The sequence below is a fragment of the Crassostrea angulata genome, chromosome 3, assembly GCF_025612915.1.
Source record: "Crassostrea angulata isolate pt1a10 chromosome 3, ASM2561291v2, whole genome shotgun sequence".
NCBI classification, from domain to species: Eukaryota; Metazoa; Mollusca; class Bivalvia; order Ostreida; family Ostreidae; genus Magallana; species Magallana angulata.
The window spans coordinates 15959689-16165000 of record NC_069113.1 but is presented as its reverse complement, the minus strand read 5'-3'; the positions used below and the strand labels follow the sequence as shown (position 1 = coordinate 16165000).

The 205312-nt window shown below is 33.7% G+C and overlaps 11 protein-coding genes, 1 long non-coding RNA gene and 1 pseudogene across 21 annotated transcripts in view; 9 read left to right on the top strand and 4 right to left on the bottom strand.

Annotated features, from left to right (window-relative positions):
• LOC128176456 (uncharacterized) overlaps positions 1-17331 on the top strand; it is a 51295-nt gene extending 33964 nt beyond the window's left edge. Inside the window, exons 23-24 of the mRNA XM_052842820.1 lie at positions 7083-7220; positions 16053-17331. Coding sequence (XP_052698780.1) covers positions 7083-7220; positions 16053-17187 — 1273 coding nt within the window. The 3' untranslated portion in view covers positions 17188-17331. The remainder of the gene's footprint in view (positions 1-7082; positions 7221-16052) is intronic.
• Positions 17332-29750: 12419 nt separating this feature from the next.
• LOC128178035 (bone morphogenetic protein 2-like) lies at positions 29751-54895 on the bottom strand. 3 transcript variants are annotated; one of them, XM_052845025.1, is made up of 3 exons: positions 54759-54895; positions 31504-31842; positions 29751-30962 (listed from the first exon to the last, which is right to left on the bottom strand). In XM_052845025.1, exons 2-3 carry the CDS (start codon positions 31829-31831, stop codon positions 30034-30036), a joined length of 1257 nt encoding a protein of 418 aa, XP_052700985.1. In that variant the 5' UTR covers positions 31832-31842; positions 54759-54895; the 3' UTR covers positions 29751-30033. The 3 variants fall into 3 exon arrangements, with proteins under 3 accessions (XP_052700985.1, XP_052700984.1, XP_052700982.1); XM_052845024.1 differs by lacking the exon at positions 54759-54895 and adding an exon at positions 35667-35801; XM_052845022.1 differs by lacking the exon at positions 54759-54895 and adding an exon at positions 34676-35156.
• An 18226-nt stretch (positions 54896-73121) lies between these two features.
• Positions 73122-116360, bottom strand: LOC128178746 (uncharacterized). 6 transcript variants are annotated; one of them, XM_052846056.1, is made up of 23 exons: positions 116295-116360; positions 114620-114869; positions 113557-114386; positions 113195-113391; positions 112778-112884; positions 112158-112254; positions 111859-111925; positions 111467-111604; positions 111188-111244; positions 110982-111023; positions 107515-107661; positions 105655-105684; positions 103453-103698; positions 102944-103118; positions 101660-101762; positions 99847-100107; positions 99010-99078; positions 98806-98894; positions 97933-98076; positions 92222-92303; positions 89682-89833; positions 80497-80584; positions 73122-75059 (listed from the first exon to the last, which is right to left on the bottom strand). In XM_052846056.1, the coding sequence occupies exons 2-23, from the start codon at positions 114862-114864 to the stop codon at positions 74967-74969; spliced, it is 3459 nt and encodes a 1152-aa protein (XP_052702016.1). In that variant the 5' UTR covers positions 114865-114869; positions 116295-116360; the 3' UTR covers positions 73122-74966. The 6 variants fall into 6 exon arrangements, with proteins under 6 accessions (XP_052702016.1, XP_052702018.1, XP_052702017.1 ...); XM_052846058.1 differs by lacking the exon at positions 107515-107661; XM_052846057.1 differs by lacking the exon at positions 110982-111023.
• LOC128178747 (uncharacterized) lies at positions 82351-88853 on the top strand. Its single transcript, XM_052846062.1, has one exon. The coding sequence runs from the start codon at positions 82598-82600 to the stop codon at positions 83663-83665; it is 1068 nt and encodes a 355-aa protein (XP_052702022.1). The 5' UTR covers positions 82351-82597; the 3' UTR covers positions 83666-88853.
• Positions 116361-116523: 163 nt separating the features above from the next.
• LOC128177234 (cyclin-dependent kinase inhibitor 3-like) lies at positions 116524-121578 on the top strand. The gene is made up of 7 exons (XM_052843862.1): positions 116524-116682; positions 116819-116874; positions 117332-117376; positions 119317-119539; positions 120006-120037; positions 120795-120898; positions 121202-121578. Exons 1-7 carry the CDS (start codon positions 116564-116566, stop codon positions 121289-121291), a joined length of 669 nt encoding a protein of 222 aa, XP_052699822.1. The 5' UTR covers positions 116524-116563; the 3' UTR covers positions 121292-121578.
• A 4574-nt stretch (positions 121579-126152) lies between these two features.
• LOC128178492 (protein PET117 homolog, mitochondrial-like) lies at positions 126153-138896 on the top strand. Its single transcript, XM_052845687.1, has 3 exons — positions 126153-126305; positions 127885-128019; positions 138434-138896. The coding sequence occupies exons 1-3, from the start codon at positions 126210-126212 to the stop codon at positions 138467-138469; spliced, it is 267 nt and encodes an 88-aa protein (XP_052701647.1). The 5' UTR covers positions 126153-126209; the 3' UTR covers positions 138470-138896.
• Positions 138897-143227: 4331 nt separating this feature from the next.
• Positions 143228-158899, top strand: LOC128175985 (alpha-actinin-like). Of its 2 annotated transcripts, none has more exons than XM_052841925.1 (23): positions 143228-143464; positions 145256-145490; positions 147226-147312; positions 149129-149216; positions 150500-150578; positions 150957-151038; positions 151166-151251; positions 151335-151427; positions 151546-151776; positions 151986-152062; positions 152158-152287; positions 152407-152498; positions 152621-152666; positions 152774-152836; positions 153168-153230; positions 153323-153400; positions 153887-154042; positions 156177-156461; positions 156586-156639; positions 156739-156807; positions 156913-157071; positions 157222-157380; positions 157526-158899. In XM_052841925.1, exons 1-23 carry the CDS (start codon positions 143369-143371, stop codon positions 157682-157684), a joined length of 2667 nt encoding a protein of 888 aa, XP_052697885.1. In that variant the 5' UTR covers positions 143228-143368; the 3' UTR covers positions 157685-158899. The 2 variants fall into 2 exon arrangements, with proteins under 2 accessions (XP_052697885.1, XP_052697884.1); XM_052841924.1 differs by lacking the exon at positions 150500-150578 and adding an exon at positions 149615-149693.
• Positions 154050-155853, top strand: LOC128175986 (uncharacterized). The gene is made up of 2 exons (XR_008242741.1): positions 154050-155449; positions 155664-155853. It is a non-coding gene; the product is annotated as an uncharacterized LOC128175986 (long non-coding RNA).
• A 3699-nt stretch (positions 158900-162598) lies between the features above and the next one.
• On the top strand, positions 162599-170721 carry LOC128177159 (uncharacterized). The gene is made up of 5 exons (XM_052843740.1): positions 162599-164028; positions 164225-164368; positions 164730-164914; positions 165794-166021; positions 168339-170721. The coding sequence occupies exons 1-5, from the start codon at positions 162816-162818 to the stop codon at positions 169701-169703; spliced, it is 3135 nt and encodes a 1044-aa protein (XP_052699700.1). The 5' UTR covers positions 162599-162815; the 3' UTR covers positions 169704-170721.
• A 2493-nt stretch (positions 170722-173214) lies between these two features.
• Positions 173215-177384, top strand: LOC128175024 (multiple epidermal growth factor-like domains protein 10). 2 transcript variants are annotated; one of them, XM_052840398.1, is made up of 10 exons: positions 173215-173306; positions 173393-173515; positions 173676-173723; positions 173861-173917; positions 174048-174089; positions 174258-174515; positions 174866-175102; positions 176218-176334; positions 176492-176782; positions 177119-177384. In XM_052840398.1, the coding sequence occupies exons 1-10, from the start codon at positions 173261-173263 to the stop codon at positions 177304-177306; spliced, it is 1407 nt and encodes a 468-aa protein (XP_052696358.1). In that variant the 5' UTR covers positions 173215-173260; the 3' UTR covers positions 177307-177384. The 2 variants fall into 2 exon arrangements, with proteins under 2 accessions (XP_052696358.1, XP_052696359.1); XM_052840399.1 differs by lacking the exon at positions 174258-174515.
• A 127-nt stretch (positions 177385-177511) lies between these two features.
• On the bottom strand, positions 177512-187354 carry LOC128175023 (coadhesin-like; annotated as a pseudogene).
• Positions 187355-193683: 6329 nt separating this feature from the next.
• LOC128176115 (zonadhesin-like) lies at positions 193684-202058 on the top strand. Its single transcript, XM_052842188.1, has 19 exons — positions 193684-193823; positions 193950-194024; positions 194218-194348; positions 194547-194697; positions 194793-194810; positions 195084-195214; positions 195505-195652; positions 196507-196614; positions 196868-197109; positions 197214-197530; positions 197818-198116; positions 198311-198513; positions 199820-200012; positions 200166-200381; positions 200546-200566; positions 200676-200903; positions 200990-201022; positions 201225-201455; positions 201692-202058. The coding sequence occupies exons 1-19, from the start codon at positions 193778-193780 to the stop codon at positions 201985-201987; spliced, it is 3087 nt and encodes a 1028-aa protein (XP_052698148.1). The 5' UTR covers positions 193684-193777; the 3' UTR covers positions 201988-202058.
• Positions 202059-202770: 712 nt separating this feature from the next.
• On the bottom strand, positions 202771-205035 carry LOC128176116 (D-galactoside-specific lectin-like). The gene is made up of 4 exons (XM_052842189.1): positions 204936-205035; positions 204713-204727; positions 203515-203820; positions 202771-202876 (listed from the first exon to the last, which is right to left on the bottom strand). The coding sequence occupies exons 1-4, from the start codon at positions 205033-205035 to the stop codon at positions 202839-202841; spliced, it is 459 nt and encodes a 152-aa protein (XP_052698149.1). The 3' UTR covers positions 202771-202838.
• Between the last annotated feature and the right edge of the window lie 277 nt (positions 205036-205312).

Genomic DNA, 205312 nt, shown 5'->3' with positions numbered 1-205312 from the left:
TTCTTAACAAAATGTGTTAGTCACGTGTTTTAGCGGCTAGTATTGTCACATCATGAAATAAATTAGTTTTATAATGAGCAGTGGTATTTGTGGTAAGCGCCAGGTGATGGTGAAATTTTAGTTCAAAAATTAAATTATCAGTAGTTGGCAAAATTAACAGTAAGGACCACTTCACGTGTTGGTAAATGTCCTGTAGTCGAAATTATAAGGATTTATTTACGATAGCAATTAACATACTAATAATTGTATTTTGCATTTTATGTTTTGGTTGTCTGATTCTAGTTTTACTCAAAGACATTTGTGTTTGATTGGTGTACTATTTGTTATATTTACCAGTAAAGTCGCTTCTGTAACCTACCCTGGCAACAAGTTAATTTACCGAGTTTTTACCGAATTTCCCAGTTTTTCTTATGATATTTGATTAGAGATAACTTATGGTCTTAGATAAATATGTTCTCCCCTTTTATTCAACTTGTAAATATGCTCTCATTCTATTTAATTCTATGTGAAATATCTAACAATTTTGCTGTTAAAAAAGTACTATTACATCTAATATGCAATAGACCTGTTTTTTATCTCTTTAAAAATCTTAGTCTCCTCCTTTCATAAACTTTTACATGTGTGTACTCCCCGTCAAAACAGACTTTTCCCTCAATAAACGCTCATCCGGTTATAATTTACAGATCTGTATCTACTCATTTTGTGTGTTCTAGCTGGGACCGGCGATCTGTCATGGCGAATTTTATACCTACAGTTGATGATTCCACACCGATTGACTCGCCTTGTTCGGTCGAACACGGACAGTTTTTAGATCGTCTGGGAATATTTTTTTTCCACGGACACGTTTTATTTACTTTCTGTCACTTTTAGTAAATAATTGCCACAACAATAATTTTCCGCCCTTTCGGTTACATTATAAAACTTAACTATCTTGTCATCGAGCTATAGCCATCATACAAATGTAACATAAATATTCTACGGCCAGACGACGTTTAATGCAGTGGAATCAGTACAATATGTAATTGGTCACGTGACATGACTGTCCAGGGATGACCTATGTATACAAACTGTGGGTGGTGCTAGTACATGTATCTGAACGACTTATCTCTTTTCGGCAATCAGATATTTTTTTTGTACTGTGCAATCGTTGAGATTCCTTTTTTATAGCAAAACGTATGTTAAAATATAGGGATCCAAAAATATTGTACAAGTGAATCAATTCTTTTTTCTATTTTGATTTCTTTAAAGATGTTAAAAAATAATGTCTGATCTTACCGTGCCATGCTGAAACATAATACACTCAACTCCTCACCATTATCAAATGTTGAAGCTGTAAAGAAAAGGAAATATATCATAATTTTTCATTCAACATTAGTTTTATTAAGTCAAATTACCCTTGTTATACTTTTTTTGTAAAATGAAAATTAACTTCGGAGTGTTTGCCCTTTCGATTATTGAAATTTTTCCATTTATTCAATAAAGTAATGAACCGGTTGTCAGCGCAACTATTCTGAAAATGCTACACAGAATTTCGTGTAGGAAATTATCACATTTCGTAAATGTGCGTAGAATCAGTAATTTCTTATATCATATTTTACCCATGTAGAACCATTTTGAAACTAGAATTTTGGCCATATTCTGAATAAAGTAGTGAACAGTTTGTAAGCAAACCTCACCTGAAACCGCTGCACAGAATTTCTTGAAAATTGTAGTTAATTTAGACACAACTGGTAGATGTGCTGTTTTATGCGATTCCATTATCATTCAAGACCTATAAAACTAAGGAATCTAGCCCCCTAACCCTTAAATAAAGTGGAATTCTAAGAAACATTTTAATGACACGATTTGTAGATGTGTATATTTACAGAAAATTTTATTCGATTATTTTTAGAAAAAATGATAATTTTTAAACAAACAAGTGTAGCCAATATTAACTATTTTACCAAAAAAAATACGTAACTCCTTTTAAACGCCTTAATGGAATTTCAAGATTTCTGGTAATGTATGTCACAAACAGTTTAGGTGATTATTACCAGAAAAATCTTACTAGTATTCCATTAATTTTAGGGAATATAGTCTTTTTAAACAAAGAGATAAAGCGAGTATTTAATAAAGTACTAAAATAATTTGTCACTTCAACACCTCTAAAACTCCTAAATTGAAATTAATAGGACTTTGTAGGTAATTAGGACATTTGTTTTAACCAGAAAATTCACTTTCTATTTATTTTCTTGAAAATTTTGCTCTTTTTAACACAGAAGTCTGGGCAGTATTAAATTAGTACTAAAAAATGTATGCGCAACACCAATGTTTTTTTGTAGAAATTTTGACTTTTACGAACTTAAAATTCTGTTGTTGTAAAAAATTTTTGAATTGCATATTTGCAGAAGGATTTTTAGGGAGTTAAGCCCCTTTTAGTTTTTTTGGTCTATTTAACACGCACCCTACCATTCATAATATCGAGCTTTATCAAGTAATTTGGGAGTGTATGAGTAAGTTTGCTCACTTTTTCTTTCATTAAAGTAAAGTATGACTTTTTGTTATTCTAAAGCAATCTTCTTAAAATTGATTTCAGTTTCAAGGAAAGCTTATATGTTAGACTTTTATTTTCAATTTTATAAATATGCTAATCCGGCGATGATTTTTTTCCTCCAGTCTTTTGATAGATAATGTTGTGTATCAAAAGTGTATTAAAATTAATAAAAGAACACCTAGTCTATAATTGATCCGTCATTAGTTAAAAGTTCAATAGATCGAATTATTTTTTTTATTAATGGCGTCATCAAAAATTGAAATACTTTATCTTCTTAAATTCGGAAAAAATGAGTGTCGATTAAACAATGTTTACAATGCATTATTTTTCAGCCATACCTACGATTTGATGACATTTTTTACACAAATTTGTCCGTAGAACATACCTGTAGACATTGTTTGATATTAACAAATCAATTTTCTCTGAATTCTAAAGAGGGTGCTAAAATTCTAAGACTTAAAAAATCCATTAACCTTTTCCAAGTGTAACTTTTAAAGTTGGAGATATATATAGTTTGACATACATATGTCTGAAGATTAATGAAATGTAGACATTGTTTGATTTAAACTTATTTCTCTCTGAATTCCAGTGGATCATCCATTTTTTTAAATAAATCATAAGACCGCTCGTTGCATCTGTTAAAGAGTTTAAAATCTGTATTTATACGTCTCAGTTGTTAGATTGTTGTAAATGTTATAAATTTTTTAAAAAGACGCCGTGTTTTACACAATTATGATATTTCATTAAATGGAAGAGATAAACTTTAAAAAAATCCAAGTAAATTCTTTAAACTTGTTGAGTTTCAACGAAGGTTTTAAGAACATATAAAATTGCGTCATACACAATGCTTCGTCTTTCCTGTTAACCCATATGCAAGTAAGCATAATAATTCTTTAAGTACAAGATCTTCATTTGATAATTTCATTTTACTTAATTAGATTTATAACGTAAAGAACTATGGGTGCAGTGCAGGCACATGGTGCCGAGCCGTTTTATGTTGCGGAGAAGAAAAGGCCCACTGACTGCCCACGCAATTTCACATGGGGGTCGTCTATGTTAGTTCATTGAAAACTTCCCTTTCCCCTATTAATCCTACGACACACCCAGCCACCCACCCTTCCTCTCTCTCTCTCTCTCTCTCTCGTCACAATTATCGTACTGAATTACAATATACAACAATTCTCTAGAATAATATTTCAATTGGTATTTTATGAATATTTTATGAATATAGATCAGATAAATGTTAATAAACAGGCGTCCTATGGACGGTATTTTAAAATTCCTAAATATATGCTTCTGTTGATTCTCATTATTTACTTAAACAACGATTCTGCTTTTCACTTCATCACCAACAATGGTGAGAACAAAACTATAAATGTGTCGCGATAAGCATTTAGCATCTGCCTTCCTTGTTATATCGTACCAATTTGTATTTCAGTGAAAGTAATTAACGTTGGATCTTGATTTTAAAGTAATTCCTAGGAATAATAGTAGATTTTGAAATTTAGATGAGAAAAATTAAACATATGTTTTCCCATACAATACTATAATTTCTTTTCAATTTTCAAGACCACTATAAAGACACATCACACATGCTGATGTACCAATTATAATAATGAAAACAGAAATGGCTGCCAAGCATTTGTTTTTCATTTAAGACCATGAAAGACACACTTCGTTGACTCGCTATTAAAAAGAGACGCTGTTACGATAATTAAGCAAATCAGCCAAGTACGAAAATAAGCAAACAGATGCTATTTTATAATTTGCACAAAGAATATTTTAAGAAATAGCTATCTCTTCTTATTCAAAGGAATCCATGGTTGCTGTTTTCGGTGTCCCTAGTTTCTGCTATTCCAGTTTTCTCCCTACGGGAGTTTTGAAAATCTTTTCCAGAAAAGATATTTCAAGAATAGAATCGATCACATGATACCTATTAAACAATTCTTCAACTCGTAAAATATGTGTTCAGACGTTAAATTTAATTCCGATTTTTTTTTTGCTCGTAAAACAGCAAGGTAATAGTAAATCCAAACACTAACAACCCCTTGGAACTGTAATTAAGCAAGCATATTTTTAGTAAATTAAAAACTGCGGCAGTTGAAAAGAAATATATATGGTATTTTATCAGCAAAACCGCGAACTCTGAGCATACCTGTGTCATAATCCATGTACGTATTAACTTGAGGTTTATCAAAGAAAGTTCAGTTTTAAAAAGCATTTTGCATCTTGTATATTGATGATTATCATGTGAGACATGGAGTAATTACGTATTTTACATATAGGTTTAATGCATAGTGTAAATAAGAGGCTTTCATGTATATCTCGTGAAGGAGATTATCTTTGATCGCAAATTAACAACTTTAATGAAAAGGTCTATTTATACTATCTTGAAATACAAAAATACATTATATCTAAACGATTTTGAATGTAACTTTATTTTTCTCAATTATCATTGCTTTCAGGTATGCGCGTTCAATATGAGCGCTAAATGGTTACAATTAGTAAAACGTCATATTCTTGACATTGGTATTTGATTTTTATGACCTTGGAGTATTATTTCATGACCTTAGTGATAGAATGTTTTACTGCTTTATAGCTAGAGATTGATGAAAAAATAGCGAATTATCGGCATGTGCAGATTAACACAAACATGGAGATGAATTGAATGTTGACTTTAATGGGCGTTTTCTATTGTATGATGACATTTGTTCGACAAACTTTCATTTTGTACAATATGCTATGATGAATTAAAGCCTATAAGTGAGTACATTTGATATCCAAATCACTATTATTTTATTTTAAAAAAAAAACAGTTGAAACATCTCGATAAAACCATTTAAACAAACTGGTTCTAAAATTTTTCTAAATTACTTTTAAAGATTCTCTTTACAATAACAATGTGCTAACATAGACACATAAAAAAACTAGAACTAAAAACACTTGTCTAAAAATATTCCATAATGTTTCGATTGAAACAAATTATCCCCAAGACCAACTTGTGACAGTTGAAACGTACAGGGTGTACGTAAAACACTTGAGTGATGGAATTCATACTAGGAGCTGTAGGCTATAGAATTCCGCCAAGGTTTGGCATTCTCTCCTTAACACTTTAACTAAGTAGCTCACATCTTAGCCAATTAAGCAGATTTATCAAATCTATGTTTAAACGTTTGCTTCTGGTAGTTCTAACAAGGTACTCCGTGTAGCAAAAAGCAAAAACCTTTTCATTGTAATCATATTTCATTCAATTTACTTCGGAATTTCATTTACAGCAAATCTTCTTTTTACAACCTCTGAATGTTGACGGAATATTTGTACTGCTAAATATTTTCTTGATTAATAGACGTGGTTCTCTGAAAGTACTGGCATCAATGAAATTTTGCTCTTTTAACGTCTTTTGAAAAAATTTGAAAGACATTTTCGTCCTTGATCTTTTAGTTCATCATCTCCTTTGCGTGGAATCGACGATGGCCATTATTTAGTTTCTTTTGGTGTATGAAATATGGAAAGAGTTGAAAATTTTATTCAACACATTAATATTATTGAACTATCGTTTCATTTTCATGAAAAGAGTTAAACATTTTATTAAACACTTTATTATTTTTGAACTTTCAAAATCTCATATTAAGTACAGATCTAAATTACTTTGTTTTTCTCGGTGCGAAAATACTTTATCATTAACTTAGACCGATCTCCAATTACATGTATGAAAATTTTGAAATAAAGTATTTAATGAATGTAATTTAGATTAACGAAACACACATAAAATTCAACAAAAAAATTTAAAGGTCAATGACAAAGATGAGATTTTTTTTAAAGTATAAATAATTTCAGTTTGTATTAAAATGCCATGTCAGCTTTTATTGGTACATTAGAATTATAAAGGATTGTTTTCAGTACCTAGTACCTGTGCATCTTTATTTTTTTTGTATACAAATGTATATATGATTTGATGTAACACAAAAAATCAGTAGTAAAAATTTAATTTCATTTTATATATTAGAAAGCACGATCGACGTACATTTATAGTATTATCTATTCAACTAATAAACAATGAATATTTACCTTTTTATCTGATGTATTAGATTTGGTAATTTCTTAACCATAAACTAGGTTTAGGTTTCTTGTTTTCTTATGTTTTTAATGGGGGGGGGGGGGTGATTGTCTGTTATTTTCCGAACAAAGAAGTGGTGCACTGGTTGACATGTTTTTTTCAACCACCAGGGATTTTGAGTTGGATTCTAAAAAAAATGTTTCAAATAATAACTCTTAAACGAAAGGAAACAACAATACAAAAACGATTTTTAACAAAAAAAAAAAACAAAACTAAAACAATTTGGATCATTGACGTAAGCATGCTTTCTTAAAACCATATTCTAAAAATGTTTTTAAAAGTTCTTGTGCTTTACAGTAATGCTATAATTTAGTTCATTGTTATTTTGAAAGTCTAGTTATGTTTGAGTTTTAAGCATCAATCATAAGAATAAATATGACATTCTAATACTTATGATTATATATATATTTATCATCATCTGACCTGTTTCAGGTGGTCTTTTGGTGTCCTTCTTTTCGAAATTGTCACTCTTGGAGGAACGCCATACCCAACTATCGACACACGAGATTTGCTGCGAGAACTTGAAAATGGATACCGAATGGAAAAACCAGAAAACTGTTCGGAAGAAATGTAAGTTGCATATTATTTTTTATGTAAACAAAAGAACATCAATAACACCACATTTTAAATTAATAAAAAAATTTAAACAGTTAAGGAAGCGAAATGGTCAACAAAATTCAGTTGTAACAACTGTTGTAAAATTAGCATTGATATGCAAGATCTGAAATTCAATATTATATTCAGTACAGGACTTATTACTCGATATTCATGAAGAAAAAAATCAATCAAAGTTAGCAATGTGTACGTAAACAGTAAAAGTACATGCCGTTTAAGGGTTGCAGTAGTTTTATATGTAGTATGTACGAAGCTCTGTTGGCAGACCTACGTGAGCAAAGCATGGGTTCAAACAAGTTGACAAGTGACTTCATAACTTAAAAATGTGAAGAAGTATTAATATTCGACAAAGCGCATGCCTCAAATGGTACCAGATGCAAATGTGGGAGACAAGACGTTGCTTACTATAATTTTACGTTTGTATTCCGATAGGAATTTAAGTTGCAAATGTCACTCACTGAATTATCACATGTTTTTCAACAAACAAACACATATGTAAGGATGCAATGAAATCTCACTTGCTACCAAACCCATATACTTTAAAATAACTGTAACATTATGATATTATAATTTATGGAAACACATATACAATGGTACATAGCTCTTATGAATCATTCCGATTTTTTATACTTGCCCATTTAGGAATGGTAACACATGAGAAGTGTTACTTATTCCTGTATTTGTAAACATAATAAAGTACATCATGAATTTCGGGAAATAGTTTAATTTTTCTCGACACCATTCTCTTCTCTCTTGGCCATGACATCGGCAGTCAATGTGACTTAAAGGGCATTGCTTTATTTTGATTCTTTTTTTCAAAGCCGGATATGCAAACCTATGTATGTCGTAATTTGTATTGAGAAACTACATGTAACTAAAGTATTGATTCCAATACACTCTTATTGTATAAACGTACAATTAGGGTGGACACAAATTCTAAACATTAGATCACAATCTCCCTTAAAATCAATATGTATTTGTCTTTTCTTTACCAAACATTAAAGAGGGGCACGGTGTTTATAAGGGCAAAATTTATATCCCTTTGATCTTGAAAATGAAAAACATCCTATGTCTCGAGCTCACAGAAACAGGGTTAATCCACTGCACAAGTGGAAAAGTTACTGGGTATTATATTTCAGTCAGTCAATTAATCATTCAAATTATAAAATGTTTAATATATTTGATTTATCAGATGATGATCGCATCCAAATGAAAAAAATGTAATAGAAAATGCCTGTCTTACCTTAATTTCGACTGGAAATTATAACGTACGTTGAAAAGCGTGTTGAATTTGTGATTATGATTTTTTTTTATGTCAAAATATGTAATGTTGTACATCAAACCTCTCAAAACAAAAAAAAAATATTATTATCACTATACTTTATCATCTAAGGAAGAAATGCACGTGTCTGAGTTCTACATGAGTTTAAGGAAATATTAGGATCCTCAAAACTTTCATAGACATTTTTTGTTATGGTGTCTTTAATATGATTGAGAGATAGTCTTTGGGAATCAACTGCCTGTCTTTAAAAAAAAGATACTATTGCGTAGTTGGAAGGACCATTTAAATAATTTTTATTTTGCTAACTTCATCTCAATTAGGTCAGAAATAATCTATAATAACAATTTTTTTTTGCTTTTGTTTTTGGTGTATAATTCACTCTAAGGTGTGGCATTGATGTCAAACTGTTTGATTCATTGCTTCAAGATCAGACATTTTCTCTGCGAGTCTTAGGGCGGAAGACGCCACATTGGCATGGATTCTTTGCAAAATTACCAAAGGAATCACGCAAATGGCTCCAATTAATTTGCAAAAAAAGGATTGTCCATATCGAGACGTACATGTTGTGTTCAAATTTATTTCTTTACAACTCAATTAGTCATGATCGTACGTCGTTTACTGAACCAAACACGTATCAAATTTTATTTTGACAGTTTGTGAGGCTGGGTAAGAATAAAGAAAAATATTTATGATGCTGATAAATTACATATTAATTATGGGGCTATTACTTTACTACTGTGTATTTGATGCATAGTAAAGATTCAACAGTTAGTAATTACTATTCGAATGCGCATTTCTGGTTTAAAACCATATTAACAAGAGCTTGGACTTCGTGTAGTTGTGTCAGGCAGCAATTTGAAGTAGGCCTGTCTCTTTCATTGTCAACCACTCAGCCATGGCTCCCTGAAATCAATAAGATTTGTCTGGCTTTTGAGCTAAGACTACGCAACCGGTGTATGTTTTGCCTAAAACCGCGTAATTTTTAACTTGTTTTAACGCAAGAAATAGATAGCTACGTCCAACCGAAAGTCCAAAGTCTTGTTAAAATGGTTCTATTTTGTATCAGCAGTATATGATAATGAAATGTTAACTTTGTACAAAGAAAATATCAATAACAACCTAGCTGAATTCTTAGTTTTCATAAGTTCATCATTGGGTTTATTTGATATTGAAGTCAACTTTAAATTTATATCTGCATCATGATGTTTACTTCATTTAAAATTCATTCTTTTTTTACAAGAACAACCTACATTATATTTTATATACTTTAGTGCATCATTAGATGAAAAGATACACCTTCAGGTTTAGAATTGTTTGTAAAATTGGTTATATCAGGGATTTTTACGTTTGAAAGACAGCTTACACGACAAATTTTTGGACTCGGTTTTTATACTGTGAATATAATGAATAAAAGTTAATATTAGCACATTTTTTTTACAACTAAATGATCATATTAGCCAATAAAACCGGTTATGATAAATTTGATCTGGATTTCAAATGCTTTAGATGAATTAGAAATTATTGAAAATATCATTATGTTTCAATATTTATAAAACTAAGAAATTATTATTTTTAATTTAACTTTAACTCATTTCGATGTTATTCGTGGTGGCCGATTAGTGGATTTAGACCTTAGATATCTATTACCAGTATAGAATAATCAAATGTATACAGTGCATAATTCATCCAGATGATATTTGCTGATAACAAAGCGATTTGCGGGTTTTTTTTTCTGGCTCAAATAATTGGCATTTTTAAAGATCACCCCTTGTTATGAAATCAATGATTATACATAAATGTTTTAGATTTTATTTCACTAACTTATCGACTCCACCCCAAATTTCAAAAGATCCGAAAAATTTGTTTTTAAAGTCCGTAATTATAAAATTTTTAAAATTACTTAATCCACAACACCATTTATTAAAAGGGCGATGATTAAATGACTACGAAGTTGTCCAAAATTTAAAATCATGGATAGATTTCGATTGGAATAGTGTTTTGGAGTGGAGTTATTTCTTCGTACCAGAAAGGTCGAGGCGATCTTTGGTCTTAGATTCATATTAATGTCATATCAAGTCAAATTGGTATCGGTTAAAAAAATAAAAGAATGTTTTAATGTTTTTTGGTAATTATTTAGCAGACTGTTTGAAGTATATATGCGTGCAGTGAAAATACAAATCAAAAGCCCCAACTGAATCGCGTCTTTCTGTAGTTTACTCTGATAGCGACTTTATTCAAAATTTGGAACAGTTTCACACCAAGTGAACTTACTTCTTTGAACTAGTTTGTCTTCTAAAGCGCTGCTCCATTTTAAGATTAACTGTAGGCAAATGAGTATTGAAAGTCTTATGAATGCAACAATGCATCGGCTTCCGCGCGGAGTGTAACCATTTAAACTACTACTTATAGCCAAGTTGTTAATTTTTGGAAATGAATGACTCTCGAAAATTGTTATCTCTTTCCCTATAATTAGTTGTCTGCAATTTGTGTCTGGAGAACAAAAGTCAAACGAAATCTTAAACAAATATTAGCTCAACGTTAATAATTCTGCAACATTTGTTGTTTGCATATCGCGAATGAGTTGATCCTGGAGATAGTTGACTTTTAGAAAGGGGCGGGGCTGGTCAACAAGGCACGGGAGAGTTTGAGTAGGGTGTTACATTCTCACGTAATAGCTTCAGGTTAAGCACAATGGAGTAGATCTCAGACGCGAGCTGTTTAGAGAATGATTTTTCATTACGAAATAAATTCGAGTAATCTAAAGCACACATATTTTTTCCTTTAAAAAAAAGAACAAATCAAGGCTCTTCATTATCAAGAAGATAGAGTACATTCGGGAAAATCCTCACCTGAGTCCTACATTTTTAATCTAATTACTGTGTTTTCGCTTTGTTTGATATTTGCTACACAGATTTGCAAACGTAGTCAAGAATTATCCAAAAGTGCTCAAGACTAATTCACATTTAACTCTATCATGATTCAAAAATTAAAGGAAACCAGCGGCCATTAAGTGTCTCAGCATATTTTGTTAACACCAAATAGATACAAAATTCAACGTTTATTAAAATTGAATAATGTCAGTATATGCTTCAAAAGAAATTCCTTTTAGGAAGGAATGGATTGCAAATGACAAACATTTGTTGCTTTCAAATACAGGATGGAGGTATAGAATAAGTGATTTTCGGAAAACAAAAGATGGATCTCGAAGCCTGTCGGCGAGACAAAAATAACAAATTTCTTATTCAATAACCCCGTATGATACGTGCAGCAATTTTCTTTGACGACAACGACAACACAAAGTTGTTTAAGAATCAGTTCATGTATCTTTTCGTACATGTCTCTTACGATTTCTTTACGTTTTGGTCTCCTTTGACGCAAACGGTTGTGTACGTTGCAAATATCTTTGAAACACTTTTGTAATTAGCCATTTTATTATCATGGCTTGTTTAAGGTTTTAATGCATTGTAACATATTCATTTAACAAGGCAATATATTTATACATATTGATCTCGTGGTTTGATTTCTTAAAATTTCTTAACCCTTTCGTCTGAAAAAATGCAAATGTAAAAATTTCTTGATAGTACAATACAATTAAAGGACGCTCAATTCATGTATGCAAATTATTGTTTTATAAGTTCCTTACGTATTGAAGTTCTTCACGCAACCAACTCTTTAATCGCATATGTTGTTTCTTTTTCTAATTGCTTCAGATTCTGTTTTAAAACACAACTCACGTAAAGTCAGATTTCCTGTCTTGACTTTTGGGCGCTGCGTCCAATTAATCAGTTTCAACTCGATCGTAATAAATGAGGAGTAAACAAAAAGGATGAATAAATAAACAACAAAATTTTGTGCCAACTCATGTCAATATCACTGACACATTCCAGGAAGAAGTAGTTTATTTCAATAGTTGTGAGATTAGTATGACACCACAGTGTCATCGGGTACACGTTTGAAGCATCTTTTATTCAAATTCTATAATTCATTACCTACTAGGATTGTATAGTTTCATGTAAGCCTCAAGAGCATCGATATAGTTTATAGTATAGGGTATAAAGCCATTATATGGCGGTAAAGGGTATTCGAATGGGGAACCCAAATCCATATAAGGAATCATATTAGCATTTAGTATCAACCGATAATGTCACTGTTTGGTTATAGATTAAAACACTCTAATATACCATTGCAGTGTTTGAAAGGTACATCCCTGTTCGAACAGCAAAATATTTAATTCTAGGTGTCGGCACAAAATCTCGATGCATCAGTATTGAGCTGATATAATTAATGCACAGAAGATGTAATATAAACCTTTGGATCAGGACGCAGCTGTTTGAACTAATTTTCTAAATTATGCACAGAGTAATAAATTGTACAAAACATTGTTTTCTTTGGCATATGAATTTTGATTCCCAAATTTATGGTGTTTGAAATGACAATCATTCACTATGTCTTTTAATGAAAACACATTATGCATTTATTTGCAATTGTTTCAAAGGAAAGGCCGCGTGATTCAAAGTGATACCGCAATGTACTAATTACCAACCAAATCTCTTTTGTCCCGATTCCGTTTTTCTGCCACCGAAAGTTAAATGTTTGTAAAGTGTCACCAAATGTCTTGTTTATAACCAGTTGTTTGGTTTCTCGTTATTCACTGCGAAGCTATGAAACCAACTTCAATATATAAACCGCTGATTACAGTGCTCCTGGAATGACATAATACCAACATAATATCAACATGCGTAAGGCAGGGGAGGAAAAATCAAATTAACTGCAGCAGAAATTTAATCAGGCGATGGAACAACAATTAATTCTTTGAAAGAATTAAAAATGCAGTAGCTGAGGTTTTCAATAGACTCATTTATGTTCTGACCACAAAATAGAAAACATGGCGCAGCACATTAGAACATATACAAAATTACACAACTTTCTACTTTTAATCTGACATAAAGAGAGGAAAAACTTGATATCAATCTAAAATTTTGATTGACATGTCGTTTATTCAATTTAATTTCTTTTTTTTAAAAATGTTATATAAAGAACGCATTGTTAAACAGAACTAAGAAACATTTCTTTGAAAAAAAAAATCGAGCTAAAAGTTTGACTTATTGCTTTGTATCATATAATCCTTATTTATAAGGTGGGTGGTAATGGATAAGAACAATTTTCTGGTTCCTTCCTGAAAATTTTTTGACCGTTTTATTGACATCTTGTTGTTTATAATGATGAATGTCTGTTTCAAATTTTCTCTGTCTGTGTCATAAACATAAATTCGACAGAAGTGAGTAGGACAAAGTGCATTTAACATTTGATGAGGAGACTCATGTAACACGCCGAGAATCTGGTTGATTTCTGCCTGGACGATACATCAAAGGGCCGCAGCCACGTGTAAAAGGTTCTTTCTTGCTCATAGACAGGGAGGCTTAACATTTAATTCTTTCTAATTAACTTCCGGCCAACTGGTACAAAATTGCGACAGTCACAAACTCCCTGGCATCAATAACATCGAGATTACATTGTTTTTCTGATGCGAATTTTTCCAGACAAAACGTAATTGTACTGATAAATACTATGTACTTTCATTAAATGGAATTCAGGAAAACATTACCTGTTTTTGACCTAGTAGTTGCAATCTATCTCTATGGCTTTTAGGCAAATTAGAAGTTGCCTTTTTTTAATGGTCGATATAAATTTTAATAATTTCTTTGAATTCGGCAGCATCAAAAATTGCATACTATGTAGAATTTTCTAAAACTCCATTGTTCTAACTAGTTATTCGTACGGTGCCCCGGTGTAGTGATACATTGGCAGAAATGAAGGGTGTGATGAGGCCGGTCTACAGGTGCGCGAAAACAAGAATGTGATAAACTATTTTGTCTGTCGGTTCATGCCTTGTTAAGGTGAACTTGTAACAAAGGAGGCGATTTCTGATAAATGTCATCTGACAAGTCTTTTTAATTTTCAACTGACCGCAAAGGATGACCATGAGGGGCATTGTAGAATAAAGTGTCAGCTACCCCCATGTATATAATTACAATCAACCCGAACCCCAACCAATCGGCAGAAATAGATTGCTAAATAGTATGTAAATGATAAGTTTTTCACGGACACCCTACAATTTATGAAATTCCTTCCATGATTTATATAACGTTGCTCTGCGTTAAAATGACCGTGTATTTCACTGAATTTTACGAAAATTTCAAAAACCGCAAACATTCTTGTAAACTTATTATGAGTAATGAATTTTTCATCTCATAATATGGATTCGTCACAATTGTTTCGTATTAAATATAACTAGTCATTTTTCAACAAATTTAAATGTATATTATCATATTTGGCAACAAAACTACATGGCATTTATTATAATCGTCAACCCCCCCTCTCTCTCTCTCTCTCTCTCTCTCTCTCTCTCTCCAATAATCGTCGCACCCGGTATACTACGATCCGGGGCTGCCCAGGTATACGTTATCAGTGCCAGATCTCAAACATCCGACACACACTAAGCCCGACACTTTCTCTCTGTCATGGCTCAGATTTCACCGTGGGTGGTTCTCGGATGGAATCCCGTCCCTGTAGAGTTTGACATCCCAAGAATAAACCATAGCCAGCATAACAAGACACCTCACCCGCTCCAAAATCAGATAAAATTATTACTTGAGTGTGAATCATTTATTTCTACATCGAATGCTAGAGTAAAATCGAAGAGAATTAAACAATTTACTTTAGGGTAATTTGACAAAAAGTACTACCAGTGGATGTACGTTTGTCCGTTAAAGTGTAATGCAATGTCCTTTAAATATAGGAATTCATGGGATCATATGAATGTAAGATCGAGTTTATAAATAATAATTTCAGTCTTTTCTCTCAATTTGTTTATAGGCCGATATTTATTGAATTCGGTTTTCTGAAGAGTTATTCAGGTAATCCGACCAATTTCAATTTATTCATATAATATCTTGAGAATATCTTGGTTTTTTAGGGGGTAGTTTTTCTCTTACATCTTACTCCGAAACGTCTATCAAAGAAAATCGAGCTTTAAATCCCTATCATCTTTCGATTTCAATGAATTAATAAATCACTTTAATCTGTTCTTCCTAATTACGATATTAAACTGCGATTTGGGGTAAAAACCATTTAGGTAAAACTATTTTTTTCCTTCTTTTAAAAAAAATCTTTTCAAAGAATCTATTTTACAATCAAGGCGAATCAGGTTTTTAAAAGATCTGGGTCCCTTATTACACTTCGCATTTTGCAGTTCATTCATTGATAGCTATCTGACATTTTCATCTTTGAAATGTCAATCAGAAAATTTATCGCATTTTCTCATCGTCGACCAGGTGTTTGAAATGAAACCATCAAAACACATTTTATAAAAAAAAATTGGTTGACGTTTAAAGTGACACTTCATTCAAAAAATTTTGTATTAAGTCTTTCCTGAACAGGAACTATATTTATTGATCACGAATACGTAGTATGAATATATATAACCGTAATATACTTTTTTAAAGGTATCAAGTCATGCATTCATGTTGGCGGGAAGATCCAAACAGACGACCAAGTTTCAGCAATTTACGACAAACTTTTGATACGATGTTGGAAAAAAGTTGCAGTGAACATTACTTGGATTTTGAACTTGACGATAGCAAAATTTACTATCATGTTCACGAAGAATTTGATAACAATACAGGAACGGGCAAGATTTCCTCTTCCGGTATACAACTCCAACTTTCAGGTCTTTTTGCAAAAACAAATCAACACGAAATATCAGAAGACAATAAAGTTTATGACGTCATAGAACACGTGGACGACGTCACTTGTCCAGACGCAGGAGAGGAAATGCTGGGAAACGACTGTTCTTGTTCCGAACCCTCGGGGGACAAGGATGAGGAACTTTCATCCAGGACAACTAGTGACACAGTTTCGCTTCCAAATAACAGAATGGTGACGTTTAGTAGGGATTCCTTGAAGACGTCTCCAGTTCGGAAAAGAATTCGTCAAGGATCACCCCACGTGAATAAAAAGAATTCCATTTTATCTTTTCAAACTACAGATGCAATGACAGACAAGTACGGATACGCTCCTCGCTTATGTAGACATAAACCTCTTACTTCAAATTCATCAAAATCCAGCAGTAATTCTAGCAGTCCCGAGCTCGAGCGAGTCCCAAGGAATAGCATACTAGACTGCGATGCTGACGAAAGTAGCATTGGAAGTTCTTGCTCGAAATGTTCCATGTCCTCAAATGGCGACGACGACGTATTCTACCCAAACAGTTACGGCGATCTTCACAGAGGACTACCCACTCCTTATAAACTCGTTCATAGGCCAAACCGGTACGGTCATAATGCCCGAAAAGGAATCACAGCTACCCCAAATCCGATTTTACCTGCAAATGAGGATATGCAAAATGATTCCGGTGTGTCCACATCCAGTGCTAGTGAACTGCGTTCCATAAATAACAGAATTTTCGTTTTTCCTCCGGACAGCAATCGCCTACGATGGACTAATGAAGGGCAAAGTATAACGGACAATTCCTCCTCGGTTTCGGACAGTGATACCAAAACCATTTCCCAGGACAATGGAATGTCGACGGACACCTGTGTCTGGGACAGCGATGAACAGACGCTCGATACATATGTCTAGACTCATTGGTGTCCAAAATGAATAAATGGCATTTTTCAATAAATCATAAATATGTTTTCAAACCCAAAATTTTATATTTTAAATTTTGTAAATTATTATTTACGTGGATTAAACGTTTGGCTATTTAAGCCAAGATCAGTCACATTGGATTTGTTTTAATTTGTAAAAATTTTTGTTATCTTTTTGCATGTTTATATATAATACTAAACGTGATCAAGTCAAGCAAGAATAGCTAACAAGTACCTAGAATAAATTAAGATTTATTTGCGCATGATAACACTTTCTAGATATTTCAAAATTAGCCGTTACACCTAGGAAAGCAGACATTGGAAGATCAAGTCAGCCTGGGGATTCGATTAGACCGTGTGTGATGACATCAATGATTTTAATGAAGAATTTGGGAAGTGAAATTTATATCTTGTCAAATTCAGAGTACCTCGGTTTCCTGCTTTTTGCATAGTGTGACATTTTGTCCACCAGTCGCAACATAGGGTTGGCTAGAATAAATCTAGAAATTGATCATTCGCAATAAAAGTCGGAAACGTGTTTGTTCAGATATTGGGGAATGTGCACGGTCTTTTGAACGATTTTACCTTTGTTTCCTTCCAAAGTCGCGGGAAAACTGATACGAAAAATTGTCGTATCATCTTGGATGGGCCAATCATCGTTTTTTACACATTGAAATATCAACACTTGTTGCATGTCATCAAATATAATTGGTCAGTTATTTTTCAGCACGCGGTAAAATATATGTATGAACCTAATTTTAAAATTATTTTAGAGTCTTTATCATAAACACGAAATAATCACCTATAGGTTTCATTGAGATTTGTTTTAGCGACGACACCCCATCCCCTTAGACTTGCAGGAAATAGGTAGTTGGTAGGGTAGGGATTGTTCAGATTTGCGTGCTAGCCGAGCCTTCACCTAGATTTCAATGATGTTGTTATTTTGTTTTGTTTTGGCGTGTCTAGTCGACAAAATAAATTCCTTAATTACTCTGTCGATAAAACAGATTCTTATTTGAAAATAAATCATATCTCTTTATTAAAGGTTGAACTTTTACTTCTAGCAAGTCATAAATGATTCCTGGTTAACCATCAATGATTTAAAAACTCAATTAAAATAAATAACCCCTGATTTAGTTATATATAGATTTAGGGTAGGGAGAAAATTTTTCCGTCTTGCTGAAAGAAAAAGAAAATTATGTCAAATTACGGGAAATAATCCTTTGTTTTCCTTACGTGATAAAACTTCTCTTACCAAGATCACTGCATATGAAAGTCAAGTTATAAGACACGTTTTCCGTGTTAATCTAATTTGAAAGCTGCCAAAACTAATTACTAACTGCAAAAGGATATGTTTTCTGGAATTAATGCTTTTATTACTCGTGTTAAGTTAATACAATCGCATCCCATGTCAATTAAGAAAGGTAATTTCTGAACGGTTGCTCGTTATTGAAATAAAAATTAAGTTCCCTTTAAATACAGCTCGATTGATCACACGAGCCCCCTTAAATGTATCTACTATGAAGTGTAGTTATATTATAAATATAGGGAAAATATGACAATATTTTATTTGATCTTGGGGATTTTTTCTCCTATCGATTTCGCAGCGTGATCAGTTGTCGTTTGGTCTAGATGACAAAAGGGACCAAAATGTTTAGAACTATTCGCTGCGTTTCTTCCATCATTTCAATCAACTTTGGAATGTTCTCTGAGTCTATTTTGTTTGGGAATATTTTACCCTAAATGCACTTTTGCGCTGTTCTTTTTCATAAAGTAATTTAAAACGCTGGTTGGTTTAACATCTGAGAATTCTCATCGCATTTCCTCTTATGTCAATAATAAATTGATTGAATTGAGACTGCGAAGTATAAAAATTTCTACCTTTAATTTTTGAAGAGGAGGTAAATTTTGACAGTAATGACCAAATCTGTTTTACGTAAAAAGTTGAGGAAACCCCTATATTTCACTATGTTTCCGAAACCTAATAATATCATCAATCCTGCTCTCTCTGCAATAACTTAGATAAACGCATATATATGAATAGCAGCGCATCAAATTATAATTAAAACCTTTCCAAATTTAAAAATGAATCAAATTGATTGTTTTGTTTTTTAGCCGTGAACTATAATTATAAAGATTTAAACCAAACTGTCATTCCCTAAATTGCACCAATAAATTGACAAAGACAATATAAACTTTAAATTTTTTAATATAAAAACAAACCCTTTGTGAAAAATCGTGAAACTAGACCCATTACATCTGTGTATGTATAGTGAGGTATTTACATACGGAGTCTTCTGCTTAATGCAGGGTCTAAGTTTACCTCAGCAGGTGCTGCCTGATTGCGCACAGTTCTTTTGAGCTTTTGAGGGGAGAGCAGTGAAGTCTATCTGTTGCCTCTGGGGGGTATAGTCCCCACCCCTTTCCCTCTGATCTACGTTTTCTATTGTTTTGTGTTTAATCTTTCTCTAGCTCAAGGTACACTCTGCTCTTTGATTTTCCCTCTGTGTTTCACAGGTGTTCATCGCTAATGTACATGGACCCATTAACCAAAACGTCATGGCGAAGTGTACCAACACCGGTGAAACAGAATCTTCTAATTAAATGATAAACACGGCAGAGCTAACAATCAATTTACTTTACCAATTTGCCGCTACCCGAAAGCCCTATTGTTGGTGTGTTTTGAAGAATGGTTTTATTGGTGGCATTTGCCTTGAACAGGTGCATTATTTGTAGAAAGAAGTAGGTAATGGTATGTTAAACTCGGGTTGTGATTTGTTTACAGTTGATGTTTATAGATTTCCCAGGTGTCCGAGAGTTTCTTATTCTCGTTTTTCTTTACATATCTCACTCTCTAATACATAGCCGGATTAACTTGTGAGGTTGACTTGCTAAACATGAATTAGATGCTTGGATAATGAGGGGAATGCAAATTGAGCTTCAGTTTAAACAACCCAATTTCTAAATGTCCAAAAAAAAAATCAACTCCGTGAGAAAATGAAGTGACAATCGGCATCTTATTTTTGTCAAAGTATCCTTTTTATTATAAGGCTTTGTCCAATGTAACATTAGAGTTAGCGAATTCTCATTATTTGTATATGAATTATAAACCACAAAATATAAACATTCCTCTAACCGCTGCAGGTGCTACGAAACTTGGAAAACCGATAAAAAGCAAATAAAATTGTTCAAAAGCTGACACTAAAGGAAATATGCTAACAGTTTACACAGCATAACAGCATATTTACACTCGTCCACATCGCGTTAAAAGAAAGCCTTCTATAAAGCCGAAACTGGCGCGTACCGCCATGAATGCCAGCGCTCTAAATCTCTACTTCCGGTTTACCAAAGAGATCTGTGTGGCGTCTTGGAGGATCTTTGATGCCCCTCGTTCTGACCACAAGGTGACTAGTGCCTAATCATCTCTGTAATACAGTGTAAAGGGCTTAATTGTGTTGGTGGGAGTTCAAATAAGCTTTAATATGTACTTGTATCTAATCGAGCGAAATAAACCCATGCACGTAAGCCAGATCTGACAGGGTCTGCTTGTGCGACGCCATTCAAACGTTAGTAAGTTCGGTCGTAATTGATCTTTACAAATTAGTGTTTAAGTAATAACGAACTAAAAGAAGGGTCTTAATTTTGCCCGCTTCTTCAATGAGGTCTATCCGCTTATCTCGCCAAAATGACCAAGAACCCACCAAATGGACGTGGTCAAAGTTTCTAACGCTGTAACGTGACTATTGTGTTTGGCCTCGTCTTTTGTGGCGGGGCTCTTGTTACCAATAGAGGACAAAGTTTCTGAGTTTCACATTTGACGTCCTTCCCCGGAAGATGACACCAATTTCGTCGTCTGGGATGGTATTAACCTTCACATCAACTTGGAGAATCGTTAAGCCAAAATCTCAGTACATTTTCAGAAATGTTAAAAAAAAACTTTCTATATTTGTTTCATATAAGGACTTTGAAATACAATGATCAATGCGTTCATTTTAAATACTAAACTTAAAATATACATTTACGACAACTCAATAGTGGGCGTAGATTTTTTGAAACGGTAATTGAGGATTGTGTTATGCAAAATGCCAGAGTTCCGAATTCTAGCAAATCTATTCCACGGCCTAATAAATCATGATTAGAAAAAAACTAAGAAGGGAAAGTTCACAACGTAAATATCTAATTGATTTGTTTGATTTATAGGACGTCTTATAAATATATTTTCACAAAGTCATGATACTAAAGTAGATTTCATTGCTAATTTTATATAGTCTTAAACCATAAAGACTATGTGGCATTGTGAAATGGAATTGAATAATGATAGAAATAAGTGATTTTTTCCTTAAAGGTCACAAAAATACCTATGACATCCGAAAATGAAACGTTCGATTGGTTGTCCAAAAGCAGATGTTCGGTTTTTTTTGGTGATACATGTATTTTTGACAATCTAGAGGGAAATCCTTGAAGAAAGCATTGAAAATCATTTGCATAATATTGGTAAACGATGTGCAATTTTTATAGAAAATGAAACAAAGTGAGAAGACATCAGACATATTTTAGGTTTCATGAATCCTCAATAACTTAAATTAACTTAAATTAACAATGGCGATATTATGACAATACAAAAAGTTAGGTGTGACAACCACAACCTAAATAAACCCCAGGGTATAATATGAAATTAACTACAACATATAACGCTTCATTATTTTCGTAACTCGAAAATTACACCCACCCACCCATCCCCCCCCCCCCCCAAAAAAAAAAGAAAGACTGCAAAATATATCTTTATAATGTATTTCTTGCCAATTTTTGACAGAAGTTCTATGACGTCATTGCCAACAGGTGCCTGATCCCCGCCTTCTACGTTTTTGTCAAGGAAATAAATGACCATGAACCAAAGCCTTACTGTGGAATGTATACCGCCATGATTAAAGATGTCGTCCTTTTAACGTGTGATTATTCCCTCTCTTTGACATCTGTTATTTCACGCCTTTTCTCTGCTTTTCCAAACTATATGAGCATACAAATACTAATTTCTATCAAAAAAGGCAAAGCCCTAATTTGTCGACTCCGGTTCTCGTGTTGCTCAGTGGGCATTTACCGTGTACTTTGGGGGGCTTTGATAAGGGGTTTATGGTAGTCAAAACCATTTAGCTCATCTAAACAATTCGTTTTATGTGTTTGTCATGATAATTACCAACACAGGTGTGAGGATTAAACACGAAATCCCAAATCCGGCATTTGGGAAATAATAATATCATAATTGCATATTCATAAATTGAGACCTTTTTTCATATCAAAGCACGGATATGTCCTTTCTAATTTCCTAACTTCCATCGTTTGACATAAAAACCAAACTTTGCCTATTCTCAACACATTTTATTCATAGACCTTCAAGTGTTCCGTTTTGAGCTCTTAATTTAGGTGTGACACCTAAATTAAGACAAGCTCTCAAAAGATCATGCACGTCTTTTCTCGCAGACAAGCTTTTGTCTATTTATTTTTTTCCCTTAATCTCATTATTTTCGTATTCAATTATCCACATTGAACCTTCTTTGTTTTGTGACTTGCAAATGCAAGACAGTTTTATGGTATAAAATTATTTAGACATTTGAAAGACGTACAATTTTGTTTGCATGTTTCTTTTTGAGGTAAAAAAAAAATGACGTCTCTCAAAGACAAATTAAGTGATACGACCAATAAATTCATCGCGGTCACGTGGTGAGGCTATTGCTACTTAGGTCATCTAAAAAACCAAATAAATCTTCTTTGATGTTTTTCATTTATATTTAAATCAATTTCACCCCCTATCTTGCCAGAAATTCCCAGTAATTTAGAAAGTCATAATTATATTACATTCGAAATGCGTGATTAATGGTTTGATAATGTTCACATACATATTTAGAATCAAATAGCTTAAAATGATCAAACAGTTTTTGTGCTGTTTATTTTAAAGCCATCTTACTGGTGTCCTTCGTTCCAAAGATAGGTCTAGCTGCCTGGTAATTCTCTTGGTTGGTATACTTGCATATATGAATAAATTCAAAGCATAGGGGAAATTAAGCATTGCAACGTTATGAATTAACATTGAACGGTAAATTGCCCCTTCCACCCCCACCCCCATCCCTTAGTATTCGTCCTCCCTAAAGTATCCGTTTAATAAACAAATTATTTTTATGTAATACACACAGACAAAATCCTTTCAATATTTTGAAAAACTAAAGGCCGAATATGGAATACATATATCATATATGTATATACATAAGTTCCTGCTGATCATCAAATTTTGATAGTCGATAAAATCTTATTGAAAATAATAGTTTTTAGTTGTCAAGGATTTCCTGATCGATAATTTACGGTCCAGGAAATCGAATTATTTGTATAATGGATGAACGGATGAAAACCGTTATCGCAATAATAATCAATTTACATATTGGGTCACAGTAAAAGTTCTATCAAAGACGTATATTTTTTAGAGAACTATGCAGATGTTCTATAGTTACATGTACATGTGTATCGGTTCATACCAAACTGTCCACCATTGCGGCAAATTGTTTCAGACTTTACATTCGACACACTTTTTAGAAAAACGTTAAAAAATGCTTAAACGTATTTTAATGCCCTAAAAATAATTTGTAAATATCTGAAATCATGTTTCATTAAAATGTAAATGCTCGTTTACACAGACTCTAATAAATCTGATTCTTTCAGTATATTATAAGTAAGCTTAATATGCTATCCCATTCAAGTTATTCTGCATACACAGTAGTCTGTTTAGAAGAGAATATATCATACAGTATGCCGGTTTACCATTTTTATTGCCTATATGGTCCACAAACCGAATTTTATAATATACGATCCATGTGTGCCCATTTATTGCAGTTGTGGCTTGTTGGGGCTAACTTGGGAATAATATAGGTCATTTGCTTCCTGTAATAGTTTATGTAATGCGCTGCTTTTTAAAGTTCAGAAATAGTACACTTTTCGTTAGACCAATATCATCTTTAATTTGAAATAAATTGCATTTCTTGGTCATATATTCTTCACAAATAAAAGTTGTATATGATGTGAGCATCTTGTTATTACATGTATATGCAAATCGTTCAAGATGTCCGAAATTTATGAAATTGAACATATCATGAGACGATGTTTCAATATCACCCACCAATGAAAATTCAAGAGGAAATGCCTCTCAAACGGAAGTGGACCAATACGGTAAATATACAACAAGCTGACGATACATTTACGTAATACATTCAAAAGCATCAAAGCATTGGCAAAAGAACATAAAAACAAGCCGTGAAAGGAACTTGTATAAATTCACGACATGGCGTATTAATTGCATTTTTGGTTTTAAATGAATAATGTGGATACAAAATGGTCAATAATTCATCCTTTTATGCTTGTTTTATAAGCTGTTTAACTTGTTCATTAGGACAGTTTATGGTGATTTGAAATTTGATTAATTTGTCATTCTATTATTTTATTATCTTAAGGAAGCACAAAACTCTTCAGGAAGTACGTAAGGAATGTCTTTGGGCTATATTGGTTTTTAAAAATAAGAAATACGAAATGTTTGGGGTTTGTGAACGATACTTAATATAACAGATGTACAAATGGTCAGAAAGTCTTTGTTTAAGTCTACAACATCTGCATGGAAAGAAAATAGTGACACCCCCATCTCAGCAAAAAATCAGCTTCTGTGTTTCACTTCAGCTAGACACATGTCATATTTGATCTAGATCGTACAAGGATCTAGATGTTATCTTAATTAGTGATTTTGCGATCAACTGATTTTTTAAAAAACAGGAGTGTATCTAGGGGAACTCGTCCGAAAAGCGACCATACAATGGCCCGAAAACTGAGAATCTACCACACCAAAACCTCGAGTGTATACCAGTTGTCAAAGAAGCAATTGTTATAACGAGTTGATCAGAATATTTGACAAACATTTCTAATATTCAGGTCATATTTCAGTATCCACAGAACGAGGAACAATGATAATTTCCACAGGTGCCGATGAAAGGAGTTGAATGACAGACGGTGTTTTCTGGGCCGCGATTGAATGCTGCATCGCCCGTTATTGTTCCATCTTTGAGTCGGTAGACCTCGGGGACCAGCACAAATCCTTCCAGTGGTCCTGCATTCCTCGCTCCTCTGAGACGGTGCTTCGTCACCCTGAGTCTTCACTTTGAAGCAAAGTTAGAAAAAAAAGATAAACGATGGTCCTTTCCAATCAGCACTCTTTGCAAATCCAATCAGATGACCATCTACTGGATAATCGGCCAAAGATTAAGGATACATAGAAACTCATTATCTACTCAGAAGATTAGCAGCTATACTCGACCAAAGATTATAAAGTTGTTATCAAAGGAGATTACGAACATGTGTCAATCAAGAATGCGGTCCAAAGACGATTGTGATGTACGCAAAGAGGGACCAAATTATCATTTAAACCCCCGGCAGTCCTCGCTAAAGTACACACAATGACTAAGAGCTATTTGGAATTAGCACTTTAAATTGTTTTTGTTTTAAAGCAATTGACAAAAATAATAACAAAAAGAAACGGTGGTGGAACATGAAAACCCGGTTTTGTTTTAAAGGATTATTTCCGTGTTGAAGATATCTGTTTCGCGGCGTAGGACTTCAAAAATGAGATTGCAACATTTTTGTTGACAAAGAAATGTGTGATGTTCTTTTTTAGAGATAGATGCTCAAAGATAAAATTCCATCAGTATAGGTTGTCAGCCATAGATAATATGTGTTCTTTCCTTAAATAATTCATTTTAACTTCGTAGATGACCTTGATTTCTATGGTACTATACTGGTATAGATAGGAATTTGTCATTTATCAATATCATTTATTTTCTTTTTTGAGAAGAAACAATGATTGTTTCTTAATTTTCGAAGAAACAATGTGATTTTACGACGATGTTGTATGTCATATGATGTGTCCAGCATATTCGTTCGTTTTCCTGAAGATTTAGAATTAATAAAAAAAATTTAAGACCATGCGTTTATATTCAGAAAAAGGTCTTAATGGATTTACATGTATTCTGCTTTTTCTCCTGGCTAAGTGAATATTCCAATTTCTGTGAATTTCTACCGGAAACACGTGAAAAGTGAAAACAATATTTCAAAGCGGAAATAAGCCTAGATTTGTCCTGATCACGACAAACATAAACTCTATATCTCATTGCTATCATGAACTTATACCGTGTCAATTTAAATCAAAGATATGGGCCACAAAATGATCTGAATTATTAGGCTATCTGTGACTAAATCAATCCTAAGATTGATTATCATTTATATCAAGTTCTGATGAAACAAAATACCAAATACTTTTTGGTATGAAAAAAAATTCGGACACAATTTTAAATTATTCCGCTTCATTTTGTAATACACAATTTTAGTTACCTTAAAAAAACGCTGCTTCGCAGAATTACTTAGTTGATGTGATTTCCTGTTTGAAGTCTATTTATTAATATTGGAGCCAGTTCACTTTATACTTTTCTTTTGTGAAAGTGTAATGTTAAATTCAAAATTAAATGTCATAAAAGGCTTAAAGTTCTCAAATAAAAATCACGACAAATTTTATCTCTAACTTTCAATAGTTTATTGAACATTCCCTTCGATTTACAGTGCAAATTAAATAACTCATACCTAAAGATAAAAAAAAATGTCTGAACTACCCAAATGTTTCAAGATTGTTACACATCGACACACCACTTTGATGGGAACGTTTTAATTCAAATCCTTTATTGTGTGTTTTCCCTTCAATTCGGTACAAATGATCAAAATGCTAGATAATTCATCATTTTTAAAATTGCGCATGTTTCATGTTACCGAGCTCACAAGAATTCAACCACAAATATATACGGGTTTAAAATGCCCATTGTCCCCGCATGTGATGTGTTCATCATGTAAGAAGTGTGCATACGATAATCTGTAGTTTATCTTGTTAGATAAAAGAGACTTTTAAGATTTAAATATATTTTAGAAATGATACTTTGGAAGGTATTTTTTCCCATTGAACATTCCGTGAAAAGACGGGAGGAATATAATGGAGGCAATTTAAGGTTTATTGTCAATTCATAAAGACAGGTTTTATTTCTCTAGTTATTGGCATACTGGAGTCAAACAGCCATGTCGGGTGTAAGAGCGGCCCGGGAAGTGAGCATCCAGAAATCACTAGGAGCCGGGTCTGATCTCTTTGTGCTTTCGAAAGCTTTTAAATATAAATATGCCTGATATTATCAAAATCATTTACCACTACATAAAGACTTAGCGTCCATTAAAGCAACAAGAAAACATATTTGCAAATTGTTGTTTGCAATTCAACGCGTTTGATGATACGGATTAAAAGACATAATTTAAAAATTAACTCGTTCGCAGTTGGACTTTGATCTAATCGGTATGCGCATGAATTGAGATTCAAACTCATGTGTGAATGGAACTTTGATGTGTTGGGGGATTAAAGCGCATTAGAGATGCTAGTCTCGCTCGAACGACACTTTGATTAACTACTTTGCAGTCAAGTGGCATTTGACCACAGTGTGTAAACCATTCAGTAGTCTGTGCGTGCGTGTGTGTATATTTTTTTTATGACTTGCCTTTTTACTCGTGGTAAACATGTTTGTATGTTTGTCTGTTTTGTTCTGTATTATGTAAAAGGTAGTTAGTGCTCGGTGGCAACACTTCAATTAGCTTTAATCTACTCATCGGCTCACAGAAAGGCCAGCGATGTGCTTGAGTCCCAGCACCGCCTATTCCGCTACTCCATGTTTAACTTGTCATTTTAATGGCTTTAATAAAGACTCTCCGGTGCTCTTCTAATCGTTACAAATGGCGGTACTTCAGAGCACATTTCAGCGTTCAGAGGGCTAGTCGATTCTCTGTGGGTATAAATTACCATCTCAACCTTTCCAATGACATACTTTTAATATTCCGAATTTTTGAAGTGTTCAATACCCCGCGCCAAGTTGGCGATCTATAGATAAGTGAAGACCACCTGATTTTAAAGGCACCGAAACAGCCCAACGTTTAACAAACGTGCGGCCGTCCCCTTTTCTTCTGTACTGTGGTAGGTTCGGATTGTGTTTGACCAGTCGGAACGATTTTTTTTCATATTTCTTAATAACAACTTTCCACTTCGCATATTCTTTATGCATGCCGAGGTTCACCATAGGGGTTCAATGAAAACAGACCCGAGTTCTAAAAAGAGTCTCTTTATTTGAAGGAAATCTCTAATTTATATGTCTTCAGAAACACACAAGTACTAATAAATTTACGACTGGCCATAAAATATTTTTATAGTGGAGGGCCGCTTGTATCCTCTACCGTGCCCCCTATGCGATCAACAGTTATACCGGCCGCGGGGCAAGCCGCTCAGGTATAAAAAAGAGAGAAGGAAACACCTGCAGAAGAACGAAAACTTAAAAGTCATTTTCACTGGGCTACCGTCCGGCTTCCCAATGTTCTGCTCATGTTGTCAAAGGGAAAATGTCTTCATGAACAAATTTATGGCATGTTAGATCTCCAAAAAATGAGCTTTCACGTTCTAAATCCATTTACAATACAAATGGCGTTTTTGTCAATCTTACAGATGAATATTAAAATGTGATTTACTTTCACTGGTTGTTCATCAGAAGAAAACGGATCGCCGTTGAACTTCTATAGACTCCTCATGTTTGCGCGGTAGTCATCAGGGCTTCCTTTACTGACATTTTTATAGCGTTCCGAATTCAAAAACTAATATTGAACGTATTAGAAGGGCCATGTTACATTTTTTTGTCAAATAAATGCAAACAGATTCAGTCTAAAGCAGCGACATCAAATCCTATCTTCTCCTGGCTTAAGATTTATGACCACACTATATGAGCCACCATTACTTTCTAACGTGTTTCGTCCCGATTTTTCTCAATGAAGATATCAATTTAGCTACAAGTATATAAAAAAAACTTTCAGTACTATTAAAACGGTGGGTGAAAATTCGACTTGTGGAAAGAGACAATTAACTGGATACGATACTTCTTCACCTGGCTGTATTGCTAAATTGGAGCATTTAATGTGGTTTGACATTTTATATATAGACAGTTAAATTGAGTCGTCTTCTATCTTTTTTTATTAACCACACAGACGAATTAATACTCCGTGGCCAATCATAGTCATATATTGATTGTAACGTGATAGACTGCAAGAATGTTGTCTTGAGACAAACCAAACGCACAGCCTGACGTAAGAACCTGTGTATCGCTCTCCCATGGTCTCCTAATTACATGTTCTCATTTGCATGCCTCAAGAAAACAATCTATAACCTTTAGCCTGTCTACCAGTCTTCTTATATAAGCGTTAAATTAAAGCTAAATATATAAACCCGTCCTTTTTTGTGGAGAATCAGAACATTTCTTGATAAGAGAGGTTATTGAAATTTTCCCATTAACCTTCTGTGCACTGACAGTTTTTCAAACGAGCTGATTATCAACTATTTCATTTTTTTTTTCTTGCCTAGTGTCTTTTTAAAAGTGTTTGACAGAAATAAAACACAGCAAGAGTATATGGTTGTTTCTTATTTTTAGTTTTTAACCATATAAGTACAGTAATACAAAAAAAAAAGAGAACTTAAATAACTTTTTTTCAAAATCATAACAATTAGTTTTAATTTTATGCAAAAAATGATAAAATTCATGATATGATTGTCAATGAACGGGAAACTGATGAGCAACATGAAGCTTCCGAACACACACCTGGAACACACGTGACACACATGTTCATCCATTTTCGCAAATAAATAATATCACAACAATTATAACAATAACAAGTTAATGGGTCAATACGAAGGCTACCGGCAACCACAGCCTTCTACTACCATGTCTTGATAAACTTTCAGCACCACCGCGCCGTGTTCGTCAGTATATAACAAGGACAAAGAACTGAGTTCTGTGGGTACACAGCAGGGCTTTGGGGCTGCCCTAGGGTCAATGGAGTTCACTAAGTCTTGGACTATTGCGTGATTGGTCACATTCATGTGGTCATCGTACGGCCAATGACACGAACCATCGCAATAATACGCATTATAACCGGGTGGCGCGAATATCCAATCGTTCCAACCCACGGCTTTGAAGTCTACATTTAATTCCTTCCTACGACACTGGTTGTTATACTTTTTCCTCTTAGTTTTATTTTTTCTATTTTTCTTCCTATTTTTCCTTCGCTTATTTTTGTTTTTTCTATTTTTCTTATTCTTTTTCACTTTTTTATCACTAGTTGCTCGCTTAGTCCGTGACCCACGGTTATCATCCGTAAAGGTCACCAATAGAGGTCTCTCATGCCACGCTTCCTCAACACTCTCAACGTCACGTCGTAAACGTACGTGTTTCACTGAGTCTGTGGACGGTTTGTTTTTAAATGACAACACACGGACTTTTAATCCATGATTTAATGTTGGATTCTTTTTCCATTTTAATACTGCTGGATGAATGTCAAAAGATTCCCAAGATGAATTCTTCCCTCCCACGTGACGAACATCCAGCAGCCTCGTTATGGCTTCAGAATTCGCGGTTTCCGGTTGGAGAACCTCGTGAATTTCTATTTTATGTCTGAACTGTTTCCTGTTCCCAACTGGATTTGTTTCATTGTTTTGATCAACAAAGAGTCTTAGCTCAGCACCAGTTAAAGATTCCTCGACGGGGATAGACGACACGTTGAAGTAGAAATGGGCACAGTTCTGATCACCGCATCCCGCCATACTGATGACGTCAGTATTCAATTCTGTCAAAATAAAATATTAAATCTATAAATGTTTTGTCTTGGATGTTTTAATTTATGGTAAAGTTCAAGGCAAATTGAAGAAATATAGCATTTGTTGAATTCCCCTCTTACACGCTTTCATATCTGATTTAAACATATTTCAATGTTATTTAGAATTTACATTTGAAACTAAATCCAATTGTCCTTGTAATGAAGATTGAGACAGACTTTTGAATATTCCATTTGAATTTCAAAAATAACTAAGAAAACCATATTTGTGTATTATATGCATAAATCATTTATTTCTTTCAACTTTTTATAGAAATATGTAAATCAGGTTAAAAATACTTATTCAATTATAAATGGCAAAATATCTTGACCTATTTTGTAAGGCTTTTTCATATATATAAATGGATTCTCTTGTCAATTCCTTTATTATGAATTTATACTCTTTAATATAATAAACCAAATAATTAACATCTTTGGCTAGGAATGCCGCGAATTCGTGAAATGTCATAGTTGGCATAATTGATGATATCTAGATTCGAAATTTCTCTATTACCTTTATGGAGAAAACTTCTAACTGTATTGGCGGATCCCGCCCCGCGTCTTCTGACATTGACGCTCTCTCCCAGAGAATCCGGGTCTTCACTATGTTTTTCATACAGATCTAATAAATACTGTGGAATAAAAATGTCTTTTTTGGGCTTTGGTCGCTCCTTCAATCCAAAGAGATGCAAGAAAGTTTTCTCAAAAGCCTGGATGATCTCTCGTCGGCGATTTTCGTCGTAATGGGAGGGAAAAGCGGATTCTAGGAGGGTAGGGGGAGTAGTCCCGGCCAGCCCGATGCACGCTAGCAGCAATATAAAACCACGTCGACTGAATTTCATTGTGAAAATGCCTGTAAAAGAAAAGAACCGCCATTATAGAATATGCCGGAATGAAAAATCAAATCCAAACTTTCCATTCCCGTAATCTCCCCAGACGGAACCCGGTCAACTTTTATTTTCTAAAATACACATGTAGATACATTGATTAAACAAAAATTTAAAAACCTGTTCAAATACATGTTTCATAAACAAAGCTTTGCGTCACTGTGTCTTTATTGACTTATTTACTTTTTTATCGATGAATGGAGATTTTCTTTTGTTGTCAGTGCCTTGTTTCAATAGGGTGATCCCATCAGAATTTGAGCTATGTGATGGACCGGGGTATGTATTTATAAAAGCTCGGTGATTCACGTTGTGTTGGTGGGTGGACGAAGTGAGACCAGTCAATAATCTGCTCGGAATTAGCTGCAGAATTTGTTTTATGACGCGCTGGAGATATCGGATTAACAAAACAATCACTTCAAACGCCTAGAAGTATCTAGTTTTACTCTCTAATCAACGGTGTATCTTAATGGGGAGTGCTCTGTATACATTTCTCCTCTATTTCAATTTTAAACGTGTCCAACGCAAGCTTTTAATTAATTGGTGGTGTTTTATTTATATATTTTTTTTTTAATTACTCTTTTCTATCATCCAGTAGAGATTGTCAATAATAAAGAAAAAAAAGTAAATCTATACAACTCATTTAATAAATCTAGAAGGTTGGTAACCTTTTTCGCGAACCGAAAATATAGGAGGAAAAGGATGAGAAAATAATCGTGATATTCCTGTGAAGAAAATGAGATAAGAGGAAGAAAACAAATGAGAAAGTGCTTTTTAGATCCATGTTGGTAAAAGGGGACATGAATGAAGGCAAAGCGATCAAACAAAAACTGTGTGTTGTTTAAATTAGGCGGGGCGTTCGAAAGAGTTATAAAGCGCTCTCCTCGACTAATCTTCGCTGACGATGTGATAAAAGAAAGATCAACTAATCTTAGTGTAGAGCTCTTTGCTTTATCAAGCAGAAACTAAGAGGAGGCAGGGTACATCCTCGTTAATAGGAAAGTATTTCATTGCTCGCGAGAATCCATCCAGAATTCTGTTCCTAATGTACAATTACCCCCAAGTAAATTCCAGGGCTTCGTCGGGGGATTGTTCAAAGTGTGGAAAGATCATTGTGTTAAACTTACTGGTAAAGAATGCATGTACACACAAAGATATTGTAAATGCTTAGGTATGGAACAGCGAGAACGATGTCGGTATTGGAGGGTGGGTAAAAGATAGAGTGACGGAAACTTGAGACCGGTTTGTACTCGGGGTCGAATCTCGGGGGTTACCGCTTCAACTGTCGTCACGCGACGTTCAAAAGCGCGCATCAATAAACTGCTACTTCTGGAATGCTTGCGAATATTTGATTTCAGAGATTCGTTTCTGTATTCTAAACAATCTATCAAATTCTTTAGTTATTGTTAAAGCCTAAATACACGAAAAAGAGACTGTAGGTGGATATTTGCACGTCTCATGGGCATTTAGGAAATTGGGTGTAAAAGCAGGAGTCTCGTGGTTTTTCATTAATGTGAAAAAAAGGTTGATGTCGCTTAAATGAGTTTTTGTTATATGTTAGATAGTATCAGAGGGACTTTAGGTAGCTTAGTGGATTAAACATTGCCCTGTCTTTATCTAGCCGCTTTCACTGTTACAATAGCTAATGCCAACCAACGGTGCTATGCTGGAATCGGTGCTTTTGTGAGGGAAGGCCTCTCTGTTAGATAATACCCAAAGACCCGCCACCGGTTCTTTCTTTCTTCCCATTTTTTTACTCTCAAAATGACAGGCGTTTTGCTGTCGGCATTTTTTAATTCATTAATATCATTCTACGTTCAACCAGGTTTTTTACTCTACTTAAACAGCAGATGGAGCTAAGAAGACAGATTGTGTCACTTGTGTGTAGCATGATTGATAACTCTTGTATCGAGCAGGGGATTCATTTCATCCTCTCAATCAAGGCCATATTTTTCAATATTGTCATCACAACAAAAGAACCCCCTCCCCCTCAGTTTCTGGTTTCCTCAAGTTGAGAGGAACTTTTGAACCACCCTGTACCACCAGAAGCTGCCGCATTTGTTTGATTTTTTGGCAGTCTGTCTGCTGTAGAACAATTTACTCCTTTACTCGACTTCTCCAAGTTAAAACTTGTGTGCAATTTTTAATTTAAATAAATTGATCTTATAAAGTCGTGTTTTTTCCGCAATGGATAATGTTTAAATTGTGTTTGAATTGAAAACAGTTATTTAAACCATCGTGTGTCAATAAAACGGCTGATCGAGGTCTCAAAAGTCAACGAAAGATTTTCTTAACAGTATTGTGTTATTGAAAAATCGAATGTTGATTTAACACTGTTTAAAGCTTTTGTAAACCCAACAGGTGTTTTATATTTGAATTTACAGATTGGAATAATTCCTAGCGCCATTTTTCAACAATTTGTTTGCCTTTTTCCCCCCTGAATAGAAGATTTCATTTTTGAACATGATGATTTCTCAACCATAATACACAAGCCCAGGGCAGAAACCGATTAAGACTGTACAGAGTGATTTTACAAATCGTTTTATCACAGGCATACAGCACTGTACACGAGGCCACTTAGTTTTCGCGTTTTGATGACCGCGACCATTCATTGTGGCGATAGTAAGGGTTGTATCATTGGCCCTCGGGACCCAAAACAGATCTAATTTTAATTAGTGCGTTTGACAACGTTCTAATATGGTAATTGATGTCTATCATAGGTAAACATGTTGAATGACAGCACAATATTTGTGCTGAAAACCACTACCCCCGGGATATTTTCCCTTTAGTCCCGCTACTTACACTTATAGAGAGCTTCGTTCCTTCACGGGCGTCCATCAGTTTGTTAATTCCCCTATTTAATGTCATAGCACATTCTTCTATAAATTCCAAATATACAGAAAGTAAATAATCCCGTGTGTATAGAGAGAGGTTGTTTTCCCAACTGCTTGTCCAAGTCAGTAAATCCCGAATCTAAATTTGTTCCTCAACGAAAATAGCTCTGATTGCTCGCACATTCTCAACCGGATAAGGTTTAAATAACCGTATTAATAAATCATGTTTATCGAAGAACAGGTGGTTTAGACTGAGAAGAGAAATACGTGTGCATTAATAAGTTGCCGTCGCTTTTAAAACATCCACCACTGCCTTTAAACTTTTCTGGTAAAATATCAACAGTCTATAGAGTTCATTACTAGTTCCGGTCAAAATGATAATCGTTTACTTTAATGAGAACCCGTTTCACGTATAATCCCTTAATGTCAATTTCTATAATATGTCTAAGAATGTAGAGTGTGTTCTCATATATATTAGAAAGCATGAATACTAATGAGGGGGCGGGTCGCGCACGCGTTTAAGCGTCTGTCAATTATCGAGTACCGTGTATTTTTATTTATTGCTTTTCGTACGGAGAAACCACAAATATTGCCCACCGGTATACATGATATTCGTAAAAAAGGGCCAATGAAATTAAATTAAAAGTACACCGTTTATTTTTTTCATTGTGAGAAGAAAAAAATGTTAGATGTACGATGAAAACACGCCAATTTTGAAGACCGATATGTTTAACGGTACGAATTTCGAATGAAAAATATGCTTAAATCGGATTGACAGAGGATGGAATATTTTATAAAATGTCTTTAAAACGATTTGTTTTTTTTTAAATTAATACTTCAAATTATTATTTCTAACTTAACCATATTATGGCAAATGAAACAAAATAATGCATACTTTTATCTTAAATGCATTAAAAATAAAGCTAAATAATAAATTTTCCTTGCAATTAAAGACATACCTTGTAATAATTTGAGTACATCGTTTAAAATGTCAAACGGAATAAGGAGCTTTCTGAGGAAAAAATTGGAATCAAGATACCGCTGTTTGGTCGACACGCGCGAAGGCTACTATCAATTAACAGTTTACTCGTACTACCAATCTAAATTAAATTAGATCAATTGGTTTATACAAACAAATTAATTAAAAGAGTTATCCAATCAGAACCCGACCCGGGGAACCTAATTTTTCGGACGGCCCTTGTTTGTGTAAGAAGCGCGTGGCATACTATGGCCATATAATAGGGCTTTAAAGTCGGTCCTTTAGAAGAACTAATTGCCGCCAATTAGTACAGTTAGAAATAAAAAATACTCCTACAATGGACATTTAATTACTTGTGTTTAAAGCATGCAATATGTTTAAAAATTCACAATGTCTTTTAATCAAATTTATATTAAATACACATCTGCGAGAATATTGGTACTGTAATTAATTAAAGGGGTTTCCAAAAAAAAAAGTACCAGTCTTGCATAAGTGCATTGAAATATTTGAAAAACTCGCGCATAGATGTTTTAAATTCTTCCTTTCGCTATTTATATTTACCTGCGTATACACTATCGTAAAAAATTATGTCAAAGACTGAAGAGCATATTAAAGCAGAAATTTTACAAATATCTAGCTAACGAGGAGCACACTTGAAAGCCTACTCTCTGTTTGCAATAAAATTTAATTGTTTCTTGTTAACTTTCTAAAAGAGGCCCAGACGTAACTACCGGCAATTTTCAGAATCAGATTTTTTCCTTAAAATTGAGCCTCTGACGTTTTTTAGAATGGGCGAGAATTCCTAACACTGTCGGGGAATTATTTGAGTTCAATTATTTAGGCGGTTAAAATTAGTTATTATTATCATTATATATTTTTTCTTTGAATAGTAGAAAATGGAAGACCCAAAATGTTTAAAACGATCAAGAGAAAACAAAAAATTAAAGCTTACCATTTTGATTAAGAATTTAAGATAATCCAAAAAGGTGTAGAATATCCTTTGAACAATGGGTATAACATCTGGCGGAAAGTCTATTCATTAAATTTTGTTCGAATGTTTAGAAAAAAGAGACTACTTTGCGTTACAGGTGCATTTCAGAGAGTGGCGTTGCGTCTAGGTGGTCACGTTTGATTTCACAGAGAGGAAAAGAGATAGAAATCGAACAGATGTGTCCTGAAGGTATATATCAGTAGTGTACATTTCCAATTAAATTCTATTACTAAATTCTATTACACACCAGATTTTACAGTCGTAAAAATATCCTCTTTTATCGGCGGGAAGAATTTTTTTTATGCCTTGGTGACAAATTGAAAATTTGTTGTTTAATTACCTGGACACGAAAGCGGGTATGTTTGACAGATATGGTTGGAATTTGTCATGAAGATCATTCTAAAAAACCCCCAGGCTGTAAACATGTATATTTTGTTAAGGTTGGAGGTACAACTTCAACTCAAACAAAGTTCTGTAATTTAACACAAGGATGTAACTAAGATATGCAAAAGAATTCTCTGAAGATTTTCTGAAACTTATGGTACACTCCAAAATAATGAATATTCAACATCAAATTCTCTTCTCTTTTTCTTAAAATATCATTACCATTCAATTGATTCCCGGAACACGATATTGCTGAAATCTTTATGAATAAAAACATGTTCTTCAAAGTTTCTTAGCAAAAGTATTCGACGCCTGACCCCTCTTCTAATCTAAATCCTTGACATTTAAAAACGCTCTTAGAACTGTTCATCTCGCCTTCACCTTAAGATAATAAAAAAGGAATGCTGAAGACTGTAAACATAAAAAAACATAAAGATCATCTCTTTAATTCTTAACAATTATTCATTATCATACCAAAACAGACCAAAAAACACACCAAAAACTCGTGGCTCGTTCTCAGAAAGAATCGTCTTAAAGCACGACATGAAAAATATTGAACCCGGAAAACGAATTGCTGCATGTGAATAGAATTAGTCAAAACATGCGATAATTAAACAACAACGCTTCCAACACGTGGTTTGATTTGATCTCCATTCATCAATTCAAATGTTCAGTTACACATGTAATATAACAAAATAATCGATCGATCATAGCTTTCTGTCATTTAATTTGCATGATATACAGACGCTTTGATGTAATATTTTGGGAAGATCAGAACAAAGAGAGAGAGAGAGGGAGAGAGAGAGAGAGAGAGTTGGTTACATAACACAACTTCTGCAATAAACACAAAATCTAAAATCTAATATTTTGTTCGATACAATATCCTGAAAGTTAAACACATTGGTTTAAAATGATAATTTACTACCAGCATTGTTATAATTATCAGAAGTCAATGCCTCTTAGTGAAATTTAGTGTATCGATGACTTAAAGTTCACAGGAGAAAAGTGCAATATTAGCGTTAATCTATAATGAGAAAAAGGATGTAATTAGATCTATAGAGCCCACCTATGGGTGTAAAACAGTCACAAAACACTGGAAACAGACCCTTGGGAAATGGGTATTGGTACACTGTATGCTACATTCATATGTACGTCAATCCTTAGTAGACAGGTTAAGGTACATCGTGGGAGACACACAGACAGACAGACAGACACACACACACACAGACAGACAGACAGACACACACACACACAGAGACAGACAGACAGAGACACACAGGTAGATTAAGAGAGATTCATAAATTATGCCATGTAGTTATTTCTCTGAAATTTACAACATAATAACACTAAATTATTGTTATAAGAGGATAAAGCATAATTATTGATAAAATCAAAATGACAGTGTTGATTTTTAAAGATTTCCTATCTTATCCAAAATCTCATCACGTTTTCCCAATCCAGGAAATTCTCACTAAGCCTCGTTCGATTTCCTGCAATATACTGATGGAGAACATGTAGTTACTAAAGGTTTTTTCTGTTCAACAGCGCTTTACATTGTTATGACGTTTAGTTGAAAGACTTTCTACCAAAAAATCACCATTTTTCAAACTTAAAAGGGGGGTCGTTTTTAATAATGGACAGGAAACATCAAGTAGAAGGGGAGATGACTCTCATTGAAAATGCAGGTAACAATTTATACCATAATTTAAAAATCCTACATCTAGTTTTACAAGATGCACACTTTTTCAGGATCTTGCTGTTTTAATACTCTTTTTTTATTTTGAATAATCGTGCAAAATATATTGATTTTGGACGGTAATCCAACTGTATGTACAAATAAATGGATAAATACAGATGTAGAATCATGTACCAGGTTTGGTGAGAAAATGTTATAATTAGTAATATAATAATAATAATGTTTTAAATGTTTGGTTTCTACTTCCATTTCATTTCTTATGTCAGCGCTAAAAGTAAGAAAATATCATTCAATATATTGCGATACAATTAGGCTGTTTAAATAGTTATAAAGTCTTTCTAATAGTATCTCTGAAAAATGCTTTTTTGCTTATAAGAATGTGATTTGATACAAACATGCTGTATGTAAATCCGTTGCAACTACATCTTTTTAATTGTGTACATGTACAACCATAATCTTTGTCCTGACTTATTATATAAGAATATAGTGTACATACTCTGTCCCGAGTTTTTTCCTCCACCACTTTTCGCTAGATATTTCGATAATAATAAATACCTTTGTGCTTAAACTACGTTCATCCACAAATATGAAAAATGTCCAGATTATCTGTTTTGAAACGCCCCCCTCTACCGCTTCAGGTTTCAATAGACATCCCAAAATAGAAAGTCTATGGGGATTTTGCATTGCATCAGCCATAATTAAGCCCGGATGATAACGTTGAAAAAGTTCAGCTCCACTTTTTATTATTTGTCTCTGAAATTCAATCCTTTATATAATCATTTTCATCAGTTTAATTAGTTCAAGTTAAGAAACAGAACGTATGTAAAAATTAGAAAGATATCTTTATATAACTTTTATTTTAAAAAGTAGCATTATATACACCGAACCCCCCTCCCCCAAACAAACACCGTCGTTATTGTTATCGTAAGAAAAAGCGTTTTTAATTAGCAAATTATGAAACATTAAAGTTATTAACAATTATCATTAATTTCATTAAGGCATTGAAAAAAAGCATCTCTATTGTATACGTCATAATCTTTGCTAAAACAAATGGGATATAAATGGAATGTGCCAACTTATCTCAAGAATTCTAAATTAGGAATGAAATCATTTCGTGTCCAAAATTGAAATGAGGACTTTATCAACCTTCTTCAAATTGAAGTCAAGGTCTTTTAACCTTACTGCAAAAAAGAGAGAGAAGCTTTATCAAATTAATGAAATTCGTTTCCGAAATTTGTGCGAAATCAGATAACACAGACACCCATCTTTCAAGTTTGATAACATTTATTGTGAGAGAAAATCTTCAAGTTCCCTCCCCATATCCCAACACACAATTATACGTAGTCGGAATTCTCCTCCCAAAGAGATGACTGATCGAAGGAAGGGAAAGCAGGGACAGAGACCTATGACTATAAGCTCCAAGGTCAAACGTAATACACAACAGACCAAAGATCATGACGCATTCATTCTGTTGAAACCCGTTAATATACAGAATTACAGAGTAAATCAGGAATACAAATCTTGTTAGAATAAGTTATTATTTTTCTACAATTGAAGAATTTAGGTGAATAAAACTGAATTGATTTACGTGATTGAAGGCAAACTGCACCAAAAGAAATGAGACATGCCTATCGGAAAAACGTGTAATTGAATATTTTATCGGAAGCAAACAAATTTGCCTCGCTTTGACATCCTATTTAGCACGATATCTACTTATCCTTCACAACTCATGATGAGAAATCCCCTGAACTGTGTAGAGGGAGAATTTGTGTACTCAATGTTTTTATTCTTTCGAATTAGTTGTAATTTCTGAACCAGAAAAACAAGCCCAGTTTAAAATCACTGTGCAGTTTGCTGCTGTATGAAACGAAGGAGTGCTCTGATAATTAATTAGAATGTGGGGGGAATAACTTAGCCTATATCATCCCTCTTAGATTCTATTGTCATGAAATCATTTTTAGATTGAAATTCAGTAAACAACGTTTGTGACGAATAGAAAAAAAGTATACTGTTCAAAACATCTGGGTATTAAACATATCTTTATACGAAAGTTAATTTCAAAGCATAATTTCATTTTGTTTTGTCACTGGATTCAAAATAAGCATTGGTACGTCAAATGGATTTCAAACTGCTAAAATTTATTGCAGTTTGGACTTGCATAATCCAAAGTAATTTAATATGGCACCACATATAGTATATACAAAGTATATGAAATAAATTCTGTGATATAAACGATGTAAAGTCATTTCTAATATTTCCTAAAAGGTCGTCAATTTTCAATTAAATTTAGCAGAAATCATACTGTAACTCAGAGGCTGTTTAAAAATGACCTGTTGTCATCTTATATACATTTAAACATTGTGTCACCTGAAACAATTAGTTATCTCTAGAACACCATGTGTTCACTGTCTCTACGCATCCCTGGTGTACATATATCTACGTGTATTACAACAGAGTTCATCAAGAACACAGTATCAACGCATTTCTAAATGGTAGGCTTCCTCTCGGTGTCAAAGGTATCGAAACTATCCGAAGAAACCCATGTCTGGTGGGATACTTTATAGAACTATCTCAGCAAGAACCAGTAAAACACTGTCACAAGAAACCTTACTACTTTAACTTTGTGGTTCTAACGCACCACAGTTGCTATCTCTGCATACATGTGCATTTATTCTAACTATCTCTTTAAGTTATCAAATTTCGGGGCTTCCTTTCTTCTAATAACTGTAAGGCACAAGCCAATTAGATTGCATAAAAATTCTAGAGGTATTTACTGAAAGGCATGATACAAGCTCGTGCTATATTAATGCTGCATGAAATTTTCATCGTAAAACCGTGAACGTGCTTCGAACATTAGAGTACTTTGATTCTTCACGGAGGAAATGAACTATCAATCGTGAATCTTACTTCATATCAAATTCGACCTTTAGCAGGTAATTTTGATTACTAGGGAATCTGCTGTGTATTTATATATTTTTGCAAAAAAGTCTAATTGGTTTTTTAATGGTTTTTAATCTACATAATACTATATGAAATGCACACCGCGAATTCTTTATTCTTTGAATAGACTTCCTGATTAATACTTCCATTGATCGATAACAAATTTGTTTATCTATTTCTTTAAATTTACAATCTAAGTATCCCCCCCCCCCCAAAAAAAAAAATAATTTAAGAATCGATGTTCCTGTTTTGTCCAAAGCCGAAGGCATGTCTACTTTAAAAGCAGTATAAACCCAGGTAAGCTAAGTGGGGCGCTAGACCACTGATTAGTACAAATACAGTACTAAATAAGTTGTAACTACTTCACCACTGTATATGGCCTCTGTCGTGACAAATTACACTGACACAGGAAGCTCCTGACAAGAAACAAAAAGATAGGAATGGGAGGCCATATCGTTCAGGTGTTGTTGATTGATGCTTACATAGGTTCGAGTTCCGAACCCTTCCTATTTACAACCCCAGGTGGTTTTCTTAATCCATTCCCCTATTACATTAAAGATAGATTATTGAGCAATGGCAAGTTTAGTTCGGATCTAGCCTTATAATGTCCGCCCGTGTGCGTTGGCAAGGTGCGTTATTTTGTACATTTTGCATACTGATTGGGATTGGTCAGTCTTCAGAAATGTATATATTTACATTGCAGCTCTAAAATAACTTCTCAAGAAAACATCTGTTACGATTTTTCTCCATAAGATCATTCACGCAGCAACTTGGCTTTCGCAAAGGAATGCAGTGTCATCCAAGTGTCTTATTTATAAACCGTTATACAAACGAGAGAAGAAATTCTCATTTTTTATATAGATATATATTTGGCACAACCACACTGGAAGAGCGCTTAAGTGATTATGATTATCTATAGATAATTCTCAATGTAAATTCCCTTCAAGATAAAACAGACTTTTGACCATGAGAATTATACGTAATCAAGTAGTCTCGAATCGCTTTTTGGGTCACACACCTGGCCAACCCTTCATCGTTTAATAAACAGTCAAATATTCAGTGACACTTTTGTTTAAGTCTCACTTCACACCTGATATAATTGGCGTGAACTAGGACCCAATGGACACCTCATTAATAACAAACAAAACCGCCGGAAGAGTGCAGGAAATCCTCAGCAAGCAAACGAAATGGATGTAACTCCGTCTTTTGAACAGCTGGCAACAGGTCACTACCTGCATGTTGTGTGTCACCTTTGAATAAAGATTTAAGGTGTATTACATCGGTCCAAACATTGTTTAAAGGAGTTAATACCGCTTTTAACGCGATCGTCTCATTTTTCAGTCACCCACACGTTGCTGTACAAATTTTGCGTAGTCTGTATAACTAGCAAAATTTCACTTTGGAGCTCTCCAAAAACGAGTGTTCGAATCAAATTTCTTGATGAAGACATTGGACTTCTCTATTATGAATTGTACAATTTCACACTAAAAAAAATATCAAAACAACAAAATATTTAGGAATAAGTACAAACCGTTGATAAGAGAAAGAATACCTATCTAAAAATTAGAGTGGATTCTACATACCAATAATCAATTTTTTATATCAGTTTATAAAAAGTAGAGATCCTAGTTGCTGTTGAATTATATTGCTTCTTTTTTATGTAAATGTGGAATGGAATACCATCACGTAGGAGTTCAAAAGCATGCGCTCTTCAGGAGACAAGAGACACCTTTATTTCCGAGAAATTAAGTTTACTTTTACGTTTGATCTTTTATTAACTTTGTATTGTTTTTTCCTCGAAAATTTGAGAGGTTTCAACAAGGTGATCATATTTTGAATATTACTCTTATCTACATTGATATCTATAAGTGCTAAGTCAAATCTTGATATAGTATAGAGAGGATACAGGGTCACTGCCATTTTATACTATTTTTCTTCATCTCAATGAAGATCATGTTGAATCAAACATCAATAAAAAATGTTACCCGTGCAAATATTTATATTTTTGTAGGATTAGTGAATTCAATTTAGCAGGCACGTAGAAAGTTATAGGACTATAGTACTATAACATGTATTGGCCGTTCATGTCTCTTAAACTTCGAATGACAAAAAAGCTTTACAAAAGAAAAGTACATATAAATAATATGAAGACTTAGTATTTGGCAATATTAACAGTGCTCTTCAGATAGAAAAAATAAGGACAATAACAATAATGTGTCTTGAAATGTGAGTTTGTTTCTTCATATGTTTTGGGGGATTTTTTTGTTTTGTTTTGTTTGTTTGGTTGGTTTGGTTTTTTTTTATTTAACCTTTATTGTGTGAAAAAATTAGGTGGGGATCCAAACTAGGTGGAGATCCAAACTGTACATAAGGATCTCTACTCCATACACTAAATAAACTGATTATCAATTCAAATATAATGGTAAAAAGATGACATATTATTAAAAGTTTGCAAGTAATATTGAAAAACAAATCCTGGTAAAACCGCGTGTTTATATATATATTCTTGTCACAAGATGAAAAAAGTCTAATTTTAAAACCAAAATCTTTCCGAGAAAAGTTACATTGTAAATATCATTGATTTTGTATCGAATGACAGATGTCATGTTCAGTACCACCAAACATCAAGTTTTAGTAATTTTTGCCAAACAATGTGTTTATATGAATACCAATAGGATAAAACACTTTTTTGAAGATTAATTCCGCGAAAATCCATGACACCGCCTTAGAGTACATTATGTTATGAATTCACCGAATTTGAGCACAAAAAAGGTAATTTTTTTTAATCTTTTAATAAAAATGGAAATATTCATATTCATAATCTCTGGTATGTACGTTCAAACAATAGTATTGTCAATGAAAGAAGCGTATGCACTAGACGTCAGTCCAAGCATCGTAATCAGAGGCGAAAGGCACGGTATTAATGGTGACTAATTTTGTAGTATTTACAAATGAACTTCAAGCATGAAAGTCTTGAATAGATTCTAAGTTTGGGCGCCAACTCGAAAGTTTGTGGTTCAAGGTCTTTGAATATTCATTACTCGTTTGTAGATGTTTTGTAGTGCCTTTTAGAGTCTTCCGGATGATGAAAAGGGAAGAAATAGAAACGGTAAACACAAACACTAATAAAATAAACAAATAGACCATGTATACAATGATTAAAAGCAGGCAATGAAACACACAGACTTGAAACCCTTCATTCAGCACATTAAAAATAACACTTCAAGAGAAAGTCCAAAATGAATATACATGTATTTTATTACGGTATTATTATTTTCATTAAGATTTTTACAATGTAAAATATAATTCGACTCACATATTTAATCCAAAATTGCCTATTTTTTCGCCTATTTGACACACATGCTTCTTAACCATTACGTTATCTATCATAATCAAGCAATTTTCTGCTGATTTTAGCTGTTGGGGAACTATTTCAAGGTATAGTGAGCAACCTTAAGCAACATGCCCGAACCCTCTACTTGGCCCATTAAGCGACAAACAAAATTCAGCAAGATGGTTTTAACGAAGAGTCAGATAGGTATTTCGAATTAAGTTACAATGACAAAACAGCGACATCAGTCGTAGAGTAGATACTAGTATATCAAAAGTTTTAATTCAAAACCATTTTGGGGTTGTGGCGGAGTTGTTTAAGACTGTTTTGTTTCCTGGTTTCCGACAAATCTTCACGAATATGCAAAATTTGGGTAGGAGGAGACCGTTTTCATGTACTTTTGGGTGATGTTTCTTAAAAATGGCTATTTCTCTCTTTTAGAAAAGTGGCTTATTAGAATAGAAGTTTTTCGATTTACATCGAGGGGGGAAAGATGGACTTCTGCTGCAACGGCTTAAGGAGGAATGTATAATACGTTATTTCATCATTGAAGATTAAAAGCTAATAGTGAATACGACAGTGATGATTCTCATCGCCACCTGTAATGTCGAGATGAAAACGTCTGAACAGGACATTAAACAACAATTCAGCCAAAAATATATGGTAATCAATTTGTATATTTTAGAGTGATTTCTTACACCTTTTTACATAGAAGTAAGTTTTTTTGATACACACCTGTATGCAAGTATATTGAAATAAGGATTTACTAGTAAACCTCTTATAAAAATAATCAATTTATTCCTCGGGTGCATGTGACCTTTCTCTTTCAAGATTTAGTACAGATTTGCAAAAGCCAGACCGATTTATTTTCCATTTTCCGACGAATGTGCATTTCCTGTAAATGATAAATTGTGACAGTATTATCTTGTTCTTCATTAAAAATGTCTTTGATGCCATTCGAAGAAGGAAAACACATTGAAGAAGTTAAATGGATGCTCCCTTCTTTCTTTAAACACGAGCTTTACAAAAGAGAAACACCTTAACACCTGTAGTGGAGAGAGCACGTGTTCGGGGAAGGTTTTATCTATTTACCGGCAAAACTCGCAAGCTTTTACCTTTTTACATAATCACAATGTTACTGACTACTATGTAATTACAATTCTATTGTGATAAAGTATATTTGGGTTGCTATGATATGCATATTAAGCGCTGATTATACGTTGATTCGTAATCCTTGCTGTCCGACGCTTGCATTCCAACATTGATAGATGGCGCAAATATCTCCCGAGCACACCTGTTTTTCTTCATTATTTACTTCTATACTTTAACCTGCTTTTAAAACATCATGAAAACTTTCGTAGCATCTAATATCTTGCTATTTTTCACACATCGATCATGCTATTTGAATTATTATGATGAGATGTAGGCGCGATACTATCAGTAGCTGACAAGCGTGGTCTTTTGTTCAGCTTAGTTTACGCTTTTTATTAGACATTTCTCTATTTGATATTAGCATCTTAATAACAGTCTAGGACAATATAATCGGTGTGTCTTCCCGACCGCCTAACTAATTTGAATACACACAAAATTAATTAAAATTGTCAAACTATGTTCACACTTATTTTTTCGTAATTTATCTCAATTTACACATTGATAAAGTGAAAGATAGCACAAGTATAGAGCAGGCAGGATCCCAAAACAAGAATTAGAAAGACCAAATAACGGAAAATTATGAATGAAATATGAAATATTCCAATCAATATCTCAATTACGCACGGCGTACAGGTGCAGAGAGGCAAGGATCATGTCAGAAATGCTGCAATGCTAGGCGTGTTTTTGATCAGCGAGACAGCTGCGATGATGCGATGTGTAGCAGATTAACGTAGATTACCAGCGCCAGATTATTGTACATCAACATTTATCTGTTTTATGTTCACCGCGCAACCAAAACATCCATGCTTTCTTTGTCGCTTTAAAAAATAATTTCATTCATCACAGCATGCGCCCATGTTAATGTGACGTAAATATATCATGTACCAACAATAGTAATAAATTCCATGAAAATTGCAAGAATCGGTTTCATCTTATTTTTGGCTGATGCTAGTTCCATGCGCAGGTGCGCTGCAATTTACAGAGAGCGGGGAACTGTGTAAGTATCGCTACAAATATCGCAAGTGACAAACATGAAACACAGGAATAGCGATTCTGTTTCAAACAGATAAGACATATACACTTAGCATTGCTGACCTCAACCGTGACCTTGTCAGTTGTTTTAAGGATGAAACAAGACCACGATAAAACCTCCAGACAATTCATACAGAACACAACGAAAAGATACATAAAAACGTTTACTGAACCACCAATGAGCAAACATCAAAACGTATAAAATAACTCTGCGGTTTTAAGTTTCCAATGGGAAATGGCGTTCGTTGTTCCGGTGTAAGCCCCGTCAAAGTGTAAACATTTAGTTTTCTCCATAAATCACGCACCATTACACTGCTAATTGATTAGGCTTGTCTTACAAACAAATGACATGAAATAAGGTCATCAATTAATACCAAACCGATCTGATGTTCTGTTTTAACCACATAGACTAGCCCTTATTCGGCTGAGTCAATGGTCTTTCCATGCTGGTGGGTTATATCGTAATGGACGTCAAATGTTCGCGGGGGCGTTGGGTCCACTACGTGACTGGTCATAACTGTCAGGAAATTCTTACGCCACCTATGCTGAGAAGTAGTCCATAACCATTAATATCAGAGACTGGACAGAAGTCTCGAAATATGATGGGTTTGTTGTTATTTTATAATGTATAAGGGTTAATTCGATGTTTACCTCCATAATGATATTTCACTTATAACTGGGGAAAGAAACCAGGTTTACCGACTTATTTTGGCTGAAATTTTGTGCGGAAGGACAAGGTTTTGAATCCTGTATGCAACACAGAAATTTTATAGACGCATGCAGTCACTTAACTTGTTCCTTCTCAAACTGAAATTTGAAAGGGGGTGGGGTTGTGAGACTTTTTCGGTGATGACAAGATAAAGAACATATGTACATACTGCCCAATGGCCTCAAGTGTAAACGTTTCGCCACTTATTCAAAGCCTATCACAGAAATGACCGACCTTTTGGTAAACCCATTGTATTTCCCAACGAAGACGACATGGAATCAACCAAATGATTATTCTCTTATTGCATGCAATTATGTTGTGTTGCATGATACTTGATTTAAAATAGTAACAAAACAATTAGTGCTAAAATAATCCGAAGCTTCTAGTTGCAATATATCACAATAGTAAATATTTTCTTATTTTAATTTTGATTGCAATCTATTCAAAGTTACTATTTTAAGTAATGCTTCAACTTGTAAATTAATTATAATTGTATTGCATAAATGCTATGAGCTTTAAACGTCGTGTAAAAACAAAACTTTACCTTTCTATTCATCCAAGTTCTTATTTTTATTTATTTTTTTACTATTCCTGTGTTTAACTGTATCTAATCAGCTTGCAAATTCACCAAATTAAGGGGTTTTATAAACTTTTTTTGGTTCGTTGGCGGACGTCACGTCATATGTGTCTGGAATTCTTTAATTTGTCACCAAGTTTACAATTTGCTAGACTATAAGAGAGAAAAAAAGAACTCGTAGCACATTTTATCCTGAACCTGGTATCAAAATTAATTGTTTGTCAAGGTTTTTAGCTTCATTTATCATTAATAAAGAAATCTGTCTTCTTTGTTTACGAAGATATTTTTATAGAGTATACTTTTGATGTACATGTATTAGCGTTAAGAGAACTTTAAAAATGGTAAGTCAATGAAATGGGGATTCAGAATAAATTGTTGAACAAATTCGATTAAACTACGTTAAAATTTCTTGCTAGATACATGTCAGCCTATGCGAACATAGAATTATGTAATAAAAGTGCCATCTTGAAAATTGTGGATTATAATATGTCTCTTTGAAATATTCTGACAAAAGATAATATCAATTAAGCGTAGATTAAAATTGATACTCTCTTACTGAAAAAAATATGAAAATACCTTATAACTCTTGTAACAGTTTTGTTAGAAATATTTTTTTATTGAAAGACGAATGTCCATTTGATCTATATACCGTTACTTTTACTTATATTTGTAAAAAAAAAATATCGTTTTTTGTGTTGTTCTATCAGTTACCAGTTAGTGTTTATAACGATTAATTTATTTAGATTTTCAGGTAATTACACAAAATGATATTTTTTTTCAGATGCAAAAAAGCAAGGTATGACATCCATTTAAACTTTTTATAGAAAACTTTTGTGGACATGTCATAAGATTCCAATTACATCACAGTTTATCAGTATACGTTAATATCATGACTCAACAAGTAGGAATAACACTTCTTATATTTATAATGGGTCTCTTCTTGTTTGTTGAAAGTCCTTTCGAGGAGGAAAATTAGTTCACAAGGAAAGATTGGTTACTAAATATTCCTAGTTTTGTAGCGCAAATATGATGATCTTTTGATTGCGAAGGCAACATTCAGTGTATGTAACTATGACAACTGTTTTGAGATCAGTTGTGATCTTTCATAGTCGATTTTTTTCATTTAATAAATATATGAAATTTTTTAGGAATATTAAAACGTTTCTAATGTGAACCACCTGTGCACAACACTTGTAATAGTTAATCAGTGAAGAAATATATATATTTATTATACTTTCATGTTAAATACTAAAACCTGATTGGTTTAGACGCAGTTTATAATCTGTTCTATTACCCTCTGCGTTAGCAACACAATTGGCAACGGGTAACACTATATAAATAGTGCCTGTTTGGGAGGGTAACAGTTGAAATTGACACCCCGATAGAACCATTGTCAACTGACGCGAAGCGGAGGTTGACAATGGTTTTCGAGGGGTGTCAATTTCAACTGTTATCCTCCCAAACAGGCACTATTTATTTTATTATACAGAATGTCTTAATTTTAGAGAAATTTTTACTGCTTTTTTATAGAAATGACGTGAATTCTACGGCCAACCGTATGCGCATAATTTACGCGCATGAAACAATTCGTTTTATTATACTTTCATGTTAAATACTGAAATCTGATTCGTTTAGACGCAGTTGATAATTTGTTCTATTGCCCTCAGCGTTAGCAACACACTTAGCAACGGGTAACACAACGAATTGTTACATGCGCGTAAATTATGCGCGTACGGTTCGCCATGGAATTCACATCCTTTCTATATAAAAGCAGTAAAAAAATCTATAAAATTAAGACATTCAGTATAAAAAAATAAAAAGTGCATGTTTGGGAAGATAACAGTAGAAATTGACACCCCTCGAAAACCATTGTCAACCTCCGCTTCGCATCGGTTGACAATGGTTCCCTCAGGGTGTCAATTTCAACTGTTACCCTCCCAAACAGGCACTATTTATATAGTGTTACCCGTCGTCAAGTGTGTTGCTAACGCTGAGGGCAATAGAACAAATTATCAACTGCATCTAAACCAATCAAATTCAGTATTTAACATGAAAGTATAATAAAACGAATAGTTACATGTGCGTACGGTTAGCCGTAGAATTCAAGTCATATTCCTAAAGAAGTCAATTTGAAAAATTAAAAACTAGTAGAGTTTTCTTTAAGATTAAGACATTCAGTATAATGAAATAAATAGTGCCTGTTTAGGAGGGTCGCGTCAGTTGACAATGGTTTTCGAGGGGTGTCAATTTCAACTGTTACCATCCCAAACAGGGACTTTTTATATAATATACTACCTACAAGTACTCGCGGGTACTCTGCAAAATTGGAACTTACGGAAAGGTTTTTAAAATATGAAGAAGAAAGTAAGAAATTGAATTTAACTCGCTGAAAAATGAGTGCCATGAATAATGTAATATCTGGATGTCAAACGTCAGAAGGGGATTCTTTTGTTTTCTGCCTTTCTATTATTAACAAGTATCCTGTCGTTGTAGCACTAAGATAAATGGAAAGGTTTAGTATCGTGATGCTGATTAACAAACTTCTTTCATTTTGAATGATTATGTTATCGCACTTTGAAAGCGAGCTTTAGAAAAATGACGGTTTTGGTCATTTCAACCAATGAAAGTTGCAGTGCGAGTAATTGGAATTCGTTTGATACATTAAGAAATGTCTTAAAATGTCGAAAGGCAATTTACCTTTTTGAACTTGAAACGAATTTTGTTATTCTTTAAATATGAAAAAATCATGTCTTGAATATTGATAAAATATAAACATGTTTTATTACTTTATAAGAATTTTACATCACTGTTACTTCCGAGAAAATAACATGTACCAGATATAAATATGAAAATGTAAATTTCCTTAAATATTTTGCCACACACGCCTCCTAAACCACGCAAATTTCCAATCATTTATACAATTTTCGAAATTGCTGTGCTAGTTTATGATTACCGCATATTAAACATAGTTCTTATCGAATAAAACCGTCGTACGTCGTTGTTTTAGTGAGCCAGATTTTGTGCCTTGTGTCGCTTTGCGCCAAATTTTTCAGAATAATGAGATCTCTCGGAGTATACTAAGTTCTATTAACACGTCTAAAAACATGCGTAAATTTTAGGTAAAAGGTGCATAAAAACTTATCAGTGTAAATAAGTAAATCGGTCTGTGCACTCCACAGAAAAATAGACCATATTTCAGAAACAATGAACCAAGAACTAACAAGAGGAAGCGAATTCCTCAGAACTGCTTTAAATTTATATTAATTTAAATCAGGAATGCATTGTGGTGTGTAGTTGGGATAATAAGTTCAGGCTAGCCTTAAACAAAACAAGTCGCAAACCATACACAGAGGGGTTTCCTTGTAACCAACCGTGGAATTTCTTCACCCCTTGCCCCCACTACAGCTGATGGAGCAGTTCCCACTCGGTGTATTTCCCTTTCTAACGGGGAAGGATGGGAAACATCATTGAGATGCAGATCCAGATGGGAATCTTTACACCTTTTTAACACATTACTACAGATAGAGCACGGACATGGCTCATTGCTTTCCCTTTCTTTTATCTTCTCGTGTTTTATCATTCTCCTTAATCTGTTTAAGATATTGACTACGCGGATAGAATAATCACATCCACCAAGAATCGGTGAGTACATTTAATTTTCAGCTGAAGATCGAGTCGAGGGCAGGGAAAGGTTTCCCCCTCATTTATCCTCATTTTTTCGGAAAATTTTGTTTGATGCAGGAATGCCTGAGGACATTTTTAAACGAACTCACACTAAAAGAACATTTTGGCGGGAAACCACCTGTATGCTAGGTTTGCCAACAGCACGTGTGGTAATATTTTGACATCTTTTAGCCATCCGGATCGAATCATACGATTAAACTGCTCCAAGAAGTCAATTTTATAGCAGCCCATCTGGGATTTAAGTAAACAATTTTGTTTTCTAAACCGATGTGCAGGTGGTTTTTGTGCATTTCTCTTTGCACGCGATATTGAACATTATAAACATTTCACGAGGAATGACGAAACGAAGGCACGTTTTTCCTTAGATCTTCTGTTCACCCAGAGTATCTGCGGCTTGTTACAGGGTCGCTCAAAATAAATGTCATTATCCAGATCACATTTCGCAGGTGTTTTATAGACATAACGAAAACGAAAGTTTATTGACCAAACTTTGCCAGAAAAAAATTCTTTATTTCCACATTCTTCTCTTAAAATCGAGAGAAAGAGGATTCCTCAAGCATTGCAAGGTACCTGATAATATAAATAATTTTAAGTTTCTGCTTCTTTTAAATTCCAATTGATACGGATGGACATCTACGATTAACAGCATTCAATGATAATGCAACGTATGTATATATAAGCTTAATTTCTCAAGGTTAAATTAAAGAAATTTTGTTAAAATTTCGTAAAATTTATAGTTTTTTTTTAAGATTATTTTCCGAACATACATATAGGGCATGGCTTCTTTGCCACGCTGTTTGATTTCAGAATCATTCCAAAATGTAGCATCACAGCGATTCAAACTAAGGTTTGGTGCAAAAAGCCTTTAATAGAGGCAAGCATCACATTAAATAGGTAGTTCCGGTGCTGTCAAATTTGAAATTTAAATTATTTATTTATTTAAGGTTTTATTTTTAGTAAACGAGCAATTATTCATAGTTTCATATCAATTACAAATAGCAATCAGTAAAAAACGATTTTTTTAAAACTTAGATGTCACTGCAATAAAAGAGATGACGTTCTATCTAGAAGAGATAATTGATATTACAGATTTTTGGTACACTGGAATGGTAATGATATGTTTAACTGACAATCATTAACAATTACGCACAAAGGCAAACGTAGATAGCTTATAAAATTCCATATTATAAGAAATGAGATCATCCCTCGTGGATGTTCTAAAATAGAAAAAAAAGGTCGTATAATAAAGAAAATTGGCACCCTCCATTCTGTGACAAATACTAATGACTTTGGACAGAATGCTCTTTGTATAAAACGCCTCCTAGGTGCACGTCACTGTCGTATTCTAAAATTCTATCTTTTCAGATGTTTGACCCCTTTGCTAATAAAATATTATTGCAATGTTTGATAACGTTGGCGTCGATAGAACTCTAAGATTAATTGTCTTAATTAATTTTCTTTGTTTTTTATTTACTTATTTTATTTCCTAATAGAGAAAAGTCAGTATGAGTTTTAAGGTCATGTCATAAGATGATTTATATGATTCGAATAGTTACTAGCATGATGGGAAATTTCTGATTTAATAGGCTTTAGTTTCTCTACGTGTGATATGGTCCTGCACACTTTCAACAAATCCACTGAATAAAACTTATTTTCATTACGATATAGAAATATTTTTTTTTTTAAAAACGATTGTCTGTTGTGCAATTTGACTTTCATTGCAACGATGCATCTAATTTTTTTCGATGTCAAAACACCTTGGACGGTATTTTTTGAATATATTCAGCATGTACATGTACAAATACCCACGCTTGTGTAGTGCACTGAACTACATTGATAAAACTTGAACAATTTAATAACACAATATAAAAGTCCTCTGCAGAATACAATTCACCTCATACATAAAGTGTAAACAACGTGAAACAAATTGTTTTCTAAAAAGAACACATGGAAACCAATATAGCTGCCCTTGAATGTACATTTTACGAAGCTGTACCTAGAGTTTTCTCGTTTCATGCATTTTCAGCATTTGACATCCGATTAATTTCGGTAACATTTACCAGACATAAACTGAGACTTAAGCGGCCTTTCGCCACGTGCGCATGCTTATCATTTGGTTCAAAGCCAAACAACCATCTGTCAGAAGGCTTGTTTCTTGATATGTTTAATGATGAAACCAAGGGGGCTTTTGTTTGTTGCTTCAAACATGTTACTCGTCATTAAAATCGTAATTAAGGATATCGAGTATGTTAATAGGTCTCATAAAATCCAAAACAGCGAAGAGGCTCGTGTCCGCGGGAACCGTTTCGCAGGATGCTACTGTTTAGCGCTCGGTTGAATTGTGAGAAACATTATGTGGAAGAAGGCATACCACGCGGAGAAGGTCGAACTCTGATTCTGTGCTTCATTCGATTAAATCGGATTATCATTTCACTGCAGATTAAACTATCTGGTTGAAATATCAGGCTGTTTGGTTTTATCTAGGATGCTTAATTAATAGTTTCATTCATAAATACTCTTATCCATTGAGTAAAAAGAACAAAATATTTGTGAAACAGTTGTAAAAGAGAACTTACTTTGATTCGGTGGCTTGCATGTTCGAATCCTCTAGGGCATACAGCAGTTGCAACCATCTATAACTCTTGAAATCACATGAAATTGTCTCTGTGTACTCCTAGTGAGAGAAATCACTCCAATTCAGCATGTCGAACACAGCTTGTGTATCCGTACTATGTCACTTCCTTGTCATAGCTCGTTATATCAAATGCCCTCCACTACAGATATATTTATACTGGATTGCAAGCGATACACCAAAGCCGACAGAACCCCGAGATTCCTCTCATACTGATAGCATAACTCATTTTTACCTTTGTAAGCTGTACATGGCTACCCTCTTTTGTATGTTACTTTGATCAAGAGGATAAAAGAGACTGATAAATGTTTTTGAAAAGTTCTTTTAAAACTATCCAATCCACCCAACAACTTTTATCTTGTTGACTATAGGCATTAGCTATGGATGCTCAATTTTCATTGTTTTTGAAAACAACTTTAAGCTCTATATGGTACATTCTTATACTTTTCTAAAAGAAATACACTTTTAATGGTTTGTAACATGTGGAAAAGGGTCGCTATAAACGAAATTGTTATACATTTGTTGTGGTATAAGCAGCTGATCTAGCGGTAGTAAACATACGGTTTACGAGGAAGGTTTGACAAGTGGCGGGCTTATCATCTCATTTAATCCCGCTGTGCGCGTGCGCTGATCTTTAAAACAGCTCATTTCAAGAATATATCATTTGTGAAAGTGATTACGAGGCGATTTCCAGCTTCACGTTTGATGAATTCTGCGTGTTTTTGTCGTGTTCTTCGCTGACTGTTATCGCTCCAGACCCTCCAATGATTTACCATTCGAGCACGAATCTTTAAATCATTCTGAAATCATGTACATTAGTAGCTGCAGGACTGTAGCTCCCGGTCTGAAAAAATTCGGATTGACGACCTGGGAGCTACAGTGCCTCCCATAGTAAAAAACTGCAATTTACGGCGCACAAAAAATTGCGCTAAGTTTGGACTTATTAACCTTATTTTCACACAAATTCTGTAAAAATAATTAGAACCATAAAATTCTTCAGCAAATTTACTACTGATATCACCACTTTACTAGCCTCAGACTTTCCTTTAAACATGATAACCGACCTCGGAAAATGAAGTATGTTAATTTACGTCGAGATCGAGAGTCGCCATTTTTAAATGTAAACAAACTTGCACCACTTGAATTGACAGGGCTGGGGATGGTGTTTAAAAGAATATCAGAGGCAAGTGAAGTGACAATAGCTGTAGTAAAATGTCCGAGGAATTTTTTGGGATTAAATATTTGTACAGATTATGATCGTAAATGAGATTAATCAGTCAAAACCTAGCGCATTTTTTTGTGCGCCGTAAATTGCAGTTTTTTACAATGGGAGGCACTGTAGCTCCCAGGTCGTCCATCCGAATTTTTTCAGACCGGGAGCTACAGTCCTGCAGCTAGTACATTAGAACCTGTATTTGGTTAGAATAGAAATATCACCAGCAAATTTGATTTGTCAATTTAGTATCTAATTTTACCACAAGGTTCTAATAAACCGGAACTCTTTCTGTGCATTTGAAAATAATGTTTGATCTTCTCGAAAATACATGTACGTATAATAATTGATGCAAGTATTGTAAGGTGATTAATGATGAAAAGATTTCACATTTATAATTAATCTATTCAACCAGCAAGTTTTGAAGAGACAGATGTACACCTTTATTGCTTTGTGCTAGGCAAATGTGTACACTTGGTTGTTAAAATGCAAATTAGGGCATTTTGTGGTGATTGCGAGGAACGCAGATTTATTTCATCATTGTATTATCGATATTATTTGCTATCATTTTGCTATGTAAACTACCGTATCAAATGGGTTATTGTTTCACAGCATGCGACCGATCGAGTCCGTTCAGTTCGTTGCATGTTTTTTGTGAACGACTTTCTTTAGTTCATGAGGTACGGAGTGTAAGAGAATAGGAATAGTAGGTAATCTTCAACGTGGTTCGATGTACATATAGTTAATTATAAATAAAATGTAGTTCAAAATTACGGTATATCAATACGGAGAGCAGATCATTTACTATTGTTTCCCCTTGAATAAAAGATACATACGTGAATGGTAGGTTTTAACTAAGTAGGGTATGGTTCAACAGTGATCATGACGTTGTCAAAAAGTCACGGCGCATGCCCATCAAAGTACTTAATTTAGCATATGCACCAAATCAAGAGTTTGCAAGTTTTGAACTCTTCCATTTCGTTATAGACGATTACTGCAATTTACTTAGTTAAAAAAAAGATTTGATAGTCATTTCTAGGCAATGATTTGGTATGTGCAATATGGAACAATGTGCCTATTTGGTATGTGCTATATGGAACAATGTGCCTATTTGGTATGTGCAATATGGAACAATGTGCCTATTTGTCTTAATTCTATACTGTTTACTGCAAGTTTACAAGTATTTTAACAAAAAGTTTTTATTTAACTTTTCGACCAAAAGTCACTAAAGGGAAAAAAAACCAATCATCAAAATGCACTTTTAAAGTCGTTTATGACAGGTTTGCGTTATCCTTGAAGTGTGTATAAAAATAACTCAATAATGAAATAAAAAAGAAGCATTTTTACTTCTTTAATTGGATAGATTATTTCCCAACTGCTCTTAATTTGATAACGACCAATGAACTACTGAATTTTTTTTCTGCTTTTTTTTTTCGTCGGTCATTGTGTGGTTTATAAAAGCCCGGCACGGCATGGTAAATTTCTGTTTTGGTTCTTCAATAAAACGTGCGTTCTAACCATTTATGTATACTAGAGTTAGAATTTCCTCTGTTCATCGCTGTCGTTCGAATATAGTAGAAGATTGTATTGTCATCTACTATATATTACATTGTAAAGCTTATTAAGATATTAGTGGTACATATATCCTTGAAGATAATTCATTATAACCTCATCACAAAAATATAATTATACGATTTTAATAAGACATGCGAGACATGTATAAAGCATTTTTAAAGTTGTATTTAAGTGTAGTGTGTAATGCTTGTAGAGAAAGGAAGCGTGTGCAAAGTTCTGTGTGGTTTTAAAAATACCGTATTTCGTAAACATTTTATCAGACCAAATCACTGTAACTACACGAGATATCACTGAAACCAAAAATTTCTTTGATCAATAGAAAATAAAATATTGTCTGTAATTAACGAAGTTCGTGTAAAGTTTAAATGGTTTCCGTATTTTCCCACAAAACACATTGTAAATCGTTAATTCATAAACAAAAGAGGAGCGTATCGAATCGCGTTGGCTGCAAACATATCCGGAGGCCAAAGATCCGGATGGCTTTATCAGTATGAGGGCGAATTGACGTGATCTGAGGAGCCTGAGGGACACATCCTATCTTTGGATTGGCTTATCTATATGTGGTTATGTGGTATCAAGAGTGATATTTCTTGAAATAGGAATATACATCCGCAATTAGCCCTGAATATCTATAGATATGGGCAAAAAATCCCAAGGATGAAAGCGGATAATTTGTGTAAATATACTGAAAACAAAACTTTTGAGTGGGGGGATTCGATTGCCTCGTTTGTGTTTTGTTATTGCAAGATTTAAATTAACCAACTTTGATGATGTTTAATATCTAAAATAGTTCAATACATTATTCAATGGAGTGTTCACCCTTGTCCTTAAAAGTAGTGCTAAACCACTATCACATATAATTCATAAGTTACGATGGCAATAATACTATCCAGCAAAATATTTTAAACATTGTTAAGTTTATAAAAATAAAAATAACCATATACAGCGCATCTAATGAGATTCTATTTTACCTGTCATCGAGCTGCTTGGGATTGATATATGGAAGATTGCAAAGAAGCTCAGCAAAGACATTTTTATTGCTATATTCTTTTGTTTATTATCTGGCAATCAAACCAGTCGTGGGGGTTCCCATTAACTTACATAAGTCGTTTATTTTTTTCAATTGTCTTTTAAATCCCTTTGATAACTTGTGTCTGTCGTTAATTTAATCTCATGCATTTTCTTTCGTTTGACTTTAAAACAGCAAAAAAAAATATATATATATATTGGTAAGCTATGTACAAGATGATATGTCGGCGTGAAAGTCATTGCTCGTGATCGATTTGTTTTCGAAGAAATTTTGAAATTTCTAGAACGGTGTCATATTCATTTATGAATAGCAACTTAATGAACGGTAAAACTGCATGGCGCGAATACAAAAACAAAGATAATTTGTCATATTGTTAAATTTCACTAAGAATAAGTTGATGTTTTATTTGACTTTCGCGAAATACAAAAAATCAAGATATTTTAAAAATTTTATAATTAAGTTCTGGAGGAAACTAAAGTTTTCAAATAACGTTTGAAATATTTATTCTTTAAATTTAAGTTCATCTGATTAAAAAAAAATAATTGAGAACTTAGCTCCCTCCTCCCCCGCTCATAGCTTCTCTTAAGATCAAAGTCCTAATAAATGACACAAATATGGGTGAACATAGATCTGCATCAAATTCGGTTAATAAAGCATTGTTACACCTGACTTTGAAATCTATTAATTTGACACCTATTTCCTAAGATGCTTGTTTTGCAGATAAAAAAAATCAAAATGAATAATATTCAGATTAATCACGCTTGTATCACAAAAAGGAGGCCAAATTAATCACCTTTGGTATTCTATAAATATTAAATACAAACAAATAACTCAAATTGAAAAAATGACATAATATGAAAGACACGGGGGAGGGGGTGTCCTTTACATTTCAATGCAAGGTAATGCGATAGGAGCAGTTATTACATTTGATGTATTTGATATGTAAGTGAGGTGTGTTGTTATGTGTCAAGATGTATTCGAAATAAACACTTAACAAAGTGATTTCACGCAATAGGACAAAAATCATGATTCAAACACGCCTGACCTTGTGCATTAGAACAAGAATCATTAGTATTTCTAATTATCGTAATAGTCTTTAAAATAGTCTTGTCAAAAAGAATTAATTCCATTCTAAATCAAATTTGACAATCAAATATCCACACACTACCAAGAAAAAAACCATGGTGTTTGCTACTTGCAGCTGTTGATGCCATTGGTTCATGAATATTGGTAAGATAAGTTTATTCTTCAGGTGTTCCTCAGGTGGAAGGGTTTTCTCCTATTTTGTTCTATGTTAACATCACGATGAATCTAAAAAGGAGCCACATTTCCATTTAACCATGAACCTATTGTCATTTGACACAATAAATCAAATGAAAAGTTTGTCTCTGCTGAAAACTCCAAAATCCGGCACTGTTTCTAGACACTCTGTCAATATGATGGTTTCTTTTTTAATTCCTTTTAAATCGGCATCTGTATGTCTACCTCCAATTGTCTGACAATGTGAAATGCTCTTTTCAGACGCTAAATTTATGTAGATATGTCTTGGAATGCAATAAATATTGTACTATAAACTAAATGTAGAGTAAAAAATGTATTGGTGCTTTGAACAGGCACTGACACAAAAAATTTCCATTAAAGGTACTATTCGAAATAGAAATCTGAAAAAATGACCCCGTTCTATTAAGATAACAGCGGTTTTGTTCTCATTTTTAGGGGTTAAAAGCATGCATGTGACGTTTTGGAATTAGGCACAAGATATACATGTACTAGTATGTTAGATTCGTAGGTGCATGCGAAGATAAACTTGAAACCAATCTATTTTTTCACAACCAAAACAAAAGATCATAGATATGATTTAAATATTTATTTATCTACATATATTATATTATACAAATTTCAATCATTCTTTTTTAATTAAAATTTGTACTATGCTACAGAAATAGATGTTTAATCTAAAGAAGTAGAGAGCCTTGTTTCAGTCATTAAACATTCAGTTTGGTCATGTTATGTGAAACGTCACAGAAGTTTAAAAGACCCCAATGTGTCCAAGACGTCAACTGCAACTTACCACTGAAACAAAAATCAAATGAAATCATTGAATAAGAAAACAAAAAATGATCCTCAAAGCCGCAGAAGTTAACACCAAAGTAGTGTGAATCAAACATGATCTGGCAAGCAAATGGCTTTTTGTAACTAAAGCGAGAATATATTGGAACCATGATGTTCCAAAAATTAAAACCATATCTGCCTTATTAATGAAGGGCTGTTTAGAATTAAACTTGATGGCAAATTCATGATGTCTTTTCTATCATCATGATAAGAGTATTGAAATGTATTGCTGACTCCGTACGTTGTAAAAACTGCCAACAACAGCAGTGTACCTTTATAATGAGTATATTTGTCGGTTTATATATACTTCACGAAGAAAAGCATTCATTTTTTTTTTTAATAAAAAATCAAAATAAGAAAGCAAGTTATGGTACTTTGTAACTCATACACATTGTAAAAGTATGAGTATCATGAAAATACGATAAAAGAATTTTTACCCTAATTCAAAAACCCGTAAAAGGTTAAAGAAACCCCGTAACCATGAATGAAAATATAAAATTTTTGATAAATAATACAATAAAAATATACAAAATGGATGCTTCATTTAGATTACTATTTTTTGTCTGTTTCATTTTGTTGACAATAAAAATGAAAATCACCTGCCACCCACAAAAGCACTATCTACAGAATGGAAATTCACTTCGGGCAAACGCTTTCATATTTGCGATTCAGAACAATATGTGGCAAAGCAGAGATAAATATAGTAGAAACAAATACATTAATCCTATGTGGGTTTTTTTTTACTTTTACCTTCAAGCACTCAGTTTCATTTATTGGATTTTAATTATTACCATAATTTATATAGTTTTATACGACACAAACAAAAGGGTTCGCAAACCGAGCCATTGACATCGTTGGGAAATTCACTTTAATTTATATCAAGTCTTAAATCAAACAGTCATAATATATACATTAAAAATTTTCACCGTCATGAGTCTTTGTGCAATTGTGCAGAAGATTTGCATGCTTTATCTTGGTTATACCATTGTTGTAAAGTAAAAAAGAAAAGTAAAGTACTTTGATAAACTAATGCTTAGAAAATTAATCCCTAATGCTTCGTTTTTGCAAACTCGAAATATGTACATGTACATCTAAAATATATGTGTGAACTATAAGGTGCCTGCGCATCAAAGCCAACTACAATTTGGGGGTTGGCCCAAGTCGGGGTCAGCTGCATTTGCCCCAGTTTTGGACCAATCAGAGGCTTCGAAACGTTTCACACATATACCAAAAGTCAAGTCGTGTGGAGAATTAACGAAGAGTGTCAAGCACAGATGAATAAAACTACATTCAACAAAGAGCTTAAAGAACGGGCGCGAGCAGGCGTCGTAAATTCAGGTCCGCCATTGGATGATTAATCAGACGACAAAATAAAGATTCATAATCAAATGTACTAACGTCTGTCACTCCGTCTCGTTTTGGAACACCGAAAAGATTGTCTAGTTCGAGCAGATTTTCGTCCTTTTCTCTGATGCCCTGGAAAAGGAATGTGTCAGATTCTTGGAAGAGTAGTACTTCGCTCTGTCTTTATAGTGATCTTATTGTGAAGCGATGACTAGTTGACCAATTCATGGATGGCTTATAGAAGTACAATTCTGCATTAATCTTGTTCAAAAACTCGGTAAAGTATTTCCAAAATAAGCAGCTTTTGTGCAATACGTTGGAAGTTGATGTCCTTTTCTCTTTTCTTTGATGGTCAATAGTTAAAACTGAGATGGAGTGTAAAAAAGAGGATTGAGTTGGACAAAGGATCTAAACAGAGATTACAAGTTGTGTGCGTCACCGACATTTGGTTTTAGATTGAAAATAGATGGTTGCAGTTTTCTATTTCTATTTATTCGTCAAAGCGTTTTATGTTCTTTTCTTTAAAGTTTTTATTTTTTAACTCAATCGATTGTAAGTATGTGTATATAAAATGTTATATATCACATGTATATAGGTATATATCAGTACTGGACTTGTTTCATCAATATATGGTTTATAAAATGTTCTCTAACGTTGTCTGTTGAGTTTCTTTATCATTTTAAAAGGATTATTTAACTTCACTGATTTCCTAAGACTTAGTGTTAACTCAAAAACACGTACCGCTTTAACCTTTTTTTAAAAAAATCAAAATCTAATGTGAGACAATTTATATGTTCGATAAGGCCATAAGATAGGACTGTAAATGATGATCATAATGATTGGGTTTTCTATACATGATATAATGTAATTATCCTTTAGAGAATATACGTCGTACTTCAAATTCATGACCCAAATCTTTTAAGAACACGACAAAATATCTGGCCTTTAAAATGATTTTAGATTACATTTAAAATATAAAAAAAAGATTTTGGAAAGAATTAGTAATTAAATTGTTTCTTCTTGTCGGATATATATACTATTACATATTTCAAACACTTTGTCATACAACTGTCAAGGTTTATGCGTTTTGTAGTTTTGTTATTTATTTTTCTATAATTGATACGGTATGTTAATGACTACCCCGTAATAATCCAATGTAATTCAATAGCACTAACTATGTAAAATGATATGTATTTTTCTATACCTGCAAAATGCGCCGCTAGTGTATAAGATTTCAGCACAATTCCAATGAACTAAACAACCTTTGTAAAATGAAACGCTTTTTAATTAAACACTTAATGCAAACAATAAGATACCTTTTCTTTAAAAAAAAATCTACCATTTTCAATAGACATATACCACCACTTTAAGTTCCGAATCTTGTCAGCAAAAAAGAGAGAAAGAAAAAAAATAAATTAATAATTTCCGCAGAATTAAACAGTTTTGTGAACCAGTCTGACTTTGATCTATAAAGGTATCATAATTTTTCGACGTGTTAAATTCGGTCGTGGTGATCACACCTATTGATAAAGGGACGGTGAATTCTAGGTCAAAGACATGTTTTGAATGAAATTGGTGTCCGTTTTTATAGATATTTGCATCACAAGTTGAATCAATTTCCCTCTGATTCCTGCATGGGGAAACATTATTGACTGTTGTTTTATTTCAACATTTGATAAATGATGTGGAATGCTGTCAAACAATAATTATTCATTATTAGACCCATATTTGTTTTTGTTTTAATATCGAGCTTTCTAAAATCTTCAGAGGCATAAAGAATAAATATAAGAAACCGAGTCACAAATCCCTATACCAAAGGTGAAAACGTTCAGTTGTTAATTTCTTCGAGATGTACATGCACGCATGTCTGTGATGAAATCGATTACTTCCGGTGCCATTTATGGTGATGCTATCGTATTGCGATCAAGCTTTCATTCAGTAAGGGATTAATGCTATCTCTAAACTTTCATTGACGGCAAACTCTGGCGGCTTGATAAACAAAAATTGTACTAAAAAGGGCTCCGCTAGGTATTATTTTTAATTCTGTAGAAGATTTTTCATCTCCTCTACGCTAAGGGATGGTCTGGCTGATAAAACGAAAACAGAGACATCGGTCTTGCATTGAGAAAAATGTACCTCAGCACTTTCGTTTTAATGTAACATAGAAACGATCCCACATTACTATCTTGATGCAAAGCGGGAAGTGCGCATTATGTTAGAAATGTTGACTTTATTTAAATTCTATTCAAAGAAATTAAAAAGTTAATTAAGGAGTGTCAATCAAGGTTTGCATCTCTTTAATTCTATAATATATGTTGGCATACAAAGTCGGAGGATGTGTTCACTGATATCGATTCCATCTGTATGTGGATACAAAAGGGCTTTATTTCAACTACTCGAGATAATTAATGACTTTTTCTGATTCTTCTTTGCCAAAATGTCGAACTAACCTCTTTCAGTACTCTTGGACATTGCAATCACATCTACATACATTTTTTAAAATGTAAAACTGGACTGTTCCTTCTTCACAATTAATATCAGCCAAGATAATTAATATATTGCGAGTTCGATATCACAGCTATCGTTTTCTCGGGTAGCGAGGAAAATCCAACGAACACTTGTTTGTATCAATTGATAACTGACATCAAGAGATCGAATCCACCTGAGGGTTTTGTTCTTATTCACTTATTCTAATTTTTGAAAATAATAATTTTTATCCAGTTTTTTCCTATTTAACTTATATACCTTTTATAAATCATGATATCTTTTATAATCGAGTTACTAGTATTTTCGACTGTTTTTTTTTTTTTTTTAGAAATTATTTCGAAGTGCAGTGAACCAATTAATACATAGTGTGTTTCTTTTCCTAGTTTTATTAAAGTTATTTTTCAATCATTCACAAAGATTGATTTCAGCAATAACTGAGGAAGTACACATCAGTTATAACAAAACAAGCTATGTCGGGAACAATAGCTATGAATTTAAGAATCTATAAAAATTCTGATTTTTAATGATCAGCCACACCTTTTATACAGTCAAAAATAGAACAAAGAAAAGATATCAAAACAAATATCAGTCGTTCCGATCGAAAAATCAAAAAGTTGATCATAATATTTAACCAGATCAATAGCTCGTTCTCGCTTTCATGTGGAGAGTTCATTCAATATTTTGTACAAATTTCCCGTCCTCATAAAACTTCATCTCTCAAAAATATGTAAATTTCTCAATGGTGATAAATCAATTATTGAAGAAACTGATATTTACGTTTCATTAACCAAAGTATGAAGCACTATGTACCAGTTTCTTGCGTCTATAATGTCAGATAGGTGGATATTTTCATAACCCACTTCCCTATCTTATTTAGTTCAGTCGCTACGTTGCATATTTTCGACATTTCAAGAATGGAAGTGTACAGTCATTTTTACCTGCAATCTGTTAAAGCCGATTCAAAATTATTGACGCATACCTGTGGGGGTTTTAGGGTCTGGTTATTCATTAAAAAAACTGAAGCAATTAATTAATTAGCCTGTCATTATCATTATTTATCGACTTATTTTTGCAAAATAAAACGAGATGACTTCATTAATAAAGTGCATATACATCATACATGCTAACAAGAGAGTTTAGCACAATGTTTCCTCGAGAATTCTTTACTCTTAAAAATTCAGCCTCAAAATGAAACATAGTTATACCATACATGTACATATTACCTGATATAACATACAATGAGAATTTCATCATATAATAGTATTTCTTAAGAAAACCGATTGCTGTTCATAATAAGATGTAAACTGTCTTACTCGATTGATTCGGTCAAAACTGATTAAAACTGGACAAACCTATATGCTAACTGAGAGACATGACCAAGTTATGTGCTGACGCTGCCATCAAAGTACTAAGATGATCGATAATGCGATATATTGTACTTTACACACTTTACCAAAGATATAAACAGTATCTGACTGAAATTTTAAAAAATAGACGGGTTTTTTTTGTTAATTCAAAGTGGTTGCTGAAAAAATATAAAACCTATAGCTGCAGCGAGTTTTGTATATTATATCTTGTTTGCAATTACCGTTATAAGCTTATGAATTAACATTAAAAGCAACGTAAACTTCTTGTTTAATCATGTTTAAACATAAGTGTAATCCTAATATAGAAACAGAAACTAAAAACAGCTTGGATGATGATAAATGACATAGATACGTTGATATCTTTCAAAAATCATGAAATCAAAGGCCATTCAAGAACAGGATCGCTATAAATGTTTGTACTTTGTGACGGGACGGTCAATGCTAGATGCAATCACAAGTCAGGCCGATCCAAGATGTCGGCGATTCGTTCTGTCTGCCCAGTGACTATAGTTTCGTTGTCATCGACACATCGTTTAGGAAATCATTAGTCAGATTATCAGCTGGCAGTCGTGTAACGTCTACATCCATTATCATATAATGGGACACTGATATCGGAAAAAAGCGTTAGGTGCAAATCTGGCACGTCCGAGGATACAACTGTAAGTCAAGGTCGTTTGACAAGTTCAAGGTGTTTCCGTCAGGGAATTGAAACTAAGATGCGTATGAATATAGTATGGATGTACATTCTCTTTCTCTCTCTCTCTCTTTCTCTCTCTCCAAAATATTTTGAATACTTTTACCTATAAAATAAACACTCACATATTGATTTATTTTTCGGTGAATCAATATAGATGTACAACGTGAACATGATTTATAGAATTCATGATGTGTACGCCCTTCTAGAATGTAGTATATACACGAAGAACTATCACCACGTTTTCAGATATGTTATACAATTTACGTAATTGTATCTAGGTGTATGGGTAACATTTAGCTAAGGTATTTGCAAATTGTATGTCGATCAAAAATAGTATGGACAAATACATTAAATGATTGTGAGAATCAGGGTTCGAAACATTATAGTGATTTGATCTGAACTTATTTTATTGTAGGTCAAAGAATACAAAAGGTCAACAGACAAGTTCTGAAAACTTACGAGGTTTTCACAATTGTGTTCTAGTACGTAGATTTAAATATAAAGGTCAGAGGGTGTATATGAGATGATATAACTATTGCAAACTTTTAAAAGACAAACGAACACTTCGAGTAAAAATAAACCAATTTATACTTATCATAGTAAATATGTTGATATCTTTTTTGCCATCTCTCTACAAACACCAATGAGAAATTCACTGGTTAAAGTGTGTTTTACTGAACAAAATGAGAGATCGGGTTGTTGCGAAATGCTCAGTATGTAAACTTGGAGAGCTTGTCGTTAGATGTTTTACAGTAAACCTGTCAAAATTCACAGTTCACAGATGAACTACCGTGACAAGAGAACCACCCTATTTGACAGAAAACAAGCGGAAAACGGAAAAATCGCCCAACCCCGCCCTCTCTTACCATAAGCGTGATCAAAGGGGAAGTTACTCCGCGTGTTCGAGAAATCACTAAATTCAAGATAATGTCTGTTCGGTGCAACATCGTCATAAATCTTTCATCAAGACAACACCTGAGATTAATTAATCCTATTTTTGGAAACTTTTTGTATTTATAGTCATCTTACCTATTTATTTTTTACGTAAATTAGTTAAACTACTCTTCCGTATGCTTGACATTCCATCAATACTTTTTAAAATAATATATAAAATTAAATGTGCAAAATGAATTTCATGACACCGTTTCTACATGTATAAATATTTCATCGACATATTTTATAAAGAGGGTCAGACTTTTAATTGCAATGCTGTTCCAGATTAAGATCTTAAGTCATTGCAAGGCGACCCTGACGTCAAAAGAATGAATCGCAAGTAACATAGTTATTGTTAATTTGTGGATATGATGCATGCATTGGTGTAAAGCAGTTTATTTATGCGTTCTAAACGTGTGTACTTTACAGAAACGATTGATCTGGTAAACAGTCCCTAGCCCTTTATATAATTAAATACATATTAGATAATTTACTCTATATCGCATTCTTTTCTTTTTTTTTTTACTAGAATTTGGCCTGCATTACGTAGAACTTTATAAAATAGGTAAAATTTTTGTGATTGAGGTCAAGGTTATTGGTCAGTGACATGTCTCCAATTTGCTATGGTTGGGTTAAACAGATAATAACACACACTTTAATTAGACGTCGACCTCTAGATTGAATTAAGAGAATACAATTTTTTTCTTTTAAAAAGGAGACAACAAATGTCTTTGTCTGAGTTATAAAAAAAAGCATTATGCGCAATATAAAGTAGTCTCTTTTTCTGTTTATATCGCTATTGCCCTGTTTCCCGTATTTTCTTGCACTCTTGCTGCCATATTTAATTGTCTTAAATGACTGATTTATTACCCTTCATAATAATTTTTTCGCAATTTTATATAAAATATCTTGCAATTCGTTTTAGATCGCGGCTACCGGTTATGATGTCTTTCAATTGGTTAAATATCTAACGACAAGACAAGTCGGTTTGCCTCAAAGTTCAAAAGAAGTTCGCTAAAGTCATAAAGCTGAGCTTCGCTTAATATGCGTGCCTCTTGTACAACCATGTTTTATGTTATTGGTTCTTTGTAATAAGTAGTCAAGTTATTATCTCGGCGGACATTTTTTTTTTGCTTATCCCTGAGCCGGCTGGGTTCTTGTACTCTTGTTTTTAATCGGCTCATACTTTAACGATTCTTCAACACTGCCATGCCATGATTGCATGGGCCTAAACACTTAAGGCATCTTCTATCGCGATCGCTAACACAGGTTGTCATAGACGACTTTTTTTCAAGGATAAACAAATTAGAAAGAAAATGTATGTTAATTTTTTGTGTCAGGAAAATCTTCCGCTTTAAGTGCATTTTTGGACCTGAAAATTATAGAAAAGTGCGCATTAATCTAATTCCTTCACACTAAACAACTCCATTTCCCCACTTCCGGCGGCGATGTTTTGGCGCGAAAACAGAAGGTCGCTGACTTAGCAACAAGGCATTTAATAATTTAACTGTCTCCATATGCAATTTAAAATTCCGTTACATTTTACTACCAAAAAAAAAAATAAATAGATAATTTACTTGCCATTAAAAAATCATAAAAAAAAATCAACAGAAAAAAACCTGGCAACACAAAACATAGTAATTTTGATAACAGTATTCATTTTTTTTTTCGCAGACCATCGTTTGAGTCTTGTTTACGTTTGCATTAACACACAGTAACGTTGTATTGTGGTTTTCTATTATCGCTATTCGGCTTCAAGAGAAAATAGTTTCATGACAAAATGCATTTGATTCACAGAGTGATATAACAAGATACAATTCTAAAATAAAAAGATAATTTATTTGATCCCCAGAATGATATAACAAGATACAATTCTAAATTAGAAAGATAACAATTTATTTGATCCCCAGAGTGATATAACAGGATACAATTCTAAAATAAAAAGATAACAGTTTATCTAATATCATGATGTACTATAGCTAATTATTATTGATTGGGTAAATATATCTCTAAAACATATTACCCAGAGAAATGTAATGTGAAAACATCCTAACTCTCCAGAATCGACCAAATTTGAACTTGCATAATTATAAGGTTTGAAATTACGTAAAGTACCTGCCGACATTTCTTTAACAACCGTATACAAATACGAAAAAGAGAAAAAAATAGGTTATTTATTCTTATTTTTTTTTCAAATTCATAGGACTAAACAATTGACGTTTGTTTTCATTTTGTATAAATCCATTCTATGACTATGAAATGACTTCGAATTTCACCTGACGGTCGTGTTTGGGGAAGTCTTCAAACATCTGCGTATGGAACAAATAATCCTTTGGTACGAAGCATAAAGCATTGGTCATATCGTTTAAAAAAAACAATTTGTTTTCCAGATATGTTGCGCTTTTTGACTATAAAGTAACACCCTGTTCTGCACTATAATTACGGCAAGGTATTTATATTTACTACAAAGGCTTGCGTTAACATGGACTCGAGACTTCAAACGCGGAGCGTGTATAGATATTTCACCATCAGAAATAAATTCAGTCTTTATATGACCTGTTGAATAAGCAATAGGTAAAAGTTAGTTAATGCTAAGGCCCTGTTTATAATGTCTTGTTGCACTTTGTAACATTCCTTCGACTCTTTCTTCTTTATCTGCGGCTTTGTCCGACCAAATGAATATGAACCTTGTACCACATATTTTAACGTAATAATTATTTTTTCCTATACACAGAAAATTGACAGGAAAAAGGGGGTAGAAATATACAAACCCAGGTATATACGTAATTTATAAAGGCTTCAAATCCCACCTGTGTACACAATATCAAATAACCCCTTGTATTTCTCGTCAAATAGAATACCACTCAATGGTGATTTAGAACCGACCAGTAAAAGATATAATGCATTACACGGAGACCTCTTAACTTCTGTTTACCCTACAAAAACAAAAAATCTGTAATTATTTAGTGATAACTCAATCCAGGTGCACAGATTTAGGTGGTAGAAGGGTGCGTCATAAAAATGTAAGCGGGCTTCATTTCCACCCAGAAACCGAGTAAGAATGTCTGATTTACTGCTATGATATTATAACAACTATCCGTTTTGCGTTGCTTTGCAAAGACCACTCTGCAAACCCATTATAGTTAAATTATCATTTCTTTCAATAATGCAGGTCTCGTAAATCTCTTTCGTCGGGCCCTCTCTCTCTCTCTCTCTCTCCCTCTCCCTTGAAAGGAAAAAACAAATTTCATTTATCGTTTGTTGAAGGTAAAACCGTTCTTCTACGTTGCAGCAAGATGGCTTTCAGGTTAGAAGAAAAGTGCGCCATTATTTCTTGTACTACATGAGTTTACCGGCATCCGGAAATGTTAATTTCCCGAACCTCTTTGACAGTTTAAAGTATAAGGGAACTATTTTACCGCAATATTCTAGTTATTTGATATTCCTGAAAAATATTATTTGAAAAATTGTAAATCATATAAATCATTTTGCTTTTGATTTACTGAAAACAATTCAATTCATACTAGCCCACGATCAATATGGTGAGAAGGAAACGCTTTGATCCGTTTTGGTTGAGGGTTGGAAAGGAAAACACTTTGGTTTTCCCTGTCACAATTCTATATATTTATGAAACATCGATAGATTCCTCCAAAATGAACAATAGTATTCAGTTTACTATTCAGTATGTCCGTCAATCGGTGATTAATATGCACTTAAAATGGATAAAAAAAAAATGATTTGAAAAAAAACTTTGAAGTGCGCATCGAGGTGTTTCAAGGATATTTAATAAAATGAACTGTTGCATACAATAATGTTTATCACAAACTTCTCTTTTTCACTTCTTAACGGTACATCAAGAAATTATGTAGTTAAATGGATGTGGTTTCACTTTACTTTCAACAACAAAAGAACCTTCAACAAAACAAGACGTATCGTCTATAAATGATTTGTCCGTAAAGTCTGTCTGTCGATTTTAAAAAGAAATGCATGTTCCTACACAAAAAGCAGTCTCTTAACAAAGTGAATACCAGCAAGAATTGGAATGGCTATTGAACAACCTTGTTCGAATGTTAGCAACTTTTAAACGAGGCAATTGTATCAAATGTGTTTCTAATTTTTTTTAAACATATGTACATGAATATATGTGTTTCACTTCATGAGAATGTATATACGAAACGATCCAAACTTTTTCATTCTAATTACAAATTACCAATTTTCAACAACATATCACTTATATTTTAAACTTCTAGATTATTTTTGAATTTAAGCAAGCCAATTCGGATGAAATTCCGAAAAAAAACCCAGCCCACTGTATGTACAATTCTCCTAACGCGAAGCAAACGTTATCAAATACCAAGTTCTAATAGGAGTATCGTAGGTTCCCATAATATTTACCAGCTTTATAAAAGTCCCTAATAAGACCTTAATGCAAAATAGCTGTTCTGTCATTTATGGCTTTGAAAACAATACTGTTTGGTGCTCTAGTAACGTGCAATACTTATGTTGACGGAATCCAGGGCTGTGATATTGACCCCCAGATTGCGAATGGCCTGTAGACACAGGTGTTCAAATAAAGCCGGACAAGTTTATAATACCTGTCCTAATTACCTCTCTTCCGTAATTAAAGGTTGTAGACAGCATACCCCTACCCTTTTATCTCGGCTTTTCAGTTGGATGTCAAATTTCATCAGATGATCGTGCGAACAAGAAAGATTAAATTAACATTCTGTTCCCCAATTTATTGTCACCTGCAACGGAGGAGGGGAAGAGGACACGAATTATACACGCCACGACTTGCCAAGATCGAACGCAACTCTTGAGGTGATCCATCATTTTCTTTCAAAATTTCCCCCTTTTATTTCGTAATTATTGCACAGGCCTATGCCACCTGCATAGTCTTTGTTTCCTTTTTTCATATATAAGTTACCAATAATTCAAACTGAAATTCATATCATGACAAGTAGTAAGATTCAAAAAGGTCAACTCCTAAAAGTCAACCTTACCACATAAGATTGAGGAACAGAAACCACATACTAAATACACGACACAGACACACGATCTCATTGGCTGTACCAGAGTCATCAACACTTCCCAATTGCGAAGTCTGATCACTTACTAATTTTGTGTAATTCATGACAAGAATTCCAACCGTTCCAGACTATGTATACATCTGTTGTCCTGCGGTATGCAATGCGACAACTGTGGTTAATTTGGAACGAAATTGTGAAGTTATTTCATATTTAAGATAAAAGAAGACACGTAGGTACATATGTGACGATCGCATTAAAAAGTGTAAGTTTTAATAATTATAAAAAATCTAAATAAAGTAGAATATTTAAGTCAGTACAATCTAACTATGTTAAAGTAGTACAAGCACATTTATTTGGGGATTTTAAACATACATTTCGCCAAATATCGTTGTTGCCTGTTTAGCAAAATGTTTTGTCATAGAACTTAATACCATCTCTCTCTCTCTCTCTCTCTCTCTCTCTCTCTCTCTCTCTCTCCGCATATAAACCTATTTAAGCATGTAATGAGAAGATGTCAAATAACATTTCAACGTTTTATTCAAACTATTGAGTAAAAAAACACATCACAAATCTTGAAGCATTAGATGACAATATAGGCAATATAAATGCAATCTCGCGTTCTTAATAGCCCGATAAGATGTGCAATTTTAACTTTTATGAGCCATCAATGTCTATTGTAACATCGGTGAAAGACGGCTTGTACGAAGTTCAAAACCAAACATTCGAAAGGCACAGATGAAGACGATGTCAACAATCAACAACTTAAGCATTCTAAAACATTGTAAATTGTTTGTCTATTCAGAGCTTAAATTACAATATGTTAATATTCCCACCCCCAGATACATTATACTGAATTAAGGAAGTCTTTTTTGTGACATAAGGTCATTATCGTTATTTTGCACTGAATCAAAAAATAAACGTAAAAAATGGTTGGATTGCTTACGCCATTTCTAGGGCTTTAAATGGATTCAAATTGTGTCAAAGTTTAAAAGCTAAACTATGTGGCTCTTTGTTCACTTTACACGTGAAAATATTTTTGCCAAGAAAATTCATATCGGAAAAATATTTTTTTTAGATGGAACAAGTGAGTTGATTGCAGACCGTACAGTGTTTTGATATATTGAATATTTGGTGGTTCCCGTCCGGAACAAATCTGGAGCACTCAATACAAATAAAAGATGACATGATTTTCGATACAAAATATGTTAAAATGATTGATATAGATATAATAAATAGTTTGATAATAAATAATTAGAAAAATACGAAGTAAAGACAATCGTACATATGATTAAAAAAACGTATATGTCGTATATATATATACTAGTATGTAAAAATATAGAAATATAGCCATAAAATTGAGCGATTTGAGAGAATAAATAATAATCATATCACAACATATTTTGCCACATTGAAAATTGATTATGCACTGGTGGTACAAACAAGTATGTGACTAGCCATGTTTAATACTGGGCGTTTAATCAAGGCAATTAGCAGAATACCAAACTACACATATACACATACATGTACAAATAGACTGCGCCCGTTTCCTGTTGATTAACTATGTGAACTCCCCACAAAAGTAGTTTAAAAGTATTTGGATATAAACGATTTCCACCACCTACATATTACATGTAACTCGCTGACTGAAGCAGAATGGTGTTAACATTGCATAATCATCAAACTGTTTAACGGAGTTTACAGTAATTCACTAGAAATGAACCATTTCTCAAGCTAATAAACCTCTTTTTACATTTTATATATATTTATATAATTATATATTCTTTTCAGTAAGCATAAACTGCATAATTTTTTTTAAAAAGAAAAACCGCATTTTATATCAAATGAGAAAAAACAATTTAGAAAGAATTTCACATCGTGGTCCCTCTAACTTAAGACGTAAATCGAAAATAATTGTTGCTTTTAATCAAATATATTTGCATCTACTAAGCAAACCGACTGCCTAAATTGCATGTTATGGAGCACGTATTAAAGATAGAAGTAAAACGAGACATGCATTAAAGATGATGACTAATAAGTCAAGCTGATAGAAATACGTGCACAGATTATAAAAAAAAAACCGGATTCTTTTCAAGAATGCTACGATATGCAAAAATTGAAGAAAATAAATAAAAAAGGAATGGCAAGTACTGTTTCTCCTAAAACTTAAATTCAAAATGACACATAAATAAATTTATGAAAAGTACGAAACAAAACGGTATAGATATAGAGCGAGGTATCACAGTTCAGTTCAACGTTAAAATAATAACAATACAGCTAAATAACGCGGGTGTCTCCATAGACAACGTGTCTGGTCTTCCTCTGGTCACGTGGTCACTTATGGCGTTAGTTGGTCTATAACAGCAATCATTTATGACGCAAAGTTCGTTTGGTTTCGATGAGGTCCCAGATACGAATGGTTCCGTCATCGCTACACGTCACAATGCGTTCGTTTGAGACCTAAAAAAGACAACATTAGAGTCGTCACTACAACTTTCTCTCTCTCATCTGACAGACTAGTTAATATGCAAATTAAATAGCCGTTAATGCAGAATACACATTTGCATTCAGCGGGAGCACGTGTAAACATGTAGTTCATGAATACAGCAATTAAACTAGTTTTATTTTCATAAAAGGCGCTTCATAAGAAAGTTTTCTACGGTGAGTCACTCGACCCCTTTCCACAATTAAATTCTCTGGCGTCCCTTTTTTGGGAGAACTATTTCATGAAAATGTTTTATGGGCAGTAGGAGATGTCCCAGTATTATATACAGAGTGTGCACAATATTTTAAAAAAGCGTCATTTTACAAACGTGGAAGGAATGCCTGGTGGGGTTTAATTCTGCTACTAAGAGTACAGAATCAGGAAACTCAACTAAAGAAAGTGTATACAAAGATTTTTTGAAATTAAAATAACTGTTTACTTTCTGATTTAACCATATAGTACACATTTTGCTTCCACGGCAATTTGTAATTATCAACAGTCTCTTTAACGTTACATCAAGTTTTGTTTACTATGTTTTTAAACTATCATTAACCTATGCAAATGCTGATCATATATCATTCGTTTATATTTCTTTTCAAAAGCAACGGTTTATGAGGGAAATTTGAAAAGCTATTTAATCGTCCCTGTGTGCACTAAATTCAGAAAAGATTCACCAGCTAATTATTCCACAGTGGTTTTCATAAATGAAAAAAAAATCCGTTTCTTTAGATAATATGTTGGTCACAAAAACTGTACCTGTATTCTTTTCTTAATTAGTGTAATTCTAAATTTATTTATACTTATATTGTTGAATTCCATTTTAAGCATTGGATCAAAGCAGATAAAAAATCACAAATATGCAAATTTGGACGTGTGTTCTTTTTTTATAGCTAAATTCATACGCAAGATAAATTGACTGCTGATCAAAATAAATGTGTCGATTTATCACATATATAGGATATTATATCATTTATACCATGAAAACACAAGAGTTAGTAATAACACTATATATAATGAAATTTCAAAATTACAGCTTATCTTCTGTCAGCTATTGTATTTGGCACGATATGTCATTGCGTCAGAAGGGGTTCATACCTTTGATTATAATTTTAATTAAACCTGATGACAATATCTCCAAAATTACCTTAAATGATGTATCAAAATAGAGTCACGGTTTGATGTTTATTGTTATATAAGTCGTCCTCCGACGCAACCTTCCTTAAGGCAGATGACGAGTAGCGCTGCCTTTATCTTATACTATAGTATGTTTTATTGTTTTGAACTTGGAACCCAAAAATAAACACAGCTACGTTTTATCAACCCATAATTACGCGTATCGTCGACCACCATGCTTGTCAAAATTTCCCTTAAAACTTCTTTTTTTCCCCTATTGATGGTTATTTAAGTGTGATTTTTACGGGGGTGACAAGCCTTCGATCGTGAACCAATTTCTTTCTCCCTTGATTTCCAGTAATTCCGACTCGTCTTGTTAGTGAGAAAGATTTATCTGCTCAATAACACGAGCTTCTATGCAGCGTACAATTTTTTGTCATTTATCTCCCTAAAAATGATAAAAATAATGAATGAATTTCAGAGTGCTTAAATTATGAAGTTCTAATCAGCTATTCGCATCATTAATAGCAGCAGCTATTTTTTCACCCTCTCCAAACACTTAACGCCAGGTTTTAAATGTGTTGATTCATGCCCCCAGCAATAGCTTTCTTATAGAAGGCGAAGATTTACCGAAAATTGTGACTATAGTTTCGGTATGAAGAGAAAGCAGGACAGATAGCAGACGATCGCATTTCATATCCCCCACTTAGTCAAAAGGAATGCTGAAATCAATACGCCACAATTCGCGTCTCAAGACAATAGCCATTATTGCACCCATGGCACGTGAGGTCAGCAACAAAAGTTGAACTGGGTTGATGTCAACCGTTTGATTTTTCAAATCACTGTTGGTGAATGACACGTTACAAACAGCGCCATCTGCTGACCGTGACATACAGCAACGTCTACAAACCGGAAGCTACGTAATAAAAGTGATGGATATTGTAGTGGAGGCAACTTCATGAACATGATGAAATTAATTTTTCAATAACGTAGAACACATCCCCAGAGATAAACTTCTTCTCAGTAAATTGATTTTAAGGAGATTTAATTTGAGTTTCCTGACTACAAAATTTGTACTACTTGAAAAAAAATTAGATGTCATATTGACACACAAAGATTAATATCCGTTATAGAATTGTAGAGACTAATTACAGTTTTGGGTTAACAGTGGTTCTAAATATGAAACGGTTAATCCGTGTTAAAATATAATTCAATTCTTAATTACAGTTTTCCATTTTAACGTTGGCATTATTCAGATTTAGATACATACATAATACCTAAAAATGTGTTGAAAAGTTATTTTTGATAAACTTGCAACAACAAAAAATGTCACGATTTATTTCAGTTTTAACGTTAAGAACGTGAAGCGGGAAATCTTTCGGTATTTTAGTGTTATCCGTGCCTTTTGCCTAAAAAACGACTTCTGAGATAATAAACTACCCCCTGGGATGAGATTTATTTCATTTTATTTGCTTTGGTAAGTCACTAGTCAAAAAACAGACAGAGATTAAAGAGAGATTTTCCAATATTTACTTGTCAAAACAAATCAATATTTTCCGTATTATAAGATTAATTCAAACTGTTTGTAGAAACTAATACCACGTGATCAAAGGTGTGTTTAGCTCTTTCGCTCAGAGTACAGAACAATTATCCATTGTACTAAAAGAACAGTCACATTTTTTCTAAACAATTAAATTGTTGAGTATCAGTACAAAGCGATAAATAAGCGTTGCTAAGACAGTTATCTCGATGAGAGATTCTGTTACGGCAGAAACTGAACGGTTTCTGTTGTTCATGTTTGTTTATTTTCAAGCATACATTTTTCAGATGCTCAAACAAAAACGAACACACCAAGTATATCCTTTCATTTCTGCTTACTACACAACGATATGCGAAAGGGTACGAGAAAATCTCTCTTAGGGGTCTCGGGACTTCAAGAAAAGCTCGTGTCGAGGCCAATCTTTAAATTATGAAGAAAATACAGATCATCGAAATCTGTACGCGCACATTCCAGATATGACATAACTGTTTTGTCTTATTGCAGAAAGGTAACAAACTGCGACAGGTGCTCGCAAATGGTAAAAGTAGCCCACGTGGGGGATAATTTTACACCCGACAAAAATGATATGATCTGTTTTTTTCAGCAAGGTGTCTCACATCATTAAACGCAAGTATGCACCAAACGAGACCCCCAAAGCACTGGAGGAGCAGACGAATAATGGTCGGCAGGGCGTAGGTTAACGGTTATGAGGGCTTATTTATAATCCGAAAAGAAAAGTTTTTGACAGCCACCATTGTTAGTGTGCAATACTACAATATCTTTGATCACTTCTAATGAAGGTCATTTCCGTCATGCCAGAAATTGTGTACATGAGATTGAAGGAAATTTTTTTTAAAAAATCTTTGGATTAAAAAAAGAAGGTTAAATACATTTCGAAAATTGAAAAAGAATAAATTTATGAAATCAAGAAGATGAATCGGGCATGTTAGTTGTCATTTCTCTTCTTTAAGCGGTGATTTGCTATCATAGAATACTATAAATCAAGCCATGATTCACAATGAACAATCAGGGGGAAATAGATCGTTCTCAAAGTATGCGTGAACTTTTTAACACCCATTTTCCAATTTTTTAATTAACCTTCTAAATAAGTCAAAAAGAGCTTCATTATATGTGCAGAAAAGCCCCTTGTTAGATGTAATATGACAGCATTCTTACTAGGGCTGTAAATAATGCCTAATTTGATCGTATAACTTTGCCAATACATCTAACAAAATGACACCTTCAAGGATTCTTGCGAAAATATTTCGAAGTATGTAAATTTTTTCGGGGTTTCTTTGTGCTTAAGTACAATAATTGTTGTATGTTGTTTTATTCTTAGCAGGTCAGGGCATATTCGGAAGATACAATCGAAATTAGCCAACCAATGTTAACACTCCCACAGACAATAACTTGAAGGCAGGCGGTTTACGATTTCTTCATATTAAAGCATTGAAACAAGAGCGACAATCTAACGCGGCCAATCGCTTATTACTGATTTTAATCAAAATATATATATATATATATATATATATATATATATATATATATATATATATATATATATATATATATATATATATATATATATATATATATATATATATATTCCTCATATCAATTTAAAATATTGAAAAAAAAAATTTTCTCAAAAGAATTTATTACCCGTTTACTTCTGTATAGTTAAATGATCAGGTTAAACAGATACTGTACGGTGTACTTAAAATACTTAAAAATCATTTTAATTCAAATATTTGGTGTAAATAATATTTTGGTTTCATTTTAAGACAATAGTCTCGACTTCTCTACCATCTAGGTTTGTTTAAAAATAAGTGTCTGCATCGATACCTTTTTTTCCAAAATGAATTTTAACATTTTGATGAAAGAAATACAGTTGAAATTGATAAAAGGGAATATATCCAAGATATCTTCATTGAACAATTATCATTTTTCATTCATAAAAGTTCACTGGAACGAAAACAAATTTCTTACGGAGATTTGTAATGGGAAATGTTTACATCTTTTCTCCATTCGGAAATACTCGGGATACCTCGCGCAATTTTTCAACGTTATCATCCGGGCCTATTAATGGCTGATGCAATGCAAAATCCCCGTAGACTTTCTATTTTTGAATGTGTATTTAAAAAAAAAACCGAAGTTGTAGAGGGGGCGTTTCAAAACAGATAATCTGGACATTTTTCATATTAGTGGATGAACGTAGTTTGAGCACAAAGGTATTTATGATTATCGAAATATCAAGCAAAATGTGGTGGAAGCAAAAACTCCAGGCAGAGTGTAAAGGGCAAACCGTTGATCCTCATCTTTAGAATAATCCAAATAAAAGAATCATTGACACATAATAATAATTTGTGTATTGTGAAATCATTCATCTCCTAAAATCGTTCTGTCATATTTGAGATATGCAGGCATATTACCTCCTACAACAATTGCAATTTTTTAGCCATTTTTTTTTTTTACCATACAGCAATAAACTAGCAAATGATCCAAGTCCAAACTCTTCCCTTTTTTCAATCTGTTCTTTTCCATCAATAAAAATTCCCTCTAAAATTCTTCATTGAAAAATTTAACTTGGCAAGGTGCATATTTTTTCTCTCTAATTTCTTCTATTTGAGGCCACACTAATTGCCAGTACTGCAACTGGAATCAGCACAAAAAAAAACCCAACCTTTTTGCCATATATACAAATTATGACATTTATAAACCCTACAAACAGCAGTTTACATTATAAATAACATCCTGACCTTCACGTCCCTGATGGGCCCCTTGTGACCTTGAAGGACTCGGACACTGGTCATGGTCAGTAGGTCCCACTCCCTCACTGTGCAATCACTGAAGAGGAAAAAAAACATATATCAGTATTTCTGGAGAATGTAATATTTAAATATTCCTTTGCAGCTGTAGAATGGTTAAATATTGCATGTACATAAAAAAAAAACAAAGAAAAAAAAGATGTTTCCATACATTGGGTTAATTGTCAAAACCAGTCAACAGGTTGGTAATTTTTTTTTAATGTTTTACGTATCAGGGTGATTGCAAATGAGCTGCAAAAATGTCAGATTTGCAAATTATGAATCATAAAGTGCTGTCTCCTAAAACACAGCAATTCAATATAAGTAACTGAATTGCTATTATATGAAGATGACCCTTAACTCAATAACTGATCTTTAATTGAAATATATTTTGCAAAAATTTAAATGTCACATGCAAGTTTGATACAAGTAAAACCTGCAGAAACAATTGTGGCATTTGCATGGCTGAAGTTCATAACCTGACAATTCTATGCAACCCCTATTTAAACCATTTATGGCAACATACATCAAACATTCATTCTCGGCACACACAAAAAATTAAACCACATCCCTTCTGTATTAATGAAGCTTCAGGTGAGAATACACTTTACCTGCTATAAATGTGTTTTAGTAAAAAATAAAATAATGTGCAAGTGTGTTAATTTCCTGCAGTCAATGACATTTTAAGACATGTCTCATTTTTAGGTAACCTCCATTAGACTACTAGTTTCTAGTTCTGCATGACTATGAATTACTGTTATATGCACACTATATCGTATTTTTATGATACAACAGAGATATTATAAACCTTTAAATAGGAAAGCTTTGAAAATGCTTAAGTTGGCACCCTGTCCAAGTTTAATTCCTATATACTTTCTTTTATGGCCGGGTTCAAACCACTAGCTGGCAAATTAATTATTTTGACTATGATGTAAATATAAGACTAAAATACATGTAAAAACAAACAAACAGCATTTTACATAATGCCAAGTTCATGTTACTCATCAGGTCATAAACTGGGTCAAAGACCAACCTACTTCCTCAACATTAAGTTTATCTATTCATAAATAAACCTCCTGACATTTTCATTTTAAATTTCTCTTCATTCAGAACTTACTGATGTGTGTTGGCAGCCATATATATATGGTAGACATTTCATAATACAACAATTAAGTATAAGCACAGTTTTTGAAACATTTAGCATTATGCAACATCATAATTAAGAAGGCATTGACCCTATTTCATTTCCTGAAATAAATAATCATGAGTATCATATGAATGGTCATTAAAGTTTTGGTCACCAGTGACTATATTTCGAAAGGGAAAAATTATCCAGCATGCAATTTCTGGTCTTGTTGGTCATCAATGTTACCAGAGTTTAAAGGGTTAATTATCTGTTCTGAAAATATTGATGTGTAACACCAAGAAAACCATCAACTATCTACTGTAGAAGCAGAAATATTCGTTGATGATTTAATTTCGTTATTTTCGTTGGCAGTAAAAATCAACGAAATTAAAGCCATGACGAATTTTTAACCAAAATATCAATGAATACAAAGAGATTACGATCTGACAGAATTAAATGCCAACAGAATTTTATTCTGTTCAAAAACAGCAAAATTTTGACCCAACAAAAATATGTGCCTCAACGGTAATTCATTTTTCAGAATGCTGCAAGTTTAAATCTAAATACTGATCGTCCCAAGACCTGAACTGAAAGAGATTTCAATGAAAATTTGAAATGAATACTATAACTGTTAAAATACTTGCTAAATCTAATTGATCTTGGTTAAATTTTACTTAAGGCAGATTAATTGGCCCTTATACCAAATTAATCTCATTTAATTGACGGAAGCATGTTACAATATCGTTAAAAACTAATAGTGGAACGAATTGGTTATAATCCGAAAGGAAAAGACTCATATTGGTACGAGTTGATTAATTAAGTAGCACTTCCTTTTCCGCCATCCAGCAACAGGGCGAGGCTGGAGATCTGCATCAAAAATTATTATCGTAATCATCCGAAGGTTTTTCACGCTACCTGGTCTCAGCTATGCCGCCAGTTAGACAGACGATCACCTCACGCTCCAGAAAGGAGCGCGATCGTAATTTTGTTTCGCCGGGCAGAGGGCGAGGAAGGAGATCCAAGCGGACCACACACGAGGCGGGAAAGCCCACCAACACGAGACCACAACACCGGGGAAAACGGACCAATACTGCAACATCAACGTCCCCAGCCACAGTAACGGTGGCGGAATCAACCCACGAGGCTTACGAATTCGAACCCCCAGGACGTATAGAGGGCCAAAACGAGGAGACATCGAGCAACATCTCGGGTGAGTGTGACATTTTGCTCCCCACAGTAGATGCCTTAACACACTATACAAACAATAGCGAATTCGATGGCCCCCCTTTTAACATTTCGGACTACCAACCTCCTCATACCCCCAGTTCTATAGATCCCATTAGCGCCCATGTTCCACTTAAAGTTAAACAAAAAATTTGGGAGGGAAAATTTGTTGATCTCTCCATACTATTAAAATCGGCGCGGGAACTCTCAGATCACTTAGAAACACAAGGCCAAATACAAATACGCAACGGCACAATGTGCCTTGTGAAGCACAAACCCCGCACCTTTTTGTCAATCGACAAATGGACTTCAGCCTTCATCATCTTCACAAGTATTATGCTAGAAAAATATAGATCTAGAGCCCAAGAATTTTTGAAATATATGAGGGATGTAAGATTGGCAGCCGACAGATCTGCGAATGGTTGGTTCACATATGATGAACAATTTCGGCTTCGCAAAGTGTCAGACCCACACTCATCTTGGGGAATCATAAACTCTGAACTGTGGTTGATCCATGTCACCAACAATTACACCATGCAGGCACAAGAAAAGCCCATACCCCCCACACAGAATTTTTTCCCCCAACATAAACACCCTAACATACCAACAGCTAAGAAAAAGGTAAATTCACCACCCAATCGTTACTGTTACGATTTTAATTCAGGCAAGTCATGCAAATTCTACCCAAATTGCAGGTTTGTCCACTCGTGCAATTCATGTGGCGGATCACACCCCTCGATCAAATGCAGGAATAGAAATACCCAATTCTAACCAGGATATCAACAGCTTGGGAAAAACTCCAATTGATGTCTACAATTTGTCTGCTTATCTACATGGTTACAGTGCAAAATCTTTTCTCATAAACGGTTTCCTACATGGTTTTAAACTCCAGTACAATGGCCCTAGAATTTACAGGGAATCTAAAAATTTAAAAAGTGCGATAGTAAATCCCAGTATAGTGGAACACAAAATACATAAAGAACTCATGCTCGAGAGGGTAGGGGGACCATTTGAATACCCACCATTCCCATCCCTTCAAATCTCTCCATTAGGACTTGTCCCCAAAAAACATGGCGATTTTAGACTCATCCATCACCTGTCCTTCCCAGAACATCAGTCAATCAATTCCTTTATAGATCCAGCTGCATGTTCAGTACACTACGCTTCAGTGGATGACGCAGCAGCCATCATCGCAACATTGGGGGCAGGTACTTTATTAGCTAAATCCGATATAAAATCTGCATTCCGGCTCATTCCTGTGGCTAAGAATGACTTCGAGCTACTGGGGTTTAAATTCCAGGGTAAATACTTTTTTGACAAAATGATGCCATTTGGTGCATCCATCAGCTGTGCAATCTGGGAGAAGTTCGCAACTGCATTACATTGGATCATTCAATCTAGCTCACGTAACCCCCATATTCTACACTATCTAGACGATTTTCTCTTCGCAGGTCCACCGAACTCCAATCGGTGCCTATCTACCCTCGAACTTTTCAAAAATATCTGTAGCCATATCGGAATACCAATAGCTCTTGACAAAACCACTGAGCCCAGCACAACAATAATTTTTCTAGGAATAGAATTTGACACTATCCACATGGTAATGCGACTTCCGCAAGACAAGTTAGTTTCGCTCCGACAAAGCATTCAAACAGTTATGATAAGTAAAAAGGTCTCCTTAAAGGCCTTACAATCACTCATTGGTCTACTCAATTTTGCCTGCAAAACAGTAGCACCTGGTAGAGCCTTTTGCAGGCGACTAGTTGATGCCACTATTGGCATCAAAAAACCATATCACATGATAAGAGTTAATCAAGGCATGAAGGCAGACCTTGCAGTTTGGCAGCAATTTTTGAAACACTTTAATGGGGTCACAGTCATATGCTCCGGTATTTGGTCATCAGATAACAATCTACAACTATTCACAGATAGTGCAGGGGGGTTTAATGGGGGGTTTGGAATCTTTTTTGCTGGCCGCTGGGCTCACTCAAAATGGCCTACCCACTGGGTTTTTTCTGATGTTATTCGCGACATGACATTCTTAGAACTATTTCCAGTATATGTTTCACTCCTGTTATGGCACCCATGGTTATCAAACAAACGCATACTTTTCCACATTGACAACATGGCAGTTGTACAAGTCCTTAACACATTGACATCTAAGTCAACAAGGGTAATGAACATTGTCAGAAAACTTGTTCTCCTCACTTTGCAACACAACATCACAATTAAAGCCCAACACATCCCAACAAAACTCAACAAAATAGCTGACAGTATTTCTCGTTCACAGTGGGGAAAGTTTCGCAACCTGGCTCCAGAGGCAGAGAAGTGGCCCACACAGCTCCCCCAGCAGATATGGGAAATTTAATTGCGGAGTCCAAACGCCTTATTAATAGCTCCTTATCACAAAACACCTACAAAGCTTACCGGGCTGCACTGAACAAATTCCAATCTTTTTTAAACATTTATGGCTTACAGCCAACCTGGCCCCTGCACAGCAACATATTACTCTATTTTATAGCCTACCTATCCATCCAAAAAATGTCGCCCAATTCAGTATCCCTCTACATTAGTGCATTGTCATACTTCCACAAAATAAAACACCTTCCTGACCCTACAAAGTCCTTCCTAATCAACAAAGCACTTCAAGGCTTAAAGCGCAACAACAGAGTTGTTCCAGACAACCGCCTTCCAATAACCCTACCAATTTTGGAAAAGCTCGTTGTATCGCTACAGTCAGTGTGTTGCTCCACCTATGAGGTCAAACTTTTCACATGTGCTTTTTCATTAGCATACTTTGCATTACTTCGTGTAGGGGAATTCACTTCAGTCAACTCAAACACACAGAATTCATCCCATTGCATACAACTCAAACATATTCAAGCGCATCCACACAAGCACTATTTAAGGTTAACCATACCACACTCCAAAACCGACCAGGTTGGTAAGACCACCACCTTCATTATTCATAGCCAGCCAATTGCTCCCCTGTGCCCAGTTAAAGCTACCTTGGATTTTATCGAGTGTAGGCCCCATACCCCTGTTAACCACAGTTTCCTAATTCATCTTAATACAAAACCATTGACCAGATACCAATTCAACTCAGTCCTTCAAAAGGCTATTGAAAACATATTACCAACACCAGGCCATTTTGGCACACACAGCTTTCGAATTGGGAGGGCAACAGACCTTGCATTACAGGGCACGTCTGACTCTGAAATTCAGAAGTTTGGTAGATGGAAATCAGTAGCTTTCCTTAAATACATAAGGATCATTTAGCTTGGTTCACAACAAAATTCCCATACCTACTAGGACTACTGATATCTACCTATCGATGGGGTGGGGGGGGATATTTGGACGTGTATAGTCAATTTAAAATCCAAAACTAATCAACCCAAAGATTTGCAGGTCTAAAAATATGGATCGTAGGATCATCCATCCCTTTTTGGGCAGGGGAAGCAGCCAAACACTACCCAGGGGGACAAAGCCTGAACCTCCCTGCCACACTGCTATGGAGAGCACACAGGGGGATGCAATGGCAGGAATTAGACCCACAAATCCTACAGCTCATCAAACATGAAGTACCCCCAAATTACTTAGTAATCCATCTAGGATCCAACGATTTGGTAACTCCGAACTTAACTAGCAAAAAATTCATAGAAGAAATCCAGTGCAGTTTCCTGCGATATAACGCTCTTCTCCCAAATACTAAACTGGTGTGGTCACACATTCTACCACGCCGTTATTGGCATGGAGCTCCATTGAACAGTGGAAAAAACATTGACAAGAAACGTAAAAGAATTAACAAAAATATCTCAAAATTTGTCACAGAGATGGGTGGGGGTGTAATTTCACATGCAAACATATCCGTTGCCAACCCGGACTTGTTTAGATTTGATGGTACCCACCTCTCCGAGCTTGGCAACAGAAATTTCTTAAATAACGTAAAAAGTGGATTGTGGTCCCTCATTCAGAGGGTGGGGGGGGGGGAGTATCCCCTAATGTAAAGTAATGGAGGAACATCATATCGATGTCTGTGGCGGGTCCGGAGGGATGAGTGGGAGGGTTGTGGGCACATCTGGCTCGTTGTTTCCCTGCCCAGCCAGCAGACAAGTTGGTGGGCACATTGTTGGGTAGACAGGTTGTCTACAAAGTATCCAACCTATGGCAATGTGTAATAAAAGTCAAGTAAAAGTAAAAAGACTAGTAAAAAAGTTTTCGATTGGGGTCGTAGCCAAGCCTGCAGGCCTGGGGCCCCCTCCACCTCTTGTAACAGGAGGGGAGGCTTAGTACTGGAGTACTTGGGTGTTAAAGTACTGCTGACCAGTAGCAATCACCGGAAGCAGGGTATACAGATGTGCTCGCAAATCTCTTGGTCCCTAATGTCTAGTACCTAAATTTGGGATCTCGGGCATCTGTGACCAACACAGGGCCACTGGTTTTGCCCGGTACTTATTAGTCGGTATGCCAGCTATCCCTCCTGGACCCTATTTTTTGATTGTACATTTATGCAATGCGGCCATTTAATGCCAATTTCCTGATGTCCATCACAGTTATGAGTAATGCAATATTGTATATGTTTGTTCAAGTCATTAATAAATGTAATGAAAATTATACAGCTGTTGTCTATTGTAAAGCTGGCACCAAGGAAAGGTCACGATGACCCTATGTGTAAAAAGAAACAAGTAACAATGTATGTCAGGTCCTGCGGGACAGCGATTACCTGACTGTTCAATTAAGGCAGATTAATTGGCCCTTATACCAAATTAATCTCATTTAATTGACGGAAGCATGTTACAATATCGTTAAAAACTAATAGTGGAACGAATTGGTTATAATCCGAAAGGAAAAGACTCATATTGGTACGAGTTGATTAATTAAGTAGCACTTCCTTTTCCGCCATCCAGCAACAGGGCGAGGCTGGAGATCTGCATCAAAAATTATTACCCACCCACCCCCCCCTTTTTTCATATGTAATTTCATACTACTTGTTTTGTACATTCCTTTATGCAACCTCATATATTCCATAAAACCTTAAGAAAATTCTACCAAAATATCCCAAACCTATCATTAATATTTAAGAGTTATCCGTCATTAGCCAATGCAATCATTGGCTAATGAAAATACCACCAAATTGCAGTAATCTGCTGTCAGATCTCTTGTTTTTCAGATATTCAACAACAAACAGGTACCAACAGGAAACCCAGCTCATAGGGATTGATGCGGAGGAAGGACAGCGGATCCAATATCGTGCACAAAAACCAGTTTGGAACAGTGATTAAAGACTTGTGATTAAACTAACTAATTGTGACAGCGGTCTATTTCTACTAGCAACAATTTTTTTTTTTTTTCTCAAAACCCTTGTCGCATTGTATTTAAGGGGGGCGGGTCCGGAGGGATGAGTGGGAGGGTTGTGGGCACATCTGGCTCGTTGTTTCCCTGCCCAGCCAGCAGACAAGTTGGTGGGCACATTGTTGGGTAGACAGGTTGTCTACAAAGTATCCAACCTATGGCAATGTGTAATAAAAGTCAAGTAAAAGTAAAAAGACTAGTAAAAAAGTTTTCGATTGGGGTCGTAGCCAAGCCTGCAGGCCTGGGGCCCCCTCCACCTCTTGTAACAGGAGGGGAGGCTTAGTACTGGAGTACTTGGGTGTTAAAGTACTGCTGACCAGTAGCAATCACCGGAAGCAGGGTATACAGATGTGCTCGCAAATCTCTTGGTCCCTAATGTCTAGTACCTAAATTTGGGATCTCGGGCATCTGTGACCAACACAGGGCCACTGGTTTTGCCCGGTACTTATTAGTCGGTATGCCAGCTATCCCTCCTGGACCCTATTTTTTGATTGTACATTTATGCAATGCGGCCATTTAATGCCAATTTCCTGATGTCCATCACAGTTATGAGTAATGCAATATTGTATATGTTTGTTCAAGTCATTAATAAATGTAATGAAAATTATACAGCTGTTGTCTATTGTAAAGCTGGCACCAAGGAAAGGTCACGATGACCCTATGTGTAAAAAGAAACAAGTAACAATGTATGTCAGGTCCTGCGGGACAGCGATTACCTGACTGTTCAATTAAATCCTCAAATAAATGTGTGATCTTTTATCATTTACAATTCATGTAAATCAAAAGATCATAAATATAATTTCTGACTTAAATTCTTTTTTTTCTTTTCGCAAATTAGAAAAAAAATACTTGCTAAAGCAGAGTTTTTACTAAGCTTTTTTGTTCTTTATATCAAAATTATGATCTTCATTGTCAGTAATGGTATCAAGTGGAATCTTTTTATCGCATCTCTCAAAGACATTGATGGCCGTAACATTGACATCATCAGGAAGAGATTTTTCATTTCTGTCACAAAAGACAATTAACTCTCTTTTGAATATTTTCAAGGATGCTAAAGAATACTAACCGGCAATGAGTGATTATCATAATAAAACAGACCAAGGTTACTCTGCTGTAAAATGTGGCTACAGTAGTGTGATATTTTTTTTTTTCATTTTAAGTGCTTATATGTTATATATACTTTCTTTTCCAAAACTTTTGTATTCATTGGATTTGAAATACTATTCAAATCTTCTGAATATGGTGCTCAGTGGTTAGAAAAGTTCTACCGATTAACAAAACGTGGCTGGTTCAAATCTTTGCAACAGAAATTGAGCTAGATACTGCTTTTCACGTGTATTCAGCACAATTCATGAAGATTTCATGCAATAACAAGGACATCTTCATTTCTTTGTACAGATATATGCAAGACATTCTAACAATCAGTAAAACTTACGAAGCTGCTGTAAAGAACCGTCCCTTGTGGAAAGCTATCTTGTTCACAGCTGCATCATGGGCCTGTATCGCAGCCTCACTTTGACCAGTGCGAGCATTCCAGAAATACACATGTCCCTGGGTGTCAGCGCTCAGGAGGAGGTCACCTTGTATCTGAAAATGAAAAAATGCTGGTGCATAAATAGATGTACATGTAGCTGTGTAGCTTTCTATCAGACCTATATATTCATCCTCATCAGGGGCATGTCCTAAAAGTTATTCAATGATCTTTATTGCAATAATTTGTAACATTTGAAAATGCATACCAGTAATTTGATAATGAATATAATGTAAAAGCTCCAAAATGAATATTAATGATACATGATCTACATTTTGTAAGGCTTAGCATGAGCATATATAAGATTTTTTGTAAATTCTTGAATGGAATATTTTATAATACACATAAAAAAGATTTAGAGTTCAAATTTTGTTAAAATTGCTCTTTCAATGAATTTCTCTGTAATTATTGAGTCTGAGAGTCTTTTATAAACATATAATAAAAAAAATAGAAAAAGAACCTCTTTGAAGAGAGTTCACAGCATAATCTGTAAGCTGCATCAGCAAAGTCTAACATAGAGTTTGTAACGACCTTTTAGCACGGAGGTTAATTAACAAAAATAATTTAGTATGAAAGTAGATACGATCAAATTCAAGCTTAAAACATTCTTAATATTGTTGGAACTATCATACTCTGTGAAGAACATTTGGTGATTAATCAAAATCATGACTCAAATGTACTTACAACGAATGCAGGGATATTAGTGCTTTACAACACGAAGACAGAGATAAAAACCCAAATAAAAGATGATTTCTACCTTCAATTTTTATGTTTGTAGGATAAATGATTTTCATAAGCCTGAAAAATGCAGAAATTGATGAACTTTGAGACAATTAATGTCACTTTATTCTGTGGTTGAAATCAATAACTTAAACAATGTCAAAACTGGCTGTCATGTCTTATGAGAATTTTATCTGTTTTCATTTCAATATCCAAAAGGGTGAAGATATTTTTTTTTTCTATATTAAACAACCCAGCGGTTCTCTCAAATTAAAAATCTAGGCAAGTGTCAGAAATATGATAAATATATATACCACATTATTTACATCAAACTTTATATCAGATTTGAACCTGGACAAAAATAAGATAAATGCAGTTTATTTAAAATTTGGTTAAGTTTTTTGTGAATGTTATGAGAAAAGAGACAAAAAAATGAACATGCAAGAAAACATTAAAAAAGTAATAAAATCTAATTTTAACCAATAAAAGGGTGTAACCTCATTTCCTAGCCGATATCAATAGAAAAATCGTAGATAACTGACGTGATGATCAATTAGTGGTATAGTCACTTAAAACAGTAAATTTAACAAGGTGATAAAATTTTCATCAACCAGACAAAAAAAATGCTGAAAATCCTGGGAGCAGCAATTACTTGACCTTCATATTTAACTTCTTTTCATATGAATATGTTCTTTTGAATTTACAAATGAATAAGACAATTGTGATCAATATTTTACAACTCATAAACTTGTCATCCAAATTAATTTAACTTCGGCAAATGATGGGTTTATGATGTAAGATTCCTGCTTAAGATTCCTTAAAATGTAATTTATGACTATCAAATGATCCAACCTTGGTATTTTAGTAAAGGATTTTAAATTTTCGAAATTGAATTTTGACTGGTTCTGATTTATCAAAGATTGTTCCTTAATGTAGTTCCTTTGTATTTAAACATGGTCATTATTATAGGTCAATACAAATTACCCATTAAATCAAAGTAAGTTTTTTCAGATAGTTCTTTGTTCCATTTATTTATTAATGTACCATACATTTCATTTCCTAAAAATGTTTCTATTTCATGTCAAAAACAACATCTAACCTAACGATTTTCAGAAACAGTTCAATCATAAATTATCTTCATACATCTTCAAGAATAAGATTCCATAATTCATTTTCAAATGAACAAAAATAATAATGTTCATCAAAGAAGAGTAAAAAAGAGATCCCAAGATTTAAATTTCAGAAATTTGTGTAACAAATGTAATAAATATCATGTAGAATCAACTGAAATGACAGCAATAAATTCAAAAACCAGTTTGGAATTAGAAAATTTGGAATACAGATTTGGTACAATTAAATAGCTTTTATATATATATATATATATATATATATATATATATATATATATATATATATATATATATATATATATATATATATATATATATATATATATATATATATATATATATATTTTTAAAAAAAAACATCTTTAATTACCTCATGGTTAGATAAACCAACCAGCTAATCTCAAACACTATATGTTCTTGCTTGCTTCTTATCCATCTTTTTTCTGCTGTCTGATAAAAGTTTACTTTGCTAAAGTGCAAATTTATATTGAAAAGAGACAAGGTTTTTTGTTCAAAGATATTCTCCAAGTGCTTTCTAATGATGATGTAAAAAGAGACATGACATAGCATGTAACGAACCACCCAAGTTCTTACCAAAACTGACAAAACTTGGTTCTGGCCATTTTCAAAAACATGCAAACACTGCTCGGTTTCGACATTTGTAAGGCGTAGTGTCCTGCAAGGATAAAAAACATCCTCATCAAAAACAATATTAAGCAACATTTACTGAAAGAAACTTCAAAGACATATATCAAGTAGTTTCTATCAAATATTTACAAATACATCTTATCATAACCGCAGCCAAATTGTTTACAAGGATCTGTCATTCCAGAAAGCCTTCAAAAGAACCGTAAGAGCAGAGAAAGTTGCCCACTTTATATTATCATTGATGAGAGGTAATAGGAATGAGTTGTAGTGAGCTAAACAATTCCTCCGATACACTAATTGATAGTGACAGACAGAGAGGGCAGCCCTGGCTGACCCCACTCAAGTTTACAAACAGCTCTCTGTCAGAATTAAACAGCTCTTAAACAATTAGGAGGTATCGTCAATACAATTAGTGTTTCTGATAAATGGGTCCAACAAATATGCAGACATGCTAGCTGATGAGGCTAACCTCTTTCTTAACGATGACCAATTAACCATTTTGCAACAGTCTTCAAACTGTATTAGTCTGCATTTCCTATTTTCCTTTCCAAATTGATTTCCACTTATTTCTTCTAGATGCTTACAGGCAATATCAGTAGACTGTGGTATGACACAAGTCATAACAGCGAAGAACATGTATTATAGTACAACATATCCATCATATCAAAAAGTTTAAATTATGTATATCAATTTTAGATTCTCAAAGAACATTTTACACATATATCTAGAGTATATATACCAGTAAAACTACTGGTACCATAATACAAAGTGATAAATAATTTTACAGAGGAAAGCAGTTATAAATTCAATCTGCAAGCAAATTAATATAAAAAAACCTCAGAACTCTCTGAATAAAATGGTAAAGTATAATATGACAGTATTTTCTCATGTCATTCACATGTCACATGAGGGATGGCATAGTAAAGTGAGGTGAGAACTTTAAGGCTAATAATCACTGTGGGAATATCTTTATATCAGTGGAGTTTCCGTCATCTTGTCATAATTAGGGTTCATTACTCTGTTCCAACACTTAGGAGAGTATCCTTAACTTGTCAATTAGCTTGTCGACTGACCTGCTCGCTACAAAACAACACATTCCCCCCATTTTTTTTTTGCTAAAGTCTTCCTTCTGTGACTGATAGAGGAAATGTGTTTTGTAAGCTGAACTATTAATGCATTTACATAACATTCCATTTGTGGATTGTGGGTTATTATTCTATTGGTGAACCCCCTTCCTGTATCATTTGTAAGCCAAACAGCTATCTACCTAGTTGTTTCAATTGTAATTAAACATACAAATTTATCATTTTCATAACAGCTAGAATTCACAACCATAACTGTGACTCAGAGATTTACAATTTGGGAGACTGTATGCAAAAGGCTTTTAAAAAGACCCTTACACTTAATTATTTGATAAATCTCGAAGTCTAGCTTAAGTAACATTTGAAGTGAAACTTGAAAAACAGACCATTTTTCATCAAATTTACACAGAACATATTCTACGAGTGATTCAAAGCAAGCAATGTGTCACATGATGAACTACCCCTGTCACACAAGTGTTATTTAATTCATAAAAATGACTCTTTATGCAAAATTTTCACGAAAATTTATCTCTTTTCGTTTCTAAAAAATCATAAAAAACGTCAAAAGAGTTTCTCCTACCTGTTTTACTTTCACGACTTTAACAATAAACAACAATAAAGAATATCTATTTGCTCTATAAATCAGATCTGTAGGTTGGGTGTTCCAGTTTATTTAGTATGTAAATTAACATTATAGTACGTATGTAATCTTTTTTGTTTTACAGTTTTCTACGTTTTATTTTTTTTTCCTTGAATTTTTTTTACATGTGAATTGAATATACAATAATACAGATAGTGGCAACATGGTGTATAATGACGCATAATTATTAACGTTTTTAACAATCTGTGCAATGAAAATGAGACTAAAAACTAATACGAGTCAAATGTTAATGAATGCATGCAGGAGTATCCTAGTGTAATTGAAAGTTCTTGAAATAATGCATTCACATTAATGTCACAGTATCAAAAAAAAGCCGTAAACATGCTAAAAAGACCAAAAATCAAAAGAATTCAGCAATTCAGCAGGAGAACAAACTAGGTCAAATTGGTATGGAGAATCTGATTCTAGTTAGTAAAAGATGACCATGGCCTAATTAATCTTCATTTTTTTTAATTGTTATTGTAAAATGCATTACCGGTATACCAAAACCTAGCGGTGAATGAGTGGTTAAAGAATGAGTCACCGGTCTTGTGAAATATGACTGCATGTCTTCAGGAAATATTCCAAACTTTGCCCAGTAAATAGTGAGTTAAAAAAGTCAATGTTTTGTGCATCTTTAAACCAATTAAGTAGTACAGCTAAAGAATTTTTTGCTATGTACCATGTACTAAATTTCAAAGTACCTTAGTTCATTTCAAGCAGTATTTTAACAGATGCATGGTGAATTAAACCACAATAATTATGACTAAAATATTTTTTTTTCTTTCCTGTTTAAAAAAAATTCAAACAATCATACAAATTATACCACAAACATGAGATTTACGCAAAAACCTGGCCTTTATTTCCAATTTACCTACCAGTCTTCAACCAAGGGGTCAAACTTCAATTTTTCATTGTCAGATGCCACATACATTGCATGTGTCCTGCTATAGTGATAATTGAGTTACATCACATTATCTTGTAAAGTGTACAATATATCAGGTAATTACAGTACAGTGCAGTTAAAACTTGCTGAATCTCAAAACAGCGGATTGACACATAGTGCTACTGCATTTAAAGGTACCTTAAATCTCTGAATTTCTTTGAAAAGGATGTCTATATATTTCTCTCTATCATTATTACAATTGTTTTGGTGAACCTAATTCTTTAATCAACTTTGATATAAAAGTATCCCAAATTTCTTCAGTGTAAAAAATGACATGCACTTTATAGTTGTTGCAACCTTGAATACTCAAGCTATCAAACCATTATACTACATAGTATGAGAATAATAGCTAGAACATTTACATATGTACCTACCATAAATAACTGCATTAATATTGATATGATTGTATTTGGATATTTTTCCTCCATGTATAGAAGCACTATTAACACATTTATCAATACATCAAATCAGTATTGGTCTTAGTAATAATTCATAATAACAGAAAGGACAGTTGAATTGACACAAAGCTAAAACAAACTTGGTCTGAGAATACCGGGTATATAATAAACTGTCCAGGTAAATTAATTTAAGCTTTCAAACATATGATCAATTTTCAAGAACACTTACAAATGTACGGTAATTAGTGAAATTTATAATTAATTACAGTGCCCACATTCAATGAATTCGAAATAATACACATTAGACTGTAATACTGGTACATGTATATATTTATTGGGGTTTTTTTAATGCATACTTTAAGTAAGTTGGGTATTTCTTTTTTGTGTTTTTGGCAGCTGTCAGAAAAAGTGGTTTATCTAATTTTGAAAATTAATAGACAACTTGGAAAATATCTTCAAACCTCCACTTCTCTAACTGTGCACTTCTCAGACACTTAGTATATTCATTTTGACAAATAGTGAAAGTTTGTTTTGAATTCCATTACAATAAAAACGAAACCCCTTCCTTCTTGTTTTCTTGAACTTTCCACACCAATGCAGGATAAATGAGTATTTTTTCAATAATGGAATTGAAATGCATTCTCTCTATACTCCCACAGAAACAAACTCGTTAATATTATCAATTGAATAATTAGCTAATTCATTTATACAACAGACCAGAATGTGGCAACATAAAAAGAATGCTGAATTTCATCCCCACCGGTTTTCTATTCTCCATGCGATACCATAATGATACGTTATATTGATAATTAAAATTCCTCTGTTAAATTCCCCTAGTTTCTTTAATTGAACAGGTGGGAGTACTCTCTCAAAATATTAGAATTAACCTCACATACCAGTTCTGACCTTTTCAATTATTTGCCACAATCCAATAACAATTGAATTATCATTCCAAATAGGGGATAAAAATAATTCAATAAATTAATTTCCAATAGTCACTAAAAGAACAATGATATATGACTTATCTGTCTAAATTGTTATTAGATATTCAAAGTTTTTATGATTGAAACTGTGAGCAAATAAAGAAAGATAACTTGGGCATGAAATATTCATACAGGATTGTCCAAAATCTTTCCAGCACTTGCTTGTACCAAAATCCAGTCCTGTATTATACAGAATTTACAAATTTATATCAATCTTGTTTAGCAATATAAGTCATCCAAAATGATAATTTCATTTTCTTCTTTGCCATATTTCACTGGTTTTGTAAACTGAGGGGCAACCATGACAGAGATTTTCATGCTATTACCGGTATGTCAAATGTAAGTGCACAAAAATCTAAGCAACTTTTTTGTGAACCGTTATTGCTGCCTCCATGTTGAAATGACCATAATGATTCTCATTATAAAACTTAGTAAGAAATTAATCCTTCATGTTAAACATTGGCACCTGACATTATATATATTTCTTAAAATAATAATAATAATATATACCCAATATATTTTTGTTAAGAAAAAAATATAAAACAACAGGTGCCTGTGATCTTGCACAATGCTCTTGTGTGGGATGGTCATATTGAATGTCAACCATGCCAAAGGCTAAGATACTAGAGCTACCTAAGTCATGGCAAGGCTAGCCTGCAAATATGTCCTAATATCAAGTGTCACCTTTCCCCACCCATAAGGCAAACTAACAAATATCTACTGTTATGCTTAAAAAGATTTTACCCTAGATTAATTGTAACTACAAATATAAGGAAAGACTGCTAAATATATTCAATAGCAGACATTACTGCACTCATGGGGTATATGTAGATATGCCAGTTGTGCAATTGCAGTTCTTGTCTCTATGTTCACTGCATGTTTACTTACAATATACTTTTGTTGCATTTTAATTCTATTTATGTAAGCGATTAAATTACTTTGCTACATGTAAATTCCTGCAACTGTGCATCACTATTTCTAAGCAATTGGTAATTGTCCATTCTACTGGAAGAGAATGACACTATAAACCCATGCCTTACGGTGACGGCACGTATATCCAATATGCAAGCAGATGCTTTGTAATTATATGAATGGTATATGGCAAACTTCTAATGATACATGTTTCTACATTTCAATTGGAGGATTTTATCAAAGAAAGTGCATGCAGACCACAAAAGTAAAATATAGTCTCTAATACTGGGGTCTCTTTCGTCTTTTAAAACAAAGTCCACCTATAAGGTTGTACTTGCATGAGCTAAATCTTAAGAGCAGTAACTCTTGCTAACATCTGTATCACATCCAAGTTGTCTGCTCTTTCTTAAACCAATTCATCTAGCATCTTTATAATAATTGTGGTTTGCTACTTTGTTTTCAGAGATTTTTGATATATGCATAGCTGATGAATTATTCTGGTTTAAATCAGAAGAATGCAACAAATACACAACATGACATATATAACTCTAAAAATATATGTTACGTAACTACGTACTTTCATAATTAATTCACACAGACACAAAAAAACCTATATATGAACTATGGAATATACAACAGCTTATTGCATTAATTCTGGATACAGTGCGATTAATTAATTAGGCTGCAGGTACTTACATGTCACTTGAGCCTGTGACGACACATTCTCCGTCATAATGCAGGCATTGAATCCCCGATTTGTGGCCAGGCACGATGGTCTTGACGTGTAGAAAGGTCAGTCTGTGCCACAGCATCACCGTCTTGTCGTGAGACCCAGACACTCTGCCAACAGAACCTCTTAATCACTCTCCTCTATCTAAACCTATCTTTCACGTTTTACAACAAGAGTACCTATAATCTCAAAATCACGAACCACTTTGTCTTATTTTGCTGATTTATTGTATCTGTAAATCATTTCAAAACAGGGCTTTGTAATATGACAAATTATTTTTCAGTGACTTGTCTCAATACATGATGTATATACACATGTAGTACATATTACCAATACATCAAAAAACTCTTAGAGGGTATATATGCTAAAAGGAAGTAATTACTCCATGGTAAATTGGTAAAATGTACTTTAACATCTAAGACATTATTGGTATGTCCATGATATATGTAGTAAGTACCTAAGATATTGATGATTTACCAGTATGTTTATATGATACAGTTCATTTTAGGATTCATGTCGCACATTTTTTTTTTATGTACTGTAAACCAACTTTCATTTACGTGCAATAAAAATTCATGCCAGATTCGTGAGAGCCTCATTATCGTGAATATTTCTCGCCACGGACCAGTATTTGCCAAATAGTTGTTATAAAAAATCCAGGTGTGGATAAGATTTGGTCGCAAAAATTAGTCGCCCCAAACCAGTTCACCCGAGGTAAATCGCGAAAAAAAGTCATCGCAAATAATAGTTGGTTAACAGTATGGTATCTGTAAGACAAGCTTTCATAAGTACCGGTAAGTGAGTCCACTTAGTTTTTGTTGCAGGAGACCTGTACTTACATATACTTATGGTGCATCTGGACACAAGACACGCAACCCCGATGATCGCCAAGAATAGCTTTCTTCTCAAAAGTCTTCAGATCCCAAACCTTCAAAATAAATAAATCTGTTTCCAAAAAATATCCACTTCAATAAATGAATCACTAAAATTTGGTGATTCTGCAATGAAAAAAAAATTATATTCAACAAGAAGTAATCACTTACAATTAGAGTTGTGTCCCATGATCCTGTTACGAGTGTGTTTCCCTCAAACTGAAGGCACCGCACCCCTCCCTTAAATCAAAGAAAAAAATTGGCTACACTCACATTCAAAAAAGATCAAATAACAAACATAGACCATATCAAAGATCCATTAATTTTATGTAAGCTATGAAGGAATCAGGAATTGCAGAATGCACAATAAACTAAAGGCACTGTGAGCAAGCTTACAAATGATATCCCCAGCTAATAAAATATAATAATGCAAGTATTTCTCTATTGGAAAGAAATGAATGCACCACTTCCTTTATAGTGACATTGAACTTGCAAAAATGATCAAAGCTCAAGGTCAGGACATATTTTCAGGTCATAAGCATGCTTTGTGTGAAGTGGAGAGCTTTTAGTCTTTTCCATTAAAAGATATGGCCTAGACAGGAATTAATTATTTTTTTTACAATGACCTTGAACTTGCCTTAATGACCTAAGGTTACAATAATGACACATCCTCAGGTCATAGGCATTCTTTACGTTAAGTAGGAACTTCAAATGTTTCTTCATAAGAAAGATATAGACTGGACACTAACTAAGCATTTTTCTTTCCAGTGACCTTGAACTTGCCCAAATGACGATGGGTCAAAATCATAACACATCCTAAGGTTATAAGCAATCAGCAATCTTGTGTTAAGAACTTCCAATGTTCCTTTATAGGAAAGATATGGACCGGACACGATTGTACAGACAGACGGACGGAAAAGCGGAAAAGATGATTCCTACATACCCCCAAAACTTTGTTTACAGTGGGTATAAAATTTTTTGATAAATTACTCCTCAAGTTTTGGATACCTTATGTCCATAAAACTTGTGGATGCTCTGACCACTGCGGACATCCCACAATCGTATACACCGGTCCAATCCGGCCGAGATCAGGCGCTTCTTGTCAAAGTGGACACAGACCACCCCGTTCATGTGGCCCTGAAGCTTCCGGACCCTGCGAACGCTCTTAACCACCCCCATGTATCTCTGGACAGAAAGTTTGTATTCATCCTCTTCCTGCTGACCTTCTTCTTTCTTCCACTCCAAATGCAAGTTTGGAGCAGATTTACCCTGAAATAGCCAAGCATTCTATGTTATTTTTTGATCCTATATTACTTAAAAAACATATATGTTTATTTTCTGCAAAAATCACTTCATCTGAATTTTGGGAGTAGCGATAAGAGCTAGACCACACAGTCCATGAGAAGACTACTTAATTCTTTATTTAGCATATTTTCTTTTTGACATGGAACATATGGGATCAGCGTTATTGTTCTAAATTAACAAAATACACTTAGCTTAACATTAAAATGTCAAAAAGCAAATTTTTGTTAAATAATTAAATAAAAAAATATCATTCATGATTATACTGTACGAAACTTACATAAATAGAAATAATAAATTTTTTCCCTCAATTTTACAGTGATCAAGGCTTCAAAGAAAAAACCATATCGTTGAATAAAGCAGCATAAAAAACCTTTCCGGTGCAAAAAGCATGCGCATTACGTTTGCAAAGGTCATCATTAGAAATCATCTAAGCGTTTGAAATATCATGATATAATACACCAGACTTAAATGAAATAAATAACACTGACTGATTTGGACTAAAGAGATATGAAATGCTTTGTAAGCTTAGGTATTGATCAACAAGCCCTTAAAGAGGTAAAAAAAAAAAACCAACTTAAGACACAAATTCATCATCAAAATGCAAGTGATAAAATATCAAATGAATGGCTTTAAGTTTATAAAAATAAGAAACTAATGATATGTTTATTGAAACTAGCTATCTTAATCCTTGTCTTCAATGAATCAAACATTTTGCAATGCCAGCCTGAGTAAAATGTATGTACTTTTTATCATGAAGTAGAAAAATTCTTTTCCAGCATATTCGGTTAATACAGGAAGTTTATTTTTTAATTGGTAGCTTGCTTGTTTATATAAATTGCTTGAATTATATTTTGGATATCATTTTCCAAACGAGATGATACTGGATACAAGGCCAAAATAAAATCAATGTTTGTTTGGAATTGCGTCTCGCCTCATTGAAATATACCCAACGCTGATAACAGGGTTGTCTCTAAAAATTGAAGTAGAAGGAGGAAATGAAAAAGTAGATGGGGGTCTGGGGGTCTTGCTTATAGCTATTTTGTGTTTGAAATGCAAAAATAGCCTGGTAATTAAGGCATTGTAAGTGGGGGAATTCCCCACCTCACGGGTCTTATAGACAACCCTGAGATAAAATTTTATTACAAAAAATATTTTTTTTTTTAAAATGGAGATGTTTATTTATTACCCATTTTAATTAGCTGAACTTCAAGTTTGAAAAATAGACATGAATTTCCCACTCTTCCTCCTGTGTCTAGAAACCTTCTGGCAGCAATTCTAAACAAAATTTTTTTAAGGATGGCCCAAGGAAATATTCAGGCTAGGTATTGGATTTCTATCAGGCAATAAGTTAGACAATATAAATACAAAAAAATGGTTACTATCAAATCCTTTCATAGTGAATTGAGAATGTATGTAACCAATTCATTTTTCTCTTTCAGGAAATATTTATGGAAGTATATATCTAATCCTTGGGTGAAACTATCTTGATAGGACAGTAAACGACAAACTGTCATACCAGTAAATCCTCTGCCTGTACCAGATCTGTCCTCACATCTAGAGCTAGCTCGTCTTTTGGTTTTCTTGGCTGAGGTTTTTGCTTTACCATTGATTTCAACTCGCTATAGAAAACAAAAGTACATTTAATTTCTAAAAGTTTGTACATTTAATTTCTAAAAGTTTAACTCATCCACTGTTACTACCATCCAAAATTTACTCTTGACAATGATAAATCTCATTTTCCAACCAAAAAAAAGAAAAAATTGAAATAATTTTTGATTGTTTTTGCCAATTCATTAGCAACACAATGAGAAATTTTAACCATAAACATCACTTTTGGCATTTCATTTTAGAAATTATGGATGGCAGTTTCCTTAAATAAAATACCTGTACTGTCCAGAAACACTCTTTTTCATTTTTGCGAAAATTAATACTGAACAGAGGAAGTACACTCATCACTCAACATCCCATTCTATCAAATTATGGATTCATCAATTTCTTTCACACTTAATATTAATTAGTGGGTTTGTTTTAATTTTCATTTTAAGAGAAGACGTACTTATATGGAAACAAGCAATTCCTTTATTTGTTGTGTGATTTATTTGAAATTTAAGCCACAAATAGAATGGGAAGTCCAATTGTCTCATGCTTCTACTACACTCTGAACCTAATACGTGTACAACCTACATTCTTGTGAACTTTCTTTTCTACCAACCCCTTATTTTAATATGGAACAAACAAAAGCAATGACCTTGATTTCATATTCTATGTCCTTCTGTTCTTGTAAAGCACTTTTGACAAAAGTATAAATACATAAATATTAATGTAATGAAAAAAATCCCTTTGACAATTATTGAATATGTCTATTTTCAACATGCCTTAACATACTACGTAGTACTGCATGGCATCATATTTTAATGACCTTTAACCAATGACACAGAACTTCATAAACATTGAGGTTCAACTTTGTTTAAAAGTTTATTGATTTTAAAAACATTTTCCCTAAACTCAAGTCAAATGCAATTTTCAGAATGCTAAGTGGTCAGCACAGTTTCCATCAAATCTAGCTTAAACATTTAAATATGATATTTTTGACCATAAATTGTCATCAAGTAAAGAAAAAATCCAAACATTTTGCCTTTAGAATTGGAACATTTTCCTTAAATCTTTATAAAAGGCTCTCTATCAAAAGAAGGTAAATATAGCCTAAAAATGGCAATGACCATTAACTACGCCCTGTTAAAGCCTTGTGAATGTACATGTTATATTACTGGGTAATAAAGTATCATTTTAAATTTAATACCTGACATTAGTCTTCTGCTTCCTTGCTAGGTATCTCTTCTTCTCTTCTTTCTCTCTTTGCTTCTGCTCCATTTGGTGGTCTGCCTCAATCTTCTCCAGTTCTTTTGGTTTGTCATTTGCCCCAGATTTTCTTAATGGTTTCCAATATGGCTGAGATCTGGTTTGCTCTCTTTCATCTGCAAATTTAGATTAATTCATTATCAGTATTTCATTTAACTGCATGTACAGCACTAAAAATCTCATAAAAGGGCTGTGAATTTATGGTAGTACATGTATTCTAACATACAGTAAAACATGCTTATATGAAGTGCCAGGGATGGGCGATTTTACTATGTTATAAGCACAATTCGTTATATCCGCCAAGTTGACAACATGTAATAGAGTCCCTGGGAATGAAAATCACTTTGCTGTAAGCATCAATTCATTATAAGCATGTTCACTATAACTGTGTTTTACTGTACTACTGGTAGTTGGGCATTTACTGTCAAAAGAACTACAAAAGTAACAAACCTAGATCATCATCTTCCTCTTCACATGCCTGATATACAAAATCTCCATACTGAGAGAGGTCTTCATCAGACACATCATCTCCTTCATCACTTTTTGCATCCTCTTCTATTTTGTTGGCATCCTCTTTTCTTTCTCTCTTAAATTTGATGGCATACTTCTCTCTCTTTCTTGCCTCCTCTCTCTGCCTTCTCTCAGCCTCTTCTTGCTCAATTGCAGCTTGAGTACCCCGCTTAACCTCAATATCAACTGTAAAATAACAATATCAATTCTTCATGTCCATGGCTAATATTTTTCATATATTCTTTTCTACCAATACTGCATCAAAAAATATACTTTGAATTTTAAAGAGAAATTTTAAGGTAACAAAGAAATTATGGCATAATTTTCAAATATCTTTTAAATACCAATAAACTTTAAATGAACAGGGAGACAAAAATTTTCATTTCACCCTCAAGTTAACTAGCATGACAACAGTTAAAATTTAAAAAAAAAGCATTGTTTAAAAAGAATTTAAGCATTTATTCATCATTATATCTTTTCTAAATTAGCAACAAACAAAGGGTAATGTTCTCAGCATTATTCATAGGACTTCAAAGACTTTAAAAGATAAACCTAAATAATAAATGTCCTCCTGGTGACGCAAATGTAACAAATAAATATTATTTCATCAAAATTTGTTTGTATATATATTTCTTAATTAGTTTCTAATCTGAATAATTACATGAAAAATCACTGTAAAAAGAAAATGGGTCCAGTAATAGCAAAGCATTTGGAAGTTTAGTATTTGGATAAGATTTGTTTAACAAATTTTGATGGGGGAGAAAATGTGCAAGGCTGCGTGAAATCTGAAATGTGGTTAACCGTTGATGGTTGTGTAGGCAGACTATTTGATGAAATCAACAACTGATGTCTTGAAACAAAAATTTTTTTCTAAATCGGTCTTATAAAATTCTACATGAAAGATGAGAAAATGACAAATTAAGCAAATCTTTGACCTCAATATCAAAAGAAAGAGACAAAAGCAGTTTGAAGGTTCAAAGCTCTAATGACATTTGTAATTAATAATTTACGTAAGATGTAATTAAATTCTGCTCCCTCACACTCTCTAGCAATGGGAGAGTGCAGAAAATTGACCTGGTTTTCATCATGCTTTCTGTACAAATGAATGCTATAATAAGCATATTAAAATGATTAATTCTGCAACACAATTCTATCTACTGCAGCACTTTTATGTATAAAGAGTAAAACAGAATTACATTAAAAAAAAACCTTCACAGAGATGGATGAAATTTGGCATAAATTACAATAAATTTACTATGTCCAAGCAGTCTGATTTGGAGACCAGATTAGCAAAGTCTTGGTACATTGTAACTGTTCCTTTCCTTGGCTATCCCTTACTGCATATATTCTGGTAAATACAGCTAATTTGTAGAAATACAAAGCATATACAAGTGAATATGCAATATACTTGTTTTAGTTACAAGTTATCCTATCAGAAAAAGTTTAATGACTGGGGTATGTATTACATGTAATATCAAAACATGCCTGGTTAATTAAAATATAAGTTTTTGCATTAAGAGTATAGATTGATACAATGTATGTGAGCCTGGCCTTAAACATTTATCCTGAAAGGTGTAATGAAATTTTGTTATTTTTAAGAACTATGAGAGACAGAATGAATTCCCTTTGATACCGAAAATTTTTTTACTTCCAAGTTTGTTTTACAAACAATTGTACAGGATGTTAATTGCCAAGGACCCATATAAAACTTTGCTATAACTGTGAATTCATGATATATCCATGCTCATATTGAACTAGTAAATTACTTTTGGTGTTTTCCAAACAAAGAAATTGTAAAATTTTACAAGTCATTACTTGCATAAAACAAAACCCTTGCAGAGATACATCTGAAAATTTAGAACTTTTTTTTACATCATTTTGATAAAAAAAAATTTTCAAATATAATTTATTGTGCAGTTCACATGTAAAGATTATTGGTATTCAGATTATAGAGCTAGACTCCACTCTATAAATGTTTTGGTCTTCTAGGGTTCTGTTTTACTGTGTTTAACTATGATAATATATATTTCAATGCGTATAATTATTCTTTATAATACTAGCTACATAACACTTCTATAAACTTCTACAGGTATAAAGAATACACAATTCTATAATCATTGAATACAAAGCACATTTTGCTACCTTGTGCAGTAGAAATGTTTCTTCTATCATCTGAAATGGTCATTTCAAAATGAATGTTAACACATACAACATCATCTTCAAATATCAAAATAATGACAGTGTATTTTCATCAGTAAACTCAGTATAAAGTACCTGGTAACAATTACAAGCACATGTACAAGTATTATTTATTGCAATTTCACTAATATGAGTCAATAATGTAAAAAAATGAATAAATAAAAGACTGTTTTATTCCAATATTCAAGAATTAAACATTAAATTATTATACATGCATGTATTTCAGAAAGTTTATAAACAAAGAAATATAACTTCAAGCAAAGCGTTGCATTTTTATGTACATAATGAGCAAAGCATTTTTATATAAAAAACAAACTACTACAAAAAATAGCAGTGCATTGCATGGCTATTAGGTTTGCTACATTTTGTAATTAAAAATCAATGAATATACAGTTCAGATTTTGAGGATTACGACTTGGACACGCATACAATCTTTCTTTTCTTTCTCCTATTTTTCACTATATGACGTATTATAATAGCATTATCTCCTAAATACAGTCAACTTGTTTATCATCGAAAGTCATGTTATCAATAAAGTCAGGGGTTCAGAAGGATATACATGTACTCTATATAGCAGGTTAAAATTTCAGCCATGTATAAAAGATCATGTTTTTTACATTTGGAAGCAATTACATTTGTTTGAATTTTAGTAAAACTCATTGATAATTAAGGATTAAGAAAAAAATTTTGATGCAAAAAGTACCGGTATTTGTGCAATCTAGCAGTTATCAATCTTAGAAAAGTTCTAGCTAAATTATTCTTTATTACATATTTCACTGTCCTGAAAACCTGATGACTGAAGAAAATACTTGCTAAACCATTCGGTTGTCTTGTGCTAGCTGGACATCACTTTTTTTCATTTTTGTACCATAAACTAGACAGTGGGAAAGAATATTATCAATAATGATGTCTTTATTTAATTTGTTATATAACTTATGCTATTTAATACATTTAATCTATAAAGACAAAGATAGTTAGGATCTATAAGCATTTGCATGTAGCAGATTATCAAGACATACACATCTGTAAAATTTTTTGGTTGCATGTACTATTTTAACTGTGGAATCAATTAAATTTGTGGGAGTTAATTTTCATGGATTGTATGATTTTTATTATTTATGGGGATGTAATTTCTGTGATGCATCGGTATTCAGTTTCAGTAAAAAAACTATTTCAAAATGTGTTTTCATCGAGGATGTAAATTTGTGGGGGAGGGCTACCAACAAATATAAAACGTTCCATGAAATTGTTAGCCACCATGAATTCTAATGATTTCACAGCATACCCAGAAACATGAACATTTTCAGATAACAGGGTAGATCTAGGTGCCAAAATCAAAGTCATATTAAACTGTATGGATTATAATAAAGGAATGCGAGGAAAAACTACCTGTTTTAAAATACAAATATTTTAAACAACAACATTTTCAAAGAATTAGTGCATATATCATAAATGTATAAACAACTGGTTAGTTTAATATCGTCAAAGAAACTGTACTTAAAAAAACATAAAATTGTTAACTAACTTTATTGTAATATATATCAGTCTGAGAGAACATTAAACCAGTACATGTCCATGACATACAAAAAAAAAAAAAATTATATAAAAGCTACCTACAGATTGAGTACAGACTAAGCAATCTACAAAATATATATTTCTGTGTATGTATTCTAAAGCAATAAAGGGGAAAATTATTATATAAGCTAGAGGGTGTAGTATAAAATCACTCAATATCTCAAAAGCAAGGGTGATAACTCTTTCTAAGGACTGTGGCTATATACAGAGTCATCTCCCTTAGAGTACCTGCTGTTGTGGGAGGAGTGTAGACATCATAGTTAAACATCCTCTGGTACTGAATTAAAATGTCTTCAGATCTCAGCTGAAATTTCGGAGGTTGCTCTGAGGCAACCTGATTTATTGTATGGGTAGAATCTATATTTTGTTTATCACCTGAAATTAAATTCTTTGCTGATCGAAACATAAAACAATGACCAAATATAAAACAATAAAATAATTTGTATTGCAGCCAATTGTTTCTTTCTTGAAAATCAATTGGAAATTAAATGAAATGAATTCACTTTACTGTAATAATTAAGTTTTAATTGGAGTAAATGTACAACATAAAGCTAAACCAAATAAACGTAAATAAAACGGAAATTTATTTAGTATTTTCTTTTTAAGAAACAATATAGTTCACAGCTATTGCATATCACTATATTAAAAGGCTGTTTATAGATCTACATACAACTAAAAATAATTATAATGAATTCTGAGATTTCCCAACATGCAAATATATCTAAATCTCTCTCCACCAGTAAAGGTGATTACAGTAAGTTACATGGGTGTAGGCAATATCTATAATATAGTCATGTATATATATCAGATAGAGCTGTGTTCAGTCTACTAAACCCTCTCTTCCATAAAGTCAGAGGTGGATCTCAAAGTTGAATGCACTGAAGTAATGGGTAACAATTTTAGCCTTTCAATCACATAACTGAATTGATATTAAATCTACCCTTATATGCAAGATGCCAGAGGGCATGATGTTAGATACATTTATTCATATTTAATCCACCCATTCAATCCAGACACCATACTTGCCAACTGACCCGATTTCGTCGGGTCACACCCGATTTTTCAACCCTTCACCCGATTATTTTTTATGACCCGGCGGGTCATGCTTTTCACCCGATTTTTGTCGAACAACCCGAAAATCTCCCGATTTCCGGATTTGGTTCGTAAATTACGTTGCGCGTTTGACTTCCAGTTATGAACCCAAGCTGAGCTTGGATTTACGTAACACGTAAACAATGCCGATGGCTATAACAGACACATTATGTGTAATTATTATCGTGAGTTGTTTTGACTAAGCGAAGGTTTAAATCATTAAGTGTGATGGCTTCCAATAAGAAAAGGTCTTCATCGGGGCCAGCGGAATCAAAACCAACAAAAAGAAAACGATATTTTTGTACCTATCAACATATCTGGGAAAATGAATTCCCATAAGTAAAACAAAGTAATCGAGTACAAAACGAGGCTTTTATGTTCTATACAACGCACATTTGAATATTGGATTGTGTGCCCAAAATGATCTGACTAAACATTCAAAAACGCTAAGTCATGTATAGGATGCTTTTTAATACACATAACTCTTCCAAGTCACTTACTACTTTCATGCCATCATTTACAGAGTTCAAAAGCAAGGTTAATGTAGCAGAAACTCTTTTTGCATTTTTTTTAGCTGAACACAACCTACCATTTTCTGTGTCAGATCACTTTGCAAAATTCAAAATCAGCAACTGTTAGTTAAAATGCTTCTTTGCAATAAAGCATTACACATAAGTTTTTAACACATATTTCTATTGTATATACCTATGAAATGCATGGTCAATATGTCGTGAATGTCGTTACGCGCTATGACCAGATTTTTTACTTTCCAAATCTGGTCATGACCAGATTTTCACATGTCGGAGGTTGGCAAGTCTGGCAGACACCCTCAGATGTCTAAATATTTCTAACTTATTCAGATCCTGAATCTTTTATGTTTCTACACTGTACTAATATTTGTAAAGGGAAGGGAAAAAATTATCAGAAGATAAATTAAGAGAAAAAAAAGAACATTTCAAAAAGTTGATCAAAATGAACGAGCTCTCATAAATTGTATTTTTTTTTGGGCACGTTTTAGAATTTACATATAATTCACTGTTATTGACAGAAATCTTATAGTTTCTAGTTTATGTAACTTGATAATTTTTGATTCAGTGTTATGAAACCATTCCTGTTTGATCCATCAATGATTTCTATGGAAATTCGACATTTCAAAATAGAATTAATAATTGATCTGTGTCCAATTCTAATCATGCATAACCTACAACACATGACATGTCCTAATTGTTTTCTTGTTAAGTGCTCATTAATTAACAGCGTTTGTCATAAATCATGATTGATCTGTTTCTGAAATAAGTTGTGACCCATAAAAATATTTGTAATTGCATTCCAACAAGTTAATGGTGTAATAAATTTCATGTTTAAAAGATATTCTACTACAATTGATAACATGCTGTAAAAAAAAGTTTTACAAACCTCATTCTCACCACACCCAATGTTTAGGAACTATAAATGGCAACTTACATGACTGTACTCTCAATAATGATAAACAAATACGCACTTATTTCAAAGTCAAGGTAATTTTTCATAAAATAACAAAAATTTCTGGCATCTATAGTCGCTTCAAAAAAATTCCTATGTAAAGTATGAGCCAAACACTTCACTATTTTAAAATATGTAAAATCTGACTTATCCACATCAAGTCACACACAAGACATGTAAAATATAACAGCCATGCAACAACATCAACAAGGCAGGCTGTGCCAGCAACCTCACCCCCCCCCCCCAACCCATTTTAAAAAATATTTTTTTTAAAAATAGTAAAAATTTTTTTTGTAGAAATTATAATGCACAGTCTGCCTTTTGGCCATCGTATCATGTCTTACATTGCAACGTTAGAAGAGAAAGCAAACTGGAACAGAAAGGAGAACACACATTTAGAGACACAGGGTCTTCCGCTGATGTTTAAGACTGCTGCATGCATTTATCATTAAAAATCAAAAGCTGATTCAAGTCATATATCACATGCATTTATCATTCAAGGAATTCAATCACATGCATTTATCATAGAATATAATGATTTGATTTTCATAAATATAGGGTTGATTTCATGCAATTTATCATTCATATAATGGGCTCAAAAAAATGTGTACTGTTACGTAAAATCAATTTTATTTTGTCATTTTAGTAAATGAAAAAAGTCTTCAATTATGAGTTCTATCATAATAAGTACTAATATTTAAGTATAAAAAGCTTAAAAAAATATGTTTAAATTTAAAAAAAAACTAAAATGAATGAACTGACTAGGACATGTATTGAAATAAGGCATAGTAGCAACATTATACTAATACTGATAAAATTACATGTAAGTAGGATATAAAAAACACTAAATCATTAAGATTTATGAATGCAGTCGCAATTAATGTCAAAGGTTATGATATCAAATTGATAAACACAGTCATTAGGTAATCATTCATAAATTATGTATTTTAAGCAAAATCATTAATATCTTGATAAACACAGTCATTAGGTAATCATTCATAAATTATGTATTTTAAGCAAAATCATTAATATCATCATGCAATTAAAAATCAAACTATATTTAATTTAATGTTAAAACCCAAATTGTACCCTCTTTTACACTGAACATTGAAACTACTTACTGGCTAAACTTGGTTTTCGGTAAACTATTTTTCGTTTTGAGGCTACATTTATACACATATACAATACATGTAATAATGTAAATGTTGCAATTCAATTTATTGGCAGCATAAACTTCGAAATGGCTTTTTATTTAATAATGCACTTTCTGTTATAAATTATCTGATGTATGATACCTAAAGTAATTGTTATTGATAAATATGTATACCTTCTAGCTCAGCTCTCAGTTGTCGAAGTCTCTCAGCTTCTTCTCTTGCAGCTAACTCTGTTGGGGAAAAATAGATAGAATTTACAAGTGAACATTTTCTACAAGACATATTTAGAGAAGACATTACAGAACAAAATAGTCATAACTCAATAGTACTGAAATGCTAATAATAATGTCCTAATAACTCATTTGGTAATTCATTTAATTTGTATATTTATGACTTTTAAAAGCCCCATTCATTCTGTAAAAGTCATAAATAAAGGGACAGCCTCTAATTACCCCTCTCTCTGGCCTCTCTCTTCATCATGTTAGTCAGCCTCTTTAGTTCATTATAAGCCAGCCGCCAGTCAATTCCCATCTTCCTTGTGTTGGCCTTCAGTACTATTTCTTCCATGTTCATTATTCCTTCCTCTAACCCTAAAATACACGTCAAGTTCTTTGTCCATAACATTAATTAATGAAATATCTGTGAATACCTGTATCGTATACCTATAAAACCTTTGATTTATAAAACTTTCCTACTACCAGTACATGTAAATGACAAGAAAATTAAGTTCTTCAAATTTATATATTTTCAGCATTTCTTTGAAAACTGGCATGCATCAAAACTGAAAACACTTGAAGACAGAAGTTTTTTGCTGTGTTATGGGGAAAACTTATACATTTGTTACCTAGTTCATGACATTTGATCATCCACAAACTATCAGTGGCACACAGGAACCGCCATCGCCGACACACCTACCAAAACAATGACAAATACATGAATTTATATAAGTAAAGTGTATATCACCGTCGGAAACCCAATGTCGGTCTCGCTTCTCTTACCTCATAAGAGAAGCGAGACTGACCATGGGTTTTCGACGATGAGTGTATATATAATTTACAAAAAGTGAAGTACTTTAAATTAGTGGGTGTTTTGTTATCAGGAAAAATTTAATTGTCACCATTTTTAATGAATTTAATTAGGTACCTGAGCTGAAATGTACACATCCTTTGGCATCAACAAGGAAAAAATGTACAGGAGAATTTTGTCTGACAGTCTGTTTATGTCTCTTGAACCCCGGAGTCTGCAAATAAAGAAGATAAAACTAATGTATAACTGAAACCCTAACAGTCCAGTCTTCATATGCATACAAAGATCCTGGTATTTAAACATTATGTGATTTTTAGCCGGGCTCTGCTGAAAGCAGAGTCCTGGCTATAGGCAAATTGCCAATGTTACTATAAATAGCACAAATAAACAAGAAACCAAACAGCGTCAAGGTAAAGCTTCCGCTATACCAAATAGTTACACAAAGAGCCACGTTTTGTCAAAAGTGTTGGCATTTTGTTTCTTTTTTTTAAATTTCGAATGAATTGTCTATCTAGAGAGAGAGAGAGAGAGAGATTGATATTTTCAGTCTTTACTACACAATATGCATAAAGACACACCAAAAGAGCCCGGCTTTCAGTACTTCAGTACTTTGATTTAAGTTTTCAAGTCTCAAAAATACACATGTACATGCACTAGTGTTTCTGAAATTATGAATTATTATTCCTAATCGTGGTTATGAAAAATGATCAGTATGATCTTTTTCATATTTTGTTTACCTCTGTTGTATATGGTGATACATGGAGTTTAACACCTCTGAACCAGCAATCTTAATAATTTCCTTCAGCAAAATAATCTTCTCATAATCCTCCCACATATCAAGCCACTGGTAAAAAAACAAACAAATTTAACAATTTACTATACAATTAAAAACCTTTGATATTATACACATGGGCTATTAAGTTAAATTTACCTCTCTCTGCAATACCATTTTATAACATACAATGTAAAAAAAATTTATATATATTAATCAAAGTTGACTGGTTATGGTAAGTAGACTGGCAAAAACAACCCCAATTTTAAAACATATTGACATGATGATAATAAAATGAACTAATTGAAAATTTTACCCTATAGTAACAGCCCCCACCCCACCCCCCCCCCCCCCCCACCCCCCAAAAAAAATCCCCACTTACATTCCAGACTTTAAGAAGCTGCTCCTTGAAGTGAGCAATCAGATCTTTCTTTTTGGCTTTCATGAAAACCATTCCCTCATGAGGCTGTTCTGTCCACCACTTGACTCCTTTAAATGACCGCTGTAAGGAAATGGGAACATTTCGAAGATACCTGGGCTTCTTCACATGCCCATGTCGAATCTCTTTCTGCATTGAACCTTGAAAAAGTAAGAGGATAATTAGAAGTCTGCAAATTCTTAAATTTTTTACACAACCCCTGAGAATGGACACATTTTAAACCTTAAGAATTCTTACTAAAAACATGAAATTTTCATCGTTTTAAACATTTGAAAAGACTCAAGCATAGTTAGTTCAAACTTTACCTTCTCTGGCCAGTCCTCTTTTGGAGAAGAAATCAGGAGTGCTGATAGTAGTAGGGGCTCCATAGAACTCATACCTAAGGTTTGACACACTTTTCCTCGAAATATTTGAAAGACTTCTGGTCAGCTCAGTGCCTGGTTTTGGCAGCTCAGTCTTTTCCACCATAGACCGCACGCCTGGAGTGATGATTCGAAATTCCCTACCTGGGGGAGGAATGAGACTTAGATCCGACTTCTTCCGAGCCGTCAGTGACTGGCTCCTCTTCAGACTGGACCTCCTAGATGGTGGCTTACTCTCTTCAGTAAACATTGTATTTTCTCTCTCCACAAACTTCTCCAATATAGCTACTTCCTCCATGGCACTCTGCATGATAGTACTTGCCAAGTTGTCGGCAAAGTTGTGAACAGGAGATAACTCTGTCCTCTCTGAGAAGACAGCTCTTTCTCTGATTACTCCCAGTTTTCCCGACACCATGGTCCCCGCAGTGCCTTCTTTATTGACTGTTGAGGGCACTGAACTGACTGCGGAGTCGGACAACAGATCCTCCTGCTCATACTTGAGAGACTGTGCAGTCGAAGGCTGCTTCTGAGGAGACCCAATTAAAACCTTTTCATCATACATGCTGGCTATGGTGTACACACTGTTGTTCTCGCTCCTCAAAGACTGCCTGCTCCCTCCTTTGGATGGGGTTCTACTTTCCTGAATGTCAGATCTAGTCTTTGAGTTCATGAAGGGAGAGAGTGGGTAGCGGAGTTTGTAGGCAGCTGCATAGTCCCTGTGTTTGACAGGCTCCAGAGTGGTAGCCAGGATATCAAGCTGTCTTGTGCTGCACCTGTTTAAGACAAAAAATCATTGATTCGTTAACAATGTTTCACAAAAACACCTAAGCAAAATAATACTACCCATGAAAATACACACTGTACTTTAAAATTATGAATAGATTGGCGGTACGCAAAAATAAAGTACTGGTACTCATGTGCCTTATAGGTGTATCACAGAGCAATGGAAGCTCTGTATGTATCAAAATGTATCACACTTAGGTTTTTTGTTTACAACTGCTCTCACCTGTCTACAATTCCATACAACAGAGTCTTCTGCTGCCATGGCCTCCAAGAATCAAACCAATCACAAATGGTCTTGTAAATTTGTTGATTGTTATACTTGGAATAACTCTGGACACCTAAAGACGAGTCTGACTTCACTGGTGGAAGGTAGACAATGCCCTCAAAATTGCCATATCTCAGACCCTCAGGAGCCGCCTTCATAGAATGGCTCCTGGTCAGATTGATTGGCACAATGGTACTGGGCATGATGCCTGCAAAGAATAAATATATAAATATTGTTTGGCAAAGTTTCCCGTTATGTTATGCATTGCTAATCTGCTTTCACATACAAATTTTAAAATAAATTAACTTCAGCATAATAAAAATACCTTTTCACAATAACAGAAATACTGCAAGTACATGTATTGCAAAAGGTATACTTTGGAACAAGAACATGAACGAAAACAGTTTTCTTACAGGGATTAATAATGGGAAATATTGACAGCTTTTCTCTATTTGGAAGTCACTCAGAATGTCTCACACATATTTCAACGTTATCATTCGGGTACTGTTCAATGCAAAAACCCCATACCTGTTAACCTTTCAAAGCTACTATGTGGGAGAATCTCCCCCTCACCATTCACCAACCTGACAAAAGGGGGGGGGGGGGGGGGGGGGGGGGAATTTGCGTAAACAACATTTGCATGTGGCTTGGGTACTTTACCTGTCAAGTGACATCAATGGCAGTGTATTTTATTCTTTGCTGTTTCAGAGTAAAATCTAGGTGTTTAATATATTTAAGTGTTTAAAGCTTTAACTTATCTTTTTATAAGGCATAACTGATATTAGTCAAAACCAGAGGTAATCATAAAAAGTAAACTATGATGAAAACATGTCATACATTGATCACGGTAAACAGTTCTTGAATAGACTTTGATTAATTCAAACAATTTATAGCAGATTTTTAGACAAAATTACAAAAAATCCTCAGTGGTTATTGAAATAGCATTTGAATTCATCATTTCAAGATACACAAGTGTGGGGGATGTTATTGGGGAAGAAAATATGTTTGTGAGAGAATTTAGTGCAGGAATTTAGTCTCCTGCGCAGGAGATTGGTTGGATGTGGGAGATTTTAGATTCTTAAGCCGTTCTGCGGTAGTCTCCTGCACAATATGGGAGAAACAGGTATGAAACCCTGTAGACTCCATTAATTAATTTTAGCCGATGTATTGCAACCTGAACCTGATAAGCTAGAGATGGCATCTCAAAGAGAAATCTTGGAAATTTTACTTTTGAATGAACATTGTTTGAAGTCTGAGGTATTTATGATCATTGGGTAATTTAGCAAAATATGAATCAAGGATATCTTGTATAACACAGTAATTATACATGAGTTGTTTTGTCAAAATTTTAATGGAAAAGTCATACCGTATTTCAATACGGTGAATATGTCATGGTATTAACAATGACTTTCTCTTTTCAATGAAAAAAATGATTATACAATAAAACTGTTTAAATAAAACCCTGCATATGGCAGGTGCTCTGTGACGTAGAGGACATGGATTAGTTTGAATGGATTATTGTTTTTTTAAAATGAACAATCATAATTACAATCATCTATTAAAATAATATAAAATACACATATATACAGTACGTTAAAAAGATTTTCTTTTGATCAAACGACTCCATTCTTACCAAAGAGAGAAAAAATCTAATGCTAATCTGAATGTTTATATCCTATCCCGCCATCTTGGTTGTTTCCAACGAGAGATTATTCGGAACACATCGTGGTATTTCATTTTTTATTTTATGTAAGTTGAAAAGATATGAAGTATATATTAAAAATGACACCTTTTAACTACAGTTCTTAATTCAATCAAACTTAATATATTCTTTGAAAAATAATTTTGGGAAAGTGAAAGTGAATTTTGAAAGTAGCGCGAAATTCAAAATTCTTTATAAAAATGAAAGTTGAACCAGCAACAACAAATTCTGATGAAATGGCCGATGCTTCTGGGTCTGGATTCGATTCTTCGGATGATGACACAGGAGAAGTTGATTTGTCACCACTGGAAATATCTTGGTAAACTAAGTATACCGCGATATCGAACTCTTCTGCAGTATATGTACAGAAACTTACAATTTTATTGACATAAACTGATAATAGGGAGAAACTATAACAGAGATTAGGTCTATATTTATTTTGTTTCTACACATAGGTTAGACCTGACATGTTATGGATTTGAAACTCCATTGGGCGTCACATCACTACCTGGCAAGTTCATTTTAAAAACCAAAAGTATATTGTTTTTTGAAAAATAGGCATACTAGGTTTTAGACATTTTTGAAACAATAAAATTGGAAAATAAGATCAATATTTAGAAAATATATTGGCCGGCTATAAAACATCGGCGAAATCTCGGACGACGGGTATCTAAACTGCCACCAAAACCTCCTCTTTTAATATTGTTTATAAGACATAAACTCATGAAAATATTATAATATTTTGAATGTTTTGGTAATAGGTGTTAGCTGTTTATATTTCGATATAATTGTTTATTTGAAAGATATACTGATTTAAACTGGGAATACTTTACAATAGGGACCACAAGATTTCGATCTGTTACCTATCTCTGTTAATTATGTCTCTGATAAGATCATGTATGAATGTATTAGAGGTGTAATTGCTGAAGTTTATATTTATTGTAATAACAAACCTTTTCTATTTATAGGTTGTCGCTTCAAAGATGTATGGAGATCTCTTCAAAATGACATAAGTAAGATTTCGTTTTATAGATAATATTAAGAATATGTGACAGACTGGTTCAAAAACTGAAACCAGACAGCTAAGTTGGTAGAGTACCAAAATAGAAATTCTGAGGACCAGAGTTTGAATTTACCAGTCTGGTTTGTCATTATATCATGCATCCTGTTACATTAATTTGGTGCCATGCCAACCCGTACATGGGACTGACAGTTGAATATAAGTTGATCCTACCAAGGGATAGAATTTAATCTGGAGATATCTGTTCGAGGGCAAAGGTCATTTAAGAGAGAGGAATGTGATTGTCAGAACTGTTCAAATGCTGGCACCAGATAGCTCAGTTGGTAGAGGACCAGACATGAGATTCAGGGAACACAAGTTATAATCTTAGTTTGGTCTGTCATTTTTTCTCCCATTCCATTACAGATGCATGTAGATTTATACATATACACATTTTTTTAGTATTTGTGTCCCTGATCAAATGAATACCAGGTATTCATAAAATATATATGCTATTAATTGATGTTAATATTCACTATGATTTTGATAAAGAAGTATTATATACATTTATACAGCAGTAAAGGAATGAGAAAATTAATAATCAACTAGACTGTAATTCAAACCCATGCCCCCTTTAATCTCGTTTTAGTCAGGTGCTCTACCAACTATTGGCAACTAAGCTTTCAGGCACTGGCAACCAACTGGTCTGACCATCACAAAATTTCTTCCTGTAAATTGTCTTTACCCTTAAAAATCACTTACTGAAGTTCTTTCCTTGGCAGTAGTTATTGGTAAATTTTCAAATCCAGTGATTGCATGATTATGGCACCAAAAAATGCGAGATTTGTACTCGATCAGGCCCCTAGAATCTCCCAATCAGTCAGGTGCTCTACCCACCAAGTTATCTGGCACTGGAAATTTTAGTAGAAGTTATATTGAAAAAATGAAAAATAATACCTTGAATTATATCTTATAAATGTACATTGATTATTAAAATCCTTAAGCATTAGATAAAACGAATACCAGGTATGTCTTTTAGTTGTAGTGACAAAGGTTTCAACTTTTGCTAAGATATGAAAATATATATATTTACATTTATCAAGTATTATTTCCTCTGTTTCTTACAGAAACTTATAGTTAATTCATAGCTCTATAGAAACAGCCAGACTGAAATCTACATGCCCCATTTATTGATTGGTCGAAATCTACAGTGCCTGAAACTGACAAGAAAGTGACAGGACTGAAACTGACACGCCCTATACATCATTGGTCGAAACCTACAGTGACCTAAGAAAAACCACAGATTGCATTATATAATCATGATGATGTCAGACTCAAAGTCTCACAGGAGACAATTTGGCAGTTTCTTCTAGCTAACATACTTAAGTAAATTAACATAACCGGTAATTTAGTGAATTTTCCTAACTTTTCACAATCAATTTATTAATTGGTTAAAAGGTAGATGTTAATACAGTATAAACAATAGAATGCTTTCTTTGATGATTCATGCAAGTTATGAAGGTAGCGCTCATTGCAGAAAAAATTACATAACCCGCTAACACATTTTATTGTTTAAGTAAATGTCTCTTGTTACTGCTGTTATAAGAGTGATGCAATATGTACAATATGCAGAGTACCATAACTAGAGAGATTCTATCTTATGATTCTTAATATATCTCATCATATACATATATGTGTATATTTAACCGAAGGAGAATTATTAATGCTCTCCAAAACTTGATTTTGGAATAGGATAAAAGAATATGACTTTCTATGTACATGTGTAGCAGAGACAAATGTTGCCTCTGCTTGGGTTTGAATCTGGGTCCTCTGGCATGCAATCTTAGCACTCTAACAATCGAGCTAAAGGATTAACCCACCAGCCAGAGCTAATAGGAATGCCATATATCTAACTCTACCACACATGTACTACCAGTATGGTTATTTTTTCAGAGTGTCTGCTGTCTGAGGGGGTACAAGATGTGGTTTGTCTGTGCAGTAAGGGTGAGCTCAGTAAATACCGCGTCCAATGGCTACTTCATGAGATGACTGGTGCAGGTCTCACCGTCCATCATTTCCCCTTCCCTGACGGACAGCCACCCACTACTGGTCAGCTGATGAAGATATTGGAGGAACTCAAGATTATACTCAACAATAAGAAAAAGCCCATTATACAGTATGTACATGGTTTCATGGATTGTTTGCTGCTAAATGTTACATTTAATTAAAGAGCAAATTTTGCATAGAGTATAGTGTCTCTCTACTACATATCACCAAGTTAAAGGGTGTATGTGTGACTGTCATTCAATATATCGGGTCTCATTTGCCCAGTGGTTAGAACGCTGGCACCGTACATAATAGGCCCTGGTTTGAGTCCCAGCTGAGATATGACTTTTCACCACCTGTCACATGTATTCATAGTAATTAATCCACCTATTTCACCCCATTCAACTACCCCCCCCCCCCCCCCTTCTTCCTCCCCTTTGATGTCTAGTACATAACTTCATCAGGGGCACATACCTTGCACAAAGGATGCCAGTGACCTTGTTGTTTATAGAAACCTTGACCTTAAGTCGTTTTGTTTGTTTGCATGTGTTGTGCCATATTTTGTATTCTATTTAGTGGCTATTTTTTCCCTTCAGTTGCTATGGAGGATTGGGGAGATCTTGTGTGGGTAAGAATTTTTTTCTATACCTCAAAGCTTATCAATTTGATTCATAAATTCTGTTTAATTAAATAAGTTACATGATTTCATTTTTGGGAGTTGATTTTAATCAACTCTCCTATGCAGTTACTCTGGCAAACCGAAAGTGAAAAAGGGTTTGGACCTAAGCACAAATCATCACCGCTGACAAAACTTAGTTATCGGAAATAATTGATAAATTCGCTGTAATGAATTCTGAAGCATTGTTTTTCAAGGAAATTTATTTATTGATACCTTGAAAATAGTCAGATTTTAAATGGTAGAAAACAATTTAGACATTTTTTGTAGTGGTATGTATTCCTACGCTAGAATTTACTATAGTATCGTTCAACCAGACTATCGGTGGTTTCCGTAAATCTTCGACAAGCAGAGAATTTCTCTTGCTTGTCGGAGATTAACGGAGACAACCAGGCGTCTGGTTGAACGAAGCTAGAGTTCAATAGTGCTTGGATCCATACAATTTTTCAGAAATATTTCGATTACTGATACATACGTTGATGGAATTAATAGTATTTTTAAATATTACACGATATGATTCATATGGGGTTTTCTCGAAATTCTTTTCGGAAGAGTCCGAGTACTCATATTATAAAAAATGTGCGTAAATCAAATATATATAAGAAACCACTTGCCATGCAAAATAACATTATGATAGTTGATTCTAAAATAAATAATAATCTATAAAATCAACTCCCGTCAGTACTTCAGTACTTTGATTTTTTATTAGTTGCTGCCTGCTTCTTGATGGCTCTAGATTCTGAGATGACCCCTGAGAAAGCAATAGAAAAAATGAAAGAACTGAGAGGGCCAAGAGCTGTTCAAACTGTTAAGGTTTGTTCTTAATCAATTCTTTTATTCATAATTAACTGATTCTGTTCAAACAAAAAATCACAGTTCGATAATCTTAAGATTTTTTTTCTTCCAAATTCTGGTATAAGATAAATGACACACTTTAAGTGAACATCTTTCCTCATTTATGATACCATTGAGAAACATTTTGCCATAAAGTTTTGATAGATGCAGATTTTAGTCAATAATTTGATGAATCATTATGACAATTTAAAAGGCTATATGACAATATGTAATGTTGTGTAGAGCAAACAAAAACGGAGCATATTTTGTTCTTCTTCCCAGCAATTTAACTACATCAATGAGTTTCGGCAAACCTTGGCAGACTTCCAGGAAGAAAACACAGAGGTCAAGGAGAGGTCACTGTCAAGATGAAACCACCCAACAATGACTTCTTAAAATGATCTGATTTTCTGTCCATGTTTTAATGAAATTTTATGACTTATACCCAGAGAAAAATCTCTGGAGATAATGTAGTGATATTCTGTCATTGGGTAATGGTGCCTCAGTTTGCACACAAACCTACAAACCAACCATTCTAAAAAGATTTATTTATATACACATGTATAAGTTATTTGAATCTTCTTTTTATGTTAACTGGATATACATGTACTTGTATGAAGTTGGAATAACTTGATATAACATAAAAATTGTTATGAGAATTTAAAGAACTCATTATTTTAACTTCTGAAACAGAAAGTCTTAAAAAGGTTATCATTATGACTTAAGGTAATGAGATAAAAGCCATCATTATGACTTATTTCGACTATTTATCCTGTTATAACTATTTCTTAGCACACCAAGATGATGCTTGATAAGATTAAGGTTTGTAGAGCTGATCACACATATACCGGTAACTGGTCAATACTCATCAGCTTATACAGTCAAACCTCGTTATGTTTAAAAAAATGGTTGAAAACTTCGAGATAAGGAATAAGGAATCATTCTTTTTGAGTATTATGAGTTGATAATTTCAGTCGGGGCGTGATCAAATCCAATAAAGCCCGAAGGGCTTTATGATAGATTTGATCACGCCCGACCGAAATTATCACCTCATAATATTCAAGGAATGATTCCTTATTACTTATATTTATATAATTTTAAGCCATTGTACGATTAACTGTTTAAATATAAATAAGCAAACCCCACTGGCGCCCCAATTTGACGTTATGGGTTATGTAGTACAAAATCGATACATAGTGTTATCACAGGCAAAAACACTGGAAAATGTACATATAATTAAATCACTTCATACCCATTGTATCTGTGATATCAGAGTTCGAAATATGAAAGTTCAATAGTAATTTCTTGGTTTATATAAACTAGGTAAAGATGGGTTACCGGTAGTTAAAATGTAACTATTGATTCAGATTTGTTAAATTCATAACGTAGCTATTGATTAGTGGCTTGCTTCAGATACAGAGCTTTTATATAATCAGGGTTTTCCAGATGCTAGGGGAGCTTAAATTTTTAGTATATAATTGGGAGCATAACACAAAGCAAGTTTGAACGATGGAAGAAAATACTTTGCTAACCATGCAGTTATGACTTTCATTGGTCATGTATGACTATGGAGTATGACTAGCTTCAGTCCTTCAGATACATAGCCTGTTATCTCAATTACTAAAGATGCTACACATAAAAAAGCTCCTCAGGTCCCACCTCAATCAACATAAGCTTGGTGATAAATTACTTTTTTTCAAAAGATAGACGTAAATTTATAATGCTATCCTCGATGATTCATGGGTGCTATAGCGATCATTGCAGAAAAAGATTTATGCAAAGTCACTACCTTCGCATGAACCATCACAGAAAGTATTTCATTGTGTAATAAGTTTTATAATCTTAGCATTTAAACGCTAATTTTTTGCAAATAAACACGCCACTTTCTTGATATAACGGAAAAACATTTGAGATTAAATGCGTAACTTTCGCAATATAACACATAAGTTTTACATTTAAACGCAAAAATGAAACGTGCGTTTATTTGCAAATGTTACATATCTCGTTACAAAGCCGTCAGAACTCGGGGGCTTAGCTAGGGGAGGGGGGGGCTAACCCTCACCTCCCCACTTTTTTTTGCAAAGTTAGACCTAACCATCAGCCACATAGCGTCAGGGAGGGGTGAGCCCCCCCCCCCCCCTTTTTCTTTCAGCAAACATAATTATTCTTAAATTTACCTTTTAACAAAATTGAAATTTTAATAGTGATATGAAATATGGAGTCATGTATACTAGCCTAGCGCCCCCCCCCCCCCCGACGGATTAGGAATTTCCGTATTTTTTTCTTTTGATTTCTGATGATTGGTCTAACGTTAGCATATGGCCAGAAATTAGTCCTGACTTTTACCCCATTTCATTTGTAACCAGTAACAAGGCACTGTTTTCTGGTGACAAAAGTAACATAACCTAAGACAAAACAAATTATTTTCTTTCCTCTGGATGGTTTAATTTCATCCAGTAACAATGGTTACAACTATATTCTATTGGTGACAAAATGTAACGCAGGTGACGAGCCTTTTTTCTGTTTAGCTGAGGGTCTTATTTTATTTGGTAACAATGGTTACAGCTATATTCTCTTGGTGACATAGGGTAACAGTGGTGACAGTCATTTTCATGATTTACAGGGGGTCTTTTTTAAATTGGTTACATTGGTAACATTGGTTACAATGGTTACCCTAACCCTAACCCCTAACCTTTAACTAACCCTAACCTAAACCTAACTCTATTTTGTAACCAACGTTACCAGTAACCACTGTAACATGTCACAAGTACATCAAAGTTTGAAAATCATTCATAATCAAACAATGTTACCGATGTAACCAATGTAACTGGTTACAAATAGAAAGGGGTAAAAGTCAGGGCTAATTTCTGACCATGTATGAACGTTAGCACCCCCTTTAAATTTGCTTCCGACGCCACTGCGTTAAACCCCTGTCACACCGGAACTGCGTCCTCGTGGCGATCCCGCTGCGTCCTTAAATAATGTAAACGCTAAGGTAAACGCCGTAGAGTCTCCTACAGCGCCGTAACAACGCAAGGGCATATTCGTTCGTCGCGGTGGGATCGCTTAGAACTTTTTTAGAACGTCATGCGACAGCGCGCACTTTGAACATGCACAAAGTGCGCGTCGTGGCTCTGCGTTATGATAAACACGCCGTAGAGGCGTAGTGAGGTCGCAGTGACAACGCCATAAGGTCTCCAACAGCACCACGACAGCTCCGTTCGCGCGCTCAAGGGACGCAGCTAATCGCATTGTAGACGCAGTGATAAGTCAATTGCGCTTGCACGGAGACCTTTTGGAGTCCTTTGGGATCTCACTACGTCTCTATCGCGCTCTCGCTGCGCATCCATAGCGTTTTAACAAGTTGTTTCATTTGGTTGGGTTCACACGGTAACCCCAGAGCTGTTGCTGCGTTCATCGCACTCTCATCACGTTTCCTCTGCGTTTATTTGTACCGCGCTCTCACGGCGTCTCTAGTGCCACGAACACTCGAAAAGTAGCATTTGATAATATTCCTGGACCTATCAAATGACATAGATGAAATTTATGACATTTGGTTCCGATGTTTTCAGAGTTTTTCTATGTTTTCTAACAACTATGATAACGGATCTTTTTTGCAGATCTAACTGCTAAGAGTTTTGTCCAAGTCCTTCACAAGTTATTTAGAAGTAGTTACCTTTCAATTACAATGTACCTATTCATCAAAACAAAACAATTTTTTATCATTTATTTACTAGTTGTAAATTCTTGTTTGTTTCTCATACAATTGTGCAAATTAACATTAATCTACCAAGAAGTAAAGAACGTCATGTGGACGCAGTCAGCGCGCAGAGCACGCCGTGGACGCGCGGTAAAAACTCCTAGCACGTCATGAGCGCTCGGTGGCAAGTAGAACTCTGTGAAAGCGCAGTTACAAGCCGTGGATTAAGTGGCGTATAGCTTTCATTGAAGCATGGAAGCACGTGCTTCCACATTATTTTGTAAAAAAAAATAATAATAATAATAATAGAGGTAAATAAAACAATTACTTACTTAAAATATTATAAATTGAACTCAAATAAATTAATATAAATAAAATTGGTAAAAATTTTGAATAATTTCACAACGCAGTTTTAGTCAATCTGATTAATATCAGATCCTTTGATTCGCTCACTCAGATCGCTGTAGTGAAAACTCATGTCAGGTAAACAATGCTTTTAAGGTGTAATATCCCTCAGCTATTAATTTTGCCATGTATTTTTAAAAAAATGATTTTCATCAAAGTCAATATCAATCGATTCATATAAAACAAAGTTTAAGTGATGAAGCGCTGCTAGATTTTTCAAAAATTGATAATAAGTCTAAAGAAAACTACACATAGTGATTAGAAAAAGCAAAATTTTCATAACCAAAATAGTCATGTAGATATTGCATCATATAAATACTTTATCATTATGATTAATTTCTTGTAATATTTTGTAAAAGTGTTTTCTTTACTTTTTTGCCCCCTGCTTCAAAAGAGCCCTGGGGGTCAGTTCGTTGCGTTCAAATTCTCTTTTTCTATATTTGAATTTAGATAAGTGTTTCGCCTTCCAACATAAATTGGGACCCAGCATCACCTCCTTTGTTGTTAATTGCCTCAATAATTGTGAGTTAACAGAAACAAAGTGATATTATTTTCTACAAAAGTTATCTCTCTTATCAGAGGGACATTCAACTTTCAAGTCTCTCGGAACTACATGTATGCGTACAAACAGTGGTCTATAGACACAGACAAAACCATTGACGCTTTTGCATTAAAGAAAACAAGAAGACTGGGCTTTCTCTTTGATAAAGATAATTAAATTTATACAATAAATTGTGTCATGTACAAATGTTTTTGTTTTTTTTTGTTTTTTTTGTTTCGTGAAATGAAAAAAAAAACACCATTTATTGGCTTAAGTCTAAAGAAATTAACAATATTAAATTACAAATACATGTACGCCGCATAATTTAAAAAAAAAAATCGCATGAAAAGCTTGAATTTTGCACAAAAAATACATTTACAATTGAAGAAAAAATGTATATTGGAGATATTAATTGTGAAAAATGCGTCAGCTTCTACCCTGGAATTTTGCTTGAACCGAGATGTCTTTTACGTGAGCCGAGGTGTCTCAAATTTTGGGCCGACCCGTCTTGGCCGAGGTGTCCTGGGGGCCGAAGTGTCTTTGGGCCGAGGTGTCGTTGGGCCGACATATCTGACATTCCCATCGTTTCTACGCACCCCGTGCACGAAAAGAATAAGTACGAGTTAATTTCTCTTTATAACGGGATGTCGACCCAGGCAAAAATTGTTTTGGGTCTTTGTGGTGTATTTGTAGCGTCTGCAACGGTCTTTGTCGTATATGATTCCTTATCAGAGAAAACAGTAAGAATACTAGTATATCTTAAGAAATGCAATCTTTCTACTGACCATAGAAAGCAGCGTGCGCCGTGCGTTATGTTGCACCATGGACAGTCAAATTTCCTCTGGTTAATTGTATAACACGTAAATTTTGGCATGTGTTCCAAAATTTAAGCGAAATTCTTTATTTAGAAAAGAAAATATCGGCAAAAATCGTACCAGTTTGATTTTTTTTCTCTAAGAAAAATATTTGTAGAATACACCATTCCGAATTTCCTCGTATGTTTGGCCCATTTGGGCAGGTGTATCCATGAATTGTACCATGATCCATCCCTAACAAAAATTTACATGCCCAAGAAAAAATTCACAAAATTGTTATATTCATTTATTTTTTATTTGCATTATGTTTATATTCTCTCTGGTCATATATTTATCCTTGTAATCCAACTGTTTTGCTGTAGACTACTAGTGTGCGACCAGTTTTCGCCAAGTACCATTTCTCACCAGTACATTGTGACATCATTTTTCGTCTATAATTTTATGTGTTGATGAAATGACGTCACAATGTACTAGCGAGAAATGGTACTCGGCGAGAACTGGTCGCACGCCAGTAGAGCTTGTCTGGTAGTAGATTCAGATATAATGATATTTCATCATTTTTTATCTTTTTAATAATTTACATGTCATTATGCCATCTGTAGCCAAAACAATGCATTTAACTGGACAAAATTAAAGACAAATTGACATTCAATCGTTTAATATGAACAATTATGCCAGCCAATTTGATGGGGTTCCCATTAATTTAAAAAAACAATAAGACTAATAATTGTTACCATTAACATAGGAATGCCTTTCATATCATTTACAAATGCAATCAAGTATTGCAAATGTTTGTATAATTAAACAAGTTAATTTGCACAAAGGTTATTCATGGTCGTTAATTTATCGAATGAATCAATGTTGAAAATGAAAAAAATGGCAACATAAATACGATATATGGTATAAAAGCTTGAAGTTTTACGTGCCCCTTGGGTTTGCAAGTGTATAAGTTTCACATGACCACTCCTGGGATTTGTCGAAGACTGATGTCATGGGAGACTTAATAATTACATAAGTCACTATTCTTCAATTGGAATGGAGACTTGCATTCTAGAAACTTCCCCTATTCTTTGTACATTGTAACCTCAGAGCAACTTTTGAATTGTCCTATAAAATCTCTGCTGAATATGAGCTTTGGCTATTTGTGCAAGTTCAATGTCTGAATTGAAAGCAAAATTTTGCAATACAGCAAAAGTTATATATATTTTCTTAGTTGGGGGGTGGGGGTATCATTTTGAAGCTTGCTCACAGGTACCTCTAGTTGTATTTAATCCTTAATTTTGCCCACATATAAAGTAATGCGCTACCGACTGTTTGTAAAGATAAATCCACAAGCTAGTGCTATGCGGAGTGTGACAGTACTGCTTGAGCCTATAACACACTATCACCATAATGTTCTGTTACAGAAATGACACTGACAATGAGAAATTATGATTCTTTATTATATTTATTCAATATTTTTTCATGTTATGGTTTGTAATTGTTTTTCTTTTTATTTCTTAAGCGAATGCGACGAGGGATTTTGAGAGAGATGGAGAAAGCGAGGGCAGATAAAAAAGCTGAAAGTGTTGCAGAACAAAAGAAATCCTGGAATGAATGGAAAGAAGCAAAGAAGGCAGAAAATAGAAGAAAACGAGAAGTATGATTTTTACTTGTAACACATAATTATGTAACAGAATACCATAAATGAATTCTGCTACTTTGGTCAAAATCAGTCTCAAACTCAACTAATGCTTTATTGATAACAATCGTTATTAGATGGAATTCTTCATAAGAAATGAGTTATGGACAAGGGAATAAAGGTAGAATTACTGATAGATTTCCAAATTCAGCCTACCAAATTCTGATTTGCCTTATACATAATTAAACTGGTTGTTGAGTTTCTAGTTTCTATTGTGTTGTAATAAGAAGAAGGTACAGTTTCTTTCAATATTAGCCCAAAAATTCAAAAGTTGTTTACCGGTAAATCTCTTAAAATACACATATATCATCTTGAACCTGTGTGTATATAAAATACCAAGTTATACACTTATATCATGTTTCAAAAAATACCGTAATTATGACTTCAACAGTTTGGCATATTTCTAAGATTTGGTCGAAAATTATTAAAAATGGCCGGTTTTCTTATAGTTTTTTAAAGAGGAAAATGTGTCTGCAGCGGTTGCCCACAACGAAATTAATATATTTTATGGGATATCAAATGATACAGTTATTATGTGAGTTTCATCGTGGGTGACAGCTGCGGACATATTTTTCTACAGTGCTCCAAGTTGCGACTAAAACGGACGCATTTGCGACCAAAATTTCATAGTAACTCGCATTTTTGCGACGGAGAAAATTTAGACATGTGATCGTCTCGTGATCGAATTTTGTCGTGATCGGGATCGAAATTAACAAAAAATCAACTCTCAATGTTTGAATAAATGTTAGCTTGAATCAAGCTTTGCTGGAATGTAGATTAACATTGTCAATCACGTGGCCACGATGACTGATTAGAATTAGCAGTGAAGATCCTCCTATCGAGGAATTTAAAACTAATGCTGTTGTTGAACGCTGGTTTTCTCAGAAACGTAATGTTAAATATGAAGGATGGCCAAGGATGGTCAATCACGTGGCCACGATGACTGAATAGAATTAGCAGTGAAGGTCCTCCTATTGAGGAATTTAAAACTAATGCCGTTGTTGAACGCTGGTTTTCTCAGAAATGTAATGTTAAATACGGTATGAAGGATGGCCAAATGCCATCCAAATTCCACAATAGTAGACCTTCAATCCTGCTGGCTGCATATTTTAAATTGTCAATTTGTTAAAGTGTAATAAAGGATATATGTTACTGTATATTCAGAAGTCTTTATTATTTGTTTCATATTTAACCTGTTTATAAAATTATTATCAGTTATTATGGCGAGTGAATTTTTTTTGATGACGACCATAAATTCTAAAATGGCGACCTAAAAAAATTGTTGTGTAAATAAACGTTACATTTAAATTTCTTGTGATATTTTAAAAATCACTCTAAAACAGGGCCAAATTATACTGAAACTGTACCTAGTTCTTTATTTTATATACCCAATGATTTTCCTTTTTTGATGCTGTTAATTTGACGCAGTTTGATCCCATTTTCTGAACACTATGTTGTGTTTCTGATTCCATATCACCACTCTCTGAGACTGATGACATATACAGAAAAAATTGTCAAATACAAACTGAGATGTAGCAAAATCTAGGATAAATCGAAACTTGTTGGGTTTCCTGGTCAAATTCTTTACAAATTCTTGCAAGCTTTTATGGGTTATAAAGAACTCGTTTATAACAAATTCACAAATAAAGCAAAATGATTTTGAGATGAAAAAATGATTTAGACATGAAAAAACACTCAAAATTTACATTGTTTTAATTTAAAACTTAGCAATACCAAATGAAATAAATGTTTGAATGAATTAATTTTCACAAAAATCCTGATATTTACCATCTTATCATTTTAAGTTTCTAGAGAAGATATTTTATTTCATGCCTGCATAAGTAAGCACAAACTGGGGTCATCTTAAGGGAAAAAATCCCGTAATAATTTTGAATTGCTTATGACATTGTATTAAGAAATCATTACCGGTATATGGATATAACGAATTATGGATATAGCAAAGGAAATCCACTTGTTCTTAGGACTTTGCTATAACTGAGTTACTGTAGTACGGTATACAATGAACAGCGTTTGTGTTCTAAAGCACATTAAAGAAGAGTTCTTTTTAAATGGTAGTGGTTTTTAGCTGACAAAGATGATGTCAGGGGGACCTTATGCTATACCCCAGCATCAGCATCAGAAACCAGACCTGGTTTAAGTTTTTGGAGCAAGTCCTGTATCTCAGTTACATTTGTATTACTCATCCTACTTTCACCAAATTTGCATGGATGGTGCATCTGGACCTACTTATGGACTTTAAAGACTTGGATGCTGAATCTGGGCCATGAATTTCAGATGCTGGAGGAGGTTAAGGTTTTAAGCTTTTAGAGCAGGTGCCCTTTGATGACTATATCTTACTTACTACTGGTCCTAACATCACCAAACTTGCATGGATGTTGCGTCTTTGACAGGCTTGAATGCAGAATCTGAGCCACAGGTTTTGGATCCTGAACGAGGTTAAGGTTTTTGGAGCAGATTAAAGTTTTTTGAGCAGGTGCCCTTTCAAGACTATATCTAACTTACTACTGCATGGTTTTAACTTCACCAAACTTGCGTGTGTCTTATGATACTTATACCCTCAACAAGTTTTTGGATGAAAAGCCATGCAGATACCAGATAAGGGGAAAACCATGTTAACATTATTTCATGACCTCTGTTCCTCAGCAATAATTGATAAGTGATAACACCTATTAATCCAGAAATAATTTGATTTTTACTATTAAAAGTTTGAATTAAATGTACCAGGGTATATTTTCTTTAATTAGTAGAAAAAATATTATTCCTCTTTTAATATGAAGGTACATGTAATTATTAAACAGATTTCATTTATATGAACTGCATAGAAAGAGGAGTTACTGCCCTTTTAGTACAGGTAATCAGTATGTTAGAGCTCTCTTTATAAAGGCCATTGAAGGGCTCAAACTCCAATACAAATCAGACATCTTCTCTCTGAATCTTTTTAGGTGTTGGGTTTTTTAAATTTTCAACTCCAAAAGAATTAGTAAAACACATTTTGAAAGCAAACCAACTAAACCCCACCCCCTCCTTACAAAACTTTAAAAAAAAATATTTATATACAGCCGAAAAGTAAAATAAGTATCGGTTATTCTGTGTGAACACCAAAATGTGATAGTGAATCTATTCATGATGTTTCTGTAGTTTATGTAAAAATGTTGCTTCTGTTCCTAGTTTTAATGGTCATTGTCCTATTTGCAAAAACTGGTGTGAAAACCTTGCATCTTGATTCTGTTTGATAAGTGACTTGTCAAAAGCTTCCTTTTATGATATACTGTAAACGTAGTACATTTGGCTGTGTGTTCTATTTAGTGCTTTTGGCAGAATGCGGTGTCCACTAAATCAAGTACACCGCTAAATGCCATGCACATATGTATAAGAATAGTCACATTCAGGAATACGCTAATTCAAATCCACGCCAACTTGTATACAAACTAGATTCCACCAAATATTGTACACGCCAAATATAATACGTTTACAGTATCAGAAGCTTGTGATTATAGGTTGTTTCTCTCCAACCTCCTAACCAGTTATTTGGGGTGGGTGTTGGTATATTTTCTATCATTTTAATTTATGCATCCAGACATTTACAAGCACATTATCCGCATTGTCTCAGTCTGTGTATCAGTAAATGAGTTTGGCTGGTATTATACACCTACTGGTACCACAGATTGGCTTCTATCCAGGGAAGGTACATAAGGTGGATAATGCAATAAATAAAAGGCTTAAAGGCATGTAATGTTTACCAGAATTTATAGGTATACTACAGTGGAATTTCAGTATTTCATAAACAAAATTGTTTAAAATTTGGGGAATGCAAAAATCAATTAAGAGAGAAAAAATTGATATCTTAAAAAATTAAGATCAAGACCTATAGATTTCTACAGTGATAATCTCTCGTTCATTGGCAGAACAACTAGATTTAAATTTAAAACATCATTGTTGAATGGTCTCAAAGGGACATAAAACAACAAATTATTTATTTGTAGCTACATAGCTTAAGGTAGTCCTATACTCGGCACTAAATGGGCTCAATCATTAAAAGCTTAGCTTTAAATGATAAATATACATTCTAGCAATACATATACAAAAGAAAATATGTATGTTTACATGCTAGTTTGTTTGTTATCATCTCTCAGACGGGTGTACCCCTTTGCGAAAATTATTGACAATTATGAAATTTGCCAGACGTCCGTTTTTCCTTAAAATAATTACCAATTTTGGGAAAATTAGAACTGAACATACAAAATAGAGTATAAATATATATGTTAGCCATATTTCATTAATAATTTTGCGCAATTTTTGTAAGTAGGTACGCTTTATGGACCTGATGTATCAAAATAGAATACAAAAAATGCAATGCTAGTATCGCGTTTGGTAATTTTTTTACTATTTTATGGATTCAAACTTAAATTCATGGTGTTTATTCTATAGATTGACATCTTAGAAAAAAGATTTGGTAAAATAAATTATATGTTGACGGATTACTTTTTACGCTATAAGCTCTAAACCAAGTAGACCCTGACGAAAAAATCCGTAAAAATCACATTTTGCTACAGTTTTCTGCCTAGATCTGTCAAGTATGTGAGATATCATTTAAACATTAATTAATTGACGATTGATTAAATTCGAAATAGCTTCTGTCTCTAAATTTAAACTGGTTTTAGTAATTCGGGAGGGGGGGGGGTCAAAACAAAGAAGATATAAGCATACCTGAGATTCTGGTTAATCAGAAACTTCTTTTTTCATTTTACTTTAACAGAATCGAGTTTCTCAACATTAATCATTTTTATCTCTCATAGAATACATATATTACCGTTCTAATTGCTTATTATTGCCATTGTTTACAACAGCGATGTAGAGCAAAATCAATACCGGGTATCAAAAACGCATTGTAAAAGTCGAACCAATATTGTAAAATCTGTATTATGACGTAGTGCGATACTCGGACTACTTTAAATCTGAATTATTTTTCCATATGGGCAAAAAGGGTGTAAACATTTTCATTTCCTGTTGGCTTGAATTATAATTTTTTCATAATAATTATAAGGAAACTGACCATGTGTATTTCCAAGTTACTATGTTTACCTCTTTCTATGCATCATGTACCTTTGGTTTTATAGCCATGTTCATATGACATCCACCCAAGTCTTAGCCATTTTTGAGTGACAGTCATACATTGTTAATGGTTAAGTAGACCCAAAAAATATAGCACTGTGAAAACTAATAAAAAGCAATATCTTAGCATTTTACCATGGCACAGCAGCTCATTTTGGCAAACTTTTTGTTCAGTATCTTTATTCTTCAAATTGTATGAAAAGGAAACATTGCATCTTGATATTTTGCCTGTATTTCTGTGCATACAATATATGTATTGTGTTTTGATCGAAATTGTAGACTTCCTCATTAAAGTTTCCTGTTATTTGACCGTTAAAGTTTGCATCCTATCAAATAGGATATGGCTCATTTCCCTAGACACTCATATAGCTTTCCAAAAAATTTCATATAAATATTTAGAAATGATTTTGGGAGTGTTTATGTAGGTAATATAGCAAACGAAATTTGGAACTTTATTTCTAAGCAGAGTTAATTATACATGTTATGTATATAGGCTATGTAGCATTTTATAGGCTATGAGGCATTACTTACTGCATTTATATAGAATAAGATGTTGCAGGTATGCAATTTCAATTTCTTTATTTACCAACTAAAGGTCCTCAATGCACATGCACAGATACTTAGAAAACAAAACAAAAATACCTTAAGTTTTATAAAATATGATAAAATTAAGTGAAAAGCGCTGATAGTAAACTTCACATGTAAAATGGATTATATACCTCACTAGGTAAATTGATACATGTAAAAACATGTATATGTATGCACTAGTACTTATATTATGGGCTGAAACATGCTAGTGTTATGCAATCATAACAAGCCCTGACCACCACAAGTAGATGAATATTTGAATTTACTGTAGATAGCAAATATTCGCATGGATCTATACATGAAAGTAATGAATAATTAAGAATAAATGTGAAGTTAACATTTAATTATGCTATCAACACAGACACATTCCTGTAACCCCCACCCCACCTGTTTTAAATTGGACCATATCTCTTTGTTATGTTTCTGTGTTTGTTTCTTAACATTTCCAAGGCCTGATTCATATTTTCCATAATAACTTGACGTATAATCAGAATATATATGTTTGGATGCATACATAGATAACATGACAATTATAAGTAGGACATATATAAGGATGCACATATTATAAATATGACATGTTGTTGATATTTACATTTCAAGGTACAGGCGACATATGCCTGCTTTGACTTTGTACAGTCAGAGCTTAATTTCTCAGTTTCCTTCCCTAATCTAAAATTTAAGAGTTTTTCATTGTTATCTTTGAGGAGAATATTGACTTTAAGTTTTTTGCTATGTTTGTCTGTATTTTAAGTAATAATCTTTAGTCATCATCTGAAGTACCTGTACATAATGATTGTACAAACTTCACATATTATCAATACTCTAAGATTAAATAGTATATCTGAAGTGTTTTAAGGAGTATTTTATCATAAATCAAATTATATATCAGAGTACAATATCTTGTTTCAAGTGTGGTTTTACATGTAAGTGTTCGTCAAAAAAGCCACAACTGGAATTTTGTGGAACTATAGCTGACATTTCCTCTTAAATATCAATACATTTGTTTTTCCATTTTCAAAATCACATAGGTATCCGTTGTCTCAACTGATATTTATCTTTTTTATCAGAATTGTAGGTATTACATTGATTTCAGCAAAGCTATATAAATTTTCATTTTCAGAGTTAATATTATTCAAATCGTTAGTTAATATTGATAACAAAAATTTGATTAAACAATAAATAGGGATATTTTTTATGCCCCCCTTCGAAGAAGGGAGGGCATATTGCTTTGCTGATGTCTGTCGTTCGGTCGGTCCACCAACAGTTTCCGTTCATTTTCTTTGCAAAGGATAAACATCTGGAAATGAAATTTGGTATACAGGTTTATTATGATAATGTCTAGGTCAAGTTCGATATTGGGTTCGATCGAGCAATTTTCAACAGAGTTATGGCGTTTGGACTTAGAAAAATTCGAGTTATTTGCAGTTTCCGCTCATTTTCTTCGCAGAGGGTGCACATATTTATATGAAATTTGGTATGCAGGTTTATCTAAATAATATCTAGGTCAAGTTTGATATTGGGTACGATCGAGCAATTTTCAACAGAGTTATGGCCCATGGACTTAGAAAATTTGAGTTATTTGCAGTTTCCGCTCATTTTCTTCGCAGAGGGTGCACATATTAATATGAAATTTGGTGTGCAGGTTTATCTAAATAATATCTAGGTCAAGTTTGATTTTGGGTATGATAGAGCAATTTCCGACAGAGTTATGCCCCTTGGACTTAGAAAAATTCCAAATATTTGCAGTTTACATTCATTTTCTTTGTGGATGTTTCCAAGGGAGGGGGGTATAAGTGTTTCACAAACATCTCTTGTTATTATATTGATGCTGTGCCAGATCTCATACCAATTCTTGTCCATGCACTGCCATCTTCATTTAACAGAACAAGTTCACTATTAAGTTCTAGCCATCTTTTCTTAATCCCCAATATGATTGGGCATCAGTACATGTATATATGTATGTATGAAATAAACATACAGTAATACGAATATACTCTTGATTGGATCTGGAGATCAGATTTGACTAGATAACAAATTCATACCTATGGAATTTTGTTGCTTAGCATGAATCAGTCCAGTACTTTGGATCAATCATTTATTAACCAAATAAGATTTCATTGGCATTTATTTTCGTCACGAATATCGTAATCTCTTTGTATTTATTAATACTTGGGTTGAAAAATTCGTCATGGATTTAATTTCGTTGATTTATACTGCCCATGAAAATAACAAAATTAAATCCTCAACGAATATTTCTGCCTTTACAGTATATTTGTAATGAATTAGGATTGTATTTCAGAATTTGTTGGAGATGCTAATTTGTGAGTACAGAGTATCCACAAAAATTGAGCCCCCATAAATATTACTGATTAGACATTATATGCTTGCAAATGATATGCAGTGAACAGTAATCAATTCATCTATACAAGCTATAGAGAACATCTTGGATAGCAAGAAGAATTTAAAGTGTTGGAGTATTTCAAACAGCTGATTATCAATATAATTGTTTTATTTTATTAAGCATCAGGTATTGTCTGGGAATTTACAGAGAATGAGTCTGTCTGGCAAATATCTTTTACCATGTACCCTACAGACAAGCATGTACATTTTACTGCATTGTTTGTGTTTTCTTTGGGGAAACATGAAATGTTTACAAGTTCTAGAGAATGTTGCCAAATGCACTTGCATTTTCGTATGTATACATGAAATTGGAATTTACAGTAATGTAGCCACTGGGTCAAGATACCATGCCAAAGAACTTCCGTTGAATTGAATGATAGCTGTGATAACTCGGTACATATTGTGGAAGCAGTTTAACACAATGTCTACATTTTAAGCTCTTAGAAACCTCAAACGATGCAGAAATCCTCAGAATTACTTAACCCACTGTGTGGCAGTTTGAGGTTTATCTCACTATTACAAGTAGGAAAAAAAATGAAGGAAACGAAAAAAAAAATCAGATTGTCATAAAAAATAGATCTGATACCCTGCGGAGAGCTGGCTTCTCATTCTCTCTGATTCAGAGAGTCACTCCGCTCTAGGTGTGGTATTTCTCACCATTAAAAAAATCATTTTCAGGCCATTATAAAGGTCGATAGTGAAACTTGCTTTGTCTGGCAAATTTAGTGAAGATTTCTGGATTCATGGCATAGAGATGTTTGGTATGCGGATGGTTTAATCTGTTTAAGATCATATGTGTGTTACGTCTGTATGGAGAAAAAAAAATTGGGGCTATTTTTGTTTGCAGGGAAAGTGTAAAAAAAAAAGGGGGTATTTCTCGGTTGGATAACAATTCTATTTTTCAGGAACGATAGGAAAATGAATGCCTCTGTAGAAGAATTTCTTGCAATGGAATTCATATATATTGTGACATTAAGTACAAATAGTTAGGATGTTCTCACCACATCACCTATGTGCTATATATTCTGTGTTAGAGCAGAAACAGGTAAATACAGTTGGTAAATACATCATTCTACAGTATAAATTTTACAAACTGTTAAATGTCCATTCAAATTAAGCATAGTCTTAACTTAAAACATTTAGGAAAAAGCTTCTTTATCCATACCGGTATTTATTAATTATCAGCATGTACTTGAACTTGCAAAAAAACACAAAAGGCACCATTTTAGAATAATCATTTACCGAAAACCATTTTAAATTTCATTTACTGGTATTTATTTTATTATATACGGTAATAGTTTTCTTAATAGAATTTTCATATGATATTCATCTACTAAACTTCATCCTGAATGTTCTTGTCAAGAAAAGTCAGTGTACTCGTATGCATTATGGATTTGTTTGGTAAATCCATCTGTTTGATTTTTTTAACCAGGTTTTCCGAAGGAAAAATCCGGTTATTAAAATGGTGAAAATGGCGGGCGGGCGGCTGCCAAAAGGGTACCCTCATTGTACGGATAACTCCTCCTACAGTTTTCAAGATAGGAAGTTGTTGTTTTGCAGATCAATTGTACATATATCAGAGGTGTGCATATTGCTAGGATTTTGATTTCTGATAATTTATGAAAAAAATACCAGCTTTTGAACTTAGACACTTTTTGGCAAAATGTTGCAGACGGGGGTACACCATTTCACTGGATATGGGTTGACATGGATTATGGTTCACATAAAAGAAAACTCGGTTTGCTGTCACATTGACAGCTTTTCACTTGTTTAATTACATGCATTTAAAAAAAACAACTTTGAAACATTATAGATCGATGCGTGAGATTCCAAACCAAAAGACTGTCATGTATTTTACTAAGAATGGTCATAGTGTGAAGGATATTCAAACAATTAACAGGTGGACACCAGATGCTGTATTGTCTGCCCTTTCCCCTTTTTTAATTGGATAAAAAAAAAACCACTGGCAGTGATTTTTATGACCTAATTATCTAGCTTATCTTCTCTTTGTGCAAAAGATATTTTACTTTTATGTGCATCAGGAATATTTGATAGCTGAGGAATGCTAAGCAGATGAGTGAGGTTGATGGTCAACAAATGTTAGTTAGTCTGTGGTCAATGTTGGCAAACTTAAATGTTATTGTAATGCTCTGGTATATTTCCAGTCTGGAGCATTATCGTGCCAGATATACGTGAAAATGACCAATGAACTGTGTATTGAGCCTTTCATTTTAATTTATGACTTTTTCAGGAGATGAACACCAAGACGGAAACTATTGGCAGCTGATCCAGTGAAACTTCAGTCTGCCTCTTGTAGCCTAACTGGATGATTTACAGTCAGAGAGAGATACCTGCCAACAGAGATACAGGAGAAAAGTGTTATGTGAATGGAGAACTTGAGTGAATGTTGAAGCTGTTAAAAAAAGAAGTATTCAAGAGATTACATAAGTGATGGGATCATGACTTTTTTTATAACTGTCAGTGCTTAACCATCATGTGTATGTTGTTTGTTGAGTCATATGCAAGTGCTGTGTCTGTGTTGAATGAATACTTATTTATGTACTTGTAAATGTAGTTTTCTTGTCTTTCAGAGTATTTGAAGTGTTTTTCTTGATATTCTTGACATTTATCAAGTGAAAATGTGTGAGAATGTTGGATGTCATTAGGTTGTTGCTTTTACATGTTTGCAACAAATAAAGGTTTCACATAGTGTGTCTACAGATTATTACTTTTAAATTATTCATCAGAGTTCACTTTAAATCTAAATATATTGATAATATATGAAATAAAGAATTATTTTGCACCTGTACTACTTAATGTCTAACTGTCACAGTGATATTTCAATTGCATTACTGTGCTGATTTTGGCATCAGCAACCAAGCAGAAAAAATGTAAGGATTATTTGACCTGGTGTTGTGTCTTATTGACGTAAAAGCAAGGTCTTCACAGTAGCTTTAAACAGAATTTCCTTCTGTACATAATCTGATTGCATGAATTTGACACAATGCTGTTTCCTGTGGTTAGAATATGCAATGGCCTTGCAATAAAATCAAGTGGTATATGTCAGGGTGAGAAAATGAATAACCCGTTCAATTTAAAAGTTGCTTAAAATAGCTTCTATTTGGTCTATGACACTTGAATAGAATTTTATGTTTTATAGAAAACAAACTTTGTTATTGAAAGATTGCAGATGCTCACAACTCTGACAATCAATGTAAGCTTAGGTTTTCTTTTATTTTTTATAGTCGAGAGGTCTCTAGTCAAGACATCTTTCCAAGTCAAGAGTTTCTGATCCGCTCCGCTATACATTTATACAGAGCGGAGCGGATCAGAAACCTTTTACTTGGGAAGATGTAGTTAAGAAAGAGGATCCATCTAATAGAAATGAAAAAAAATGAAAGGTACCATCAGACATCATTGACCAATCGTTAGTGTAGGTTTTGTACGTTAATTACATAATGTGAACAAAAATGCGGAACCTGTGTTAGAATAGTTTTTTTTTCAATGGTTAGATCAGGAGGGGAGATCGTAATCAAGTGATTCATCAAATCCACCGAAAGAGTCGACACATCAAAGCACTGTACCTCCTAATACTAAGTATGATTATTTACATGTATGTCCTCTATCTCTCAAAACGCGGCGCTAGACTAATAAAATACGCTCAGGATTTGGATCGGGGAGGAGGGTGTCCAAAACAGTTTCTAATTTTCCTTTTAAATTTGACCTGGATCAATCATTCAATCAAATTTGTTTAGAGGAAACCAAAATGGATTTCAATCCTTTAAATATATAATTGTTTTAATGAAATCAACATACTAGTAATATTAAAGTTACGTTGATTAATACGTGTATTATCGATATTATCAATTCATTTGATTAATGCCACGCTCCAAAGTCATTCAGCAATCGACACAAGATTATCCCTTGTCGGTTGTTTGTTTTATTTTTTCTTGCTGCATATCAAGCAAAAATCAGATTTTGTAAAAATTGGTTCTTCTGTTTAACAATAAAATTCAACTTTCAATATTCTTCATATAAACCAGTGCTTACCACATGTCAATCAAAATAACATTATTTGCATCAACAGGCACCTGACGTTTAAAATATTTCGTTTTATAGTAAGATAATTTTCTCTACTAAATTATAATAGAGGAAAGTACTCGATCTTTCTATAAAAAAAATGATTTTTACGTCAGGTGAATGTGCTTAGATCTATATATATATATATATATATATATATATATATATATATATATATATATATATATATATATATATATATATATATATATATATATATATATATATATATATATATATATATATATATATATATATATATATACACAATATTACATGTACTAGAATTAATAATTTCCGCGGTACAGAGATTAGCGGAAAATAATTGTCTTGTTGATTCGAGGAAAAAATTACATGCAATGAAATTCATAGTTACGTGTCACGTGGTGACGAGTGCATGATTGGTGTTCGATTAGCTCGAGAAATCAATTCTATACCGTCTTTTGACAAAGACGCATCAAATTTTCATCAATAAACAAAAATCAATTTTATTTACTATGATTTAAATGTAAAGAGTTTCCAAATTTTGTTGCAAAGTCCCTGCTCTACCCTGGTAACTGCGCGCATTTTGCGATTTTGACATGGTATGGAATACAAGTTTTCAGAGATTTTTCTATTTAATAGTTTTTTATTTCTGTTCTTTTTTTAAGGCCTGACACGTTGTCGATGAAAGGATCAAATAGTGTGTTTTAAAAAGTGTGAGGCAGTGATTTTTTTTATATTGTATGTACATGATACATTTTTGCATTGTTCACAGTTTAATATAAACTTCCGGCTCCCTGTATGCATTCTGGGCTAGTCGGCAAATATATATTTGCTTGTCATTTTTGTAATAATAAATAAGGCTATATATTAAACGTCTTGGTATATGTGTATATAGGTGCTGCTCCATCCCTGCATTTACAAAAGCTATTCTAAATTTATATACGTATTATTCAATATTATGGAAACATGTCAATCATTTGTTTATTTGTTGTTTTACTCTCCTTCCAGATTATTTCAATATTTCAAAGATATCACAAAGCATTACAGCTAATCTAATGCATTTCAAGAGCACTCCTCGGTTAGACATTTGATTACTATCGCAGACAAGCGAGAATACTAGTCAAGCTGTTTTATTGCAGTAAAAATCGGCAGTTACTATAGTGTCTGGACTCTCGACCATTGCACGAAAAGTGTTTATGATATACATATGTATAAGTATGAATTCAATTCTAACTGTCATAATACATTTCACTTTTGATATTCGTTTGAAATATCCTTCACCTGTGTTTGTTTAATGTGCATCAGAGTTAACTAACATCTGTGAATTGAATTTTTTATTTTGATAATCGTAATCATCTTATGAATTAACTTATTCATAATACTTTGATTTTCTCTATGAGTTTTATAACGTTTGTTTTATTGCTTATTAATTTTATGATATATGTCTAGATCTAAAATCAATTTTGTCATTAACTTAAACATGACTTACAGCATCCCTGGATCTACTATAGATAGGTCGGGAGGAGTGGGGGGGGGGGGGCTCCTTCTTGAATCCCCTTTCCCCGCCTTGGAAAATTATGAAATTCTGATCATGCCAAAGTAAGTATTGAAACCCAATCCCTGTCATCAAGCTTGCCATATTCCTCAGTATGTTTTGGTTGTTATAGATAATTATAAAGATATGGACACATTTCGCACATGAACATGAATGCTGGCAATACGGTTACCCGTAATCTAAGAACCCACCCCCTCGCCTCATTTTTGTGGAACTCCCTATTTTCATTTATCCTTATGAAATTGTTGTAAACTGATATTAGTCGTATAGACACTTTCCCTTATATCTTTGTATTTTACTGCACATATTAATAATTGAACGATACTGAGAGACGTCCCAATTTATGATGGGTTTGGTGTACATGTGAAGGCGTATCCTCGATTTAATTGATGAAGAGCTTTGATTATGATAGAGGCCTGTACGGATCTGCTGAATTGACAAATTACATCATATGGTCGACTTACACGTGTTCCTAATTATCCATCAGTAGTACCAGATGCTGTACAACCTCAGTATTGAACATTGGCGTAAAGATTGCATGTATACTTATACACATGTGTGTAATCTGCACATATATATAGTACATAAATCGACATTGTCGATATCTTTGTCGCGTAAAAATCCTAGAAATTATAATTTAAATTAGGTGGGTTTTTTTTATTATTATACTCAGAACCAAATTCCATGGTTTTCCTGAATTTTTTTTATTTATTTGTCAATTTGAAGCAGAAACAATGCTTTAAAATAAAGCGAGTGTATTGCGCATTTTATCTCTTGATCCAGGTATAACATTGTTTGCATTACTCTCTGTAATTTCTGCGAGGGTGTTGGACGAATTTCTGAGCAGCTGCCTCGTCAGAAAGTGTCAGAATCAACAAGTCGACAGAAATGAGAACTCGTAATATCAAGACCCCGATCATTTCCCGACTTACTTTCTCGGTTTGTCTGCAATGACTATATTTTCAGCATTGAGTTAAACGGTTTTCATGCACCTGAGGTTATCAATTTATCTTGTACTAAAAAATAAATCTCCTGCCAAATTATGTTTAGATAGGAGCATATTTTTATAAATAATAATAATGTGTAAGCAAATTCCGTTGTTCTGGGTTTTTTTTTTCAACTTCATAAGCTATAGTATAAGTAAATGTATTATTTATTGTCAGCAATAATAATTCATAACTTGGGTGGACACTGAGTTCCCTTCTTAAATTGAGAAAATTTAGATAAATTAATCTTATTCGACAGATGTATATTCTGTGAATTCGTTTAAATATAATGAAAATATAACGCGTAATCTGGAAAGATTGGTTATTAATTTATGAAGCTATTGGAGATTACACTATATTATAGATCCGCCTCCCGCTGCTCACATTCACACATAAGAGAAGTTCCGATAGTTCACGCGAAGCAAACCGAATAAACCTCCGGAAGTGATCACGTGATTGCGACCTCTGGCGGGGTGGAACAGAAGCCCCATGTAAAAATACAAGCAGGGAGAGTTTACCAACTGGATAGCAACAATTTTGCCATTTCGAGAGGCTTTTCAAACCTCGTAAAACTGAAAAAATGTCTGAACAAGATTATGATGGATATATGGAAGGGGAAGAGGAGTGGGATCGAGAGGGGTTGCTCGATCCGGCATGGGAAAAACAGCAAAAGAAGGTTGGTTTCATTTCCTTTACATGTTTGATGGCATTGTGTATATTTTATACGGATTATACGAACGCTCTGTAGCGAATTTAGCTGAATTTTTAATGATAACGCTCTTATTTTACCGTGTTAATGTGAAATGCGTATTTTGGACCGGTTTGACGTTCATGTTTTGTAAAGTTTGCGAATTCAGCCGCCATGATGAGAAATTACGTCGAGATGCCAAATTTGGAAGCGTTGTAAAGAGGGCGGAGTTATCGTCCGGTGGATTTTAATGATAATGAGACTTTTAAATCTAGTAACATCTTAAATTTAGTATCTTATCGAAATGGGTTGAATGAAGCCTTTAAATATGGTTAAACCCTTAGGAATTTGTTTGATTCAACCTTATATTTAACTCTATGGATCAACTTGCAGAACCAGTATAATATTTAGAATGTAGGTCACATCCTTCATTCAGAACCTGGGACAAATACGAGAGAGTCCCCTTGTCGATTACATGAATTTGATTTGGGGGTTTAGAGGTCACATCTTGCCTAATGTTTAGGAGAGGGATAAAACAATATCGGAGTGTCTGTGCTTAGTCATGTGGAACCTGTCAAAATATGCAACACTCCACATACCAGAAATTGTAGCACATTCCTCTCTACGTAAAACAGATAAGCCAGTGTACATTTAAAATACATTTTGTGTAAACAAATCTGTCCAGATTTTCACAGGGAGCCGTAATCCATATTGAATAGCATGTACTAACTACGTGGAGTCTAATTAGAGCCAGATTGTTTCATATTGTTGTGCTATTATGTGATGGCCATTTAAGGAATTGGCGCTAGTCAGCACTCCTTTGAACTATAGAAGGTTTTGTCATCATCAAATAAAATATTTATGAAAATATTTGGTGTTGCATGTAATTTGAAATCAGCTGTCCTCCCTTTTCAACCAATTACAATCTCGCAATTGAAGGAAAGGAAATATGATACACCTGTTACTTATTATAGTACAGCCTTCCGTTAGCTTGCACACAGGAATACATTATCCTTGAGGAGAGAAACTATATATAAGCTAGCAAAGATAACCTTCGTTCTTTACACCAACAAACATTCAAATGCTCCATTTATTTTTAGCATTTTTTCTCTGTCATCAGAGTAAGTGGCTGAATAAAGATTTTCATGAGGAGCAATGTTTTTATACACAAGTATCTTTACATAAACTCTTATTTTATGGTTCAAGTTAGGTTTCTCCTCTTTATGACACATGTAAAATATTTCCCTTGAAGTATAAAATCTCTCTTGACCTCATGAAATTTAAACAAGTCTGGTTCATTAACTTCCTTTTTCTTCATGGTTTTAGTGTATGACAATACTTTTTATTTCACAAAAAGGCAAGACTTGGAATGATCCTCTTTGGTATTTCCTCTTAGTTTACTTTTGGTTTCATTTATTTGTAATTAAAAGCGGAAGATATTTATTAAACCTATTAATTGATATTGTAAGGAAACTGAAAACTCCATGACTCATCTTATCACTTCCTAAACTTTGACACTTAGAAATAACTTTGAAATTTTTCAGTCAGTAAAATTCAGAGGCATTAGGTTTTCAATGTGTTTATTTGTTTGCATATGCATTTCATTGATTATTCTAAGAATTAAGATTTTTATAGGTAGATGTAACATGAGTTTTGTAGAATAGAAAATTAAAGTTTTGTAAGACCATGTATAAATTGTTAACAAAGATAATATCTAAAGTGTATAAATAATCAAAACAAAACATATCTATATTTAATTATTTTTCCTTAAATTTTCAGACATTCACAGCATGGTGCAACTCTCATTTAAGAAAGGCTGGTACTCAAATAGAAAACATCGAAGAGGATTTTCGAAATGGTTTAAAATTGATGTTATTATTAGAAGTGATCTCTGGGGAGCAGCTCCCCAAGCCCGACAGAGGAAAGATGAGGTTCCATAAAATCGCTAATGTCAACAAAGCTTTGGACTTCATCGCATCCAAGGGTGTCAGACTGGTGTCCATTGGAGCTGAAGGTACATCCACAGTATTTATTCATCTGTTGCATTTCACCTAAATTTGGATCAAGCAATACAGAAAGCAGCTAGACCGTATCAAAAAATCAAAATACATGTAAAATACATGTGTTGAACCAACATGTCATGGACCTTTTTTTTCTCAATTCTAGTGACTATATTATAAAGGTATAGGGAAATTGAATATCAAGACTAGGTTTTAAATCTAAATGTAAAATCATATACTTCCTGTTTTAATTTTTGTGGGACTTGAGTCATTTTCCTTGTTTTGAAAGTGGTGAGAACTGTACCTATCTGTCAACTCTTTTGCATACTTGAGATCCCTATGTGGGCTTGTCATGAGTAGGGGAGAAATGTTTAAACAAATCCATTAATGGTGAAGGTGTAACTTTTGGTATTTTCAGAAAGATCTAGTGATTATGCATACCAAGAACATCCAGTTTAAAAGGTGTAGAAAAATAACCTTGTTACCAATCTGCAGACAAGAATACATCGATATTTTGGGGGCATTGTCGTTGGCAGCGATTTACTTACTTGTAGCGTTAGACTCCACCTGGTATTTTATTGAAGAAAAAGAGAAGTCACACAATAAATTTAGGGGATTTCCGGTTAATTCTGTTTGAATAAAGAAAGCTTTGAGACTTTTTGTGGCCTTTCATAATGGTTATCTTTTGTAAATTTGTAATGTCAGTGGAAAAAAAGATAAGTTTGTACAAAGCCCCCCTTCTGTTTGTTCTTGGGATGCCTTTAGCAGTTCACAGTTGTAACCTTTTGATTAATCTTCACTGATAAAGTCGGGACCCTAGGTCACAGACCTTGTTCACACAAAATTAGAGAGAGATCTCTTCACTCATGTGTAACATTTTTTATGAACAAAGATTTAATTTCCTGATTATGGCATATGTCTGCCTTCGTAATAGCTTTGAAGGTTTGAAGGTCATATTCTCATTGAAGGCACACATAATAGATAGGATTTTCTTTTCTCAATATAAAAAGGAGAATTCACAAATCTCTTTGCAATATATGGATCATGTAAATTGCATGTGTGAATTGTGTTGGAATGAGATATGCAGGTGTCGGGTTTATCATGTCTGCAATGAGGTTTTAACACACAAGTTGTATAATTCTTACGCTTAAAAGGTGACTAAAAGAGACGCTCGAGTCTAGTCGACTGTCCATGCTGATAAATTAGACCACCACCACATAAAGTCTGTTGTACAGCAGAGAAATGGCGGAGATTCCCTCCAGGGCTATGTGTCACCCTGCACACATATTTCTATGTTAGGTGTCCTATTTAATCCAAAGCAAATATTTTGGGCCAACTTTTACTTTTGCTATGTTTAACTGAGTCACATTTAGATGGATAGATTAAGTCAGTGTCGGTGAAATACTATAGTTACATTGCACAATATACATGACATATATGCATGCAAAGTTTTATGGGAGAAAACACATTTTGAAATGAATGATATTCAGGACCTGTCATGGATCCATGTGCATATTTAAATAAAACTGCATAAATTAAAAATCCTATATCATTTACAAATTTCGCTTAAAAATCTATCGTTAGCTGTAGAATTTTGACACCCTGTAAAGCATGGATATTGCATTACACTATTGAAGGTCTCTGTCATTTAACCACCGATCAGAATGTCAAACAAATTGACAAGTTGCATCACACTATATAGAATGATGATGATCTTTAATTTTCTAATGTGACTGCCTTTTCTTTTAGAAATTGTGGATGGAAACCCCAAGATGACCCTGGGTATGATCTGGACCATCATTCTTCGTTTTGCCATTCAAGATATTACAGTAGAAGGTGTGTATTGGAGTGAAATAAATCTAGACCTCAGAACAAGAATAGAGAGAAAGAGATAGAGCAGTGGTTATCTGCTATTATGGTTCAGCATGCTGAAATATTTGCCAGTGTCAGCATATTACACATGTAGCTTGTTAAGATTCAGAGTGGTGTATTTATAGGCTGAATAAGATAACCAGTATACCGGTAGATATATACACACTAATTGTAAACAGTAGGCTATAGCAGAGGCAGAGCGTCTCTATAGTACCTACCACTAGAGCCAACAAAAAATTGGAACATGGAGAGAGAGTAAAAATCAGATTGTTTAATTAACCTTATCAAGTAGCATACATTGTACTGTGTCAATTTTCACCCATGTGTGCAAAGCTTCACCCATTGAGATGCTCCATATGATGACTGGTCATCAGTGTTATGTTCAGATTTCACATGTATATATATACAGGATTCCCTCTGACAGATGTTCTCTATTAATAATCATCTGTTATCTGAACACCACTGCATACATCAGATAAATATGTGTGAATTACCTTTGCTAATTAAGGTGTATGAATCCTAAAATCAAGCCTTGAATGGAATGCAAATGAAATGAATTAATGGGAAACACCTCAGATATTTCAGAATAATAATGACCTAAAATGTTAGAAGAGGGTTATAGCTCATATGTGTTTATTATGGAGCTAAACGACACGCTAAATTTATGATCAGAATGATGAATTAGTGGAAACTTGTGTTTCAAGAAGCTGCCCCTAAAATACACGTAGATCATTATTCAGCAATCAAAAGTTAAAGCATGAAGTTTTGAGGGAGTCATGGAAACATCTGAAAGCTTGCAAGAAGTCTTTTGGCTAGAGCTCCAGTGAAAAATAGATAATTATAAAAGCAGCAGCATGATTGAAAATTGCCAGGAATTTTTTTTTTTTTAATGCACGCATAAAACCCCAAAAAACTTTCCAGACGAATGAGCAATCAGTCACTCGTAAAAACCTGATGCACCAATGTCAGTCGTGGTTGATGCCTTACCGTGTGTCAAAATATTTCATGGTTCATTGATCAGCAAAACTTCAGGGCTTGTCTCAGTGCTTTATCATGTACACAATTCAGCAATGAATCAAGACTTTCTTTAATTTTTGATCAACAATGAAATAAGAAGACAACTTTTCAATTGTTCTTCGATTAATTTACTACCGGTAGTTTACATTACAGTTTTGGAGCTAAGAATTGCATATGAAAATTTGGTTGGGGCCATTAAACATTCCTTTAACAGTAACCTTTCACTTAGTACTGTTAGATAAGTTTTTATGAAGTGCAAACAGAGGGGATCATAAATTGTCGCGACCTGAATCTAAACATGTCAATAAATTTTGCTCTAAGTTAATTTTGAATTTATGGAAGAAGATATTGGATGCACTTGCACATATTCATTTTTACAAGGGTTTATTTTAAACTGATATTCTGGATTAATAGCTTCTAAAGCTAATTGTTTAATGTAGTAGGAGTACCGGTAGTTGATGAACTTACTGGAGTTTTATAATTAAAAATGATAGGCAGTAGATTTTATGAGAAGAGGCCACATTGCCACCATCATGAATCAAGTGACCTGGGTTATAAATGTCTAAAGATTAAAATACATCTTCAGACCTCCCCTCTCAATTTGTATGTATAATGCAGCATGCATAATAACTCTATGAATCCACTGTCGTCTCGATTTTTTTGTAATCCAAAAAGCATTAACTAGACTAACTAGCATTGTAATAAGATATAAGTGAATGTTTTAGTTGAAATATTTGAGTGACCATATTATGTGTTATTGTAGAGCTGACCGCTAAGGAGGGACTTCTGCTGTGGTGCCAACGTAAGACGGCTCCTTACAAAAATGTCAATGTACAGAACTTCCATCTCAGGTAGATATATATACCATTCATATCGTAAAAGTGGATAATTTATATGCATTTATAATCAAACACTGTATTATTAACATACCCAAGGTAAGTACATGATATCTACTGAAAACAAAGTTCAGAAATGGGGGTTCATGAGGCATAAAGTCGCCTCGTTGTTATATCTTCTTGTGAATTAAAGCTTTCAGTGTTAATATTTTCATGTGCACAAAGTTAAGCATTATTTTGACATTTAACATGCACCAAGTGCATGCACTTTTATGTTTCTGTAAAGGGGTCTTAAAATTGAATGTCCCGGGAGAAAAAGAGATTAAAAGCACTGTGCATTGCCTCAGAAGCAATTTGGGCAGGTGGTTTGGACTGGTGCACATTGTTGACACTGAGTCACTCTAATATTTCAGTTGGAAGGACGGTCTGGCTTTCTGTGCATTGATTCATCGGCATCGTCCAGAATTATTAGACTATTACAAGTTATCCAGGGTAAAATACAAGTTGAATCTGCTGGAATGGTTCTTTTGACAGTTCATTATGGTTATGTTACTTGCCGCTGTCTCCCCCCCATTTTTCTTCTGTATGAAATTCAGTTTGAGCACCATTTCTGTCAATGCTTTTCGCAACTCTGTCAAGCTTAAAACTTGAGTAGAAAATGAAATGGTTCTGAAACTATTATATTATGCTTTTCACCACAGTTAATAATGCATGGTGTTCTTTTTGTGACGAATTGACTTTAATATTGTATGAAGGAATGGCACATTTTATTTGATTCTTTTTCTGGAATCAAGAGCAAGGTGTTAAGAGGTATTACTTGGCTCTTCCTTTATGCACTAGAATTTTGTTTTTTTACAAGTGTGCTGATTTCTTAATTATGTTTCATAGATTGTCGTGCCATTCTTTCATCAAGGCATATTCACCATGTTCATAATGCTCGCAAAAGTTTTTTGACATTTTCTGCTCAATCTTCATTGCTCTTGTCAAAGCATCTGCTTTGGAGCGAAAAAAAGAGGAACCGACATATAAGTGGGTGCCAAAAAAAGTTTGCAAAATTGGAAAAAACTTTTGTGATGTTGCAAGAAGGTGATAATGTCTACCATGCATCAGACATGACATGAACTTTTTTCTTTGCATTCATTATGAATGTTTCTGCCATGTCAGAAAATGCATGGTCTTAATGTACCTGCACTCTCTGTTGTTTTAATTTGAAAAAAAAGAAAAGCATGCATTGCTAAATTTTCCTTCTTATAATCATGTTTAAACTCCTTGCATGTCACTCTTGAATATTTCTTCAGCTTTAAAGATGGGTTGGCGTTTTGTGCCCTGATTCATAGACACAGACCTGAATTAATTGATTACCATAAATTGTCCAAGGTGAGTCCTCTAACTGACTCAGAAATGGAGATCATCATTTTTTATTTCAAAACTGCTTAAATGTGCATTCTTTTCATTTCTGGTAGTCTTTCTTTTTCTGTGTTCACAATGAAAAGTAAAATCTTGATCCAACTGTTATTTGCTTTGAGAAAAAACATAAGAATGGACAACGCAGATATAACATAACATGCGGCTGGAATGTACCTGTTTAACCAGAATTTCCTCTGCCCCTTTACTGACAAATCCTTAACAGCCATGTACCATAAACGCTATTAATCTGATATAAAGATGAGAATTTGATTCATAAAAGTGATGTCATTTGCATACCTTTGTATTTTGGCACAATAATTGTATAAATACCTGTTTCTCAAATTGTAGGACAATCCATTAGAAAACTTGAACACCGCCTTCGATGTTGCAGAAAAGCATCTTGATATTCCACGCATGTTAGATCCAGAAGGTAAAAAATAAGCTATGTTATTTGTTTGTGTGGGTTTTTTTTAAACTTAAAATCAGACACATTTTAAAAATGTCAATTGTTTGTAGAGTCTTGAAAAAATAACAGTATTTGAAATTAATTTTTCTAGATATGGTGAACTCTGTTAAACCAGATGAAAGATCTGTGATGGCCTATGTTTCATCATACTATCATGCATTCTCTGGGGCTCAACAGGTAAACTGTTTGAAAAATTGAGATGATTAACAAATTTTTAACTTGTGAAATTTTGTAGTTATTATCATAAATGATATTTGTAGGCTGAGACAGCTGCAAACAGAATTTGCAAAGTGTTGAAGGTCAACCAGGAAAATGAACGCCTTATGGAGGAATATGAAAGACTAGCAAGTGATGTAAGTACATAGACTAGATAAAAAAATAATATGGACAATGATGCTGGAATATCTTTAATTATAAACCCTCTCCATTGAAGCATGTACACCAAATCTAAATACATGTAATGTATTGCAGCTTTTGGAATGGATTAGGAAAACAACACCTTGGTTAGAAAACAGAACAACTGACAATACTTTACCTGGAACCCAGAGAAAACTGGAAGAGTTTAGGGACTACAGACGCAAACACAAACCTCCCAAGCTTGAAGACAAAGCTCGGCTGGAGAACAGTTTTAACACCCTGCAGACTAGACTACGACTGAGCAACAGGCCTGCTTACCTCCCCACTGAGGGCAAAATGGTGTCTGTAAGTGACTCTAAAATAAATTGTCAAAAATTCTGTACTTCGCACAAATGAAAATTTGATTCATTCTAAAAGGTGACTTAACATGTTAAGAGATATAATGTATTTCTTATGGATAAAAATTGTATTCATTATATAGAAAATTTAATTTTCTGTTGATTGTCGTAAAGTTGGATTGTTTTAAAAAAAAAATTTTTTTTTAAACATTACAGGACATTGCTAATGCATGGAAAGGATTGGAATTTGCTGAGAAAGGTTTCGAGGAGTGGTTACTGTCCGAATTGCAAAGGTAGTTTGACATTTAAACAAAAATTTTAATTTTGCCCACTTACTCTAGAAAAGTTTGAAAAACAATAACCAATGAAATACAATTTTTACTTACAGACTTGAGCGCCTTGATCATTTGGCTCAGAAGTTCAGACATCGATGTCAAATTCACGAAGAATGGGCTGAGGGGAAAGAAGAAATGCTTCAGAGTCAAGACTATCTTAGATGTGGACTTAATCAATTGAAGGTAACAATTACATGTACTAGACATATGTTTTAGACATCAATATTTAAATCTGAATGAGATGCATTTTAAAATTTTTGGATGAAATGAAGAGTTGATTCCTTTTAAAATTTAATTTGTAGGCTATGAAGAAGAAACATGAAGCTTTTGAGAGTGACCTAGCAGCTCATCAAGATAGAGTTGAACAAATTGCAGCAATAGCACAGGAGCTTAAGTGAGGGCAATTTGTAAATCTTTGTCAAATATCAAATTACACTAAATGCAGATAGGTTTACATTAGAGAAACTCTTTATTTATTCATACGTTGTGACTATTTTCTTCTTCTTTTTTTTACAGCCTTTTAGAATATCACGATGTTCTCACTGTCAACACGAGATGTCAGGTAAATGTTACTGGTGATACCTTTTTTCAAGATCTTTGATGATTTGTGAAAGTGGACTTATTTTTCGAATTCATGTAGGTAAATAAAATTGGGTCTTTGTATTTCAGAAAATCTGTGACCAGTGGGATAGATTAGGAACTTTAACTGCCCAGAGACGTCAAGGTCTAGATGTAAGTAAATATTTACGTGCACACCTGTCTAACTTTATCATGGTAGACGTCTCGGCATTTAATTAAGAATATCAAAGTTCTTGTAATGTATGGGCATTTTAAGAATGCATGGGTATAAAATCGTGCCATTAATTAAAGATTGCTGGTGAAGTCAATACATGCTGCTATTGTCATTGTCCATTCATCCATGTGTTAAACGGCAGTAAATATGTTATAGAATGCATGGGTCTCATTCCTGGGGAATATCAAATATGCCTATCTGCTTTTTATTAAATATGTTCCGTTTTAAATATCAATATTTACATGTATCAATATTTTCTTCATCATTTAGGAAGCAGAAAAAATATTAGAGAAAATAGATACCCTTCATTTGGACTTTGCAAAACGGGCAGCTGTGAGTACATAATATTCTATTTTTTGTTACCATTAAGTGCATTAATTTTGTTGGTTGTTTAAGACCTTAACACATGTCTTGTTTCTTTACAGCCTTTCAACAACTGGTTAGATGGTGCAAAAGAAGATTTATTAGATATATTTATTGTTCACTCTGTAGAAGAAATTCAGGTAATATTTACTATTGAATTGGTCATCTGTTGAATTGTTTTTGTTTATTATATGTATATCAAGATGTTTCTTCTGAAAACATAGTACATGTAGTAATGAGCTTCAAGCTATTCTCCAGTGAAAATAAAGAGATGTTTTTGCACAGATACATGCAAATTTAAAACTTCTTATTTAAGATTATGAGGTGCAATTTAAAATTTGTGGTCAAGAATTTTCATAAAGCATACAATTTTGAGAATACATAATTTGTGGACACTAGCTCTAAATCTTTTAATGCAAATTATTGCTGCATTTCTTACTTCGAGAATCATTTGTTTTGTTGATCTTTTCCAAAAATTAAATTCATGAAAATTAGTTTTTGATGAACATTGATGAAACCACAGTACATATATGTGTTTAAGACTCTTTCTAGTTGTAAAACTTTGATAGGAATTTTGTGGTTATTTCATAGAGAAACATTGAACATTGTATTTCTCCTCATTTCAGCAACTTTTAGAAGCACATGAAACCTTTAAGCAGACCCTGCCTGAAGCAGACAAGGAATTCAATGCCATTATGGCTCTAGCCTCTGAAGTCCAGAGGCTGGCTAATCAAGTTGGCTTACAGCTGACAGATAATCCCTACACCACAGTTGATCCTCAGGTACGTACAGGTGTTCCTCTCACTAGATTAATGCTGCATGAAGAGGGCTGTGTAAAGACATAGGTACACAAGTTCTACATTGGTTGCAATTATACAAATGCACACAATTCAGCATAGGTTGCAAATATGTGTTAATGTCATTTTGTTCAATATGATAGTGTTGACGTTAAGATTTGAGGGTATATGTAAAAAAAAAAAATGCTTTGAAGATTTATGTTACATACATTATAGCATGGTGTGCAGTGGGGGCTTTTTTAAAGACACTCGAAGCTTTTAGGGAGGGGGACATTAGGAAGTAGGAGTTGAACAGAGGACTGCTCATTTTTGCCTTTTAATATCTTGACAAAGCAGTACAATTGCATGTATGTGAAGAAAACCATATATTTTCCCAAGAATATCATTAAAAAGTACCGTTAGCTTATAATTAAAAGCCTGGTGATTTTTAGGTCCAGTAGATGTAATGCATGATATGATGATTAGGCAAAGCTTGGAAAATAGATTGCTTTGTTTATGCTTGTGTTTTATTTTTGTTTTTTCCCACTTTCCAATGGATGCTGATTTATCAACAGGAGGTTAGTATTTTACATAACTGGAGCCTGCTTATTCATGTCTTGTGATGGTCTACTAACTCCTTTCTTCAATGTCTTATTCTGAAAATCTTTAACCTTAGCTATAATCATATTGATTTTTACTACAATGGGTAAAGGGAGAGCTTTTCACATGTTCCTTTTTTTCGTGTTTCATTTACTGTGGAATCATTAAAATTGGGGGGGGGGGCAGTTTTTTGTGGATTTCTAAAATTTTATAGGTTTGTGGGGATGTAATTCTGTGTATTTTCTTATATCTACAAAAAGGAATATGACTTTATAACATAAATGTATTAATTCATGGAGGATCTTTATTTGTTGTTAAGAGGTACCCACAAACTCCACAAAAATAGAGTAGCCATGAAATCTAATAATTCCACAGTATTTCATGTTTTGTGTTGTAGCAAAATATATCTAAAATTTGCAGATATAAATTTTAATTTGGTTGTTTCTAATTAAAAACTTTATTTTTTTACATCATTAATAAAGAAAAATAACTCAGTAATCTATATTACTTTTTGTTGGAAACAGAATAAAAAGGTTTGGGAGATGGGTGAAAATTGTTTGATTTTTAAGTCTTTAATATTGATATTTTTTTTCATAATCTATATTGGGCATTTATTTATGGAGAGGGTGCAATGTTGTGAAAATGAATGCAATAAACAATACCAGTTAAGAATTTGTCAAACTTAATATTTATTGTTTATATCATTCTCAAAAAGAGCAGCTCAAGTTAATTCAGAACCCAGTTGCAAGATGCTTAGATTTTAAAGTCTGATCAGAAAATCCTGTCTCAAAATCACTAGGTTCACATCTACATGTATATACTGTAGAAGCACATATTTTTGTTGGGTCAAAATTTCGTTGTTTTTGAACCAAATAAAATTCGTTGGCATTTAATTTTGTCACATATTAATATCTTTGTATTCATTAGTACTTTGGTTAAAAATTCGTCATGGATTTAATTTCGTTGATTTCTACTGCCAACGAAAATAACGAAATTAAATCCTCAACGAATATTTCTGCTTCTACAGTATTAAAGAGCATTATCATCGTCTATCGGCCAATCTGTGGAATCTCATTTCTTCACATTTCTGGTTATAGTACGCAATTTAGGGCATATCATCTAATAATGAACATTAGAACAGAGAATGGTTGTCTTGCTCACTCAACTAAAAAGAGTTAGAAACTTTAAATGTGGTGATTTTCAATGATTACTTGTAATTTTTTTTTAAAAATAATTTTGTTCAAAGGTGTCTTTCTTTCTTAATAAGAGAAACAGTTTGAAAAGAGAAATTTTTTAATCCATTGTAACTTGATACTGCAATCTTTAAATATTTTAGTTTTTGAGTATGTTAAAATTTAAAGAGATGAGAATTTAAATTGATAAGTTTTCTACTCATAAAATACACAATAGATTGTAAAATAATCCAGAAGGTTTTTTTTTCCTTGATTAAACAAAACAGTGTATTTTGACATAAATATGAATAGGTTCAATATCTACATGTATTTGTAAATTGCTAATAGAAGTAATAAATGCATTGCAGGACATAGCAAACAAATGGGCTGACGTGAAGCATTTAGTGCCAAAACGAGATGGAACTCTCCAGAATGAGATGATGAAGCAACAGAACAATATGCGGCTGAGGAAGCAGTTTGCTGCCAAGGCCAACGTAGTGGGTCCTTGGATCGAGAACCAGCTGGACGCCGTGGCCTCCATGGGAATCCAGACAAAGAGCTCGCTGGAGGAGCAGCTCAAGAAGCTCAGGCAGTACGAGCAGGCTACCACTCAGTACAAGCCCAACATCGACGAGCTGGAGAGATATAACCAGGTACTGTAGTCAATTTGAGGTTTGGGAACAGATTTTGAATTATAAGCACTATTCGGGTTTATTTGAATTAGAATTGCTATGAATTTTACATCATGGTTTTACTCATCCTATTTTGGTCTTGTAGGAGATTCAAGAGGCTATGATCTTTGAAAACCACTACACACAATACACCATGGAGGTGAGTCTACTGAGAAAGTCATTCTGTCGTAATACTGTATATGTATTTCTTCTACCTTATAAATGACATTATGATAATGAACGCATCTTGATTTTGTAGACCCTGCGAGTTGGATGGGAACAACTTCTTACAGCAATTGCTAGAAACATCAATGAAGTTGAAAACCAGGTATGTGTAATAATTGTCATTGTAAATTCTATATTTTCTGTCCGGTTTTTTTCCTTGCATTACATTGTTCTTGTCAATCTTATATTAAAATCTGTACTTTTTTAGATCTTGACTAGGGATTCTAAGGGTATCAGTGAAGACCAAATGAACGAGTTCCGTGTTTCTTTCAACCATTTCGATAAGAACAGGTCACGCCGTCTTGAGCCTAAAGAATTCAAGGCTTGCCTTGTTAGTTTGGGTTACAACATCAGAGATGATAGACAGGTAAAGGAAGAGAGGGGAAATCCAAATAACATGTGAAAAAGTTGAACTTGGCATATACTTTAATCATCATGTTGTATAACTGTTTTTTCATAGCTTTAATCAATGAATTTTTTAAATGAATAATTATGAATAAACAAATCTGTTATGCAGGGAGATGCAGACTTCCAGCGTATCATGTCCATTGTTGACCCCAACAACTCTGGCTATGTGACCTTTGAAGCCTTCCTTGACTTCATGACACGCGAGACTGCTGACACAGACACAGCTGAGCAAGTCATGCAGTCCTTCAAGATTTTGGCTGGCGACAAGGTGAGATATATTGTTCTAAAAACAAGTTTTCGAGTGTTACAGTTAAATAGAGTGCTCCATTTTATATCTATTATAATAGAAGAATATTGGTACAGAAATTTTGATTGAAAAGGAAATTTTTTTTCACGAATCTTTGATCTTTCAGCCATACATCACAGCACAGATTCTCCGACAAGAATTGCCCCCAGATCAGGCAGAATACTGTATTCAGAGAATGGCGCCATATTCTGGCCGCGACGCTGTCCCTGGTGCTTTAGACTACATGTCGTTCTCCACGGCTCTTTATGGTGAAAGTGACCTTTGAACTCCTCTAATCAACCACCTTGTGTGACTGGTCTTGCAGCATAGAAGTCGAGAGTGATAGATGTATACAAGGCAACTCTCCATGATGATAATTTTATGCGTTGACTGATACATTGACAGATGTACTAGGACTGAATTTAATTTTTGTTCCCTTTTTTTTTTTTTTTAATTAAACATTATCTTAATATGCAAAAACTTTGAATATCTTTTTACATATGAATAAGTTTAAGTTATGAGGTTATTGTATGTGCTTTGTGAAGTTGATAAATTTTTTTTTACCAGTTTTATGTTGAACACAACCCTACGCATGTTGAAAGATGGGGTTAGGTTGAGATTCTATGCTGCAGTGTCCATGAAAATTGTTGCATTCAAAAAAGAAAAAAAAGACAACCTGTATCCCATACAGAGTGTCACTATCACAGATCTTCCCGATGGATTTCTGCTGTCGGATATACAGAACGTTGAGCCTAAATCAATTGCCCTTCATATGTATAATCAGGTTTAAACTGTACACAGTAGTGAAAATTGCATGCCCATGAACCTGTGGAACAGAGAAAACAGATAGCTTAATCTTCAAAGAGGTTTCAGAGTTCCTTAACTCCATTTAACAAATTCTAAACGTCAGTTTAAAGGACAATAATAATAATGTATACTAATTGTATATGGATAATGAAATTTAAGGGAAGGGAGGTTCTAGAGAAGTTGGCCTTCAGCACTGCCAGAATGTGTGCGAGGATACCCATGTATGTAGATATTTATGTATATAGAGGCTTGGACTGCGTAACAGTGTTGACAGGTGCCCGCTAGTGACGAGGCTCTATTGGGGATGTTTGTATTGTCCCAGCTGTATTTAATTCAGATTCTTAATATTTAATATATGATCAACATTTGTGTAGTACAAAGAACAAACTGCAGTCAATACTGCTCATTCTATATCATTAATCTACTCTTTTTTCTCTCAAAGGCTTCAAGATATTTTGCATATCATTTTCAGATTGTTATACAATGCTGTAATAGCCGTATTAGATTACATTTTTAAAGAATTACTGTAAATTTTGTAAACTCATAACAGTTTATAATAATCTGCATCAAACATTCGATTATTTTCCACATGAAAACTGTGCTTGTATGTTTAGATCTGCTTGTCTGACTGCTAGAATCAGTTTGCTTGTCAGTAACTTACCAATTACTGATCAATAAACTTCTACCCACAAGATCTTGTGTTTGTAATTCAATTTGCATGGTATTATTTGATGAAAGTTATAAATCATTGGTTTTTTTTAGCTAATTTAGTTTCTTAGTTAGATAATCAAAGTACATATTACAATAACATTGCAATAAACTGGTCAGAAATTGGATACAGATTATATTTAGAGACAATCATTGTAGTGTAGCTTCATTAATTTTCAAATAAATTAATCGAGTTTAATTAAACAAAAAAGAATTAACATATACTTGATGAAGATGACAATTATTGACCTGCAGTTTAGGTTGCTTGCTTTGGATATGTATATGCACCAATGAAGATGGATAAATGGGATGTCTTGTTTAAGGTGCAGATGCATAGCGTTGGGAATGAAATATAAAACTAATCTGATGTGCTTGTATATCCTGTGAGGCTGCACTGTCGCAAACCACAATATTGTCAATTTTAAAGAAGTTTGTAATTTAATTAAAAACTGATAAATTAATGGAAAAACAAGCTGACAATTATAGCCTGATCCAATTGGATAAATAAATATAACTTTGAAAATTAAGGTAGATATCAGGTATATAATTACTGAAAGTGCAAATCCGATTGGCGAATATTTGAAAAAGGAAAATAAAATTGAAAAGACGTGTTCATTTTATTAGACTAAAACTTCATTATGCCATATGACTGCTGTTCTGCAAAACATTTGTCAGTATGATTAGGGCCATAGGTGCTTGTGGACAGGACCGATTCCCCTTTCATCCTACACCCCCAAGTATAGACCCCCGGGACTTTACTCCTTTTCTTTATTAAATTGTCCTTTATGACATATTTCTAATATAGTGTATCCATATACATGTATCTTCATTGCGAAAAATTACCTTACACCATTAAAACTATTAAAACACAAACATTAAAAAAAAACATTCCTATTATCTATAATACGTTTACAACCTTGTCGTCATGATAATATATGTAGTGTAATATAGAGACTTTATATATTGTGCCATTGACGCATATAGATGCGGTATACAGCGCAAAATAATCTATAAGATGCATTGAAATAATGATATTTTATTTCCATATCCCTATTCACGCTTAACAGGACAGTAGAAAGAAAGGTTTATTTCTCATCGATTATTTTACAGATTTATGATACATGAGAGCAAACTTTATTTATAATGATATATTTTTCACATTCATTCCTGAAACAGAGCTCAAATGCCGTGATCCTGGGACGTAGATAAAATAGCAGTCATAATATGAGTGATATATAAAAAAAAATCATGACAGCTGGAGACTGTTTATTGATTCAGTATAATACTTGCAACGTCGTTAAATTGTGTAAATTAATGACCACTTCGACCTATGAATGACGCCACCCCCCCCCCCCCTTCCTTTCGTGATTCTCGCGATCATGTAATGGTGCAAGATAAACATCTAAATAAATGTATTTCGTGTCTAATTGAATGCGTCGAACTTTCAAGAGAGTTAACTTATATATAAACTCTACTATGGATTTCCACAACAGGCAGGTTCTTTGGTTCCGTGTATATATACAACGTGGGAAAAAAATGGAATGGAAACATTGATAAAAAGTTTGAGAGAGAATCGAAATTGTTCTGGGTTTTTTTCTCCATTTTCTTTTAGATATATCATGCATTATTGTGTACTTTGTCAGTATTTAATACTTAAAACAATTCTGCAGAATATAGAAAAATTAAATCATGTTTGATCATGTAAAAAAGTCCAACCAATGGTTCAATGTTATTGAGAGAGTACACACAATGACATAATTTGCTTCGATTTATCGGTCATCCTCTTACTTCTGGGCAGCTGCATGACTGTAGCTGCAGGTCCGTAGCTTCCGGTCTGAAAAAAAATGGGATGGACGACCTGGGAGCTACAGTGCCTCCCATAGTAAAAATACATGTACATGGGCGCACAAATAAAAAATTACGCTAGTTTTATCACACAAATGATGAAACACATGTATAGACCTTGCCTTTCAATGTAGCTGTACAACTTTTATGAGAAAATATTACATGAAATGTTGAAAACCATTTTCTTTCTTAAAAAAAAAAGATGTATAAAAATTTATAAAATGAGAGCGCATGGGCAGTATTTTGATAAATTGAATTGGATTGAACAATTTTTAAGTGTTATTGTCGTATGTATTTATAAAGGATTAGACACAATTAAAAGTTCATAGCCCCCTCCCATTGCATTTGGACATTTTTACAAGTTTAAACACCAAATAAAATGATCATATGTCAGGTTTTGGACATATCAAATCATTTGGCATAGGTGTAGTTATATTAGGGACAGCGGAACAACCCATCCCCTTCTCAAAGTTGATTAGATAATTTAAAGACAGATCGTCCTTCTTCCTAATTCTTACTGGTCAGGCCACAGTTTGTACCCCAGGGTGGGAGGGGTTGTCGGATAAGGGTGCTGCAACTCAATAGAGTGTGAAAAGATAATTTTGTTGATGAAATGTGTACTTATTTTTTTTAAAACGCATATTTTATTCATTATAATTATTCGGATTAGAATAAATATAAAGGAGGATATAATACCGCTATGACTTGTTTGTAAAACAATTTACTCATAAGATATTTTATTTCAAGTTTAATAAAAGCTAAATGCACGTCTCGATATTCAGAAAGTTATAGAAGGAAAGTTTCCGCTATTTTTTTTCTATGAAAAGATAAAACGCGTTGCCAAACCTCTAATATGTTACGGGGGGGGGGGGTGGTTGATGGTAGTGGTAGGCTAGCTCGTTTCTTTACTTTTTATATGCATTTGTTTTTGTTTATGCTGATATTGTTGTTATAATAATAATTTTACTATTAGGCGAACGTTTCTCGCAGGTATACAAGCGCCTTTGTATCACCCAATTCTAAACGCTCAAGCGAAAGTACCGGAAGGGGGGGGGGGTGTTGGTTAGCTGGCTTGAAGTACCACCCTACCCATCGTTGAGCACGTAAAGTTTCTGTAAATACAACTAGTTCAGACATGTATAGTTTTAAACTATACATGTCTGAACTAGTTGTATTTACAGATTGTGTGATATTATGATCAGTATATCAAATGACCACTTTCATCACTAGCAATGGTGGATCGAGATTTTTTTTTTTTGGAATAGGGAGGGCTAACCACTACCTCCATGCACCCCGCCCCCGCTGAATCTGCTATCGACTGGCATGTTGTTATCAGTTTACACACTTTATTTACAGTAACGTTTTCCTGTTCAATTTTTCCAAATTCTGTTAACAGCATTCTTGAAAGGAACACTAAAGGAATTGTTTCTCATTTTGGCGGGCTCCGGCAGTTATTTTAGAAAATAAGATATTTTTTGTACGGTATACATGTACTTACTTAACTTATCTATCACTAGAAATAGAATTTATATTGTGTTACTCAAATCCGCTCTAACATATATGTATATGTAGGCTATAGCCTATTTCACAAAATTACTTTCTCACCGTCCCGCAAACAGCTGCCGAATAATCCAGTAATGTACTGAAAAGAAAAAATAATATGTCACTGTTAATAATTTTATAACCTTCCAGACACATAAATAAAATAGATATGTTGTTTTCATGCCTCTGTTAACTCTAAAGCCCACAATGAATTGTTCTGAAAATGGTTTAAAAGTACCACAACGCATATTCGGCTAATTTCAATAATTCGCGGTAGTCGCAGCTTTGTGACTGCGAAATCCTTTGTGAGCAGCGACCTCTGACGAACGAAAAACAGGAAAATGAATGAATGTGTTCGCGCCATCGTGAACTACGGAAACGTGCGAATATTATACCAAAGAAATTTTTGACTATTGTCAAAAATGAGATTATTTATGACCAGAGAGACAGCTGAAGATATTTAATGTGGGAATTTTCTTGAAAAAATAAAAATATACGGTGAAGTCAAAACAAACATGGCGGACACTGTAGGTAATGTTATTGATATGAATGGAACGCATGTGTTGGATAATGGTACCATTATAACCACACAGGACATGGATGGAACAGTTGTGACCGAGGTTACAGATGAAGACATCATCCAACAAGCTTTGGACGAAGCGACGGGAACGTTTGTTCAAGCTGGTGTTGAATATACAACGGGAACGGATCCCGAGGCGCGTGTGGAGGAAGATCTCATCGCTAGTGTGGTTCCCTCGGAAGCATTTGTGACTGAGGAGGAGATGAATGGTGAGAGGGGACAGTTAGTGACAGACGACGGGTCGAACACTGCGTTTGATGGGACGACAAATGACAGTATCAATGACCAACTTGTTGTGACTGCCTTCAGTGAAAATGTGGCTGAAAGTGGGGAGAACTATTCCAACTCTGAATATGCAGTCGTAAAACCTGACTCTGATTTTTCTCAAGAAATGGAGACAGATAATATGACCAATAATTCTACAGTCGTCCCAAGCAGTGTTCAGAACAATGTCTTGAAACTTGACACTTCATCGGGTAGAATCAGTGTGACTTTAATGCCATCAAATCAAGCAAGTGGGGCCCCTTTAGGTTCTAGTCAAAATCCAATTCGAATCATACAGCAAGGGAACCAGTATACACCTATGCAGAATCTGTCCGCTGAGCAACTGCAACAAATAATGCAGGTCGTTCAGCAACAGCAAGTGGCAAAATCTTCTACAGCAGAAGGATCAAGCATTCTTTTTAATCCGCAGACCAACACACGAATAGTGTACAGGGTGATTTACCCTTCAGAACTTCACAAAAATTCCCCTTCCTCTATAATCAAGACAGTTGGGGGGAAGAAACAATCACAAGGGCAGCAAACACAGACTTTGGTTTTCAGCAAAGATGGTCTGAGGAGACAGTACAAGAAGAGAATGAAAGAAGATGAAGAAGACGACGAAGATCGTTTCGAGGCGCCAGATCTCTCCCGAGAAGAAAAGGAAGAGAGAAAAAAGCACCGCCCTCGCACTCGCTCAGGGAGAATTTCAAAACCCCCAAAGCACATGGTGAAGGACTATAAACATCTTCATGTGCTGGATTTTGAGGAAGAAGAGGCAGCTGATGATTCTGATGGAGGATACTCAGACTATAAATACAGTGACGATGAGGAAGACGAGAATGACCATGTGATTGAGGAACAAGAGGAATTCACCTTTTCCTTAGGTAGTTGGAACATAAACATATACCCAGTTTAAAGTAAAAGGGAGTCATAACAGACTTGTCATCAAACCATGAAAGTTATGAATAAAATCATTGATTTCAGAAACTTTGATTTTTCATTCATCTTATTTAAACAGATTTTTTATGTTTGTCTAATATTTATACCAATGAATTAATTTTGAATGTCTTTCATTGTCAGGATTTGGATCTACAGGAAAGCCAAAGAAGTTTCAGTGCTCTGTTTGCAATAAAGCCTATGTTGGACAAGGCAGCCTAGAGAGACATTACCGGTCACACCCAGACCATGCCCCAGAAGGAATGCAATTTACAACACCAGTCTCTAGTAAATCTTTTTTACTTCAAAATGAAAGATGTTGTTTAATTTCACCAATTTAAATTCATACATAATTTAAATATACAGTGAAATAAGGATTCTTTATATATTGATGACTGGCTTCTTTATATATATATTTAAGCATCATCTTTATTAGTAGCTGTATTAGCTATATTGATAGGAACAAAAGAACGAGGTTATTGGGTTTATATGTTTAATTTCTTTCATAAAAATTCAAATGAAAACCTGTATAAAGAAGTCAGATTGTTGTTTAATACTGCAAGTCTTGTCGGAGATGTACACCACATATTCAAAAATATGTAAGATGTTGAAAAGTTGGGTTGGATGTTACTTTCCTACATTTAAATAGGCATGTCCCACAATGGATTCAACAGTACAGGTAACATGTCGGAGGACAGCAATACCCAAGATTCCACCTCCAGCACCCCACCCCGCATCCCCACCTCCAGGGGGTACTACCCACGAAGGGGAGGGAGCAGGGGGAGACCCCCGGGTCCTAATGCAGCACTCAGACGCAGGTCTAGACTCCAAGATGTAAGTCTGTATATGGCTGACATTCTGTTTGTCAGGAAACATCATCATATATGAAATTCAGTAAAGTAGAAGCCATTCTAACATGAACATGAATTTTGGGTTGTTGTATCAAAAAGCAACGTGACTGTCTTTTTCAATAGGCCATTCTGTCATGGCTCATTGAAATCAACACGATTTGTCCGACTCTGAAATTTTGCCTACATAATTTGTGCATGTTTTGCTTAAGACCAGACATATATATTTGAAACATATTTAGTGGCATATTGATTGGATACATACCAGTAATAATATGCAACATTATACGAAAAACAAATGAGTTAATTAACTTGATTTAAAACACATTTCAAAAGTGATTCATTTTGGGAATTCTCCACTTGTTGCTGTTCTTGTTTGGCTAGCTGAAACACAAAGAAAGGTTTAAATCTCTCAGCAAGGATTGATCCCATTTTACTATTCCTGGCATGAGTTTCTGGTGTGTGTAAACCATGACCAACATTTATTTCTTTGTCTCTTATAATTGAGGGATAAAGAAAGTTAATAGATTACACTACAGAGGTTATAAAGAACAAACTCGATTGGACAGTATACGCTTTGTAAACTGTAGGGTTTATTAAAAGTGCTCCAAACCAAAGAAATTCTGTAGCATTTTAAATCAAATCCCTATCATGGGATTCTGAACAAATTGTACAAATACACTTGTGATGTCAGGAGGGTTGATACAAATGATACACATAAAGAGAGACTCAATATTTAAGAGTTAAAAAAAAAAAAGTTTAGGAAAAATTTGACCTTTTTGTTGTGTAATGCCTATAGGGGTTAAAGGTTAAGTCAATCAACATTGCAGGTGTCTTTTTAATATTTTGTTCCTTTTGATTTCAGATGATTTCGAGCTGTTCTGATGAAGATCTGATTGGCTTAGTTTTGCCACGAATAGCCAAGGTTTTCACTCTTTGGGATTTCCTCCTCCTCAAAGTGCAGAAAGGTGTTCCTAGGAGGCCCCATGCGGATGACATTTACAAGGAGTTCCAAACACTGGCCAAGGAGGTGAAGGAAGTCTGTAGCACATTTATGCAGCCTGCTACAGAGAAAAGCACCAATACATTAAAGGTATGTAACATTAACTAAGAATTATAAAGTTTTTGTTAACTTTTGGAATATTTGACTAATATACTCAGGTTTCATCAATATTGGTTGAATACAAATCTTAACCAAGTTTTCCAAAGGAAAAATCTGGTTTTTGAAATGGTAAAAATGGCAGGCAGGTGGCTGCCAAATGGGTACCCCCTTTGAACGGATAACTTCTCCTTCTGTTTTCAAGACAGGAAGTTGTTGTTTTGCATATCAATTGTACATATATCAGAGATGTGCATTTTAAAACTTGAATTTTGCCAATATGGCCTCTTGAACTTCATGGGTGTTTTTGGGCAAAATACTGCATATAGAGTACCCCATTTCTCTGGAGGTAGTGTTTAGCAATTCAAGGTTGACAAATAGATTATGGATACTGTTCACACAAAAGAAAACCTGGTTTGCTGTCTCATTGACAGCTTTTTTCTTGTCTGAGAAAATCAGTTTCAGGATATGTAAAACCCGAGTATAATAGTTGAGTCACAAAGTTTAATGTTTATTGAAAGGCAAAATCTAATGGCATATCATTTAATAGGATCATTGATTGTTATACTCGGGTTTTACATATCCTGAAACTGATTTTCTCAGAGAATATACACGAAAATTAACCCCGACGGATATTAATGAAACCACGTGCAGCACATGTGTATATGCAGCAATGTTAAATTTGCGAGTTTCAAGAACAATAACTTGACCTTGGGTTGTCCCCATTAAACAGAAATATCCTGATTGATATGAATCAGATATTAATATTTATAGATGTTAAAAACACTCCTTTGTTCATTCTTGATAGTGCAAGCACTTGACCATTTTTTTTTCACTGATTTCATAATGTTGTTGTCTAAACTTGTTCCTTATTTGAATAATGCAAGTGAAGGTCAGCAGTATACAACATTTGAGCATCATTCTCATGATTTCTTGATATGGTGTAGTACACCTAAAAATATTTTAAGAGTTATTCCTCTTAGGAAGTATAATTTACAATTTATCAACTTTACAAGCACTAGAAAAAGTGATGTTCATACTGTGGAATTATTAGAATTTGCGGTGGCTCAATTTTCGTGGTATTTGTGGGTAGCCCTCGCTCATGAAGTTATACCCTCAACGAAAACTAATCATAAAAGGTTTGGTTTACCTACTGAAACTGAAAACTGATTCATCCACAAAATTACATCCCCACGAACAAGCAAAAAACTTACAATCCACGAAAATTGGCCCCCACAAAATCAAATGATTCCACAGTATACAGCCTACTCCGGATATATTGAAATTCAGGGGACCATGCAAATTATTTCAATATATCCGTATTTCAATATAAGCGAAATTGACTGACGTGAAGCCGCCATTTTTGAAAGTTCAATCCCGATGTAAGCATAGAAAACCAAACCCGAACAAATTATTTGGTCATCATTTATCTATTACAATAAACGGACTACATGGAACATTAGAGCTTGAAAGTTTGATTAAAATTATATCCGAAAGTTTTGTAAGTTTTGTTTTGTTATTATCTTAAACCTCATCATAATCTCCGAACGCATTCTTTTACGATTTAGAAAATCACCAGACTCAAACGCTTCAAATATTGCTGAACGCTGCTTGTATATCATCGTTAGTGTACCCGCGATAATCTCAAAATCCTTAGCTATTTCGAATTTAGGCATTGTCCTTTCATCAATAGCCATAACTAGTTTGTATTTAGTGTCCGGAGATAAGGTATTTCTTTTCCGTGGGGTTGCCATGTTACGTCTAGCATCAATACATCCATATTCGTAAAAACAAAAAATTAAACAGTGAATAAATTTTACTTTTTAATAGAAGTAAAAAACACACATGAAGAGAACTTATCAATTCACACCTTTGTATATCAACCGGTCAGTCTGGCATAATTACTGTCACCAACCATGACGCAGCCGCCAGGGAGTGCTTCAATAGAACCGTTATAAAAACAACTAATTGTCACCTTTGTGGACCAATCAGTGGCTTCAATATAAGCGATATTTCAAAATAACCGATTTCATTATATCCGTGAAATCAATGCAAAGAATATGAGAGGCAAAAACTGGGGATTTATTTCTATTTCAAAATAAGCGGAATTTCAAAATAAGCGAGTTCAATATAAGTGGAGTAAGCCGTATATTCCATTGATATTTACTGAAAAAAACCCAAGGAGTTGTTACTGATTATCTTCTAATCTGATCCATTAATTTTCAGAGTTCCTTTATAATTTTCTCTTTTAAAAATTTCTTTGGTTGATTATGGATGAAAAATTTTGTTAATGAATTTCTCTTTTTTGTAGATAGAGGATGAGAAATTGGCGGGTGCTGTAGGCCTGGAGGCAGGTGTTTACGAGATCAAAGAAATGCCTGCCACTCAGGAATCTATTACATTCCCGCCCAGAGCTGCTATAGCTGTGAACTCGGTGAACAGTGCAGTGAAACGTAACCTGAACACAGTGATAAAAGATGAGATCTCCTCTCCCGCAAAAAAGTTCAAACCGACAATGACAGGTCTGATCCCTGCATCTCCATCTTCATCGTCGTTATCGTCTCAGAATTCATCCAACAGCAGTATTGTTGTGCATCCGAGCTCTGTTACCACGGCCAATAAGAAGATGACCCTCTCAAACAATGATCCTGCATTGAATAACCTTGGAAGATCTTCCAACCAGACCCCCATTGTCATCCATCCAATTTCTTCCTCCACAATGAGTAAGGCAGTGGCCAAAGTGAAGACGCAAGGCACTGCTGCCTTATCCTCAACTCTGAACTCTCAAAAACTCATCATTTCTCAGTCCCAACCGTCCGCCCCGATTCTTGTTCAGTCGGCTTCTGCTCGGAGTCGAGTCCAGCCAACTATCGCGAGTGGGGCACCTGTTGTGGTGCAAAATGTGCCCCATCAGGTCATTTCTGGAGGAGTTAGTCTGTTAAATAAGGTGAACAAAACCACTCCATCTATCTCCTCATCAGGAGAGACTAAGATTGTGAGAATCGTGTCACCAGAAGGTCTCATCACTTGTGAAACTCCAATCAATTCAACTCCCACAGCTACCGTCAGTCAAGTGGGTAATGGGGCTAGGAATACAGTAACTGTCACTCCCTCTGTTGTAGTACAAGACAACACTGGTATTGTGAGAAACTTAACTGTCACCCAAACAGAAGCTGAGACTCTTCAAATCCCTAACAGTATCATGATTTCACTGCCAACCACAAGAGCAGATATTCAAACCACAAGTGCGGACATTCAAATAGCAAATAACGATGAGGAGAGTTTTGTTACAACAGATTTCATTGGCTCTACTCCTGGCGCATCAGAAAACCTTATGACAGCAGAAGCAGTCAGCATAGATGGAACTGCGCAAGTTGTCGGTGAAGTGGAACAGACCATGGAAGACGATTCACAGGCTCAGGAAGGGCTGATTCAATATGTGGATGAATCCACCCTGGAGGGGTCAGGACTTCAAACCAACCAAATAATCACTGCCTCCAACATATACCAGACCCCTGATGGGTTTATCATCATTCAGAACGAGGACGGCAGCACGGTACAGCTCCAGGGAGGGGATGGGGAGCCTATCCCCCTGGAGACTGTACAAGCCCTGCTGGCAATGGATGCCGACGGACAGACCATCCTACAGACAACGGAATCTGAGCTCGTTCAGTGAAGAAAGGAAAAAAGTTGAAGGTTTCTCAGGACTGATGAAGTGTTCATTGTTGGTCTTCACAAGCACATGTCATGTCAGTTTTTGATAGATGTAAGATGAATTTTATCTATTCATGAACTTGAACATTAGTGGAATTCTTTATAATTATTACCAAGTGGTTTCATTTCTCTTATGACATGCAAATTTAAAAAAGGAAAAAATACAAATTTTTGTCTGTGCAATTTTACATCAATTCCACCCTTTCAGAAAACAAACTGCAGTGCCCTGCACTTAATGGATTTGATATTTTGTATGAATCTGAGAAATCCAAAAATCTCACTTCCTTGTTGATCAAAACCGATAATTGCTAATCTCCAACCAGGATGTTGATTAAAGTTATGTCATTTGAATAAAAAAAGTTTTGAAAGAAAAATCCCCGGGAAGTAAGAGTAAATCCCCACAAGTGTGCTGTATGACTATAATAGCATCATTATCAAACTGTATCTGTAATTTGTAATGGTTGACACAGTTTTTCTTCTAATTTGAAACTTTTTTGTTAAAGATCTGTGTTGAGATGTTCATTGCTATCAGTTTCGGTCTTAGAATGTAAAGATGACCACCACATGCAAGTTTAGTTTAGTAAATTTCTCTCAGTCAGTTAATATTAGTATTCGATGCCAGTTTAAATGCTGTACAGAAAAATGTTTATCCTTATATGTGTGTTGACGGTAACGTAATTTTTTTTTCCAAACTGGAGAAAAAATATTAGCAATTTTAAGAGATGTACATATTCATTTATATTGCAAGAAAGGTGAATGTGCACCATGACTTGTAGAGGTTATTTATTACTGCATTTTTAATTGCCATTCACTGACTTGTCATGTGCAGCTACATATTTGCTTTATTTATGATGATGATGATGATGATAAAGATTATAACTATGATGACAAGGATAATATTTCAGACGTGGCTACTTGTTACCTGTGCACAGGTGTATTTAAGTTTATAATGAGAGAACAATAAACATCTCACTATTTACTTTTCTTGTGTTGAGTTGTGGAATCAATGTGAACAGATAAGAGGACTGGATTGTCATGGCCATTTTTAGACTATATACTGTATACAGGGTTATTTTCGCCTCCTGTAATTTTCGCCCTTCTACACTTGCAAGCAGTTTTTCCCCGTTATTGAATTTGCCTAGACACAGTTGTGTTTAAAGAGAAATAATTGAAGAAATCGGAATTCGCCAAGTCTTAAAAAGGGGCGAAAATAAAAGGAGGTGAATATTTCCCTGTATACGGTATATCTTCTTTAAAGGAAGAGCTCTGTTTAAAGACAAACATTCTTTAAATGCTAAAATACATCAAATTTTCATTACTAAATAATATTTTATACCCAAACAATTAATATGTAAAAAAAAGTTGAAGATGGATATGACTGCTAATTTGTTGATCACTCAACCTCCTTAAATCGGTGTTCCTGACATGGTTTAGTTATTAGTGTCAGCTGATACAGGGTCAGACTAGTGAAAAGAAGTTACAATATCTTTCTTAAGAGAATACCGTAGTCCTTCTACGTTCATTTTATAATTGTACAAACTCAAATGAGAATTTTAAATTTGGGGAAAATATATGCGTGGCTTGAATATGTACTTGACTAATATGTTATTCTTTTTAAGATGTATGGGAAAATTACTCTTTAGTGGAACGTTAGATTGCGCGTATCTATTCTTGTACTAAATGATTGTTTTCATATTGATTTCAGTACATTTCGAAGAGACTTACATTTCTTAAATATCAAAGCACGTTTAATAAGCTTCCTAAAGTTCTCTAAAAGCGAAATTTTAATAAAATATCTAATGCAAGTATCCCAAGTTTAAAAAACCACATTCAATTTTATTTTTTATTTGCACATTATTCATGCTTATTAGGACCAAACTGTTTAGCTGGAAGAGCAATCATAGAAATACGAAAAATCACAGAAGTAATTGCACCCTATCACTCCAAAAATGTGCTCTCTCTAGAACATTCGTTATATTGCGTAATAGTTTTGAAATATTCCAAGGGAAGTTTATTTATTGTTATTAGAAATAAACAACTTGAAATAGAGATGTAATGTATCAGTTTAAATCCATGTGTTCAAGGCAAAGCGATTGAGAATCAAGATAGCAACGAATTGTAAGGAAAGACACTTCAATTCACATTTTCTGTCACAAGTTTATTTTTTTTTCAACATGCACCGTGTGTCCTGCAACCAAACAATAAAAAAACCAAACAATGAAATTACAACTTTGGCCATTTTCTTAAAAAAAAATTGAAGGTTAAATGCGTTATTTTTTGACAACCTCGCGTAGGGTACGTTCAAAGTCAATCTCGTTGCCTATCTTCAGCCATTTTTAATAATTTAGTTATTGTATCTAATACCAAACCGCACATTTGTAAATGTCACATCGTAAATTTTGAATTTAAAAGTTTGATGTTAACACAAAATTTACAAAATTAACATCCACCCAGTTAATCCAAAATTTACGATGTGGCAGCGAAATAAGTAAATGTGTCTAGGTTAACTCATTTGAAGACTGATGTGAAGTGTTATGTCCGGCGTCTGTTCGTTTGCCCGTCTATAAACTTTGCACACATTCGGATTCTTCTCCAGAACGACTGCACCAAATTCAACCGGACTTGCTCAATAAGCATTTGGGTGAAACTTCAAACTGGGTGAAACTGAGCTGCCACGCTTTCTTGAAAAGATGTCAATTTATAAAATAAAATAAATAAATACAAATTTGAATGTCTTAAAATAATGTTTTGTAATGAGCAAATGCACCAGAAATGCTATATTTTTTTTTATAGTGGAGCTTCTCTTTGTAGCATAGATTGGAATCTATGCAAACATCCTGTTTGTTTAAACTATGACCAGGGTCTCATAAATGGGCAATGAGGTGTAAATTCAACATAGGATTATAGATGGAAAACCTTTAAACGTCTTCTGATAAACTAACTCTATTTCTGAGTTATTCTGATTAAACATACCCACAGACCAATCAGAGCGGAACACGTTTAGATCTTTTGAACTACATTGCTAAAAGTGATGTTCTATTGCATGCAGGTATCCTTTTCTCAAACTCCTGAAGCTTGACAACAATATAAACATCCGAAAATAGTTGAAAAAGTTAAAATTTCACATGCATCAATTGCTACCAACCACCCAAATAATCAGCATTATCTATAGTTTTTCTGTTAAAAAAAGAAAGATTATCATAGCTGTTTGATTTTCCCAATATGCTGTTTGTGTTATTTTGCGTACTATTATATAAATTGTTGCAGTTTTGAGGTCTTCATGTGCGCATGTATTTTGTGTTTGCTTGGCAAACTATTCTTTGCTGTAAATCTAAATCCATGACTTTTACACAGAAATCCAAACATCGCACGCCTCTCTCTAACCCAGCTGCTTCCCCTAGAGAGTCTATTGTACTGATGGGTATCTAGCATAAATCTCTCCTTGAAGTCCCAACAAACCATATATATAGAGGCTTAAACACCACACATCTGATACCCACATCCCCGCCAACGAGAAAGATGAGGTTCTTCTTTGTCCTAGCTGTGATTTTGGTCTCAGCCCATTGTAAGACTTGACGAATTAAACCAAAGAACGTTCGTTAGCATATGTATGTTTTATTAGACATTGAATTGAAAACTTGACGTTTTCAGATTCCGTACAGGAAGAGGAAGTGGGACAGGCTGCTGTGGTCTCGGACACGGGGGAAGGAAAACCTGTCCAGCTCCCGGCCCAGGTCTCAGATGACGGAGAAGAAAAACCTGTTCAACTACCAGGTATCTTCCACGCTGTTCAAAGTTTTGTCTTTTATAATGCTTTTGTTATTTTATCATTACTCATTTTACTACTTGTTTTACTGTAGCCAAGTTTTGTCTCTTATAATGCTTTTGTTACTTTATCATTACTCATTTTACTTACTTCTTGTTTTAACTGTAGCTAGAGACACTGAGGACGAGGACGTCCTGACAGCAAGGTCTGCACAAGGTATGTGAAAGGTTTTATAAAGATTCCACGTGACTTGTTCTTTAGCAATATTAGCACGGTGTAACGATACCTACGGATTAACAAAGAAGTTTGGTTTTGAAATATCATAATTATTTCTTCATTTTTTTCTGGTGCAGAGGATGAAGTTTTGGAGGAGGAGAAGGAGGAGCAGGGGAAACCAGTCCAACTTCCGGGTGAGAAATGGAATGTTGAAATTTGATTTATTCTGTGATGCTACATATGTCGCCTTGAGTACTTCTGCTGAATATGTTTAGTGGTTACCGTACCAAGCAAATTTTTTCACAGAACTTTTCTTTTTTGCAGCAAGAGATGTCAATGAAGAAATAACGAAAAGGTCACAAAAAGGTAATTTGATCTATTTGAAGGTACTGTAAAGTACATGATTAAGATACTTTAACCAAAAGAAACGTTCGTTTAATTGATTATAGACTTTTAAAGTGGTATATCGAAACTAATGATTATGGCGCTGGTTTGGTTATTAAAAGATTGTCTCTATGGTACTCAATTCCGCAGGGCTTCAGCGTTCTTTTGCATGTGAAAACAGAAACCTGCGTTTGTGGTGTGGGACAGGCAGGCAGATACAATTATTTTACATTACGTACAAACTAAATGACTGGAGATGTCCAGGATCTAGGTATAAATGTTGGTCAGGAAGATCACGTGGTAAAATCCGGAAGTCATGTAACGGAAAAAGAGGATGCTGGGTCTGGTCTGCAAGTCGGTGTCGAAGATCTACCAGTTCTATTAATGTTGTTTACGCTTGTCGCAAGGGTTAGTTCATGTTTAGGCAAAATGTCTTTTTGGATATACCATTTGTATTTAGACGTTGTAGTCTTGAAATGAATTTAAAATTCAGCAACTTATTTGATAGTTTCAATATATTGACACTCTTTCGTTGACAATCATGCTATAGAAAGTAAATCATACTCGAGCATTACGTTTTAGCCTCGCTTTCATCCAGATGACTTATCAAACACCATGCGACGTTTATGATAGTAGTGGACATATCCACTATCCATAGCCTTTTATAAAAATATTATTTCTCTTTTGCTTTCCCCTATGAGTGAAGTGGCATTTTTTGTTTTTTGTTTTTGTTTTGAAAAACTAATTTCATACCACAGTAAAGAAATGCAGCAGGAAATGTGTGAGGAATGCCGAGTGTGTCAATGGGAGATGTCGCTGTAAGAAGGGCCATGGATGGAGCTCATCGAAACGTAGATGCGTGCGAAGGTGGAGGATATGCAGCAAGAAGCGTAGGTGTGGAAAGTATGCCCGATGTGTTTCCGGTATATGTCGCTGTCGTCGTGGATATCGATGGAACCGAGGAAAGAAACAATGCGTCAGAAGGAATAACCCACGTAAATACTATAATTAGTAACATATGTAGCTGGATAAATAAATGAACTTAAACTTGAAAAGCCAATCGGTTGATCATATGTTATATAACTAAGTATTATTATACCCAAACTGTTATGTATATAAAATATTGTTGATGAAAAAAAAAATTGGTCAACCAGCATTGTCCTATATGTTCCTCATATAACACTTCCCTTGACTCCTTTTCTTAATCGAAAATAAAAATTAGCAAGGACACAGTGTGTGAAAATAAAAACCTGACCATGATGCAGGGAAAAGGTAAAATAAAAATAACCAAGTTGTTCCACTTTACCGACCGTCACAGGAACAGTCAAGAGAGGGTCTTGCAAGAGGGACAAATCAATCAAAGGACATAACGCTGAACATAATTTAATGCAAAAAGAGACAAAGATGGGAAAACGAATGTTAGAGAGAGTGAATGAAACTAGTGTTCATTGATATCTTCTAAATAACTGGACGCTGTGTCCACGCAGACCATGCAGACCACGATTTTTTATCCGATTGTTGACGTTGTTGTAATGTCTCAACAAATAATTTTATCTTATTTCTTGAGAGTTCCAAAGACAAAAACTGAAAATGGACTTAATGAAAATGGAAATTCAAAGGATTGATTTTTATGTTAGAACAGACCCAAGCTCTAAAAGTAGTCAGGGTGAAGTAACCAGCTCGATTTTGAAGAAAAAACAAATATCTTTTCAGTGCGTGATTGAACCAAAACTGCGAAAACCAAACATTGCTTCTGTGGTGTAACACATGCAAACGATACAATTTTTTTTTACATATTGTATATATTGTTTGTGGATCTATGTATTGTTGTTTGTCAGGAATGCCTGCAAGTGGTAAATTCAGCAACAGTCATTGCCAGAGATCTGCCAATTACATTATCAGTTGTGTAAAAAATCGGCGCCTAAAAATCTGTTCTAATTTTAGATCGAAATCTACGAAAGAAAAATTAGAAGAGAATTATTCAACAGAATTAATGGTCCTTTCAGTATATTTGATCTCAATTTAATAGACGGTTTTAAAGTTATTAGTACGTAAATTTAGCCTTTGCATGATGTTTTCACATTAATTTTATATAGACTTAATTTTACAGCAAAGAAATGCAGTAAGAAATGTGTAAAGAATGCCGTGTGCGTCAGGGGAAAATGTCGATGTCGTCGGGGATATCGATTCACTAAAGGAAAGAAACAGTGCGTCAGAACAATTCTATGTAAATACCCAAATTAATAATATCATTTTTATTTTATAATTATTTTTTTCAATATTATAAATACTATTTAGGAAAAACCTATGTAAACTTTCACCAGCAATCACAGTTTCATGAGAATTTCGCTATATGGTCCCTTAATAAGTGTTTTTCTTGACAGGGTTAAAAGTTGGAAGAGGACAGGTTTGTGAACATGAAAGCCTGACCCTGAGGTGTAGTAAGGGCAGAGTCATCAGGGTGTTCTACTCTCTATACGGTCGTAGAAACAAACGAATATGCGCAAAGGGCAAGCCTATCAAAACCACAAAATGCAAGGCCAAGAATGCCAATAAGATAGCGAAAAAGAGCTGTGAGGGAAAGCAAACTTGTCGACTGAGAGCCAGTAACAAAGTCTATGGCGACCCTTGTAAGGGGACTTTTAAATACTTGACGGTGATCTACGGATGCAGAAGTAAGTTAATCAAGAATGTGTCTAATTAATCCTCTCGTATCCTTCAGGAAGGCAGAATTAACATTGAATAAAGAAAGAGATATATTCAGGAAATCAATCCATGATTTAAATGTATGAAACCTAGTTATTTTGTTATTTACGTTAATATCAAACTCCGTTAGCATCCTACAGTTGTTCTTGACAATAAAGATAGCATGTAACAATTATAATTTGCATCATTCGAAAGTCTAAATACCTAGTGCAAACTCCTCTTTCTGTTAAATCAGGGCTTTTATCACAATTTATAATTATAACTTATAATTATAATGCTTTTATTTATTTATTTTCTTTTTGCAGAAAGATGTGCTAAGAACGCAGTCTTCAATGGAAACACCTGTAAGTGTAAGAAAGGGTACAAAGGGCACGGATTCAAGAAATGTATAAAACGTAAGACCAGAAGAGATCTGGAAGAGCAGGAGGAGGAGAAACGTGACGTCACAGATGAGGGCATTGATGTCAGCGAAAATGGACTAGAAAGGGCGTAATATTGCACATCGATACGATGAAAATGGAATAATAATAATCTTAAATTTGACACTACACAATAAAACAACAGAATTTTATTTTACTCTCTTTCTTTTAAACAAACACAATCACATACTGAAAAGTAATAAAAGCTAAAAAGTAATAGAAGAACAAGTACAAAATTTGGTACAAAATACAAGATACAAAATCTAAACAAATGAGTTATAACAAACATTTCATTTGGGATGAAGCGTAAAATGAAAGCAGATTTTTTTCATAAAAACCTAAAGTGTGGAACACTTACACAGATATACATATTTGTGAATGTAGGTTAATGAGAATCGGGTGTACTGTTTTTATTTTGTAACATCTGATATGATTGTATTTATGAAAATACCATAGATACATATACATGTAAATATGCATCATTGCAAGTCGAGAAAGTCGATTACAGAACAGCAAGAAGTCCAGTGTATACGTTTAAGTGACATGATGTTTCTATTCGCAAACGTTCCTTCAGCATAAGTATTGCCCTTGACTGAAAGCCAATTTTATAGTTTATTTATAGTTTATTTTTTTCGAAACACATTTTTGGATAATTTTGTTAGATAATGGTGATATAATTCATTATGGAATTTATAGAAAGAAGTCAAACACATACCAATTTTAATAATGCTAAATTGTCGCCCTATCAAGTTCAAGTCAAAGTAACATGTATACGGTGCATTGTGTCAAATTCAAACGGCGCCAAATATTATACGAACAATAAACCATTAGATATTTTGCATTTGTTCATGAATATCCTTTTCAAATATTTAAGTTCTATCATATCTTTTTCATGTTGAATTGTTTATATCAAGAAACGAAACTGGAAAATAAATGTATGCTGAAGTGTCATCAAATCATTCTTAAACTTTGATCAAATCAGCCCTCTGTTTAGAGAATAGACTTGCGTAGTATCTATTTCTCGTGTACATCTGAGTTGCTGGTCCATATGTCTTGGAGAAATCATCTATTGGCACAAACCATCAACCCCAGATGACTCAAATCACTATTTGTAAATATAAGATCTTAGTTAACATTCAGATTAATGAACTTATATTTGAACTGATATTGACAATATATATATATATATATATATATATATATATATATATATATATATATATATATATATATATATATATAATAAAATATTGCTCTCATCCATACTTGGCGAGATGCATAACCATTACATCAACTCTAATGAAAAAAATATCAAAGCCTACCTTTGCCTTCTGTCCTTCATGTCCATTGTTGAATGTTTTTCTTTCGTTTGCATATGGTTTCGCGAATGTTTATTTTTATTCTGTTGTGCTTTATTTCTTTCTATGCTTGCTTTATTTTGTTTTTAAATTACATTTTGCTTATTGTAATGTATCATCTTCTAAATTTCACAATTAAAAAAATGTTGTTGGTTTTTAATGCTTTTTGTTTACAATTTTGTAATTTTGTCCAAATTATGGTCAAGAAGAATAAGTACTAGTACATGTATATAAATACCTTGACACTGAGTGATAAAACAGCTGTCATTTTTATAATCGGTGCTCAGTCCATTGCAGTCCATTTCTCCATTTTCAGGATTCATACAACGTCTTGTTCTCTTGTACATCTGCGACCCTTGACCACACTCACTGGTGCAAGCCGTGTACAGGGTCCAACTATCCCAGCTGTTCCAACCTTCATTTGCTTAAAAAACAAACAAAATTGCGAAATCACGATTATTATTAAATAAGCAGTATATGTTTTTCTATTCCACACGCTATGCTAATCGGAGTTCTATTTCATAGCAAGGCAAGTTCCGGAATAGTGTCTCAGGTCAAAAGTTAAGGAAACACTTACAAAAGCATGCTTTAATTTGCTACACTATTCATGATTTGCTACATGTATTATATTTGTTCTGAAAAGTCTATTCTATTTATATAAGCTTGCTTATATATATATATATATATATATATATATATATATATATATATATATATATTTGGTGAAAAATTACTTTCCCCTTTTGATAAAGAACTCTAATAATGAAACACAGAACAAGAAAATGTAACATTTGAACACTCACCTGGACAATGAGTAAGGAAACAGGTGTCATTTCTATATTCTGTACTTTGTCCATCGCAATCTATTTCCTCGTTTTCAGTGGATTGATTCGTACAGCGTCGCGATCTCGTGTACGTCCGATACCCTTGGCCGCACGTACTAGTGCAGGTCCTGGACAAGAACCAACTACCCCACATGTCCCATGCGTAATTTACTAAACAAACAAATTAGATTAAGACTGAGAATTTGAACAAATAAAACGTATAATATACAATGCAATGAGAATACTTACAGTGAAATGCTGAAATAACTTGATGGTCTTATGTTTGAGTTATGAGATAATAAAAATTAGATATTAATTAACGCTGAGATTTTAAAAACAAAACAAAGTTTAATTAAAGTCTGATATTGTTTGTTGACTTTTTCCATAGTTGTCTAAACTTTGACAAAAAAGTTTAAAATATGTTAAACTGATTTTATATTTTGAATGTCCTGCAACAATACAATTTTCATTACTGACCGGATATTACTTCATTTTATTTAAAAAAGGCTTTTAATATGAAAGTTCACTTACTAAAACCATTTTCTACTTAGCAAATGAATTAGAAAATTAAACATACGCATACCTGGACACTGAGTGATAAAACAGCTGTTATTTTTATATTCTGCACTTTGTCCAATGCAGTCTTTCCCTCCTTTTTCAGGAGATGGATTTGTACAGCGCCTTGTTCTAGTATACGTCTGAGACCCTTGTCCACAGGTGCTGGAACAAGTCGTGGATAGGGACCAACTACCCCAGCTGCCCCAACCACTCCTCTCTGAACAAAAAACAAATAGTAATAATTTAAACTGAGATTTAAATGAAAAAAAAACATATTGGTATATCAACATGTAGTAATTATAATTACAGTTAACAAAATATAGTTACTTCCTGGGCAGGTTTTCTCAAAGTGTGTCAAATCAAAACTAAATTCAAAAGTTAAATGGTGGTAATTTGTTACATTGTATTCCTTGCTACCCTGATTTTTTTCATTGAAGATTTCAGGTAATAAAGAGGTGTTCAATCAACTTTTACATAATATATATAATAGAAAATTTTAATAGAAAGTGTTGATACTATACTTTGTTATGATATATTTCAATATACTTTCATGTTAAATACTGAAATCTGATTGGTTAAGAAACAGTTGATAATCCGTTCTATTACCCTCAGCGTTAGCAACACACTTAACAACGGGAAACACAACGAATTGTTACATCCGCGTTAATTATGCGCGTACGGTTCGGCGTAGAATTCACGTCATTTCTAAATAAAAGCAGTAAAAAAATTCTTTAATGTTAAGACATTCAGTATAATAAAATAAATAGTGCCTGTTTGGGAGGAGAACAGTTGAAATTGACACCCCTTGAAAACCATTGTCAACCTCCGCTTAGTGTCGGTTGACAATGGTTTCCTCGGGGTGTCAATTTCAACTGTTACCCTCCCAAACAGGCACTATTTATATCATGTCAGGATATAGAAATATAAAAACATATTATTTTTTAAAATCTGACACAAAAGGAGCCGCGATATAGACAGAGAAATAATATAAGATTTAAAATGTTCGTGCATAATATGATAGCTTTGTTATTCTTATATAAACATTATAAAATCAGATAGCAAACAATCATGAAAAATATGAAAAATAGATAAACATGTATATATTCAAACGATTGCTGTTACTTTTCTAAATAAGTATGTATATGTATTTATTATTTGCATTATAATGGATAAAATAATTTTTTTTTCACAGATAAGATACCGAAAAGATATTTGCACACCTGAACATGTATTTAAACAGCTGGCATTGTAATACTGAGTACTTAGTCCACTGCAGTCTTTTCCTTCGTTTTTAGGGGATGGATTTGTGCAGCGTCTTGTTCTTGCATACGTTCGAAACCCTCGACCACATGTACTAGAACAGGTCGTGGACATAGTCCATTTTCCCCAGCCGCCCCAGCCTCCGTTCACTAAATAACCATAATTTGATCATAAGTAAGAATGTTAACCAAATAAACAGTTCTACATCATGCACTTGATGGTAAATGTTGTGAGTTGAATAGTGCTTTAATCATTATCATAGCAGCTAGTTTTAAATCACATAAAAGTATAATGGTTTTTCTTAATGCTTTCTGTTTATTTTGTTTGGTTTTGTATCTTATTCAGTTGTTTTGTTGGTTTTTCTTTAAATATTATGGGAGCAAATAGGAAAACAATGTATATGAAAACCTGGACAATGCGAAGAAAAACAGGTGTCATTTTTATTCTGGGTACTTGGTCCATTGCAGTTTTTCCCTCCGTTTTTAGGGGATGGATTTGTGCAGCGTCTTGTTCTCGTGTACGTCTTAGACCCTCGTCCACAGGTGCTCGAACATGTCGTAGTTAGGGACCAACTACCCCAGCTGTTCCAACCACCGTCTACTGAATAATGAAAAACGTTTGATGTAAAATAGGAAAATGGCACATATTACATACTGTCCATTAATACACTGTTACCTTAGTGTACATTTCTGATCTTTACCAGAAAGGGGTTTCTTCTCGATGTGAAAATTCAGACAAAGTAGTTGTATAATCATATTCTCTTATCCGTGTTACTGTCTTATGCGTTATTTCAATAAATGATTTGCAATATTTTGTTTTTAGAGTTATATTTGTGGATTTTATATTAATTAGTATGGGTTTTTTGGTTTCAATTGCTTATATTTCTTTATTTTTTTTTCCTATTAAAATTGCATTTTGATTAACACAATGAACAATTTAATTATATGTTTACCAATACATTCAGAGACGAAACAGCTGCTAGTATTAACGTCAGTACTTTCCCCATTACAGCCTGTACCCCCGTATTTAGGGGATGGATTTGTGCAGCGTCTTGTTCTTGTGTACGTCTTAGACCCTTGTCCACAAGTGCTCGAACATGTCGAAGTTAGGGACCAACTACCCCAGCCGCCCCAACCTCCGTTCACTAAATAACCATAATTTGATCATAAGTGAGAATGCTAACCGAATAAACATTTCTACATACTAGTACTGCACTTGATGATGAATGTTGCAAGTTTAATAGTGCTCTTTATCATTATCATAGCAGGTATTTTCAAATCACATAAAAAACCAAAATGACTGTTCTTAAGGCTCTTTTTTCTTTTTTGTATCTTATTCAGTTGTTTTCTGTAAATTTCCCTTTCAATGCGATGCAGTATTATGGGAGTGAATTGGAAAACTATTATATGAAAACCTGGACAATGGGAAGAAAAACAGATGTAATTTTTATTCTGGGTACTTGGTCCATCGCAGTCTTTCCCTCCGTTTTTAGGGGATGGATTTGTGCAGCTTCTTGTTCCAGTGTACGTCTTAGACCCTCGTCCACAGGTGCTCGAACATGTCGTAGTTAGGGACCAACTACCCCAGCTGCTCCAACCGCCGTCCACTGAATAAATGAGTTTTAATTTTATGGAAGTCGGACAATGACGCGTATAACACACTGTTCATATTATGTTCAGTTCTGATCTTGACCAGGAAGAAGATGCGCCTCCGTGTGAAAAATCAGACAGTTATTGTTTGATCATGGTGTCGTATGTTTTTTTTTACCGTGCATGTCTTTACATCTTATATGAAATTTTTATGTGATTTGGAATGGTCTGATTTAAATTTTTGTTTTCGATATTATTTGATTTTAAAGTTTTTCATTTACTAATGTTACTTTTCCTGATGTGAAATTATTTAGTTGCTTACCAGTACATTCAGACATGAAACAGCTGCTACTTTTAACCTCAGTACTTTTCCCATTACATTTATTACCCCCGTTTTTAGGGGATGGATTCGTGCAGCTTCTTGTTCTAGTGTACGTCTGAGACCCTTGTCCACAGGTGCTCGAGCATGCCCCAGTTGTTACGGACCAACTACCCCAGCTGCTCCAACCACCGTCCACTGAGCACATACATAAAATACATTTAATAACTGCATTTTTATACCGTAGAGGATGATGATAAGAATGAGAAGTTTTAAGATTGATATACTGATACGTACCCGAACATGTTGTAATGCAGCATTTGTACGCTTGATAGTACCAACTTCTAATCAAAATATGATACGATTTGAATATTAAATATATGTATGAATAAACAAATCAAAATTACTGTTTTATCCCGTCGTTTTTAATTTAAACAGAACAAAATTATGTAAGAGTGGAAAGTTGGACAGATTAAGTTTGTATTTTATTAAATAAAGAAGGAGACGGGACAACACCTACACTATTTGTAAACATACCTCCGTCTTGAGCATCTATCTAGCCAGAGAAATCCGCACGATGTGTAAGAGGTGTATCCGTTTAATTTTTTTTTCCGTGCATTGGTAGTTTTTCTTCCCAGTTTGTTTGCTACAGTAGTTATTACATGCGCCCGTAATCTCTACTGGTTTTAGACTCAGTACAAAGATAACAACCAGCGCAATGTTAAGCATTTGACATCTTCCATTGGCAAAAAGTACCTCCCTTTTGTCTGATGTACACTTCATTCTGTGTGCAATTAAGAGAAAAGGAGATATAACAAAAATGTTGTGTAGTTCGCATCTTATTGCTCGTGTTCGCTATAGACGAGTGTTACTGTAGCATCAAAATACCCTGAAAAATGTATATAATTCACAAAATGTTCTAAAATATACTTTTTTTTCTATCAGAAAGCATGTCAAATTAAACATTAGGCAAAATATTTGCAATTTAGCGCCGCTATACAATAGTCATCGACTCGATTCCTTGTTCTTTGATACCAAAATCCGGAAGATAATTGAATTTTTTAATATCACAAATATATTAGCTACATGTAAGTCAAGTTTTCAAATAGGAAATTGTATTTTTTCTCTCTGCTTCAGTCCATTGGTTATTACTAAATTGACACTCTTAACTATATGGCACCAATTAGGCGAGACCATGTTATTTTTATTATCGAATCTTGAAACACGTAGATGAGTGGCAAGTCAACAAAAATATGAGATCAACCAGGTCGACATAATTATTTCACAAATTGACATAACCAAACGCTATGTCCCTAAACCAAATCATAACCCCTAACCCTAATACTCAACCAATAGCGATCCTCGCCCATACTTTTGACTCATAAAACCTAACCGAAATCGTTGTAGAAAAAAAGATGAAAAATGTTACAAATATATAATAACAATATCAGGCCTTTTCTTCAAGTCTATCGATTACATATTAAGATATTTTTTATTAGAAATTGCATGTTTGACAGAGTAGGTTTTAATCATTACCAAATATTTTGAAGTTTTAATAAAAAAAGATAGTTTCACAATACGTATCGTGGAAGTTATTCAGAGTCATTACTCGTACTGATAAGTGATAACATATTTTCTATGAACTTGAGAAACACCTGAATGAAAGCACGTCAGAGGATTGACCATTTTATTAATGATCCGATTTCTTTTGTGCATCTGTACTACCATAATACATGTATTTTTGGGAGTTGATTTTAATCAACTCTCCTATGCAGTTACTCTGACAAACCGAAAGTGAAACAGTGTTTGGACCAAAGCACGAATCATCACCGCTGACAAGAATTAGTTCTTGAGAATAATTGATAAAGAAATAATGTATGCTAAAGCATTATTTTTCAAGGAAACATATTTATAAATACCTTGAAAATAGTCGGATTTTAAATGGTACTAACAATTTAGATATTTTTTGTAGTTGTATGTATTCTTACGCCAGAGTTCAATATAGTCTCGTTCAACTCGACGCTCGGCTGTCTCTGTAAATCTCCGACAAGCAGAGAGTCCCTCTTGCTTGTCGGGGATTAATGGCGATAGCCGAGCGTTTGGTTGAACGAGACGAGAGTTCAATATTGCTTGGATCCAAAAATTTTCCAGAAATATTTCTATCACTGAAACATAGTTTGATTGAATTTATTCTATCTTTAAATCTATACTACTACATTAAAATAATAGACTCGAATTTTTAGTCTTTAATACCGATAAATCGGAAGAATACTGTCTTTTGTTTTAAATATTTTAAATATCATTGGTACTTGAAGATTACCAATTTGTTTTTATTTTTTCCCAGTTAAGCTTCGCTAATTAATAATCAACGAAAATTCCTCAAAAAATCCCGGAAATCATCTTGATTTTTTTGGATTTTACAATCTTGCGCTTGTGCAATACATTCACGCTAACGGGATCTTTAGTTTCTGTTTCCACAATTTCATATTTGCATGAATAAACCAAGATATGATAATACAAATACGGGTAAATTTTCATGGGAAATTTGCTATATATTCTGTTCATATATAATATATTAATGATTTCGTATGAGAGAAAGTATTAAATAACAAATATACATTTCAACTAATTGCATGTACTTCCTTTTGTTATCGTGATGACAAAAAATATTTGATAACATGCAAAAAAATCCACATAATGTTTCTTAATAGAGTGAAGATAGAATATGTTTTATCGTAAAAATGAATTATGTCCTACAGACCCAGTTTTACGATAGAATGCTTTCCGTGTATTGTCTCTGTAGCAAAGAAAATACGTGTACGTTGGTATAAAAGTGTTGAATTCTTCCACTGTATGGATTAAAATTTTTAGATGAAAGGTATTTACAGTCTCATAAAATGGTTTATTATGATGAATTTGACTTGGTTTTTTTCAGGGCAACTTCATTCATTTTCTCCAAAATCGTTCTGGAGCGATTTTGCAATTTTCTGCTACATACAGGTATATGGGAGGCATTCTACATTGCAACTATGGTGAGGGCCTTTCCGAGACACAGTTAGATTATTCAAACTAAGGAAAGTGTAGTGAAATTAATAGCATTATTGTACATGTAGGCTTATAACTTTGTTATGTAAATGTCAATAATACGGTGTGTCGATGTACCTATTTCGTAAATGTCCGATATGTAATGTCAACCCGTGCACGCACGGGTCAAAGTCTAGTATTACTTAACATGATATATATGGGGTTTTATCAACATTCTTGTGTCGAAAAAGTCCGAAAATTCATATTATTAAAATGTGCGTAATTCAAATACAGATTAGAAACTACCTGTACTTGTCATGCAAAATAACATATCATTGATTTTTAAAATAAATAAACACCGATAAAATTAACTCCCGTCAGTTCTTCGGTACTTTGATTAATATCGTTGATACACAAAATGATTGTCAAAAGAAATACGTATTTTTCATGCTTCTTGTTGACAAAATAGTCTCATATTACGATTATTTATAATGAAATAGAATGAAACTACAAGATGAAATAACTGTTTTTACATCTGGTGTTACAGCGTTTTAAAAAGATTGTAGGTCAAAATCAAACTTCTTTACCTTACCATTTTTTCATGACCCTTACATTGAATTTCTTGAAGACCGCTTTACTTATAAATCAGGACATTTACTTAACGGTTTTTTGTTATTGGTATTTAAAAATTACAAATTTAGGATTAAATACATGTATCTAACAAATGACAAATGGGTTGCATTATTCTAAATCACAACTATAATAAAATGTCTAAAATGACAGTCAGAACTTACATCCAATATAGTGTACTTGAATTTGTAGTAAAACACGCCCGTTCTTATATTCTTAATTATAAATGTACAAACTTAAGGACGCTGGGTAGACAACAAGTTTCCCATCAGATCTACCTTAAACTTTTAGTTATGATATGATAAGCTTTGCACTAATATTTAGGAACGAAAATTTCCAAAAATGTTAGTTTTTAAATTTAATTTTTTTCCTAATCCTTTTTACAAAACACTTCTTCTAAAATAGATCAATACAGAATAAAAATGACCACGAACACCGAGTCCTCTTAAAAGCAACTTTCTATCAATAACATAAATACTTACTGTATTAACAAGTGGTACTTCAAGGACGAATAGCAAAAACTGCGACCACATTCATTTGAATAAAAAAGGAATATATAATTCAATGGACATGTACTTTATAGAGATAAATACTTCCGTGTGTACAGATGTAAGAAATTTTAGCAGAAAAAAGCGTATGTTTCGGGATATACTCACTTGACTTTAAAAAGAAGTGGATTTGTGATTGAATTGGTGATAATGTTGCATCAAGTACTTGACTTCGAAGGAAACAAACGGTAAAAATGAAGAAAAGTCATTCGCTTAAATAGTTTCCCTGCCTTTTATTTTGAATAAGGGGAGATACACACAATCAAAGACATGTAACAGATTTGACAGGAGAGTTTGAAACCATTAAGATTCAATTTGAATTACATGTAACTGGAGATTCTTAACAGTTAATAATGGCGTTCATATCCGGTTATAATTCTTGATATATCTCTGCAAATTAAAAATCATTCCAAAGGTTGGTCTGATTATTTAACGCTACCATGAATCTTACTGATGATTTCATTTGTGTTAAAAACTATCATTACAAATACCGATATCAAAATAAAGCCAACTTTCAAAGACATAGTGCAGCGGAGCATCTGTTATCCGGACATGTTCGTTCCCAAGTCCAATGGTCCGAATAGGTGAAACGTCCGGATATCTGAAATGTGTCTATTGTTGTCATAAATGATAATTTATTTAATTACACTGTTTTCTTTGCCTTTCATACTAAATAAGAACAAACTGTTGTCCTTTAAAGTTCACTTGTTTTTAAAAAAGGAACTCTGCTTTTAATTGTTGTTTAGTAAGGAAATATTAGGCAACCTATAAGAATAGCCACATCAGGCTATATGAATAATGTCAAAGTGGGAAGTGTGCCTATTTAAGTTATTTTCTTTAACACTCTATTTCTAGACCCGTCAATTTTCCACCAATGCACTTCCGATCAGTTGACATGCTTTCCCTTTTTGTTTTTTTTGTTTTCTGCCCATACTTTTGGTTTTGACTTAATCTAACTAGACATACTTGAGACACTTCGTTTTAAATAATTTTTTTGAATATAATACACTTAATTCATGTATTTTATAAGTACATTCTTCCTTTGAAATAGAGGGGTGTTTTAAAAAATGCTTGGATTTGACAGTTGCACAGTGTAACGATATCTAAGTCAGGTGAAGTTAAGTGTGACTATTCCTGGCTAACCAATACTGTCGATACTATTCAAAGTGATTTGGAAAGTCAGATTGTTTATACAAACTACTCAATTGGGGCTAGCAGGTGAAAAGGTCTGAAACCAAATTGACACGCGTATTCTTTCTATTGTATTCTTAAATGATACCGTCTGGTTAAATCAGAGACATAAATAACAAGTTATTTATGTCTCTGGTTAAATGAAGCAAAAATTATAGTAAGTCTTTTTGTGGTAAAAAAAAACCGCCCAGATCCGGAACGCAAAATTCCGGATATATGAGACAAAATAACGTACAAAAACACTATGTTTGTATCAGTGGTGTTTTTCTAGTCCCGTCTGACCCCCTCAATATTTACTGTTTTTTACATTTTTGTCATTTATTTGAATAAATGGCCTATTTTCATCTTTAACTATGTTATGTGTTTCTATTTTCATCAAAAAATCTTGTGCAGTCGTCTTGCCTCTTAATAACAAAGGAACATAAACACTATGTTTCCAAATACAATAGTCCGTAAATTGAAGCGTAAGGATATCTGGAGTCCGGATATACAATGCCCCACTGTATTGTTTTTTCTGTTTCGCTGGACAGTAAATTGCAGTGGTTTCAATACAGAGTTAATCAACATATTCTAACTTGTGTACACAATATGCAAAACAGAAACAAATACGTGTACAATTTGTGTGCATATTGAATTACCTGTCTTCTCTATCCGCATTATGTATAACTGCCCACAATGTATAGATTATTTGGTTGTCTCATTTATTCTGAAATTTATTTCTCTTTTGTTAAGAGCAAGTTTGAGGTACAACAAATATGGAGTTTTTGTAAAATGATATATTTCATTTCTTACTCATACAATAAAAAATATTCAAAAATTTAAATATAAATTATTAGAAATTTTTCGTCACAAAATAGTTATCAAAGGCAAAAAATTTATTACAATTTTAAGGTAGAACTGGTGGGTAGTTTGTTGACTACCAAGCCTTCTTAAGCTTAAGCCAAGCCATTTTTTTGTCAACTTGTACAGCGTTTTTTATTCTTCAGTTGGTTTTGTCTGTTATTTAAGTAATCCTTGTGTGATTACTTCACCTGACTTTACAAAAGTGTTGGATATCAACAAATCGTATATCTGTACATTGAGTAACAGGCAGCAAAGCATGTAGTTTACATTAAGAGCCTATTCAGTTCGTTGTCTAATGTTGGAAAAGTTGAAAGAATGAATAGAAAGTGGCGAATTTTTCTGCATATGTTTTATGAATCCCTATCATGACTACTTTCTGTTATATGTTCTGAATTTTGCAATGATATGAAATTATATGTATTTTATATTTTATTCAGTACAATGGGAAAACGTGTGTATTCTAAAGGGATTGACTTAAATTTACTTCACGTTTCGTATTATAATAAGTAGAGTACCCGCAACGTTATTTTTTACAATCCTATCCTATCGTATCATGTATCAATCCTATCGTATCGCGCGTGTATACTGTTCTATCGTACGTTAATCCTATCATATCGTGCGTGAATCCTATCCTATCATTTATCTTGTAAAAAATAACGTTGCAGGTACTGTATTTATGACTATGTCATACAAATTGTAAGAACCAATCAATTGAAAAACATGAAAATAATACTTGGCTCTTTGAACTTGTGATACAAATTCATCTGCACTGTATTTCTGAATGTTTTTTAAACATTAGCATTGATACCGTTGTTTTTTTTCTTGAAAAATATACCGTAAAAAGATGACATTTTCCAAAATATAAAAGATGGAAAAGATGAATAAAATATTTCTAGAGCCCCATACTTGATCGTACGCAAAAATGGGGTTTCACCTGCATCAATACACAAATTGCATAATCAATTGATTTCCTGTCAAAAACGTTTTATATTACCATAATTGATTTCGTGTTGATTTAAGAATAGATAAAAATTTAAAAAGGCGTTCCACCTGCATCAGTTTACAAATTACATCTTTTATAGATTTCTTGTCCAGCACGTTTCATATCTATTGAATTCCTGCTGAGAGGTTCTGTGACAGGTTGTTTTATTTAAATCATCATTGTAAGATGGTTTAACACATGCTGCACAGTTGATACAGGCCTTTTCTTCAACAATTACATCATTTTTTTGAAAGATAATGAATTATTGCTAAGGAAGGACTTGTTTGCATTTTAGTACAAAAAATGCGCAATTCAGTTTAAGAAACATGATATATTCAATATTGTGGATGCTCGCAGGATAACAAAAATCAATATTTTTTAGACATTTTTTAAAATTACATATATATGAATTTGGAATGAAAATTATTTCAAGTGCATGAACATTTTAAAACATTTTGTGATAATTGTTATTTACATGTCTTTTTTATTACCTTAAACAAACATATTAAATAAAATCATTTAATACTTATGATTAACAATTAACAATACAAAGATAGACTCAATAAAAAGAACAAATAAATTCAAATGATGTACAAGTCCTTTTTGTTTAAAAACATTTTATTTTGCATTTCATTTTAACAATAAAACTTACATTTGCCAAGAGTAATTACAGTATGGAAAAACATGTAATTAAGTGATTTTGCATATACCAAAAAAAAACTATTTTAAAATCAGTTGAAAATATCTTAATATTTCCCAAGAACATTTGAATAATGAAAGTCTGATATTTTGACAGGCTATATTTACTTTAGAACAATTGTCAGGGATGATAGCTTAACAAGCTAATTGACATCCGACTTTTTTAATAATCGAATAAAAGGATCATTGAGTTTCTGCGGGATTCCATCCCTAGTCCTTAAATTACATCCCGGCCACCCTTACCCCACCTTCAAATGAGCTTTTCTGATCACATTTTGTCTATCGGCCGTCTGTCCCTCTGTCCATAAGCTTTTCACATTTTCAACATCTTCTCCAGGAACACTGGGTGAATTTCAACCAAACTTGGCACAAAACTTTTTTAGGCAATGTGGATTCTTTGAAATTTTGAGAAGGTTTCAAAAATCTTCTTTTGAAGAACCATTTTGCCAGGAAAGCTTAAAAGCTTATACTGTGGAGGAATATGACAAATCATTCAGACATTTTGCGATTGAGTAATTATTATTTAGTATTCATTCCTGTTTTTTTCCAAATTGCGTAAGATATTAATGATTCTCATACATTTATATTTTCAATTACTAGTACATATGTATTAGTATCAATTAATGCGCTATCTATAACTGTACCCCGTCCCCTATCTGCGCGTGCGACCAGATAATCACAAAAAATTAAATAATCGACGCTGAGTGAGAAGCTGAATAGCAGAATGTTTTCCGGTTCTACCGTTGTGGCGAGCGCAGCAAGAATTACACATACCTTGCATCATTTACAACTAAGTGTTATCAAGTTATCAACTATTGCGTATACTGCAAGTATATTCTATATAAAGTTTCTAGTCCACTTGTTAATATTTAAGCATTAAATCCTTATTTTTTGAAAGATGTGGTCTCATAACTGCAACGGTGTGTGCATACAAATTGAATAACGCGCGCTAGCGCGTTATGAAAATTTGTTTGCACACACCGTTACAGTTATTACACCACATCTTTCAAAAAATAAGGATTCAATGCTTATATTTACACTATTAAACAATTTTTAAAAATCTTGGCCTTATTCAACGAGTAATGCGCAATTACTGGAAGAGCCATGGGAACAGCCGAATTATACTGACAAATATAGTGCACAGCGTTTTAAATTCTAATAACACAATTTATTTTTCATTCTGTAATTTGATGAATTTATTTTTGGTATACTAAGAAATTAATCAACTGAATTCATTCAAATCTTTGAAAAAATATTTACATCCATGAAATATTAATCATCCCACGTATAATTAATATCAGGTCGTGATCCGGTTTGAAGTCGGGAGGAGAGTCAGTCATGTTCTGAAGGAAGACTGAGTGTATACATACGCACCAGATTTAGTGATTGGGTCTTATGTGTTATGCGTAAATATCACTCAAATCCATCAATGCAATTTAATAGGGGGAAAGAAAGTAAATGTAAATATAATTACGTGTATCCATATACCTGTACTAGTATTCCGCTTTTAAATATCATTAATCCAAAACCTATATAGTTGTGTTCAGTATATATATGTGACTTTAACACACACACACACACACACACACACACACACACATTAAAACTCGGTTATAGCGAAGTCCATGGGACAAATGGAATTACTTCGTTATATCCGTAATTCGTTATATCCGTATAACGAATTCGTAAAAATATGTATTGCGAATTCACTATATACATGTTTTCTTTCACCAGACTATAATTGTTGCTAATTGAGGATTAAAATAAAAATTCATTACTTTGGCACCTTTATTAATTGGATTGTGAATTGAAAAAAACGTATAAAAATTAATTCATTCAAATATTGTGTTAAATGATAGTGCATTTTTTTAAACTTTGAAAAAAATTCGTTATAAGGGAGTTACAATTCGTTATTTTTCACCTCTAGGGGACTCAAAATCAGTTCGCTATATCCGTAAATTCGTTATATCCGAATTCGTTGTAACCTTAAAATTTTGCAAATATTTGTTAAGAATTTTACCGGGGACTCAAAAAATTTCGCTATATCCGAGAATTCGCTATATCCGTGTTCGTACTAAACGAGTTTTACTGTATATGTTAAAGTCACATATATAAGTTATATACCATTGGATTTGATCAATTTAAGGCTTTTAAAATGTTTTGTGCTGTGCATATTTGAAACACGCATATTTCGGCCAATAACGTCCCTTGTTCTTTCTGTTGATGAGGAGAATTGAACTTATATACAAGGAAAAAGAAAAGAAAACGTAAAATAAAGCAGTTACCGGCATAAGGCTTTTGCGGGATTTGAACACTCACCCCTATGGGATAAAAACTTTTTTTGGATTACTTTTTGTTTCTCTTGCTGATATCATTTATAAAGTTGTTTCATCGTGAAATATAAAAAATGGTCAAGAATGATAATATTAGAATATTTAAACAGAAGAAAAATGATGTTCTATTAAAGCATCGATTAGGCGTGAATTTGTATGATATCTATCTCGACTATCTATTGTACATCTGTTCTTGTTTTTTAATAAATGCAGTCTTTGTTCTTAAAATCGTTAAGAATAAAAAAATTATATTCAATTATTTTAGTCTTGTGTTATGTTGTTAATTGTTTAGATCGCCAACATGTTACTAATATTGATCTTTAATTTTTAAATAAAACAGTTGATGGAACACCCTAATACTGAAGTTTCTTGGCTCTTCACCTAACCATGCGATACTCCTTGTTCATCGCTTTCTTATTTGTTTTCCTCGCAGGTATGTGTTGAAAGTCTATTCTCGATTTTTAATTATGAATAAATACTTTGGTGAATTTATGCTTCGAAAGTTACTGTATAACATATCATACTGTGAAAAGTAAATAAGAAATAACATTCAATTTAGGGTCTGCTGATGGACTTTTGGGTTGGTTCTTCCCAAAAGTCTGTGGACGTAAGAAGGGGAATATCTACAGGCCAAGTAAATATGACTATTTATTTTTATTTACCCATATACCGTGCAAAGTACTTATATTCTGATGCTCATGTTCGCCATCTATCAACTAATAATGTGATTTCTTGTCCTTGATGAATTTCCGTATGGTATTTGTTTAAAATGTCACGAAAAACGCAAAACTTTGAATTTAAAAACTAAATGAATCAAATTTTTGCAGATATGATTGGATGTTTCAAGGATTCTAGCAGGAGGGTCCTTGAGGGAGGCAGAACGTGGAATAATCACATGACAGTCAACCAATGTCGGAGAAGATGTGAAAAAGAAAACTCAAGATTCTATGGTCTGGAGGTAAAAGCAAAAAGTTGGGTTTCTTACCATACAATCTTGTAAAGAAAAAAAAAGTAGGGAAAACATTGTTTTTGTATGTATGTTTTTTTTATTGGCTGGGAATGAATGTTTTTGTGGGAATTTCTTACCATACAACCTTATAAAGAAACTTAAAAAGAAAAACTCAGGGATAATTGTTTTCGTGTTTATTTTTTATAGGCTGGGAATGAATGCTTTTGTGGGAATTGTATAAGATCAAAAGTCAAGAAACCGATCCGTGAGTGCAGAGTAAAATGCAAGGGCAGCAGAGCGGCCTGTGGAGGACCATGGCGGATTTTGATTTATAGAAATAGGAGATACCGCAAAACACGTGAGTCATTTATTTGTTTGTTAGCAAAATATTTTTCTGGAAATGATTTTGAAGGTATCTTAAAAAGTTGTATAACTCTGCACTTTAATTTGTAGCTTTTATCCCCAAAAAAGGTAAGTAATACAGAAAGATCCTCAACTTGAAAATAATCTCCCTTTCTAATTATGATATTTAAAAAAGCGATATGTTCTTTTCAACGAAGCATTTTATTCAACTATTAGATAAACTATTTTTACATTGTCCTAGCAAAAATACTACCAAAATAATGCCTCAAAACTGTGGTCAAAAAGAGTTAAGTTTTACCGTTGGCTCGTTGATATGATTTAAGCACATTCTATTTTTTCTAAAATTGATTTTACCTATTTTATCAATGTATCTCACTGTAGGTTTGTTGGGTTGTTACGTTGATAGACGTTATAGGACACTTGGTGGCGCTTTTAGGAGAAGTAACCATATGACCATCATCAAATGTGTAGATTTCTGTAAAAAGAGAAAGTATAGATTTGCTGGAGTAGAGGTAATTTCAAACCCCAGAATACGCGTCTATTGTTTGATTTGAATATATTTTATTATGCAAATATACATTTACATAAATGGATTAGGCAGTAGGCAATGCCTATGTAAGCTAGTTTCTATCAACACCTTTTGGTTAGTTTAAACTTTATTTCATTTTGAATTGTACATCAATATAAACAATAAATAATGCAAACAGGATTCGGAAACAAGTTGTTACAACTTATATTAATCCGTTTCCTTTTGGTTTGCAATAAGCATAATTATTTGATCTCAACCCCTTGATTATTTTAGTCGGCGACAGAATGTTATTGTGGAAATGCTCTTCGCTATAAGAAGAAAAGAGCAAATTCGCAATGCAACATGCCTTGCCATGGTTATAAAAAGCAGGCCTGTGGTGGGAGATGGAGAATTGCTATTTATAAAACTGGCATTAAAAATGGTAAACATCATTCCTTTTTATTTTTTTTAGTGAAAATAATATCTCATCGAGTCAATGCACGAATGCGTTTAATTCTCAATCATTGCCTGAAATCTTACATTTTCATTAATCTATACTACTGTATTAAAATAATAGACTCGAATTTTTTGGCTTTATTACCAAGAAATCGGAAGAGTACTGTCTTTTGTTATATATATTTTAAACATCATTGGTACTTGAAGATTACCAATTTGTTTTTATTTTTTTTCAATCAAGCTTCGCTTATTAATAATCAACGAATATTCCTTCTAAAAATCCGGAAATCATCTGGATTTTCTGGATTTTAAAATCTTGCGCATGTGCATTACATTCACGCTAAATCAAGGGAGGCTCTTTAGCTTATGTTTCAACAATATCATATTTGCATGGATAAACTCAGAAACGATAATACAAATACGTGTAAATTTTCATTGAAAATTTGCTATATATTTTGTTCACCAAAGAAAATACGGGAAATAACGCTAACTCAGTGCATTTAATATGAAAAACCCCGAGAGTTCCGAATGTCAACATGGTATGTAAATTTGAAGCGAGTAAGAAACGTCGGTGAAAAAGTGTTGTTGACTTTTTGACACATACAAGTAAATACACAATATGCACCGTTTTTTTTTGTATTAGATTCCCTTAAATTATGCTTAAACAACGAAATGAATCCCTTTACAAACACGAAAAGCCATTTAATTGGGTTTTTGCCTGAAGATAAAACTTATTTTACGGATAATCGAAGTTTGCGGAGAAGCGTTCCTCCTTTTTATGCCGAATTCTTTAGGTTGTGTTTTCATTCAGTAATTTTTGGTTTTTTTTGTCTTATAAAGGAAACAGATGCGGAATACACAGAAAGTGCCATAGAAATGGTAGATGTGTAAATGGAGATTGTCGTTGCAAAAAGGGATACACCGGTGATGGCGTGAGGCTGTGTTATAGTAAGAATGATCTTTGAAATTTTTTTTAAAAACGTTCCTTTTCTGTACATTACAAACATTAAAAATCCAATAAGATTTAAACGTTTTACCAAATAAAACTTACCATCAACAATACCATATAAATTCTTGATAAATTGTCATTTTCTGTAAGAATTGTAGTTACCGTAATCGCAAATGAAATGGGGTATAATTTTGTAAGTTTATATGTATAATTGAACAAAATGTCTACATGTGTGTATGTTTTCTTTTTCAGAGACATGTACATGCACAGCATCAGGTGACCCTCATTATAGAACATATGATGGATCTATGATTCATTTTATGGGGGTCTGTAAATACACTTTAACCAAAGTGAAAAACAGTCGATCCAATATCTTTAACGTTGAGGTGAAGAATGAATACCATGGTCGAAATAAACGAGTGTCATATACCAGACTCGTCGACGTCAAGTTGGGGAAAACAACAATACGTCTCCACAAAAGACATCACGTATATGTGAGTTGACCACACTAACTATACTTTTTTCTCTGAACAAACACTGAAATAATGCCATTTACATAATTATACGTAATTGATGTTCCTTAAAATGCATTTTATAGATAAATGGTTTAAGAACATACTTACCCTACACAAAAGCAGGGAAATTCAGAATATTTAGAAGTGGGTGCAAGGTTAAAGTCATAGCCGAAACCAAAGAGGGACCCGCCACAGTTACCTGGGACGGCCATAGTTCGGTCTCAGTCACCATTCCCAGACCTCTTGGAAAGCGTATGACTGGTCTGTGTGGGAACTGTAATGGAAGACGAGACGACTATCGAACGAAATACGGCGTAGACATGTCTAAAAATCCTAACAGATACTCCTTAATAGGCAATAGTTTCACTGTTAAAGATGACACTGATCAGATCCACAAACAGTAAGAAATTAAAGACTTGTTTCATAATTAAAAATATTGTCCATAAATAGACCAAAGTACCCTACAAAGGAACAGAGAGTACAGAGAATAGCTTCCATCTGTTATGATTTTTGTTTTTAAAAAAAATGAATTAAACGCAAATGCCGTTTGCTCGTATGTTATCCAAATTGTGTGGGTTTTTTTTTGGTTTTGTTTGTTTGTTTGTTTTTTTTATAAAATCAAGTTTAGTCTCCGGTACCAGTATGATTTAAAAATGTTGGTGTTGATAAATGTTGTCTTGCTTTCAGCTGCAAGGCATATGAAGTAGAAAATAAATGCACTCCTTTGTTACGGAAGAAAGCGTTGGACAGAAAGGCTTGTGGATATCTCAACCCAGCTAAAAAGGAGGAAAGCCCGTTTAAAGACTGTATGTTAGAGAGCCCGTCTACAAGTAAAAAAATGTTTGACAACTGTTTATTTGATTTCTGCTATTACTATGACGACCCAGCTCAAAGGAAGACGAGTGTATGCCAGAGCGTCAGTGGTTTCGCTGATTTTTGCGGAAGCATGGGAATAACAGCAAAATGGCGAGATGAATCATTTTGTCGTACGTATCAATGGTGCATTTACAATCTTGCTAAATAAATACTTTGATTAAAACATACAAAAGAGAAAAAGTTTTTAACAAGTATATAACTATATACAGATATATAAATTAATATTCTTCAATTACAAACTATTTTCGTTTATTTTCGAATTTGAACCGATTCCTAGCATATAATGGCAACATTTTATCCTAAGCCCTACCTTGTGGTGAAAACATGGTGTATGATGCTGAAATGAGCGGCTGCCCGGCCTCTTGTGTAGATCCAAACTCGGAGAAGCAGTGTGACCAACCACCAACCGAAGGATGTCGATGTAAAGATGGGTTTGTTCTGAGTGATAACAAATGTGTCAAGAAAGAAAAATGTGGATGCAAAGGAGCGGATTCAAAATACTATCCAGTATGTAATTCATTTAATTTACAAAAAATTTTCTTAGAATTACATATGGTCTATTTTTGTTGATTTTGAATAGTAAACGTTTGAAGCTTTATCGATATTCATTAAGTTAAATGAAACAGATATCATTCGGAACACTTGTATCATACAAGCAACAAACACGCAGATATACATGTAGATAAAACAAACTCCAAAATTCGACCCGCGGTTTTATCTTGCTTTCCAACCGAGAGAACCCGAGTCCAAATCACATGACTGTGAAATTTGCATACGCGTTCTTTAGTTCATGGTATAGAAGTGAGATTGTAGTCTTGATAATATTGATGATAACTTGTGTTTGTATTTTGTACTCCATTTCTTCAATCAAATGTCAATGTGTTACTACATGTATTTAGGAAAATGGTAAACAAACATTGGATGTTTTGACTACCGAAGACATGTTTGCTCAAGATTAATTTTAACCCTGATGTGTATTACTAGTATAATATGAACAAAAGCATATGTGAAAATGGTACTTGAACATACCTGCGCTCTATTCTTCCGAAGGCAAACTATGAGGAAAAATGACAATATATTTTTTCATTGTTTGCAAAATGTCCGGAATAATCCCTTAGGCATAAATGAACAGCTATTGCACAATGATGACTAAAATCAAAATTTTTGTGATAAACGTGTTCTACTTAAGAATTCTCGATTGTCATGCCTATTTGTAGACCTCATTGATCTCTTGTAAACGAAGAGTTCTATATAGAAATATAGGAGAATACGCAAATTTAAAATGTAAAATATGTTGATTTTTTTAGCTGAAGATTAGTTTTTAGCTAAACAACTCATTTGCTAAATTTTAAGCAGATCTGATGATTAGTTTGTTTGCCATCCAGCCTTCTTAATGTTTTATTAAAATAATTTTGATGCTTTTTAAAAATTGGTAAAAATTAGAGAGGAAGGGGGTGTTTCAGATTTTAGACCTCAGCAAATGTAGTTCATTGATTTTGGGGTAACACAATAAACAAATTAATGTCGTATGGTCTTTTCATATCATGGTCGATAAATTTATCTGATATACATACATACTATGAAATATGATCAAACAATACCTATGTAGCTTTGAATATTTATCGCTTACTTCAGAGGTAATTTGAGGTAAATGAGGTAAATCATCTTTATCCCATGAAAGTGTTAATTCAAATGCTAATTATTTTTCTAGATAAGAGCACAAAATTGTCTATAAATACAATGAAAACGTTTGATTGAACACATTAATAAAACAAACCTTGTTGTCTAAAATAGCTCTGATTTTATAATTTAGTTGGGAACCACTTTAACCTCGTCAGACTGCACAATAGTGCAGCAATGTAAATTGGAAGGAGGGAAAATAGAATTTAAAACAATTCTACAGCGGCCTGCGTGTGGAGAAAACCAAGTATGCTTAGTATCAAATGGCTGTCCAAGTTGTGTATGCAAACCAGGATACATTCAAAATGGCAAAAGCGGATGTATAAGTATGCTTTTAAGGGATACAAATCTCATTCTTAGACTAATTGTGTTCACAATCAACATTAGCTCTACATGGAATTATGAGATGGTTGACAGTTTGTTATTGTCATTTTTTCATCTAAAGTTGGTCTTATGTCACTCAATAATAATTTTTGTAGAGGAAAACCCCGATTGCAAGGATCAGAAAGCAGATATATCCTGTTCGTCTGCCAACGGAAAAAAGAAAGTGTGTACTGTGCCAAAGGCAAGAACTGTAGTTCATGTGAGGTCCACCTCAAAAGACTGCAAATATGGGTTAACGTACGGCCTGTCAGCGGACGGAATCTGGGTATCTCTTGGGTGTGGCGGAACCTTTTCTGTCTGCTATATACCAGGTATGTCAATATTTTAAAAAAAGAAAAAATCTTCAAAGTTTTGGATTGATTGAACTGAAATTTACATTTGAAAATTAATGAGAAATAATACCAACGTAAATTTTTTTCGAAATCAATATCTTGAAATCAAATTAATTGTGATTGTATTTATTTCTAATTTATAGTTCCAGAGGATCCACCCGCAGGTAATTTGACCTTGTCTCATTGAAATCCTTATTTTCCTATAACATGTAATTGCTCGGGTGTAGTAAAGATTCTCCCTGATGATGACACTTGTTTTTGTGTTTACTGTAGAATGTGTTACCCATGACGATCCACGGGGTCAAAAGTACCGAGGTACAATGGCAACCACAGAATCAGGTTATACATGTCAAAAGTGGTCTTCCCAGAGTCCACACCAGCACACGTTACTTAAAACTGAAACCCACAACTACTGCCGAAATCCTGACAATGAACCTGGTGTGTGGTGTTACACGACCAATCCGAAGAAAAGATGGGATTTTTGCTCTGTACCTGTTTGCCGTATGTAATTTCAATTTATATGTAATATCAATTCATAACCCTGTTGACTAAAGTTAGATAATGCCCCTATTTTATATTGATTTCAGCTGGTCCGCAGACCCCAGGTACACCTTCCATTGGTAAGTGGTTTTTTTATTGTAATTTGTAGAAGACGTACATTTTTTAAAGAAAAAAAAATAGTTCGCAAATGGTATATATTTAAATTGATAATGTTAAACATGAAACCTCCAAGTAAACTTAGACAGTAAAAAACTTCAGTGACAGAAGAAGTAACAGTAAAGAAAAGGTTTTAGTTGCTTTGAGGACCACATTTATTTTCAGAGTGTCTTGGTGCAGATGACCCGAAGGGTCTGAAATATAATGGTTTGGTTAATAAAACGAAATCCGGCAAAAAATGTCAGGCTTGGGGTAAACAAAGACCCCACAGTCATTCTTTCCAAAGATTAGCCGATCAAGGAAATTTCTGCAGGAATCCTGACAGCGAGGCTGCTCCGTGGTGCTACACTACATCGAGTGGTACCAGGTGGGAATTATGTGACATTCCGGATTGTGGTAAGGTTGCACAAAGGCTTAAGGATCAATCAAAGTAGCCAATTTATGGTTTACGAATTAAAATCTTATTGTGATGCTAACCCACGATATTATACTTAGAAAGGTTTAGACCCTTTAAAGGGATTAGGACAAATTTTGAAATTATTGCGGTTGTTCTTATCTTTTATAATTGCTAACGCAAAAATCATTTCTTAGGTCATAAAATCTCATTATTTTTAACGTTTTAACATTTTTAGGCCAATGTGAAATCAAACAGGAAAGAAGTCGTAATTGCAAAATTATCTACAAGGTGTCTGGGAAATGTTTCTTTGAGTCCAGCGCTATCAGTAATTGCAAATTCAAAGCAAATCTAGGCGCTTACAGAAATGGCGTCACAGAAGCGTCCGTTGTAATAGCAGACAAGGTCCATATTCTAAAGGAAGGAGGTAGCTTACGTACGTGCGCTGAGTTTGAGATGAAAAACGACGTTCTGACAATAGTCGAAGACACATGTAAGCAGTCGTGTCGTCCTCCAATTCCCCCGACGAAATAAACACAAAACTGACAAAATGTCTTCATATTACGTACAATTGTACTAAGGAAATAAAAGGATATGGCATATATTATGAGCGTTGTTTTTTTAAAGGGCGGAATTGGTCATGAAAGATTATAGACTATAAATATAATGTATTGTTTGATTACTTTTACATTTATCTATTTTTATTTTAATACTTGATTGATGCAACGATAAAATATTAAAATATCCGTAAAATGGCAAAAGGAATCAAAGTACTGAAGTACTGAAAGCCGGGCTCTTTTGATGTGTCTTTATGCATATTGTGTAGTAAAGACTGAAAATCTCTCTCTCTCTCTCTCTCTCTCTCTCTCTCTTATCTTTCACACACACACACACACACACACACACACACACACACACACACACACACATGCTTTTAATGTCAGCAAAGCGTCAGAGAACGACAAAATTTTGTAGGCGGCTATAAACAAAAATATGTCTGTCTAGTAGAAAAAAATTCAACAGTTGCTGCCTTGAATTTTGCAACTAGCGTTATAAATTCAATCCCCATTTCTTCAACGCGCAGCAAAGTTTTTTATGGAAATTCATGCGCATTGTATGTGTCCAAAATGCATCTTTTGACAAAACGTGGCTCTTTGTGTAACTATTTGGTAAAGCGGAAACTTTTACTTTGACGCTGTTCGGTTTTTTGTTTACTTTTGAAGTTGTGCTATTTATAGTAACATTGGCGATTTGCTGCCTACAGCCAGGACTCTGCTTTCAGCAAAGACCGGCTAAAAATCATTTTGTTAACTGAACTGTTTGGACTTTTTCTTTATTCATAAAGAACGTTCCGATTGCACTGTAGCGGTCATGCTCTGAAGTTATTATTTCACATTCTTTAAAGATCTTTTTTCATCGTCATCTACAAAAGAATCGGTATTTACAATAGATAATGTCATACATACCTGATATTTATAAGGTATATTGTTACTTAATTTATTAAGTGTGTTTAAGGTAACTCATTACCTTGATATATTTGCTCAAATGAGCAGAGGACGACTTGATTATAAAAGATAGCATGATGCATAAGACAGATATAAGTGAAGTATGTGAAAAATAAGCAATAACGGAAGGGGTTGGGGCTTATTACTAATTTAATTCAGTAAAAAGAACAAAATCGTTTGGTGAATTCTAGAAATCTTAATTTCCTGTACGAGGACTATAGGATTTCTAGAAAATCCTACAAGATTTCAAAATATCCTGTAGAAATTATTTCTCCTAACGGGGTTATTATGGGATATTAATTTTTTAAGGTAAATATCTCACATGTCAGGTGAACGAAAGTGGTTATATATTTTCTAAACATTGGTCTATTATCTGGTATGCATGGATTTTACTAAGCATAACAAAAATGTCATCTTGGCACTGGAATTAATAATCCAGCACAGCGTTTATAAGGATATTCAATCGAATCAATCAATACAAAAAAAAATTAAATCGCCAGATTTCGTTGTGAAGTCAACCGTAATGAAAAAGATACACATGTGATTTATAACTTACGGATACATTTAAATGTCACTTCCAGGTATTTAGTTGTACCATGACAAGGATTACCAAAGATGGAATTTGTTGCTGTAAGCGTGCATTTTCTTCTTCCATTACAGCGCTTTTTTACAATTTCCTTTGTATCGCTGCTTTCACAATCATCTGTGTGAAGATTTCCTCGTGGACAGGTAAAGTAGTTTGTCCTACCGTAGTTGGCATGCCGGATTTTAATCACTCTGCCATGACCACAATGCAGAGTGAGTTTCTGGTTCTGACAAATTGATGTTGTTGTCGTTCCATACCAGCTGCTGCCTCCCCAAACTTTAATCAACAGAAGTATCAGTCCATTTTATATAATATATTTGTAAAAAATTAAACAGTTTAATCAACAGTAGAATCACATCAATACACACTGGTCGACCAATATGAAGTTTTCAATTTGTAGTTAAAACTTATTGTCTTATTCGTAAATCGTTTTCTGAGCATGGTTTTACATGGGCATAATTACATAATCTACGTGTACACTCACGTGTCAAAAGTATGTTAATTCTTTTTTTTAACGGTATAACACATAGAGAAGAAAACATTTGTTAAAAGTTTGATGTGATTTTTCTGTCAGGCTTAAAAGAAGATTTAATATCAAAGAAGATTTAATTTACGTATTTTGATATGAATTAAAATAGGTTTTTGACAACTCATTTGTAGAATTTGATATTTCAAACCCGACATATTGCAATATGCGAGCCAAATTTTCTTTACTTGGCATTTTTAATATCAAATATCTAAAATAGAAAGTTGGAAAAATAAAATAAAAAATATTAACTTGAGAAGAAATTTTGAATCTATTAATTCTATTAATTCTAATCTTTCAAAAAAGGTCAAGGGGTAACTTTTTATCAGTTCCTTGAAAAACATTAATTTTCAATGAAATATATAGTGAAAAGGAAAAATATTGATATACCTTCGAGTGTTTATCCATCATTGATTAACAGTGAAAAGAGGAGTATGCTTAATTAAATGAATAATGTGACAAAGAAGAAAACCGGTGAATATAAAAAAAAAATGCTCAATAGTCGGTTTTCCTTTCCATGTCATAGATACTCTCAAAGCTTTTTAAGAGACCTAAGAATTAGGCCTAATAATTTTGAAAGCAGTTGACTTGTACATCTAGGCCCATTTAAAATCATTTTTAAAAATTATTTTAATAACTTACCCCATGACTCTCCAACTGAAATATATAAACAGTATAATATTTGTCTAAAGAAGAAATACGCATCAAATGAGAATACTGACTGCTATCAATATATTTAATGTAATTTTCTACAACATTTAAAAAAAATTCTTTTTCAATCATCTAATTTTTTCTTAACATTAGTTTGGTATGTGATATGAAGAATTTTAAGGGTTAGAGTCCACTAAAACACAATAAAATTTACCTTCAAATAAAAGTAGGAGACAGGTGAATAGAAACAGAGTTTTCATTTTAAGACTTACATAATAAAACTTGAACCTGATATATATATATAACTGTTTCATGTGCACATCTTGATCAAAATTGATGTTCACTTTATTCCTAGAGATAATTCCTAATGATTGATCAAATAGGAAACATCCAATGCATATTTACGAACTGCCAACATATGATCAACATATTGTGCATCGTGTTTAGTTTCATTGGGTACCATGTTGGATGACACATCATTTTGCAAGCTGTTATATGCTTATTAGTTGTTTGTTCTTTTTCAATTTGAATGGTTTAATTTGTAATGCAAGGGACATGATTACATGTTCTCTAAAACATGAGAAAAATTTT

Coding starts and splice junctions, on each gene's coding strand:
- LOC128178747 (XM_052846062.1), top strand. CDS start 82,598: ATGCCGCCAGTTAGACAGACGATCACCTCACGCTCCAGAAAGGAGCGC.
- LOC128176115 (XM_052842188.1), top strand. CDS start 193,778: ATGCGATACTCCTTGTTCATCGCTTTCTTATTTGTTTTCCTCGCAG. Junction 196,615..196,867: donor TGGCGTGAGGCTGTGTTATA/GTAAGAATGATC, acceptor TTTCTTTTTCAG/AGACATGTACATGCACAGCA. Junction 200,904..200,989: donor TTGCTCTGTACCTGTTTGCC/GTATGTAATTTC, acceptor TATTGATTTCAG/CTGGTCCGCAGACCCCAGGT.
- LOC128178492 (XM_052845687.1), top strand. CDS start 126,210: ATGTCGACCCAGGCAAAAATTGTTTTGGGTCTTTGTGGTGTATTTGTA. Junction 126,306..127,884: donor ATTCCTTATCAGAGAAAACA/GTAAGAATACTA, acceptor TTATTTCTTAAG/CGAATGCGACGAGGGATTTT. Junction 128,020..138,433: donor AAAATAGAAGAAAACGAGAA/GTATGATTTTTA, acceptor TGACTTTTTCAG/GAGATGAACACCAAGACGGA.
- LOC128178746 (XM_052846056.1), bottom strand. CDS start 114,864: ATGCCCAGTACCATTGTGCCAATCAATCTGACCAGGAGCCATTCTATG. Junction 114,387..114,619: donor TTGTATGGAATTGTAGACAG/GTGAGAGCAGTT, acceptor TGTCTTAAACAG/GTGCAGCACAAGACAGCTTG. Junction 113,392..113,556: donor AAGAGGACTGGCCAGAGAAG/GTAAAGTTTGAA, acceptor TACTTTTTCAAG/GTTCAATGCAGAAAGAGATT.
- LOC128175985 (XM_052841925.1), top strand. CDS start 143,369: ATGTCTGAACAAGATTATGATGGATATATGGAAGGGGAAGAGGAGTGG. Junction 152,063..152,157: donor TTACTGTCCGAATTGCAAAG/GTAGTTTGACAT, acceptor TTTTACTTACAG/ACTTGAGCGCCTTGATCATT. Junction 154,043..156,176: donor ACACCACAGTTGATCCTCAG/GTACGTACAGGT, acceptor AATGCATTGCAG/GACATAGCAAACAAATGGGC.
- LOC128178035 (XM_052845025.1), bottom strand. CDS start 31,831: ATGAAATTCAGTCGACGTGGTTTTATATTGCTGCTAGCGTGCATCGGG. Junction 30,963..31,503: donor TAGAAGTTTTCTCCATAAAG/GTAATAGAGAAA, acceptor TTATTTTGACAG/AATTGAATACTGACGTCATC.
- LOC128176116 (XM_052842189.1), bottom strand. CDS start 205,035: ATGAAACAGTTATATATATATATCAGGTTCAAGTTTTATTATGTAAGT. Junction 202,877..203,514: donor AGTGACATTTAAATGTATCC/GTAAGTTATAAA, acceptor ATTCTTTTGTAG/ATGACGATGAAAAAAGATCT.
- LOC128177159 (XM_052843740.1), top strand. CDS start 162,816: ATGGCGGACACTGTAGGTAATGTTATTGATATGAATGGAACGCATGTG. Junction 164,029..164,224: donor GGAATTCACCTTTTCCTTAG/GTAGTTGGAACA, acceptor TTTCATTGTCAG/GATTTGGATCTACAGGAAAG. Junction 166,022..168,338: donor AAAGCACCAATACATTAAAG/GTATGTAACATT, acceptor TCTTTTTTGTAG/ATAGAGGATGAGAAATTGGC.
- LOC128175024 (XM_052840398.1), top strand. CDS start 173,261: ATGAGGTTCTTCTTTGTCCTAGCTGTGATTTTGGTCTCAGCCCATT. Junction 173,918..174,047: donor GAAACCAGTCCAACTTCCGG/GTGAGAAATGGA, acceptor TCTTTTTTGCAG/CAAGAGATGTCAATGAAGAA. Junction 175,103..176,217: donor CGTCAGAAGGAATAACCCAC/GTAAATACTATA, acceptor TTAATTTTACAG/CAAAGAAATGCAGTAAGAAA.
- LOC128177234 (XM_052843862.1), top strand. CDS start 116,564: ATGAAAGTTGAACCAGCAACAACAAATTCTGATGAAATGGCCGATGCT. Junction 119,540..120,005: donor AAGAAAAAGCCCATTATACA/GTATGTACATGG, acceptor TTTTCCCTTCAG/TTGCTATGGAGGATTGGGGA. Junction 120,899..121,201: donor GAGCTGTTCAAACTGTTAAG/GTTTGTTCTTAA, acceptor TCTTCTTCCCAG/CAATTTAACTACATCAATGA.